This window comes from Podarcis melisellensis (genome assembly GCF_964234715.1).
Source record: "Podarcis melisellensis genome assembly, chromosome: 1".
Taxonomy (NCBI): Eukaryota; Metazoa; Chordata; class Lepidosauria; order Squamata; family Lacertidae; genus Podarcis; species Podarcis melisellensis.
The window spans coordinates 24864653-25153010 of NC_138528.1; positions in this window are offsets into that span (position 1 = coordinate 24864653).

Consider the following 288358-nt stretch of genomic DNA (forward strand, 5'->3'; position numbering starts at 1 on the left):
GAAAAAAACACGACTCTTCTCTCAGCCTCTTAATTTTACTATATTTTATGTCACAAAGTAATACTGTGCCTCCACTATGTTAAATAAGGTAAAACTAAGAACCTGCAGTGGCAAAAATCAAAGGTAGAGGAAGAAGAAGAAGAAGAAGAAGAAGAAGAAGAAGAAGAAGAAGAAGAAGAGGAGGAGGAGGAGGAGGAGGAGGAGGAGGAAGAGGAAGAGGAAGAAGAAGAATTTGGATGTGATATCCCACTTTATCACTACCCTAAGGAGTCTCAAAGCGGCTAACAATCTCCTTTCCCTTCCTCTCCTGCAACAAACACTCTGTCAGATGAGTGAGGCTGAGAAACTTCCGAGAAGTGTGACTAGCCCAAGCAGCTGCATGTGAAGGAGTGGAGAATCGAACCCAGTTCACCAGATTACGAGTCCACTGCTCTTAACCACTATACCACACTGGCTTATTTAATAAATGATGAGGTAGTAAGAAGCCTATTGTAACACAGGGAAAGCCTGCTGGACCAGACCAAAGCCCATCTTGTCTAGCTGTCTGATCTTAACAGTGGCCTTTGGGAAGCCTGCAAGCAGGACTTGACTTCAACAGCACTCTCCCTGCTCATGATCGCTAGCAACTGGCATTTGGTGGCAGAATATAGACATCCTGGCTAGTAATCCTTGATACTACTTTACCTTTACCTTTTTTATCTCTCTATATTTTGGTCACGTCAGGATCACAGCATGTTGCCTTCAGAGCTTCTCGGTTTGCACACATTTCCCAAATATGACTGCATTCATTCCATCTACTAAGAATAGGAAACAAAGAAAATGAACCGAGGGGGAGAACGAAGCTGAAGGGGAGGCATCTGCGCATTTGTCTGCGGAATCCTCCGAGGATGGAGCTCAGTTACATGAACATCAATATATCCATCCACATACAGAAGACTAACCAGAAACCCTGAGCCAAAAATAATAGTGTTTCAAACAGGAAGGAAAAATGAAATTTCAGGAGAAAGACATTTTCTTTCTCTTCGCATATCCTTCTTGGCACAGAGCATGTTTATTTATGGTCTTTGGGGCCATACTAGCCCTACATTAGGATCATATGAGAGCCTTGTTCTCTCTCTCTCTATTTTATTTTGTTTTATTTTTTTGATGTGGCTAATAGGATATAAAAGCCTTGGCTATGATTTACCACTTAGAAAGATGCTATCGAGACAAATTTGGGGAAAGTACGAGACACAAGGGGTTACCATGGGGAGAGACTCCCCCTTTCTATTTCCTCTTGTTCCCCTTGTTCTCGAGTTGAGGCTGTTGCTGTGTTTCTCAGATGTCTGAAGAACAACTTTTTAAGAGTGGGGCCACTACATTTCCTTGATGAGAGGCCTACTTCGGCTTCTCTGTGCAAAGTTTTGTTTCATTGTTGCAGAGCTAAGCTTAGGTCTTTGAAAACCACTTCTTTTTCTTTCAGGGAAATCCCAGTTCAGTGACAGAACAGGGGATCCTGCTGGCTCCCACCCCAACTCTCAATTATTCCTTCAATCTCTTCACAGCACTGAGGCCAGCAAGCAAAGAGGCCACTGAGGGCAATAGCAGCAGCAGCATTTACCTGCCCTCCACCCTAAGTTTGCAGGGCAGTTTGCAACCATCACTCAGGCCAGACACTGAGGTCCGCCTCTGAAGGTCTTCTCCTGGTTCCCTCCCTGTGAGAAGCAAAGCTACAGGGAAGCAGGCGGTAGTGGCCCCCTTCCTGTGGAACACCCTCCCATCAGAGATAAAGAACTATACAACTTTTAGAAGACATCTGAAGGCAGCCTTGTTTAGGGAGGTTTTTAATGTTTGTTGTTTTATCGTGTTTTTACTATTCTGCTGGGAAACGCCCAGAGTGGCTGGGGAAACCCAGCTAGATGGGTGAGGTATAAATAATAAAATTATTACTATTACTATTACTATTATTATTATTTAAAATAAAACATTAAAAATAGTTCAAAACAAATCACAACCACAACATAGCATGGTTGTAAATATATACATCTTGGGTGTTGAAGAACAGGACAAAAATGTATGTCTTCTGCATTTGTCAAAACCTGTATAGTGTAGGTACCAGATGTGCCTCCTGAGGCCAGTGGAAATATTATTTTTCCATTTCTATCATGTGGGTGCAAATGTGTGCAAACCACTGGAAAGATCTGTTACCCTGAAAATGACAGTTCAAAGAATAAGGGCAAAGGTCTCAGGGTGTGTGTCAAAATTTCAGGTACACCTACTATCTCAGCACCTGGAGGGAATTAGCCTGCACCCTCCAGCTCAATCTGTAAGCAGCCCTCATGGCTATAACATCCAGTCTGATTGCCCCCCCCCATTGTTTCTTATTTTTCCTACTCCTATCATCTGCTACCTTATGTAACAGCTTGCCCAATGAAGAGTTCTGAAGAACTTGATAGCTTGCCACTGTCTTGTGACATTTAGATTGACCCTAATAAAGGTATTACTCAACTGTGGACTTAAGGTTTGTGTGTGCAACAGGTCTGCTTGTAATGAAGACTCATTATATATTTGCAATATCATTATGGGAAAAAACCACAATGAAATTATTATGGGTTTTGTTTTTATTTTTTAATACACTAGAGCCATATTAGTCTGTGACAATTTCTAGTAAAATTCCATCAGAGTCGACGGTTCCAACATCTGATCTGTCACAAGGGACACAACAGTGCTGCCACCTTCTGGATTATGTACAGCCTCCTGGACAAGTTTCAAATGTCACAAGACATGACAAGATAGATTTCCTCAAATTGCAGGATCTTGTGCTTTGAAACAGCCCTGGATGAAAACATTTAAGTTCTTAACATTGGGCTTTCAATATATTCCTCATAGGAGAAACATTCTCTGACAAAGTGAATGGATAGAAACCATGGGGTGAAGAGTGCACCAAAATATTGCCTGCACTTCAGGTAGTCCAGAACATAAAGTGCAGAAAATGATCCAAGTAAACATTGGTTAGGGTTGTGTCCCATGCTAGCCCTATTTAGAGGAGACCCCTTGAAATGAATGAACTTGTCTTATTTGGTGGATCTATGCTCAGTTGTTGGATAAAACCCTCAGAAATCAGTAGAAAGGCAAACTTAAGATCCTTAAAGCAGACTTCACCAACCCATGCTGTCTGGAATTAATAAAGGTTGCCATCCAACTAGACTGACATTGGCAAAGGCACTAGCAGTTGGACTCTTGGTTGAGTTCATTGATACAGTTGGTCCAGTGGCAGAGGAAGAGGTGTGTGTGTGGGTACAGATCACCCTGGATGTCATCACTGATGGGGGGGGGGGTAACAAAATGATTTTTTAAAAAATAAATGTGCTCGGGCAACTTTTTAGGAGTGACGTAGTGCTTTAGGCACCTGCAGGTTCCATGCTGCCTGAAACGGCAGTGTGGGACTTGCGCCTGCCTACTGCCTGTCCCTCAGCCATCCTACAGCTGAGGGGGAGGCGGTGGAGAGGCTCCAAGCATCAGAGGGGCTCGCCCTGCCCCCACAGGTGGATCACCCCGCCCCCAACTTCAGGACACACCTACACACCCGAGCTACACCGCTGAATGGGTCTTATTGAAATAATGTATTTGAAATAATAAATAAGTGCTTAAGTTAATTGTCATTGTTATTTTTCACAAAAACACCTCTGTTGCAGTTCTCATTTGAAAGTTGCTTTCCCACTACCTTGCCTATTGCTGTATCCACAATGTGGGGCCACAGCATAGTGCTAGAACATGTTTTTTGGGGGCATAGTGTCCTCTCAGCTTGAATCACCAGCATCTCCACTTAAAAGGAGATATCAGACAGCAGGACTGGAAAAGATTTTGCGGGGGCCACTAGGGGGCGCATCGGAAGATGGCTGACAATAACATCTCTCCGACCCACATGAGGTAATTTGGAGGCTATAGAATCATAGAATTGTAGAGTTGGAAGGGACCCCGAGGATCATCTAGTCCAACTCCCTGCAATGCAGGAATATGCAGCTGTCTCATATGGGGATCAAACCTGCTACCTTGGTGTTATCAGCACAATGCTCTAACCAACTGAGTCATCTGGGTTGATGATGGGGGTAATTAGCCTCCTTAACCCCCCCCCCCCAGGATGGTGGGGGGGGACGGCCCTTGCCTGCTGTGCCCTATACCACCCCGAATTTGTGGGGATGGGGGCACTAGGCACAAAGCCCTCCTGTGGGATTTCGGCACTCCTGGATGCTGTCCCTGATTCGCGCCACTAGCTGCAAGAACTTCAAAAGAAACAATTTGGACGAGGCGAATTGTACATACTTCAAGGAAGAAGGGGGAGTAAAGACTGCTGACAGAAGAGATCTCTGATAAAACAAGACAAAAATAAAACATGAGAAGATACGTCAAGATACGGTATGGCAAATGACTGATGGGGGCGGGGGAAAAACTTTCCTTTCTTTTTCTATGTGATTAAACAAGAATCCCCTCCCCTTATGAGTCAGAAATGTTGTTTTAAGGACTTAAGCTGTGGATTTAAGGCTGTGTGGAGATAAACTTTCGAACCAAAGCATGTTTCAAGAAGAGCCTGGAAGGTATAAGAGCTTTGGAATGACGCAGTTAAAAATGCCGTCGCCATTTTGGGAAGCTCTATTGGAGGTCTTGAGTCTGGGAGGAGAAAGAGAGAAACAAAGCTGTTTATATATTATGGATTAAACTCCTCAGTGGGACTTAAGAGCGACAGTTTCGTAAGATTATGATGGAAAGAGCGATGTTATCTATGAAGGAGATGATATATGGAAACCATCTGGATTTGAGGATTGGAAGAATGAAAAATTCACACAGGATTATTATTACTATTGGTGTTTATCAGCTTAAGGAGACTATCAGAAGAAATCATAAAGAAAAAAGAGAAAATATATGAACAAGATGTGATGTGGAAACAGCAAGATAAGACTGGATAGAATTATGAACTCTGTTTGGATTGATTTGGACTGATTTGGACATTAACGCAGCAGCAAGAAGATGATCAGAATTCCCCTTTGGATCTTGAAGTATGGGTCCCCCCAACAAAATTCAAAATCTGGCTTTGTAATTCGGAATTTATGTGATGTGATTTAAATTGATGTGATTGGCCAGTTAATAAAAATTATTTTTTTTAAAAAAAAGGAAAAGATTTTGCAGAGCCACTGTAAATCCCAGTGGGTGGCATTGGGATAGATAGATTTCTTGATCTGATCTTCAGTGTAAGGCAGCCACCTATGCAGATTCTGCTCCTATGATGTTCTTCACATGCTCTTTGTTTAGATACACCTCCTGTGCTCAGGATTAGCGAGTTCTTGGAGCACATTTGTTGTTGTTTTCAAAGCAGAAAACATGCTTTTAATCCAGCAGATACCAATTATTTTTGCAGAGTTGTCAACTGTAAAAGCATATCTGAAACACTTAGACGAACACACACAGGAAAAAATGTTCAGATAATGGGTGATCATCATTGCCAAAATCCATAGTTTCTGGCATGCTGTGGGATCTGTAAACTCAGCCTCCAAACACAGAAGATCTTAAGAAGAGCACAACTGGAACAGGCCAAAAGCACATTTACTCCAGCATCCTGTTCCCATGATGGGGGCACAAACTCTGTAAGTAATCTCCCCAAACAGGTGTAGAGGAATCCTTCCCTTACCCCTCCCCTCTCACCAGGCAGCAGGGTTTTGCATTAGCTACTTCCTTCAGGAGATGCCAGTGCACAGCCCAGCCATACTGCGGCAAACCTGGGTGATGGAACCTCCCCTCTCGCCAACTCGGAAGGAGAGAAGGTCTAGATGTTCCATGATGCTTTACTGCCAATCCCTCTTTGCCACTAGAGGCCAGGGACACCAGAACAAAGGTGATGCCCTGTGGTAGGTGATGACTGAGGTGGCCAGCTCATTCAGCCTCATCGGTGGACCAGCTCTGCTCTCAACATGGGCATAGCCAGGATTTTTGTTAGGAGCTGGGTGCTCCACCATTCCCTTAAATTACTGCTGGCCCACTCTCTTCTCACAAGCTCAATAAATTGGCAAAAATGTTCTGATCTCTCCTCTCACAAAAGGGTTTGACTCACATTCTGGCTATGTAAGACAACAGCTGCCCATTGTCTCCCATTAATGACCAGACCATTTTGAATAATAAAACCAGCTGGGCCACCACAAATTAATGTGTGTGGCAAGGTTTTGTGCAACGATGCTTGCGCTCGCTCTCTCTCTCTCTCTCTCTCTCTCTCTCTCTCTCTCTCTCACACACACACACACACACACACACACACACACACACACACTTTCCAAGAAATCTTTACATTTTGGCATTTCTCCTGGAGAATCGTGACCCTCAAAAGCATCCAGGAAATAGCAAGCACTTGGCACCATTTGAATTGAAAGTTCCTTTTCCTGATCCATCTGCCAATATCGTTATTGGCAGTTTAACAAATATCTGAAGGTGAACGCCGTTAGAGGAGAACAAATGCAAGATGCATCTGAAATCTATTATAGGACACATCGGGTGGAGGGGTTGAGGCAGGGAGTGAGGATGTTAAACACATACAGGCACATAATTCCAGAAATATTTGGCAATATCCATTTCTAAGTGGAATAAACATTGGGTAAGATACCTCTGCAGTAAGGCAAGAAGAACCATTATCAAACAGTGTCTGTAGCTCATAATATATCACTGAGTTAGCGGCTCAGGTGCTGACAGGCGGAGGCTTCCAGCACAGTCCTAACAATGTCTATTGAGTAAGCCCTCTCTGTAGCCACTGGGTTCTCCCCCAAAGGGAGGAGGAACTGCAGAACTAGCCACATCTTCTCAGGAAGTAATCTGTTAGTTGCTTCAAGCGGATGTTGGACATCAGTGCTCCCATGGTGTGGGACACTCTTCGAGAAAAGATTTGGTAGGCACCCTCACTTTTGACTTCCAGGTATCTCTTGAAGACCTGTAGCTGTTTAATTAGCCAGCCACTTAAATGATTGTGTGTGTTGTTTTTAATAGTGCTTCATGTTTTGCATTCTTTTACAATGGCCTGATATTTTATGATATGGTGGTATGTAAACCCATTTATAAATATTAAATAAAATAAATTTCTTTCCTCCTTAATTTACGGTGTGGTCTTAAAAATGCAGAAGGAATGTTCAGCAGAGCACTAATTTAGCAGAGGAAAAAGTGTTGTAGATAAGCAGGCAATCAGTGTACAGTATTATTATTTTTTAAGTCTAAATAATTGTGCTTGGGAGGAATATCTATAGAAGGAATTACAACAAAAGGCACAAATGGGACATTTCCACTCACACAGAGCTATTTATCTCAGGATGGTATAAATGAGGGTGAGGAAGAGAAAAGCCCATGGCTGTAGCCCATGGATGCCACTTAGACAATCAAATAAAAGCAATTAACTTGCATTACCTACATGTGCCATTTCTGTAAGCACAGTAGAAACCTTCATGCACTATGCAAATCCATCTGACTGTGACTAGCTTAGAAACCACTGAGAGAAAGAATGAAAAAGGATAAACCAGGGAACTTATGCATCTTGCTTAGGTCCAAACTAGCAGTGATGGCAATTGTTTTTTCCAATAATGTAGAAAGGAAGCTAGCCTGACTTTGTGTGCCTTCGGACCTGGGGAATACTGTGCTAGTTTTCCTGATTAAAATGCTAGTACTTCTGTCCTCTCTTCCAATGTTGCAAGTCGCTTTGGGTTGCCTTGGGCAAGATAAAGCACCTAACAAACTTAATAAATGATGATGATGATGACAATGATGACAACATTCTTTTCACCTGATTTCCCCCATGAAAATGGCAGGAAAGAACTGCACGCAAGGAAACTGCCCCAAATTTCATCACTTCCTTCCTGCAATTTTCTGGGTTAATGGGGTTGCCGACAGATTTTCTCTGGAAACAATTAACATGGAAATTAGTGCTAATCTTCCACAAGGTTCTGCTGATCTCTGGGGGTGTCTTTTAAGCAGTGTGAAAGCTCAAATATAATGTGGGAATTAGCTGTTAGGGAAACGTTAGGGAAACGGTATGAACTGCTGTATGAATGCAGCCTTTAACAGCAGAAAATTATATGGTTGAGAGGTCCTGAATTATCCTCACAGCCACTACTTGCTTTCCTTACACCCCCTTGCCCAAAGAGCCATCAAAGTTTTGCTGATGAGAACAGCACTAAAAGAGAAACATTGCAGGGAAACAAGTAATAGATGAGGCAATGGGTCTGCCTTCTATATCTCAGTTCTGTTCAAAATCAGACCCTCCCCAACTCTTCTTTCTCTCTGGTTGGGTCAGTCCTGGAGTGACTGAATCTTTCCATTTCAGATTCTTTTCATCTCTCGGTTTTCTCCTCTTCAGTTTGTCCCATTTCCAAATCAGTCTGCAATTAAAAGAAAAGTCATCACAGAAATGTCCCAGCATTTTAAGGTGTGTTTCTTCTAATATACACCTTTTATGCAATTTTGCCTAACAAGCACATTTCTGCAAGGATTCCCCCCACCTAATATGATGCATTTTTCTATGTTATTTTCACTAATATGAAATATAAATTTCTCAACTTTTCCCCAATGTTCACATTTTTGCACTTTTTTGGGGTGGGGTGTTGATGAAATTAGCAAAATTTGGAGACATGTGAATTTCCAAGGATGTCTGTGTTTGGTTTGCTTATTGTTTAGCTAGGTTCTACATGAAATGCTCCCCCCCCCCCATCTCTAGTCAGTTTCTCAATGAAATACAGACAGCTACTACTACCATGTTGAATTTAGCTCTTAGTTTGTTTTGGCTCTGCTGTACTATATCAGAAATATGGGGATTAGTTGGGCTCCGAAAGAGCTGTTCTTAGGTTTAAGACCTGACCAAAACCCAGGGTATCAAGGTTAACTGAGAGTTGGCTCAGATCCATTTTCTTTCCTGATACATAATCAGTATGAAAGATTAACTATACCATGAAGTAATATAAGTATGGTCATTAGATACCCCTTCTGTGATGTTGAGCGGAAGCTAATGTAAGCATAGAGATGGAAATCAAGATGGGCATCTCTAAGGAGGGATAATAGGTTGCTGTCCTTTCTACCTCTAGGTCACTGCTTCCCATTCAAGCTGCTTTGATAAACCAATAAAAGGGCCCAGGGGAGAGAAAGGGAGTTTTGTCAGACCACCATTTCCCTAACGCACAATGTTCAACTGGACCAGATCCAGGTCTGAAGCCCTTTGAAGAAGCTATCCAAGTGTTTAAAAGTGACCGTGAAGACTAGCACCACTTTTAGAAGAAAGGGGTATCAGGATCAAACAACATGTGATGTTAATAATGTTCTTTGACCTCTGCAGGCCAGAGTTTTCTTGCAGAGAGAGCCACTGTGGGGCAAGGAGTGGCCTGGACTGGGAGGGCTTTAGCCCTCTGCTCACTGCTGGAGTCCTGATCTAGATTTGGTGGGGAGGACATGCCTCAAATTGACATTGGGGGGAAAGCTCCCATTTGCTGCAGTGGGAACAGGCAATGCGTGGCGCTTCTAGAAATGCCAGATCAAAGTTGGCATAGTTGGAGAAAAGCGACCCCAAGTTGGAGTAAAGGGATCCCAAGCCAGTTTACGGAAATTATTATTTATTTTTACAAAATTTATATGCTGTTACTTGTAAAGACAACCCCTATGTGGTTTGCAAGGAATATAAAATATACATTAAAGCTGTCAACAAAAACCAAAGTTAAAAATAAACATAAACAATTAAAACATGAATAAATCAAACTGTTAAAAATATACATTATGAACGAGAATTGCAGATTGAAATACACCTCTCCTTTACCTGTTCAAAGATTACAGGCTCTCCTTGTTTGAATCTGAGCCATAATTGTTGGGAGTACAGGTGAAAACTTAAAAAATCTTAAGAAGCACCTGCTAGATGAGACCAGTGGCCCATCTAGTCCAGCCGCCTGTTATCCCTGTGGGCAACCAGCAACCAACCAGAAGGTCCCGAGTGCTGCAGCTTTTCGGTTGCTGCACCCAAGCTGTGGAACAATCTGCCCCAGGAAATCCATCTGGCACCCTCTTCAACAATCTTTCACCACCTTTTGAAGATGTAGCTGTTTTGGCAAGCTTTATTTTCAAGTGCCTGGTTAATTTTATATATGACATTTTATCTGCAATTCTGTGTGCCATTGGCGTGTTGTGTTGATGCCGTGCTGTTTTTAATTTCCCTTTTTGCCTTTTCTAGAAGCTGGTATTCTCCCTGGATGTCCTCAGATGGGGAAGTGGAATAATATTAAATAAATAAACAATGTGGGTCAAAGGACACATATGCATTTTAAGCTCAACAATTTATTTATCTGTTTAGCTATGGAAAATGTATGGACATTAGAATAAAGCATAGTCATGTACAACTATATATTTTGAGTAAGATAAAATCAGCTTTTCCCCAAAAGAAAGTTGATATTGCACATAGCCTCGGGAAAATTCTGCAAAAATAAGAGAGTGTTTAGCATTTGACGAAATGTATTCTTAAGGAAATCAGCCCTGAGTGCTCACTGGAAGGACAGATCATGAAGCTGAGGCTCTAATACTTTAGCCACCACATGAGAAGAGAAGACTCCCTGGGAAAGACCCTGATGTTGGGAAAGATTGAGGGCACAAGGAGAAGGGGACGACAGAGGACGAGATGGTTGGACAGTGTTCTCGAAGCTACCAGCATGAGTTTGACCAAACTGCGGGAGGCAGTGGAAGCCAGGAGTGCCTGGCATGCTCTGGTGTATGGGGTCACGAAGACTCAGACACAACTAAACAACAACAATTTAATGCTAGAGTCTAATTTGGGGCTTCCTATAGACATCTGGTTGGTCACTATGAGAACAGATGAGCCGTTAGCCTCATTCAGCAAGCTCATCCTATGTTCTTAACCTTCTTCTCCTTTGGCGATCGCTCATAGCTGAGTAAGATTGTCTTCCATGAACACTGTCTTAACGATGTGTCTGTAGCTGACTGTGGAGGCCAATTCTGGATCCATACATCCTTCCACAGTTGGGACATAGGATTCTGGGAGGCAATTGATCATGGTGAGGGTTTACCAAATGTGCCTTCCTTTGAGCTCATTTCTTCCTTTGGTCCTGAGTTTGAGAGTTTTCAAAGTCCATCTTTGAAGCTATCAGCCAATCACCCATTCCCACACCCTTCTGAGTAATACCCCTCCCCATCCTCTCACTACATATAAGGGTCTGGTGACTTCTGTTTCAATGTATCTGAAGAGGTGTGCATGCACACGAAAGCTCATACCAATAACAAACTTAGTTGGTCTCTAAGGTGCTACTGGAAGGAATTTTTTAATTTTGTTTCAAAGTCCATGACACCTTTGGTAACGGCTGTTCTCCAATTGGGAACACTCTCGGGACAGTGTTTCCCAATTGTCGGTGTTTATACTACATTTTTAAAAATTTGCCTTGAGAGTGTCTTTAAACCTCTTTTGCTGACCACCAGCATTTTACTTTCCATTTTTAAGTTTGGAGGGCACAGATGACTGCATTGAATAGGGAAGTATATAGGGGGTAAGGTCATATATATTCTGGTCCCAAAATGTCCAAAATTTCTATGGTAAAACCGTGCAACACATTATAGCATATTGGCAGAGCATCCAGAGTTCCTCAAGAAGAGAATTATTAAACTACTCTAAGAATTGTAGCTCTGTGAATGGGAAAGTGGTCTCTTAGCAACTCTCAGTAACCTTAATAAACTACACTCCCCAGCATTCTTTGGGGAAGATGCAACTGTTTAAAGTGGTATGATACTGTTTTAAATGTATAGTGCAGGTGAGACCCTAATCCTTGCTGATCTACTGTAAATTTCTCAGCAAGTAGACCTCAGTCTACCAGTTGTTCTGGGGAGGGGGGCTGGAAAAGAAAGAGTTAAACCCCCCTCTCCACTTTGTGTAGTCCTGAGGTTCCTCAGGTTTTCCCCAAGCTGCTATTTACAGTACATAACAGAAACACGTTTAGCTACATTGGCACAAAAATTGCCACATCTAATTTGGCCCTCAGGATTTGCAAGCTGTTGCACAGGACTATATCTGCATTCAAGGCCTTTCCCTCTCTGGAAGTGCTTTATTTAAAAGATCTCTGTTGCTGCCTTTAAGAGCACATCTCTCCTTCCTTGAATTCCTGCTGTTGTTTTGAAACTATATGCTGTTGTTCGATGCCACTAGAGCTTCCAATTGCAATGAAGAGGAAGGATGTGATATAGACTGGAACTTGTAAGTAGTTGCTTCTCTCTTCTCCCTCTGCCTCCCACCCCCATCCGCTCCAGTCAGGCGACGGTGGTGACATTTATGGTTTATAATAGGCAGGAAATTCTTTGGGCGGCAAATCAAAGGGACTGGGACAGTGAAAGCGATGCCAGCAGGAGGTCCAAAATCGCAGCAGGAGGCTTCCCCAAGTTTTCATCCTGACAACTGGCCATTTAATGAGCCTGTGAAGGATCTTGATAGTAAGTTTGCACAGGGGTGCAGCACTGAGCAACTTAGCAATGGGCTGATGCTGCTTTTAAATATGAAGACGGATGCACTTTGGGTGAGCTTAGAGTGGCTGGGAGGGAACAGAAGCAGGGAAGAATAAGAAAATGGAATTCTCTTTTGATAAACAGATTCTGACTTATCGTTCCTACTTGTGAGCTGAACACCTAACACTGGCATCTTCCTCTTTGAGGTAGCCAGCATATGTGTGTGTGTGTGTGTGTGTGTGTGTACGTGCATCAGGAAAAGATTAGCTTTCAGAGCATAATAGGTAAGGCACACTGTGTCCTTTAGTCCATTGATGACATTTTGCAGCATTTGCTACAGGCAAGGAAAAATGATCTGGCCACAGTACGATGAAATCTGATAATGTGGCTTCTTCCTTCCCATATCATATTTGGTTGGATGTGATAGTTAATAAATGAGGGAAACAGTGCAACATAGTGGTTAAAACAGTTTGCAGTTTGAATCAGGATGTTCCAGTTCAACCTGAACTCAGCCATGAATCCTTTTCCAACAACAACAACAACAACTTGCATTATATCTGATATTCCTTCCTTCATAAAACTCAAGGTAGTATAGTGGTCCCTAAAAGGTCTCCCTTCCAGGTACTGACCGTATCCACATTTGCTTATCATTAACAACCTGGAAGACTCATCTGCCTTCAGGCGATACTCTAGGGTCCAACTTAATATTCCTCAAACTCTTGACCTATCTTGCGAGGTTGCTACAAGGATTGCTAGGATGACATTTATGAAGCACTTTCTTTAGGTACTAGAGAAAGAACTTAGTAAGTTATTACTGTGCTGTAGTTGTTGTCAAACTGCTTAGAGGACAAAAAAAAAATCACTTCATAAAAACTAAGGAAAAATCTGAATGGTTAAGGATTCTATAATAGGTAATGCTTACTGGATACTCCATTCTTAAGGAAATCAGCCCTGAGTGTTCACTGGAAGGACAGATCCTGAAGCTAAGACTCCAATACTTTGGCCACCTCAAGAGAAGAGAAGACTCCCTGGAAAAGACCATGATGTTGGGAAAGATGGAGGGCACAAGGAGAAGGGAATGACAGAGGACGAGATGGTTGGATAGTGTTCTCGAAGCCACCAACATGAGTTTGACTAAACTGAGGGAGGCAGTGGAAGACAGAAGTGACTGGCATGCTCTGGTCCATGGGGTCACGAAGAGTCGGACACAACTAAATGACTAAACAACAACAACTGGATACTTCATGCACATTTCAGCTGACTTATACCCCAAATATCTGAAACATCACTTCCTTCCCTACAGGCTCTATTGGGAGTTGAGTTCAGCCAGTGGGGTGGGTGGGTGGGTGGAACAGGACCTCTTGGTTGTTCTACAGCCCTCAGAAATGGTGGGCAAATGATGGGCTCTGCCCTAACCTCCATCTGCCCCCACCTACCTGCTTTCTTACTGTCCAGCTGTCCAGAGGGTAGCACTGCTGGTCATCTTCCTTCTTAGTCTTAGTGTTGGCCTTTAATAATAATAATAATAATAATAATAATAATAATAATAATAATAATAATAATAATAAATTTATTATTTGTACCACGCCCATCTGGCTGGGTTTCCCCAGCCACTCTGGGCGGCTTCCATAGAAACCAAAAATACACTAAAATCATACATTAAAAGCTTCCCTGAACAGGGCTGCCTTAAGATGTCTTCTGAATGTCAGGTAGTTGGTTTTCGCTTTGACATCACAGCAGGGACTCCTTGGCCCTGCCTGTCATTGGCTGTGGTGCCCGCTACTCTTGCGGTCTCTGCTTCCCACTCTTTTTGTTAAAAAAGAAAAGAAATAAAGTACAAACAAATCTCAGAAACAGAAAATCTCAGAAGACGATGTGAAATTCAAACCACAGTAGATTATTTTACAGTATTTAGATTTATTTTAATAAGGAGATGTAACACACTAAAATGTAAGTGCCAGATCCTGACCACATTATCACATTGTGTCTCTGCCTGCAATTTGTTCTCTTCTTTTGCCTCATTCGCAAATCCTTAACTTTTGTCAACTGAAATTCTTTTTTGCATGTTAGTGTTTGTTTTTTCACTGCCTCATCCAAACACATTTTTTCACTCAAGCCACAAGCTAAGTGTGTCTGCATGCCGAAGTGGAATAGTTTCTCTTGCAATAAGAACTATCGTAAATCTCAGAGGACAAACTCAACACACAATCCATTTCCCTTCAATTTTGGGGTTGGCACAAACTGGAATCTCCCAGAAGGAATCAGGCATCTGTTTTCTGCAGTGCATTGCACAGGCCAAATGAGACGGGGAGAATGGCATTCTCCACCTGGATTATAAGCAGATAGGCAAATTCATCATTTCACATTTATTTTCAACATTCTTACTGCATCTAAAGGTCCCTGGAGTAGCCTGTCTCAAATGTTGAATGAGATCCTGCCTAATTTTAGATATATTTTGAATGGAACAGGTTGCTGAGCAGAACCAATTATCAGGGCAAGACCAAGACATTTTGTTGCCTGAGGCAAAGGCCAAATGCCACCCATGTAAAAACTGGGTGGATTTTCAGTTGAATCTTACCACAACGCCAGTGAGGAACAGCATCCTCCATCACACCTGAGGGCAGAAGGCTAGCTTAGGGGAAATAGGGCAGACCACATGAGATACATAGCTCCATCATCCAGTACCTAAACAGTTCTACTTGCCTTCCCAACAGTGGAGCAGAGCCATTGCAATAGCCTTACATTAGCAGCAGAAGCAGCACTGACCAGGAAGAGGCAACAGCAAAGGAGTGAGGCAGCAGCAAGCCTGGGGTATGTGTGCCTACAGCAATACTAGATTGGTTCTGCTCGTTCCTGTACTGTGAGTAGGGGGATTGGACTAGATGACCCTTTGAGTCCCATCCAATTCTAAATTTTATTATTCCATGGTGTATCCATGCAGACCTGGCCTCACCAGCAGATCCTCCTTATCCTCCTTTCAGTATGCTGCAGCAATGCTGCCAACAGGAGGCTGTTGAGGCTCCTCCACCCCACCAGGCCAGCCACTCCAGATCTAAGAAAGATGTCTCACTCTGTCTGTTGATAGGACCAACCTTGCCAATGATTGAACAGCCTCAAATGAAGGTAAAGTAGCAATGGAGAAAGCTATGTTCTGATACACTTGACAATAATGTGGACTGAGGCCAGTCACCCTCAGCAAGGCCTGAATTGCATTAAGTTTTCATCTAAATCTCACAGCACACCATTAATGATGTTCAGTTTGGGGAGACTCATCTTGTTCACTCATCTCTACAGAATCCACAAAGTGAAGAGAGAAATGGATGAAACATCTTGGGATCAGCTAAAATGTAAAAGCATTGGATTTATTCCAGGGGAGACAGAGCATAGTGAACTTTATATATATATATATATTAATGCATCCTGGTTTGATTGTTAGTTGAATGAACGGAAGGCCTTTAGCACTTAACATTTATAACATACAAGACAATGGGATCTCAATGGACTATTGATTCCTGGTGTATTTTAGAATTTTAAGAGAAGGCAAGTGCTCCACCTTAGCAAATAGTTTTAACATGGGGAAATTAGCTTAGAGCAAATAAACATTTATTCTAACTCTCAGCATAAAATGAATATTTTTTCCCACCTGAATATTGAAATGATTAGTAGAAGTAGTTGTTTCACTAGCCTCTGGCCAGGAAGTTCTCACTACATTCATGAGGACTCTGATATATGCAGAGAAATTGTGTACCCGCAGAGTTTTTCCCATTCATTTCAATTAGGAATCCCTTAAGAGAATCCCATTTCTTTCCATGGCAGAGACTGAACCTGGAACCTTCTGTTCACAAAGCAAAGGGTGGGTCTGATGACAGTTGCAGTGGGAGGAAGAAGAAGAATCTTTATTTGCCTCAGTCACTAGCCATAGCAATAAAATAAAAATGTACTGAAGATCGAGGTAAAAACTTAACTATACAAAATACATTTTGGAGGTTTACATCAGTAATCAAATAATAGTTGCATTTAAAGGCGAGCCTACCAAATTTACCAAACTTTTGAAATCAATACACTAACTCAAACCTACCCATCCTTAGGATTTCACACTGCTCCAGATTTTGAGAATCCTCAAGCCAAGTAATGTGCACAAAAATAAGGCAAAGTGTGCATGCAAATGCACATTTTAGTGAAAAACAACATACAAAAATGCATTATACTAGTTGAAGTGGTTTTGCAAAAATTGGTATATTGGGAGAAATTCACAATGAAATGGTTATTTCCCCCCTTCTCCCAAATCACAAACTGGTATGGAAATGCAGAGAAATGAAGACTGGAAAAATGAGAAGTGAGAAAAACCAAAATGGATAAATTCCCTCATCCCTAGATGCAAATGAACTAAATGCATTTCCCCGACTTACTTATCCTCAGATTCAGTCTTCTATTCAATGAGAATATTCTGAACAAAATAATGAATGGGGGCATCTCCTATTTTTCCACTGCAGAAACTGTGAAAGGAAGTAAGCTCCGTTTTTTGAACTGTTATTGCTTTCATACCCAGAGTGTAACGTAACTACTAACCAGAAGACTGCCATAAACACCAATAGAAAGTGTTTAAATCAATATGAGAAAGCTCAGCTCCCCACTGCAGCATTTGCAAACTATTGCCAAGGGGGGGAAGGAAAACCCACCAAATTTTTGTTTAAAGACCATTTTATGAGTGTCAGAAAAGTTCAGAGACTCCCGGTCACACCAGCAGGCAGACCCTCTGCATCTGCGCCCAAGAGCAGCACAAATAACAGGCAGTAACTTACAATGAGAAATATAGACGAGATCCCTGTCTTTTCAACACTAGAAACCATTTTCATTGTTTAGGTTCAGCATCTGCAACCCATTCCCCCTCCTCCTACCCCAATCCCCGGTTTCCCCCACCCCGTTAATTTACAGAAGAGATTTGACTCCATGGATGTTTATGATGTGCATACCAGAAGCGAGTTTCAGGCTGCTTAGATTTATTTTTCAGATAATGATTTCCAACTATGACTTTCTAAACAATGGGGAATTGGGGGGCACTTCAAAAATATGATCCTTTTGTCTCTAGACCTTGGAAGATAAAGTCGTTCTCAATCTAACTTTCATTGAACCTGTGATCCTCCAGCTGTTTGGCAAAGAGTCCGCCCGGACGGTGATAATCACAAGGCCAGCAAAAGTTCCTGTTATTCTCTCAGCATTGGATTTTTGCTTTTGTTTCTCTCAAGGACTTTTACACACAAGTTCAACTGAATATTTCCAATAAAGTGTGTTCCTAGTTTAGCAAATTGGGGAAGGGCCACAGCTCAGAGGTAGACCCCATGCTTTGCATAAAGTCCCAAGCTCAGTCCTCGACATCTCCAGCTAGGGCTGGGAATGTCTCCTGTATAGGATGGGAGAGAATGTTGTTTCAGTTTAGTCAAAAGCAAGCCTACCTGATTCCCACTTTTGGAAAGAGACGCTTACCTAGTTTTGGGTGAGCAGTTGTTGCGGCCCATCACACTCCCTCCCCAGGGGCAAAAAAATTATTTTGCCCTTGCAGCCGGCTGTTGGAATCCTTCTTAGCCAGCCACAGGGGATCCTGGGATAGCCTGTCAAATAGTTTGAATTTTTGGCCAATGAGGGCCTTGGTTGGGGGTGGGGCTTTGGCAGTAGATCAGAGTGAGCAAGTCTTCACTCTGACCCACCGTTGAAGGATAAAAGCCAGCTGCACGGGGAGATCAGCAATGCAGCTGACAAAAGACCAACCCACTCGCCCAACCCATATGCTGTTCTTTAGGCAACTTGTATAAAAAAACCTTGCTGTGGTTCAAAATGTCAGCCATATTTGGAGCTGGGAAGGAATTGGCCTGCAAACAAATTGGGCCTGCTTGGGGCTTTTGCCTTCTCCATAGCAATCATCACAACCTTTGGCAGATGAGGCACTGGGTGGAATCCTTAGTCCATTTCTGGGCTTGGGGTGATGCCTCGCGGTGCTTTTAGCAGAATGCTCAGAGTCCCAGGTTCTTTAGTGCAGTATTTATTATTGTGAGCTAAATATATATACAAATATCTACAGAAGCAGTTCAGACAGAGTGCCTGCACCTTGAGGCAAAAGAAGAATCTACACCACTCTACCACAGCACCACCACAATTACTATTGGACAGGCTTTACCTTTAAACTGGTGACAGCCAATCACATTACTGCTGAGTCATTCCACAGAGAGTATCGCATCAGCCTGTTGCAAACTGAAGCCTGCAGACTTACTTACACAGCATCCTGTGAATCCCAACACACATCACCCCTACTGTCAAGAAGGTGCAATACCCAGTAAAGGGGTATGGGTGGACATTTTTGTCCTGAAGCCAAGTGGGGAGCAGAAGGGAAGTCTAGGGAGTGCCAGTTCAGTTGACCTGTGCCTTGAGGTGGTCCATAACCCAGGCACAACCCTGGGTTTCTTTGTGTGTACAAATAAAAGCATAAAAACATATGAATTTATAAAAATAACATACACCAGTGCATTACAGTGGTGGCAATTCTTGTAATTTGGTAATGCTCTTCTCCATGTTTCAGTCATTAGGGAAGTGTGTTCTACTGTCTTTATGGACAATCTCCATTTGGAAGTTCACCTGTCTCCATTAGTCTCTAAGTTTTGACGGAAGGTACAAAACTTTCTACTTCTTTTTAAAAGCTTTCCTTGTTTAGTATTTTTTTTAATGGGCATCTCTTATAATTTGTTTGGGCTTTAAAGATGGAGTGTTTTTATTGCCTGATTTAAGGTGCATAATAAAATAATGAATAAATACTCAGTAAATGGACGGGTCCTCATTTGTATTCTTGCAAAGCAGCTGCCATTAAGATGGTGGGCTGCAAGGACATCTGGAGGGTGCAGCACATTTTGTTGTGCTATGAATGAAGAAATACATTCTACTTTATGCAAGATTGTGTCAGAAAGAGCAAGACCTCCTGATGCCAGGGTTGGATGATAGCTTTTGCGCCTATAGTAACAGGGTCTCCTAAACGCTTGTCAACAGACTTGTACTGGGCCTTAAATTTCACTCCTGTTTCATCAAAATAAAATTATGAAGTTGCTTTGAATTGAGTCACGCCATTGGTCCATCTCACTCAGTATTGTTTAGAGACAAGCGGGTTAGCAGCTGTCCAGATTTTCTAGGCAGCTTTCGCCAGTTCTTCTATCTATCACTATCTCTATCACTGGGCTATTGTCCCATCCAAAAAATGAAGTTTTCGCCTAAGAATGGATGGAGAGACCTTCTAAATGGACCAAGGGTCCATCTAGTCTAGCTTTTTGTTTCTAACAGTGGTCAGAAAGCTGCTTCTGAGGAGCCCATAATGGGGTTATAGAAACACAGAACATTGGAAGCTTCCTTGTACTGAGTGGTATCACTGGTTGATCTTGCTCAGTACTATCTATACTAATTGGCAGTGACTTTTCAGGGTTTCAGATGAAAGTCTCTCCCAGTTCCACCTAGAGATGCTGGGACCTTCTGCCTGTAAAGCAGATGTTCTATCACTGAGCCATGTCCCTTGTTGTTTTCCCTTCCCCCATGTACCAATATTAAGAGGTATACTGTAATGCTTTGATTTAGTTAACATAGCTAATAGCCAGTTGCACGAGATATCCCCATGTAATTACTGTCCTGATAGGATCAGGGTAGTGGGCAACAGGAATGACACAATTGGCTTGCCCTGGTAACCTCAGAAGAGTAATAGCTTCCACTATCATTTTAGGATTAACCACCATACTTCATGACACTGGACTTAGTGAATTGTGATTTGTTCTAACTGTGGTTGTGCTAGATCTCCAATAAACTGTCGTTTGTTATCATGGTGTTGTTGTTTTTGAACTACCCATAGTTAGGACATTTAGTTGTATATTAAAAGTACAAGCTTGCAGAGGAAGGGAGGAGAGGCTCAAGGATGCTCATTCCTGAAATGCTAAGCTATGGTTTAGTGTTATGTCTGAAGCAGGCCACTGTCTATTCTGCTCATCCCAAACTTACAGGGCAAGTAACCCACACCAAGCACCCTGCTGCATGGAGGCATAACTACAGCCAGCTCTGGCTTTGCTAATGAACCTGGTAGTGCCGAGTTTTAACTTCAAGATAGAAGGAAGTGCCAGTTTGGCAAACAGCCAAAACATGTCTCTATTCACGGCACAGTTTTGTATGCCTCCCTCTATAGAGTTCTGTACGTGATACATATGGCGTACATACTCCTCTGATTGGGGCAACCCACTCCACAGAATCAAAAGCTTGAGTTTTGATTGCAGAGAGGGTTATTTACAGCAGTTAAAATTCAATTTGTTTAATTTGATTATCACTTTGTGGTCCCTACTCATTGCTGGCCCGGCCTTCATCCACTTAATTTCAAAGAACATCTGCCATCTACAAAGTATTCTCTGATTCATCCTCTGAAGAGAGGCACTTTAAGCTGCAGGTAAAGGAATTGCTGATGTCTAGTTCATCGTTCCATCCTTGTCATTGACAAGGCTGTTCTGGGACCAGGAAAGTTCTTTCCCTATTATATACAGTAGGGCATCTATGGAATTTTGACACATCTGATCTCCCATAAATCAGTAGACATATGTGACCCTCCTGCCATGTGCCATTGGATCAATATGCAAGATTAACCTTCCATTCCATAGTTCAACAACACTATTAATGAAATAACCATTCAGGTCAAGCGTTCTATGCCCCAGAGATATATGAAGTTCCAGAGGATCTATAAATCTTCAGGAGTGGACAATTTTATTTCTCTGTCTCTATCAATTGCATTAGCACCCCCACTTAAAGGTAAAGGTAAAGGTACCCCTGCCCGTACGGGCCAGTTGTGTCCGACTCTAGGGTTGTGCGCCCATCTCGCTTAAGAGACCGGGGGCCAGCGCTGTCCGAAGACACTTCCGGGTCACATGGCCAGCGTGACAAGCTGCATCTGCCGAGCCAGCGCAGCACACGGAAACGCCGTTTACCTTCCCGCTAGTAAGCGGTCCCTATTTATCTACTTGCACCCGGGGGTGCTTTCGAACTGCTAGGTTGGCAGGCGCTGGGACCGAGCGACGGGAGTGCACCCTGCTGCGGGGATTTGAACTGCTGACCTGACGGTCAGCAAGTCCTAGGCGCTGAGGTTTTACCCACAGCGCCACCCGCATCCCATTAGCACCCCCACTTAAAAAACAACAATTCCAAGAAGCTCAAACTAGCATAAGGTTCTCTTTCCAAACACCCATCAAATGACAGGCTGGCCTTGAAGGTGTTGGCTTGTCAAGACTACCCAGTTAATGTCTTGATTATGAAGGGAATCCGGTCTCTGCAGTCTCCATCTAGCTCCCTGTCCACTATACCAAACTAGCTTTCAAGTAATGGAGAAAAAGGAAGTACATTAAATAAATGTGCATTTTTACAATGCAGCTGTAAGATAACTGAAGGGCCTTGAAATGACCGAAGTTTCTGCCAGAGGTACATACTCTAAGAGAGATTTACCGGAAATATATGTTACATACATCATCAACACACACCTGGATGCATGTATTACTTAAATCCAGCTATTAAATAGCATTCCGTGAAAATGAGAAACCACACAAGTCAAATGGGAAGTTGTATGAAATCAAGAGAAAGCAATTAAGAAACTGTAATATCTTGGGGCTGAGTGATGATTGAGCCAAAGTTGAGCACTTTTTAAGTCCCTCTGATTTCTATGGGAGAAGCATAAGTGGAAACCTTACTTCTCCCAGTAAAATCATTGAGACTTAAAAACTGCTTAACTTTGGCTGGAATGTGGTATATATAGCTATGTTGGAAAATAAAAGCCTGGGGTGACACCACATTTCAACCAAATCCCATCCATTCCTTTTCATAGTAATGATTCTGCCAACTCCTCCTTCTCCCTAGAAATTTACAAAAATATGAGTTTTTGCAAATCTGAGATTTGTTCAAGTTTGTCCCAAAGACTAAGTTACGTTTTGAGCATCTGTTCCAACCCAATTTATTTGCCTAAGCTTCAAGCCTGAGATTTCATACTCCAGACTTGAAGCTTAGGGCTCTAAGAAGGCCCCTCCACAGACCAAAGACCTTGGGTGTAGAGTGTCTTGCAGAGGGTTATTTATAGCAGTTAAAATTCAATTTGTTTAAATTTTATTGTCAATTTGCCTTAGAAAGATAAACTGCAGAGACTTGGCTCGGAGATGGGAATATATTCACAATTAGCATTTAGGCATTTAAGAAGGGTGGTAGTGGTGTGGCCAACATTGAACTGGATACCAGAAAACTCATAACCAAATAACATTTGAGCTAAGAATCAGAAGTGAACATGACCTAAGGGCTTAATTAGAGATGGAGGGGAAATGTACAATTTGTAGTTGATTTGTTGCTGTTGTTGTTTTATTGTTGCTGCTGCTGCTGCAGTTCTGATTTTTGTTGTCTACCATAATGAATGGTCAATGCAGACAACTGAACACTGTAATAGGGTAATGGATGTAGTTCAGTGGTGAAGCATGTGCTTTGCATGCAGAAGGTACCTGTTTCAATCTCTGACATCTTCATAAAGGGTTGGGAGAAACTGCTGCCTGAAAACCTGGAGCGGGAGCTGCTGCCAGTCTGCATGGACAAAACTGAACTGTTGTTGTTGTTTAGTCGTTTAGTTGTGTCCGACTCTTCATGACCCCATGGACCAGAGCACGCCAGTCACTTCTGTCTTCCACTGCCTCCCGCAGTTTAGTCAAACTCATGCTGGTAGCTTCGAGAATACTATCCAACCATCTCGTCCTCTGTCGTCCCCTTCTCCTTGTGCCCTCCAACTTTCCCAACATCAGGGTCTTTTCCAGGGAGTCTTCTCTTCTCACGAGGTGGCCAAAATATTGGAGTCTCAGCTTCAGGATCTGTCCTTCCAGTGAGCACTCAGGGCTGATTTCCTTAAGAATGGATAGGTTTGATCTTCTTGCAGTCCATGGGACTCTCAAGAGTCTCCTCCAGCACCATAATTCAAAAGAATCAATTCTTTGGTGATCAACCTTCTTTATGGTTCAACTGAACTAGGCAGACCAATAGTCCGACTCAGTATAACATAGTTTCCTATGTGAATGTCTTGGGTACTCAGATAGTTCTTAAGAACATAGGAAGAACCTGTTGGATCAGGCCATTGGCCAATCTATTTTTTTTTTTTTTATAAATATTTATTAAGATTTTTAAAGAAAAAAGAAAAAAGTACATTAATAATAAACAGTATTATTTTGCTTTAACAAAGTTTCCTGTCATCTTTGAACTTCCTCACGCCTCCCGCTCCCATTTACGTCATTAATAAATTTTTGTCAAGCAAATTATCATCTTATTTCCAACTTGTATACCAATAAAATACATTAAAATAATTGTCCTTCAACTTTGTTTCTCTTAATCTCTCTTGTCATCATTTCCTGATCTATTTTAGTGATGGCCAATTGTTTATAACCAAGCATATTTCTTAACATTCCATTAAATCACAATATTTTTGTAAATAAGTCTTAAATTTCTTCCAGTCCTCTTCCATCCTTTCTTCTCCCAGGTCTCGGATTCTGCCGGTCATCTCCGCCAGCTGCATATAGTCCATCAGTTGCATCTGCCATTCTTCCAGTGTGGGTAGATCTTGAGTTTTCCAGTTCTTGGCAAGTAAAATCCTTGCTGCTGTTGTCGCATACATGAAAAATGTTCTGTCTTTCTTTAACACCTTCTGGTCGACAATGCCCAGGAGGAAGGCCTCTGGTTTCTTAGTGAAGGTATACTTAAATACCTTTTTCAGCTCATTATATATCATTTCCCAGAAGGCCTTCACCTTAGGGCAGGTCCACCAGAGGTGGTAAAATGTTCCTTCATTTTCCTTACATTTCCAGCATTTGTTATCTGACGAATGGTATATTTTGGCAAGTTTAACTGGGGTCATGTACCATCTGTATATCATTTTCATTACATTTTCTTTCAAAGCATTACATGCAGTAAAATTCAACCCAGTGGTCCACAACCTTTCCCAGTCCTCAAACATAATGTTATGCCCAATGTCCTGTGCCCATTTTATCATAGCCGACTTAACCATTTCGTCTTGTGTATTCCATTTCAACAGCAAGTTATACATTCTTGAAAGTACCTTAGTCTTAGGTTCTAGCAGCTCTGTTTCCAACTTCGATTTCTCCACCTGGAATCCTAACTTTTTGTCACTTTTAAAAACTTCCTTGATCTGAGCGTAGTGTAACCAGTCTCGCACTTTATCCTTCATTTTCTCCATACTCTGCAATTTCCAATTGTCTCCGTCTTTTTCTAGCAATTCCCAATATTTTGGCCAATAGGCTTCCATATTGGTTCCTTTTCGGGCCTTAGCTTCCAAAGGTGAAAGCCACCTTGGTGTTTTATTTTCCAATAAGTCTTTATATTTTGTCCAGACATTAAACACTGCTTTCCTGACAATATGGTTCTTAAAGGCCTTGTTGATCTTAACTTTATCATACCATAAATATGCATGCCAACCAAACGCATTGTTATAACCTTCCAGGTCTAAAACATCAGTGTCCTCAAGAAGTAGCCAATCTTTTAGCCAGCAGAAAGCTGCGGCTTCATAGTACAACCTTAAGTCTGGCAGGGCAAAGCCCCCTCTTTCCTTTGCATCTGTTAATATCTTAAACTTGATTCTGGGCTTTTTGCCCTGCCAGACAAATTTGGAAATATCTTTCTGCCACTTCCGGAAACACTCCGTTTTGTCCACAATTTGCAATGTTTGAAACAAAAACAACATCTTTGGCAGCACATTCATCTTAATTGCAGCAATTCGGCCTAACAAAGAAAGCTTCAGCTTTGCTCAGCTTTCCAAGTCTCTCTTAATTTCAGACCAACATTTTTCATAATTATCTTTGAATAGACTCAGATTTTTGGTTGTTATATTAACCCCTAGGTATTTTACCCTTTTCACAAGTGATAATTCTGTTTCTCTCTGAAACCGTTCTGACTCTATTTCTGTCATATTTTTTCCTAACACCTTCGTTTTTTGTTTATTTAGCTTAAATCCTGCAACCTGACCAAAGTCATGTATCAGTTGTAAAACTCTTTTCGTGCTAGATTCTGGCTCCTGCAATGTCAAAACTAGGTCATCTGCGAAAGCTTTCAGTTTAGGCCATTGGCCAATCTAGTCCACCTTCCCATCTCACAGTGACCAACAAAATACCTAGGAGAAGCCCTAGAACAGGACCTACATGCAATAGCAGTCTATCCACTTCTGGTTCACAGCAGCTAGGATGTCAGGGGCTGGGCAGAGGAGGAGGAGTGGTGGACACCATCCCCCCCATCCTGACCCTTCCAGGGAGGAGGAAGAAGAAGACAGTATAGATTTACAACAGTGGTTTGCGTGAGGTCACAGCTCAGAGGCAGATGACAGGAAAAGTTGGGAAATAACGGGAGAAGAGGAGCAGGCGGAGCTGGAGCAGCAGCTGGCTGACATGTTGTCACTAGAAGGCATTCCAGACCCACCATTTCCTAGAGCCTGGCGAGTATTAAAAGTAGGAGAGCAAAGAGCTCAAAGGCAGAGGGCAGTTAGCGGTACCCGTAGAGGAGATAATGATGATAACAAATGAGGAAGAGGTGTGAAGAGTCACTTGGGATAATGTGATTATTCAAGAGGCTGGGTTCTATAACCTCTCCCTGTAAATTTTGAAATGAAAAAGGACTGTAAGAAACTTTTCCTTGTTTTTAATCCTTTCCTGGGCAACCAGCCGAGAGCCGCTGACAGCACCCTGACTGAGGCGTGCTATATTTGACAGTGGATGTAGAGTATTACAATCATGGCTGGTAGTGTGAATTGCATACATTCTTTCATTTTGTTTGCACCTTTAACATGCAGCTGAGTGGGGAGCAAGGACTACATACAGAAAGAAATGTGTTCAAATGGCCACAATTTTTATTGATTCCAGCTAACAGAGTTTTGTGTGGCATATAAATAAAGGATCCAATCACTAGACAACTCAGCTGCTGACTGATATTACTTTTAAGTGCCGTCCATGTGTTTGTGCCCCCCCTCAATGGAAAAGTGTGATGAAGCCAAGAGCCCACAGGATGTTACCCGGAGGGGAAGGTCTACTTTTATAACCCATGTGCCGAAACAGCCTGTCGCAGTAGACTGGCTCCTGGGCAAGGCCTCAGACATGGTACCGACAGCTCATCAGTTTCAGTACACCTCCAGATTGCTATGCAATTTGGAAGGTCTTCTAAGGTGGAAGGTCTGTTTCCTTCTTTCCTCCTATCAGTAGTTGCAAAGAAAAGTCCCTTGACTTCTTTTGAGAAGGAAAAGCAGCATACAGTTGTACTTGGTGGCAAAACACTGGTGGTGGTAAGTGGAGACCCAGGACTTTTGAGGCCCTGATCCCATGCACTTTTACATGAAAGTAAGGCCCCCTTCACACAATGCATTTTCAAGACCAGTTTGGAATTTATCCTAAATGCCAACAGTATGAAATCTCGCAATAGCCACTTTTTCCAAGCATCCAAATCCATTTGAGCTATTAAACATGTGGTATAAATTAATGGATGGGGGTGGAAGAGTAAGATGAATGAACCTTAAAGTTCACTCCCAAGCCTCCTTGTGATTCCATTTGATATTTATCACACTTATTTTTAAAGAAGCTCAGAGCAACTTATATCAAGCGCCTAAGCAATCTTGAGGTGAGATCCGCTTAGCTTTTAACAATGGTAAGGCATCATCATTCCCTCACCATTTTCTTGAGCAATTAAATAACTCAAGTTGTTGGAATGGCTGCCAACTTTCAGATCAGATTCTCTACTTTAAAAAACCCCAACAACACCAGCCACTGAGTGCTATGCCCATTTTAAAATTTCACCAGGAAGACACAAAGCTCTATTTAAAACCAAACTTCCAAAGCAAAGGGGATATATTTGAAGGCACCCTACCTTGTTGGGAAATGAATGAGAAGATACAAACTTATACATCTTTCTTGCCTCTAGTTTCACAATAGCAAATTCAACCAACAAGCTTCATGAATCTCTGAAACAACGCTTGGCTGCTTCTGAGGCTTGGTGAACTGCCAGGGTTTCATCCTCTCTTGTATAAAAACAGTTCCCAATAACTAAATGGGCATTATTTTTAAAATGTAAAGGTTGAAACCAAAGTAGATTATCATGGCAATCTGTTCGAATAGCAACTAAATAGGACATTGGGAAAAAAGAATTAAGGTTTACTCAGCAAAACTAGTTTACCCAATTTGCTGTAATATGTTAAAAAAAATCAAATACAAGGATCATGTCTAATGACTGTTGTTGAAGCTGCAGAATGCAAATGCTGATGACCCCACATTTTTTAATATATTTTTTAATGCTCAAACTCTCTTGCAAACAGGCTGTGCCAGTTTGGCTTTTATGTACATTAAGGAGAACTCGTTAAAATTTCTCCTAACAGCTGGCTTGAAGCTGACAGTTGGGAGGCAGAAAATAGGCACACTCTGCCAGTAGGTTCAACTTTTTAAATGTAGGGGGAAATCTTAATTGGAATCTTTGGAGGCCCCCTTACTTCCCCTGAACAGGAAAGGTGGCAAGCTGGTCTATCACAGCAGAAAGCATCATGTAAGTAGCATTCCCTAACTAGAAGACAGAGCTCGTGTACCTCAAAAGAATCTAAAACTTTTAAAAAACCCAACGATGTTGGATCTTCCATTACATCGAACCCTAAAGATCTGAATTGTAGAGGTCAGTTGGGTTCCCTCCTGGGCAGCCTTCTAAGAGCTGTATGCCAACGATGGGTAGAGCCAGAAGCAAAAGACTGCAGCGAAGAGTCTGAATTTAACCTTTGTATAGAAGATTAGTTTCTACACACACCTGTCTCTCCATCCCAGCAAGTGAGAGGCATTATCAGAGTTCAAGACATATGCCAGCCAGGCAAAAACACTCAGGACAGAAGAGGACCAGTGAAGCATGTGGCCTGGGGAGCGTTCAATGGGCCAAATAGAAAGGCTTGGAGGGCCACATTCAAGCCAAAACCTTGAGGTTTGCCTGCCCTCCTCTTAACATTTCACAGATAGAAGCTAGAGACCCTTTTGTATACATATAATACCCTTATCCTCACACCATGCATCACTGTCTGAGACCTCTTTTCTGCCTGTTGGACACTGTACTCATTTATTCTGAACAATCTACCCTGGGCTGTAGGGTTAACATTGGGGGTTAGCATTGCTGGGCACCTGCCAAGGCCCACACCAGGCAAGGGGCCCACTGCTGAGCCCTAGAGCCTCATCGTATTACTCCTCCTCTTCCTCGCCATCACTGCTCATTCACCTGCATTCTCTGAGCATGCAAGCAGCGACAAAAGCAAAGAAATGGAGCAGCATCTGACATGTGCCTTGCATTTCCCCTCTGGGCAGTTGTGCAGCTTGCAGGAAGATTTTATTGCCTTTAGTATACTGAGATGATGGTGATTAATGAATTAAAATTCTATCCCGCCCTTTGTCTTGATGGAGGCTTGGGCAGAAAATAACCAAATGGTGAAACAGTACAATTTAGCACTACATACAACTGCAATCAACAATGGGCATTGTGATTTTGCCGCCTTGTTCAAGGTGTTGCTACAAAGCCCTATACAGCTTGGGACCAGGATACCCAAAAGATCATCAAACTTCTTATAAACACAACTTATAAACACAACAATTTGCAGAGGAGAGCCTTTTGCAGATACTGCCCTATCAGGACATCCATTCCACAAAATATAGAAGCTGAGCCTTTTTTGTGGTGGCACCAACCAGGCCTTGTCTCTATGTTCTTTTCAGTGCCTGTTGAAGATCCTCCTTTTTCAAGGAACCTTTCAAGCAGAGATCTTTATCTGCTTTAGGTTTGAAGTCATTTTTACATAGGAAATTGATTTGAATTCTTTGTATATCTGGATTTTTTATATATATTCAAAATGATGTATAAATGCTTTATTGTTGATGTCTTTACTGTCAAATTGCTCCGAGATATGGGAAACAATTCACAAGTGCAGTCAAATAAATGAATAAAAACCAGGTGAGCCAGTCTCCCCTCAAATCTACAATTTCTCTCCCCTTTCCTACACTGAAAGTGTTTTATAATCCCATGCAGGGGCACACTTTTCTGCAGGAGATGAATGGCCCTGTGGAAGTGGGGGGGCATTTTCAGGCTGACCTGACCTGGTAACAGCTTCTCTCACAAGCAGCCCACTGAACATGTTGAAGAAGGATAATAAAACGATACAATTAGAGGAAAATCATGCCTATCATTTGTTGACATGAAGCGGTGATTAGGGGAAGGAGCACATTTCCTCTTTCCCTATGGCTGCTGCTAATTCAAGCTTAAATCCTTGCTCAGTCCACTCCCACCTGTCAGAAAAAAAGGCATTCATTACTCTAACTGCCTTCTTGGGTACAGTCTCAGCTCACTTAATGCAGTTTATCACCACAGCAAGAGTGAGAAGCACAGAAAGAAATTAGGTTAATCAATACCACAGCAGTTGTGCTTAGCATTCAATTTGGTAGGTCCCTCAGCTTGCCAGACCTTTGACTATAGGCCATGACCTGCTTTAGGTCTTTGTGCCCAGGTGGCTGTCTTTTAAGAGGATGCGCTGATCTGGAGTGGAAGGAAGCCTTAAGCTTGAATAAATTGTGTCATTCCTGCAAGTTGTATGCCACACCTCAGAATATTTACTATGCTGCTTTGGACTTTTGCAGCTCCTACAGTACAAGTCAAATATTTAAGTGCATTAAACTTTCTATCCTTAGGAATACAGGAATCTTCCTTGTATTGGGTCAAATCAACGGTCCATACTGATCAGAGATGTAAGAATGCAGCAAATTCTGCTCTGCCCTGAATTCATTGCAGTCATCACTGTTTCTTTTCTCCTGCAGCTTGACTTCCACTACAACCTACATTATTCAACTTGCTATCTGTTGTAGCTGACACTTATGTAATTATATAATTGCATGTCAGGGCAAACCCCCCTTAATTCCACCTATACACTCATGGGGGCTAAACTGGGAGTGATGGACCAAAAACAAGACCTTGGGATCCTAGTAGACAGCTTGTTGAAGATGTTGCCTCAGTATTTGGACATCTTTGCCAAAATGGGGTCAACTAAAATTAAGACTGTAAAAAATGAGAAACTGTCAGAAATAATAATAAAATTCATTCCTAGCCTCAGCTGCCACGTCCTGTCAGTCTAATGTCAATTTCCCTCCCTTCTGATTGCTTCAGTGGTGGCAGGTAGTTTCCTGTAAAGAACTGCTTCATCAGTCAACATGGAAACCAAAATGCTTGTTTACAAAGCTGTTGTACTACCAACCTTACTATATGCTTGTGAAACATGGACCACTTATAAACGCCATCTCCAACTCCTCGAAAGATTCCATCAACTGTGTCTCCGAACAATTTTGCACATCACTTGGGAAGACAGGCGAACTAATATCAGTGTACTGGAAGAAGCAAAGTCACCAGTGCTGAAGCAATGATTCTTCAACATCAACTTCGTTAGACTAGTCATGTTGTGCGGATGCCTGATGATCATCTTCCAAAGCACTCTATTCCAAACTTAAAAATGGAAAGCGTAATGCTGGTGGTCAACAAAAGAGGTTTAAAGACTGTCTCAAGGCAAATCTAAAAAAATGTAGTATAAACACTGACAACTGGGAAACACTGGCCTGCGAGCACTCCAGTTGGAGAACAGCCTTTACCAAAGGTGTCATGGGCTTTGAAGACACTTGAACTCAGGATGCAAGGGAGAAACGTGCTAGGAGGAAGGCATGCTTAGCAAATCCACACCATGATCAACTCCCACCCGGAAACCCATGTCCCCACTGTGGAAGGACGTGTGGATCCAGAATTGGCCTCCACAGTCACTTATGGACTCATTGTTAAAAATGTGTTTATGGAAGACAATCTTACTCGGCTGCAAGTGATCGCCAAAGAAAGAAGAAAGAAATAATATTTGTGGTCTACCAGTGAACAGGGGCAAACCATGGAGGAGAGCATTTACCTTCAAGTCCAGCTTTCATAGGGGAAGCACACATGTGTGGAAAAGGTGCTGATATAGCAACATTTTCCCATGGTGTTCATCGTTGTGTCACAACACTTCCATAGCTGTGAATCAAATTTAGCACTACATGCCAGTATATCAGTCAAACATCTACTGTTCTATAACACAAAAGCTATAGCTGTGTGAGAGGAACATTAGAAAATGAGACCAAAGTGCTAGCATTATCATTGGGGAAGCTAACACAATATTTCCCACATCTCGATGGATCACAGATGCTCTGCTCCTAGTATTTGATGGACAAACATCATGTGGCACTGTTGGACATGTCGGGAAGATGGAATGATATTGGGGGAGGTGCAGACCCTCCAAGTGCCCCTGTTTTCCAGGAATGTCCCTGATTTAGAAAAGCCGAATTTGATCCTGGACTGTCCCACTTGTACTTAGGATGTCCCTATTTTCATTGCAGAAATGTTGGAGGGTATGGAGTTATTCAACCCTCAAGCTGACTGAAGGCAATCCAGTATAGGAAAGATATATATTTTTTTTAAAAAAAGTTTAATGTTTTCTTATGTTTTAATATATGTTGGAAGCTGCCTAGAGTGGCTGGGGCAACCCAGTAAGATAAGTGGGGTATAAACAGGAAAATTATCAATATGGAATGGGACATCCCTATTTTCATTGGAGAAATGTTGGAGTGTATGGAGGTGCTGATTTCAGAGGGGGAGAATCGCTTTGCTGCCCTCCTCAGACTGCCTAATTCAGGGGTGAGAAATATGTGATCCTTCAGATGTTGTTGAACTACAGCTCCCATCTTCCCTGGCCATTGTCTATTTTAGCTAAGGCTTCTGGGAACTGGAATCCAATGACATCTGGAGTGTCTCAGGTTTGCCGCCCCTGGTGTAATGATTGTATAACTTCAGTGAGTGTCTATGATGGTGTAGGTACTGTTTAGTAGGAAAGAAAGCCATAATCCACAACATAATCCACTCAGGGGAAGGGGTGGGTGTGTTAAACTCATTGCTAAAATGGAAATTTAACAGACTGAACAAAACTAGGACTCCAAACATACATCACATAACAGTTATAGAGATAATTTTTACACCCTGTGAGCCAGATGCACACTGCAGTGGGAGTCCAGAAGACAATAAAACAATGAGGGTGGCAGGAAGGAACATCTTGGACCACCTGGGGATTTGGCCCATTTTTAAGAGGCTTTCCAAATGCTGTCAGGCTGAGGACCAAATCCATTGAGTGCTTTATTGTGGCAGATGATAATAATTCTGCTGGGTACTTTATCAGTCCTGACATTCTCTGGATAATGGCCAATGGGAAAGCATTTATCTACCATGTGCATCTACTTAAAAGCTGGAACAAATCTTCATCTTTATTAAACAAGCCACTCACTCATGGCCTTGGTTTTTTATTTTTTTTAATGCTTTGCCTTGCAAGTGCAAATGAATTTTCTGGAGCATTTCATGTGGAAATGTAGTAGGTCACAGGTACTAGGTTATCAGAATCAATAAAATGTGTAACCAGTTGAAAACAGACATCCCAGCCTTAAGCCGGCTTGCTCAAAAGTGAAGCACCAGAGTTATCTAGATTCAGTAAGTCTTACTTTTGAGTAGGTATATGTAGGGTTGCACTGCATGGCTGCGATCCTGCACACACATTACTGTTGGTAGGTCCTATTGAACTCAATGGGGCTAATTTATGAGTAGACATACAGATGACTATGTTGCACAAGTGTCAAGAAAAGAAAAGAAAGTGCTGTTGTGCACCTAGTGACTCAATGTCATTCCCCCCCCCCCCCAGGTTTGCATCAGCTTCATTCATTTGATACTTCATATCCTGCGGCAGAGTGGGAAGGGGATGGAGGCAGTGGTGTTTGTGAAATATGAAGTATCAGATTGTGGAAGCTGAAGATGAGTGAAGATCATTTATCAAAAATCTGTTGTTGTTTTTTATCACAGTAATCATACCACTGATTTTCTAACAGATACATCATCTGGGAGGAACCAAAGATTACTCAGTATCTCTAATAAAGTTCATAAACTATTGTATTACTATATTTTCTCCTGTCATGAGATGGAGGGAAATGCATAAAGTCTTTGCAATCTCCCCTTGGATCTGACAAAGTCCATTATCTGAGCTCTGAGACATCTCTGAGTGATGTAGTAAGGTGATATTGATCAGTGCAAAAAAATAAAAATAAAATTCAATCACATTTTTTATATTCAGGCTTTCGTATGGTTCTTTGGCTTTATTTGCTCTCCAGTGTTTGTTCTATCCAAGATACTGCTATGGTCTCTACATAGCAGTGATCATAGAATTTAAAGCTATGTCAGAGAAAGGTAAGGTCTGGAACTGATTACCTTTTAATATTATAATTATACTGAAGCAGAATTATATCTTAGAATGAGATTAGATATGGGATGGGACTAAAACACGATCCTCTATTCCAAAGAACTGGAAAGAGCCAATTTAACACCAATTTTTAAGAAGGGTTTAGGGGAGATCCAGGAAATTAGAGTTGAACTTAATGTCTGTTCTGGGTAAATTGATGGAATAATTACCAATGCTAAAATCACCAATCATGTAGAATAGCAAGTCTTGAAGAAGTCTCAATATGACTTCTACAAATGTAAGTCTTGTAGAAGTGGTGTCATCCACTAGTCATATCCACACCATCCATTTAAAGCATTCTTATACTGCTCCAACAGTCAGGTAACTTTTTGGAAACTGTAGTTTAAGGGCGCTGGGGATTGAAGCTCTGTGAGATCAGCACCCTTATCAAACTATAGTTTTCAGGAATCTTTGCGGGGAATCCATGGCTTTTAAAGTGGCATAAGAGGTATTTTATATGCTTGGCGTGGATGTGACTTTCAAAAAGCTCTTGAGAGAGTCTCTCACCAAAGGCTCCTTGGTAAATTTAGCAGCCATGGGATAAGAGTAAGAGTCCTGCTATTGATAAATAACTGATTAAAGAACAGAAGGCAGGGCACAAGATGTGGGACACAATACAGTGGTACCTTGGATTAAGTACTTAATTCGTTCCGGAGGTCCGTTCTTCACCTGAAACTGTTTTTAACCTGAAGCACCACTTTAGCTAATGGGGCCATCCGCTGCTGCTGCGTCGCCGGAGCACGATTTCTGTTCTCATCCTGAAGCAAAGTTCTTAACCTGAGGTACTATTTCTGGGTTAGCAGAGTCTGTAACCTGAAGCGTATGTAACCTGAAGGGTATGTAACCCGAGGTACCACTGTATACAGATGGAGGAATGGGAAAAACTATGGAAGAAAGAGATAAAATTTACAGCATGTGTGGCGATTAAAGAAAACTATATGAAAATCATGTATAGATGGTATGTAACTCCGGTTAAATTAGCAAAAATGTACAAAACTAAAGAAAATAAGTGTTGGAAATGTAAAACCATAGAAGGTGCATTTTTTCATATGTGGTAGGGTTGCAAAATTGTTAAGAATTATTGGGAAATGATTTTGCCAAAAAAACCCAGAAGCTTTCCTATTAGTTATTACAGGAATGGATTTACCAAGATCACAAAAGAACTTGTTTATGTATGCAATGTACACAGGTTAATACATTGGCAGGGTTTTAAGAATATTTGTAATTTTATTATGAATGGACAATAATTAATTCAAATGGTTAAAACTTTATAATGGACATGTAGTACCTTGATATACAATGTAACCAAGGAAGGAAATAGCAGGAAGTCAATCTGTTTTGTTTTGTTTTAGTTTTTATTGTTGTTTGTTTTGTTATTGTTATTGTTGGAAAATTAATAAAATGTTATGAAAAAAAGAAAGAACAGAACAGAAGGCAAAGAGGAGAATAAATGGGCAGTTCTCACAATGGTGGGATATAGGAAGTGAGGTCTCCCAAGGAGCTCCATCTCCATTGGAACCAATGTTTTAAACTTTTTCATAAATAATCTGGAATTATGGGTGAGATGAGAGGGTCAAGACTGGTGCCATCAGCAAAGTCCATAAAATATATGAAGAAGACTGGGGATGGAAGACGAACAGATAAGGAAAGAGCAATGTAAATACAACTTGGGAAGGCTGAAGCAGAGATGGACACTAAATAAGGAATTGGTAGGATAATAGGTGCTAAATAGACCCATGGATAGTTGCACTGGGTTAGAAGTAGAAGTCAAAATCTAAATAACAGTTTGAATGAAGCAGCATGGGTAATTTGTTTTAATAGAGAAAGAGAAGGGAAACAGAATTAGAGAGGGAAAGGAACCTGTTTCAAGATGAAGGGGCAGAAGGGGAACATTACAAACATAAGAAGAGCCCTGCTGGATGTAGACCAAAGGAGCATCTAGTCCAGAATTCTATTCTCATAGTGACTAACCCAGATGCCTGTGCCTCATGTTGCACAGGTTGTTTCTTACAATTTTATAATGGCTGCTTCTTCCTAGTTTGCAGGTAAATTGCAGGTTGTTGTCAAGAAACAGAGAGGCCAAAGGTTGTGCTATGGGATTGAGGGTTTGCTGGGTGACCAACCCTCTCCTTCTAAGGCAAAATAAATAGTTTGAAGGCAAGAATATAGAGAAATGCTTAAAATGGACTTTACTTTCTTGGCAGCATTTCCCATCCAGTTGGAAAGAGAGGAAAGGGAAGACTCCAAAGGATCCCAGACAATCATCTCACTGCATAGGAAGCTGCCATTGATTTATTTTACTTATTGTTGGTCTTGTGGCCATTCTTTTGGTAAGTCATTGGGGAGATTTGATAGTGTGTGCATGTGTTTAAAAGTACATATGAGAAAAATTCCCAGGGCCTCATGTGGGCCTTAAATGCTGTTGGACACAACAAGGAATGCAAAGCAATCTATAAATCCATATGTAGATATGTTTGTGGAGTGCATAACATGCTTTCCACTCAATCACAGCTGCTCCATTTGGTGTGCAGATGTATTTGCGTTTTAATTTGCAAACCTTCAAGCCTGCAGAGATCTTGACTTGTGTGTGTTTGTGTGTGTGTGTGCGCGTGTGTGTAGGTGCATTTTTTCAAGGTATTATCTCCCCTTTGCTTAAGAATGGCTGGGAACTTGGAGACAAAGCAAAAGAACATTTCATCTAGTTAAGTAATAAAGCCAAATTGTTGATTCTCCTGATCCTCCTGACAGGATAGAACCTCCATAAAGGGAATGTTCTATAATTAAAACCAACTTCTTCCAAGTACTCGGGACACTGTTCACGTTGGCAGTCTAAGATCTAAGAGGCTATAATTAAGGCAGTGGTTTATTAGTTCAGCTTCTCCCCACCCTCAAAAATATGTCTTTATCAAGCAAGTGGATTGTTTAGAAAGAGGGCAGTTTCTGCATACAGCCTAGCAGAAGGTCTGGAATCCTTGATAGCTTTCCAGTTGTTCTATGCGACTCTTATTATGATAAAATAGCATTCTAAATTCATTTAACAAGAACGTGAAGGATAATTTCCTCAACTGATGTGCTTCTCTGACTTATTCTCCCCCCCCCTTCTTTGTTTTGAATTACAGCAAAGTGCAGGTTGTTAATTTGTCTATCACAAGCACAAAGCCTAATTTCATTAGGAGGGATCCTTTGGCGGGGCAAAGACATCGGAGCTTGTGAATATTGCTGTCTAAACTTGGGTATCCTAAATTGGAAATGATGTAGAATGCTGTGGTTTGTAACAGAAGCTCCTGGTAGGGTATTTTGTAGCAGTCATGGAACAAGTTGCTAAATCAAAGAAGACTACCAGGAGTGTTCCAATCAGGTTTGCCTCCAAAATGTGCCCCTCTAGGTCTCAGCAGATTAGGCCTCCACTTTCTTCTCCCCGGTTGCTGCTTGGTAGTGATTGGAGGTGCATAAATCCCCCTTTCTCCTCTATCGAAATCACACTATTTTCCTCCCAAAATGGGATAATTCTCAGCTTCTTCTGGGCCAATTGGATTCAAGCCAGACTCCATCACATTTTTGTCTGCATCGTGAAATCTCAATCTATAAACCGGCTTGTTGGGAGGGGAGAGGCTGCCGACTTCCTGGTAGGTGAGTCACTCACTGGTGCTTACAGGAAGGGGCAAGTTGCCTGGAAAGTTGGTGTGGTGCAAACACACTGCCAGGAGCAGTGGATTGGCTCTACCACTGCATCCTCTTCATTGGGCTCTCCTTCATTGGAGGCTTTTAAACAGTGGTTAGATGGCCATCTGCCATCTCATGCTTCTCATGCTTTAGCTGAGATTCCTGCATTGGAGGGGGTTGGATTAGATGACCCTCTGGGCCCCTTCCAACTCTACAATTTTATGTGTCTATGATTCTATAATTTCAAAATACAAACCTTAGCCTATTCAAGAGCCCATCTATGCCTGAAAATGTACATCTGTGCACAAGGCTATCTCTGGCTACAAACCCTGATGGATATGCTTTTCATCCACTGTTGGAGGCAGTATGCTTCTGAGTACCCAGGGGCGTAGCATGGTTTGCCAGTAACCCAGGCAGGTCAAGTATTGCACATGCAGACACCCAGGTATACAGGGCAGTGGTCAGAGCCTTTGCTGGCTGGTGTCTAATCATGGGAGTCTTTTCTTGCAAACTAGCCCCAACCTGGGAGCAGAGATAAGGCAGAGAAATATGAAGCCAGGAGCACCGCTGTGTCGCCTCGTCTTCCTGTCCTTGCAGCAAGGCGCTCTGGGAAACACATGTGGCTCTGGCAGTGCTTTCTCACCTTTCTCTTCCTCCCTCCCTCCTAGGTAGGTGGTAGTAGCACCCTCCCTCCCTCTTGGCTAGCCCAGGGGCAGGGCGTGCGTAGGTGTCCCTTCACCAGTCGTGATGAGAAGAAGGTGGTGCTACCCCAGCCCCAAAAGCACAGCCCGGACCCTGGCCTAGATGAAAGAACCTGTCATGGGGGCACCTGTTTTTGCCCCCTCAGAAATTTATGCCTGGGGCCACAGATCCCCTGCCCCCGCCGACTACACTTTGAGTACCAGTTACTGGAAACTTCAGGAGGGGAGAGTTACTGTTGCAGTGAGGTCCTGCTTGAAGGCTTTCCATAGGCACCTGGTCAGCCATTCTGAAGATAAGATGCCAGGCTAGATGGGTCTTTAGAACTCTTCTTAAGTTCTTCTGTTTATCTGATCCATATCCAGGGATTTTTTTCCAGCCGGAACTCAGTTCCAGCACTTCTCAGGAGGGCTCCATTACCATTGGAGGAGAACAAGGGAGGTGTTCATGGTGAGTTCCAGCACCTCTTTTCTAGGAAAATAGCACTGTCCATATCTTCCCATTTTTTTTTTTTTTTGCATGGTATGGATCATGTTTATTCATGTGAATGTGCATGTTTAGGCATCAGTGTAAATGAAACCTTGAATGCATAGAGGGCAGAGACAGAAGGAATGGGCATAATCCTGATCTTCTCCTTGCATCCATTTCAATACTAATGTGGAAGCTTCTGGATGAAGTTTAATGAAAACTGCAGTTTAACAAACTCATTGATCCAAGGAAAGACCCCATTTAGTAAGTTTATTTTTCATTCCCTTTATGCAAACAAAATAGCCCCCCGCTCCTAAATGCTGCTTTGTTCTTACTGTCATCAGAGACATATGGTCACATATACAGGCCTTTACTAAACTCCCACCATCTCTGATCATTAACAGTGCAGCTCTTTGCCAGGGTGTGTTTGCTGAACCACAGGGAGATTATCCAATGAAGATGTCAGTGTCAAAATGTCTCTTCCAGGAGTCAGTGCCTAGCTCCTGATTGGCCAGTCATTTTATATTCCCATTGAGAGAGTTCAAATGATCTTCTAAATATAAGCTGAAGCTTATATTCATAGCAATCTTCCTCTCCAGTTATTAGAATGAGCATGATTGGATAATGCCATCACTCTGATCTTGTCAGCAAATTCTCTTGGCCATTTAACAGACAAAATGGCCAAAATGCAATAGACATACAAAGTAACAGAGTGAAGAAATCCTGAAAGAGATTCTGGCTGGTGCTATATATAGATTCAGAACAATAAATGAAACTATATTTAGCATCAGTCGCACGGCAGGTGATTACCAAGTGATGGATTCCCTGCCTTTGCAGCACACTTTCTGCAGTGGGGCCAGGCAGGGCTGGGCTTGGAAAATTAAAAGTTTGTAATGGGGGGAGGGGGAGTCAAGTGGGGATGTGGAGAAATGGCTAAACAAGACTTTAGCAAAGAAGCAAGCCCTGGGGATGGAATAAAATTAATATAGAAGAAGAGAAGAATTTGGATTTGATATCCTGCTTTATCACTACCCGAAGGAGTCTCAAAGCGGCTAACATTCTCCTTTCCCTTCTTCCCCCACAACAAACACTCTGTGAGGTGAGTGGGGCTGAGAGACTTCAGAGAAGTGTGACTGGCCCAAGGTCACCCAGCAGCTGCATGTGGAGGAGCAGAGACGCGGACCCGGTTCCCCAGATTACGAGACTACCGCTCTTAACCACTATACCACACTGACTAGCAAATGTAGGATACAGGTTGATCTGTAATATGAATACATGACCACCCCAAAGTTTAACCTTAGAAGATTCCATCTTATTACATTTATAGAATCATAGCATGGGAAACTGCCTTATACAGAGTGAGACCATTGGCTCATTAGCTCAGTACTGTCTACAATGACTGGCAATGGATCTCCAGGGTTTAGGCTAGTGTCTTCAGGCCTTATCTGGAGATGCTAGGGATTGAACCTCGGACCTCCTTTGTGCAAGGCAGATGCTCTAACATTAAGGTATGACCCTTCCTCACTGAACTGCTCACAAAAGTATCCCAGATGCTTAAGTGCTGGATCTTCCTCCACCTCTCTTTTCTCCCATTCCAAACCAACTAACTTTCTGAAGGTCCAGAGGGTGGAGTAGCAGTGGATGCTCTAGGGGAAAAGGTAGTCATTTAAGTACATTGGGCACAGATTCTTTAGAGTATTATATACTAAAAGCCAATAAATCTGAAGGAGCGTCTCCACTCCCATTGTTCTACCCGGACACTGAGGTCCAGCACCAAGGGCCTTCTGGCGGTTCCCTCACTGTGAGAAGCCAAGTTACAAGGAACCAGGCAGAGGGTCTTCTCGGTAGTGGCGCCCTCCCTGTGGAAAACACCCTCACATCAGATGTCAAAGAGAACAACAACTACCAGACTTTTAAAAGACATCTGAAGGCAGCCCTGTTTAGGGAAGCTTTTGATGTTTGATGTATTACAGTATTTTAATATTTTTTTGGAAGCTGCCCAGAGTGGCTGGGGAAGCCCAGCCAGATGGGCGGGGTATAAATAAATTATTATTATTATTATTATTATTATTATTATTATTATTATTATTATGGCAGCTAGTGCAGCTCCCTCAACAAAGCTGTTATATGTGGTCAGTAGCCAATGCTCAATACCATCCAGGCTGTAGAATTCTGCTGCAGCTTCCCAAACAGCCTCAAGGGTAGCACCATGGAGAGTACACTACAGTAGTCTAGCCATGAGGTTAGCAATGCTTGAACCACTATAGCCAAGTCACTGTAAATATTGATATATTCTTTTTTAAAAAAATAATCTAACAATTTTAAGATCAGGTTATCTCATGTTTCAAGCACTGAAAATCTGGGAAACTGGAAGTTAAGACAGATGCCTTAGCAGCTATGACTCATGACAAGCAATTATATAGAAGAGTGTCACAAACTGTGCTTGCTTACAACTGAACCTACATGATCCCATTCTCGTCATTGGTTTTTTACCCTTTTGCCCCATCCTGTTGTCCTGGTCAGCATCAGGGTCCTGGTCTCTGCTAATTGCATTGGAAATTAAATTCCTATTGGACCGAATGAGAACTCTGGCCCTAGTGCAAATAGTATGTGCTTGAGGCCTAAACTGGATCAGAATGATAATGCAAGGGAAACAGCTGAGGTCTCCTTTCCCAGTCTAGATCAAGCCAGCAGGCCACCAGTTCACTTTAAAAAGCCTTTAAGTAATTGCTAAGTGTGCGAACAATGTCATGTCTAGTTTGGTCCTCAAAATCTAGAATGGTGTGCATTCATTCCATTTGCTGAACAAACTGACATACTTGAAAACCCCCAGAGTGCTAAAATATGTTATCAGCAGTTAAAAATAAGCCCCATCGGCATGTAAAATAGAAGGGTATAAACTATATTGTGTTGTAGTATATATATATATCTTCACACATTGAAATGCATGTGCACTAGTGGCGATATGCCTCCACCACTCCCAGGAAAGGAGATTTTTGTTTTGTTTTGAAAATCAAGTGAGAAACTGTAATCTAAGACTGTAAATTTAAGTGAGAAACTATAATCTAAACTAGTGTTTTTGGAAACACTGGTTTAGATATTTGTATTTGCTTTTTTATATATATTTCATAGTCTATGGAATTTCCTACCAGAATAACTTAGAGTTTCTTAATGTGACCCTTTTCTTTCTGCCAGCAATTCCCTTAAAATGCTTATCATAGAATAGTAGAATTGGAAAGGATTCTGAGGGTCTTCTAGTCCAACCCCCTGCAGTGCAGGAATCTCAACTACAGCACCCATGACAGATGGCCATTCAACAGCCTCTCAGCCTTCTAGTAGTAGCTTGATATGATAGGCTTAGGCAGGAAATGGACATCGATTCTCCTATTGCTTTCTGTGATACTTCCATAATATTCTGGTAATGGGGAACCAGTGACCAGGGCAATGTTGTTTGACTTCAACTTCCAGTATCCCTAATCATTGGCCATGTTGGCTGTGGTTGATGACATTTGGAGTCCAACAACAGTAGATTGCTGTAGATTTCATATCAGATAGATGAGATAGATAGACAGACAGACAGACAGACAGACAGACGGTAGATAGTTAGATGATAGATGATAGATATAGATGATGATAGATAGATAGATGATAGATATAGATAGATAGATAGATGATAGATAGATAGATAGATAGATAGATAGATGATAGATAGATTAGATAGATAGATGATAGATAGATAGATAGATAGATAGATAGATGGATGATAGATAGATAGATTAGATAGATAGATAAGATAGATAGATAAAGATAGATATAGATAGATAGATTAGATAGATAGATAGATAGATATAGATAGATATAGATAGATAGATGATAGATAGATAGATAGTTGATAAATAGATAGATAGATATAGATAGATATAGATAGATAGATGATAGATAGCTGATAGCTGATATAGATGATAGATAGATGATATAGATGATAGATAGATGATATAGATGATAGATAGATGATAGATAGATAGATAGATGATAGATAGATAAGATAGATAGATAGATAGATAGATAGATAGATAGATAGATAGATAGATAGATAGATGATATAGATAGATAGATAGATAGATAGATAGATAGATAGATAGATAGATAGATGATAGATAGATGATAGAATATAGCACTCTGTGGTGGTTCCTACCACCACTGCTATTGGCTCTGCTGCTGTATGAATTAGGCCATTGAAATAAATCAGTTCAAGTTCTCATATGACAAAAATGTTTCGGGTTAATCACCAGCACCATTACACTGATCCTCTGAGGCAGACTTTTTTTTAGCCTGGCAACATCCTCTATTTAAATTTAAGTAGTCCTGAGCTTAAATGATTAGAAGTCTGGGCTGTCTGTTGTGTACATGGAAAAATAAAGTAACACAAAAACTGGTTTGGGCATTCACATTCTTAATGGTTCTGGCAGATTGAATCCGACAATACCAAGGGGAGTAAAATCCTACGTTTGATGACAAATACAGTGCCTCATTCTGGGGCGAAAAAGATATAAATAATGACATTGCAGGGCAAGGGGAAAATAATAGAAAGATGTGAGTTTGTTGCCTCTAGTTTAAATCAAGCAATGTAATCAAATCTGAAACATTTAAATATCAGAAACCATAGTACAGTTATTGAACATTAAGTTCCCATCACACATTTAAATAATCTATTATTTTTTTTAATATAGCAGAATCTTTCTGAATCACACCCCAACATGGAGGCCAATTTCCATTTAATAAGTTGGTGGATTAGCCTGCAGATAAATAAACAATGTGAAAGCAAAGGAATTGCACTGCAAAATGTATTCTGGTCATGTACTCTAGCAATTACAGCTGAGTTTTAATTATTGATGGTAATTCATAATGCACTAGTAAATGTCTCGAAGTATATTTTCTGCAAATAATAATTGTGTAGAGAAATGCTAGGAAAGGCTTCAGTTTTCAGATGTTTCTGCCGTTTTTGTTTCTGCAATTCTAATGTGATGAGAGGTGTTTAGATAGGCAGTCTCCATAGGCTTGGCAGACAAGCCTCAGTAATATTACTGGCACACAGCAGAAGATACACAGTCCTGAAACCATCAAGAGCTTAAGAGCCTAAGAAGCTCTTCTTGGGTCAGGTCAAAGGTCAAACATTGTTTTCGTACAGCGTCCAACCAGATACCTATGGGAAGACAATTAGTAAAAGCCCACAGATGCCTGCTTCCACATAACTTCTTTGTTGAATTGGGGCGTGGCTTGGTTGTGTCTGCAGTGGTAGATTGCGTGGTAGGATGGAGGCACTTGCTGACCTCCTAGCAGTTGAGTCAATGCTGCTTACCAGGAGGAGCAAGATGGTGGTGACATTGGTGGGGTGCAGATGCACCAGCTAAGCCAAACTTGTGTTCCTGTTGTTGTATTCTCACCATTCCACCCTGTTGGTTTCTGCTTTCTTCTCTGTGCAGCGAAGTGCTTGTCACGAGACAGGTTGTTTACATTCCACAGTCAATGCACTGTTGCTTTTCCCACGGGAAGAGGAGACTGGATGTGACGTACACTGGTTTCCTGTTTTTCACAGTTCTCTCGGAGTTCTCGGTGTTTCCAAGGAGAGAGGGATTTGCTTCTCTGCTCTAGCAGAGGCAAGATGCCTGCTTGTAATCTCTCAGCATTGAAGTGTAAATAAACTGAAATTAAGCATGTGGCATGTACTACTCATTCTTCTGCTTTGTAAAGGACTCTGCAAAATCAACACTTTTGGTCATGGGCCCAGAAAAACGCGATCAATCTGACGGATGGGCTCCGGAGGTCGAGTCGGAGTTCCTGCAAAGGAACAGAGAAACGGACCGGTCTTATCTTCTCTGCGCGTCAAGTTGATTGATTGAGAGGTATGTGCTCATGCTCCGGGCAGCCTGCCAGCTCCTAATTAATGGCTTTAAGGCTGGACTTTGAACTTTTAAAGCCGCCGGCACAAGCGTGGAGGCTTGGATGGCTGGGAAACCGAAAGTAACTTTTAAAAGTGCCTTTGGAATGAGGTTTGAAGCAGCAGACGCAGCTTGTATAAAGCAGCTTGATTTAAAGCAGCAGAGATGATGCAGAAGGCTAATGCCAGAGTCATGATGGCTAGCTGCAGAAGGCTGGCTGATGCAAGTGGGGAATCTGATGCCACACAGAGTAGCCTGTGATACTGCCATGATTCAGAATGAAGCAGACCGCCAGAGTGCTAGCTGCATGGGTAAGGGGGAGTCTTCACAGACGTCATCCCAGAGTGCAGTGGAACCACCAGATGGCGCCAAAGCTTTGAAGGCAGTGAAATGCTACTCGTGTGGACGTCTAGGCCATATGAAGAGGGAATGCAAATATCCCAGTGCCAAGACAGAGCAGCGCAGCGAAAGCTCATCGCGTGGAAAAGGCCAAAGCAAAGGCAAAGGTCCGGTGTCCAGGACAATGCAGCACAAGGCAATGGTCTCACGCTTCACACCAAAGGTTGCAAAGGTCCAGAAGACGTCTAGATCTTTCTTCGTAGTGGATTCAGCTGCAATGCATCACATGTGCAACGATAAGCGACTGTTCGTGTCTTTTACACCGCAGGAAGGTGCGATTCACCAGGCGGATGGTCACACGATCCCCAGTCAAGGCTACGGAACTGTTCTTCACAGTTTGGACTTATCGATACGAGATTTGCTTTTTGTACCAGACGCCAAACATAATCTACTCAGCGTTGCGCAGCTGAATGAACGGAACATTGATGTTTCCTTCAAGAACAAGAAGTGCACCATCACAAAGAAAAATGATTATGTATTGCATGCTGAATATGTTGATCGTTTGTTTGTTTGTTTTGTATTATGATGATGTTGTGCAGGATGAAACTTGTTGCATTGCAGGTTCTAACAAAAGTTTGCATGCAGAATGTATTCATGATTTTCATCGGAAATTTGGTCATTTGCATTTTGAGGCAGTATCTAAAATGCCTGCCTTGGTTGAAGGTATGACTATTAAACCCTGCAGGTACCACATGAAGTGCAAGGCATGCGCAGCAAACAAGGTGAAAATGGCTGCGAAAGGTAAGGTGTCTAGTAGGCAAGCTACAGAACCATACCAGGTTGTTCATGCTGATTTGGTTGGACCACTAGCGCCCTCTTTGGGTGGGAACAGGTACTTCATGGTTCTCATTGATGCATTTTCCAGGTATATTTATGTGTACAATCTCAAGCAGAAATCAGAGGCTTTTCCAAGGTTCAAGGAATTCTGTGCTTGGTTGGAAAATGTGCATGGTAAGAAGATAAAGATTCTTTTCACTGATCGCGGGGGGGGGGGGGAATTCACTTCTCAGCAGTTTGAAGCTTTTCTGACTGAGAAAGGAATTCAACACGATTTGTCTAGTCCTCGCTCGCCATCGCAGAATGGACTTTGCGAGAGGGCAAATCAAACATTGCTTCAAGGGTTAAAAACCTTGCTGCATGATGCAAATCTTCCAGAGAGTTATTGGGCCGAATCTCTCTCGTGTTTTGTTTACAGTTATAATCGCAGGTTATCTTCAGCGATTGGTTGTACCCCCTATGAGAAGATGTTTGGCAAGAAACCATACATCAAACACATGAAAATTTTTGGTTCTGACATGTGGGTTCACTCATCACAAAGCTCCAAGCTAGACAAGCGTGGATTGCATGGTATCTTTCTAGGTTATCAGAAAGGTTCTTACAGAATAATGATGTCTGACTCTAAGACAATTAAGCTCACAAGAAGTGTTGAGTACAATGCAAAGTGGGGGGAGAATGTGGGAATTTTCCAATGTTATCCTGATGACAGTGATGAGACTGAGGATAGTCAACAGCAAAAGCAGCCACAACAACCCACACCCACTGATGAAGGTTCTGATTCTGAGTCTGAAACTGAATCGGATGATTCAGAGGATTTCAAGAGTGCGAAAGCCTCTATGCGACCCTCTGAAAGCTCTGATCAAGAATTGGAAGAACCATTGTTCACAATAGGTCACTTTTCTCCTAAGAAGGAAGAGGAAAGTGTTGAAGACTTAAGGCTAATTCGTAGGTCACAAAGAGCCACAAAAGGCAGACCTCCACAGAGATTTGCTGATGAGTTTGCTAAGATAGCAATAACAGCTGTTAAAAGCTCCAAGAAGGTATTTGAACCTTCAAGTTTCCAAGAAATCCAGGATTTGGATTCAAAGGAAGCTGAGCCATGGTTAAATGCCATGAAGGCTGAGCTTGATTCCTTAGAAAGGAACAAAACATGGGAGCTTGTTCCAGTAGTTCCAGGAATGAAACTGCTTGGAAGCAAATGGGTCTTCAAAGCGAAGACTGATCAAAATGGCAAGATAGTCAGACACAAAGCCATATTGGTAGCCAGAGGTTTTGCACAGGTACCAGGTGAAGACTATCACGAGACCTACTCACCCACAGTGAGGTATGAGAGCATTAGGCTTATGCTCAAGCTAGCTGCAGAGGAGAATCTACACATTAGTCACCATGATGTGAATACAGCTTTTCTGTACGGATCTCTAGGTGAATCACTTTATATGCTTCCACCTGATGGCGTACAGGTAAAACAGGGATTTGTTTGTGCTCTGAAGAAATCCCTTTATGGTCTCAAACAAAGTGCACGGTGTTGGCACACAAAGCTCACTGAAGTATTGTTTTCTCTAGGTTTTCAGCAAGGGAAAGCTGATCCATGTGTATTTGTCAAAGAGGAGGGGGCAAAAGAAACTGTATTGTTTGTTTTATGTTGATGATATCTTATTCTTTTGGGAAGATGTCACAATGTACAATAACGCCCTAGCTCAACTGAAAAAGCACTTTGACATGAAAGATCTTGGTGAGGTAAACAACTACCTATCTCTGAAATAGAGAGAGATCGAGATGGTAACATTCTAGTACACCAGTCACGGAAAATTGCTGATGTGTTAAGCAAACTAAACCTGATGGATGCTACCCCTGTAGACACACCGATGACAACAGGTTATCAGGTAGATGACACTGAAGAAGCATTTTCTGACACTACACTGTACAGAAGTGTGCTAGGCAAGCTAAACTTCATTGCCAGATGTTCAAGACCTGACATTGCTGTTAGCTGTAATTTGCTAAGCAGACAAGTCAACAATCCTAGTGTTAAGGATTGGAAAGCTCTGAAACGCATAGTGCGCTATTTGAAAGGCACTATGCATTACAGACTGAGATTTAACAATCAGAAGTCTGGTGGTCTTGAGATATTTGCAGATGCAAGTTTTGGAAGTGACACTACAGACAGGAAAAGTACGTCTGGAGTTTGCTATATGTACAATCAGGGTCTATTTGATTGGTCATGCAAGAAGCAAACAACAGTTAGCTTAAGCACTTGTGAAGCTGAACTGAATGCACTGTCTTATTCACTTAAGGATTGTGAATGGTTGTTACAATTGTGCAAAGACATGAAAATTCCTGTCAAATGTCCAATCCAGGTTTACCAGGACAACAAAGCATGTTTGGCTTTGCTGAAGTCTGAAGGTTGTAAGCAAAGCACAAAGCACTTGCAATTGAAATTGCAACATGCTAGGGAATGTATTCAGAAGGGACTCGTAACGGTGTCCTATATGCCAGGTAATGAAATTCCTGCTGATGTATTGTCCAAGATTGTATCAAGGGATCAACACTGTACCTATGTGCAGAAGTTGGGTTTGTACTGATATTGTACGAACACGCTGCCCAGTGATGTTCACAGAAAGGGGGAGGATGTTGGTTTCTGCTTTCTTCTCTGTGCAGCGAAGTGCTTGTCACGAGACAGGTTGTTTACATTCCACAGTCAATGCACTGTTGCTTTTCCCACGGGAAGAGGAGACTGGATGTGACGTACACTGGTTTCCTGTTTTTCACAGTTCTCTCGGAGTTCTCGGCATTTCCAAGGATAGAGGGATTTGCTTCTCTGCTCTAGCAGAGGCAAGATGCCTGCTTGTAATCTCTCAGCATTGAAGTGTAAATAAACTGAAACTAAGCCTGTGGCATGTACTACTCATTCTTCTGCTGTGCAAAGGACTCTGCAAAATCAACACACCCTCCCTGCTGCTTCACATCTCCTGCTTCCAGTAGAAAGCAGTGACTCACCTGCTGGGAAGTCAGGTAAGTGTCTCCACCCTACCACACCATCCACCATGGCCGAAACAACCACTTTCTCCCAATTCAACAAAGATACTCTGTGGCATCTCTGTGTGCCTTACTTGTGGGCTTCCCATTGGTGTAAGGCTGGCCATTGTGAGAACCTGATTCTTGACTAGATGGGCCTGATCCAGCACAGCTGTTTTAGGTTCTTACTCACTGGAATTATGACTGTGTATAAAAACAGACTTGTTTGTGTGATTCCTGGTCACATACAGCTTCAAGGGTTGTATGAAATAATTCCATCACTCAACCGAGAAGCACAAACATTATCTTGATCAAGAAAATTGGCCCTGCCAGCTTTAACAATGCCAACCAGTTATTCATGGGCAGAAAGAAAAGAGAAGGTCCTACCATTAGACATGTTGAGACAATTGCCTCAGGCAGCAGATGCTGAGCAGCAGCAGAGGCAGTCCCCAACCAAAAAGAAAAAGGAAACAAAGAAACCAACCCCAAACCCTCTCAGCTCATTGGCCACTCTCCCATGTTGGAGATCACAGCTGTGTTTGCCCCACACAACCAGTCTTGCACCCCCTCAACTAGCCTGCTGCCCTCAGGTGCACTAAAGAACACTGTCCAGTTAGCAATGGTTATTATTTCTGCAGCTGTAAAATGAAAGTTGTTTTAATTGTTCTAACCCACCCAGGAACCTTGGTGGGAAAGGTGGGTAATTAAGAATAACCATTCATTCATTCATTCATTCATTTACCAATATACATTCATTTACCACATTGTCAGACAGCAACAATTGAAATTCAGGCCAAGGAGTAGGAACACCAGGCTAACAACACTCAAAGTATGACTGCTTTTGCAAAAGGGGCATATGTGTAGGTTTGGATTACAAGAGATTCCATCTGGAAATGTGTCACAGCTTATAACTTGTATGGTTTATTTCTAAATTGTGTGATTTATTTATTTAACTTAGATAATTCACAGGTCTCTGTGGCTGAGTTTCTGGTTGTGGGCAGGGATGTGGGAGATTTGGCTGGCATTTTACAAACCTCTCAGAATGGTGACCTGTTCCTGCTCCACCACAATTATCTAGGTTGCAATCTTACACACACCTAGCTGGGAATAAGATCTAGTGAGAATGGAACCAATTACTCAGTAGACAGATTGAATGGTCACAGTACAATGTTATCTATTTTCTTGAAAGTAAGCCACCTTATGTCAGGCAGCAGAGGAACCAACCCCCGCGGCAGGTTGCCAGGAACGGATAAGACAAGGAAAAGTCCTTACCATCTGCTTTTATTCAATATTTACAGAGAGAGGCTTGGGAATGCAACCTCTTGGAATAGTGGTGTTGTTCCGAGTAAACCTCCACGCCTCTTCTCTCCTGCTCCCTCATTCGTCAACAACAACACCAACCCTACGGTTGCTGCTTAGGGCCATCTGCCTTTGAGCCCTTTGCTCTCCTACTTTTAAGGCTCGCCAGGTTCTGGGAGATGGTGGGACTAGAATGCTTTCTAGTGATAACGTGTCAGCCAGCTGCGGCTCCGGCTTCGCCTCATCCTCCTCTCCCATTATTTCCCAACTTCCCCCATCCTCTTCCCCTGAGCTGTGACCTCCCTCAAACCCCGGTAGTAATTCTGAACTGTCTTCTTCTTCTTCTCTGGGAGGGTCAGGCTGGGGAGGTGGTCTCCACCATTGCTCCTCTGCCTAGTCCCTGACACCTTAAGGCTGCATACACACTATATAATTAGAGCACATTTAAAGCACAGTCTCTAGTGCCCCCCCAAAAAAATAATCACAGGAAGTGTAGTTTGTTAAGGGTGCCAGAAATTGCAGCTCTGGGGGAGGGTAAACTATAATTCCTAGGATTTTTAAGGAGCGTGCATTAAATGTATTGTGTGTACACAATCTAAGTCCCATGGGACTTAGTCTATAAAGTGCCTTGCCACTTTATTTGGTGGCAAATAATACGAACAACAACCACAGCAGCATTGATTGTGTTGTTGAAAGGAGTTTTGCCTAATGCAAAGTGTCCCAATAAACCTGCAGGTACCTCCTTGTTTGGAGAACTTTCGAGGGAATTAAAAAGAATAGTGAAATTTCTCAGTGGGAGTTAACACCTCCCTAATGTCTCCATCTGTAAAACAACAATGCTATCTCATGGGGTTATTGTGAAGTCAAACAAGATAAAGACTGTAGAACATTAGCACATTAAAAAAAATACCAGGTGCCTGGTAATAATACTGTTTACTTTAGATGTAGGAAGAAGAATTACAACAAGCTATAAAATGCTATTTTTACCTCTGCATGCATAAAACAGAGTGATAAAGAATTTTAAGTTTCCATTCCGATAACAAATGCATTCTTATTTCGCTGCTTTGTACGAGTGTGTCAGTGAGCATTATGTCTGCTGTGCTGTGCCTTGGAATAATTGTAATTAGCGAGATTAAAATGGAAACAGATTTTAGTTAGCAGCAATTTCAGAATACATAAAAGGTCAGGAGGAATGCTGGGAGAGCATTACGATAAAACCAGCATGTATAACATTTAGGATTACATAAGGCAAAATTAAACCATTTCTCAAAAGAAGCACATTCACGTCTTAAAATGGGAGTTTTCTTTAGCATTTAGGCATGTAGGCTTTCTGTAAGCATGTCCATTATGCCACAAAAGAAAACTGTGGCTGCCTTCGCCTTTTATATAGTACCTGGGAGAAACCAAACAGTATTTTTAGTGCACCTTTTCAACACATATAAAACTTGATCCCCTGTGCTTTTGGTTGTACAGCCAGAGGAAGAAAAAAACGTTATGATAAAAAAGGGTCACCTTTACCGAGATGTTATTGTTTTACAGTAGACCTCTTGAAAGCCTGCTTCTTGTCAAATCACCTGCAATGGGGAGGCCCACATATTACAGGTTGCACTGACAGTTGCCATTTATTCTCTCTCCCCAAAGTCCCCAGGAGTGGCAGTATAAGGTTCCCCCACACTGACTCTCTCTCTCTCACACACAAAACCCTTCTCCTTCCTCCCAAGCACTCCTGATATAGCGAAGGTCACAGTCCTCATGCAGCTTAGTTGTTATTTTATTTATTCATGGCATTTATACATCAGTATCAAGAAGCTCCATGCCTTCAGGTTTAAAATTCAAAAACACATGGCACCCAAGGAAAAAATGCAGGGGAGGCTAAGACAATTTCAAGCATATGCTCTTAAGGGTCTTCATTTTTTATTATTAAATTTATATACCAGCCTTTTTCTGAGAATCTCAAGGCAGTTTCCAGTACACAAAAGCACACAGCGTAATAACAAATAACACAATAACCCCGCCCCCACAGTTTAAAAGGCCATAGATTGTTTAGCCAAAGACCTGGCGCCTAAAGATAAGTAACAAAGCTTCCTTTGGGAGAGCATTCCGCAAGTAGAAAAGGCCCGTTCTTGTGTTGTGTGTTGCCACTCTCCAGACCTCTGAACATCTCATCATGCCATGAAGAGCAGCAATCCTTCATCAATGTTAGTAGTGGCCCAGAGACAGATTTAGGGGAGCACAGCCGGTTCAGTTACACCAGGCACAGAGCCTCAGGGGTGCTGCAGGGGGCACCACAACTATGATGTAGAATGGAAGGCGAGATGCGAAGGGAGGAAAGCAAATTCTGGCATTGCACAGGGCACCACTGAAATTTTAGACAGCCCCCCAAGATCTGCCACTGAATGGCCTCCCACTTCCCAGAAGTACTTGTGGTGTTTGCCCTCCTAGGTGACATCATGCTGGGTCATAAGGAAAGGGTTAAATGAGTGTGAAGGGATTGGCAAGTGGGAACCCAAGGAGAGGAGTTAGAGTTAGAGTTAGAATTTTGGAGTTAGAGTTAGAGTTGTTAGAGTTAGAGTTGTGAAGGAGTCAGTCGGGTGTTAAGAGTAGAGAGAGGGAGGATAAGTCTGTGGGTTGGGATAGTTTGATTTGAGAGAGTGAGAGAATCTGTTAAGAGGAGTCAGATAGACAGTTGGGATAATCAGTTAGAAGTTATTAGGAAGGTATAGGCCGGTAAAGAAACTAAGATTAAGAAACTGACAAGAATAATTATCTGAAACCATAAACTTGTTAATGCTTATAAAATAAACTTGTTTGTCTGGTTTAATGTTAACAACTGTCTGGACTCCGTGTGTACCCAAAAGAAGTGGGTTGGTGGCAGCGGGGAAGCAATCACAGTGGGGGCACAGGGATCAATAGACCGTCAAATGTCCAGGGACCCTGTGTGATCGCCACAGTACTCTTTCCCTGACTTCCAGATCAGATCCACGAGCAAAGCAAGCAATGGTGTCCAGGCCAGGAGGACAGGAGAGTCCCTGCCACACAATGCTTCCTTCAGAGAGCTTACTTGATGACAGTTAAAATCCTCAGGGGAGATTGATAGAGTTGTTTTCCTCCCTCACAAATGTCACGGGAAATTCTAGCCCAGCAGTTTAGGGACAGCAAACTTGACTGTGCTGAGAGCCAACACAACCATGTTTACTGTCTCCACACTGCTTGGCTAATAGCGACACAGGAACAGTCCTTTTGATTATGCTTAGTGTGCTGGGGGATAGCCTGAACCCTCTGCTCCCCAGTGATCTTGTATGTCTATCAAGTGCCCTGGGAAAAAAACCAGGACATCCCGTTTCCCCCCATGAGAGCACAATGGCCACTTGGGGCTCTTGCACAACTTTGGGCTGAGATCTTGTCCCCCAAGTTAGGGTGCCTGGGTTTGATGGGAGCTGTAGTCTAGCCATATCTGGAAGGCCACAGGTTCCAAATCCTTGTTGTAAAGATTGATTTGATGCCAACTGTGGCCAGGGGCATACGGAGTGGGGGGCCAAGGGGGTGGTCCGCCCAAGGTGCCACTCTGGGAGTGTGTGTGACAAGATGGCCCCTGCCTCCCCTCGGCTGTAGAGTGGCCGAGGGTGCATGCAGTACATATGGGCGCCATTCGCGCAGTGTCTGTACGGGCTGCTGCTTTCGCATGCTGTCCATACGGGTGTCCATACAGGCTGCCGCACGTGCGCACTCCATATGGGATGCCGCACATGTGCAGTCTGTATGTGATGTCGCTCATGCGCCAGCCTCTAAGGTCGCAGTGCAAGCGGCAGCCCGTACAGCTGCCGTGCACGAGTGGCAGCCTATACAGACTGCGCATGTGTGGCATCCCATGCAGTCGCTGTGTGTGCGAACTCCGTACGGGATGACACACATGTGCACTCTGTACAGGCTGCCCCGCCCTGGGTGCCGGAGAGGGTTCCTCTGCCACTGACTATGGCTAGCATTAACATCACTGTTGGTGGTGATGGGAAATTTATGAGTAAGGGATGAAACGGTCAGAGGTTATATGCTTCTGAATACGCATTGCTGGAAACCACAGGAGGGAAGAGTGCAGTTGTTTTCTACCATTGTTGGCCTCTTTGCCTTCTGCCCTACCAGACCAGTGGCTACCAGCCATTACCTATATATCTATTTATCATGACTATTGGCAATTAGCAGCCTTCTCCTCCAAGAACATGTCTAATCACCCTTTTAAACCACCCAGGTTGAGTCTTCTCCTGAATTCTATTACTTCAAGACTTTATCTTACATTGTCCTTTAGCTAAGTACCTTGATCTTAAAGATGAAAGTCTGGAGAGATAGTTTGGTGCACCATCCTTTAAAAAAATAAACCACTTCAATGAAACGTTCTCTATGGGTTGAAAGTCAATGACTATTGGGTCCCAAATAAAGATATAATCCCACTTGCTCTGTGTTCCCTGTTCAACACTTTTCATTTTGAGAAAGGATTTGTTTTGTCAATTTCCTGGCTGCACTTCTCTTTTGCTTTTTATGCAGATGAGTGATCTGCATGACAAGAGCCTCCTTGCCTTTTTTAGAGGTCACCTCCTCCCACTGTCTGTTCCACCCCTGAAGTCATAATCCTCTGCCTGTGACATCACAATTAGTTTCTGAGGAGATGATTACAGTCACAAACAAAGGATTATAACTTCAGGTGGCTGATAAGCAGTGAGAACAGATGAGCTCCTGGGGGAAATTGTTCCCTTTTCATGCTGATATCCTTAAAAAGGGGAAGGAGAAGATTGAAGTTGCCCCATGTCAGGGGGAAAAAAAATCCAGACTAAGCACTTTCTCATGAGAATGTCAGTGGCTGTTTAGCAGTTGTTCGTTGATTGTAGTGATTTAATTAGCTTCCAAATAAATGCTGCTTGATCGCTTCAGGGGATCGAAAATATGCAGAGTGAAATGCTTTAAGCTAGAATTTCCCTAAAAAGCATTCCATTTAGGACACTTAGTGTAATGTTAGTCTTCATGTGACTTAAATGGCAGAATGAATGTGCCTAGCATTTTGCAATAACCAATAAGGAGAAATCCATACCTTGGAGTTATCATTGTAAGTTAAACTACGGGTGAACAGGAGGAAGCTAAAAGGACAGCACTTTACTAAACAACACAAAAACATAAGAAGAGCCCAGCAGGATCAGGCCAAAGGTCCATCTGGACTAGGGGTCAGCAACCTAAGGCCAATGGGCCAGAAGCGGCCTACAGAAGTCGTTTGACAGGGCCATGAGCCACCCCTGAACCGGTGCAGCACAGCACAGCACAGGGACTCGCTTTCGCGGCACCGGAAATCGTGTCTCTGCATGCGCAGACGGAAATCGCGGGCAGACGCACCCATGTCCTACATGATCCAGCCCATGGAGGGATCTCCGTGGGACCCATCCAGTCCAGGCAAGATAAACCTTGCTGACCCCTGATCTGGACCATCATCATGTTCTCACAGTGGCCAGCCAGATGCCTTTGGGAATCCCACAAGCACAACAGCATTATTTCCATCAACTAGTATTCAGAGGCATCCTGCTGCCAACAACTCCAGGGCATCGCTATTGTGACTAGTTGCAGTCACAGTGCTATAGCTATGGTATAAAGGAACAAACTTGGCAACACAACAATGTGGGATGAAATTGGCTACAACTCTATTAATTACAGATGTAGGTGGACTTTGGCTCAGATATTGGGTGTGTATCCATTTCAGCTTCCTCCAAGAGGGCTGAAACTTTTACAGGATAGTGAAAAGGATTGTGGCTTCTGCCAAGATGCCAATCTAAAAATGTGGCCACCCCAGGCTACCAGGTTCAACTGGCGCTGATAGGCAGCCAGCAGACTGGAGCAGAAGCTTGGACATCCTGGTTGTCCGGCTAAGCAACAGCCGGACCCTTCCATCCCAGCATCTTGAAGAAGAACCCTTCCATCCCAGCATCTTGAAGAAGAGGCTGGGATCAAAGGGCACATGACATCCTTCTCATGTTGCCCTCCCTGGAATGGGCATGCTTGGGAGTAAACACTGGCTTTTGATCCTCCATAGAGATAATGGAAGGTCTGCCTTCCTCTAGAAGCACTTCCCATCTTCCACTCCCACCACTCCCTGAAGTACATCACTTCCTCTGGAATCACTCCTCAGCAAGGAAGCAACATGCAATGAGGATCTGGCACCCAGGATTAATATTATTTGTTTTTACATTTAAATTCCACCTTTTCTCCAAGGATCACATGGTAGTGTATATAGTCCCCCCCCCCCGTCCTCATTTTATCCTCACAACAATGCTGTGAAGTAGACAAGGCTGAGAGCGAGGGACTAGCCTGAGGTTACCTAGTGAGCTTCATTTGCTGAGTGGGGATTTGAACCCTGATTTCCTAGCCACTACACCACAGTGGCTCTCAATATGGGATGGTGGTAGCAAATTAAGCCAGAACAACCCAAACCAAAGCTAGAATACTACCAGAGCATGATGTGGTTCAGCAAAACTAAAAGAAAATAAATTCCCACCAGATGGATGGGGTGGTATCCTGGGGGTCCCAAAACCGGTAGGGGGGGGGCAGATATAGCATGTGGCCTATAAGTTACCGTATTTTTTGCACCATAACACTCACTTTTTTCCTCCTAGAAAGTAAGGCAAAATGTCTGTGCGTGTTATGGAGCGAATGCCTACGGATGACGGGGGGATCTGCTACAGTCGTGAGCAGAGGATCCATGGTTACAGCCTGCACCAAAAAAATCACGCACCCACTGTTGCCTGGGGCCACAATGGTGCAAAAACGTGGTTACAAAGCACGGATCCACATGGATCCTCAGGATTTTTGCATTGGGCTACCCCAAACTCACCATCAGATCACATGTCTGTGGCCACAGCATGAACCACAAAAATCATACATCCACTGTTTCATTTAGAATATTTTTTTCTTGTTTTCCTCCCCTAAAAACTATGTGCGTGTTATGGTTGGGTGCGTGTTATAGAGCGAAAAATACGGTAGTTATTCCTAGAGTATACAATTGGGCTCGATGGCCCACAATCCTTTCTTCAACTCTCTGTTTCTACAAAATGTGGTACAGACAAATATTTTCTGGGACAGAAAGCAATGTTTCTACCCATCTCGACTTGAAATAATGATAATAATCCACCTCGAGGAGTTTTTGAGGGTCGGCACGGTAGCACATTTTGCAAATTAAAATTGCTACATAGATAAATAAGTAGCAGCAGATGGATGGGTACCATCCCCCAGGAGGTTCCCTTGTGCAAAGCCCATTGAAATGAATGTGAGCTTTGTAAGAACATGACAGTTAAATTGATAGTGAAATTATGAGTATTATTGATGCAGTATGGCCTATGGGCACATGATTTGAAAAGAAAAGAAATATGTTCTTTGGGCAACATTCTCTTAACGTTTCTGCTGGTTACTAACTTACATTTGAAAACCATAGGCTACATCTGGAAAATAGCAGATGCTAACAGATGATGTCCATTAGAAATGCACTGAAAAATAAAACCAAATGCAGAGCTCCCTGGACCCATTGTGAAGCATTTATTTCTCTTCCTCCTGTGCAAATTACCCACAGCATGAATGAAAAAAGAGAGTCTCAAATCTGCCACATTATTGCAAAGACAAACTATGGGTCAAACAAGAAAGTACAAGTGTAGCTAGCAGCCACATGTGGGATTTATTATTATTATTATTGACTTGCAAACATGGGCGGGGGGCATCAGGTCACAGTGCACTGCAATAAGAGATTTAATTATTCCCTTCACAGCAATGATCACAATCCTCAACGCCCCCAAATAACCCCTCTGTGCTGAAATTAGTTTTAGGAAAACAACAGCACCTCCCAATGAAGGATGTTGCCTAAAGCTAATTGTGGAGTATGCATAAGGTGATATTCATCAAGATGGCACTTAAGGAGCAAAGGGTTAAACCTTCCCGCCCCCCCGCCGCCCCACTGCACTCTGTGGTCCCAGTGAAAATTTCCCTCCCCTTCATGTACTCGTTTTTGTAAAATGTAAACAGACGTTATTCTAGGTGTGCAAAATTCATTCTTTCTATCATTCAAGAGGCTTATATGTCATCCTTCCTCAAAGCAGGAGCTCAGCACATCTAACAACCACTAAAAAGAAAAATGCACAAAATAGCACATCATTTAAACCGCAAAGCCACAACAACAACAATTCTGAAATGAACAGTGCATTGTATCCAAGAACATCCACCCATTAATGTAAGAACTTGTACAAGGGAACTTGCCCTCCCTTTCTCTAACAACTGATTCTTTAACAACTGATCTCTCAGATCAGTTCTAAGGGTTCCCCATCTCCCCAGAACAATTTGGGAGGGAGGGAGGGAGAACGGGGGAAGTGAAGTTTCATTGCACAAGCACATATCCTTGCATTAACAGGACAACCTTGTTGGATGCAAAACATTATTCATTGCACAGTGATGTAAGTGGGAGAGTGGAGAACTTGAATTAAGACTGGAAAAAAGAGAGAATCTGAGAAAAGCTGAAATGGGCAGATGCACCCATCTTTACCCAAAGCTAGCCCACCTTTTATCTCCTTCTCCTAGAATACCAGCTCCCAGGATGAGGCGAGTCCAGCCAGCTTGCTGTGTTGCTCCCCATGCTGCCCCATCTCACACTCAGGTTGTTCTTAGTTGGCATAGCCACTGTTGTTGCTGGCAGAAGGAGAACAAGATGCTGCCAAAATTCCTTCCCGACTCCCTCCCAGCAGCAGCCAAAGTCTTGGCCCTCACTGCTGGATGCTCCTGCTCCTGCCATTTTGGCTGCATGTGACACACTGACACCAGCATCATGTCTAGTCTGATCCCAAGATTATAGCAGAGATCTAACACCTACTGTGCCTAGCATTTCTTTAACATATTTTGAAGCCATGAAACGAACCATTTCAAAACTTCCTGTCCCCTCAGCGCTTAATATTGATGGACTGTCTTTATTACTGAGATTTATTCCCCACCTTTCAATCAAATAATCAGGGTGAGTAAAATCAAACATCCAGAATACAGCGGTACCTCGGGTTACATACGCTTCAGGTTACAGACGCTTCAGGTTACAGACTCCGCTAACCCAGAAATAGTACCTCGGGTTAAGAACTTTGCTTCATTAGCTAAAGTGGTGCTTCAGGTTAAGAACAGTTTCAGGTTAAGAACAGACCTCCGGAATGAATTAGGTTCGTAACCAGAGGTACCACTGTACAACAAAACAGGTTCATCAAAAATGAGCTAAATTTCTAAATGCACCGTTAAAATAATATAAAGACCAAATAAAACTGATCAAGTTAAAAGGCCTGGGGAAATAGCAATCCTTTGCTTGGTGCTGAAATGACATAAATATAGGCACCAGATACTATTTGAGCAGTGTTCAGAACCTGGGGTGGAATTGCCCCAAAAGCCCAGTCTCAGAATATGGAACATGTGGAGGCAGAAGGGCTTTCCATTTGAAGGTATCTTTTCCATTTCAAGTAGAACATTACATTTTAGTGAGTTCAGCAACAGAAAGTTTAGTTCCATCCATATCCTGAATGCATTTATACTGGAAGTAGGTCCCACTGATTTCAGCAGAACTTTTTAAAATATAGAAGCACCTCAGATGATAATTGGAATTCAACGCTGTGCTATGATGACACTTATATCTACAATATGGAAGTGGTGTATGGAAGTGAGAGCTGGACCATAAAGAAGGGTGATCAACTTCTTGAATTGATGCTTTTGAATCATGGTGCTGGAGGAGACCATGCTGGAGGAGACCATGGACTGCAAGAAGATCAAACCTTTCCATTCTGAAGGAAATCAGCCCTGAGTGCTCACTGGAAGGACAGATCCTGAAGCTGAGGCTCCAATACTTTGGCCACCTCATGAGAAGAGAAGACTCCCTGGAAAAGACCCTGATGTTGGGAAAGATTGAGGGCACAAGGAGAAGGAGAAGACAGAGGACAAGATGGTTGACCAGTGTTCTCGAAGCTACCAACATGAGTTTGACCAAACTGCAGGAGGCAGTGGAAGAAAGGAGTGCCAAGTGTGCTCTGGCCATGGGGTCACGAAGAGTCGGACATGACTAAATGACTAAACAACAACAACAATATCTACACAATAATTTCAGCTTGCTGATTGGAATGATCCTCTCTTCCCCCCATGCACTATTCTGGGGATTCTCACAACCGCCTTCACCAATTGTGGGGCGGGGGGGGGGACACACACGTGGGGAAGAGAGGGGAGAAAACCTGGTTGCACAAGCAGAAGTCCTTGTGCAGGGTTTCTGCTATCAAGGCTCATGAGGTAAATACTGCTCTCATTTTTAAAAAATACAAAAACAGGGTATTTTGGTACCTGAAGTGGCTTTCACTTAGCTGTTCTTGAAGCATCTTATCTTCCCTCAAAACCTTTGCAGCATTCAACAGTTTGCAAATGATAATTAATTGATTTAAATCTTACCTTGATGAGAGAAACCATGCAGCTAATCTTAATCCTTCACTCTCAGAACACTTCCACTTGCCCAGAAGATACTCCATGGTGTTCAGTACTCAGCCCCCCATTGGTTTTAATTTATATAAATGATCTGTTACTTCCTCTAGCACAACAGTAGTGGGTACTAGGCACACATGCAAATTAGAGATGGGCTGGTGGTAATGAACGACATGGCAGACGCTCTCCGCACTGACTGCCACTGATGCTGATTTAATTAATTCTTCAAGAAATTAAACATTCAAGTAGTCTTCTTCAAGCATTGTCCAAGGCTCAGCCAGATGCTTGAAGAAAATTAATACATATTAGAGCCGAGGGTTGTTGTTTTTGCATTTTGGGGGTCTTTAGGGAATTCATAGCAAATAGCACAATGAATGATCCCTTTACCTTTACCTTTTGGCTCCACATGGGACTTTTGAGGCATCTCACAATCTTGAGTGAGAAGCATAATGCCACCGGGGGGGGGGGCAGGGGGAGAGAGAGATATGAATATTAAAATGAAACAGTGCATTAAAGATTAGAGTCAACTAAATAAAGAAAGCGCTTGTAGGACACAAGGTGAACACTCAACCATAAATAGCAGGTATTTCGTAGGAAATAAATGGTCTAGGGTTTTCTTTACAGCTCTGAAATTGGGCGTGCTCATGTCACTGGGTAATTGGAAAATGTATATGTGTGTGTATATATATATATATATATATGAGGCTTTTGCAAAAATATAAGGACGTTTATCCCCCCTTGAATAAATGAAAAGCATGGTAATAAGTGTAGCTTGGATGCAAAGGGATTTATGTTCAAAGGATTCCTTTTCCCTCATATCTTGTAGGTCTTGAACTGACATTGCACACCACTCATCACTGCGAGTGACAGAAGAGCCACAGTATATCAGGCTCTGTAATGACAGCAGTGGAACATCCGAGGACGAAAGGTCTCCTACATTTACTCGCAAGATGTCAGCTTTTCTCTGTTTCTTAGTATTCATATTCCTCTGGGGGTTATGCAGGAAACTGTCACAAGAATGAAACATGCTTTTGGAGCTGGGAAAAAAGCCCTCCTCTTTACACCCTGGATGTAATCTGTGGCCAGAGGTTAGACTCACTGACTAAAAGCAGGGATAAAATTTCCTCCAGTCCTGCCAAAATTCTGTGGCATGTCAAGGATGAGCACCGGCAAAGAGAAGCATAAGCACTTTCTGCAAAAGCAAGACCAAAATAGTAACAGTAATAATGATCATAATAATGATCATAATGATAATGATAATGATGAGGCAAGCTTTAGCAAAATGTTCCGGCTAGTTTTAATTCAAGCCCGATGAAATTACATTAGCATTCTGATTGACAGCCATCATTAACCAATGCACCAGCAGGCTACAATGCTAAATCCAGTACTGAAGGACAGGAATAGACGAACCCGTTCATTTCAGTTTCTCCTAGTTTCTCAGTTTTCAAATTCAATTTGCGACATTTCTGCTGCAGTTTGTGATATATTTTTTTTAAGCCCTCAGGAAAATTCACCAACATTTTAGTGCAATTTCCAAGAAGAGGCACATTTTTGCAAGCCATTTTGGCTAACATAATGCATTTTATGTGCTGTTTTCACTAATATATGCATTTTTATGCACACAAAATTTGTATATATCGTGGGTTTTGAATGATGGCTTTGTTTTGGTTTGAAAAGTGTTTTGAAAAGTGCAAATTCAGGTAGGTTCACATTAAAATTCAGATTGAACCTAATGCCTCCGCCATCCTTCCTGAAAGTAAGATGGTGCAACACTACAGTAAGAATTCCCACAATGAATTTCTCAGAAATTTGCGGGTGGGGGAAGGCAGAGGTTCTGGTGAACCAACCAAGATAGTGGGAGATCCATGACTATATGTTCCACCATGAGGATGGGGCAGGTGTGGGGAAGAAATTCTTTTGGTTCACACTTGATGTGAACCTACCTAATTTGCCCGCCAATACATGAATTTTTCCAGATTTTATGATGCAGTGTTCTGGCAAAAAAAAAATGCATATTGAAAAGTGGATACTAGGAAAAAGTGCACACAAAATGCACATAAAAGTGAAAATAATGTACAAAGTTACATTTTATTAGTGAAAATATATTTAAAAAGTGGGTATCTTAGGAAAAACTGGGGATTTTCCTACATATTTTTTAAAGACCTTGAAGTGCCACAAAATTAACTTAAGGTTGGAAAATTGAGAAACTGGGAGAAACCAAAACTGACATATTCACCCATCCGTAGTTGGGAAGTCTTGCCATTTGGATCAATATTTGGTTTTAGAATCACCTAAAGTTGCCATTAGCCCCACACATGAAAACTTGCAGGTACTGATGTGCTTTGATCAATATTTCTTTCCCTACTTATATTGATTTGATGAATGCAGTTATTCATTCATTTTCTGCCCCCCCCCAACGTTGCATGATGCTATATTGTTTCAAATATGTTTTGTTAACCGCCTTGGAGGTTTTTTAATTGAAAAGTGGAGTGAAATATGTATTAATTTAAAATAAATCACAGATCTTTTGCTTTGCTTGGATAAGAACTGACGTTCATGTAAAGATGAAAAACAAAAAGACATGCCCGGGGCAAATATTTTGTATCTGCTTTATTTATAGTTTAAATATTTTAACAGGCAATATTTGGGAAAGAAATTGCATGGAAAACAGGGCTAATGAGAAACAGCAATGTGTCCTTCAATATCATATTGTACAAAGTTGAACTGACTCCATTTTCATTTCTTGAAAGAAACTGGGATCTGGTGTCTTCTCTGAAGTTTATGGAATTTCCAAGCACTGGAGCAGGAGACGTTTTGGGCGGTGATCAAACTGGGAGTATATAACAACTAAACTACCATGAGCCTTTATGTATGAAGAACATGTGAACTTTGCTGGATCCATCTGGTCCAGCATTCTAGAGCACATGCTTTGCATGAGAAAAGTCCTAGATTCAATTATTGGCAGGAGTAGCTCATATGGTAGGTTAGTGCCTTGGGGCCACTTCCTGACACCAGCATCACTGTGGCTTATCTGGATGGCGTAGGGAAAAGGCAGGGGTGAGGTCAGGGCTCTATGGTTGCACCCATAGATCTAGTCCTTCTGCATACAAAACATGTTCTCTACCACTGAGCGATGGTCTCTCTCTCTAGGATGCTAAGCAGCATGGAGCTATGGTCAGATCCAGTGGAATCCTTATGTTCTTAATACATAAGGACTCATGATGGTTCAGTTATTTGTTATATACTTCTATATTTGTTATATACTTCTAATTTCATATGAGGAAGGTCCAGGCTGGCTGGAACCTGAAACTCTCCTGTCCTTTACATATTTATTTATTTATTTATTGAATTTATAGACTGCCCTGTAACCAGAGATCTTTACTCTGTCTGTCCTTGCATGTCATTGTTATAATGCAATTTTAATTCTTCACATTTGTTTTCATTTCCCATTGCTCTCACTGAGACTCCCAGCTGCTCTTCTGCAGCTTGCAGTTTTTGTGTTTCCCATGCAATAAGCATGGGATTTTTTTTTTAAATTTCAGTTCTTGTTCCAATCACACAATCATAGAATCACAGAATTGTCAAGTTGGAAGAGATCCCAAGGTTCATCTAGCTCACCCCCTGTGAGGCAGGAATCTCAACTAAAGCATCCATGATAGACAAATACACAGGAATTTAAAAGGACAGGCACATAGATAGATTTACAAAGATCCACTAATGAATACATCCCTCGAAGCAGCAAATAACTAAGCAGAGAGGAATAGGAAAGGCAGGGAAATAAAGTTTGGATGGACTGAAAATATTTGTGAAATGGTTAAGCTGTGGCTGAGGGACCATCCACATGAATTGCAATCACTTTAAATCACAGGACAAATGACAGTGTGGATAGCTCCTAACTGAGAACTCTTAAGAAAGCACTCTTTTTAGAAAGCATTTGGTTGCAGAGGTGGGAGGCCCATTAATTTAGGTTTAGATTCAGGTAATTTTGGAAGCAGCCCATGGATGCACTCCATGGGTACATCAAACCAAACAGGGGCTCCCAGCTTCGGAGATCAGTCTCCTTGGCTTGAATTTTAAAATGCCTCTCAATAGCTGGCCAGAGTAATAGTTTATTTTCTCTCCCATTAAGGAGACGTTGGAGGTAAAATGTGCTTGCATTAGTAATTTGGTGGCAACGCCAGTTGGAAGCGGGGGGTGAACCTTTTAAACTCCCACTACTTCAGAAGGAAAGAGTTCAGTTCATCTGGATGATTTGTCTTCCGAAGATGGCGCAAGCACAGCTTTTCAAGCTGAACTTCTCTTGCACTTTCCCTCCAATTAAACTTGACAGGCAAAGAGGCCTGGGGTCATTTGGTATTGTGTGGGCTATTGACAGAAGTGGATTTATTTAGAACATTTTGAATGCTTCCCTTCTTCGACGCTACTTCTAAGTCTACTTTGAATGCAAAATGTGACCAGTTTTTTTAAATCAATCACCCTGCTCCTGATGGTGCATAAAATCCCTGTTAGTATGTAGTGCATCTTCCTGACCTGAGACAACAGTGACCTGTTGATATACTCCTCTACACAGGCTTATGCAAAAGAGCTTGTGTCACAAACTCCCTAAACGTAATATTAAAAGCCTAAGACAACCCCCACCCCATTTCATTTTCATTTTGTCACAACAAAGGAAGCAAGTCGCCAACGTTAACATGCACCAAGCATTTTGGATATAAGGCGCTATATACTTCGGCTACTGTGTGAAGAAACCACCAAGGCAGCTTCTGTGTGTGCTGTAGAAGGAAGTGAGGGGCAGATGAGACTCCTCAACCTGGGAAGGTAGTCCATCCAGCAGAAGGAAAATACTGCTCATAAATTTCTGCTGCCTTGTGGGTTATCTTCAGGAGGAGAAAAGGCCAAGGAGTAAACCCTACACAAATTCTGAGTGGAGTCCCTAGGACACATGGATGGTGCCTTACATGCTTCCTTCCAGCAAATTCTGCAGCTAAGCTGGTGCCAAACAGATTGTTTTCCTTACCCTTGGAACACATCAGCAAGGTTGAGTGAGTCTGTAAATTATTGTGTGTTTGAAGAAGTCCTTTTGTTTGCCCTATCTCACCAGCCATTTTTGTTCCTGACTCCTATTCATGTTGTGATGAAACACTCTCTCATGCCCAAGAACTCTTGCCACATCCCCTGAACTTGCCAGATATTGGCAGAGAGAGAACTCCATGTAGAGTTCCCTGAGCAGGTGGGGGGTAAATTTCCAGTCTCTGTACTTGGGAACAGCAGCTGAGACCTTTCAGGGCAAGAATCTGAAGTGGCTCACAGAAACCATCCAAGCTTACTCGTTTTTTCTCAAGATCCCTATCAGAGAAAGGTGTCATATTGCACAATCTCAAACCATACCATAATCCAGTGGTTCCCAACCTTTTTTTTTTTTTTGCCATGCCCCACCTAAACATCTTTAAAATCCTGATCCCCCCGCCCCTGTGACATATAATTCTTGTTCAGAGTGAATGTGGAGAAAGCCTAAAAGGCAATTAACTTAGTCTAAATCATTCATGAATTGCCCCCCCCCCTAAAAATCAAATTGCCCTCCTGTGGTAGGTGTGCCCCATGTTGGGAACCATGGCCATAATCCCTTGAACTCCATGCTTTTCTTCAGGATCAAGGCTCTGGCAGTTATCAGGCTTTGCTAACAGGTAGAAGGGGCTCAGCTGTGCTTTCAGATTTTGACAGATTAATTGCTGTTATCCTTGGAAGCTTTCTGACACCCTTTAGGACATGGATAGGCAAACTAAGGCCCAGGGGTGGGATCCAGCCCAATCATCTTCTCAATCCGGCCCGCGGATGGTTCAGGAATCAGTGTGTTTTTACATGAGTAGAATATTTCCTTTTATTTAAAATGCATCTCTGGGTTATTTGTGGGGCATTGGAATTTTCTCTCTCCAAAATATAGTCCAGCCCCCCACAAGGTCTGAGGGACAGTGGATGGGCCCCCTGCTGAAAAAGTTTGCTGACCCCTGCTTTAGGACTTGGTGAAGAGTTGCCTGTAAATTTCTTCTTCTTCTTCATATTCTCCTTCTTCTCCCTGTTGCTGCATCCTGCTTTATTCCAGTAATTCCTTTCTGCTCAGGTTGGTTCTCCTCCAACCTTGTCCAGCAGCACTCAGTAGAGACCTTTGTCCCAGCTGAAACATGAACACCTACACAACATATTTTATGAATGCAAGTAGGGGGGAAATATACCCTGGATTGCAGTCCTGAGAATTTTAGAAAAGCAAAAGCTAATTGGCTACATTTCTTTACAATGTTACCTTGGGTTACAGGCGCCTCAGGTTACAGACACTTGAGGTTACAGACTCCTCTAACCCAGAAATATTACTTCGGGTTAAGAACTTTGCTTCAGGACGAGAACAGAAATCGTGCAGCGGCGGCGCGGCGGCAGCGGGAGGCCCCATTAGCTAAAGTGGTGCTTCAGGTTAAGAACAGTTTCAGGTTAAGAACGGACCTCCGGAACGAATTAAGTTCTTAACCCAAGGTACCACTGTATTCTCTCCCCTTCACACACACATGCACACAATTATGATTGACAAGTGGAATTCCTATGTGTGTTTACATCAAAAGAGAAAAAGCTGCTGACATTTATTTTCTTCAGTGTGGTATTGACTGGTTTTGAGCCAGTTCATGATCCCATACTGTGTATGTGTTGTTGTTGGGGGGGAGGGGTAGCATTTTGTGAGTGCTAAATTCTAAAATGAATCCAAGATGAAATGAAAGTGTTCTACAGAAGAGGAGATTGCTAAGCAATCATGTCTGCAAAACAGTTTAAAGCAAAGGCTCCACTTACCTGCAAGGAAGTCCCATTGAACTCAATGGGGCTTGCTTCCAAATGAGCTGTGTAGGATTGCCCTGGCAGAGCAGGCTTAAATAGCTTGCCACCACCTCTCCCCATTGGGTGAAATCACCCTCAAGCCATAATGTCCTCCCCTAGGGAGATACCCCCTTTCCTCTTTTCCCAGGGGTGGAGGGGTGTGGCAAATGGGGTGAACAGCATTCTTGTGACCTTTTTTGTTGGATCCAAAGTAAGGAAAGAGTAAGTGGAACTCTGCTTGTGCCATGGGTCTTCCTGGCTATTTCCTGTTCAACAGGCCCCTGGACCTCCCCTCCCCAAATCCATTCTCTCCATGTGATGTTGATCATATGGAGGGGATACCTGAAAAGGCTCTGGAGTCCAAAATAAGCATTTGATGGGGCAGTGGACAAAACGTATGGCAAACATGAAGTATCTGGATCTGCCAAAATGCCTCTATAGTGAAAATGGGTGGTTGTATCCAACTGTGTCGAGCTCAGTTTGGGGGCTGTTTTCTGAAAATTCCCTAACTGGGTGGTGGCAGCGCTTTTCTTGTTGGTGTAAATAAATAAAAAATAAAAAAACTTGTCCAGTAGCACCTTAGAGACCAGGGGAATAAGCTTTTGTGTGCATGCACACTTCTTCAGATACCATGCACATGAAAGGTTATACCCAGAACAAATTTAGTTGGTCTCTAAGGTGCTACTGGACAATTTTTTATTTTATTTATTTATTTTGACTGCGTCAGACCAACACGGCTACCTACCTGAATCTTGTTGGCGTGTTGGTTTTCTCAGTCTGCAGCCAGAAAAAAAAAAGAAATGTTTCTGATCTTCAACTCCTCATTTTTTCTACATCTGTCCAAAGAGATTATTTAATGCCATTGTGGATGCGATCCTCAAGACTCTAACTGGAAAGGAAGCACCACTGAACACAATGAGACAAACTTCCAACTAAACCCACATAGGGTTGTACTCTTGATGTCTGTATTTTCCCTTCCAAAAGGGAAGAGAAAGCCTTCTGTTCTTGGGAAGTTAAAGCTGACTCTTCAGTGTGTCAAAACAAGGGGGTGGAGAAAAGGAAATGTAGAATGATATGATTTCATAAGCTGTTCTCCTTAATGAAATTCGGCCCCTTTCCTCACCTCCCATTGTAATAAAGAGGATGAAGCCTTTTGTAGTTCGTTCTAAAGGGAATAGACTTTGTATTGATTTATGAGTGCAAAAGGAAATGATGGATTGCAGTAGCAGCTGAGATAGAGACAGGAATACCCCCCAGATGGCTTTTTCACCATCAAAGACTTGGGCTAAAATTGCTTCATTCATTTCCTGTACACACACAAACACACCTACCTTCTTACTGATACTGGTGTCCTTTTGTGTCAATTGCATAAGGTATTCTAATAATATAAATAACACCCCATTAGCAATTCACCTGTTAGCATTACTTTGAATGATCCCATGGCTTTATAATGCGATTCACAGTATTTGCTGCATTACTGGTAGGCACTAGGCAGAGAAGTGCAAAACCCACACAGGAAAATTAGATGTCAACTCTTTATGATAACTCCCATTTTCAGGCCCCCATCCCCATGTATTCATAAATAGTCATCAGTTGCTCAAATTAACATGCAGTGGTTGTTCTATTAGGGGTGGAGGAGAATCTCACTTTGGTCGTCATTTTACTGCAAATAAACCTAGTTCACAGAACAACACACAAACTGGAACATTACTCTTTGAAGTTTGCACTCAAAATGCATATATTTGTGTGCAGAATCCATGCAGGCATGTACAAAAATCCATTCTGTTAGGAAAACCACTTGGGGGAAAACAGTATATTGAGGGAAATTACGTTATTTATTTCTTTTATTTCTTTTTCAATTTATTTAACAGGATTTGTACACAGCTTATTCATCAAAACTTCTAAGCAGCTTACATAAAATACACATAAAAATATGTCAATATAAGGAAATATGTGCACCAAAATGCTGAATTATTTTGTGTGGATTTCATTCACACACACACACACACACACACACACACACACACACACACACACACACATATATATAATGCAATGGATGCTGAACTATGGAGAACTGAAGTTAAGATTAAAAAAGTAAGAAATCGAAAGAAACTGAAGATAACAGATTACTCTATCCCTAGCCTTAACACTTGACTGGATAGCTCTGGTCACTTTCCCTGGTCAGATAAATAAAGTGCGGGTGATTTAGGGAGTGGGAGCTGCTGCAGAGGATGTTTTGGAGATGGTGTGGAGAAAGTGGGAAAAGAAATGCTTTTCTCCCTCTCTCCCAACATTCAGAGACATTCAATGAAGCTCCAGAACACAGAAAAGAAAGTACTTACTCACATAGTCATAGGTAAAAGGTAAAGGGTCCAGTCGTGGCCGACTCTGGGGTTGCGGCGCTCATCTTGCTTTATTGACCGAGGGAGCCGGTGTACAGCTTCCGGGTCATGTGACCAGCATGACTAAGCCGCTTCTGGCAAACCAGAGCAGCGCACGGAAACGCCGTTTACCTTCCCACCAGAGCGGTACCTATTTATCTACTTGCACTTTGATGTGCTTTCAAACTGCTAGGTTGGCAGGAGCAGGGACCGAGCAACGGGAGCTCACCCCGTTGCAGGGATTCGAACCGCCCACCTTCTGATCAGCAAATCCTAGGCTCTGTGGTTTAACCCACAGCGCTACCCAGGTCCCCACATAGTCATTGGGCATCGTTAAACCATGGGATTGGCTTCCATAACAACTAGTGACAACCACCAACTTGGATGACTTTATAAGAGGATTAGACAAATCCATGAAGGATAAGACTATCAATGGCGACTAGGCACAATGGCTATATTCTGCCTCCATTGTTGGAGGCAGTGTGCTTCTGAATGCCAGTTGCAGGCAATCCCAAATCCGGGGAATGCTTAAGTCCTTCTTGTAGGCTTCTCATAGCCATATTTTTGGCCACTGTGAGAAAAAGATGTTGAGCTAGATGGGGCACTGGTGTGATACAGCTTTCTATACTTATGTTCTTGAGCATTTGCCATCTTATCCGGGGCTAAAATGTAGACTGGAGTCCAAAAACATCTGGAGGGCCAGAGGTTTGCAGTCCCTGTGATACAATACTCTAATCATGTATGATTGTATTTACTAAACTGGGGAAGACATAACCACCTCTGAATGTGGTTTTGTATCACAATCTTTGATGAGATGATAGGATATAGGGTTTTAGGGGAAATCAAAATCCCATAAGAATAAACAGTTTGTTTGTATATAGAATGTTCAAAATACGACAACGCTTCCCAGATGAACCTGAAGCAGAGTCGATGAACACTAATGACACTGCAATTTCAGAACATTATTCCAGTTGAACAGAACCACAGATTTCATCTCCATTTGTATCTTTGATAAATTTCAGTAGCAAACTTATTCTTAGGTGCCCTGACATTGTTGATGGCAATATTCGTATTAAAGTGTGCATTAGGAAGAAATTCTAATACCCCAAAGTTTCTCTCACAGTCATGAAACATGGAGCAATAACTCACTGCCTTGTCACCTGCTATATTTCAGGCTAAATACCCTAATGTATGACTTCTTATTTAAGAGCCTTCATTTGGTGAACAAAAGCACACTAAATGGAACTAGTGTACACATCCATTTTTCTCTTTTGACACCTGCAATACAATGTGGGTCATGCTAATTAATCAAATACTTAGGCATACTGAGCAAGTTTGTGTGTTTTTGTGGGAGTAAAGAATGGATGTGTCTGTTTCAGAATCTTCTCACTATGTAGCTTCCTAGGATTTGGGCATGTAGCATCTGTTTGAGAGAGTGGAATTAACATTTGCAAAGCATATTCCAGGTTTTGAAAGCAATGAAACCAGATTAATTATTGGCTAACTCCAAGATTATCGTTTAAGCTGCAGTCCTCAAAACCAATTCCGTATACCAATTAAGGCTGGACAAAATACCCCCTGCCATTCTGTAGCCCCATTTGGTGCACAATAGGTGAGGAGATCTCACCGATTTTGTGAAGGGCATTAGGGCCGTCAAAGTTCCATTGGGTTGGTGGATGTTCTATAGGACATTTAAATTTAAGAAGAGTTCTTCTGGATTAGGCCAAAGGCCCATCAAATACAGGTTCCTGTCTTCACTGTGACCTGTCAAATGCCTATGGGACGCTCACAAGTAGGAGCTGACTGCTACCACTTTTGATTCCCAGAAGCTGATGCTGCCTCCAAGAGTGAAGGACGGACATAACTATCATGGCTAGTAGCCATGATTGACCTACTCTGATCTTCTGGTAGTGAATTCCATAGTTAAATTATCTGCTGTGTGAAGAAGCAGCTCCTTTCATTTGCATGCCAAGGCCCACTGACCCTATTGCCCCCGATATATTGAATAAACCAGACAGGACACAGAATGTAACTGTAAAATGGGTCCAACAGGCCACAACTTTATTGATTACAAATGTGAAAAGTTTCACATAGACATTGAGTATACCATTTTACACTCCAGCCTGTCTGCTTGGAATGTTTCTAGGGCTAACACAACTTTGGGCATCCTATGACCTACATCACATATGGGTACCACCAGAGGGGTCCGCATCAAGGAGTGCTATGGCCCTAGCCCCTGCCTGGATATCTGGACAGAAGCATCTCCTCACAGATCCTTTTAATGGGATACCCTTTACCATGACAGTAACATGCTGCAACCTCTCTCCCCACCTTCTGTTTCAGTGAACCAACCTGTTTCTCATAAAGACTTAGAATATAGTATAGAGTTGTCATATATCTGGGAAAATCTGGACATGTCCTCTTTTTGGAGGTCAACATGGCCATTCGGGGTGAATTGTACATTTTAGAAGAAATTTCTGGGTTGGGGGGGAATTAGTTAATTTATTATTTGGTTGGGGAGGGGCTGTTTCCTGGTGGATGATAGGGGTGTGTTCTCCCCAAGAAAGCTCAACAACTTTTTATGTCCAGATTTTTCCTTCTTGAAATACGGCAACCCTAACATAGTAGAAACTATGCGAGAATGATGCAACCTTTCACCATTGTCACCAACATATTCAAATCAATATGCTGGGGAATTAGCTCTGCATGCTTCTCAAACTGCCTGGTGTACTACTTAAATTTTCCAATTTTATACAGAATCCATGCATTGGTATGCAGGAACCAGGCTATGATAAGACAAGACATTTTAAAAGCATATCTAGCTCCAAACCAATGATTGCCAAAGTTAGGATTCATTAGCATTACTAATGCTGCATTCACCACTGTGTCTTGGTTAATTTAAATGTTCAGAAATCCGGGATGTTGCACCTAACTTGGCCAAGGAAAAAACTGAAAAATGCAATAAACCATTAAATGCTCTACATTTACTTAATGCACCACATGAGGAGAGTCATTCCAAATGACTTTGTGCTAATGCAGTACCAACACATTATTTGATAGACCTTTTCTCACCTTTGGGCCCCCATCACTGTTATTGGTGTTGGTGATTTTCTGTTCTGATTGCATCCAGCAATAAGAGCTTACAGGAAAAGATTACAATAATAAAATAAAATAATTATTTGGATCCAATATCAGGTCTAACTCTAATGTGCTCTTCCATCTGTACACTAAGGGCTTGTGTCATTTGTGGACTGAAAACAACAAAAACAGCAATTCTCATAATATTCGCTACATTGATTTCTATTCCACATATGGGCGAATAAGCGAACATCAGCAATTTCTGTTCCCTTTTCTGTTTTGGTCATAATTTCCCGAGTTCCTTGTTTATGAATCCAAGAGATAAATGCAGGTAAGTCTGTGAAGCAAAATACAAGCAAGGTGATTTTTCACTTTTCTTTTTGGCTCTAAGCTATTTTGGATTGTGGACACTCTAACTTTGGTTTATATCCCCCCCAGATTGCATCCCACAACTCACTTCATCCCCCTACACAATGAAAGTCCCATAAGTCATGGTTAGCAGTCATTTATTCAATACATTTTCTTTCTTTCTCCCCAGCTGGCTTCTGAGACCTGGACATCAATCTCTCTAGGGGAGGACATTTCAGCTGCAATAGATCATCTCTCAACCACCTTCTCTTGTCTTTGCATCTCATTTCCTAAGCTCAATAATCACAGACTGTTTGTTAACTGCATTTGGAGGGTGGACATTTGAATATTTTTTTATAAGCCAGGTTTTCTTTCTTTCATTTTCTGTGTTTAAAATCTTCATTGTAAAATGCACCAGGGGCTCTACCTCTCTCGATCTGAACTAATTTTTTTAAAATAAATGTATGAAATAAAAATGTTCAGTAAAACTGAAATAAAGCAAAAAGGAAAAGGAAAATAACTGACTTTCGTATTACTTTGGGGGCAGTGATATGAAGATGACAACAATGACAACAACAAATGCTAAGTATAAATTAGATCAGAAACATAGACTGCTGCCATAAAAGACAGCCCCTTACCCAAGTCTGCCCCTGGATGGAGGAATCAGCTGTCATCCAGGTGCATCTCTGGTGCAACTATGCATTCATTCAAACATTTACAGATTTGCCATGTATACCAGGCTCTGGAGAAGGGTGGAGAAATATGTTGCCTCCCACCAGGTGCCACCTGCAACACAACATCTGCAGCTGTCATGTCAGTGAAGTGGGAGGGAGGGAGGAAAAAGGTGAACAGGACTTTGTGAATCAGTGAGGGGCAGGGCTTGGAGACTTACATGGGCAGAGAAGGCCCACTGAATTTTCATTGGCTCAGAAGGAAGTCGAGATAATTCAAATTTTGAGGGAAATAATAACTTGTGTTATTTTGAATCCTGCCAGAGTCAAGCCAGGGGGGAAGCTAGCCTATCAATGGTGAGGTTCCATTTGCACCCTTACACCTCAAATTCTGAGCCACCACACTGCACTGCCAATAAGTATTAGACAGCAATTTTGTCTTTTAAAGTAATGATTTTGTGTGAGTTTTGAAGTACATACGAAGTTAAATTGGATAATTGATTTCTTCTACCGTCAGAAAAAAATAAGCCAATTGGGGGGGACGACAACAAACTATTACCACATATTTTCAAGCCAAAATAATTCCTATAAAAATCAAATTATAATGCCTGCTGGGCGGCTTTTTTATTTTTAGAAAACATGTAAACAGCAAGGGAAACACCAACCTAATATATCAATAGCTTTGATGACTTTTCCCCTCCTGTTGCAACACTGCTAATGATTATTTTATCAATCAATAAAATGTATATTGTATGGATTTGGCAATGCATAATAACGACTTGCTGTCTTTCTGTATTTCAGTACCATCCGCTCCCATATGGACTCCTGAGACCATTTGCTAGGTGCCACTATTATCTCAGGTTACCTGTGTGATAACTGGGACAGGGATGGTGATCTTTCTGTGATGATGTTCCATTTGATATTAGGGTTGGCTTCCCCTCTTTCTATCCAGTCCCTGTAAAAAGCCCATTTATTTGTGATTCTTTGGCATTTGTTTTCCCATCTATCCTCTGCCACTATCTGTGCAAATATTTCTGATTGTACGTATTCAAAAACATAATCATTCCATTTTTCCATATTCCATTTGGCCTTTTCTTTCCATCCTAAAGCAATAACTGCCATTCCAGCTAGAATCATAATCTTGTACAACTCTTGCTTATTACTTATTACTTTGTTATTTCCCAGTATTCCCAAAAATAACAAACCCCTATTAACTTCTACTCACCCAGAAGCTTACTTGTGATGGGGCAGTCAGGACTGTCCGAAGTGTCCCAGGGGTGTTTCACTGCATGGGTAGGAGTCCTGCAAGGTCATCTAGAGCAGCAGCAAAAGGACAGCTCCCCTTCCTAGCCCTGCTGCCATGCTGTCTCCCAAGTGGTTGATGCCTCTGCTGTGCTTTCCAGTCCAGCCACCAGGGCAGGGTGAGCGGGGACTACAAGTCCCATCACACCTCTGCCCCGTCTGCCCCCTCCGCCGAGCTCACTTCCTCTGCAGGGCCAGCAGTGGTGAGGTCTGCGAGTCAGGAGCTGAGCACTATACTGCACCACGCAGTTGAGCTCCGTGCAACAAGTATGCACGTGACACATAACATGTGTACACCACACACCGCATGTATGACAGCCCCCCTAATGTTGGGCAGAACTTGGCACCTCTGCTTCCAAGAGACAGTGATGGCCATCACAGTAGATGACTTTCAAAGAAGATTAGACAAATTAATGGTGGCTGAGGCAATCAGTGGCTACAAACCTCAATGGTTAATTCTCCCTCCACAGTCAGAGGTTTCTGAACACCAGTTGCTGTTGCACTCAGGCTTTGCCTAGGCTTCTGGCTGGCCATTGTAAGAACACGATGTTGCACTGCCTGATCCAGCAGTGCAACATTTGAATTTGGCTCAAAATGTGTACCAAAATACATATAACAATACATAGTTTATCCTAAAATGTGTACAGAAATGTTTGTACTAGGATAAAATGAAAGCAAAAACTGGAAACAAAAACACATGCACATTTACTCACAGAATGTGTTAAAAGTGATTTTTTGTGCTTTCATTTTTAATTGCAGTTTGAGGCTGAAACGGAACAGAACAGACTTATGAATATATGCATGTACAAAACTGAAGGGTACCAGAAATAGACAGATATGTCCATATGTCAACTATAGATACTCCACCATATTTAGCTGCATTGAAGTATACTGGAATTAGAGAAAAGGTATAAAGCAACCCCCTGATTGCCAAGCCGACAACCTAAAATGCTAGAGGGGACGCGGGTGGCGCTGTGGGTAAAACCTCAGTGCCTAGGACTTGCCGATCGCATGGTCGGCGGTTTGAATCCCCGCGGCAGGGTGCGCTCCCGTCGTTCGGTCCCAGCGCCTGCCAACCTAGCAGTTCGAAAGCACCCACGGGTGCAAGTAGATAAATAGGGACCGCTTACCAGCGGGAAGGTAAACGGCGTTCCGTGTGCTGCGCTGGCTCGCCAGATGCAGCTTGTCACGCTGGCCACGTGACTCGGAAGTGTCTGCGGACAGCGCTGGCTCCCGGCCTATAGAGTGAGATTAGTGCCCAACCCTAGAGTCTGGCAAGACTGGCCCGTATGGGCAGGGGTACCTTTACCTTTACCTTTAAAATGCTAAAAGGGACATGGGTGGTGCTGTGGGGGACTTTGGTGGCACTGTGGTCTAAACCACTGAACCTAGGGCTTGCTGATCAGAAGGTTAGTGGTTCGAATCCCCACGATGGGGTGAGCTTCTGTTGCTCGGTCCCAGCTCCTGCCTACCTAGCAGTTCAAAAGCACGTCAAAGTGCAAGTAGATAAATAGGAACTGCTCTGGTAGGAAGATAAACAGCGCTCCCGTGCACTGCTCTGGTTTCGCCAGAAAGGGCTTAGTCATGCTGGCCACATGACCTGGAAAAACTGTCTGCGGACAAACATTGGTTCCCTCGGCCAGTAAAGCTAGATGAGCGTTGCAACCCCAGAGTTGTTTGCAACTGAACTGTCAGAGGTCCTTTACCTTTACCTTTTTTAAATGCTAAAATGTCTGCATTGATCAATGCTGGGAATAGCCTTGCTCTGGGTTCTACTGCAAACATCTACTAGCCTTTGCAGCATCCTTTACAGCAGCTGTCATGGTCCAGTTCTCTATTTATTATATAGCTAGCACCGTAGGGGACATACTTAGTTTTAGGAGATGTCAAACTGCATTTTATGCTTTTATTCTGAGACTAGTAAGAGCCATAGCTAGCATGACACCTTCTGGGAAGGATTGCCAGAGCTGTAGGGCACTTTCTGAAGTACGGCTCAACCAGGCATTCGCTCATTCCTGACTCTAAGGTGTGCAAGAGCCAACTGTGGCCACCAGATTAATACTTAGCCTGAAGCCTCAATGGAAATAGTCAATCCCAGTAATTTCCTCAAAATGCAGTAACGATCTGTTGTTTCATGCTCCTATTAAGCACCTTTTCACACACAGAGTCGCAGATGTTAAACCGACTTGTCTGAGGAAACTGATATATGTGAGTGATATGTAAGTGTGTATGTTAACAAGTTCCTCCCCGCCCCCTCCGCCATTTCAAAATCTCTGCCTTTTAATTGCATGTACTGTGCGGTGATGGGAAATAATGCTATTTGTGGCTTTCAGTTGTCATTCTGCCTTACATGAAATAACTGTAGTTGGCAGGGAAAGGCTGTTCAGGGCAAAAGAGCAGGGAACTTCATTTGCCTCTACTACCAAGCTGACCATTTAAATGTTTGGATTCTTATGCTGAGAAAATTTGGAATGTTGCTAAAACTCGCCCCCCCCTTCCCGGCCTAAATATTTTCATTTGTGAACTTGAAAGGAAAACTGTTCTTCCTTATTTGTATTTTCTGTTGTAGGGTAAAACCTATGTTGCTGCCCAGCACTCCCCTTGAGCTGGTGTACACCATATTATTTTCCAGAATGCCACTGTACCACAAAACTCTATTCTGCGGGATAGCATTTTTGTAATCATGAGCCCTGTGTGGAAAATAAATGCATGGAGGCAAAGTGGGATCACACCTCCTGCTCCTGATGTCAAACAGGTTGATCGTGGAACCCTGCAAATGTCAATCATACCCTTGCAGAAGTATATGCTCATAGTCTTCCAAGAAGTTGGGGTCTCTGATCCCATGGAGTCTGCATGCACATAAGGGGTCTATGATTAGTAATAGTACCACTCTATTATGCCTTGGTCAGACCACACCTGGAATTGTTGTTGTTTAGTCATTTAGTCATGTCCAACTCTTCATGATCCCATGGACCAGAGCACACCTGTCTTCCACTGCCTCCCGCAGTTTGGTCAAACTCATGCTAGTAGCTTCGAGAATACTGTCCAACCATCTCGTCCTCTGTTGTCCCCTCTCCTTGTGCCCTCAATCATTCCCAACATCAGGGTCTTTTCCAGGGAGTCTTCTCTTCTCATGTGATGGCCAAAGTATTGGAGCCTAAGCTTCACAATCTGTCCTTCCAGTGAGCACTCAGGGCTGATTTCCTTAAGAATGGATAGGTTTGATCTTCTTGCAGTCCATGGGACTCTCAAGAGTCTCCTCCAGCACCATAATTCAAAAGCATCAATTCTTCGGCGATCAGCCTTCTTTATGGTCCAGCTCTCACTTCCATACATCACTACTGGGAAAACCATAGCTTTTACTATACAGACCTTTGTTGGCAAGGTGATGTCTCTGCTTTTTAAGACGCTGTCCAGGTTTGCCTTTGCTTTTCTCCCAAGAAGCAGGCATCTTTTAATTTTGTGGCTGCTGTCACCATCTGCAGTGATCATGGAGCCCAAGAAAGTAAAATCTCTCACTGCTTCCATTTCTTCCCCTTCTATCTGCCAGGAGGTGATGGGACCAGTGGCCATGATCTTCATTTTTTTTATGTTGAGCTTCAGACCATATTTTGCGCTCTCCTCTTTCACCCTCATTAAAAGGTTCTTTAATTCCTCCTCACTTTCTGCCATCAAGGTTGTGTCTGAGGTTGTTGATATTTCTCCCGGCAATCTTAAGCAGGGCTTGGGATTCATCCAGCCCAGCCTTTCACATGATGAATTCTGCATATAAGTTAAATAAGCAGAGAGACAATATACAGCCTTGACGTACTCCTTTCCCAATTTTGAACCAATCAGTTGTTCCATATCCAGTTCTAACTGTAGCTTCTTGTCTCACATAGAGATTTCTCAGGAGACAGATGAGGTGATCAGGCACTCCCATTTTTTTAAGAATTTGCCATAGTTTGCTTCTTTGACACAGTCAAAGGCTTTTGTATAGTCGATGTTTTTCTGGAACTCTCTAGCCTTCTCCATAATCCAGCACATGGAATACTGTGTCCAATTCTAGCCACCATAGTTTAAGAAGGATGTTGACAAGCTGGAATGTGTGCAGAAGAGAGCAACCAAGTTGACCAAGGGTCTGGAAACCAAGCCTTATGAGGAATGGTTGAAGGAGCTGTGTATATTTAGCCTAGAAAAGAGGAGACTGAAAGGAGCTATGATAGCCATCTTCAAATATCTCAAGGACTGTCACATGGAACAAGGAATAAGCTTGTTTTCTCCTGCTCTGGAGGGTAGGACTTGAACCAATAGTTTCAAGTCACAAGAAAGGAGATTCCAACTAAACATCAGGAAAACCTTTCTGACAGTAAGAGCTGCTCGACAGTGGAATGGTCTCCCTTGGGAGGTTGTGGACTATCCTTCTGAAATATACTCAGAGTCCTGTAGTGATTTCATGCTCTTTATTGCAGCTTGTAAACAGTGATTGAATTGTCCCCCAAACCTCAGGCTTTTACTGTATATACATTATTTACACAATGAGTCCTGTCTGAGTGGCTGATTCTGCTTCCCTCCTGGAGCCTGATTGGTCTTTTCCTGCAAGCCAATCAGTTGTTGCATTCTAGGATCCTACTTTCCTATTGCTCTAGGATCCAAGCTTAGTACATAACACCTTCCTTGAAGATTGGTTGGCCATCTGTCATGAATACTTTAGCTGAGATTCCTGCATTGCAGGGTGTTGGACTAGATGACCCTTGAGGTTCCTCCCAACTCTACAATTCTACATTTCTATGACTCTATGATCAAAGCATGTTGGAAATATGATCATAGGGTGCAACATTGGGAGCAAGGCCAGGAAATGCAGTCCCCCTCCCCCTCTAGCTGTCAGCCTCCATGCATAGAACTCACATCCTTAAAGGACTTTTATTAAGTCAATTGCAGACAGAGCACTAAACAGACCAGATGGATGTACTAGCTAGCCAGCCTCTGGTTTAAACAGTAAAATATGATTTCCACTAATTATGTTTCATGGATATGAAGATAGCATTGCCCTTTCCCAGCTAAGTATTGTCCTTCTTGACTATACAATTTGGTGGGAAAGACTCGAACAGGTGGCCTCACTCATGGTTTTCGTACTTAAAAACATACTGCAGCCTTGCAGGGTCACATCATGAGCAAATAGGGTCCCCTGGCACTGGGAGTGCATCTGATGGGTGCCATTATCCCCCCCCCATAACAAACAACATATGGTGTTTCTGCATCCCTGCTCAGTCTGGTGATGCTACAAGCCACCCAGCAGCAGCTTCACGACACTTGCAACTAGGAAAAGGACAACATCTGCTTTTGGGCAGCAAAGCACTGCTTTTCTACCATTCAGACCCATGGGACAAGTTTATGGAAGCATGCAATGTATGCCTCAATGGGGAAAGCCTGGCAGCTGCTACCAAATAAAAGCATCTATTGATGCTCAGAAAGTGTTGTGGCCATCTGCTGTGTATATTCCAAAACAGTGCCCACGTGACCATTTCTGAGAGGCTGCTCAGTGCTACCATGCTGTCTCCATAGTCAACAGAGAACAAAATAAGAAGCAAAGGGGGGAGGGATCCAAAATCCCTAGCAGGGCATATGAATCTTTATCAGGCCAACCATTTTTATTTATTCTTACAAAATGCTTTTAAGTCCTCCAGAACTCTTCCTAAGGCTAGATGCTAAACAAAAGCAGAGGGCGATGGAAAGGATACAGAAAAACATGGCTGATATTTATGTCTCAGTATTGATACATAATGTGAGAGGATGTAGTAGTTTAGGCCCTTCTAGGTGTTATGAAGGCTTCAGGTTGCATCTAGGACTAGCAGTGTGCTGCAAATTAATCCTGGTGTGTGTGTTTTTCAAACATTCTCCATCAACTAACAAGACAACAAACTGTGCTTCAGAATTATCAGAAGGGAGGAAAATGTTCATCAAATTCTAATGGATCAAGTGCTTCTTGTTGTTGAACTTACTATACTTTTGAGGTCAGGAATGGAGTTTTGTGAGTGTCCCTTCTTCCACCATAAGCTCACTCATGGTTTGCACTCCACAAGTTTATAGGGTTCTTGTGCCTAGAAGAAAATGCCATGAGGTGATTCCTCCCAAGGGGCGTTTTCAGATCAGGAAGGATAGATAGCCAAGGAGGCTGCTGATCACTGGGATAAACACTTGACGGAAAGAAAAACCAACATGCCACCCTTGATCACCTCACAATGATTAGGCAAGCTCAAGTTCCCACACCCACAGCTATTCTGAAACAATTCTCAAGCAGACTTAAATATGGCAGAACAGTGGATGCCACTACTTAACAGTGCTACCCGTAAGATGGCGGGGATAAAATAAATTGCTTGATTCCTCATTTTTGTAAATTTTTAATCCAACTGTTACCCGGGCCTGTCTCTCCCAACAAGTGTTAAAGGAAATCTAGTTCTTTTAAGGAATAAGGAGAGATGCCCAGACCTGTGGAAGTGCTTACAACCTGTTATTGATCATAGAGGAACTGGATGATGCAGAGGAGGTTCCTGAATAATTCTACAAAGCAGAGAAGGGAGGAATAAGACATGCTCTGTTAAACTGAATAATGTCAGGTATGTTTAGACTGAAAAAGAGAAGATTAAGGGGAGGCACAACAGTCTTCAAATATTTGAAGAGCTATCAGAAAGAAGGAATAGGCTTGTCCTTTGCTGCTTCAGAGGATAGGACTATGTGGAAATTGCAAGGAAGCAGAGTTTGGCTAAATATTAGGAGATACTTCCTAATAGTACAAACTATTTGACTGTGGAACAGATTGCTTGAGGCTGGAGCTATTTCACAAGCTCAACAGTCTGTTATGACAGCTATAGTGCATCATACATACCCTGCATAGCACATCCTGCATTGAGCATTGGTTGGAAAAGATCACGCAAACATACTAACCACACACTGCACACATACATACTCACATTAGGAATGGATGAATGTGTCAATTTCGGTGTATTTCACTTTCTTGTTTTTCTAGTCTTAAATTCAATTCTCTGTATTTCTGCAGCAATTTGCATTTTGTTCCTGTTTATTAAAAAATTCTCATGAAAATTCAGCAGCATTTTACTGCAGTCTTCTGTTATGGTGCACACTTTTCCATGCTGACTAATCTAATACAAATTTGTATGTTTCTTTTCCACCAATATATGCAATCTTATGCAAACACTCCAATAGATGTGTTTTGAGCACACTGTTTGATTGGAAAACTGAATCACACAATTCAGAGAAAAGCAATTTTTCAATGATTCCCGTGTCTTGGTCCATGTATTGAGTTTCTCATGAGAATGGAATCAAAGTTGAATTCCTCCTCCATCCTTCACTCACACTCACAATCAGATAGCTAGGGAAACAAGCACGAAGATCACCAGATAGATATGTACACAGAAAGGCAAATATTGCTCTTCTGTCAATCAGCAGAGGAAGGGAGGGAATTATTCTCACTGAGCTGGGAGCAGAGGTCCCTTTCTGCCCAGTGCTGTGGTGAGAAGGCAAAAATTCTCTGCTCCACAAATTTTGATCTCTGGTTCCCATGACCCCCCTTCCTCACAAAAGGTGCTGCTCCACAACACTACTGCAGCGGGGTTGTGGTTATCCATACTGAAAATTCAATGCTTTGTTGAAACTGTAATTATACCGTGCTTGAATGTTATTGCTGTCTTCCTTTCTATTGCAGTGTTTGTCTCAGCCTTTTTCACACTTTACTTATTATTGCTTCTTCCTCCAATGCCAAAGGCAATATTCAACCATACATTAGTTACTGAGCAATTAAAAACTGTCCGCTCACCATATAAATTTGGGTAGATTTCTTTATGTAGTCAATCGGCCATTAAGGAATAATTTCTCATCAAGGATTATCCCTTTACTGAAATGGGATTCCAAATTTTAACTTAATAGGACTGAGCAGATAGAATAAAAGAAGCTGCATTTTTCAAAAAATAAATGGTTGGCACAGACTGTGCTTTGAATATCGCTAGGAAATATTTAGTTCTTACATTTAATTTAAAACTTGTTTAGCAGAGAAATAGTGGAAATGAGAAGAAGAAAAACACTCTACATTCTAGTTAGCCTTTAGCATTTTATTAAGTTCTTTGCACTAGGAAAAAATGATTAAAGCATGCATTAGTTATTGTTTAGATTATTTATCCAACTGACCCTAAAGCTTCAATTATTTAGCAATGGAAGTGGTTCAGAGGGAAACTCCCCATCAATTGAAAACATGCATTAAGGGGTTATGGGTTGCACCAGTTAACCCTATTTCCACGACCATTTTGTCCACTGGCCATGCTCCTGCTTGGTCACATAATGCACCACCAATGGGTGGCATAGACAGTGACTGTGATGAGAGGGGTTGGGTGTAACTCCACCCCCCACCCCCACCAATCATCTAACAATCTAACAAAATCACATTTTGGAGCTGTTAGCTTTGTCTTTGAAGGGGTCAGGCAGGAATAGATACAGTATCTGTCTTGCAGAGTTCATATCAGCTTGGAGGGGAGCGGCTCAATCAGGGAAACAGCATGGAAGAAAAGAGTTAAATACTTCCCCATCACTTCCGAAATGAAATTAGCAGCCACATGCATCTGTTTTGAAGTAGCACAATAAGCTGTAGAACCTGCTTAGGGTCGCCATATTCCAAACAGTGAAAGTCCGGACAGAAAAGTTGTTCCGGAGCTTTTTTGGCAAAAGTTGTGCTTTCTGACAAATGAAATTATTTTTAAGGAAAATCACCAAAAAAGATACTGATGGCATAGGTTGTCAACATCCGGATTTTCCTGTCCAGACACTGCTCCCAACTACAGTATTCCAGATAAGTCTGGGAAATTACAGACGCATGGCAACCCTACCTTACACTCAGTCATACTGTTTCCTCATCTACTAGCCTTGTACAGTGGTACCTCGGGTTAAGTACTCAATTTGTTCCGGAGGTCCGTTCTTAACCTGAAACTGTTCTTAATCTGAAGCACCACTTTAGCTAATGGGGCCTCCTGTTGGCGCCATGCCGCCGGAGCATGATTTCTGTTCTCATCCTGAAGCAAAGTTCTTAACCCGAGGCACTATTTCTGGGTTAGCGGAGTCTGTAACCTGAACCGTATGTAACCTGAAGTGTCTGTAACCCGAGGTACCACTGTATTGTCCATTCAGACCAGCAGTAGCTCTCCAATGACACCTTTTCCATCACTTGCTCCCTAGTTCCCCCTTTAACAGGAAACTCTAGCATTTCTTCTTCTTTGAAGATGATAATTTGTAGCTGTGCCGTTTCATTCACCAGGTGGATTTTGATTCCTGTTGTGTGTACACTGGGTGGGAAACATTGGCCTGTTGCTGTGTAACACATGAACTAGAAAATTTTAAAATCAACACTCTCTAATGAAATTGGTTTGTGTTTTGTATGACTTGCCTGATTTGAAATCTTTCTCAGACATCAAACCCGAGGCTAAACAACAGCACAGGAATTCACAGAAATCCAATGGCAAAGAAACTCAGGTGAAAACATAGATGGAAAAATACAATTTAAATGGGAAAGAGGAAATGCAAACTTGACAAATTCATTCTTTCTTTTTTACTCAAACCTGAGAAGCTGGCTTTGTTGTAGGGTCCCAGCCTATCTTTGCTGAGCAACCCTTGAAGGCTGATCTTAAATTAATGTTTTTAAAAGTTTATATCCCCACTTTAGTAGACTGACTGGCTGTCTCCCCCAATTATCCAGTGGATTTTAGGGTCCCTGGAGACTTTGGAATAATTGGGATCCTATGGTGCATAATGAATGAAGCTTCCTTAAATAGAACATGAGATATAAACAAATAAATGGAAGATGTTGTGATTATGCCACAGAATAGATAAGCATCTCTGAATTTATTCTCAGAAGGCTGCACAATAATGAAAACTCCAATAAGCACTGTTAGTTCTGTTTGGCCTTTACAGGGAGCCGGAATATCAGAGCAATGATCTGATTATTCCAATGCTACTGATTGCTCTTCAGACGTCCTGCTTCAGTAATTAGAGCATGCTGGCAATCAGCGGGAGCCAAAAATGGCTCTACTCAAATTCCAATGGCTTCATTCTTGTCTAGTGTCTTTGCTTTTAACTTTGCATTCATTTGATTTTCTACATAACTTAACTTTTCTGTATCATTGCTTTAGGGGGCTGCTATTGAATGTTTTTTTCAACAGTATCACCAGCTCAGAATATTGCTCTAAATTTGGAGGCAGCTACCTTACCTCAAATTGCATGGCTTTTGTCAAATCTGAATTGCCATGCATGTACATTTGTATGTTTAAGACAGCAACAATGAGCATGCTTCTTTCTTTCCTTTAAAACCCTTGTTCTCCTTGTAGAATGTTAGAAGCCTTTCACTCCTTCTTTTCATGGGCATTAGGAAGATGAGAGGTCATTCGCTCAGAAATAAAATTATACGCCAATACGTCTGTACGATAAGAAGCAGAAAGAGAACCTGACAACGACTATCCTGATAGAGTGGAACTAGATTCATCTGAACAATTGACAAATCAATGAATGATGGGAGAAGACAGAAAATTCAGGGTTTTCCCAATATGGTTTGCTAATGGGGAAAAGTGACAGCCTTCAATTCCATGTATAGAATCCAACTAGACTTGCAGTTGGTCAGTTACTTCCATACTGGTGATGGAGTGTTGTCCTTCTCACAACCTAGGGGCAGCTGGCTACCTTAGGGGATGCAGGAATGGTTAGCTTAAAGAACTCAAGGGGAACTTGAGCTGTCTCACTCTGCCTAATAGTGAGGGGCAGGTGAGGCTCATCAACCTGGGAAGGTAGCCCATCTAGGAGAAGTAAAACTCTGATCCTAGACCTCTCCTCTTCTGGAGAAGAAAAGGCGAAGGAGTAAATAGTACACAAATCCAGTATGGAATCCCTAAGATGGATAAATGGCACCTTGTATGCCTTCTTCCAGCAATCCCTGCAGCCAAGCTGCTGTCCAACGTATTGCTCTGCTTTCCTTTGGACAACATCAGCAAAGGGGGGGGGTCTTGTACTCTGGGCAGCCCAGGACTTCCATACACACTGCCCAGGTTTGTGTCCCAGGGAGGTCACTTCAGTGCTGCTAAGGCAGTGATTTGACTTCACCCCCGGAGGCACACTCCATTCTCTCTCGAGACAGATGGGTGCCAACAACAACAGTAGGCTAGTTTCTGCTCTTTTCCATCCACGCAAGCATTATCGGAGTTCAAGGACAATTTCAGCCAGGCAAAAACACCCAAGGAGGGTGCAAATCAGGGCAGAGAGGGATGCTGCTGGGGCAGCTGTCAGGCCTGGGGATGTGTGGGCTGGATGGAGAGGAGGACTGAATTTGGTCCCTGGGCATGAGGTTCATGACACTGCTCTAGATCTGCCATTTGAGACATAGTTCTGTGCCTTTAATGGAAGTGCGGCAGAAGGAAGTTGGCAGGTACCATTTCACCCATCACTGGCAAATGCTCTTGTCTCAGCATCCTTAAAGGAAGAAGCTGTCTACTGACTTAGACTTCTCCTATGCACGAGGCCACTCGAGGACAAACCACTCTAAGCATAAAGCAGTTCTACATGGTCTCCCACTCAAAGCAGCCACTAAAGGTTATGGCTTGCCCCAAGATGTATTCCTAGCAGCTTTGCCCTCTGAGTGTCAGCTTTCATGCCCTACAGTTTTAGATGGGAACGCAGTGCTATGACGAATCAATGCATTAGCCTCTCACCCCCAGAGACCAAGTGAGGTTTTGGAGGGGAAATGTGCTTAGTCCCCCTGGCTTATAATGCTTCTGTTTCCTGCCATGATGAAACTGCCAATCATTCTGGCACAACACAGAGTTTCTGGTGCACAGCCTGCTCAAAAGAGCATGAGATTGGAATAACAGGTTGGGCTCTGGGGGCACTTGCAATGCTGTGTGATCTTGCGTAACACCTGCCTGCGCAGGGCCTAGCTTTAATCATTGGCATCAATCCCTCCTATAAGGAGAAGGAAGGCGCTTCAGAGCCATTCTTCCCTTTTCAAAATATTCTCTACAGCCCATAAGCTGCACAGCGACACAGTCGGTGGAATGATCATAAGGGTTAGGTTAAAAATGCATGGGAGAGCCTTGAGAGACAGGAATTTGGTAGTTAAGGTTCCCATGAGGCTCTGCTTAATGGACACCAGCAGTGGCGTCCAAAAAAACCCAGTGCCCATACAGATGGAGGAATCCTTTGCGTTTTTATCACTATCAGAAGTCTATGTGGCATGGCTGCCCCATCCCTCAATTTAAATGTTAAGAAATGAAGTTGTGCTAGTGGCATTGCTAATGCCAAGAGACTGTTTGAGAACTCCTTCATTGGTAGCCCTTCTTTCAATCTGCCTGCCCAAAGCCAATCAGAAGCACGCATTCTTCCTGGGGATGTTCACAAGCCCATCAGAACCATGCATTTTCTTCTGTGGTGTCATCAGCTGCAGCATGTGTCAGAAGGAAAGCGATTTTACTCAGAGCAGGAGCCTTGTTTACTTTTATTTCATTAGTGTGAGGGAGAGAGGGGAGGCCCTTGCATTAAAAGCAGTGAGTTTCCCAAAGTCTGTTGGAACAACAAAGTCTTCACCTGCCAGTCTTCACCTGGACAACAAGGAGGGAGTCAGTCTAACTTATCTAGGAAGGGAGTTCCAAAATCTAGGAGCAGCTAGGAGAAGGCTGTGTAGATTCTTCTACAGAAGAAAGGTGTGATGTGCAACACAAAGGAAATAAACCCAGCCCTAAACTCATGGTAGTACGTTCAGAAGGAAGATGGATGCAACATTTTCAAGACTGCAGTCCTAAATGTGTTTAGGAATAAGTTCCTTTGGGTTCAATTGAACTTAGCTCTGAATAAACTGCATAGAAACTTGTGCTCAGTGAATGACTTTTGATCCAGCAGAAATATCCATTAAACTGCAGTGTTTCCCAACCTTGTGCCTCCAGCTGTTTTTGAACTACAATTCCCATCATCCCTGACCACTGGTCTTGCTAGCTAGGGATGATGGGAGTTGTAGGCCAAAAACATCTGGAGGCCCAAGGTTGGGAAACACTGCATTAAAGAAGAGTGAGACATTTCAAATCAGTGCTGGAGAATTGAGAGACTGTTTAGATAATGGTGGAGGATGTGGCAGGGTGGGTGGGTATAGCTGCAGGAGGAAAGGAGAACTGACAAAAATCACAACCACTCCTCTTTTGTTAGCTGGCCCTTCTGTTAGACTGAAAACCCAACTGTGATCCCAGAGGCACTAATCTGATCCCATCCATTTTGGTGTTTGCGCCTTTACATTCCTCGAGTTATCATCGGAACTTGGATAAATTCATTATTCAGAAACAAAACAGAAGGCTCAGCTTGTCAGTTCTGAATTGCTACACAAGAGTGCACATTTCCCTGCTTAAAGTTTTCAGAAACTGCTCTGGTGAGCTCCCAGGGATATCAAAGTTAGTTATAAATACCCTCTGTAAAACACCCATTGCGCTTAACCCTGGAGGGTGGTACCCTGATGAAGGTACAATGGGAAACCTGCCTTTGAAAAGCAACATGTTTTGAGCTTGCAAATGTACAGAGCCTTTGAAATCCATGTGGGATTTCACTGCCTACTGGGTGTCGCTTTAGACTCCAGTGTTATCAAATGAAAACCCAAAAATGATTGATTCTTTCATCTACTTAACTGACTGCAATGTTTTTCATACAAAAATTAACATATTCCAAGGGAAACATGCCACTTCCATCAAATAATCTGATCTAAAGATGTAGCAAATATGCATTTCCTGGTGGACAGTTAGATTTCAGCATTTTTCTTCCCTCCCTGGAAAGAATCTGGCACTCTTCCACCTCCTTATTGCAGTTCCTTTTCATTGGTTTATGTTCTTCCCTTTCCCATTCCTAGCTGCTTTGTTCTTTTAGATTGTGTGGAGCCTTCCTTCTTTTTCTCCTTCCTACCTACCATCTTTCTACAGAACCCACTTCCTTTTCAATGTAATAATAAGAATACAGTGGTACCTCGTGTTACATACGCCTCAGGTTACAGACTCCACTAACCCAGAAATAGTGCTTCAGGTTAAGAACTTTACTTCAGGATGAGAACAGAAATCGTGCTCCAGCGGCGCAGCAGCAGTGGGAGGCCCCATTAGCTAAAGTGGTGCTTCAGGTTAAGAACAGTTTCAGGTTAAGTACGGACCTCCGGAACGAATTAAGTACTTAACCTGAGGTACCACTGTAGTGGTGTAGCTCGGGGGTGCGCAGGGGGCAGATCTCCCCAGGTGGCACTTACCTTTGAGGGAGGTACATTGGAGCCAAAAGCAATGCACAAACCCTGAGAGCCCAGCACCCTGAGAGCCTAGCACACTGCTCGCAAAAGCAGCAGAGGGCTGCAGCGGCAGAGCAAGACGATTGGGCACCTGAGCAGCATGCGTGCCCTGCGCCCAGGGGCAGGGCCACCCACCCACAATTAGTGACCCTAATTGTGTAGTAATTGATTATTATGATTTATTAGCAGCAGCTCTAAAAGTGGATTGCAACAATATGAAATTCAGAATTAAAAACAGTTAAAACAAATTAAGTGCACAAGTATAGGTTCCTTTGTCACCTGAACCCATGCCGCTAATGTAGAAGGGTTTATGCATGCAGAGAAAAAGGACAGTTAAGTTAGGTGTGCTGGCTAATTTGGGGTGTGTTTGTCCTGCACCTGAAGCTGGTTAAGCATGTGAGAATGAGTCAGCAAGCATGTGAGAGTGACTCAGCAGAATCTAAAGCAGAAATACACTTGCATGGTTTGCTCTTGGCCCTTGCCCTGAGTCTAGTCTGTGCTGGAACACTGCAGGAAGCCTGTAGGCTGCTGGAAAGACTGTATATTACAACAGTACGTAACTGGTAAGCTGTGGAATGGCATTCTACTGTCAGTAAAGGAATTGGCCCTACCTAGAACTGTCTGGTGTTTTTTCTTTTCCATTGGCACACTCTGTGGGTGTGTTTAATGGGTTCTCTTCACATGTCCCAATACATACACACTGTCTGAAATCCCTTCCTGACAGCTAGTGTGGTGTAGTGGTTAAGAGTGGTAGACTCATAATCTTGTGAACTGGGTTTGCGTCTCTGCTCCTCCACATGTAGCTGCTGGGTGACCTTGGGCCAGTCACACTTCTTTGAAGTCTCTCAGCCTCACTCACTTCACAGAGTGTTTGTTGTGGGGGAGGAAGGGAAAGGAGATTATTAGCCACTTTGAGACTCCTTCGGGTAGTGATAAAGCAGGATATCACATCCAAACTCCTCCTCCTCTTCTTCTTCTTCCTGAACACACCTTCCCTAAACCGTCACGACAGACATTTTGTTAGGTTAACTGAAGGAAGTTAGATATGAATATGAAATGAACAAAGGGTTCCTAAGTATCATTGAGAATGAAAGAAGGTATGTTTATTTTTCCTGGTCCCTTTTCAAGAAGATAAAAAAATAAATAGCATCACTGTATTTCATCTTTTAAAAGCTGCTCCTTGGGAAGAAGGAAAAGAAGTCGGAGCTTGGTGTGATACTGAAGTACATTTTAGAGCTTTTGAAAGCTGCTCTGATGGGATACCCTCCTCTCCAAAGATGCCAAGTTAATTATATATATTTTCTTCCAGACATTTATATGCCAAGCCTCCACAGTACGGGCCCCTGATGGGGACTCCATTAGAACTCAACAGATTCTTTCAGATCACGCAGAAGAACAGTGGCTTTTGAAATGTGTGCACAGATCTTCCCACCCACTGCACTGGGCTTTAAACTCCATGCTATTAAGCGTGAAAATGTGCTTTCATCTCTTTACCACGCTGTATGAATTTTCATTAAAAATATCATTCTAAACACTTACAGGAAGGAAGAATGTTCACTTCTCACAAGACTTATCTCAAATATCTTAGCTTTGAACCTCCAGAGACGGGCGCACTCGTCTTTCCATTTCGAAATGTGCAGGTCATTATTCATGTTAATAGGATTCATTGTTGTTGCTCCAAAATATTGTACCATATTCTGTTTATGTTAAGACGCTGTAAGGTTCCCCTCCCTTCCAGGTTTTCCTCTGGGTTCTGTTGATGTGGGAGTGACACATGTTATGTGGGCAGTGAAACATACAAATCTTAAACAAAGAGACAAAAATATCTCCATGTTAGCTATTTGTTACTGATGGCTACATAGAAGGTCTAGATTCAAGCCTCCAAGCCTCTTATTATGAAGGAACAACAGTGGAAGCACTGGAGGCTGATCCATTTGGACCCCACCAATCTATCTACCCCCAGCCTGCCTTCTTTCTTATTTATAACCAGTCCAGGGAGTGACTCTGCCTGCCAACCTTCTCCTCTGAAGTCTGTTTTGCCACTGTAGAACCCAGTAGGGAGGAGAATGTGGTCAAAGCTAGAATTAGCTGTCTCCACCAGTTATTGGGTCTGACTCCACCTACTGTTGGCTTTCCTGCCTTCTGTTGGAGAAGAGTGTCCATTCAACATGCCAGCAGAATGTGCCAATGGAACAGACAAACACCAGACTGTTTGGGTAGGGGCAATTCCCTTAGAAATAGTATAATACAGTTCCACAGCTTACCAGTTACGTACAGTTGTAGTACAGTGGTACCTTGGGTTACAGATGCTTCAGGTTACAGTCGCTTCAGGTTACAGACTCTGCTAACCCAGAAATAGTACCTCAGGTTAAGAACTTTGCTTCAGGATGAGAACAGAAATCGCCCAGCGGCGATGAATTAAGTTCTTAACCTGAGGTGCCACTGTATAGCAGTCTCCTTCCAGCATTCCAACACAGATTGGGCTCTAGCCAAGGGCAATGACCAAGAGCAAACTTGCTTCAAACACAAGAGTACAGTGGTACCTCTAGATGCGAACAGGATCCGTTCCGGAGCCCCATTCACATCTAGAAGCAAAGGTAACCTGCGACGGCACGTCTGCGCATGTCCGCGTCACTTTTTGCCGCTTCTGTGCATGCGCGTGACATCATTTTGAGCGTCTGTGCATGTGCAAGCGGCGAAACCCGGAAGTAATGAGCTCTGTTACTTCCAGATTGCCACGGAGCGCAACTTGAACATGCTCATCCTGAAGCACATTCAACCTGAGGTATGACTATATTTATACTTTAGATTGTGCTGAGTCACTCTCACATGCTTGCTGACCAGTGGTGTAGCGTGGGGGGTGCAGGGAGGGCCGGCCGCACCGGGCGCAACATCTGGGGGTTAGGGTTAGGGAGCGCAAATCCACGGGTTAGGGGGCGCAAATCCATGGGTTAGGGGGCGCAAATTACCTGCCTTGCCCCGGGTGCTGACAACCCACGCTACGCCACTGTTGCTGACTCACACTTAACTAGTCAGAGGTGCAGGACAAACACACTCAAATGAACCAGCACACCTAAATTAACACTTCCTTATCCTTTTTTCTCTGCCTGCATAGAACCTTATACCTTAACACCTTCCATACTGCCTGTTTAACATCCAGTGAAATGGTTGAGATCTCCCTTAAATTCTCTCCATGAAACGTCTCCTTTTGCTCAAAACCAAGACATGACGGAAATAACTGTCCTTGCTGTTCTTCCCTCCTTCCTCCCCAAGCTCTGGTAACTGGGGGCATACTAGGCAGGGATACTTCAGTGACTGCACTGGCCATTACATTTCTTCACACAAAGAAACATAAATTAGGCACTTCTGATTAGATCTAGTGGGGGAAAATGTAGTATGGATCTAAGTGCTTCTCGTAATGCTACAAATTGCATATTTTGACTTTATTTGTTTGAAATTGTGTCTCTCTTGTCTATTCACATAAGCTATAAAAAGAAACAGACCTTTCTGAATGTCTCAACATAATTATGTTTCTCTTATGGTGGTATGAATACAGTAGACTAATTTCATAAAGCCCTGGGATAACACTGATATATAGTTTCCTACTGAAAGCCAAATAAAGACCCCACTGAGCCTTTAATGTCATAGAGGTAATTTTCAACTCTTTCTGCTTGCTCAAGAATAGATTAAGGGAGGCCTTTGATGGTAGTGTGCACAGAAAATGCTTCCCAGTTCTTGCAATGCTGCAAGTGACAATAAATAATTGTATTAAAACATCTGTTAATAAATTTAAATAAGCATTTCAAAAGGTTGTATGATGAGGTTCAGTAACCAGAGTCCTCTGAAAACAGTGACTGTGGGTAAACTATGAGCTTTGAGGTCAAGCTTTGAGGTACCATGTTGCTTTGTGTGTTCTTGGAAACAGGTATTTTAAACATGCTTTTTGTATGCAGGGTAGGAGACACAAAGCTTTCCAAGCCCCATAGACTGAATCAATAGAAGGACATACACAAAAACATCCAGGCTTTCAGCTTCTCAAGATGATTAACCTGACAGTGCATCTTGCATATTACTGATTAAGAGTGTGATAGCAACATTGTAGGCTTGTATACCACCCCAATTTTTGGTACTTTACTCCCATTGCTTTCCAGGCTAAGAGGGCTGCAAACAGATTTTTAATGGAGGCATAAAATACAGAGTTCGGTGCTAAGCATATGCTATAGTCTATTAGTTTTCTGGATATGGCTTTTACGTCATGTGAAAGCTCAGAAGCTAGCAGTTAGGCAAATTACGTGGAACTGGAATAAACTGTCATGTGAATGCAGTCTCTGTCAGCCTCTGACACCCATCTGTAAAATGAGAATCACAATATTGACCTATTTTGGAAAGTTGTTGTGATGATCAGTGAGACAGAGAGTATTATATAAAGTCATTGTTGTAATAATAATAATAATAATAATAATAATAATAATAATAATAATAATAATAATGCATAGTAGTTGCTTTAGTATGCTTTGCAGAAAGGAAGGATTAAGAATTATCCCAGAAATAACCAGGTGTCATCAACAATACAGTCTGAGATATTGCAGAAGACAGCACTGAAGGCCAAAATGAAGGCTGGCAGATACTTTTCCTGTTTAAGAAATTCACAGTTAACCTAGTTTGTGTATAGATCTAAGCCTGTGGAGAATATATTTGCTTGTACTAATTCTGGATATACCGTCTTATTTTATTGCATTACAAGACAGTAGGAAGATAAATCCAGTTCCAAATATTGCAAAATTATTTCACTCTTATCTAAAATGTCCCTTCTCATTTGTTTCTCCTCTCCTGGAGATGAGGAGGATCTCTAGAGTCCCCTCCCCTCCGCAGTGTGTCTTCCCAGAATAGTTCTTCATGCCTGAAGTTGTTCTTACACTGTGTGTCTGAACAATCTGGATTCTGAAAGTTCCCCGCCCACTCCATACCCATTCAAATCCCCTACGGCATGGACAGCCAAGGTCAAAAAGGAGATCAATCAAACAAGAGGGAAACCCTGAAGACCTATTTGGAGTCTCTTTCTCTTCCCTCTCTCTTTCTCTTTCTCTCACACACCACACTTTCCTGCATTTGCAGCCACAAATTCGACGAGACCCAAAGCTGGATTTCACACAATAGTCCTATGACCTGTACACAGTGTTATAGCCGGCTCCAAATTAAAACCCGCAACACAATTGAGAACTGTCAGTAAAAGCAATTGAATTCTCAGTTCTTTTACTTCTTAAATTGGAGGGAAAAAATATCAGTTGGCAGCTCACGGTCAATCAATGCCCAGTGTGAAGGGTGTTTGCTTTCCAATCAAAACTGTTAATCCAGTTTCACACAGAAATTAGGTTGTTTTCTAATTGAGTGACCAGTAGACAACTGTCTGGACAGATTGCTAGGCGACCTTTGGAGTAATACAAATGCATTCAGCAATCAGTCCTTATTGGCGTAAAGAACTGCACAGTCCCAAGAGTTAATGAGATGCAGAGTTACAATTGATTCACAAATAACAGGGTATTAACAGATACACCAAGGATTACTGAAACTCATATATAAACTTTCTGGCTCTGCGGGGGGGGGGGGGTGTGTGTTACCCTGTAGCTCTAATGACTACTATGGAATGGACTTCAATTGATATTAAATAGGCAAGCAGATCTGTGCTGGCAAATTAATTTGCATTTGCATTTAATCACTGTATACTAAATCAGAGAAGGGCTCTTTGATATCTTCATTTCTTTCTTTCAAAATGTATCACCTGCCATTTTAATACATGGACGGTAGCAAACCAAATAATAAAGTGGCACAAGTGATCAAAGTTTCAATTACACAAAGCTGATAACACAGAGATAAATTTACAGGGAACATTTTTGACTCTGCTCTCTTCCTTCTTACTTCCTTCAAGTCTACCTTTAGCAAGTTCTGGGAACAGTGAAGCTGCATGTTGGAATATTCAGGGCAGACAAAAGACAAAAGTACTTTCCCACACTGTGCATAGTCAAACTATAAAATTCAATTCCACACTATGTAGTGATGACCACCAATTTGGATGGCTTTCAATCAGGATTGGATTTATGGAGGGTGAGATTGTCAACTCTGACAGAGGCAGTGTGCATCTGAATGCCAGTTTCTGGCAGGGCTCATCTTAAATTCATAAGAGTGGACTGAGAGATCCTTGAGAATTCCTACCAGAACTTCCTGGTCTTTCCTTCATCTGTTTTCCCCCTCTAAAACCGGAGTCTGTCCACATTTCCAATGGTAGTGATATACTGCCTTCCTCACTCCTAGAATTATTGCCTGGACTCTTAAGCCTTAACCTCTGAGTCTTGTTCATTGGTGACTGACAGACTGTAAACCTGGTGATACGTGGTTATGTCAGTAGATAGCATCAAGAAGGTTGGCTTGGTTGTGCTTGGTGGTTCAGGGTGATGAATGGTGATGAATAGGGAAGCAGAAATAAAAAAGCTCCCAGCAAACCAAGCAACAACAAATCTAGTGGTTCTGTCCTGTGGTTCTTTCCTTGATATCCTGAAGAACCTGAGAACAAAGCTCAAACCCTGAAGTTTCAGATCAGACCCTGAGATTTGGCCAGTCTAGCCAGCTTTCATTATGAAGAAGCCCTACAAGGTGCACGTCAACAAGCCAAGCCACAGATGACAAGGTCCTCCAAGTTTCTTCTTGCAGCAATGAGGTTCACGCTTTCTCAGGTTCCAAGTGCACGTTACTAGTCAGCAAGAGTAGGAATGAGTTATAGGGCCGGTAGCTTCTGTGCACTTGTATCACTGGAGGATTGCCAAGGCTTGCATAGCTCCATGGGTGACACTTTGCAAGTCCCATCAGCTCATTTCCAGCCCTTACAGAACACTGTGCACAGGGCTTGGAAGTTGCCACCAGCCAGCTGACTGGTGGTGCCTGCAAACCACTTTGGGCCCAAACTTTTATTTACTTGCCCCACACCTGATTTCATAGGGCAGGTGGACAAGTCTTGGCCAAAATAGTCTCACCTTCAATGTCTTGTAAACCTAGCCTGACCACTGAAATCCATATGTTGGTAACTTCAAGGCTGGATTACTGCAATGTGCTCTATGTGGGGCTGCCCTTGGGCCTTGTTCAGAAGATCCAGCTGCTGCAGAATAAGGCAGTGGCTGATTGGGGCCCATGGCCAACTACATCTGCTAAGCATTGTTAACATATCAGCACTGACTGCTCATATACTACTGAGCCTGCTCAGGGTCCTCGTATTCCCCCCCCCCCAAAGCCCTGAACAACTTAGGTCCAGGGCACCTTAAAGGTAAAGAGACCCCTGGCCATTAGGTCCAGTTGTGACCGACTCTGGGGACTGCCTAAATCCTCATATCCCAGGTCAATCACTGAGATCATTAGCAGAAGTGCCACTGGTCATCCCCAAGTTGGCGAAACTGAGCCTTTAATGTCATCAGCCCAATCTGGTGGAATTCTCTGCCAACAGAGATTCAGCAAATGCCAGCTATAGTAACCTTTCTAAGCCTACTTAAAACTTTTCTATGCCACCAGGCTTATGCAGGCAATTCAGACAACTTCTTTTCGTAATGGTTAGTTGATGGTCTCTGATTTTTTTAACATGTTTTTTGTTGTATTTTATTTCTTTAATTTCTATTACTGCCCTTGAACCGAGGATTGCAGGGTGGTTTACAATATAGAAACGCAAAAATACATAACATGGTAACAAACAAAAACAATCATCCCCACAGTATGTATGTATGCATTCCCGTTGTAAAATGCTTTGGTCTTTTAAAAATGATATATAAATATTTATAAACATAATAATGACTGGACCAGCCAAGACATTTTGCTGCCTGAAGCAGAGAATCAAATCACACAGGTACACACTCCAGTTAAGCTTCATAGTACTACCCACAGCCAATCATGTTATTTTGGCACCCGAGGCTGAAAAATCTCACAAGAAGCTCTCTTCCTCCCAGGCAGAGTAAAATCAAGCCAATCATACATTAAGTAAGTAACATTTTGCTGGTCTTTCACTATGCCCCAAATCTGCCTCAGGGCTGGACCTGAATGGTGGGCCTACATGTGCATCGCTACAAGAAACCATTTCCCACACAGAAACTAGAGTATTTCTCAGCCCTCATGGCTAGAGACAAATGTTTGAAAATGAGGTGGCAGTGAACAGATGCAAAATCCATTCTGTTTTTTAAACTGCCACTATTAAGTCCGCATATCAATATTTTCTTCCAAAGGCTGCCTCACACATCTCAATCATATTTATTTGTTTCTTGCACTCTGATTAATAGTGCTTGCTTGTGAGTTACTGCAATGAATGTGACAGTTTACATCCAAATGGCATGTACACTGAGTTATTTATGCCTTGGCTTCAGATCAGTTCTTGCCCCATTTTAACACAGAGGGAAATCTTACTATTTGGAAAGATATGTAGAAGGGCTTTAGCTCAGTCGCAGAGCATCTGCCTTGCATGCAGAAAATCCCAGGCTCAATTCCCAGCATCTCCAGGGAAGGCTGGGAATGCCACTTGCTTGAAACTCTGGAAAGCTTCCACCAATCCGTGTACTGAGCTGAATATCCCCTGGATCTGACTTCGTATACAGCAGCTTCCTATGTTCCTAACTTAACTTTTATTTCGATTTGATCTGTTGTTTACATCTCACATGTCCTGATTTCCATAAAGGGGTGTGGGTTAGAGAGAAAATAATCCATCTATATGAAATCAGTAAGAGCAAGAACACCGCACAGCTATTCTCTTGGAACAGATGGAAGGCGGAAAGCTGGCATTGCTCTAGGGACACACACTCTCACAATTTTACACCAATTAGTTTTACTGCTTTGGATACATGTCATGTGATTCTATAGATTATGCAACTATGTGCATTACAGCAATATAGTGTTGCAATTGAGTAAGGGAGAAAACCCAAGCATTTTTTTTTTATTTTTAACTCACAGTCATGGATGGCTTTGTGCCTTTCTAGTTTCTTTCTTCTTTGTGAAAAAAAGAGAGTTATTTATTTATGAAACACTTTTATATACCACTTTCTGACACAAAGTGACCTTGAAGTGGTTTACATAAAGCACTGAAAACAATATAAATACAAAATCTTAAATTAGACTTTCAGAGCTCCTCCATACAACTTGTTTATTGAGCATTCATTGTGATTTTTTTGCACAAAGCTTGTGTAGAAGTTTGGCTGTGTCCAGTCCTTACTTAGAATTCATTCTCATTTCCCACCCATGGTAAATATCTGTATCTATTAAGCTAAATCATAAACAATTTGATGCCCTTTAAGGGTACCCCAGATCTGCCTGAGGTAAGCTGCTTTATCTTCATTCAGGGGTGGGGAACCTGTGGCCTGCCAGATGTTAATGGACCTCAACTCACATCATCCCTGACCATTGGCCATGCTGGCTGGGGCTGATGGGAGCTGGAAGACAACCACAGGTTCCCCACTTCTGCCCTAGGTAATGGTAGATTAAGGCCTATATGTCCCTCTCAGATCCCTGTCTTAGACCTTGCCAGCCCCAGCTAGCATGATCAATGGTTAGTAATTCTAGGGTTGTAGCCCATCACCAGGAAGGCAACATATTAGCTAACCCGGCTCTAAGAAACTCCCCTCTAAGAAATAACTTTTGAAGAGCAGTGATTTGAACTATGTGCTCTGCTGAAGAAAGATGTTTACAGCTCCTCTGCTAATGTTGAGATAAGGGTTGCTTATTATGTTTTGTTTTTTAAACCATCATAATCTTGTAATGAGGGACACAGGTGGGGCTGTGGGTTAAACCACAGAGCCTAGGGCTTGCCAATCAGAAGGTCGGCGGTTCGACTCCCCGCTACGAGGTGAGCTCCCATTGCTTGATCCCTGCTCCTGCCAACCTAGCAGTTCGAAAGCATGTCAAAGTGCAAGTACGTAAATAGGTACCGCTCTGGCGGGAAGGTAAATGGCTTTTCCATGCGCTGCTCTGGTTCACCAGAAGCGGCTTAGTCATGCTGGCCACATGACCCGGAAGCTGTATGCCGACTTCCTCGGCCAATAAAGCGAGATGAGCGTCGCAACCCCAGAGTCGGCCACGACTGGACCTAATGGTCAGGGGTCCCTTTACCCTTTACTTAATCTTGTAATAGAATATATCATAACTTACAGAAAATTAAAGAACGCAATATGTGCTCTACCACATATGGAACATAGGATGCCACATTATACTGGGTCAGAGAATTGTTGCATTAGCTCAGTATTTTCTACTGTCAGTGACTCTCCAGGGTTTCAGGCTGGGTTCTGTCCCTGTCTTTCTGGAGATGCCTGGGATTGAACCTGGGACCTTCTGCATGCAGAGCAAACACTCTACTGCTGAGCCACGGCTCTTCCCCATGGTTTCCCCATCTTGGCAAAAGCGATGGAGAGTCTCATGGCTCTTGTAGGTTAAACAAAGAAGTCGATACCTTGGCACAGTAGACTACCAAATTGGCACCATTTGGCATAAGTAATGCATATACAATTGACAGCTTGGTCCTGAACTTCAACAAAGGGCTGCATTTTTATTTTATTTTTTGTTTAGAGAAATGTTAACATTGGCACCAAATCCGAATCATTTCGTCGTGCCCCAGTGCTTCTCTACTGTACAGTAAAGAGCTCCTCCGGACCCGAAATCAAAGTAGTCCAAGACGGTTTTGGTTTGTTTGCTTATTTTCTTTCCTTATGTAAAAGCACACTGGGTCATTCCCAATTAGTAGCACTCTTCAAGGTTCTACTACACTAGCAGACGGCAGTGATCCATCACAGCTGTCACATCTTAGACTGCATTGCTAAATAGTTTTCAGATGTTTCCCCATTCCCATGTTTGGGTTTAGCTTTGCATTCTATTTTATGGACCCCTATATAACATATACATATAACAAATTAATCTAGGCTCTACCAAAAAGAAAGAAAGAAAAGGAACAAGTCAACTACAGATAAGCTTTTAAAAAATCCATTCGCCAGATACAGAGATTAAGTTTAAAAGTAGTACATTTTTTCATGTAAAAACCATATCTTTGTATATAAACCATATACACAGCCTGTTTCAATAGACCAACATGCAGGATTTCTAATAGACATTTGAAATCAACTATAGTCCTGCTCTGGGTTACCAAAGCTAGCATGAGAAGTGCCTTTGTTGTATCCCTGTTTTTCTTGGCTCTCAAAAGCCTGGCGTGTGAATGAGAGTTTCTTTCGCTTTGTGTATCTAAGCCATCATTTGGAAATGTCCAATTTGGGGGTACTCTCTGGTGTTCCAAGGTTTGCATTCAAGCCCCCCTCACTCCCCTTTACTTTCAATTTAATCACAGCACTTAGCAGAACTCCTCTGCTTTCTTCAAAGATGTCGTCTACTTGGCAAAAAATCACTCAGCTTACTTCTTCAAATAATAATAAACCAACCTTCTATTGATTTAATGGGGGAGACTGGCTAATAACTTACAGAACAATAATCAGGGACACTGATTAATCCTTCATTAATTTGCCATGACAAATAATAAAAATGGCCTCCAGCATTTAAATTCGGTCAAGCCTAATCACAAAATCATTTTACGTTATTTTGATTTCATGCATTCAGTTCTGTTTCTGGTGAACTCAATAGTCTGTGCTTGTTTGCGTGTTTAGTGGGACATAAAACAAATCTTCTGTGACCTCTACTAGCTTCACTAGCTTTGACCCCTACTAGCTAATTCATGTAAAACATTAATCTCTACAGTAAGTTGCTGGGCAGTCTAGAAACAAACGTCTCTGATAGCTAGGATAAGCTGCTGCTCTCCCAGGTTAAACAAAACATCACTCTGCTACATCTTCCATCTTGGTCTGTGGCACCAGAAAGGACATAAGCATTGAGACTAGAGAGGGACCACTCTGTCCATTTCAGTTTCTCATTGTTCCAATCTTGACCATTTCTCTACATTACTACATCACTTTGTGGTGTATGTATCTCCCCCCCCCCCCCGCAAGTCCTCATGAAAAATTATCAGCATCTTAGTATGAATTTCTTCTAATATGTAGAATTTTCTATACATTTTTTACTTAATATACACAGTTTTGAAAGGAAATTTCCCCAACTATTATGCATTCTCAAATATATTTTTCACCAATACATGCACATTTTACCCTGCTGTATGCATTTTTGTGCTCTTTACTTGGCTAGAGAATTACATTGCAAAATTCAGAGAAGTGCAAAGTTTTGAACGATGGCTCTGTTTAGGTTTGTGTGCTGTGCAAATTAGGTGGGTTCAACTTTAAACGGATCACATATCTTCCCTCATTCCTGATGGAGCCAGGACTTTCATAGTGTAGTGTGGTTCCTTCTGCACATAGACATTTTCTTTTGCTATCCTTGCACGGGGGAGCTTCTGGTGTTCAGATTTTTCCTCTCACCATTTTCCCTAATGCAAAGGGGACTGCCTCACTTCACTTCTGAAAGATCTAAGTACATTCTCTACAGCCAGGCATTCATAAACCTCCATGAAAAGATAATCCCTAAGCTGCCTTGAATCAAAATGCACTTTACTGTGCTGCCTAATTTAGTGATGTCATGGTGCTTCGTAATAGCCTGAATTGAAATACCCCCCCTTTTTTTCTTTTTGCTATGCTTGTAAAGCATTCTGAACCATCTTCCCCACAATACTTCTTCCCTGGCTTCAAGCTGCAGAACTCACTTCTGCCTCTCCCAACCAAGGGCTCCACTGGCAAGGATGCAGTGACAACAGTAACAAGACTTGTTCACCCCTCCTCCCTTCCTCATGCTTGGAACAGTGTAACAGCAGCTTTCCAGATGTTGAGCAACGCTCTTAAAAATTGTTTTCTACTAGCACTGCACATGAAAGCAACACTATTGACAGTGATGAGAGTCTCCTTGCAACTACTCATGGCTCATCTACTAGGACTCAGGGGGAAAGCCATCCCTGTTTAGTCAGCCAATGAACAACCAGCTCTTCCAGGGTGGAAGGAAATATTGCTGTGCCCTGGAGATATGAGTGCCATTTGCAACATTTTTTATTGCCACTGTGTTTTTGGCAAGCTTTCTCCTGAGAGCTCTTGAGCCTATAACGGTTTCCAGTGGGCTCCCACCAACCGTTAAGTGTCTTCCCAGACACAAAGCTAAAGGGGGGGGGGGATAACTTTCTCCTATGATGTTATAAAGAATAATAAGATATTGTGTATTCATAGGCATTTTGGGCGCAGACACATTTCCTTATATTTTCCAGCACCCTTGTAAATATTTGTGAGGCGGTAAATGTCCTGTGTGAGTGCCTGGAGGCAGATGGAGGATGGATGGCGGCTAACGGACTGAGGTTGAATCCCAACAATATCTTCCTGCAGAGTGATTTAAGTTGTGTCTTCGTTGAAGTTCCATTGTATGCAACAGATCTTGAACACCACTCTCTTGAAAGGAAAGCATCATGAGTTTTCAGTACAGTCATACCTTGGTTCTCGAACTTAATCGTTCCGGAAGTCCGTTTGACTCATGAAATCATTCAAAAATCAAGACGCGTCTTCTGATTGGCTGAAGGAGCTTCCTGCACTGAAGTAGAAGCTGCGTCGGATGTTTGGCTTCCAGAAAACATTTGAAATCTGGAACACTTACTTCTGGGTTTTCGGTGTTTGGGAGCTCATTTGTTCGTCAACTAAGCCATTTGAGAACTAAGGTATGACTGTATTCCTAAATGCTTAGCTTTGGAATATGCAGAACAACTTTTCCTTGGAGTTCTTCCTGAGTGTCTTCTCTAGGAATCCATTCTCAGTGGCCAACTCACCTCCTTTCACTCTGATTGTCTCCAATCAGCACAAAGGCTAAGAAGACCTTCTCAGTGGCTAAAAGGCTCCCTGTTCATGCTGATAGGGTGGCTCTAGAACAATGGAGAAAGGGACAAGTGAAATAAATTCTCATATGAAACTTCATAAATGACCCAACACATCGTTTTCCTTTCATTGTGATTGCCTCCATATATGAAAAATCTCACATATAAAGCAGTGGCAAGTATAAAGTAAATGGGATGTGTAACCAAAGCAAAGGCCTCTACATCATCTTACCAAATGAACGGATGTTAGGCTGTGACAGGTACGTTCAGCCTCAGTGAGCATGCACATTAACTGCAAGTTTCTGCTACGCTGACCAGTAAAAAAGGTTAATGATGCTGGCACTTAAGTGATCATAATCAGCTTTTAATGTCACTCGGCTATTATGAACAGGAATTTGGAATGTTCCTTCCTCTCTTGATATCAAATATCCACCCATCTCAGTTCAAAAGCAGATCAGAATGCATTACAGAGAGCAATACATCTAGTCTACTATATCTAGCAACTTGAATGGCCATGACTTTCTGGGTTACCTTTCGCAGCCTCAACACCTGATTTTTCTGTTGATGAGCTTAAGTAAAGTGCCAAACATGCAAAATATATAGTTGACCATGGAATCCCTGATCTCTTCCCCCTTTAAGCAATTTATTGGCTGTTTCATCTAAAAGTATGAGGTTTGTCATTGTTGATACCCTTAATCATTTTTTTTAATGGAACTTAGAACAATTGCTTTAGGGCTGCATTCAGATAATACATTTTTCCTGTCATGAAGTAGTGAGCCTGTGAGCAAGTATCACTGGCTGGGGTCCCTCAGGCAGGTGGCAACATTTAGTCCCCACAGTGGGAGCATGTGATGGGGCTGGCTAGTTCTCTCTGTCCCCCAGCAAGTTAACTCAAAGATTTATTCATGCCATGTTTTAGACTTTCTGTTTGATGTTCTGCAGCTGGTTCCAGAAAAGAAGCAATAAAGTCTGGTAACCCGTTCAGGGCCTGCATGTGACTGATTAGCAGCTTGGAGGGAGGACTCGGGAAAGCAACCCCCTCCTTGACACTTCCATCTTCATGACATTTGCTTACCTGTTCATTTTCACATATTAGGTGATCGTTCCCATGACATAAAAGCCAGTTCTGGAAATCTAGGGGAATCTAGCAAAAGTTTAGCACTCATTGTTTTTTTGGGGGGAGGGGGGACACAGTTTTCATTCACATTAACTTGGGAAATAGTGGGAATTTTGCATTGGTAGAATTTGGGGCAATATACCAGCCTAAAGTTCTTTCCCATCATTTAAAATTTAGTAGAACCTGGTGGTATAGTGATCAAAAAGCCACAGTTACATAGCACAAAATGATACTGCTATGTAAAAAAGAACATTAGAAATTGCATTATAACCAGCAAACTTTTTGCTATAAATCTCACATCTGAATGCTGCCTAGGACTTACACTGGTTTAATGTGCCATTGACCAGATAGCACAGCTTTGGACAAAGACAGGCAACCCAATCCTATTGTTGTTTATTCTGAAGTATGTGCTGCACAAAACTTACTCCCAGGTAAGCATACATTTGACTGTGGTCCTAATACATACCTTCCAACATTTCTCCAGTGAAAATAGGGACCGCCTATTTCATACTCTCCAACATTGCTCCAATGAAAATAGGGACATCCTAGTACAAGCTGACTTTTTATGATGCTCTGCATCAGAATAGATGAAAGCAAACAAGTTGACGCTTAATCATGAATCTAATGAGGAGAAAGTTCTGCTCAGACTCACTTCCCAAGCATCTAGTCGGCCAATGTGAAAACAGGATGTGTGACTATATGGGCCTTTGGCATAATTTAGCACGCTCTTGTCTTCTTCAGAAAAAGGAAGCAAGGGAAAAATATATATGTAGATGAAGACGTTTCGTCATATAACTTACATGCACTTAGTTTCAGCAAGTGAAGAGGACTAAAGGAATGACATTATTATTCTTAGCAATAAGCAGCAGAATGCTTATATATACTCCTAGGTCCTAAAACTTACTGCATTTTAAACAACATCCCTAAGGGCTGTGAAATCCATTTACTTTGTAATGAGAAAGGCTGAATTACTCCCCCTTCTATATTTTAAAACATGGCTGTTTCAGAAGCTTGCCATTCCTGATTCAGTTAAGAAGAGACACTAGGAATCATACAGTTCATCTTCAAGCTCAAAAATCCCTGTATTGAAACACATTCCAACAAAGTTTAACTAACCACCTGTTTTATTTTATGTCTTGCTGATGCTGTAGTGCCATCTAAACAATTGCTAACTTCTTTTCTAAAAATGAAACGATGGATTCACTTTGATTTGAAATCATTTAAGTGCAAGGAGAAAAAGACTAAAAGGTTATCTGGTGCTCAACTGGTTCTTTGGAAGTAAAGATATTCTTAGGGTCTGATCCAATCATTCACCATGTCAAAAAATAAATAGTGGGTTGATTCTAGACTTTATAATGTTTATAATAAACTCATTGAAACCCAACAATATCTATGTTGATTCCCCTTTTTCTATTTTAAGTTTTGCCTGGATTCAACTCAATGGGTTTTTGTTCACCATGCCATTGTAATATTTGGTTATGGCACCTTGGCTAATCTCTTTGCATGCATTTTTGCTCTTTTTGAAGGAACAGCAGCCACATCCACACTATGTATTTAAAACAGTATCATGCCACTTTAAACAATAATGACAGCAACCAAGATTCCCAGGAGCTGTAGTTTGGTAATGGTGCTGAGCGTTGTTAGCCCACCCCTGTTCCTCTCACAGACAATTCCTTGAGTTTTCTGTAAAGAGGAATCGATTGTTAAATCATTCTGGGAACCGAAGCTCTGTGAGGGGAATAAGAGTCTCCTAATGACTCTCAATGACACTTTGGATAGTGTTCTCAAAGCTACCAGCATGAGTTTGACCAAACTGTGGGAGGCAGTGGAAGACAGAAGTGCCTGCGTGCTCTGGTCCATGGGGTCACGAAGAGTCAGACATGACTAAATGACTAAACAACAACAACAATGACTCTCAACACCCTTAACAAACTACAGTTCCCATAATTCTTTCGGGAATTCTTTTAAGACCATTGATCTCAATTGGTCTGAGTACTACACAGAAGCTCTATGTATATTTGCTTTCAACATCTGCTGGATGTTTGTTTTCAATTCTGCTGACTACTTCTATACCGTGCTTTTATATATGGTTGTGCATTGCTTTTTGTGCTGCAATTTGCTTTGCTGCATTTTCCATCTTTTCCCAAGTCATTTTGGGAACTTGTGGAAGTGCAGTGTATACACGAATCAATGAATAGATGCACGATAAAGAGATCTGTGAAGCATAAAAAAATGCACACTTTATTAAGGAAAAAATGCTTGGAAATTGACATTAAGACCAATTTACTGTTCAAACAAGTGCATGCTAAAGGGGTCACCTATGCAGTGCTCACAGACACCTGAACACCCACCACTACCTATTATGCTGTCCATGAAGGGTCTCAGTAAATATTCCCTCAAAAAACCACAGTGCTTGAGAAACTATTTTCTCTTCCTGCTCAATTCCTTTTTGAACTTGCCTACATACCCACATTTCATTGGATGCCAGGATTGGAGGCCTACCCTCCCTTCTGTTCTGAACGTCTCTCTTTTTGAACAGTTACCAATGTTGGTGCCTTACTCCCGTTGATGGAGTGGGGAACTCCTGTCCCATTATGTGTCCCTGTTCCTTTTTTCCAGTCTTTTCGATGTGGCTGCTATTTTGAATTATGTCATGTGCCCTCATGGCAACTAGTTTGTGACTGGCACCCACAGCACTCAAAATTCCAATTATGCCCTCAGGCCTAAAAAGGTTGCCAATCCCTGACTTAGAATATACCCATGTGTATTTTGCAACACAATGTGTGTTTTTGCACACTCCTTGAGGTACAGCATGTCTTTAGTGCTTCTGCTGGAACCTCTGGTGCTGTCCAGACCCCTTTCATGCATCCCCTCCCCCATTAACATCTTTCCTTATTTTGTACACCAGGTATGAAAATGGACACTGGAATTCCTCATGGGCCTCTGACATGTCATTCAACCCTAAGTAAATATGTGAAAATGTTCACCGCATTCCTTCAAATCTTATTTTCTTTGGGTGAAACAGCCCAGTTCCAGTCGTGAGGAAGATTCTGCCTTAAAGGAGTTTATCTGCCAAGCAAGTCAGCACTCTGCAGAACATCTGAAAAGCTGTTGAGCCTATAGGCTCAAACTGCCAAAGATATATTGTGGGATTGTCCAACAAGCACTGTCAGCTTAACCCTGCTGGTGTCACAAATGTGCCAAGGAGCATTTTTCAGCCTACAGAGAACTGCATTAAACCCAAAGAAGCCTAAATCCACAATTAAAAGGTGGCTTAAGACATATTTTCTTAGAATTTCAATAATGGTGGAAACGGAATGAGTATCATCCATTCTCTTGGCGTATAATCAATGGAGGTACTTGGTGAACAGTCTTCATTTGAGATTTAGTCAAGTACAAGCTGAAGATACAATAATTCCCTTGGCAAACATTTGGTAAAGATTAGAAATGTGTGGGCAATGATAACCAACACCTCTGGAATTCAAACAGACTTCATTTGTTTTGCACTTAACGCTTAAGCCGCCAAGTAGCTGCAAAGTTTGAGAGAGGATAGAGGAAATGAAGTGGTAGGTAGATGTTCAGAGAATGAATGTGAAAAGTGTACATCAAGAATGGGAAAGTGATGTATGCTCAGTGGGAAAGCATCTAAGTGCAGGCAGAAGATATGGCATTTCTAGTTAGGGTCTAGGAAAGATCCCTGTCTGAGATATTGGAGAGCTGTAAGTCAGCTGGTGTTGAGAATATGCAGGTTGATTAATCAATGATCTCACCTGTTTAAGGCAGCTAACTATTAATGGGGGAAAGGAATGGAAGAGGAATCAGGTGGGGAACAGGATCTGATCAGTGAGACCTCCTGCCTATCAAGCACCTGACATCTTTGTGATGTTAGATGAGCCATTTCTCCTTTGCAGCTCACGTTCGGTTCTAGCTAGGCTGCTAAGGTGGTGGGGAATTGATTTCTAGGTGTGGGTTGGACCTAGCATGCACCTGCAGAAGAACTCAGCAGGGCTTGAAGCTGGTCAACTGATGGGTGGTGACTTCAAGCCCTGCTTTCTGTAGGATTCACTTGCCTTCTGGAGTTGAAATTAGGAACCCATCGAGGTCTTGAAGCCAAGTAGTAATTGCAAAAAGATAGCAGTGTTTCGGTTTGTGTATTGATCTAGGAAGTGAGAACTAAGTAGGTTCCCATTAAAATATGAACAAATCTTTCCCCCATACCTACCCCATGCATTCCTGATGGGCTTACACACATTTGCTCCCACGTATTTCTGAATTAGGCTCGAAATACCCCTCTGAAGTCGGACCCTGAATCAGCCCACCCCAGTGGGCAGTGATTTCTGACAGCTAGCACCCCGATCAGCAAATAACTTCTCCCCTTCCTTTTTCTATATACAGATTTGCCCATCTTACTTTGAGCCACTTTTAGAAGGATGCTGCCACCCAGCATCAAGCCTCTTGAACCCTTCTGTAAAAGATCCTCAATGCACTTGCAGGAGGATTCACCCATGAGATTACCACAAGTCAGGTCTCTCGGCAGGAGCCTGTAAAATCAAAGCTTACTGTGACACTACAGCTTCACAACCTGCTTTTTACCTTCCCGGCAGCACAATATCAGCATTCATGAATGTAAGACAAAAGCCATCTATCTGTCAGTTACCAAAGAGCTTTCTGACCCTCTGCTTTTGTCATCTTCTCCCATTTGTAATCAAAGGCTTTCCTCCCATTTCAGCTTCTCAATTTTATTTAAAAGAATTTCTTTATTTAAAAAAATTCTCAGAAAATGTGCCCTGTCATTTGAGTCTTGCATGAAAAAGCTGTTTTTAAATGGAATGTTATTGCAACTGATTTTCTAGGTGACTTAAAAAAATAAAAATAAATCCCCTGGTTATATAAATTCAGAAAGTACAAAACAGATAAGAACACTCACTCATATATTTATAAATGTTTCCTCATGTCCTTTATCAGCTGTCAATGTTCATTCTGTGTTGTTCTGCAATACGCCTGCTTACCAAAAACATGAATAACAATTCTTTCACGGTGACCTGTTTTTGATGTTGTATTCATTTCTGCGGACCTTCTTATTCTTTAAAATATATTCATCTAAACTGCATCATAGCAACGCTGAGTAGGGCTGTGAATTCCACTGCCATGTAGCTGGTCCAAGGCTAAAGATCTCACTTTCCCAGGATGGTGGAACGGGACTCAGGGGGCACCAACTCATCCTCAGGATTGTGGGTGTTTGTGATTGTGTTTTGCCACTGCAAAACAGACATGCGACGTCACATGCACACACCTGCAGGTAGTGCATGTGACGTTGCATGTCTGCCTTTTGGCGGCAGCGGCAGCTCCTCTTTCTCCTCTCCACAGCCAGTGAGGCATCCTTTTCAGAGAGGAGGAGCTCAGACTCGCAGGCAGAGAGACTCTGCCTCCATGTCTGAGCTCTCTCCCCTGAAATGGATGCCTTGCTGGCTGGCTGCAGAGGATGGAGCTGAACTGCTTCATTCTTGAAGGCAGCGCTGTTGCTGCCTGCTGACTTTTTTCATTGACTTTGTAGGTGCGTGGCTCCCAAAATTATATTATTGTGGGTGCCCAAGCACCCATGCCCCCTGGGACTTGGAGCCTATGATGAGACCACTCTTTTAACTCAAGCTCTGCTGTCAGATCCAGGGTGGAAGGAAGGCTAACCAGCACCCAGTGTGGGGTGTTGGGGGTGGGGTGGACAGCAGCGGGATCTTCCGTTCATGGCTGCAGCAGTGATGGAGAGATCCTCTGCATGTGGCTGCGGCGATGGGGTGAGCCCCCCCAGGGTGTCTTCTTGTTACCCCCTCAGAGTTGGCACCTGGGGCGGATTGCCCCCTGCCCCCCTTCCTCTGCCACTGGTCAGAACTTCCTGTGTCTGGATGTCTGAAGAGAACTTCCAGGGCTTGAGCAGGTCATCTGGTAGGGCAGGGATTAATATCCCCTCTCCTCAAGGGCTCCTCACCTACATGTAGGATATGTCAAGCCTACTATGGTCACACCTCACTGGTGGTTTCTTCTCTCCTTGTCAACACCCTTCACTTGATTATACAGGGACTAGATCCAGATATAGATATAGATATATCACTTAACATGAAACAACCTGAAGCAATTTAGAATGCACACATATATAAGCACAATTGAATCCAATACAGGTACAGACTAGGGTGAAAATCTCCACTAAAGAGGCTTACAGTGGGACCTCTTGTTACAAACTTAATTCATTCCGGAGGTCCGTTCTTAACCTGAAACTGTTCTTAACCCGAGGTACCACTTTAGCTAATGGGGCCTCCCGCTGCCACTGCACAATTTCTGTTCTCATCCTGGGACAAAGTTCTTAACCTGAGGTACTACTTCTGGGTTAGCAGAGTCTGTAACCCGCAGTGTTTGTAACCCGCAGTGTTTGTAACCCAAGGTACCACTGTATTAAAAAAGGAGGGTCTTTTGATATGAAATGAGAAGGAATTAATAAGGGTAGGTACTGCCTAAAGGAGTGCACCTAAAGGACTGGGCCCTATATCATACAGAAAGGACCTCCTGATAAGAAGGTATCTGAAAAAGGTAGTCAGAAATGCACTCTGGACTTTAAGAAGTCTGATTTTAAAAAGATTAAGAAACTACTGGATGAGATCCTGTGGTCAGAAATACTCAAAAAGAACTATCACAAGAGGTGTTGAAATTTTGGGAGGTTGGATAGTTACAGTGGAATGGTGGGGTGCACATTTTTATTCTTATTTATTTATGATTATTACTTTGTCAAAATAAAATTAAAAAATTAAAAAAGAAAGAAAGAAATTGTCAAAAAGAAGGAGTCCAAGATGGACAGGAGTTTCTGAAAGGTGAAATACTGAAAGCACAAATGCAGACAATTCCAACAAGAAAGAAAAATAGGAGGCATCTTAAAAAATGGTGCAACTGCATAAGGGACTTACAGAAATTCATTGAAATATTTTAGAAAATATCTTAATTGCACCCGCAAGTAGTTTCTATAATTTCTGGGTGAACTGAATGTGAATTAATTTGCTTTTTGCGGTGGGGTTTTGCATGATTTTCAGTTCGATTCAATTCAATATATGGGTATATGGATATATATGGATATATCTATCACATTTAATTCTGACTATATTTTATACTTTAGCAGAGATGCTGATGACCATATGAACAAGTTGTGAGTTGAGCTGGAAAAGAATTAGTTCCTTTTTTGGAGGGGGTGAACTGCAACTGGAACTAATTTCCCATTTTAAAATGAACTTAAAATGAACCTTAAAATGAATGCTGATTTCATTGCATTCCCATTGGCCCCCTTTCTCTTTCCACCAACTCTGTTTCCCTCACATCTAATTTCACTGCCTTCCTTTCTCACCCCTTCATTTAGATTATCACCTCACTCTCTCTACAGAATGCCCAGGACGTTCACCAACACCTTTTTTTTAAACAGCCTTCTTGCTACTGCTGCTCAGTCTCAGCTGCTAACTGCAGACTCAGCAGTGATGCCTTTAACTGCTGGTGAGAGACTGTATCTCTTTGCCAGCCAAAATATCACAGCTGTCGGAGATGCCAGCTGCGGAAAAAGCCGACTGTTGCCGAGCTGTGGGTTCAGCTGTGTTGCCTTCTGCAGACTGTGGGAGATCATATCTCTTCAGCAGCTGATGCTCTGAGATCCACCACCAATAGAAAAAGCTGGTTGTTGCCTAGTGCTCCAGAAGTGCTGTGACTATGGAAATAGAGAGCTAAAAGCACATTGTCTAGGGGAAGTTCATCCCAAGAACAATTCTGTATTAAGCAAAAGCAAGAACAGGGCATTGGAAACATTCTGGGAGGATTTTGGTGAGTTTTGTGAGCCACAGAGAAGCTTCCGGGGGACATATGTGGCCCATAAGCCACAGATTAACCATGTTTGATGTACAGGCTTCTGCTCAAAGAGTTGCTCTCATAATTAACCTCACATGCAGGAGACACCGTGCTAGATAGAAATGGTTGTTTTTATTTTATAACAAGTAGATTATATGCAACCAATTCAAACAAATGATTGCTAAAGTTATACGTTCAATGTACATGAAATGCTGTGTTTGAATGCACTGTATTTAAAATGCTTCAAAGGGAAGTTTATGGTACCTTAGGCAAGGGGTTCCATTCTGGCAAAAGCATCAGAGAAGGCTGGTATTTTCTCCAATTCAGAGAGATAAGCTGCCTGATGACTCATCTGTGGAAACACTAGAGGAAGAACACGCAAGGCAGGAAGTTGGAACTTGAGAATCACCTCTCTCTCTGTGGGTGGGTGGGTGTGTTGGAGATGGCTAGTAGCAGTAGCAGCAGTTACAGAGGAGTTCTGCAATGATGAACAACTTAGGATCTCTCTCTGGGACCAGAGATAGGAAAATTTATGGAACTGCATAAATAACTGAACCCCAATTCTGGTTTGCAATGTGTTTCTTTGTTATTTTGTAATGTTCATCTAATTGTAACGAGTATTTAAGACTGTTTTAAAACTCATTCTTGGGGTGGAAAGTTTATTTATTTCCAAACTCTAACAATGATGAAGACACTGGCAGGTGGAATCTGGATATGTCTGGCCAAGATGCAGTCGTCCGATCCCTTGAGCATCTTTATATCAGCAGTCTCTGACTCCAAAGGAAAGGAGAGGAAGAAAACTACTTCGATCCCCCTGAGGGTGACTTGGGTACATAAACCTAAAATGTGCTCTCCCTGCTGAAATATCTCTTACAAAGGTAAAGGTACAGGACCTCTGGAAAGTTAAGTCCAGTCAAAGGCGACTATGGGGGTGCGGTGCTCATCTTGCTTCAGGCCGAGGGAGCTGGCATTTGTCCACAGACAGCTTTCCGAGTCATGTGGCCAGCATGACTAAACCACTTCTGGTGCAACGGAAGACCGTGATGGAAAGCAGAGTGCAAGGAAATACCGTTTACCTTCCCGCCAATGTGGTACTTATTTATCTTATTGCACTGGTGTGCTTTCGAACTGCTAGGTTGGCAGAAGCTGGGACTGAGTAATGGGAGCTCACACTGTCGTGCGGATTCAAACTGCTGACCTGCCGATCAGCAAGCCCAAGAGGCTCAGTGGTTTAGACGACAGTGCCACCCGCTCCCCTGCTGAAATACAAGAAGCTCCATCAGTATTGGGATTTCGTTGAACACACACCAATTTAGGCAAGCCTCCCACTTAACATATGGTCTAATTCTATCAATAGTTATCTAACTGTTAAAAATTGTTATTTAATTGTTAAAAATATTTAAATGTCTTGTTTTATTGCACTCCGTTTTAATGACATTTTAATGTCTTGATGTAATTATTTTATGTGTATTTTAAATATGTGTGGATTTTTTATTCTTTTTATACTTGTAAACTGCTCAGAAGGGATTTTGGCATGTTAGCAGCATATACATTAATACAGCAATAACAACAACAGAGGGTGCAGTAGGATGCCTCACCGGTAGGATGGCATGTACAGACAATCAAAGTTGTGTTTCAGAAAAAAAATTATGGCAATGTTACAAATATAATGTCACTTTGTCCTCTGCAATATTCACAAGATGATCAGGATTTTGTCTTTTAAAAAATCAGTGGCAGCTTTGCTTTACTGAAATCAGAATAAACAGTAACAGGAGTTATATACCTACTGTATATCTATCTAGCCATACATACATATGTACATACATACATACATATGGTGCATACTGTATACACAGAGAGTCAAAGGCACTTTTTGTCCAGTTATTACTTGCAGTGTTGTAATATGTCAAGCTCACGTTCAATTTATTCCAAAGTTTGAGGATGTCTAACTCTGCTCCCTTTCTGCTTTTTTTCCATCTGCGAAGCCCTTCCACATTTATTTTCAAGCCATCAAAAGACACAATCAAATGCCTTTGTCGGGTTTTATGTCTCTCTTTATACAACAACGCAAAGAAGACCTTGAAATACAAAAGCATTTGTCTCCAATTTTGGGGTTTTATTTTCACCATATATTATTTGCATGTGCTTTCTAGCTTGCGAATTTACAATATGCCTGTTTTTATACATCATTACTCTATTTTCCATTTCTTTTTGTTTTAATTTTCCCTAATGAATCTGGACCTTCAGAAGTATATCCATATCCTTTCTGTCTTTCAAAATATATATGCTGTCATACACTGGCAGCAGTTAGTTTTGATGGGAGATATTTAGTTTGACTGAGTATTCCATCCAGAACAGTCTTTGAAGATTATGAATGGAAATGCAAATCAAAGCAATCATGGAAGAGAGAGATTCTATTGCTGCAGGGACATAGATATTGTCCCTGCAAGCCAAATGAAGATGCAGGCTCAGTGTCTGAAAATTAAATGGAACCATACCCTATTGGACAGAGGTATTGTTACCAATTCTGTAAGTTGAATCAAATAAGACATTCCTATAAAACTAGTGGTGGGGAACCTGTAGCCCTCAAGGTGTTCCTGAACTCCAGCTCTCATCTCAGCCAGCATGGGCAATAATCAGATTTGCTGGGAACTGTAGTTTAGTACCGTATGGAGGACTGCAGGACCTCTCCCTGCTATAAACGATAGCACCGTGGTTGGATACTGTATGGATATTAGTGCTGGGTCTTAGGTCCCATCTGCACTACACATTTAAAGCAGCACCATACCACTTTCAAGAGGCATGGCTTACCACAAAGAATCCTGGGAACTTTCATTTCTTTAAAGGTGCTGAGTATAAAACTCCTCTGACAATTGTAGCTCTGTGAGGGGAAGGGCAGTTTCCTAACGACTCTCAGCACCCTTAACAAACTACAGCTCCCAGGATTCTTTGAGGGAAGCCATGTCTCTTGAATATGATACTATACTCCTTTAAACTCACAGTGTTGTTGGGGGCTGAGAAAGCGAATAGCCAGAATAAAGTCCATTTGTTGCAAGTGTAAAAGACTACACCAAGCCAGGGAGCATATGACATCTTCCTCTTGCCAACTGTTCAAACACATGTCCATCATTTCTTAACATCACTTTCTAAAGGCCATGGTATTGATAGTTCTATTCACAAAATTTCCACTTCCAGCCAGTACCACAATCTCACTTCATTGCTCACCAAATCTACACTGGGAAGTCACTGGGATATATTTGATCTTCCACCACCAATTTGGTAATGTCAGACACTCCAAGGCACATGAAAGAAGCCTATAACATAGCTTTATAATACACGTGTTGTCTCAGTTCCTGGAAGTGGCACTAAGTGTGTGGCAGAGTTGCTGTGTAAAGTTTTCCTGAAATGACCTTAAGCTTCTGATGTGACTAGAACAGTAGCTCCAAGCTAAATTGGAAGGCTCCCCAAACACTTTGAAGAGCATACCACCTGAGTCGCCATATGGCCAGAAGCTACAGATAACATATCCTCGTGTAATTCAGACTGCACTGAATATTCACCCACTCTAGTTTCTAGGAAGTGTTTTCAGGGCTCCTGAAATGTTTCCTGAGGAAAAGAGCTCTGTCTTGAAAATGTTCCACTGTTTTTGATCTATGAACTGCCATTGTTCCTCCAGTCAGCAACTGCTTTGTAGCATTCTTTCATTTGATAGCACTTCACAAAGGGATCACAGCCAAACAGGGATCACAGCCACATGGCAGTTACAATTCTACAAAGTGAGTCCAATTTTGATATGTGCTGATAGAATCTTCTTTAGAGTGAGGGCAAATCTTCATGAGGTTGACATCTAGGTGGTCCTAACCAATCAAGAAGGTGAACTAAACCCCATCTGGGAGAATCTTTCCTGAATAAGAGAACACTATCCTTCTTTAGCCAGCAATCCAAGCAATTTTTTGATGCAAATGAAAGTGATTGCAAAAGCTGGCCCTTCATTTAGCTTAGCCCCAGTTAGAACAATCATGCCACAAGGGGAAGAGAATATCACATACTGGGCAGCCATCTGATTCCATACTATTAGGAAAGAAAACCTTTTAACAAACCACAAATTAAAGGCTGAACAACAAAATGTATATATTTTTCCAAGTTAGATTTTTAAGAAGCAAGATAGGCACTAGAAAGAGAAATATGGCGGAATCAAAAAAGACAATCAAGGAGATTCATTTTTGCTAACATTAATTTCTCTGCTCTGTTGTTGTTGTTTTTCCAGAGACCAAAAACTTGTGCTGGAATATCACTAATTGCTTATCCACGTTCTCTTGTCCCACTGTTTTCCCCCAGGGAAAACCACTCTTTAGTGCTCAACAGGAGCAAATGGCAATTTCAGTTTTCCTCATGTTGTTGTTTGTCCTAAACTATTGCTAAAGAGTAGGTTTTTCCTTTGAAAGAAGAGGGGCAAGGGCAAAATCACTTGCAACTGTACTTTCTAGGCCTGACACAAGCAGAAGTGTGGATGAGCCCTAAGCTGTTTTGACCACGTTAATTGCAGACACACTAAATGATTAGGTGATGGAGACTAGAAAGATCCTCATTCCTCATACTTGGAGCTCAGTCTGCTGAAATGTCCATTTTCCCACATGGATGATATCACTCAAAAGACTGTTGTACAATCAAGTGATTCAAATCCTGTTCCACCTCTTCGATCTGTGCTGTTCATAGAGTTATATGATTAATACCTATTAATTAGCTCTGACAATTCATATGGAATGCCTGCAGTCTCTTGATGTCTTCACAGAAGAAAGACCACATTTCTGAGCCAAGAAAGCTGGACAATACCTTGAATTAAATCAGACAGCTGGGTATTGAAGGAATCTCAGATCTGCTAGAAGTACTTTATGAGAAATCTTGAAAGATAGGCAAGGCTCCAGCAGACTGTAATAAAGGCAGACAACGTGCCTTTCATCAAAAGGAGAAAAGGAGAGGCAGGGATACTCCCTGAGAGGTAGCATAACATTTGTTTTTTAAGTAGTGATGTGTGAAATACAAATGAGTTCAGCTTGCTGATCTCCAAGCAGAGGATTTTTACAGGAAGCCCATCTACTCATTCCAACTTCATGCTGTTCCAACTGCAATGCTATTAATGGATCACTTCAAATGGTTGCTTTAGTGAGTGTGTGGGTGCTTTAGTGAACATGTGTTTTATCCATATTCCTGTTTCCTGAGTTTTCTGTTACCTCTCAAGAACAGTTGGGCCTTCTGCGTGTTTTTCTTCCGCGACGGAAGACAATTTGTCAAGAAAGGGTTACAGCATCACAAGCATCCAAATGGTTTGCCACAAAAAAGGTTGTAAAATATGAGAATGCAGGCGTTTGTTCTCATGCAAATGTGTTTTGCATTTGATATTATTTGGTCAAAAAGAGAGCGTAGATCATGAGAATGCAGCTGGTTTGGCACATAAGGCTTATCATGAGATGGTTGTTTTAGCAATATGTGTAATTCTTTGCTCATACAATCCCATAAGAGTTAATGGAATTGCAGCATTCTATCCAAATTCCATTTAAAAACAAATCAATGCCAGTCTATTTGTAATCATCTAGTACAAAGTAGAATTTAATCAGCTTCGACTTTATTGTTTACTATATTTCTATATTATTACTTGGTTGGATTCATATGCAGCATTCTTTCCTCTGTGCATATACATATGGGCAAATAACAATGAAAAATCAGTCACTGAAACCAGAGTGTCTTCTCTTCTTTTTCTCAAGCGACAACATCCACCACCACCATTCAGTGCTTCATACTGTATCTGGAGGAAGTCCAGTTAGTTTTGCCATGGCCTGAAAAGGTTCATCTCATGACTACATGGAGGAGGACCTTCTTCACAGTGTCCCCCAAGCCTATGGAATGATCTCCAAACTGAGATATGGTGGGCATCTACTGCGGTGAGTTTCCATCAGTTGATGTCAGGTGAGTGGCAGGTAGAGGTGGGGCAATCAGTTGATTGTTGGTGCTTTGGAAGGGCTGCACAAGGCTCTCTGCTCTGTGCCTCCATGCACCATGCATGAGATTTGAAGGGAGCCCAAGAAACAGTTGACTGTTGGGTGCTTGGGATGTGCTGTGCAAGGGGGTTTACAAGCTTCTTTTGGGGGAAAAAGAAATTGCTCCAATTATGAAAGGAAGATCCCTCTCAAATGAAGCAGTTGTATTGAAAGCATTTCTTCTGGTGATATGAATATGAACTGCTTCTCTATAGAGAGGGACATGTGTTCCTCTGAATAGACTTCGAAGGGGCTCCCTCTAATCCAGTGGTTCCCAATTAGCTAAGTACTGTTAACCCCCTGTTTTTCAAAAGCCAAGTCAAGGACCTCTTACTTTTACGGTCTTTGTTGGTATCTCTGTGGTAGCTTTCGTTATGTGAATGGTGCCACCATATCCTCCAACGTGTCCCAGCACTAACTTCTGTGTATGTCATGTGACTCATGGAGAGAGCACAGCGATCTCACGTGTGCCATGATCACATACCTTTTTGGATACTGTGCTCTCCAGCACAGCCCCCCCCCCATGGGATGCCCTGGTTATTCAGACCCCCTGGGGTCCATGGACCACAAATTGAGAATCACTGCTCTAACGGATTATCTTCTGACCAGTGGTTAGAGAGAGCCTCTTTGAAAACATCCCACCACCACCAATAAGTTCATTGGGACTGAAAGTGCATCTTCAAAGTTCTAAGTGATGATCAGCTGATAGGCAGTTACAACAACCTCCTTCGAACTTTGAAAAGTGTCAATCGTCTGACATGGAAGTGGTCGAGGTTGGCCTACAGGGGTGTGGGAGATCAGGAACTGGTTCACTGTCTAAATCTAGTTACTAACCCCTGGTTTATAGTGGGGTTTTTCCCCCCAATACTTTTAAAATTATTTTCTTAAGTTGCATGACAAACATAGCCAATCAAAACTTTAACAAAAGAGAAAACTTCATTACAAAATCTAGACTGAATAAAATCAGAAATAAAAATATGAAGAAGCTTGTTTGTGCAGATGCTCTGGAAACTTTTTTAATAAATACAGGAATACGGTATTTAAATTAATACAAAGGAAAAACAAACATTTAACAAATCTATATATTGAAGTACACCCTATAATTTTTCCTTTTGTTGTTTGAAATATTTGTATCAGCAATAAACAACCACCAGTCTCTCACAAACTTTCCTCTATATTTATTTCTTCTAGCTATTCTTAGTTTACATGTAAGTTTCTCTACTAGGCCTATCTGCCTAGTAATCTTTAATGCCTAGTAGTGTTTAATGTTGTTAAATTAGCTTCTTTAAGTTTCTTCTAAAAAAAGTGGCAAAAGTGATATGTGCAGTTGCTAATAAGTACCGTTTCAAGGCTGTATCTATCAAGTCTATATTATCATCTCTTAATAAATTTAGTACAGCTAGGTTTGGGACGTGGGTGGCGCTGTGGGTTAAACCACAGAGCCTAGGATTTGCTGATCAGAAGGTTGGTGGTTTGAATCCCCACGAAGGGGTAAGGTCCCGTTGTTCGGTCGCTGTTCCTGCCAACCTAGCAGTTCAAAAGCACATCAAAGTGCAAGTAGATAAATAGGTACCGCTCCAGCGGGAAGGTAAACGGTGTTTCCGTGCGCTGCTCTGGTTCGCCAGAAGCGGCTTAGTCATGCTGGCCACATGACCCGGAAGCTGTAAGCCGGATCCCTCGGCCAATAAAGCGAGATGAGCACCACAACCCCAGAGTCGGCCATGACTAGACCTAATGGTCAGGGGTCCCTTTATCTTTACCTTTACAGCTAGGTTTGCGGTCATCCTAAAAGATTTTATCCATATCATTGAAAACCTGATCCCAGGATGCTGATACGTTGACATGTGTCCACCACATATGTTTATAGCACCACAGCTCAGCACCAGCTCTTCTCAGGAAGTCAGTGTTCAAGCAAACTCTTGAATTTTGCGAGTCAAATCTCAGCTTGACCATCATCGCAGGCAGCTTAGAAGGGAAATAGTTGGTTTCCACCTGTTGCTGTCTTAAACTGGTTGTTTTTCATGATGATTGTGCAGTATTTATGTTTTAATGTTTCACTGCTGTTAATCTTGTCCGTCGTGCTGTGCATTCATGGCAGGGGGGTGTGGAGAAGCAGGACAAACATATCAAGACTTAACTAAATTCAAAAAGACTCAAATTAATTGAAGAAACTGAAAGTGACATCAAAAGGCTCAAGCTCAAATTCTGAAATTAATTTAGAAATTCTCCTAGTTAATGTGAGATGTTGGACTAGAAGGTTCCTTTGATCTGATATAGGAGGACCCTTCTGGTCTTATGAGAAGCAAAACACAGAAGCCAGAAATTCAAATATTCAGCAAAGTGTAATCAACAGTATCTCAATGTTGATGCTTCATAAAAAAAAACCTATGAAACGGAATGGGTCAGGAATGATGGTGGAGGGAGAGAATAAAGGATGTAGCATACATGGGTAAAAGGTTTACAAGTCTAGGATACAATCTCAGTTGAGAGTGATTTGTATTTCTTATTCGGGAATGGGGAGTGTAAAGTTATCAGTTTGACAAATGTCTGTCACAAATAATGGCACCTGCAAGCACAGATGTGTGTAGGAGGGTTGGCTTTGAAGAAGCGCTCTGTGGGATACAAGTTCACACATTTTCTTGCTTGGACAAAAGCAATACCCTTCAGTGGCTCAGGGGAGAGGGGAAGGTTTTTCAGCTTGAAGCTTCTCTTGGTAACAAATGATACCATTTGCCGGTGGCTCAAAGAAGAGAATTGGAGATGTGACAGAACAGCTGTAACAAAGAAATCTGTGGTAATCAATCTCTGGTTGCTGTTACAAAATAGCTATGTCTCTCCAAAGCATCCATTAACCCACTCCTTCTCTCTCTTTCATCAGCCAAAGTCTTCAAAGAAAATGAAAACACGCAAGATTCCCATCAAACGCCAGCAGGTTAAGGCAGGTTTCTTAGCTCTTCATCACAACCCTATGAGGTAGGTGTAGCAAAGAAGATAGTATCTTGCGAGCACTGGAGCTGAAGGAGGAACCATGAATGAATGGTTCCTCCTTATCTATAGCTAATGTTCTTTGTAGCACACTTGCCCTCTTATGATGAAGTAAGACATAATTTATGTTGATGGTTGCCCTGGTGTGTGAGGGGCACAGGTGTGAGTGTCTATCCAAAGTGGGGATAGGAAACCCTTCAAGTCAGCATCCATCACCACAAAACACTCCCAACTCTTTTTTCAACAGCTGAGCTCCATAGTCCACTAGTAAGTAAAAAGAAGCAGCCATTTTTAATGACCTGAAAAATAAAAGGGACACTGAAAGGAAATGCAAGGAAGAGCAAACTACTAGGCTTCAATACAGTCAAACAATAGGAGTGATTCACTATTTAAAATGTAATTCATCTCCAGTGCATTAAAAACACAAAAGATTCATGTGGGAACACATAAAGAGCCTGGTCACAGAATGGTGAAGAGAGGAAATATACAGATTATCGGAGAAGGCTGATAAGTTGATTTTCAAAACCTCAAAATATCTAATTAATCATTATTTGTTTACTTATTTAAATACCACATTTTAAGGCACCACCTCCCCATCCACCTACCCACCCCAGCTGAAAAGAAACACCATCATCAAAAACATATTCCACCCTCTAAAAACTGAGCAGCCATAATTAATATGGCAATGCCAATTGATAAAGCAAGTCAAGTAAAATACTTGTTGGATCAAGCCATTTGGTTAGTAGAGGCTTGGCTTCAGCCATATTATAAGACTTTTGCTGGATCAGAGAAAATATTGAACTAGTCTATACCATTCTGCATCCAATGAAGGCTAGCCAGATCCCTCCATATAGCTCAGGGAGGGGGACACAGGACAGCCTGAAAGTGCCCCAAGTCCATCTGGTAAGCTCAGTAGTGACTACACTAATTGACGGTGGCTCTCCAGGGCTTCAGAGGGGTCTTTCCCAGCTCTGTCTTGTTACCAGTTTACCTTCGATTTGACCTTTCCCATATAGACCCACTCCACTGCTTGGATCTGCAGAACTGGCCCTGTTACAGCTGCCACATAGCACTCACTCTGCATTTGTAAGAAATTGATCTTTTACTGCGGAATTCCCTGCCTATTGATATCAGGTGGGTGCCTTCTCTGTACTCTGTTTGGTGCCTGCTAAAAACATTGTTCTTTAGGCAAGCTTACCCCGATTCATAGAATGTTAACATGTGCTTTACTATGTTTTTCGCTTATTGTTGATTTTTATTATTTTCTTGAATGTTTTCAATATCTGTTTTTCTTGATAATTTTATGGTTTTGTAAACCACATTGAAGTTTGTTTGTATTTTTTTTCCAATCAAGCGGTATATAAATTTTATGAAATAAAATATAAATAAATATCTGGATTTGTTTTGGGTCCTCCTGCATGCTACTGAGCTACAATCCTTCCCTGAAAATGGAAGGACACAAAGGAAACAGCCTTCCTGTGTTGGCCTACATAGGAGCTATGCTGCTACTGAACATGGAACATCCATCTAAATATCTGTTGATCGGCTTATTCTCCAAACAAAATCCTTGTAGGAAAGCTGTTTAATAGATGCCCTAGAAATCTCACCAAAGCAATCTTCAAACTGAATTTGGAAGGTCTTGATTGGGCATAGCAGCTCCACAAATATAACAGAATTAAAAGACTAGCTTGTTTCCCACGTAGAGAAACTTGGAGAGGAAACCTCGCTGAAATGGAACAAAACACCTGATGCAAAGAAACACTCCAGGCAGGATCCAGTATGATACTATGAGGAAATATAGGGTTGCCAACTGAACAGGGAAAGGGCATTTCAGTGTCAGAACAAATCCTCCTCCTGAGATCACTCATATAATATGGACCAATCAATGTTACAAATGTAGAATTCTTGGTTGGAAAGTGAGTTTTCCACCCAAGTGTTCTCTGGACAGTCTACCCATCACCAGTGTGCAAAGTGACTCATTATAACTGAAGCTTGCATACTCCTAGTTCCCTAAAATGGGGGAAGATGTAGCTCCAGGGAGTATCTCTAGATATAGGAAACCCAGGTTCTCTGACTGGGGCCAATTGACCTCTTGCATTGTGCTGGGATTGGCAGGCAGTATCCGAGTTCAGAATTAGAATGTAACAACCATCAAAACCCAAAGAACCAAGGCCAAACTCCGGCAGTGCTGGGGCTTAGGTGGGAATGGACTAAGCCCCTTGCCAATGTTCTCCAGAACTATCCTTTTCCTACACAGACTTATCTGATAAGAAAAATGTGAAGAATGCTAGCAGTGGGGCCTCCATCATGCCCTAGAACCTTCTTTATCAATCTTGTAGATATTTTGGGATACAACTTTCATCCAGAATACAGCCAGGAGGGTGTCATTCACTGTAATAAGCCAGTAGTGTTCTCTCTTTTTAGACTATAAATAGGTTAGCAGATGATTTTTTTAAAAATCCAAACTTCTGATGGGAAACCCTGTGGAGTGTCTATGAATTCTATATAAATGAGATTTAGAAGTAAAGACTGAATTTAAGATGTTGTCATCCATAATTCCTTTTGATTTTCTTGTCTCTATCTTTCTGCCTCTTCCTCTTGCTTAGACTTGCATTTTCAGTCTTCTTATTTTTCTTTTTCTGGAAATTTTAAAATAGCATTGATTTTAAATCAAAATTTGTTGATTGCTGGATTGGGTTGGTGGTGGGCAAACTCCCCATTGCCCACCTTGTAATGAAGTAAGAGTTCATGAGGGTTTTTTTTGCATTTTGGGGGAAAGTCTGGATCTTGCCAGCTTTTCCCAATAAAGCTATAAAATTCAACCTTGTAGGAATTCAGGAGAATTTCCTCCCTGTCTCCCACTCCTTGAAGGGTGAGGGTTCCACATCCATGGTAAAAAAAAAAATACTACTACGCTCAAATGGTAATGATAAAAAGTCTGGCATATTGGAAAGAGATTTCCAGCAAAATTCTACATGGGTCGAAGCTTCTTCCTGTGCTGTTCATTGAGGATCCATCCCAGTGGATCATTTCCATATGTCTGCATCTTTGGGAAATCATTTCAAGAGGTATCTCATGAAGCCAAAACATTACATCAGACATCACCTTATGGATCATGGTGCAAAACTTCTATTCCTGTCCCAGGATATTGCAAGCACTGATGGCTCTTCATTAATCCTTGGGATCTAATCTAACTCTAAATGCCCTGCTTGTTGACCCTGTTCAACAACATTTTTAACCAATGACCAAAGTTAAAGAGCCAGTAAAGAGCTATTTCAAAGGCAATAAAAACAAAACAAAACAAGTATTCCACTGCTTTATAGCAAGCAGATGAAGTCTATATGAATCAAAGGACAAATCTCATATGCAAGACATGGCTGCTTCCATAAGGTTAGTGATGATTTTATAAGCTAAAATGCTTTTTGAGACTTGGAACACGTGTGCTTCTTAAGAATTCACAAATCACTTGCTATTTGCTAATGGCTTCCTTGAAATAATATTTAATTTTGATTTTTTTCCCCCATTTGCTTCCTGGTGATTATGAAGATGATTATAGATTACTGTACAATCCCCCAAATATTCTTAGAAATCTAAGGCTTTAGAGAATAGTGAAGCATTTGGGATGAACAACGAGAACAATGTTAGGACGTGGTGCTGCTAACCCTCTGCTATTTAGGAGTTACGTGGTTGCAGTAATCTGTGGGGGCTATCTTGCATATCTTGCCTGTATCTGAGAGCACAATTCCATGCATGTCTACCCAGAAGTAAGACCTATTACATTCAGTTGGACATACTCCCAAGTAAGTATGCACGGGATTGCAACCTAAGGTGCATTTGTCAGGAATGAGTGAGAGTCATCTCAATGGCCATGCCTGGATTGTGGAACTCCCTGCCACAAGAGAGGTCTGTTGGTTGTTTTCTGACGTCACTTACAAATCTAGCAGACTTTTCTTTATCTAATTAAAACATAATGCTCATGTATGAGGTTTGCGTTTTCAAATTTAATTAATTTATAAATCACCTTCCACTTGAATTTCAAAGCGATTTACAAATGTACAAACTTTTTCTTTAAAAAAGCATACAAAAATACAGTGGTACCTCGTGTTACATACTTAATCTGTTCCAGAGGTCTGTTCGTAACAGGAAACCGCTCGTAACATGAGGCGCACTTTCTCTAAGGGCATCTCCTGCTGCTGCCATGCCTCCAAAACGCAACTTCCGCTCACATCCCGGGGCAAAGGTTGCAACAAGGAGCATCTACTTCCGGGTTAGCGGAGTGCGTAACCTGCAGCATTCGTAAGGAGGATGGTACATAACACAAGGTACCACTGTAGCTAAATACAGTGGTACCTCAGGTTACAGACGCTTCAGGTTACAGACTCCGCTAACGCAGAAATAGTACCTTGGGTCAAGAACTTTACTTCAGGATGAGAACAGAAATCGTGCAGCAGCGGCACGGCAGCAGCGGGAGGCCCCATTAGCTAAAGTGGTGCTTCAGGTTAAGAACAGTTTCAGGTTAAGAACGGACCTCCGGAACGAATTAAGCATGTAACCAGAGGTACCACTGTACAAATTTTGAAACAAAACACAATAAATACTTCAGGCAGAGACATTTTCACCCAGCCGAAATATACATTAAATTCTTTTTGGTGATGTTTTTATTTTAATGGTTTTAACTGCGTTTGTTTGTTTGTTAATAAAAAATGAATGGTTAGCAGCTTGCTAGAAGGCAGAGACACTGGGGCTCCATTATGACTCTCTTTTTCTCCGGGTATTTCTCTGATCTACCAGCATCCATTCATATTTCAAAGAAAATATGAATTAGAACTGAATATTTTTTGTTTTGTTTCTACTTTTCATTATTGCCAAACACAGCTTCTGTTTCTCAATGCACACTTTGACTTTTCGCCTGTTTTTCTAGCATGCAAAAATTCCTCAAAGCCTGATGTTTAAAACTCATGGGATCTGGTAATTCCCTGGTGTCATTCACCAGATACATCTCATGGGAGTTCCTGATCCTTGGTAGCTAGGGAGTTATGCAATCCCTGGCTTTTCTGACCAGCCTTTGTGGGCTCACTCAGATTGTACAATTCTCTGGAGCCTTAAGAAATCAGTATTTGGGCGGTTTTGCACAGCTCTCTAAGCTTTGTTAATGCCCACACCTGGCTGAAAAGTAGAGAAATACTTTTTTGTTGTTTTCTGTATTATAAGGCTTTTTCTGTTAGCTTTCATTTTGTGTCCGGAAGTGAACCAAAGTTGGGTGAAGGATACTTCTTCGACCTTTTGCATAGTTTAATCATAGATTTCTCTATGTTTGATCCTCTTTCCAGCAAGGTTATGAGGATCCAGAATGTTCATTGACTCCCTGGGGAGGTAAGTTGCAATAATGGGAATAAGGTAAAATGATTCTTAAACAAAAGGTAAACAAATGGCAATCAGGTTTTGACATCTAAAAGTTCCTGCATCAGAATCCAGAGAGAGGCTCCTTCTACCAGCTTGAAGCTCCATAGAAATGCAGATGCAAACCAGATACAACAACTTCATTCCAGAGAGTCAGGCAATCTTGTGCTACAGCCATTGTTCTTCTACAGGCAATCCATTCAGGAAAGCCATACCAAATATAAGCTGTTGATAGTACCTGCAGGCAAACCCTACATGCCCCCATCCCACCCCTGATATCATCAAAACCCCTACTCTGTGTCCAGGCATGCTTCCCTAGACTTTACCCAATCACCTTTCATTTTTACCGCTTCTCATTGATCACTGTCCAGTGGATCCTGACCTACAACTGGGGCTGATGGAAGTTGGAGTCCAACAACATCTGGAGGGCCACAGGCTCCGCATCGCTAAGATACGTGAAAGACTGGCAGACAGTTGCTTATAGCAAAATATAATAATTGATTTGTAGATTTGAAAGGAACCCTGAGGATCCACTAGTCCAACCCTCTGAAGTACAGGAATATGTAGCTGTCCCATACGGGGATCAAACCTGCAACCTTGGCATTATCAGCACCATCCTCTAACCAACTGAGCTATCCAGAAGATAGTAGAAAAGTATGATTTTTATCCACAGGTTGCTAATCTAAGTTCTCACCACTAGAACCCGTCCCCCCATTGCTAAAGTAATGTTGATTCAACCTGCCTAAGTGTCATTGGTGTTGCTTTGTCATTTGCAGAGCATGTTCTGCAAATTGTGTATTATGTAACGAAGAAATCAAGGCACCCTATTTATGAAAAAAAAAGAAACAAACAAATGTTCTGCACTGGGCCAGGTTCACAGTTCATGCTTGCCTTTATTTCCTTTGTTCCATTAGCCTGTAGTTCCTACATCTTGTGTGAGGAAATGCCAAAGGAAGAAAAAGCTTTTCTCAGTGTACCAGATGATCTATAAAATGTCCTCACTGAAGGAACCCAGGAGGTCAGAATGTCATTGGAGCTGATCTGAAACCTGGCCCATGGCCCATTAAGAGGTTGTCTTTTGTCAGGTTCCTGTTAAAAAATAAATGGATGAGCAATTAATTTTATTTTAAAGCCATTCAATTAGTGAAAACAAAACAACTAAGCATTATGGGAAATCTGTTTGGCTATCGATTTCTCCATTTCAGCCTGCAGTAAATCAGATGCTCTGGTTCGCCAGGTTGTTAGTGTAGAATTTAAATTGCTGAGCCAGTGCAAGTTCTTACTGAAGCCTCTTTCTCTTAAGATTACTTTCCTTATTAGAGTATGTGCATGTCTTAAAAAAAAAAGTTGGTGAAGAAGTGCTAGAGAGGGGCGTTTCTCATTTTCTCATTATTTGTTCTTTTTAGGCATGTTATGTCATTCCCATCCGCTCTGTGAATGTACAGGCAAAACAGGCAAAATGTGCAATGCATCCAGTGAAGGGATCATGGAAATCTGTACATCCTTGGATGAAAAATGCTCTGGCTTGTAATGTTAGGCTGGGCTCCCTTTGGGAGGAAGGGTGGGGTAAAAAGGAGAGTTGTTATATATATATATATATATATATATATATATATATATATATATATATATATATATATGAGATTGTAAAAAAAAATGTAAGTAAAATAAATATTATAAACTGAACACTGATTCTCAAAGAAGTCTTTCTCCTGACTGGAGATCTCTCTTGATTGATTACTGCAATATGCATATCGGAACATCTGACCAAGCAGGCTTTTGTTTGGAAAGGGTCGGTTGTGGGTCAGCCAACATTGTGCAAATATTTTATGTGGATGTAGGGCACCTGGATCACTCTGTGCAGATGGCTAGGGATAGCTTGCACCAGTAATACTTAGATACTTTTTGTTTGTCAAAACATTATTGAAGAAACTAAGGGCTCATCTGGATTACCTGTTTAGTGACTATTCATCCTGAGCTGCTTGCACAAACCTTACATGGAAGTTAAACTATGTCCACTCCTTACGGAACACTCATTTTGATCTGCTTGCAAGGTGGTTATATAAAGACCATTCATCCCTATTTGCCTGTGGGGTGTTTACATGTCTTCCTCTTAATCGCTAATTCACCTTGTAGCGCATTTCCCTGTCACTTTCCTAACTGCACAAAGTCCATGTTTGTTTTTTGTTTTAAGTGGACTTGTGGCTTTAATTTCCAGCATGTGCCCTTCAGCAAAGCACTGACAATGTGGAGGCAAACCACACTACGGAAATGAAGTGGTTTGCTAAATCCATTTCTTAATCCAGGTATCATCAACCTTTCGATACCTGACATCCACTTTTAACCCAAACATGCATTTGGAGACCAATTTCATATATTATTTTTTTTACCATACATTTGCAAGGTGATAGTGCTCCTGTTGCAACCCAACTTGGATCAGGCCCCCCAGCTGAAGACCAGCATTTACTCAAATCACACTAAGGGGTTGTTCATTACTACGTAACACTGATATTTACAATACAAGCCATGGGTTCTTAAAAGGCAAACAACTTGTTACCTATTTGTAGCAGTGCTATTTTTCTAGAAGAAAAGAAAAAGAAGAGTTTGGATTTGATATCCTGCTTTATCACTACCCGAAGGAGTCTCAAAGCGGCTAACATTCTCCTTTTCCTTCCTCCCCCACAACAAACACTCTGTGAGGTGAGTGGGGCTGAAAGACTTCAGAGAAGTGTGACTAGCCCAAGGTCACCCAGCAGCTGCATGTGGAGGAGCGGAGACATGAACCTGGTTCACCAGATTACGAGTCTACCGCTCTTAACCACTACACCACACTGGCTCTCACGGAGCTCACCACAAACTTCTCCCTTGTTCTCTTAGAATGGCAATGCTGTCTACCTGAGATGTGCCGGAGCTGAGCTCCTGTACGCTCTGGCTGAAAAATATCTCTGGTCTGTAGACACCCATATGTTTTTATTATTATTATTTATTTCTGCATACCTGCACCTAGAAGCAAGAAATAACTGGTGGAAACAAACAATGTGGAAAGACTCTTTCCAATCCTTCTGACGTCTGAAACCCAAGGGCACATTTTTCCGAGGAAAACGTTCTGTTAGTCACCCATTCCACACTAGAGATTACAGAGGACCAAAGCCTCTCCTCAAGCAATCCATTCTATCTGGACACAGTAGTCTTACACATCACCATGGTACTTAGTGTTCTTTGGATTGGTCCCAAGATAATGCTGGCAATGTAGCAAGGAACCGGGAAATAGCATACACATGTTTTTGTCTTGCCTGCCAATACAGAGGTTCTGGAAAAAAGCATATGCAAAACTATGTTGGACATGCTACAAACAGATATCCCCTTAAATCCATCTCTGTGTGTAGCGGTACTTGAAAAAGAATCTCATCTAGGAAAAGCTGCCTCCAAGCTGCTGAACTTGGCCTTTGCAGAAGCAGGCAAGCAGGACATAATGATGAACTGGAAACTGGCCGATCAGCTTTTGCTCAGCAGATGGAATTTTTTTCCCCCTTGCACTGGGCGCAGAGTGAAGGTTGTATGAGCACGAGCTGTGCAGCTCAGCATCTGCAGCCGATGCATTTGCTAAAGGAAGGCAAAAACAGGTTATGACAAGTGTGCTGGAGACATGAAAATGATTGTCTTTGCATAATTTCTTTTGCAAAAGAAAAAATAAAGAAAGAGGAGGAGGAGGAAGAAGAAGAAGACACACTAAAACATAATACATAAGATGCATACCTGTATACCTGAAGGAGCATCTCTACCCCCATCGTTCAGCCTGGATGCTGAGGTCCAGTTCTGAGGACCTTCTAGTGGTTTCCTTACTGAAAGAAGTGAAGTTACAGGAAACCAGGCAGAGGGCCTTCTTGGTAGTGGTCCCCATCCTGTTCAATGTCAAACAGGTAAACAGCTACACAATTTCCTGAAGACATCTGAAGGCAGCCCTGTATTGGGAAGTTTTTAATGTCTGATGTTTTGCTGTGTTTTTATTTTTTTGGAAGCTGCCCAGAGTGGCTGGGGTGACACAGTCAGATGGGTGGGGCATAAGTATGTTGTTGTTGTTGTTGTTGTTGTTGTTGTTGTTGTTAACTTGAAGCAAACTAGGAAGCAACTCTGGGAACTGCAGCTCTGTGAAGGGAATATGAACCTCCTAGCAACTCACAGTATCCTTCCCAATCTAAATTCCAAAGATTATTGGGGGGGGGGGTCACCAAGTAGTGTGAATAATAGAATTATAGAGTTGGGTCATTTAGTCCAACCCTTGCAATGCAGAAATTACAGCTAAGGAATTCCTGGCAGATGGCTATCCATCCTCTATTTCAAAATCTCTAATAAAAGAGTGTTCACCTTACTTCTGAGGTAGCCCATTCCACAGTCAAACAGCACTTACCATCAAAAAGTTATTCCTAATGTTTATCCAGAAGCTCCTTTCTTGCAATTTGAATTCATTGGTTCTGGCCTTACTCTCCAAAGCAGCAGAAAACAACCTTGCTCCATCTTCCATGTGACAATCTTTTAGGTATTTGAGGATGGCTATCATATCACCTCTCAGTCTTCTCTAGCCTCAACATACACCACTCCCTCAACCCTTCTTCATAGGGGCTGGGTATAAATAATAAAATTAAATAATTAATAATTAATAATAAAAATATTATTATTATAAGGCTTGGTTTACAGGTCTTTAATCATCTTGGCTGCAGTTTTTGGCACACATCCCTATTGAAATTCATGATACTGCTTTAAAACGGTGGTGCAAATGAGGCCTCAGCATATACAGGTAACATCCCATCTGTATATAATAACACAGGGATTCTAAATGTTACACCCTATGCTTTTCTGGATGGTGGTTATAAGAAATTGCCCTTGGAGCAGTTCTTTTATGTGCCTTGTAAAATGGTTGTAGAGGATATTGTCCACTACATTGCTCAATGTCCTCTTTATAAAGAGCCTCATGAAAAAAAAATTGTACGAGTTTAGTCGCAAGAATTTTTTTGTCACACTTAATGAGTTTTTTGCTTTGTGCCAATGAAAATTATGTTACTTTGCATGCTTCTTTATTTGCGCTGGCAGCCAGGAAATTAAGAGCTTAAATTTGTGGCTCGACTCTGAATGTTCTTTAGGCTTTGTTATGGCTTATACTTAAATAAAACTATTACAAAAAGTGAGCAGGAGATGATACTTGGACAGCAGAAGACTGCACATAAAGACTGGTCTTAAGAAATTGGAGGTTTTGAAACAACCAAGTGGTATATAAATTTTGTAAAATTAAATATGACTCATTCTTGTACAAGTTGACCTGGTATGTAGCTATCACTGCGTCTAGAGTTAGTTTTAAATAGTTTTGAATCTTTGCCAGGTTCCAGTTTGAGACTATGGCTTGGTTCATACATAACGGTAAGCCAAACTATGTCTTAGCATGATTGAGCAAACATGCAGGCTCCTGGACAGACCGTGACTTCCTCCCCAGTCATTTTGCTGCTGTGCTGAGCTAAGCCATGGTTTGGCTTAATGTGCTGTTTGAGCCTGGTCAAGCTGTCTCCAGAAAACACAAACTGTAATCAAGGTTTGTTCTTTGGTTTGCAGCTTGCTTGGGAGAGCTAAACCACAATCCTGGGTTTTGATGGCATGCTAAATGAAACTATGGCTTAACACAGCAGAGTGCAGCAACAAAATGACTGAGGATCAGGAAATCAGCAACAATCTCCTCTCCGAGAGCCTCCGAGAACCTCGCTTGAGCTAAGCCATTGTTTGGTGTTACATGCAAATGAGGGCATTGCATACTTTAAAATATTTTAGCAGTTCTAATATGCCATTGCCTGCATGCTTGTCAGTCATATGTTTTAGAACCTGGCAAGCAGGAACAGCTAGCATGGCAGTCTTGTGCTGTCAAAATTTCCTGTAGAGGGTGGGCCATTTCTGGATCCAGTTCTCCTTTGAATCAATCCATCTCTGCATCCCTGAAATAAGGTGAACAAAAAGGGTTGGAGGTGGTGGTGGAAGAGATCTGTCCCCTTTCTCTAATAAGAAAAATAATAAGAGAAAATAGCTAGGTATGCACTAGCACCCCTATATGTCAAGAGGAAGGATTTTAGCTTAGTTTTCTGAAAAACTTTTTTTGTGCACAGGGAATTTGATTTGTCGGATGGGGAGGACATTCCAGCATTCACTTCTCCACTCAAAGTCCACGATCAGGAACATCACTAAGGGCAGGATTCAACTAAGTTGTTACGTGTACAGAACAAGGTCCACTCATGCAATGGGAATTTATCCTCTCTCCTCTCCCTGAACCTCTTAACTGTGCTGGGGTGGGAAACCCCCAGAAATGGTTGGTAGAAGAGTCTCATTGTGTGAGTAGAATTTGTTCACCACACATTTTCCATACCCCCCAACATTTCTCTGATGAAAATAGGGATGTCCTATTCCATTATTATTATTCTGTTTATACCTCATTCATTTGACTGGGTTGCCACTCTGGGTGACTACACACACACACACACACACACACACACACACACACACTAAAACATTAAACATTAAAAAAACTTCCCTGTACAGAGCTGTCTTCAAATGGCTCAGGGGTCAGACCCTCAAACATTTCTCTGATAAAATAGGGACATCCTACCACACCCCCCATGGGTGGGGCTGTGGTCTAAACCACAGAGCCTAAGGCTTGCCAATCGGCAGTCCGAATCACCGCAACGGGGTGAGCTCCCGTTGCTCGGTCCCAGCTTCTGCCCACCTAGCAGTTCGAAAGCACGTCAAGTGCAAGTAGATAAATAGGTACTGCTCTGGTGGGGAGGTAAACAGAGTTTCTGTGTGCTGCTCTTGTTCTCCAGAAGCTGCTTAGTCATGCTGGCCACATGACCTGGAAGCTGTCTGTGGACAAACGCCGGCTCCTTTGGCCTATAGAACAAGATGAGCGCCGCAGCCCCCGAGTCATCCGCAACTGGACCTAATGGTCAGGGGTACCTTTAGCTTTACCACACCCTCCAACATTTCTTGGAAATAAATAAGGATGTTCTAAGGGAAAACAGTACATTCTCAGACCAAATCAGAAACCTGGATGGCTTCTGTAAATCTGGGACGTCCCTGGAAAACTGGGAGATTTGGACGCTCTGATTTTCCCTACTTTGCACTACAGTAAATTCCACCATTGTCTGCTTATCTTTTGGTCCGAATCCCTAAATGTATATGAGCTAATCTGGAACTGTTAATAGGGTATAGGCCATGGACAAGGTGATCATGGAGGAAATCTCATGCACATCCAAACCCTTATCCAGACCTGAAATAATTCCTTTCCTGTGCAGTAACTGGGCACACCTCTCAGGAAATGGAAGGCCTCATCAGTTGAAACCTTTGTATCTACAGTAAACAATTGTTTAAAACACACAGATCTGCAGAGAGTGGGTTGAGGGTGGGGGGGAATAAACTTGCTCCAAAATCCTGCTTCTAGGAATGGAATGATTTAAAACACAGGCTGCAGTAGTAATGGAAAATGTAGTGAGAATAGCTGTTTACAGGAATATTTTCTGTTCATAAACTCACTATTCAATAACACACACAAATGTTCTCCCTCCAACAAATAACCAAAGTTAGATTAAAACTTTTTACAAGGGGTACACATTGCCGCTCTTTCAAACTCTGGCCCCAGATGCAATTGCTCTCTTAGGCGGCAGATTTTAAAGAAATGGAAATTGCAGGGACTTTTAAGAAAATGTTTTATGCAGCTTTGACCTGCCTTGATGGACTGAAGGGAGGGTGATGAAAACTGCAATCTTAATAAATCTCCTGCAGCTAGAGGTTTAAAACTCATACTGTTTCAAATTAGTGAGGACAGCAATATTTATTTGCTGCTGAATTCTAGCCAGCATGACATTTCAGCAGGAAACACTTTATAAGACTTAAAGGCACGGCCACAGAAGTTGCAAATGAATTCTTAAAGGATGAAGATTTTCTTTTCTTTTCTATCGCCCCCCCCCCCCCAATTTCTTTACTTTTAATCTTAAACTAGTGGCAAGAAAAAAGAAAAAAGAAAAAACCAGGAACGCAACCTAGTTCCTTCCCATCTGCCTGGAATCAGAAAACCAGACATGCACACAAAAATGTTTTACAAATCCAAATTGAGTGCAAGCAAGGGAAATGTTGAGCTAGATAAAATAATAACGCAAACGCCATGCTCTGCTGCTTCCAGTTGTTTAAGAGCAAGCAGACAGCAAAACAGTCATTCAGATCCAATGTTTTCCATATGCATTTTCTTGGTATGTGTCAGTTAACCTTTCCATATCCCCTAAACCATGGGTAGGCAAACTAAGGCCCGGGGGCCGGATCCGGCCCAATTGCCTTCTAAATCCTGGACCGTGGACGGTCCAGGAATCAGCGTGTTTTTACATGAGAGGAATGTGTCCTTTTATTTAAAATGCATCTCTGGGTAATTTGTGGGACCTGCCTGGTGTTTTTACATGAGTAGAATGTGTGCTTTTATTCAAAATGAATCTCTGGGTTATTTGTGGGGCATAGGAATTCATTCATTTTTCCCACAAAAAATATAGTCCAGCTCCCCACAAGGTCTGAGGGACAGTGGACCGGCCCCTGCTGAAAAAGATTGCTGACCTCTGTGGCCTAAACAGTGTACCCAAATGGGAGTGTGTAGGTGTGTGTGTGTGTGTGTTTCAGGAAGGTGGAATGTCAAGTGGGAGTACAATTTAATGTGATCATGAACACTGAAGTTCTTCACAGGTTACATTTTTAAGGGTGGCATTATCTAGATTAGTCATACACCTTACACTGGTTTCCTTCATACCTGCAGGCAATCTCTGACAATTATAGCAGGCTTCCTTGACTATTCTATCAGGTCATTGCCAGACTATTTTTAAAGGATGCTGCTCAGAGCATTTAGGTTGAAGAAGCTGCTGTGCACCTTTCAGTCTTACAGCTAGATTGCTGGAGAGTCTTCTTTCCTGAGCTGTTGCCCTCCAGATGTTTGGAACTCCAACTCTCATAAGCCCCATCCAGCTTGGTCAATGCTTAAGGATGATGGGACCTCGAGTCTAAAACATATGGAGGCCATCAGGATGGAGAAAGCTGTCTTAGGTCCCCCAATTTTTTATACACGGAAGGGACTACAGATCAATTCTCATTGAAGTCCTATGCCAGTGTGCAATGTCAGACCCTAAACTTTATGGTCTTATCTCCCTCTTTGGGGCATAACGTGTATTATTTCACTTATTTCAGAATGTGGTTAGTCAGCCTTGTAGTGCTGGGGCTCCTTATGCTCCTTCTGATGCATGGGCTTTTAACTCTACCCCCTAACCTGAAAGTACCACTATCCTGATTAAGTGCACTGAACTATCATGCATGGGGAAAAGATCTCAGGGAGTCTTGCACCTCTTCCTTTGTGTAAGAAGAGGTGGTTCTAATGATCTGCGTCAGAAAACAGGAAGCTGCCTTACACCAAGTGCAAGGTCGGGAGGAAATAGCCCCCCCCCCTTTAAGGAGCATCTAGGGCTAAGTGTTTCAAATGACACCACAAATGTCTGGTGAGGGCTCTCTATGCTCAGATCTGGATTGAGAAGGAGAGGCTGCTGTTACTCTGCTATACTTCAACCCTTGAATTAGCTTTTCAAGCTATGTTGTGTGTGTGCGTGTGCAAGAGAGAGAGAGAGAGAATGAAACTCATCCAATTCCTGCATCTGAGATCCTCTGAATTTGTGAGGTCCTACCATTTAATCCTTTTCCAGAAACAATCTGTGTTCTCAAACATGAGCAGCATGCTTGACCCAAATAATTATCAGCCAGCCTTGCTACTTCCAGTTAGCCTGAAAATACATTTTTAAGAAGCCAGGCTTAGGTTCAGTGGGCATTCTGCTTAAGAATCCATGACATTCTCTTTCTACATTTTTGTCTTTTCATACATTTGCCCTGGCTGCCATCTATTTTCAGCCAAGCAGACTTTGGTGGTTGATCGAATGTCAAAATGCTAGCTGTCACCTCAGGACTCCCACCAGGCTTGCCATTGCTGTAGGTACAGAAGGTTTAATAGGGAAGGGAAGGCAATGGGTGTCGGAATGAAAGTACCAGCTGAAGTCAGCAGTCACACACTGAAAGGAAAATGTGGACCCTGTTATCCCTTCACTGGAAGGAAACACCTAGGACTCATTTCATCTCTGCCTCTGAGCAGTGGTTCATGTTAGCCATTTGCAGTACGTGCTCACATACGCATGTCAAATTACAGCTCCCATCTCATTTCAACTAGCCTTAACTGGCAAATATCAGACTCTTTTCAGCAGACCAGTGTAAATCTATGTGCACAGATTAAGGTTCGCTGTCATTTGAACAGCTGGATTTTATGTTTTCAAATGGCGGGGATTAAGCAATTGTGTGTTTTCTTTGTCCCAGCAGTTCTAGGGGCAGCCCTGGGTGCAACTTGAAACCTGAAAAGCACTCAGTGGAGCCTAATCTAATTAAGTTTGCTCTCTCCTCCCTGCTACCACTCAGGACAGTGACTGGATGCAGATGTCACAGCTTCTACATCAACCTGGTTCTGCATTGCTTAATATCTAGCCTGATGAAGAATTGCACGGGACTCAGAAGCATGCTGGTTATTTTGTTACATTTTGCTTCTAATAATTGCATCACGTGGCCATGGATGTTACTATTTGGATGACATGCACTGCAAGCAAGCAAGCAAACAAACAAACACACCCCAGATATATATGGCCATATATTCCAGTGTGAATTGCTGCATCCTATTCATTCATTCATTCATTCATTCATTGTTTATGGAATTTATATATTGCCCTTCACCCTGCATTTCTCTTAAAGTATCTCTTCTGTCAGTCAAGGTCCAAGATGAGAGTTGAGACTGGTGCAAAACATTCTGCCACCCAAAGCAGAGGCAGACCCACCACTGTTGCCCCAGGGGCTACCCCATGCACTGACCCCCCCCTTGCTCTCTTTGTTTTTGCCAACACTACCAGCTGTGGCAGTGCAAGCATGCTGGAGCTCCCAACCCATCAGGGCCTGCTGCGTTGTCCAAAAGGCCCAATGGGGCTTAGTTGCAGCCACAGGAGGACCTGATGGGGCCCTCCTAGCTGTGGTATATTGAGGAGGCTCAGACCCCTCAGTGAATTTTTGGGGGGGCAATTCAGCCCACATGGCCCCACATAGATAGCGTGCCTCATGCAGCCTTTTCTCCTGCTGCATTGGGGAGTTTAGTGATATGCCTGTGGTGACTAGTTCCTCAACTGCACTATACATTTAAAGCAGCATCATGTCACTCAAACATGACTTTCCCCCAAGAATCCTGGAAACTGTAGTTTGTTAAGGGTGTTGAGTAGGGGTAGGGGGGCCTTTTGACTCACCCATGTTGTTGAACTACTATTCCCACCAGTCCCAGCAAACACGGCCAACAGCCAGAGATGGTGAGAGTAAGCTGAGTTTCGTGGCTAAGGAAGGATGTGAGCCTAGGTCTCCTGCATTCCAATCTAATTTTAACTACTATCAGTAGCAGACTGTGCGTTGGGGCAGAGTTATCTATCTGAGCTCTCAGCAGTCAAGTCACTGCTGCTTGCTGGGAAGGGGGAAGCGGGGGGGGGCACTGAGGAGGATGGTGCAGTGCAAATATACTGGCAGAAGTGCCATATTGGCTCCATTAGTATGTTTGCACCACGCTGACTGCACTGTCCCCTCACCTCTTCCCATTCCCAGTAAGCAGCAGTGAGACATCTGCCAAGAGTCCGGCAAGCACCTCCACCCTGCCAACACTACCCACTACTGACTGTTATACTTCACTGGCTCTGTGTATACTACTATATATCGTGTAAGCTGCATGCAATGTATACACTTCTTGACCAAGAAGCATTCTACCCCAAACAACTGTATCTCAGAAATCAAACCATTTGTAATGGTTATATTGATTTATAAAACTGAATACACGAGAGCTCTGCTTCAAGAACAGAAGGACCGCCATTCACAGTAATGCAATAAACATTTTGTCACAGTATGGGAAGCTGATGGGCAGTTACTCCACAAGAGTCCTTTTCATCAAGCTATTGAATTTGGCTCAAACCGTGGTGATTATTTCTCCAAATGAGCACAAAATCTCTAAAACATATGGCAGGTCTGATTAACATATGAAAAAGTAAAGGCATGCCAAGGTTTGAGAGAACGTTGTTTAAAATGAACATGATAATTAAAATTTAAAATCCAGTTTTTAAGCCCCCAGTAGGGGGGGGCGGGATGTTAAATTTGTCTCTCTAGGGAAAAACTTGCTTCAAACAAGCCTAGCAAGCATAGAACCAGTTTGGGCTTTCACAGTGATTAAGGACAAATATGGTGCCTTCCCTATATTAACATTGGCTCCATTCGGTAGATCTTTTATGGGGGATAAGACTATCAAGGGATGCAATGCTCTTGAAAGCCACTTGCTGGGAGCCACGTGAGGGGAGAGTTTTCAGTGAAGCTCAGATGCTGACAGGAGGAGAAGCAGGAGGCATAGGGAGAGGACAGTTAGCAGCAGAAGACAGAGAGGAGGAGGAGGAGAGCAGCTGTAATCTGAGCTCTGAACAAAGGGGAGAAGCAAAACAGGGCCAGAGTGACTGGCAGCTGTGTGAGAGCTCCAATAGTGAGTGAGACCTTGGAATGCAAGAAGCATTCTCTCCCAAATCTCGTAGGATCTCAAAAGTGGCCGAGATGCGTGAAAGGTACTGGAAGAGAAGGTGGGGGCTTCCATGCTGGGGAAGGGGATGGAGCTCAGCCCAGCCAACTCCATCTTCTGGGGAGGACGATGAGTAAAGGAGCTCCGTCCTAGTTTGTTGTTTTTGCAATAAATCTGAAATAATTAACAGCCAGAGTCATCTCACGTTTGTGGGAGAGACCAAGTCATAACAAGAGCGCTGTTGCCCTCAACTCCTGCCTGCAGGTTTCCTATAGGCATCTGATTGGCCATTCTGAGACCAGGATGCTGAACTAGTGTCGCTTCCCTGGCACCAAGGTAGGTAGGGGCACCCACAAGGGCACTGCCCCTTTGGCTTTGGGTAGGTAGGGGAGCACATTCCCATTTTGCCTCAGGCGGCAAAGTCCGGATGCGCCACCCCTGCCAACAACATGTGGGGGGTCAGAGGTTTCCCACCTCTCTCCCATGCATGGGAGAGGTTGCATGTCTAAATGCTTATATACGGATATGCTGATCTTATATGGGTAGTCTTCTTGTTTTTCCTATGAAAGAGTGTTCAAACATCCATCCTCCACCACTATCACCATACCAGCATTCTGCAGTGGTGTAGGGATACCTCCCCGCCCCACAGACACCTCATCAGGTCAACCACAGAATCACTTAGTGTCTACAATTTCCCTATTCAGACAATCAGATGCATAGTAAAGGCATAGAAAGATGGAATCGTGGCTCCTGACCTCTTGTCCCTGCCCCTGGCTATTGCACGTTCAGCTGAAGGTCTGAACTGTTGAAGTGTACATGCATAGACTCGTTCCTTTTCCCAATCACAGGAAGAGAACTTGCGCACCTAGAAAATTGTATGTGCTGCTGAAATGGCTAAAATGACCAGAAGAGTCAGAAATCAGGAAGACCAAAATTTTAATAAGGAATGGGGGAAATTTATAGCCTATAAGAAAAGGCCATTGTAAACAGTTAAAATCGTTAGGATTGGAATATCACTTGTAGTTTAAGGTTGAATTCTGGACATAATGGAAGATGTAAAGGATCTGGATTATCATAAAAGATGCAGGAGGAAATGATTAATAATAGGACCCACAAAGGGGAGGATGGAAGTCCAGGAGATTCATTGGAATCTTGTTTTTATTATTTATGTTTGGTATATCTCTGTAAAATTTAAATTTGAAAAACCAAATAAATATTTTTATTTTTATTTAAAAAAGAAGCTTAAAAAATAAATAGAAAATTGTATATGCACAGGCTCTTTCACAGCTTCAGATGAAAGGAGGGAGGAGGCTGGGAGCAGCTAAGACAGGAGTCACCAACACAATCCCACTGTGCATTAATGTGCATAGAACCAGTGTCTCGAAGTGAAGACAATGAACACAGCTGAGAACACAACAATGTCAAAGTAGAAAAAAGGTAGGTAGCCGTGTTGGTCTGCCGTAGTCGAAACAAAATTAAACAATTCCTTTCAGTAGAGACCAAGTAAGTTAGTTATTGGTATGAGCTTTCGTGTGCATGTACACTTCTTCAGATACACTGAAACAGAAGTCACCAGACCCTTATATATAGTGAGAGGGTGGGGAGGGGTATTACTCAGAAGAGTGGTGGGAATGGGTGATTGGCTGATAGGTGTGGTAAACCTGTTGACTGTTAATGACTGCAATTGGGTTCCTCCAGTGAGGACATTTTGAAGATCATCTGGTACACTGAGAAAAGCTTTTTCTTCCTTTGGCTTTTTCCGGTAAGCACACGAAAGCTCATACCAATAACCAACTTAGCTGGTCTCTAAGGTGCTACTGGAAGGAATTTTTTTATTTTGTTTCAAAGTAGAAGAAAGCTATGTGAGCAATAGAAACATGAATTTGCAACAGCAGTACCACTAAGGATGCAACCCTGTACACACACCGTGGAGTAAATATGCACCATATTTCACTGCACAAGTCCACGGCCATTCCAAGCTTGTCTCAGATTTTACCAGTAGCTTCAAATCCTGTTCTAGACCTTTAACTTCTTTACCTATATACTTATCTTCCTTTTTAAAATTGAGTGTTAGCCAGGGATGAGGGGGTGGCAATGGAATTGGGTGTCTGTTCTATGAATAAAAATGACTAGTTACGGCACAGCTGTCAGGAGCTGGGGTGGGCTGAAATGTACGAAAGTTTGACTTCGCCAGGCATTGTGTGTACGTTTAGAACTACCGGGTCTTTTTACAAAATCATTTCCATATAATTTTTTCCTCTCAAAGACAAATGAACTTTGGGGCTAATGGGAAAGAGCTGCTTTAAGCAGATAACATTATACAAATTGCATACTGCAGAGTAATTAAAGGACATAATACTGCATTATATGAGATCAATATGCACTTAAGATCCAGGCAAAAATCTCTCTCTGAAATAACGTCACTCATACTGATTTCCATCACATTTTCCGTATTGATTCGAGGAGAAGATGATCCTTTACAACCTGTTGTTGGGGCGGAGGGGCGGGGGAAGGATTGGCAATAGTTTTACCTTTGCTCAGGAAATGGATGCAAAGGCATCTGGCATTTCTATAAGCTGTGAGCAGTTTTTAAGTGCCTATTCCCCAGTCCGTAACTTAAGTCTTTATTAAAACTTCGACCAAGAAACTCATGACAATGGTTTAATATGGTGATGAGATGCTGGCTCAGCTTTTCCCGTTCGAGTTCTTAGAACAGCAACAGCAAATATAAGCACCAGTTCATTACTTTGAATTTCTAGGTCATTTGTTCTCTTCCAAGTTCAGTGTGAGCATTTAGAGTATAACCTTCTGGAATCTAATCATATGGAAATAGGTTGAAGAGTACTAGCCAGCCAAGATCGGGATAGATGATGATGGTGTCAGTGCAGCAAATATGAATAATATGGTCATTAAAAACACAACAGTCACAGAAGTAAATACCCTCCAATACCTACAGTAAACAGAAAAAGGCAAGCATTAGCCAATATATGAAAAATAAAGCTTCAATTACAGACTCATGATTTTGCTGGATACTTTTCAAGAAGCTTCTGTCAATCCAATGGTGTTATGTTTCCTTGGCATTGAGTAAAATGGAATCTAGAATTCAACCCCACAATCTGTATTGCCAGCAGTTCAGATGAATTCAGAAAGGATTAGAAAAATTCGTGGAAGATTAGTCTATCCTTGGTAATTAGCTCTGATATCAGTCCATTGAACATGCATTTACAGGAGTAGCGAATCTCTATATACCACTTTCTGAGACCACACTAATATTCTGAGTCAGCATCCAGAAGGGTCAGACTTGCAAGACATCAGCTGGAGGGCCCAGACACAATTAGCACAACCCAAGGCAAGTATGGATCTGTTTCCAGATATGGTAGTCAAATAGGTTTGAGGCAGGTAGCATAGTCCATGGCAGGCAAGATCTCAAATCCGAAGGGAGGTAACCATATGTCCATAGGACTAAGCGATAGGAGATGTTTCCTAATATAGGCACGCAGGTAGGGATGGATCAGTCCATTTAAGGCCCATGTCAGATGATTTCTCATTGGATGTGGCACTGTCATCTTCTGACTTGGATGATTCCACCGCAGAAGACCTAGGAACACCTTAGGCTCCCCTGCTCCATAGCAATTGGAGATTGCTGGAGAACGTTGGGACCCTTTAAGGAAGCAATGTCTTGCAACAGGTGGTGCTCATAATCAGGCTGGACCCGCCAACATTTCTCTAATGAAAATAGTGATGTCCTAAGGAAAAGCGGGACATTCTAGGATCAAATCAGAAACTGGGATGGCTTCTGTAAGTCCGTGACTGTACCTGGAAAACAGGGACACTTGGAGGGTCTGTTACTAGAGATGGGTTCAGTTTTAGCTCGCTCTTGCTGGAGTAACTTCAGAGTTTCTAGGCTGAATCTTGTCTTGCTCTTTGTTCTGATTGAATTATGCCCTCCCTTGCCTTGTCTTACATCCCAGCTGGGCTTAGCCTCACCTCACCACACTGCAGAACTGGACAGTAGCTCCAGGGTAGAGCATTTGTTTCGCAAACAGAGGGTCCCAGCTCATAGCTGTCATCTTTCAGATTTGAAAATAAGGGATCAGCAGCCTCAAAAATATGGGATCAGCAGCCTCACCTGTCCCAGGGACAGTCTACGGGATTTTTAACAATCTGGGATAGCAGCAGGAAGCAGCGGGAAATGGTGCTGGAATAAGGGAATTTCCTGCAAAAAAAGGGAAGGTTGACAGCTATGTCCCAGGTTCACACTTCTGGTATTTCCAGGTAGGACTGGAGATATTCCCTCTATGAAACCGAAACAGTTTCTGCCAACCAGGACAGGCAATAATAAGCTACAGGGTCAATGGTCTGACACTGTACACGGCTACTCTCTGTTACTAATTGTTTTTTGTGTAGCATTTAAGGTTCCCCAATCACATGGAAATGTCAAAAAACACATTTTGCTCTATTCAAATAACCCCAAAGTACTTTAAGCGGCAACACACATAATGCCCCCTAGTGAATCCCATACCTTAAAACGCCTAGATTAAAATGTTACAGCTGCTGTGTTAAATTAACATTAAAGAAACATTTGTTTTATTGAATCATTTAGGTGGCTTAAGAAGGTTAATGAAAGAGGAAAACTAGTCAGTGAACCAAAAAGTAAAAAAAGGGGGAGGGAGAAAAGCCTTGATAACTTACAGTAATTGGAGGATCATTGGCCCAGCCCAAATACTAATAGAAACTTCCACGCAAAATGCTTAAATCAGTTGTGATGTTTACCAAGTCACTGTGAAGACATCAAACAAAGGCAGATCACAAATGCATGCAAATGCTACTAACTTCAGTCAAGCACCCCTGGATCTGAAGTGTGCTTACTCAGGAGTAATGCTTAGTGAAAACACATTCTTCCCAGTAAGTGTGCTTAAAAATGCAACCTTAAAAAAATACTACAACCATCATCATTTTCATGTGCAGGAGTAGCAGTCCCTGGTCTCTAAGAAAGCCTATTTGGTATGATTTTCTGTGACAACAATTAAGGAATTTCCAAAGATTCAGACTCTTAGGAGCAGAAAAGCTGGCTCAAAAAGAAATATTTCTCCAGTCACTGTTACCCTGAAACAGAAACATTTATTTGAGTAAGAAAGCATGCCGTGCTTACATTTAGGGCTTGGTTCTTTCAAGATGTTAACCAAACAAGCTCTAACAGCAAGAAGCTCCATGATCAGCTGCCCTGTTGTCTTAAAAAAATTAATAGCAGCCACAAAGGAATAGAGTCAGATGAGAACCCCAACATTACACGAGTCGGCATGGGGAAAGCATCTGAATAAAATAACAGCAGCTTTTTTTTGGGGGGGGGGTATTTCATTGGACAATTGTGGAGAAGCAGGTGGCCTCCAGCATTGTGGCTCCAATCAGATGGTTCCTCCACAGCTGTTTTTTTTATTTAAAAAAATGTGGGAGCTCTGATAACTGATCCACTGCTACATCTCATTGCAGTCTCAGAACCCTTATGCTGACAATGGAAACCTAAATAATGATTTATCCAAGTCTGATATCCATCTTCCAAGGATGATTTTCACCATCCCCAATGGTATGTAATCACATCACTATGCTGTGGGGCCTTGAGAAGCTATTGTCTACAGCAGAGTGATGTAAAAATTGGGGTTTGGCTTTTGCTGCCCAACTCCCCATGGGACTCTTAGTCCCTTAAGTCCATGATCGGCCAGAGAAGAATGGGTGGAGGTAGGATTCAATTCAATGGATATGGCAGATATTCATTTTTCTGTTGCAACAGTGTTCCTTCCTCTCCTTCCAAGGAGGGAGAGACCCTGAACAAAAGTGTGAAGGAACCTTTAAAGACTTTTTACATTGCCCAACCCTCTTAGCCAAAGACCACCCCAAAATCATCATATATACATCATAGGAGGCGGTCTACAGCAGAAATCCTGTCTGCCAGGATACCTGATAATGGTCTTGATTGCATTACATGGGCAGCCTGGCCATTCTTTTGTGATGGTTAATACTTTAGTTCCTGAATTCAGGTCACAGACTCACCCTATTTATTCACAAATGTGCCCTTAAGCTGTCTCAAGGGCATATTTGTGTATGAATAGGGTGAGCCTGTGACCTGGATTCAGGAACTAAAGTATTTGTAAGTGAAAAATCAATGGGAAGGCTTTCCCCATTTGCCTCCCATAATGCAGAGGAATATTTGAGGTCATTGGGAGAATCAAAATGGCTTGCTCTCTCCTGTACTATTTCAGACACATGGTTTATATATTTAGATATGTCTGCATTTATGAATATTTATTCTATATTGAGACCTTAGAATTCTTATAACAAGAGCATGCTCCAGAGGATTAAGTTGAACAGTCACTGATAAAAAAAAGAGCATTTCTCAATGCTGTGCACTCCCCCATCCTCCTTGTGGCCTCTGGATCAGGCCAGTTCATCATGTCCCATGCCGAGGATCTGCATGCTGGATTGAAACAATTAGGGGATATGGCTAAGAATTTTTAAGTTTATAGGTTTGGTAATGGGGGTTCAGTGGGAGGATCCGATCCCGTGGTGGTGGTGCTTCAGGAGGGGGTAGCAAGGAAGAAAAACTCGGCAGTAGCAGGAAATAGGAGAGGCCTAGTGGGAAAATACCCTTCCTGCCTTCTCTCATGAAGATACCACTGCTAGATCTCTTCTTTTTGTGGATTCTTGGAGTTCTTCTCACTCATGCCTGTCTTGCGTCCAGAGCTTTTTTCCAGCAGCTCCCAGGTGGGTGCTGTTATATATTCAGTGGTCTGTGTTTGCCTGAGATTGAGTCTGGACATGATATCCAATCACAGGACATTTCAGGATTTGGGCCTCTGCCATTGGCCCTTAAACTCTGAGTTATGATTCACAGCTTGGAAGTTTAGATAGCCAATCACGTTGGGATTAGGAGTGGCCCAGGCCTTCAGAAATGTATATAAGCAGTTGCTTTGCCCATCTTGTCCAGTTCTGTTAGTTCAATAAAGGTTCTTGCTGTTATCACTGTGTCTTGCCTTGTAGAAACCCACCTACACTTCAGCTGCCATTGCCATTATAAGAAAACAAGGGAGGGATTCATGGTGAGCTCCAACACATCTTTTCCTAGAAAAAGAGCACTGCTCATGCCCCACTCTTTGACAGCTCTGGGTAGCTCAACCCAACCTGTACCGATCTACAGCTGTCTCAGCCCAATGGCGTGAGACCCACATCCTCCAAATAGGCCCAGTTTGGTTCAGGATTCAGGCCTCAACCAAATCTAGCAGAAACCAACCTGCTTTGAGAATGAATTCCATAACTAATTCTAAAAAAAAACCCTGATTACTGCCTGACAGGTATGCCTAATCACATGTCACAGTTTCCCACCAGTTAGGAGGTCATTGATGTCATCACTCCACATCTAAACTATGGATCACAACTTCTCTAAATCCTAAACAACTGTGAAAACAGTGGGTGCAAGGGGTGATTGGCAGGACAGGGGAAAAGCAGGGTGCTTACCTGTGAAGACTCGGTCTCGGCCACTAAAAGAAATAGGTTTAGCCTGGCTTCCATTCCTTTTCTGAATTCCCATCCCAAAATTGTCATGCATAATTTGATACAAATGGGTTGCTTTAGTTTCAGGAGGGGAAATGGGTGGAAAAGAGTGAATCACCTGCAAGTCATTGAGAAAAACAGCTCTCCTTTCAGGTCAGGGTAAGGGTAATTAGTCATTCAAGCTAAACTGTAATTTGCCGGAGGAGAAACAAGTGATTTGAATTTTCATGTTTTCAATGTTAATGGTGAGCCATAATTTCCCTGAATGCAGTGATCCCTCCTTTCAAGGAACCACTTGAAAAAATAGTTATTTGCCGGAGCCCAAATGGCAGTGCTTCTTCCATAAACAGCAGAGGCATTTGCTTGATTTTGTAAACAACTATTCCTTCTTGCCAACATGCTACGGCTTTCGCCCTGACGTCAGCCAAACTTTGCAAAAAAGAAGTCTTAGTGGAATGATTTGTGCTTTTTTTAATCCTTCAGCTCCCAAAATCTTTTTCAGCACATTACAAAATACCCATCATCTTGCAACGTTAGGAACCCATAATCATTTGCAGTGCAGAAAGCAGTGCTATTTTTCTAGAAAAAGAGGTGTTGGAACTCACCATGATCGCCTCCCTCGATCTCTTAGAATGGCAATGGCACCCACCTGAGAGGTAGCAGAACTGAGTTCTGGTGAGTTCTGGCTGAAAAAAAGCCCCGACAGAAAATATGATGTTCCCTTAAAGCAGTTCCCTCTTCACAGGTGAAAACCCCTTTCTACCTCCATCTGCCGCTCTCAAAAGATAACCCTTACTGTTATCTAATGCAACATCCTGTTCTTGTAGCAGCTAACTAAGTGTCTATGGGAGGCTCCCTAGCTGGCTGTAGTGCAACAGCGCTCTCCACATGCGTAATTCCCAGCAAGCGGTATTCAGAGGCATGATGACAGTGGAGGCAGAATATACACATCTCTCCCACAATCACACACATACCATGACACCCTCTTTCCTCTTCCTTTCTCCATCCCCCAATAATGATGTCCTTCAGCTGACACATGGAGAGGGGTACCTAAATAGGCTAATAAACTGGCATTATGTTTATAAACTAGCCTGATAATAGCCTAATAATAAACTAGCCTGATAATAGGAAGGGCCATAGCTCAGTGGTAGAGCCTCTGCTTTGCATGCAGAAGGTCCTAGGTTCCACCCCATCATCTCCGGGTAGGACTGGCAGAGACTCCTCTCCAAAATCCTGGAGAGGCGCTGCCAGTCACTGTAGACCACAGTTTCCCTAACCTGGGTCTCCAGCTATTGTTGGACTACAACTCCCATCACCCCTAGCTAGCAGGACCAGTGGTCAACGATGATGGGAATTGTAGTCCAAAACAGCTGGAGACCCAAGTTTGGGAAACCCTGCTGTAGATAATAATGAGCAAAACTGGCCAATGCTCTGACTTCCTATATTCCTATAAAGTTCCACTAGGTCTGTTCTTAACCTGAAACTGTTCTTAACCTGAAGCACCACTTTAGCTAATGGGGCCTCCTGCTTCTGCCGCGCCACCGGAGTCGAATTTCTGTTCTCATCCTGAAGCAAAGTTCTTAACCCGAGGTACTATTTCTGGGTTATGTATGTAACCTGAAGCGTATGTAACCCGAGGTACCACTGTATTTTATTCTACTGTTGGTGTTGAGAGCAATTCCATTCCAAGTGTTTCTCCTGGTGTGTGTCTGCCTTCTCTCTGTTTCTGCCTCATACTCACTACAAGCCTTTCTGATCTCCATTCCTTGCATCAACAATTCATGCTAAAACTCCCATCTCTACTACTCACCTGGGGGCTCTATTTCTAGTATTCAGCTGATTACCATCACCAAATTCTGGTTCTCTGTGTGTGCAGAGAGAAATGGGGAGCTGCTCACAGATGTACTGTCAACCATCCATTTATCACTGCTCTTGAACATCTCAAGTGACTCCAAAAAGGTCCAGTTTTCCATGTTTTTGCATTAATTCTTTGTACACCACCTTTCTGGCTCTATGTTGGAATTCCGACATTGCTCACAAAAGGTCTGCAAAACAGTTCTGTATGTTTAGCATTAAACACTGTAACAACACCGCTTGGATTAGAAAAAACAATTTCCAATTTAGAAGCAAATGACAAAAAGCCGGCATGCTTGCCTTGTGATTACAAAAGCAAACTCAATACACATTTAGGGTGCTTGCCAGGCCATCCAGAAACGCTTGAATTCATTGGCAAATTGCATTAGACTGCATTTAGACCTCATCAACAAGCCATTCTATTCAAGGTTCAACCTCGGCTCTGGTTGCTTGGATAGGAGGCAAGAGGACAAGAAGAGGTTATTGTTCATACAATACCCCAAAATGAGTCAGGCGCTTTTAGATTAGAAGGAAGCCAGAGATGCTGCCCTCTGTGTTTTACCATGTGAAATGATCTGCTTACCAAGGTTCATATGTGGCCAGAGTGAACCCATTGAAAGGGATGAACAGGACTAACTTAGGTCCATTAATTTCAATGAGCATACTGTGAATAAAACTCAGCTGAAACCCACTAAATAAGCAAACAGAAAATTATCAGATTCTAGTTGTAGAACATTGGATGTCACAACACCTTGTTGCCCTACGATTTCTCCTGTTTCTTTGACTGTAGCTACTGATCCTAGTTCTGGTCCTCATTGGAGCTATCAGTCAAACCTGCTCCTGCAAATAAAGAGAAAATGATATGAACAAATTGGTTGGATGCATAGCTGTCAACTTTTCCCTTTACTTGCGAGGAATCCTATTCAGAATAAGGGAATTTCCCTTAAAAAACAGGAAAAGTTGACAGCTATGGTTGGATGAGGGCCACATTTATTTACATTTGCCAATAAGATCTGCAGAGGTAAATGCCAGTGTGAAAAGGTCAGTCGGGAATCCTACAGTCAACTAGCCTGATGCTTATTCAGACGAGCCACCTCTTGCCCTAAGACTGACTCGCCCCATCCCTCTCCCAAAGTCACATCCCATAAGGTGAGTAGGGAGGTTCCCCTGAATCATCTCCTCCTGGGGCCCCAGAAGTTCAAGTGGATGTTAAATTCAAAGGTCATCTGAATTCTGATCATCAGCCCCAGAGAAGTGAGTGGCAGCCTTGGAGGCACTGTAAAAAACAAAACAAAAGAACGAAAAACAGCCAACCAAATGGACCAATTTTTATCTACCTCTTGGGGTCCCTTCCACAGCTACAATTCTTAGAATGTTTATTATTGCAGACTAATGTTACAAACTCCACAACATGGAGAGAACAGAATATAGCCCAGGAGCAAAGGGATAGTAACAATAAGATTGGTTCAAGATCAAGGCCAAGGTTCAAGAATCCAAGGTTCAGGAATCCAAGATCAGTGGCAAGTGTTTAAAGATTACATGGGAGCTGTGAAGTTGTTCCAACAAGTTTTACTGTCTATCCACCAAGCTTTTAAATCAGATGCTACTCATGAGAATCCCAGTCTCTGTGGGAATTCCTGGCCAGATGGTGGGCATTCTGCATAAGCAGAAGAATCTATTTTCTCCTGATGCTCCAACCCTCCTGGGGAGATATTTCTAAACCTGCCTGCTTGTACTCCAGTGGGGAAACTGCCCCCATGGTCTCTAATGGCTTTTCCCCTCTATGTAGGAGAGACAGCATCTGGGACTCCTGCCTCATCAGTAGATCTGGACATGTCTGGAGCTGATGGGGATTAATCAAAAGTCCATTTCCTCAAGTCCATCAGAATCCATTTCCTCAAGTGCCTCCCACTTCTGTTCAGAATACTCAGAGTTCTAACCCTCTGTCTATCTTCCCTTACTTTATTTTTATATATAAGAAATTCCCCTTAAGACAGGGAAGTGGAATCTGTGTCCCTCCAGAAGTTCTTGATTCCAACTCCCATCAGTACCAGCCAGCATGGCCAATAGTCAGGAATGATGGGAGTTGTGGCAAACAACAGATCAGTTGTGGTCTGAAGAGTCACATGTTCCCCTTCCATGCCCTAAGCATTTCAAGGAATATGTCCATCAGACTATCAATTACAAAAGTAGTTTAAAAGGTTATGATAATAGCAGGTCAGCATCTGACTGGGCTTCTTCAGAGGTTGGGAGATCAGTTGAAAGTTATCAAAGCCTGCATGCTGTGGTTGGAAAGACACATGAATGAAGAGTGAATAGGGTTTCTGTATTTGGTGCTTAACAACAGCTTTGCCAAGTTGCCATCATTGCCGCTTTGTAGATTAATTTAGAAATTTGAATAACTTTGGGAAACATGAAGCAGGAAGAGAAAGAGGACATTCCATTGCTCTTCTCATCCACTTTCCTTTATCATATTCATATATTTTCATTTTGTTTCATTTGGGTGCATTTTGCAAGGCTTGCTAATAAAGATCTCAGAGCTTTGTCGAGTAAAGAATTGCTGTGCCATTTCTCCAGGACAATCTTCTAATTGCTTACACTGCGTGCAACCTCCGCTTGCTAACAACTTATTCAGAATAGTTACGTTTCTACCCTGCAATCTCTGTTTTCAGTCCTTTTGCTCCTCAAGCTTCAGTGCTATGACAGTAATGCAGTTACTGGTCAGGGTTTTTGATTTTTAACTCAAACTGGTAAAAAGGCAATAAACTGACATGTTGTTGATTTGTTTCTTTTTTATACAACTGCCTCCCACAGTTTGGTCAGACTCATGTTTGTAGCTTCAAAGACACTATCCAACCATCTTGTCCTCTGTCGTCCCCTTCTCCTTGTGCCCTCCATCTTTCCCAACATCAGGGTCTTTTCCAGGGAGTCTTCTCTTCTCATGAGGTGGCCAAAGTTCTGGAACCTCAGCTTCACGATCTGTCCTTCCAGTGAGCACTCAGGGCTGATTTCCTTAAGAATGGAGAGGTTTGATCTTCCTGCAGTCCACAGGACTCTCATTGTGTACAACTATAAATCTTAAAATACCATAATGGAAATATCATTCAAGTGACTGGTTAATCAGTTTAAACATCATTGGTATGAAAAGGCTATCAATAGTTGCTGGAAATAGGTATGTTTCTTCCTGAAATGTTTTTTCATATACAGTACACCCTGCCCTCACCTCTGCACTGACAGTCTATGTTATGTACTGTCAGCTGAATCTGCACCTCCACGGACAGTTGCCCCTGAACATCAACTACAGATCTGAGTTTTGTAACTTCTGCTTATTTGTACCTAGGGATGGAGTAGAATTTTGCTGGTCTGCATTTTAAACAAACTAACCAAATAGGCACATCTCAGACTCACACATAGGTTGCAGCATAACTAAGCTTTGCATTTCGCTTAATGTTCCAATGCAATTCTTTGCTGATAATGTACTAAAATATGTATTTTAGAATGAAACTCATTTAAATGCATACACTGAGATGCATTATGTGTTTAAATACACATTTTGTGATAAAACAGGAATTTAAATATAAATTTCAATACTTTTTTTTAAAAAAATCACAGATTAATGCAGAAATGGAACAAAATTAGAACATATGAAAATGACATGGGCTGGAAACAGATTGATCCAACCATCCCTGTTTGAAACATTTGAGGATTTTTAAAAATCACAAAGTTTTAAAATATGCATTGTATCTCAATATATACATTTTAATGTATCACAAAATTGGAAGAAGTGCACAATCCAAATGATGATCATGCTGTCGGGTGTATACTAGTCTAAAAGGTGTGAATTAGTTCCATTTGCCTAAAATTCAGATAAAAATAAAGAAAAACATTCTCTCCCTAGGTAAAACAGTGTGTCTGCTGACCGAGTGAGGCACTGTGGTAAGTTATTAGGGATGGGTAAATCAGTCTATTTCTGGTTGTTTCACAGTTTTCTCATTAGATAGTTCTTGACTACATCCACATTAATCTGCAATTTTATTTTTTTATTTTAAAAAAATGTATTTCTAACTATGTCTTCCCTCAACACTTGCAATTCTAAACAGTGTTCTTTTAAAATACCCATTTTAAATGGGAAGCATGAAAGCTGGTGGCTAATTAAGTCAGTCCAAACAAAGCTTTGCAAATGCCTAGAAACGGTTGTTGAGTGCTTTCTACCACTGAAACAAATCGTCCACGTCCTTGAGACATCACAGCAAGGATCAGTGTACATAGAATTCCTGAGTATCAAGTTGCTACCTTTGTGAGATTTTCTTGTGAAAAAATATGAAGTACAAGGATGCCCCTTCTCCCCAAAGTCAGTATAATAGAGCAGGAATCATTTCACAATTTCATAGGAAAGGGGGGTGGGACATGCAGGAGCAGTCACTGATGAGCATTTCTCACCTACCCACCCACCCCAAATTTATATGAAATTTGAACAGTGGGGAAATGAGCCCGCCAGCAATTATTGCAAAAGCTTTTTCTCTTTGTTGCTAATCAGCCCCGAAATAATGAAGTTAGCTATTGACTCCAGTGACTCAGCCAGTAGAGGGAACTCTGACACTGCACATGGCCAAGAGCAGTCGACCATTACTGTAAGTGTGATGGCATATATGCACATCCCGGAACAGGAGAAGTCGGGAGTTTTGTAACTATGCTGATCCTGTGGAATAAGGCTGCAGTCCTAGACAGCTATATCTGTTGGTGGGGAAGAAGTGTGCAATCAGCCACAGGAGGTTTAAAAGATTTGACTGCAGCTGATCACACTGCTGGACAAGCAATCTGGGTTAAGCCAAGCAGAAGATTGCCCCTTCTTGCTAGGCAACCAGGTTGTCATAAAATAATAATAATAATCACTGTCCATCCACACACATACTTCTTCCTGCTTACAAATATGGCTTTCTGGGATTGCACCCTAAAATAAAATTAACTCCCAAAATTCAGTGGGGGGTTTTCAGACCTAGGGATTTGTGGAACATTTACAGGATTCTGACATCAAGGCATCTCTGCTTTATTTAAACTCCAGCTGGAAATCCAAATTTTGGAATATAGTGTTGGAATGGACTTGGCATGTGCATTATTCAATGCTTTTTTAGAATTTTTTTGGTTTTAATGAAACTATATTTTTAAAAATAGCGCTATTGTGCAATACGGCCATATTACATTTTCTTAATTTGACCCTTGCGCAACTTGAGTAAAACAGAGCAAACAAAACAAATCTTTTAAAGTTTTCCCACAGAATATTCCAAAAGAATATTCCTTAGGATCCAAGTCCAAACCAGATTCTGTCCAGCCAAAGTCCCGATTCAGAAACCACACGAGGAATGCAGAGCTACAAAATCTGGGGTAGAATCCAAGTCTGCGGGTATCCCCACTAATAAGTGTTCTCGTATATGCATGTTACAAAAACAGGAAAGACCATGCAAACTCTCCTATGCTTGTTTACTAACTGACGATTTCAGATCTGATACTGCAAAGGTATTGTTGCATTTCCAGTCCAACAGCACTCATCAGTTAATGCTCTCCTGTGAATGTAATCCTATGTACATTTATGCAGGGGCAACAGGAGGAGCACGTTTCTTGAAGCACTCATTTTCATGAATGTTACCAAGTGAACTTAGCAGAAGGGGGGCAAATACTATTTTGCTTCTTGTCACGATATGGGTAGCTCATTTTAAAAGAACATTGTTGTGCCAGAACAACAAAAAAAGCATGAAATTATTGCATAAAAAAATAATTTCACGTAGGGATGGGAGTCTTTCATTCAGTTTGCTTTTAAAGGGGAAATCTACCAAATTTGCACTTTTTGAAACAAAAAGAGAGCTGAAACAGAGCTGTCCTTTGGCATTCGCACTTGTCTGAATTTTGCAATGCAGTTCTCCTCCCAACTAATGTGTAAACAAAGAATGCATACACAAAACTACATGCATTGGTGACAATGGCATGCAAAATTGCATCATATCACAGAAATAACTAAATATTAGGGGGGAATGTGCTTTGGAAAAATGTGTTTGGGAGAAATTCAAACTAAACTGCTGGTGCACTTTCATAAGGAAGTTGAAGAAGAAGAAGAAGAAGAAGAAGAAGAAGAAGAAGAAGAAGAAGAAGAAGAAGAAGAAGTTGTTTCCCCAGCCACTCTGGGCAGCTCCCAATTGAGTATTAAAAACAATACAGCATTAAATATTAAAAACTTCCCAAAATAGGGCTGCCTTCAGGTGTCTTCTAAAAGTCAGATAGCTGTTTATTTCCTTGACAACTGATGGGAGGGCGTTCCACAGAGCGGGCGCCACTACCGAGGAGGCCCTCTATCTGGTTCCCTGTAACCTCACTTCTCGCAATGAGGGAACCACCAGAAGGCTGGGCAGAACGATGGTTGTGAAGATGTAGGGAGGGTGGCTCAGCCCTGTCCCAACAGACTTTGTGGGGGCTGAAGAGACCTCAGCCCTATACAATTGGTGCCTATGGTTTAGGGAAAGGGAATCAAGAAATCAGGGACACGGGTGGCGCTGTGGTCTAAACTACAGAGCCTAGGGCTTGCCGATCAGAAGGTTGGCGGTTTGAATCCCCACAAGAGGGTGAGCGCCTGTTGTTTGGTCTCAGCTCCTGCCCACCTAGCAGTTTGAAAGCACGTCAAAGTGCAAGTAGATAAATAGATACAGCTCCGGCGGGAAGGTAAATGGTGTTTCTGTGTGCTGCTCTGGTTTGTCAGAAGTGGCTTAATCATGCTGGGTGCATGACCTGGAAGCTGTCTGTGGACAAACGCTGGATCCCTCGGCCTAGAGAGCGAGATGAGTGCACAACCCCAGAGTCATATGTGACTGGACCTAACGGTCAGGGGTACCTTTACTTTTACCTTTTAATCAAGAAATCAATTAATCCTAGAATGGAGCTGCGTAGGTTGAGGTGAAACGATATCCAAGAAGACAGGATATAGCCAGGGCCAGAATTACAACAGAGATCAGCTGCTGGAGAGAAAATGGTGAGGTATGAAGTGGCATGAATTGTCTCTGACTTCTCTGTCTTCTACCTGTTATTTTCTGTGCTGTTCTATTTTTTGCTGTTTTTATTATATTGTGTATAGCACATTGAGACATATATGTGGAAAGAGATCATTATTAATAATATTATGAAAAAGGGGAATCAGGCATCCCACCACAATTATTCTTTGAGTACATAAATCTCTGGTTATTATGAAATAACCACAACAGCAAATATTCTTAAAATACACAGGAGCCTTTGGAGGAAGGCCTTGGGAATCTTTGGTGCATCCAAGAAAATTTGAGCCTCGCAATGAATCTGGTCCCCCTACCAACATCTCTGCACCTCATTTACTGAAACCTGAAATAATACCCCTGCCTTTTCTTCCCATCGTGTCAATCCCCTACCTGACAGTGTAAAAAAAAATATCCTATTAGTTTGCCTCAGATAAAACAATAAATTCTCAAATACCCTTGGCTATGACATTATATTACATTCAGTATACACGCTGATACCTGATGATTCTTCTACATCATTATCTATGTGACCCAAATGTGCCAAATATTATACCAGACACCATTAATTTGCTGCTTGAGAAACAGCCCAAATAACGCAGAAGGCAGATGTCCCTCCTGTTGATGGCCAAAAATGAAGCTGACCTGGATGGGGGAATGATCATTACATGTTTAAGCAGCTTTTTTATTTTTTTATTTTGCAAGACTTTCCCCCTCTGTTGTAATATAGAACAATGTTACATTAAACAGAAATTTGGGGTAGGAAGGCTACCAGTGGCTTCTAGCTCTGAGGGCTATTTTCTGTTTCCACTGTTGGATGAAATATGTCTCTTAATTGCTGGGAATGTCAGGAGAGGAGAGTGCTTTTGTGTTTGGCTTCTACCTGAGGGCTTCCTGTGGGCATCTGTGGCCACTGTGAGTACTAAGTGCTAGGCTAGCAGGGACTTTGGTCTGATCCAGCAGCCAGTTCTTATGTTCTTATCTTCAGATACCAACATTCCTAGCTTCTCTTAAAACCAGTAGTCTTTGATGAGGAGAAAGTTCCAACTTTACATGCAGCTTGCATGGGAGGCAGCCAGGAAGGAAATGGGAAAGAAGAAAGAAATGTGATAGCTAAAACTTTTGCTTTGCTAGTTGTTGTTTTTATTGTTGTTGTTTAGTTTGCCTATAATTCTAGGTTCAGTAGAAGGAAAGATGGAATATTTCATTAGGAGAGGAAACAAAATGTCCAAGAAGTTTCACAGAACCCCATCTGAAGAACAGGCCAACACTGCCCCAAACTAAACAACTTAAATTGCAGTTGTAGCAGTTGCCTTTTTTATACAACATAATTGATATCTGCTCACATCTTTTAGGAATCATAAATTAATAAGCAGGAGGAGAGAGGAGACTCCCTGCTGTACCTGGAACTGGGTATGGAGAGTGCAAGGAATGGGGCACAGCTGTGGGGAGCCTTGGGCCTGCCCATAAAAAGCAAATCTGGAGTGAGAGACTAGGGTGATGTCCACAGTTTCCATGGGCTCTTCTCATTGTGAGAATTTTGTGTGTGAGCTGAGACTTTGGAAGCTGAGAAGGAGGGTGTGTCAGAAAGGAAATGAATTGATATTGATATACTATGTATTTTTATAACATTTTAAGTTGTTTGTTGTTTCTCCAGTTTCTTTTTTGTACACCACTTAGATGTATTTTGAATGTATGAAGTGGTATATAAATCAAACAATCAATATCAATAATATCAAGAAATGGGTTTGGACAGCTGACAGTTCTTTCCAGACAGCTTCATGGGTGAATCCTGGGTGAACAGAAGCACACATGTAGAAACATTGTGTGATGATGTTTGTTGTTGTGTCACACCGTGCTCACTGAGGTGAACAAAATTCAGTGCAACATGCTGGTATGTTAATGAACAACCAGAGTCCTGTAATACAGCAGGTACTGCAGTGTGAAAACTATGTGAGAAAACAGAACCAAAGCACTAGCATTATAATCATGACTATTAAGAATAAATTATCCATGTCTGCTGTACACCTTAGAAATTTTAGCCTGTCTGTGGTATGCATGTGCAGCTGATGAGCAATGGACTTAATATTTGAAGGGGCAATGATGAGCAGTAGCAAACGGGGGGGGGGGATCCTAAATACTGTTTTGAACATGCTATGCCAGTATTTTGGTATATCTGCATGGGGATGGGATTGAAAATGTTTGCACATCCTTAGAACCTTCCTTTCACTTCACCAGGACCTCCCCTGAACAATGACTGATGGAATGAAAGAAACAGATGGCCCTATGTTGGAACCGAGAAGAGAATGGGAGAGCAGAAAGTAGCCGTGTTATGTCTTTACACTAATCACCTGGGCACATTCTTCTTCCTTTTGCTACCATATAAAGGAGAAAAAGAGACATCCGTAAGCCGGCCTGAGAGAGTCACTTTTATCCCTGCTTTGTGACAAAGCTTTGGTGCTTGGCTAGGCCCGAACAAAAGGAAAATCACCTCCAATTCTACACAGTGGGGGGAAAGCTAGAAAATACTAGGAATCACACCGTGGTCCCTTCTCAGAGCCCCTGATAGATCAAAGCCCTCCTAATTCAAGCCCAAAGCTTCTTTATATTAAATACCAGGAAAGTATGTTTAGATAACATTATGGGGCTGACTTAAACCATAAAAGCCAGGAAATTCAAAATTAAGGCTGGCACTCCAGTCTTAAATCACGCAGCTGAGGGGTGTGGGGAGAGAAAGAGGCAGACCAGGGAAATACAACAGTGAGAACAGACTCTCTTCCTGAACTTTTTGGAATTCCTCTGCTTTCAGCCACTGGAAAACAAAGTCACCCACTCATTGTTTGTAATCACTACCTAATCCTCCTCCTCCTGGAAGTTGTCTAGAAGATGGGTCAGATGCTTCATTAGGGGTTGAGTGATTCTGTTTTTAGCTGGGGAGGGGGTTTACCATTTGGATTGCAAGGTCTGGCTTCCCCCCTTTGTTCTCCAAAAGTAGCCCAGGAATTGTAGAAACATGTGTTGTAATCCTGCACATGTAAACAGCAAAGGGCTATTGCACTCACATCCTGCTTGTGGGCTACTTGTCACGTTGATTTCATATCTACAAATGCCACCTACTGATTTAATCAAATATGAAGCAAATCTCAAGCTTGTCAGCTTCCCTGTTGCTTTCCATCTTGGGCAAGCAGAACACTTAAGAGGTTTCTGGTGGTGGTGGGCTGTGTTTAGCAGGACTGGCCTTACCACGAGAAGCTGCCTTGGGTTACAGCTGGTGATGAATGGCAATGGCTATTCCTCTTGAGACCTCTGGCCAATCCCCTCTGTTGGTGGACAGAACTGCATTCCCTGCACCTCCTAAACTAGCCTGCTGCCCCAAAGCTGGAGGATGCTGTCTCATTGTTATTGTCAAAATAAGGGCACTTCCACACTTTCGCTTGTTCTGCCGCTTTCCTGTGAGGAAGAAACCCGCTATCCACCGCTGAATCGGAGTAAACGCCATTCAGGTTTTCTGTAGATTGATTTTTTTTCTCCAATTCAGTGCAAAGGAGTGGGTTTTCCTGGGGAAAGCAGCAAGGCAAACAGAAAACCACTCAGATCCATGCATAGATAGCATGAGACAAGTGGGAAACCTCTCAGCCCTGTGCTTTCTAGGCATCGGACAAGTGGAACCCCAAAATTCAATTACCAGTTCAGTCGGTTTCCATAACTGAATGGGGCACTGCTATCTTTTCCCTTTGCCTCAGAAAAAGAAGACTTCTGGGTGGGGCAAAGTCACTATGCTAACTTCCTAGTGCCACACTGACCTCCCTGCTGCCTTCCCAAGAAGCAGTTGCAACCCACCTGCAGTGAAGCTAGTGAGGAAACTCCATCCCACCAGGCGAGCTGCTTCTGGCCTCAGGCTGAAAAATGGGTTGGACATGCCCTGAAGTTTAGTTTAGTGACATTGAGCCAGTCACACTTCTCTGAAGTCTCTCAGCCCCACTCACCTCACAGAGTGTTTGTTGTGGGGGAGGAAGGGAAAAGGAGATTGTTAGCCGCTTTAAGACTCCTTCGGGTAGTGATAAAGCGGGATATCAAATCCAAACTCTTCTTCTTCTTCTTCTAGTTTAGTGAGACGCACGAATCACACAAGTGGGAGCCAGCGTGGTATAGTGGTTAAGAGCGGTAGACTCGTAATCTGGTGAAACGGGTTCGATTCCCCACTCCTCCACATGCAGCTGCTGGGTGACCTTGGGCTAGTCACACTTCTCTGAAGTTTCTCAGCCTCACTCATCTCACAGAGTGTTTATTGTGGGGGAGGAAGGGAAAGGAGAATGTTAGCCGCTTTGGGACTCCTTCGGGTAGTGATAAAGTGGGATATTAAATCCAAACTGTTGTTGTTGTTGTTGTTGTTGTTGTTGTTGTTGTTGTTGTTGTTGTTCTTCTTCTTCTTCTTCTTCTTCTTCTTCTTCTTCTTCTTCTTCTTCTTCTTCTTCCTCTTCCTCTTCCTCTTCCTCTTCCTCTTCCTCTTCTTCTTCTTCTTTTTCTACATTAGGAAAGTCCCAATTGGTAGGGTTCAAAAAGAGAGCAGGGTGGTGTATAAAAACGCTAAGCTAAGTGTGTGTGTGTGTGTGTGTGTGTGTGTGTGAACAAACAGAGTGAGCACAGCATATTTTTAAATGCCATAAAACTCCAGTAGTGGAAGATACAATAAAACATTCAATAAAAAGCCAGAGAAAAACGTATGAGTTTTAAAAACTTTCCTAAAACCCTGAACTGGTGGAGCCAGTCATATATCTTTTAGAAAGGGATCCCCCAGGGTAGGATTGACTGAGCCTTGGCAAGAAGGAACCTCCCACAACCTTTTTCATGGATCTATTTCTTATCAAATCTGGGCTCTACCACTCCAGATTACAAGTGGGAACTCATGGGATTGAGAGCTTCACAGTAAGTACATAAAATTTTTCCATGCACAGAAAAACAAGCATGTCAGGCAGAATATAAGCCTAGGACCCTTCTCTCTGTCATATGGTTTTGTATTGTATTGTATTATTCTTATTCCTTTTAATTTGGTATGGAGAAGCATTCAGCACGAGTGTCGTGCTCTGATGTGGTACAGCCCAGAGAAAAGGTTTGCCACCATAATGAAAACGACTCCACTTCTGCATGGGATTTGAGAAGCACTTCTAGATAAGGGATGGTGTGGAGGAGAATGAATAAAGCATCTCTGTAAATGGTCCTGAACCTCAAAGGGAGAACATAAGAACTTAATGTCTCTTCCAGCCACAAAAATCTCTCTGACAAAGGCAACGCAGGGAGAAAGATATGGTGGGAGTATTAAACATTCTGAAATTCAAAACTACTCGGCGATTGCCAACAAAAGGATTAGGTTTTTAGCAGTCTGACACTGACATCTTCAAAGGGCACACACATTCAAAGGCAGCTTATTACCAGAAAGAGATGCCATACAGTAGACTTCCCCAACCTGGTGCCCTCCAGATGTTTTGGACTACAATTCACAACAGCCCTGACCATTGCTCAGGCTGAACTGGACTAGCAGAAGCTGGTGTCCAAAGTATCTAGAGTGCACCAAGTTGATGAAGATTGTCACAAAAGTATTTTCACCCCAATGTCACCTTTATCCATAGGCTAAAAAAAGAGAGAGATCAAAAAATCAAAATCCCCACAATGGAAAGCAAAAACCTAAACAATAAGGGGAGAAATATTATTTGATCAGCAAATGCATTTGTGTGTAGATTGATGCACTTCCAGAAGATGTTGTTAATCACTTTGGAATTTGTTGCTTCAAGACATCAGAAAGTATTATTTCCTCTTCATTTAAATAGGCCAAAGATAGCGAGTGTACATGAGGCCCTTAATGGTGAAATTCAATCTGTGGCAAATTTGTCTAAAAGAGAGATAAACCTTTTTAAAAAACAAGGAAAAAAGAAAGATAGCCGATATTATGGAAATGCTGACAAACCTTTAAGTGCAGCATTGGAAACAGGGATGCTATAATAAGAGGAATTAGGTTAACGATGTTTGATCCTCTCTTATTACGTTTGGCTTCACCAAGTTAAGACAACAATAGAGCGAAGCTACCAACATACATGCAATTGATCTTCACTGCTTTAATGTAATTAGTTCTTAATTCTCCCTCTAGGCCCCCCTCTGGATCTGCTTAAATTTTGAAACATATTCAAAGAAATGCCTTAATTATTACAGCATGCTGCTTATGGGGTGTTCTGTAGTATGTATCTCAGCGGAATACACCTAACAGTGTATACTTCCTCCTCCCTGCCTTCTGCATTCAATTTCCAGCTCTCCTAGACCCTAGTATCCGGCCCCAGTGAGCCCACTGAAAGGTCGTCAGCCATTTCTTCTTTTAGCACGTGTAACATAGGACTTATCTTCTTGGACTGGGCCATGGTCCATCTGCTCCAGCACTCTCTTATCCCAGATACTTCCTTAGAGGTTTTTAAGCAGAGGTTGGATGGCCATCTGTCATGGATGCTTTAGCTGAGATTCCTGCATTGCAGGGGTTTGGACTAGATGACCCTCCGATTGAAGACTCTACGATTCTAGCCAAATGTCCCCAGGAAGCTCAAACCCTTCTGGGTTACAGTACTCATGCACATGGACAGTCCATTCGGAGACCAATCCAAAGCCCTGGCTGGGAACAGGGGGGCAGAACAGAGCAATGGGTGTCCCACCACATCTAAGGTCCTGCCACTTGCACTAGCCAGGATGAGAAGTCGGGAGGCGATAATTCCTTCCTTCCTTTTCTCTCTGTTGGCTCCAGGTTGCAGCGGATTGGACCCTTACTGGAGAAACAGACCAATGGCTCCATTGCTCTGCTCCCACCCCATACTGCTATGGGGTAGTAGCATTTGATTCACCATAATTTTAGTAAGCACAGCAGGAGCTTCCACAACGTCCCAGCCTCATCGATCCTTTAGTGTGACAGCCCCAGTGCTTTTGGAACTCCCTGCCCATTAATATCAGGCATCTGCTGAAAACAGCTGGTTTGGGGCATCTGCTGAAAACATTTTTTTTTAATTTTTTGGCACGCCTACCCAGACACATGATAGATATATCAAGTTTCCCTGAATTTATCTTTGTTTCTAATGATGGCGGTTTAACGTAAATGTGTTTTTGATTGGTCTGGAGACTTTAGTAAAGTCCATTAGGTCCAGTCATGACTGACTCTGGGGTTGCGGCGCTCATCTTGCTTTATTGGCCGAGGGAGCTGGCGTACAGCTTCCGGGTCATGTGGCCAGCATGACTAAGCCACTTCTGGCGAACCAGAGCAGCACACGGAAACGCCGTTTACCTTCCCGCCGGAGCGGTACCTATTTATCTACTTGCATTTTGGCGTGCTTTCGAACTGCTAGGTTGGCAGGAGCAGGGACCGAGCAATAGGAGCTCACCCTGTCACGGGGATTCGAACCACTGACCTTCTGATCGGCAAGACCTAGGCTCTGTGGTTTAACCCATAGTGCCATCCGCGTCCCCTAGAGACTTTAGTTGTGTGTTGATTTATTTACAATTTTATTTGCACAGCACTTGGATAGCTCTTTGATCAAGTGCTTTCAGTGGCGTAGCATGGGGGGTGTAGGGGGGGCCCCGGCCGCACCGGGCACAACATCTGGGGGTTAGGGTTAGGGTGCGCAAATTCACAGGTTAGGGGGCTCAAATTACTTGCATTGCCCCGGGTGCTGACAACCCACGCTACGCCACTGAGTGCTTTATCAATGTGCTGGTCCCGGGGGGAAGGTACCGTTATCGTAGTCAGAGTTCACAAGATGAGAGGCGAGGTCCGAAACAGGGAGCCGGGCGGGGAACAGGAACGCTGGAAGGTCAGAAGCAGGAGGCCGGGCAGGGAACAGGAACACTGGAAGGTCCGAAGCTGGGAGCCGGGCGGGAACAGGAACGCTGGAAGGTCAGAAGCAGGAGGCCGGGCAGGGAACAGGAACGCTGGAAAGTCAGGAGCAGGAGGCCGGGCAGGGAACAGGAACGCTGGAAGGTCAGGAGCAGGAGGCCGGGCAGGGAACAGGAACGCTGGAAGGTCAGGAGCAGGAGGCCGGGCAGGGAACAGGAATGCTGGAAGGTCAGGAGCAGGAGGCTGGGCAGGGAACACGAACACTGGAAGGTCTGAAGCCAACAACAATGTTGCTCCCGCAACCTGGGACCGGGCTGACTGACCTTTATCTTCTTCTAAGGCCAGGGGCGGTCCCGGCCCCCAGGAGCCCCGCCTCCCCTGGCCTTAAGGCGAGCACTCCTCCTGGGAGCAACCAGTTCCCTTCGCCTCCTCCCTAAGCCTCTGCAGTTCAGGAGAGGCCGAAGGGTTACTGGGCCCCGGAGGAGGCTCACCTGTAGACACTGAGTCCTCAAGCACCTCTGGGGCCAGAATGGTTTCACCTGGTGCCTGCTCCTGAGGATCTGACACAGGTGCAGGCTCCTCAGAATCTAGGCCTTGCCCCAGTTCAGCCAGCCCTGGAGGCGGGGACTCCTGTGCAGGCTGCGATTCCTCTGGTTCAGCCTCTGAATCGGAATCCCAGGCCATCACAATCAATCTTCTAAATAAATAATTAAATCCTAAGCCTGTGTCAGGGACAGGCGGCTAGGTAGGATTATTCTGCCTGTCATTAGGGTTAATAGGGTTGGTGGGTACCTCTTCTGTGAACTTACACAGACTCGAGAATGAAGATGTCCACTGAGAAACAAAAGTGAGTATGATGGCCTCTTATATGTCATCAAGAGAACAGGAAACTCATCACCCCCGAAAGAAGGCAAAATAGTTACAGACAGGATAGGCAGAATGGTACATAGCAAATTAATACTGTTTTCAATGTTATAATGAGTGTTTTAAAATTGACTTCCCAGTTAAAGCTTCTGGGAATAACAAAAGTGTTCTGTGATCATTACTTCGTCTAAGTTAATCTCTGATAATTATGAGGTTAGAAATCATCTTGTTCTCTTCTTTTCTCCACCCTCTCCCTTTTCCTTTAAGATAGAAAAATGAACCTGCTTTTCAGAATCTCCCCCAAGCCATTTTGTGGAGGAAATTGTTTTTAAAGCAAAAAGTCAACATTTTCTTTTTATAGGTCAGACATCTTCTTCTCTTTTGAGACAGGTGCTAAGATATAAAAGGCTAGAGACGATGTGAAGTCTACAAATCTTTAATTCTAGTACTGGAAACAGGAAAAGCATTTTGGCAATCCTTGTCACGGATGTAACATTTAAAAGCCTCTTACCATATGTAAAAAGCCTGTTACCCCAGATGCTCACTCTGACAGATGCATCCATTCCCTGAAAACAAAGCAAGAATTTGTTTATTTATTGCTTCTGAAGCATTGCTTTTACCCATATGCAAATTGATGTATATTTAATCAATAGCTTATTAAATCAATGGACTAAAACTCGCATGATTAATCAACTAAGATGTCTTAGAGTGAGTGATGGACCTATTACTTACAGGTATGCAAGATGCTTTAAAAGGAAGTAGTAATCATGAATATTATTTTTCCTGATATACAGCACATTGGGAGGAGGAATTAATCATGGCTCTCCAACATTACATGCAGGAAGCTGGAAGGGATGAAGAAGCTCATTGGCAGACCCTGGGCCAATCACCCTCTCTCATTCCAGACTCTACCACAGGGTTCTGACTGTAAGTATAGAATGGGGTGCAGAATACCCAGAGCTCCTTGGGGGTAAATGTAACAATAAATTGTATCTTTAATGGAAATACTAGTGACGGATCGCCAATCCTGCCTACCCACCAACCCCTTTGCCAACTCCCTTCCTTCATACCTGGTCAGCCCCCCTTTTACACCTGCCCCACCCTCTTGCTTATCTACCCCTCAGAGCTTGCCCCCAACCACCACTCTTTTAAAGGAGTGGGGAAGGCCCTTCAGAGAGCAGTTTGCCAACCCTTCCATTTTTAATACGTATAAATAGGGTGATGTCCAACTACAGTGGTACCTCGGCTTACATACGCTTCAGGTTACAGACTCCGCTAACCCAGAAATAGTACCTTGGGTTAAGAACTTTGCTTCAGGATGAGAACAGAAATCGTGCTCTGGTGGCGCGGCGGCAGCTGGAGGCCGCATTAGCTAAAGTGGTGCTTCAGGTTAAGAACAGTTTCATGTTAAGAATGGACGTCCGGAACGAATTAAGTACTTAACCTGAGGTACCACTGTAAGGCAATCTCATAGTAGACCAATTGAAATTGATGGTAAGTCCACTGATTTTCAATGTGTATGGTTATCACTGTTTTAAATGGGATCCTTTACCTTTACCTTTTAAATGGGTCTACTCTCCACTTGATTGATATTGGATGTCAGCCACAGTACTGTACAGCTGCTTTATACTAAATCACACTGACTGGCTATCTAGCTCAATGCTATCTACACTGACGTGGCAGTGGCTGTCCTAGGTTCCTGACAGGAACTCCAGTCCTACCTGGGACTTCCTGTATGCAAAGGAGGTGCTCCACAACTGAGTTATGGCCCTTCCCTAAAGCTGCAACTCCTCTCCCTCCAGATGATTTAATACTGGGCTGAAGCACATGTACATCTATCAGATCTCCCCACTGTACTTTCTGTTTGGGGGAGTGGCAGGTCCACCGCTATCATTCGGGGATCCCTTGCAGATGACAGCAGTGCCCGGAGACAGACAGTCAGGTTGTGTATTCACAGCAGCCACCAGAGGAGGAATGACCACTGGGAGAAGTGCAGAGAGAAGAAATGCCATGGTGCATTTGCACCAGCGAAACTGGGCACCTTCATCTGCCCCACGTGCAATAAAACATGTCTCTCCCTTATCAGTCTCTACAGCCACAGCAGGCATTGTAACTCTTGAGAAAGAGCACCGTTTGCTATTCTTCCTCAGGCTACAAAATGTATTGGGTCAGCCCTGTGAAATGGCTTCTGGTTATGTGGAACCCCCAGTTCTGCTGTAAATATTATCTGTTGGTTTCCAGGGTAGTACTGGTGGTTGGTAGTGGGTATTTTTCTTCCCCCCTGTCAGGTTCTGTTAGCATAGGATTTCCTACTACAACAGTACTACATGGGAAATGACCCCCAAAAAGCACTTTCTGGGAAAGTCCTAGTCTATTCTGCCCGGATCAGGAGTGTATATTTGGTGGTGAATCTGCTCAGTGGTGGCTCTGTGTGGCACTTGCACTTCTAAAGCTAATTCACACATGTGTTGTAGAATCAGACCCTACAGTATTAAAATGATTTTGAATATTTACAGGTGCGCGACTTTCTCTTTCGGAACACTGGTAAGAAATAGCAATTACATTTTCAATCACGTTATCAATGAGAAGCTTTAGAAGTAATTCCCGGAGAAACCCAGCAGCGTCCTTTTTAGTGGAGGACTCCTGCAGTGTGACATTAATAGTGCAATTAATGAAAGTACTGTAGACATTGCTTTGCAACATACAATCCATTTTCATTTACAGGAATATATATATATATATATATATATATATATATATATATATATATGCGCACCTTTTTAGCTATAAGAAATGCAACCATCATTTTTCAAATGTCACTCCAAGTTTTGCTTTGAGGTGATGAGTGCATTTGCATGAATGTTAATGGGAAAAGGCATCTCCTGGTAGGCGTATGATTTTTCCCCAATAACAATAATAATACTGTTGTACACAGAGGCTTTCTGGTGATAAGTATAACAACAACAACAAAACTAATAATAATAATTTTGTACTCCTTCCAAAATGAGTATTTGAACTCTCCATAGTCTTAGAATGGAAGAATACAACTACATTACAGCCATACCATGCCATCAGACTGCCCTTTATATGGCCACTAGCAAAAATAGTCATCATTATGTGTGGAAGAATGGGTGAGAAGGGTCTATATAGAGAGTTAGGCTCTAGCTCTAACCCTCATTGCTACCCCTTCCAGATTGGCCATTTGGCCCTCGTGTGCCTGCCCCAAGTTCCTCTCTTGGGAAAGACCATTAGCATCTTATTTCCTGGGGGGTGCAGGGGGTGTAAGATTCATTGCTACCTTAATAATTAATAATTTGGATTGTAATTTGCCTGCTTTTTATTTTATTGTTTTTAATTGGATTATTTGATGGATTTGTTAATTGAATGTTTTTTATTGGAAAACTAATAAAAATGATTTATTATTTATTTCTTTTTTTAAAAAAAATATTAAGTTCACATTTCCACCTCAGTTTGTGATCTTTTCTAAATCCCTAATAAATATTCATCTGCATTTTATTGTGAGTTTCTCCTAATATATGTACATTTTTGCAAAGCAATTGCTCCTAATATAAAGCATTTTAATGTGCTTTTCACTAATATGTGCATTTCTAAAGACACTTTAACCTAGTGTGTGTGTGTTTGTGTGTGTGTGTGTGTGTATGTGACAGATAGACAGATAGAGAGATGATAGATAAAGATATAGACACATCATTTGGCTTGAGAATTGCATTGCAAAATTCAGAGAAGTGTGAATTTTGAAGAATAGCTGTAAATGTGAACTGAATTGAGTTTCTCCTTTGGAAACTAGCTTTTGTACAGAGACTGGGGTAAAAAATTGAAGTTACTCCATGCCTTTTGTTAAATGTGTGAATCTGAATTTTATACCAGGCATCATTTTTGTGTGAGCTGTAAACGTTTTATGCCTACAACTTAAATGATTATGGAAAAAGTCACTCTTTATCATCCCATCTGTGCCATTTTTAAGGAACTCAGGGAGAATGAGCAGCCATCTCTCTGCATAAAAGGCCACGCATGTGGTTTGTTCCCATAAAAATGTTGATTGGGAGGGAGAGGGGGAATTGATCTGGAGCACTCAGGCCATTTTCAGTTTTGTCTCCCTTTGAGAGTGACACATTAGAACATTCCAGTGGCACTGTTATTGCCACATTGATTTTATATCCTTCTCCTACGAGCAAAAGCTTTATTTTGGACATGGAGCCAGCCCTTACACATCTTATGCGGTGCGGTATGCTAGAGTGTTATTTGTCTCAGTGTGAGAAATGAAGCGATTAGGAAAAGCATTAAAATTAAGGAGTTGATGAGAAAATGAAGTGAAGGGTTCCATACTGCGAAAGGCTCCCCATTATTACACCAGTAGAGAGAGCTTAAACACGGCAGGCAGTAAGAGCTGCTTGATTCTTGGAAAGAGAAGAAATAATGCTGAGGAACACCCAGTTAATACTATAATCAAATGTGATTTCTTGGCAGACTACTGTGAGGGTCTCATAGGTCACTCTGCTTCCCCGTGATATTTTTAAGGGAAATCACCAAAAATGGCACAGCCGACATGGGCTGTCCTACGTCCAGATTTTCCTGAACATTTTTTGCAATTTCTGCCTGGACGCTGCTGCCGACTGCAATGTTCCACATATGTCCAGGAAATGTTAGGCAACCCTAACAAAATGCCTTCTGAAAGAGCAACAAACCGGTGGCACTAGGTGAAATTCATTGTAGTGCTAAGTGGGGTATGTGCATGAGAAACAAGTTCCATTTGTGTAATTTCACCCCTGTGTGCCCCCATGCATCACCTAAACTGGTTCTTGGATTTTCCCCCAACCCTGCAGATCAGATATAGAGGGTGCACCAGCATGCAGGGAAGGGGGAGTCCCATTGCACAAGCAGATCTCATTCTGTGCATGCAACAGCTGAGTTGAATCCCATCCACTGTCTTGATTTCCAATGAAGATGAGAGCACACTGACACAAAATTCTATTATTGTCCTCGGATTTATGTAAGAAGGTGAAGAAGCAAACAAAAAGGTGCCATCTGCTTCTCTATAGCATCACAGAATCATAGAGTTGGGAAGGACCCCAAAAGCAGAGGCGTAGCAAGCCCAGGTGGTACCCGGTGCAAAAATATTTTGTCACCCCCTCCCCCCGCATCGACAGCTCGGGGTAGGCTTGGGAGTCACGGGCAGGCACCGAATGTCACTATGCTGGTTTGCTGGGACGCTGGCAAAGCTGCGCAGCTTGTCCTCTCGGGAGCCACTGCTCCCGTCTGTCCTCCTCCCTTCCAGGGAGGGAGCCAGGGAGGGAGGGAGCTGGGAGGGGGCCCCTGGCTCACTGTAAGCGGCTCCCGCTTTGCTGCTTTACAGCAAGCTGGGGAGGGAGGGGGAACCGTGGCTCCCATCCGCCCCTCCCTGGCTCGCTGTAAAGCAGCAAAGCAGTAGCTGCTTACGGTGAGCCGGGGAGGAGGGAGCGGCGCCAGCGGCAAACCACTATGTACAGCACATGTGTGGCATCACTATGTACAGTGCATGCGTGCAACACAGTGCATGCATTGTATGTAGTGGTTTTCTGCCGGCGCCGCTAGAACACTGTACGGACAGTGGTGGGATCCTCTGCTTGCGGCTGCAGTCACAAATGGAGGATCCTCCACATGCGGCTGCGGCGGCGTGATGGCTGCTCGTGCCACCACGTCTGGGCCGGGGCGGCAGAGCAAGCACCCCATGGGGTGCCTTCTTGTCACCATCCCAGACATGGAACCCGGGGTGCATCTCCCTCCCTGCCCCCACCTTATGACTCCACTGCCCAAGAGTCATCTAGTCGAACCTCCTGCAACACAAGAATCATGGCTAAAGAATCCCTGGCAGGTGGCCACCCAACCTCTGCTTTAAATCTTCCAATGAAGGAGAGTACACCACCTTCTGAGGTAGCCCTTTCCACTGCCACAGAGCTCTAACCATCAAGAAGTTATTTCTAACATTAAGTCAGAATTTGAATTTGAATTCGCTCGTTAGGGTCTTATCCTCTGAGGCAGCTCCATTGCTGATGTTGAAATTAAATTTGAGATTCTGGCGAGGCAAAGAATCTTAAAACCCACAATAGATGCTATTTAAACCTATAGTTCCAGTGTTAAATAGTTTTGTGTGTGAAGCAATCTACACCCCTGCAAATGTTTTGTTGTATTTTCACTACTGGTTGTTTTTTAACGCATCAAGGTGTGTGAGCAAATCATACTGTTCCTTCTTCCATGCAGCATCTTCTCAGCTCTCCACATTACATTGCACCTGCCATCACCTTCTAAAATTCCATTCTCTGACCAGTCTTTTCCACACTCCACTTTGGGGGGAAATGTATAAAGCAAAAATGATTTTATTATGCTGAAGCCCTAAGATCTTATTTAAAATATCCATTTTACATCATCCTTATATTCCTTTATGTTTATTTTCTTATACCTTCCCCCAAGGGCTGAACGCTTATTTCCTAGGATGTACAACCCATTGACCTCAGTGTGACATGTTTAAGCACTGGACAATAAAAATCTGCCAGCTAGTTATCTTGTACCAGCAAAAATAGTGATTTGCGGATTGACCGTAGTAAAAAATTCACCCTATAAAAGAAGGCATCAGCGATAACCTACTGTGGCTTTTAAAAAGTCTTTGAATAGAAGTGAAGAAGAGTCCCTCAATTTCCCCCCCGTATACCCCATTTGGTGCATTGATGTTGGCGCTCAAACATCAGTATGGCCAGGGATGTAAAAGTTTGCACAGTGGTTGGGAAAGAGGATCCAACATTGACTCTCCATCTCCAAGATCAGAGTTCTCTTTCCATTCAGAAAGAGATAACTAGTGTATGACCCCACTGTCCAAGGCTCATAGGATTGAAGCCAAAGTGAAATAAATGTTGACCCATGTTAGAGATACAGTGGTACCCCGCAAGACGAACGCCTCGGAAGACGAAAAACTCGCTAGACGAAGGAGTTTTTCGTTTTCTTAGCCGCTTCGCAAGGCACATTTCCCTATGGGCTTGCTTCGCAAAACAAAGCTTGCCCTGCAATCTCCGGGGACAGAGGGGAAGGCGCGCGGCGCTTCCCCTCTGTCCCCGGACGGTCTCCATAGGAACGCATTGATTGATTTTCAATGCATTCCTATGGGAAACCGTGCTTCGCAAGACGAAAAACTCGCAAGAAGAAAAAACTTGTGGAACGAATTAATTTCGTCTTGCGAGGCACCACTGTACTACCATGCAGTCATTTATCATAACCCACGTATAGGTGTGTATGGATGAGTCAATTCCATTCCATGTCAATTTGACATGTGCCTTTTCATAAACCTGTTCCTGCTCATTTTCCCGTTTATCTGTAATTAATTTATTTTCAACATGTTGAAGTTTGTATTTAAATGCTCACATTGACACACATTTAAATCACAAAATGTGCATTTAAATCACACTTGTACTTTAATGTATGCATTTCTAAATTAATTTTGTCTTGAAATGTGAATTTTGTATGCTTATGTGTACTTTTTTGAGTCAAGAAAAAGGAGCTGTATCTCATGTGTGCCATACACAGAGTAGACCCATTGAAATTAGTGACATGACTTGGGGAAGAGCAGATTCTGAAGGATAATTACATTCTGATCTGAGCATTAGCCCTGGTGGAGAGAGATGTCAGTACCCATCGGAAAACATAGAAATCAAACCCACCAAGCATCCATGAGATTTGTATGATCCTTGTATGCAATTTTCTGGTTCCAAAAGTTTAGAAGAAACAATTTAGAATCCCTATGAGTTAGTTAAAAAAACACACCAGCTAGCATATTGTGCTATTCAAATCACAGCCCCTTATTCACGCTGCATCTGCAGCTGTCAAACTGCATAAGAGCTAGGAGCTGCTAACAAGGAACGAGGAGCGAATTTCGTCATCTTGTTCAGCCACAGATCTGACACTGTGTTGCTCATCCACCACCGATACCACACCAAATTTAAGAAGAGATGTAGAAAATGTTGGAAGGAGAGGAGTGACAGTGAGGCAAGAACATCACAACAATGGTTATTATTATAGGCCTTATAGAGAAAGCAGTGATAAGATCAAAGGCATTCTTCTCACTCAGCCACACCTACCATGGTAATTTACTATTCTCCTTGAAAATAACTCACTTCTGTTCAGGCATTCTTAACTGCTGTCCATAGGGGCTATCCCCACTGGCCCTGTCCTTCCAGCCTCAACCGTCTCACAGCAACCTGGGAGGTCTGAAAGGATTTGAAGGGAGATGCCTAAAAACCATTTCACCCAACCACACAGGGAGTTCTGCAGGAGAGGGCCTTCTTCAGATACCATCTCATCAGGAGGTTCATTCCATATGAGATAGGAATTGTGCCTTTACGGAATGAATTAATTCTCCATAAGTTGGTGAAAAATATTTTATTTTGTTGGGGTGTTTTAATCAAGGACTCTGAAACCTGCCTGAAAAACCCTCTCTGGGCTCAGAGAGAGAAGCTTTCTTGAAGCAACTGTGTATAACACGTGTGTACTGTGTTTTGTGTTTCCTAGGTAAAATGACTTCTGGTACACTTCATCTGCTGTGGAAAGCTTAATCGCTTTGCTGAACTTCTGGCTGTGCACATCCACCCAGCAGGTTATTGGGCACAAAGGTCCCACAGGGGGCACCTTCACTTTGGAACCCCATCCTGGTACATATTGGACAAGCACCATCTCTATTATCTTTCTGGATACCATCTCATCAGGAGGTTCATTCCATATGAGATAGGAATTGTGCCTTTACGGAATGAATTAATTCTCCATAAGTTGGTGAAAATTATTTTATTTTGTTGGGGTGTTTTAATCAAGGACTCTGAAACCTGCCTGAAAAACCCTCTCTGGGCTCAGAGAGAGAAGCTTTCTTGAAGCAACTGTGTATAACACGTGTGTACTGTGTTTTGTGTTTCCTAGGTAAAATGACTTCTGGTACACTTCATCTGCTGTGGAAAGCTTAATCGCTTTGCTGAACTTCTGGCTGTGCACATCCACCCAGCAGGTTATTAGGCACAAAAGCCCCACAGGGGGCACCTTCACTTTGGAACCCCATCCTGGTACATATTGGACAAGCACCATCTCTATTATCTTTCTGGTGCCTATTGGGGGGAAACAATTTGATTTCAAAGAGCCTTTTCAGGAATATCTTTATCCCATTTTGTATCTGCTTTGTTTTTAGGTATGGCATTATTTTTAATTGGATTTACCTACGAAAGTGATTTTAGTGGGTTTTGACTATGAAAGTGGCTTTTCAGTTCTTATAATTGTTTTTATGTATGAAATTGTGTGATTGTTTTAATTGCTTTTTATTGTTGATGCTTTTGTTGTGAAATTACTTCAAGGTGTTTATGAGAAGTGATTCATACAGAAAAAACAAACAAATTATGTGTGCTCAGCTAAACACCGTTGCAATCTCCACTTTAGGCTATTTTGTTCAGTCCAGGAAGGTTGAGGGTAGATTAGGGAGGTGCAGAACATGAGGTTCCACATCCTCTTCATAGATGAAGTTTAAGAATGCCTAAACAAGGCTATTATGTTTTGTTTGATTTCTGTGTGCAGGAAAACTCTGGATTGTGTTTCTGTGTCTGTGTTTGGTTATGAGTATTTCAGCTTGCAACTGCCCCACACACCACTCCAGCAAAGTGCTTCATTCAGCTGACCATATGATTTCTGCCCTGCACAAGGTTAATTCAGTGATTTTATGTCACAATCCCTATATGAGCACTGCTTCCCTGGGCTGCTGCTGCAAAATCATTGGCAAAATAGTCAAAAACTGCAAAATCACCAAAAACTGACATTCAGGCAACATGCAAAGAATATTCAGTATCAGATTCTGTAAAAGACAAGGGTTGTGTTCGGGCGTAACTCTAAATGGAGTTGGAATGAAATTGACGGATTTGCCCACCTCTACCAACCGACCTGCAGCCTGCAACGAGAAACTGCTAACACGACAAAATGGATAGTGTGATTACACATCTGCAGTGAAGTAGCCTCTCTCAATCTTTGCAGGTCCAAGCAAGCAGCACAACATCAAATTTGCTAATGATTTCCAACTCAGTAGCTTCACACCCAAGTTCCAAGTGGGCATATATTTGCCTATGAAAATTATCTTTTTTACAAATGGTAGCGGGAAGATTTGGCTTCCAGGACCTGTGGGCTAAATGACATTGGTAAACATTGCTGAGCACATCTGTCAAGATTTTTATGAGCAATTGGAGCGATTCAGAAATGCCCTCCTTCTCTTCGGGCCCTGACAAGTGCAGTTAATCAATGTGAGGAAGGGACTACAGCTTGCTGCTTTGCAGACCATTCTCTCTCTCTCTCTCTCTCTCTCTCTCTCTCTCTCTCTCTCTCTCTCTCTCTCTCTCTCTCTCCCCTCCTCCCCCCTTGCCAGCTGATGTTCACTTCCAGCCTGACTTGTGGCTCTCAGCTGCAAAACAGGAACCTGCACTGCACCAGAAATAATGCTTAATTGGCTAATTGCAGCATAAAGTGTTCTAGGCACCATCACCATTAAATGGTTTCAATGACTGCAGTGTTTCATTGTTAGATAGGAGGGAAAACACATCAGCGTAGGTAAAACCCATTAAGGATGATTTTATGCAGCTTCCCAGAGAGATGCAGCAAGGAGAATATGGGCTGTGTTTGATTGCCTACTGGAAGGTAGCCTGCCAGTAGCAAGCTGTGGGGCAATGCAGCACCACAACAAAAGGGAGAACACAATTGTCTTAATTTAATAAACAAGAACAAGTTGAGGATAAATGAAAAGCAAGGTCTGGAAAAGCTAAACCACTTAATGTTTGCAGAAAAGTAGTCTATGGAAAGCTATGAGTGATGGGAGAGTGCTCTTGGACTCAGGTCCTGATTAATTAATTTAGTTTTATCTTCTTAATCCCAACTGAGTTCAATGGGATTTACTCCTGGGTAATTGCAGCTTAGTGAGGCTAGCACTGTGTCTTCCTGCATTGCCGGTGGTTGGACTAGATGACCCTTAGGGTCCCTTCCTAGTCTACAGTTCTACAATTCTATGATTCTAAGTAACAAGCTTATCACCATAGTTACACGTTCACAGTCAGAGCTAGTAAAAAAGTATCTGCTTTGAAGGAGAACATCTCTTTCAGCACTGGAGTTGTTGTCATTTATAGTTAAACCAGTTAAATGGACATTGCGGTGATGATATCTCTGTTGTACTTTCTAATGAAATATACCATTCCAGAAACATGTTTTATACTGCGAGTCTCCTTCCTTCTCTGCTGTGTTTCAATATGAAGCAATTCCCTGCTTGAATAGACAGCTTTGCATAACATGGGAATGAACTGCCAAGTTAATATTGCAGGCAGTTGACAAAATGGTATATTTTAGTTCACTGAATTTTTATTCACGGTATTTGAAAATGAAGTTGTGCCCCAAAACCACTGATTTTAGGAAGTACAAATACTTATTTGATTGCAGTAAGTATATCTCTCAAGAAGATCACAATCAATATTGTGGTTCTAGAAGAAAACAAAGACAACCACAAATGTAAATGGATGAAGAACAAAGTTTTGGATTGGGTTAGAAGAAAAAAAAATGCTTGATCTGTTTTCTGCAGTGGACAGACCTGATTTGACCTTGTTTGCCCATCAGAATACATTGCTTCAGATTCTGTGGTGTCAAAAATGCATGCAAAAATAATGTATTACACGTTAAATTGTTTACAAAAATGCATATTTTAAGGTGAAACCACACCAAAAGGTATGTATTTTATGAGAAGGATGCATACAAAATGTGCACAAATGAAGATTTGAGACTTTTTAGTTTAGAGGAAAGGGTGAGTAAGGAGTGACAGGACCCAAGTTTATAAAATTGTTATTGTGAATTGTATGAAAAAACAAAGTTTCATGAAAGACACTTTGGGGGAAAACCCCACCTTCAATGGATCAAAGAGTGGGCCTTTGATTAGCCATTTAAAATCTGAACTTGAGATCTAGGAGAACAAAAAGGCTTACAATTACCATTCGGCCTGAACATATGCAGAAAAGGAAGGAGTCTGCTTTTATGTACTATGTTTGAATATTAAATCTGATGACCAGCGTGGATGAAGGAACCATCACGGTGTTGGGACTGGTGGCAGAGGAAGTCGGATAAGGATTCTCAGTATGTTAGAATGAAGGTGAGAAGTCTTGTATGTATTAAGAGTGGAGATGACCTTTGAAGGGGGAACTGGCCATAGACATTCTGGAGCCTGATACTGTTGGTTTCTCTGCTGCGAAGGTAACAGAGGACGAAAGCAGAGTGTCTGGCTCAGCTGGAACCTGATGCTGAACTTACTGAGCGAAGGTTCAGTCATTTCCCTTTTCGTGGCTCCTGCTTATTCTGGACTCGCGGTCACTGGAGTAATAATGACAGAAATAAATCCTGCTTCCCCTTAATTTCTCAGCTCTAAATGGCTCACAGAATTTCTAATTCTAAAAGAAAAGCCTCGTTTGATCTCTTTAACACCTCCAGTTTGGCCACGTTTCAGGCGCTTATAGAACGCCGTGTTTTTCCAAAGAAAGTCAGGCTCGAACACTGGCTTTCATAGGGCATGACTGGAACACGGTTGGGGTTAAGATAATAATTGGTTTGCAAGCCTGAGCTAAAACAAATATTGCATTTACATTAAGGTTATGCGCTACAATCCTCCCTTCTTTGAGCACATCAGAAGGGGAAAAATCTGGGAGACGGGGAAAGGACTCGTTTTCATTCCAGCTCCATGGGTCAATTCACGAGTGAAGTCCTGGGGATTAGATCATTTTAATTCTAAGACAAGCAGTAAATATTTATACTTCAAAGGGGATAGTAGTTTGAAATGTATTTACATTAATTTTCTGCCGCTGCATGAATGTTAAAGTGGAACCTATGTTACACACACATGTTGGGCACTGGTTTCAGAAGCATATTCCAGTGTGGGTGTCCTTTAAGTAACATACTTTATGTGGGTCCCTGTGCATGCAAACTGAGTATACTTGCACCCTGCCTAGAACACAGCCACTTGACCACTTTGATCGGTAGAATTGGCACTTTAACAAATGCCACGTGAGGTAAAGGTAAAGGACCCCTGGACGGTTAAGTCCACTCAAAGGCGACTATGGGGTTGCGGCGCTCATCTCGCCTTCAGGCCGAGGGAGCCAGTGTTTCTCAACAGACAGCTTTCCAGGTCTTGTGAACAGCATAACTAAACCACTTCTGGCACAACAGAACACCGTGACGGAAACCAGAGCCATTTAACTTCCCGCTGATGCAGTACCTATTTACCTACTTGGACTGGCGTGCTTTCAGACTGCTAGGTTGGCAGGAGCTGGGACAGAGCAACAGGAGCTCACAGGGAGCATCACAGGGATTCGAACCACTGACCTTCTGATTGGCAAGCCCAGTGGTTGAGACTACAGCACCACCTGCACCCATACTTCATTTGTAAGAACTCAATCATTTAGTGTGGCAGCACTGACACTTTGAAACTCCCTGCCTATTGATATCAGGCAGGCACCTACTGCTCAGAAGAAAAACAGGTATTCCTAAATAATAATTACGTCTAATCTGAAATTCAAAGGGATCACTACCTTCCACACCCTCAAAAATGCCAACCTGGTATTCCTGCTGAAAAGAAGCAACATAAACCAATATATTCATACATATAATAACCAAAACAACAGCAAAAGTGGTGTTTTGCAATTGTGTCACCAGTTCAAACAGCTAACTTCTCTTTTCAGCATTTAGGGTCTTGGGAAGCTTTCCATGGAAAGGTATAAATGACTGCTTTTGCCGACTCACTTTAGAAAATAGGAAACGATGCTTTTAAATAAACAATTTGGAATGGTGATATCTGTATGATTATTTGTAATAGAAAGAGGTAAGCCCATCTCTTCTGGTGAATCTGTATTTGCAGCTGTAGGGTCATTTTCAACCATCAGAAAGTCTTTCCACCCAGGTGAATGTTCTGGTCTTTAAAGTTTATGGTCTGAACTATAAAAGCCACATTGGACACAATGGGGCAATTACGATGAAATAAAGGTAGCCATTAGAAACTTGCATTCACCCCCTTAATGTATCTCTAAAGTTTGGGAAAGAGGTGGGGAGTGAGAGACATCCAAAGCAAGAGACAGCAATTGCCTTAAATTAATAATAATAATAATAATAATAATAATAATAATAATAATGGAAATCCAAAGGTCAGATAAAATAGTTTACAGAAAACTGAAGAGAACTAAATATTCAACAACAAATTTTATTATATGGTTACAGACTCAGTACAAGAAGCATTCAAGAATCAGACATACTATAAGCATATCAAAAGAAAACTGTATTTACTTGACTCACTTCTAGAAGATCTGTTTATTGAGCATTCATGCTAGTTTCCTTGCAGGGAGATCAGGCGAGCAAGCACATGTTATACTACAATTTCCAGTGTGTTTGCATGTCACTTCCGTTATCACAAAAAGCCTGAGGCTGGGTAGGAGTGGGGAGGCAGTGGGGTTTCTTGTACAAGAGCTGAAGAACAACATGAAATGTGCAACTTAGATTTGCTGGTATCTGATTGAATCCTGCCCCCCAAATGGAGGCAGCCTGGAAGCTGGCATCAGAGCATCCTCAGGGTCAGGGACTTGCTGGTTCTTACGGGACAAGGAGTTTCATAGTACAGATGCTACGAACGAGAAGGTCTTCTCCCACCTATCACAGATGCTTTAGCTGAGATTCCTGCATTGCAGGGGTTGGACTTGACCTTCCAACTCCACAATTCTATGAATCTATTATTTACTTACTAACCAAACTTCCCATGGTGGCCTATCCTAACGATCTGAGTAGGCAGGAAAGACCATTTGGGAGGAGGCTTCCCCTTAAGTACCATAGCCCCCAAACCATTGGGAATTAAAGACAAACCAAGGGCTTGCTGTTGGAAATAATGTTTTTGAATGTTGCTCTCATTTCTAGAGAAGAAATATTTGTAGAAATAATGTTAAACATATCATTTGAAACTGAAGTGTCATTTTGAGTTCATTCTCAGATTCTATGTTACTTGTCCCATTCTGGCACATCGACATTCATCATTATCTTAGTTTCATCATCATTACCATGTTAATTTATTCAACCGGGCGTTGTGACACTAAGATCATCCCCAAAGTAAGTGATGAGATTTACCCGCAAACAATTTTGCATAGAATCATAGCATCAAACTGAATTTGGCATCCACTGATCATGGTAACAAGGTGGATGGGGTCCTTGTTGTATCTTGTATTTACAATGAAGATAGCAAGGCTGTTTTTGATTCATTTCACAGATTGTTCTTTTCTTATGAGCCTATCCCTGGCCTCCGACAGCGTTTTCATCAAACTCCCTTTAACAGATGTATACTGAATTAACTGCAGTGCACACCATTTTTCTCTTCAGGGGAAATCTCTCATGTCTTTACAGTTTATGATTCTATCTATTATTAAAGCAATCTAATATGTATGTTGAAGTGATTACCGTAAAGAAGGTGGCAGCAAGTAAAAAAACCCACACCATAATGGTGCTATTCTATTGCTAATAGAATCTGAGTATAGAATATAATGTGATTAGTCAAGGCTTCCAAAGTTTGGGCTCTTTTTCTGGAATCCAAATCTTCCAACATTGTGTTGAGCTTGATATTTTTAGACATGCTGCAATGAAATAGAGAAACTGAAGTAGAAGAGAATATTTAAATCTGGAAGACAAGATTGAAATCTGGCACAAGCAAATAACTTTGGGCCTCCTAAAATGAACTGAATTAAATCCTCACTATAGCACCACTTCCCCTCTGGAATTACCATGGATTCTGCCCAAACTGCTTTAAGGTTTGCATCATCATGGGGCTAAAACAGGTCAGAAGCTTAATGCAATATATCTGCTGGTTGCAACTTGGCTGTGCTAAGACAGGATCAAGTATTTGGATGGTTCCTCGTGAAAAACAGTCCTTGTCACACACAAAGCTACCGAGGGCTGATGATACAGGTCAGCTCAAGACATTCTCCCTCTCATGGTAGTTTATAGGCATAGGGAATCTTGCACTGAAATATTAAAACTCCCAAATGCTGCAACTTTAGCTATGATCAATTATTCAAAATATGTTCAATGAACACATGCAGAGAGGGAATGGCATTGCAACTGCAGACCACATCACCTTGAATTGGAAGCCTAAGGTGGGGCAGATCCTGACCTCATTAACTCAGACCACTTTGACAGGTGAGCAAGCCCCCCACCTGTCAATCACCTGACATCACCATGAAGTTTATTTCCTTTGTGCACCCAGTTTGATTTCAAACTGCATGGGGAAAGAAAGTGTTTCCCTGTGGGGTTTCCTGTAAGTGCTGGACACCTGATTAGCTCTTACAGCAAGCCTTGCTTTTGGCAGCAATTGGCTGCATGATGGAGTTTTCAATCAGGAACTCCATAGTGAAGCTGATTTCAGCAGGGCTAAGCAGTGAGACCTCCCCATGGGGATTGTACTTGGGCAGGATATGTCTGAACTAGGCCTTAGGGATAGCCACTATTTTCTCATTGAGTTAAAGCAGAAAACTGCAGCTCAATACTATCAGTAGTAGTACACAATGTACCAAAGTAGAATGCCTTAGTTCTCAGGCTGATGCTCTCTGGAAAGGTAAGAATGAGCACATTGTGATAAAGTGCCTCTGACTAACACTGCCTAGTTCCACACATTCTTCTGTCCAAACTCTATTAAAATCAAGCTTAACTCTACCCGAATCATTGGGATGACTTCGTTTATAGTACCAGGTGTGAATTTGTCACTGGAGAATTGGACTGTTCTGATCAGCTTCAGGAAAGGATGAGGAGATTTATGGTAATGTTGAACCATGTGGAATCCCTGATTTTCTTCAAGCATTGCAAACTGACCTATATTTGTAAACCTGTTTAGAATGACCCTGGCAGACTTTCCGAGCTGTCTGCTGAATTTTGGAGCTACATTTCAGAGCCAAAGGCCACTGTGGCAAACAGTTCTCAAAGAAAGTTTATTGTAATTCTTGTGTGTTGACAAGTGAACCTTCATTTAACATATCGTCCTTGATATTCCCAGTTCTATATTTTGCTGGGGAATTGACAGGTTAACAACCACTGCTGAAATATTCACAAATCTGTCTGTTTGAAAGGGAAGTACAAAAATGATCTGGCTTCCACTTGAACTCCAATGAAAACAAGACTAGCCCTCACTAGAATACATTTTCCCCTAAGAGGTGAAATGTAGAAAGAAAACAGAACTCTTTGAATCACCAATTGTCCCCTTTTCAAATGCATTGTGCAGCAGCTGTGAAAAAGGCAAATTCCATGCTAGGGATCATTTGGAAATAAACTGTAAAGAAAACTGCCAGTGTCATGATGTCATTATATCTATGGTGTAACCATACAGTATACAGTATAGCATACAGTTCTGGTTGCCTCAGCTCACCTCAAAATGGGTATTCTAGAGTTGAGAAAAGTTCTGATAAGGGAAACCAAAATGGTCATGGGGTGGAGCAACGTTCCTATGAAGAAAGGTTGCAGCATTTATGACTTTAGTTTAAACAAAAGGTGAGTAAGATGTGCAATGATCAATGTTTATAACATCATGTAAGGCATGGAGAAAGTGCATAGAGAAAATGTCTTCTCGTTTCTCTTATATTTCTCCCTGCTAAATACAGAGATTTAAGGTATCTAATTCCATTGGAATGTGATATACATCAAGAATGGGGAACCTGTGACCTTCCAGATATTGTTGAACTCCAACTCCCATCAACCCTAGCATGGCCAAGGAACAGAGGTGATGGGAGTTGGAGTCTAGCAAAACCTGGAGGATCACACATTCCAAACCTGGTGTAAAATGTGAAGGAAGAAGTTCTGAAGTGCTGTTGAAGGACAATCCGCATTGTGAAACATGTTTCAAAAACTAAGGTGTTTTAGAATGGAAGCCTTGTGCAGATCTTCACAATAATCTGATGTTCCAATGGCGATTGGTCCAGATGGCTATATAGTATCATTGCCAAAAGGGATTTGCTTTCTGGGTGAAATCATTTTATCTGATTACAAGTTAGGCCAGATGAGCATTGTTTTGATGCCTGTATCATGAAGGTGCCATGAAGTGCTTCAGGGCTCCTTGCTCCAACTCACATTGCACCGTAGAGATCCTACTTTACCTCTAACAAGCCCCAAACACCTCCGAGGCATCACACTTCATGGATTTGTTTTAATCCATAGAAGAATAGAATCATTGAATTGTAGACTTTGAAGTGACCCTGAGGATCATCAAGTCCAACCCCTTTCAGTGCAGGAATATACAGTACAGCTGTCTCATACAGAGATCGAACCTGCATCCTTGGCATTATCAGCACCATGCTCTAACCAACTGAGCTATCCGATAAACACCCCTAGTAATTATCGCCAGGGTCACAGGCAGTATGCCTCTGAGTACCAGTTGCTGGAGAACATAAGCAGAGGAGTGCTGTCATGTGGGCTTCTGGGCTTCCCATTGACATGTGGGAGGGGCAGGCTGAACTTGATGGGCCTTTGGTCTGATCCCAGTGAGATCTTCTTATGTATGTTCTCATAATCACAAGAATTTGAACCAATCTGAACACGTTAATTGCCCCCATCAATCATCACCATCATGCTTGCCAAGGGAAATCAATTAATCATAGCGGATTCAGTAGTGAGGCCAACACTATTTGTATATAGAAAGCAGACCTGTCAGCGAAACGAGGCACATATGGAGGAAAGCTGAGGACTGGGTGTTCTCTTAGGTTTCTGCTATTTGAGCTAAAGAAGAAACATTGTTTAATTTTCTCCCTAATTATTATATCTCGCTGTTTTTGTGCCAATCAGTATGGAATGGCATAACAGAACACTCTACCATATGGCTTCAGGGAGCTATGCACAAATAAAGCATACTTAGAATGTCTGTTTTGCCATTCCAGAACAGGGGCACAAATTCAGATTTCAGTAGCAGGGCAAAAGGATTCATCCTCCACCCCCTGTATCAAAGTGAAGAGGTGGAGTGGTGTGGCACCTAACTGAGGGAGGAAATAGTTAGTGAGCACTCTGTGGCCTGGCGAATGGGTGATGGAGCTCCTGTGGTGTATATAACCCAGTTCAGCGCCGCTTGATGCCTGTCTGCACCTCCCTGGTTACACACCAGGACTAGACGCTATTGTCTGTTTGGCAATGAAAGTAATGTTAATTGTTTTTACACATGAAATAGTTTTTAATTGTTTTTTAATTGCTACAGTTGTTTATGCATGCAGAATTGTCTTTATTGCTGGCCTTTTTTGTTGTGAAATTGCTTTAAGGTATTTTATGGGAAGCAAATGAATGGGCTTAATTAAACAAAATGAAACCAAGTAGTGGTATTTGCTAAAGAGCTGCCTCTTCCTCACCCTCTGTCCTGCAGGAACTGGTCTCTCTTAGCAGATGTGGGTGTGCATGAAATAAGTCAGCAGCCACTGATCACAACTTGCAGTAATGCAATGAGTTATAAAGGGAGTTAGAACTGGGAAAAGTTGGTGAGAATCCAGAGACACGGAATGGAGAGTGAAGGAGAACTCCCTGGAGAAGGGATGGGGAACCTCCAGCCCACTGGCCAGACCTGGTCCACCAGTCTCCCCATTTGACATGCCAGGCCACCCACCTTGCACCTGAAGTCATACATGATGTCAGGTTCAGAGCAGGTAAGGGTGGGGCTTCAAAGGAACAGTTGTAGCTCCCAGTTTCTGGAGGGACGTGCAGTTCCACCCACCCAACAGCTAATGGGTGGTAGGTGTGTGTCTTGCTCAAGAATGTAGAAATAACTTCAATTGAATAGAAAACACTTCTCCCTCCTATGAATGATGTTTGAACAGAACCTTTCAGAACCAGACATCACCAGCAGGCCTGCTCACCAGTCAAACTGGGTCCACAAAGCTGATCCTGATTAGAATCTGGCCCATGAAGTCATAAAGGTTCCTTATTCTCACACTAAAGCAATCTCTCAGGGCTAGAGATCTGTGAGGGATCAGTAATTGGTCCCTTTGGGGCATGACTGTCTTGCCCACTCAAGGGGTGGTGACTTTGCCAAGCTTATTTCAACATGCCAATCCCATAAATGACCTGGGACCCTAATACCTACAAGAGGAAAGTTTTGTTCTACATATGCTATTTTACTTATACAGTGGTACCTCGGTCCTGTTAATGAACGCTTCGAACAACGACCTCCGCAAAACTGGAAGTAGGTGTTCCGGTTAGCGCACTTTGCCCCGGAAGACGAACGGAAGCTGGTGGGAGGCCTCATTAGGGAAAGTGTGTGCCTCCGTTTATGAACGTTTTGGTGTAAGAATGGACCTCCGGAACAGATTACGTTTGTAACCCGAGGTACCACTGTATAACTATTTAATGATAGCAATAGTCAAAACGTAGCATCAGTCACTGGCCTAAATGGAGGTGTTCTTGAAGAATAATCACATTTGGCTCAAAATAGTAAGGGTACTGCTAATTGTCTCCCCCTGTTCTCTAAATGGTTTGCAAACTCTAGAAGGACCAAAGCTATTCCCAAGGTCAAGAGTTGCTGGAATACAGAGTCAACAGGGTTGCTTAAAAAAAAAAAGAGTAATAACATCTCAAAACCCATGATGCTGCTGGCTGTGGTATTAATGGCATAATTTGTATTCTCCAATGACTTTAATTGGGGTTGTCCTTGCACTGAGAATAGAAATTTAGAATAAAGGATAAAATTGCTGGCCTGACAAGATTTGTATATATGATCTGCTCAGCTTGAATCAGCCTCCTTAAGATTCAATAATGGTACTCTGCTCACAATACCTTGTGGACTGTTCTTGATCTTTTCCACTGAACTTGAGTAAAGATGACTGCGGTAGCAGTTGTTGTTTTTTGGTAATATTCTGCAGGAGTTTTCATGCATCTCTATTTTCTCTGCTGAATTTCAATCAGAGAGAAATTTGGGGAAGAAATATCCAAGAAAATTCAAAGGAAGTTAAAATCATTTTGATAAGAGCTCTGAAATTTTTCAGCGTAGCACATCCCCAAGTAACATCAATTCAGCAACAGCTGGATTAAAATGAGGTAACCAATCAGCCTGCTACCTTTAAAAGCCTTTGTTATCTTCCCAAACATCTGGAAGGTGGAGGCTCTGGGACTCCTTTGTAGGCAGAGGGTTTGACACAGAGGAAGCCACCAAAGAAACAAAGTGTGTTCATCGTTTGACCAGTTTACACCTGATGACTGCGGTGTTCTGAGATGAGCTCCATCTGAACTTTCTGGAGGCACTGTTGAAAACAGGATGCTGGGCTAGGTGAGCATATGGTGAGATCCAACAAGGTTCTTCTTATGTTCTTACCTGTGAACATGAGGAATGGGGAGTGTGCTTCATTGCAAGTAGCACAGAGTTCTGAGGACTCAGCCCAATGTAATGCATAACCCAATGTAAAGCATATTGTTAGTGATAGGTTTTAGACGTCTGTGTGGACACTGTGGACACTTGGTATAAGGATGTCACTTTCAGCAAGCTACCAACCAAACACTTCATTTCATCAAATGTCTCTGTCTCGCCTTTCCTTCTTTGCAGATCCCCCATAGCTCAGTACTAAATGCCTGCTTGAAACATCATCTGTAAAGCTTTTTCGGAAACTTCACTTCAGGCAGATGTTTAACCTCAGGGCCCTAAAGGGACAGCTCCGCCGCTTGCCAGCCTTGTCGATTATTTTTACATCGACAATCATGTTAATGTGGTGTGACACAAAGAAGAGCTTTCAAATCTCGCAAGCTGCATTAGATAAACAAGGTGGATGAGTGTCATCCGCAGCTAAACTCATCTGAGCACGTGCTACATTGCAGCGCAGGTCTCAGAAAGCAACCCACACACATATACTGTGTTATATTCCATATGCAGGTTAGATTCCTTGTTAATCCATGAGACATTTATGCTTCTGCCCAGTTGTCATGCATGCAGAGAGAATGTGACAGGCTGGCAAAACTGAATCCTTGGCAAACACTGCAAACCTCAGGCTGTGCTACATTAGTGCTTTGATTTCTCAGCATTTCCTTAACAGCAGCTAGAACAGTGGTGCAAAGAAAAAGAGCAAAACTGATCAGCAGTCTGACACGGAAGGAGTTAGATGGAGAGTTAAAGCAAAGGTTGCAAGCATTCCCTTGGTTCTTCTTCATCAGCATCATCTGGAAGTCATGGGAACTTCAAAAGCAGCGACAAATGCTTAATAATGCTTCTTGCAATGAGGGAACCACCAGAAGGCCCTCAGAGCTGAACCTCAGGGTCCGGTGAACGATGGGGGTAGAGACACTCCTTCAGGTATAATGGGCCGAGGCCATTTAGGGCTTTAAAGGTCAACACCAACACTTTGAATTGTGCTCAGAAATATACTGGAAGCCAATGTAGGTCTTTCAGGACTGGTGTTATATGGTTTCAGCGGCCACTCCCAGGTGCCACATTTTGGATTAGTTGCAGTTTCCAGGTCACCTTCAAAGGTAGCCCCACGTAGATCACATTGCAGTAGTCCAAGAGGGAAATAACCAGAGTGTGCACCACTCTGCCGAGACAGTCTAAGGGCAGATAGTGTCTCATCCTGCGTACCAGATAGAGCTGGTAGACAGCTGCCCTGGACACAGAATTGACCTGTGCCTCCATGGACAGCTGTGAGTCCAAAATTACTCCCAGGCTGTGCACTTGGTCCTTCAGGGCCACAGTTACCCCATTCGGAACCAGGGAGCCCCACACACCCACCCACCTCCTGTCCACTCAAAACAGTACTTCTGTCTTGTCAGGATTCCACCTCAATCTGTTAGCAACTTACAAATGAAACAACCAAGAAGAGAAAGATAGAATTGGTAACTAGAATCACAATGCAATCCTTTACATGTCTACACAGGAGGAGGTCCTGCTGCTATCAGTGGGTCTTACTCCCAGGTAAATGTGCATAGGATTTCAACCCTTGGCTGTGGACACTTAGACTGCAGTCCTAAGCTTCACACCCTGCAAGTAAACATGCCTTCCAGCATTTATTTTTCACAGCTTATTTCTCCATTATAAAATAGAGTAGGCAAAATTTCAGGGAATGCAAGTTATTGCTTCAGCACAGCATGGTAAATAACTAAGGTGCCTGACTTGCATCCACAAACATGTTGCACAAGCCCTGCAGCAGACCAGGTAAAGAGACTAACAAAAGGCATAATATGGGGACCCAGATGTTGTTTTCTCATGGTAAATTAAAAGTTAACATTTTGTTTCTCTACCATAAAAACAAAACAAAACGGATAGTCTCCCTCCCTCCCTCCCTCCCTCCCCCACAGACACACACACACAGAGAGAAGAAAGACTTTACATATGGAATAGTTTAAGTACTTAAAGCCAGGAAAATTAATTAGCGTGAACACTTGCAAAGAGAGATGTTTCTCTCTGCTCACATGAGCAATTTTCTAGTAAGCACACACACAAATGTAAAAATGTTTCTAATTTGAAACAAAACTCTGTTTGCAAATATTCAGAAACCATGCTTGCTCGTACTTTCATTCACCTGCGCATTGCCTCTGCTCTTTTTTCTTTCCTTAAAAAGCTGCCTTTTATTTTCTAGAACATAATAATATACGTATTTCAAATTATTTAATTTGTTTGATACAACTTGCCAGAAGAGCTGAAAAAACCAACAACAATGGGTAAACAGCATCAACACAATAAACCTGTAACAAACTTGGGACAAAATGTGGGTACTCCCCTCCCTTTTCCTCCCCCCATCAGAACTATAAATTGTCAAGTCCCATCTTGCGGCTGAAAGAATGAACAGGGGATATTCCTTATAACACTGAAGCTTTGGTTGTTTCCTATGCTAAGCAACCACAAAATGAACTTTCAAGCATGGTTGGGAATTCTCCCTTCCTCTTTGAGATAAAGACAGGGCGGTTTGAAGGTTGCGGATTGCAGCAGAAAGACTGGAAAGAAACCAACGACAAGGAAGTAATAAAAGTGAAGTGTTTGCTAAAGAAATTTGTTTCTTTTGTGTTCCCCTCTTAGGAGCAAACATTCTTCAAAAAATGGAGAAAGGAAACCCAAGAATCTATCGGCTGGATTCCCAGAGTCTCTTTCTTATTACTCTCTCCCTCCCCTTCAGACTGGCAACAGTTTTGCAACCTGCTGCCAGGAGATCTTTAAAACCATCATCAGTCTTTAAGAAATATCCAGTGCTTGGCACATTCAGAGTCTATAGGCAAACATAATGTTTTTGCTCTTCTTCAAGCCATGGGAAGGTCATGGCAAGCTTTCTTCAGTCAGCTAGCCAATTGACTTCAGCACAGAAAACAAGAGGGTTCTCTCTCTCTCTTTTCCATGTGAAATTCCAGTTATTTACATATTTGCAAATTGGGAAAGGGTGCGGTTGAGAAACATCGGTCAATACAAACATTTGTATTCCCAATGCAGAATCGGTGCTGACCCAAGAGTTCTAAAAGTGAGGAGCATGCCAGTCCACTCCTTCCGATGCTTTTATGTTAGCCAAATTAAAACTGCTTTCCCAGACTATGATTTGCTGGAGAGACAGGGAAAATTGACAAATCATGTAGGGATGGGAGATCTGTCAATTTGAGTTTTTCATTTTCCCATGCTAAAGTTCTACATTTCTGCATCAATTTGTATGTTATTATTTTTAAATAAAACAAGTTCTCATGAAAATTCAGCTGCATTTAAGCACAAATTTATCCTAATCTATCTTGATCTACATACCTTTGGATGCCATTTTGACTAATGGCAGTGAGTGATATTGCTTAATTGCTGGCTGAGTGCAATACAGCTGGGCTGTGGGACCCTGTTACTCGAGTTTCATTTATGATAAAAAGATGAGGCATAAATGGAATGAAAAATCTGAAACTAAAGAAACATTGCGTGTAAAATTCTGCTTGAGAAAGAGAGTGCCAAATCTTGAAAACAGATTTATTGAGAACTGAAATATTTATATAATGCATTGAAACATTATCATAGAATTCTAGATTTGGAAAGGATCCCAAGGATCCCAAGGATCTAGTCCAATCCCCAGCAACGAAGGAATCTCAAAGAAAGCATCCATGATCATTCATCCACTTCTTAAAAATGAAGGAGAGTCCACCACCTTCCAAGGGAGTCCATTCCACCATCAAACAGCTCAGCCAGAAGGTTCCCAGGTCAAGAAGTTGATAAATGTAGCTTCTTGCTACCAGGGAAAATTCCATAGCATCCTCAACAAGCAAGTATCTATGCCTCTTTGGGCATGACCAGCTTTCAACTGAAGAATCAGCATTCTAGGTAGGATCCTTCTGCTTAAATTCCACTGAAAGAAACATTTACAATAAATACAACATAGAAGTCTACCACTGTGGAAAGCAAACAGCTTCTTTATACTGAATCTGATTATCCCTTCATCTAGCCCAGTATTGTCCAACTGGCAGCAGTTCTAAACTTTCAATGCAGGCTTTTCCCAGCACTGATACCCCAAGTTCACTTATGTGGAACAGGCAGAAGGCAAACTATGGTTTGTTTGGAGCCAACAAACCAGGATGTGAAACCACAGCTTGGAATCAGTTTGCCAAACAACGCTTGTGCCCACTGTGGTTCGCCATTATGTCTGGATTCACATACCAAATGTCAGAAAACAGCTAGGACTATCGATCCACTTCAATAGGGTGATTTTCCATGGAAATGGAGAATGCACTGACTCAAGAGCTTGCTATATCACGGGGACAAGAGTGAACTTTTGAATTTATGAAGTTGATGAACAGATTGGAAATACAAGCAGCTGTAGTTTACAATGTCTCAATGCTCAGATTATGATGGGGGTACTTAACTATGGCTAGCACAAATGATGGATTACATCAGAACCCAGACTTTGCCACTTTGGGGCTCTTTAAATGATGCTCCATGGAAGAGAATATGTGCTGATCCCAATGACCATATGGAAATGCGGATTGGGAATATTACCAATGATTTGATATCTGTATATGTGGAGGGAAGGGGGAGAACCCAGAAACATATTCAGTGCCCCAGGGCACAATATCAGTAGATTATCTGAAGTTTCTTTGCATAAACTGAAGTGGTCACTGGAATACCAAATACTCTTTTGCACTCCGTTGTCGCAGAGTTAACTTAATGCCTGAAAGAACCGTTGAGTATTGCCGATTTGCATAAAAGGTGGAATGGTTAAACAATAAAAAGCTGAAATTGCAGGGAATAGGAAGCTGGACATGAAAAATGATGAAAAAGTCATATGCAAACGTAAAAGGTTAAATGCAAATAATCTCCCCATGCTAAGAGTGGATTCACAAATTATGTCATTCTACTGACAGGTGCAGTTATTGCATTAGATAACTTGAACTCGCAAAATGAGATCAAAGGAGACGCTTTTTTGTTAATCATGTGTGACAGTTATGTACCAATGCAAGCCTATCTTACCATGACTTGCCTGGGGTAGTTATGAATTCTGTTGGATTAAGCATCCAGGAAATCTAAGGCATAGGGGAACTAGTAGTTAGTCTACTAGAGCTAATAAAGGACACATCAGTACTAACAAACTTCAAAGAACAACCATTGTTCTTTGGTCAACCAGATGGTATGATAAAGAAAAGGGGATGTGAAATTCAAAGTTAGGGGAAAAAATTGATTTGGAAACTAAATCTTTGCTCCTTAGCCAGATAAAGAAGACATGTATCCATTTTTACTGCCAGTGTCCACCATAGAGATGAGAGAGAAATTCAGTTCAGTTCACATTTAAAGGGAACCTGGGCAATAGCTGGACCAAAGACAGAGTCCTAAACTCCACACACCCACTTGAAAAGAAAGTATGGACTGCCTTTTTGGGTGGGGTGGGGGCAGTTGCAATTGCTCTCTTTGTGTATCAGGAAAGGTGGCATGACTGTCATCAAAATGAGACTCTTTGGTAATACGTTTTTTTCATCTGGCACTCTGCTCAGTGCAGACCCAGGCCACCAAACCCAGGCGCCTGTGGTCACCACCCAACATGGCCTTCTCAATGGCTGCTCCCAGTCTCTGGAACTCCCTCTATAGAGAAGCTAGACTGGCTCCCTCCTTGCTGTCCTTCTGTTGGCAGGTGAAGATCTCCTTATATCAACAGGCTTTTGAGAACTGACTGCTTTTAATGAAAGAGTTAGTGCCGCGATATTTTTATTGTATGCTTTAAACAGATTTTATATATGTATTTAGTTTTAATTCTGTCAACGTTTAATGATACTTTTAATTATTGTCCGTCTCCCCCCCCCCACAAACATCTTAAGCCCTGTCAGGGAAAGAGGCAGGGTATAAATAAATTAGTAATAATAATAATAACCCATCTAAACCTTCCAAAATTTGTACTTTTCTCAGTGAGTGCAGTTCTTTAAGTAATGTGTGGCAAAATGCATATACTGTATGAGGATAAAGTGTGCATAAAAGTGTATATGAGGAACTGAGAGAAGCTAAAACTGAGAGATTCACCTCACCCTAGTTCACCACCATTAGGAAGAGTGAAGTAGCTACTTCAGTCACCAGATGCTGGGAGATGACAGAGGACTAGAGGGCAGAGCCACATGGTCTGCCCTGCATCCTTGAAGTGAGCTTGATGCCCTCAGATTTCACATTGCTTATGCTTGGATTAAGATTCAGTTTTGAGTCTGCCCAGCTTTTGGACATGGAATGGGGAGGGGAGACATCCTGTCCTCCACTTCAATCAGCAAAATGTCTTAGATCTTCCAGGGTGCCAATCTCAAGCTGCGCTTCCATTCCCTGTAAGTCTTTCTGCCTCCTCTGCAAACAGTGGAAGGAACATCTTCAAATAGTTAAGGTTGGTTTACATGTTACAGCTGCTATGTGAAGGCCTCTTGATTGATTGATTGATTGATTGATTGATTGAATGATTGATTGATTGATTGATTGTATAATCCACCCTACGCCCTGGGAGCCTTGAAATCATTTCACGTAGCAGCTGTTGTGAGCTCTTGATGTGCAACAACTCACCATGTAGACTGAGCAATTTCCACCCCGTCTTTGCAGACCGTTCTTTTCAGGTTGCTTAAAATGGCATGGCGAAATCTTTGTGGCAAGCCACTGCACATAAATCTCATCAGGGAACTACATTCTTTCATCCAGGAAGCTTAACATTAAACATGCTTTATTTTTCTTGATCTTTCTAACAATATTGTGTTTAACTAAAGAAATATGAATTATAAAGGGCAAGGTCTTGTCAGGCAGGAAACCTAGATTAGATATGACCAAGAGAGGCTGGTACTGAACACATGTAGCTGTCTCAAGAGAAGATCAAACAGGATCTCCCATCAAACAGGAATAAAGATTTACCATCTTATGGCACCATCTCACGGCCTTTTAATTCCAAGAGAAAAACTCAAGCGTTGTTTTAAAATACAGACAGTTTGTAGATTCACCCCACATCTTTCAGATCATGTTTAAAGGATGTGGTTTCAGGCTTTTAATTTATCCGTTCTTGTGGGTAAGACCTTTTAGCATTTTACAGAGTAAATATTGTGGTTTTATCAGCTCCGAGATTGACCTGGTACTTCTGAAATGGTTTTTAAATGGCCCTCCTAAGTGCAGAAAACCAAACTGTTTTGCACATGGCACAATTTATAATAGAACTAGAAGTAAACCAAGATGAGAATGTCATTGACACAAGTCTGCATTCCCAACACTTTAATGGAAGAGCTTTAGTGCTCTCATTTTTATATGTAGGAACCAAGATCAACATAAAGAGCAGGACAACACACCTTGTGTGCCCATTAAAAGAACTGGGAACATTGAGAAGTTGGACTAAAGAATAACCAAAGGTTTCTCAATGAAAATGTCCAATAGGGAGGAAATGTGCCTATTTTAATCCCAAAATATATTTTTACAAATGGTGATTTACTTACTTAAAAAACCAAAAACAAATTATGTTGCAGTTTGGGAGCTTCAGTAGCATGAGCAGTCAAATACTGGGTTCTTTATGTTTCCCTTTTAATTGTCTGATCTGCATTTGAGCCAAAATGCTTGGATTTAAGTAAATGTGCAGCCTAAATTAAGACTGTTTGATACATTATTCATTTTAGTTAAGACAGTTATATATCACTTAATCACGAGCATTTCAAAGTGGTGTACATAAAAATAAACCACACAGAAAATAAAAATACATCCTAAAATAGGGTTGCCATATTTCGAACAATGAAAAGGCAGACAGATATTTTTGACATTCTTGATTGTAAGCTGCATTTTTTGAAAATCAGCAAAGATGGCACTGCCATCATAGGCTGCCATATGTCCGGATTTCCCCAGATATTATTATTATTATTATTATTATTATTATTATTATTATTATTATTATTAAAAACACACCACAATTTCTGCCCAGACACTGCTGCCAACTACAGTATTCTGGATGTATGACAACCCTATAAGGGAAACCCGAACACCAGCTTAAAATGACTGCTGGAATGAGAAAGTCTTTCTTCTGCACCTGAAGTTCAGCAAGAAGGGTGCTCGCCCAACCTCAGCTGAGACGGTCCACAACACCGAATGCCCTGTCTAAAATCCCAGAGAGCTGTAGCCAGTCAGCAGAGACCAGGCATAGGCAAACTCCGGCCCTCCAGATGTTTGGGACCACAATTCCCACCATCCCTGACCACTGGTCCTGTTAGCTAGGGATTGTGGGAGTTGTAGTCCCAAACATCTGGAGGGCCAGAGTTTGCCTATGCCTGGCATAGACAATACTGTGCTAGATGGATACATGGTCTGTCTCAGTATAGATGTCAAGGACTGGCAGGGAGCTGAAGAGCATGTGGCAGAGGCAGGGGACCAGGAGAGTGACCCAGGAGAGGGGCCCAGTGATGTATGGGGTTTGGTGCTGCCCACAAGGCACAGAGCCAGGGGAGGAGAGAGAGTCAGAGCAGTCTGAAACAGAGGAAGGTACATCAGATGTAGCAGAAGAAGAGGCTGTTTAGCCAAAAGACTGGTCAGTAGAGGGCTGGGGTGCAATTGCTCAGCAACTGCCTGGGGGCAGCTGCCTAGAAGCTAGAAGCATGTTTGTGTTATGTGTATCTGGAGCATATTGCAAGCTGCTATAAGTGCTTTTCTTGTCAGTAAAGAGTTAACTATCAGAAGTGTGCCTTCCTTGGCAGGGGCTGGGCGGGCAGGACAATAAGCTAGTTGCTTGTGTTCCTTGAGTTTCATTAAATTTCCTGTCAATCTGTATTTGTTTTAATTTAATTAACATTAGCATCCTTCAATATCTCTTCAGAAAGAAAGGCATCATCTTTTTTCTTTAATTTTCTTTTTTTAAATCAATCAAAGAACCAAATCAAGCACGATCATAGTAGCTCATGGGATGATGTAGCACCACCCGTGCCAGTGGAAATTCACAAAACATTGGAGGACTCTCTATTTTCAAGTGGGATTAAATCATGTACCCACAAATTCAGTTTGGACAATTAAAGTTGCTCTGGTGCTCTTCCTCAACAAGCCAGCTTTCTCCCCAAACAGGACTTTCTGAGAAAAGGGAAGTGATCGGAAATTGCACTGGAAAGTGTGGGATAATGATTGCTTGATGCAATATCATAGGACCTCTTCGTAAACAGGTCAGGATGAATGCTGAATAAACAGATCACCTGGAAGTGACCAGAGACACTTCAATGGTATGCCAGGTAGAGATGATGGCTAGATAGTCAGAGATTTCTACCTCGCCAAAGCCTGAGACAGAATCATGATAGCTGCATATGGTACAAAAGAGTTTTGATGCATCAGCATATATATTGCAGTGATACATTTTCTTCTTCTTCCTGGCATCATTATGATGTATGTGCTCCTGCAGCTCAAGATCAGCAGGAGCAAAGGGAAGACGGGGGGGCCTAATGTTTTATTGAAGGAAAAAGACAGAAAACAGACAAGAGATCCCAGAGGCAGCATGAAATGTGGCGAGGAGTCAACAGTAAATCTTTCCCAGAAGAGAAAGCCAGTTTTGACTTGCAGCAAAAACAACAGAGTCTTGTGGCACCTTAAAGACTTAACAAATTTATTATGGCATAAGCTTCTGTGGATTACAGCTTCTGATGAAGTGGACTGTAGTCCACGAAAACTTATGCCATAATAAATTTGTTAAGTCTTCAAGGTGCTACAAGTCTGTTGTTTTAACAGTAAATCATGGGCCTCTGGATTTATAACAGGAGTTGGAAAGAACACAGTAACAAGAGCTGTCACCTAGGCAGGCGAGGTGGTGAACTTCAGGTCTGAGGGGGCCGTATGTGGCCCTCAGGCCTCCCTATCTGGCCCTCAGGATTCTCTCCAGACGACACACACAACCACCAGCCTTGCCTCAGTTCTCCTTGAGTTCCTCTGCCTGGCTGCCTGGAATATGACGTTGAGATGTGATGATGCCTCTTGTTTGCCTAGTTAAAGGATGGAGTGATGGGGTGTAGAATCTCTGGTGTCTGCATGGCTGGAATGTGGTCTACTGTGCCAAGTTAAAAGTCACAACAATTGCTCCACCCATTTTTGACATTGGTCACCCCCACTACCACCAAACAACCAGTGCTTTTTTTTCTAAAAAAATGTTTAGGGGTACTCTCATTTTCCTACTCATATTGAAGTACTGCCCCTCAGTGAGGCCAAACTTAGATTCACAAAATGTTTAGGGATATGTGTACCCCTGCATCCCCCCCCCCCCAGAAAAAAGGACTGCATACAACCCCCAGAAGTTGCCCATGAGGAAACGTGCCCTTCTGTCTGAAGGTTCCCCAATCCTGAACTAAAGGCAATGACTTCCAACAAGGCCCAGAGCAGAAGTCAGAATGTGTTTAAGAGTTTGTCTGAAAGTCAGAATTGCATGACTTTGGCCATTTCTAGTAAGAATGGTACCTGCTTTCTCTGGAACCTAGTTTTATCAAGACTAGCACAGCAGAAGGCTCTTTCTCTCAAGCCTATTAATTCCCCAACCTCTTCAACTGGCTGTTGTAGCCCTGACTCCACCATCTCTGGAGATAGACAAATCTTGAGCCAGGGAACGGCTGCATGTGTGTGATCAGCTTCCATAGCATGCTGGGGCCATTTCTAGATGGATAGGAGGACCTGACAAAGACTTGATCTCTGGGTGCATTCAGCTGCCAGCACCAGAACATAGTTGTCAACTTTTCCCTTTTCTTGCGAGGAATCCTATTCGGAATAAGGGAATTTCCCTTAAAAATGAGGAAACGTTGACAGCTATGCACCAGAACAACTAGGACTTCCCATTCCTGCTTGTGGCTCCACAAACATCTATGAGTAATAATAATAATAATAATAATTTTATTATTTATACCATCCGGCTGGTTTTCCCCAGCCACTCTACGTGGCTTACTCTCAGGTAAACAAAGTTAGGATTGAACCCTAAGAGTAGTAAGAGATAAAGGCCCCATCTGCCCTATACATTTACAGCAGTGTCATACCACTTGAAACAGTCATGCCCCCAACTCCCCAAAATTGTAGTTTTTTTAAGACTGCTGAGAGTTGTTACAATAGCCTTTCTCTCTCAGCAAAGAACAATTCCCAAAGTGGTTTAACCATCAATCCCTCTTCCCAGGGAACTTTGGACATTGTAGTTCTGGGAGGGGGGTAGACATCTCCTAACAACACTCTGTACCTTTAACAAACTACAATTCCCATAATTCTTTGGGGGCAAGCCACAACTGTTCCAAGTGGCATGATACTGCTTTAAATGTTTAGTGCAGATGGGGCCAAAGAGGAGATGAAGAGAAGAAAGCTTTCTGTTTTGCTAATAACACTGTAAACACGCTCCTGCTTTAAAACCCACATAAGGGTCCCTTTGATTAAACTGCAAGTCATTTGTTCAACACAACATGGCCACTTTCTTCAAAGTGAGGAGGAAGGTAGCTGTTCGCTGTGAAGTTCTGTTATTGGAGACTGTTTCCCCCCCTTAAAAGTCTGCACTCCTTAATCCCTGCCTAATGATCTCTCCTGCCTTTATGATTATTGTTTTGAGTAGCTAAAATAAACCCTTTTGCTCTTTGTACATTCAAATGAAAACTCCAAGGTTCACTGGCATCAACAGTCGCAAATTATTATTTTTTGGGCTCCCTACCTTCTTCCTGCACACGGCAGGTTTGGGGATAAGGTGACAGTGTGTACTTTTCTCTTTGAAAGTGAAGACCAGAAGGGAAAGCAGCTCTGGCAGCTACCAAAAACATGTCATGTTGGCTGTAACCTTTTCAAAAGGAAAGGAAGAGACATTTGGAAACAGAGGAGGACAGAAATATATAAGGTGCTTTGTCCTAAATTGGGGCAGTGGAAAGGAAAACCCATAGTAAGAAGCACCTTTAAAAACTCGCCGTCGGCTGTTATGAAGAGCTCCTGTAAACCACTGCTATGAACTACACTCATCACCCACAATTTACTAGGCCTCAAATATCTTAATCCACCACGTGTTGCTGACTGCGGGTGTCATAAAGATGTCAATCAACAATTATTTCCAGCAGGCTTGTCAGCAATGTCTTATTTACCATGAAGCTGCTGTTATTCTTTGGAAATATCCATGAGCCTGGGCTAATGGTGCTTTTCTTTTTCTTTCTTTCTTTCTTTAAAAAAGTTTAAACTGATATTTGACATAAGCCATTTGTGGGGAATCTTTGGCCCTCTGGGTCTTGCTGAACTACAGCTCCTACCTTCCCTGGCCATTGGCTATGTTTGCTAGGGCTGATGGGAGTTGTAGTTCAGCAACATCTGACAAGCACCCCTGATTTAAGCCCTGCTTTTAGTGCCCCAAGCAAATGAAGCGAGGCAGGGAACCATCAGGGGAAAGATATTTTTGACTCTGGCCCCTCTGTTATGCAATAGCCTAGTGCCATCTATTTTGGAGTCAGGTGAAGACCTCCTCATTCACAAAGGCATTTTAAATAACTTTTGATTCAGTATCTGGTCATCTTCTTTGGTTTTGATAGGGATGGGTGAATCTGACTATTTCCTTTCTATTTCTCATTTTTCAAGTATTACATTCAGTTCTCCACATTTTCACACTAGTTTGCATTTTTTTAAAAGCCCTCTTGAAAATTTCATTAGCATTCTAGTGTGAATTTTTCCTATTATTATGCTATGCATTTTCTCAAGCAATTTCCTCTGATGTAATGGGTTTCTGTATGTCATTTTTGAAATCTATACAGTTTTATTTTATTTTATTTTATTCATTCATTCATTATATTTCTACCCACATTTTTTCTCCAAGGAGCTTGGGGTAGCATAACTGGTTCTCCCCCCTCCTCATTTAATCCCCACAGAAACCCTGTGAGGTAGGTAAGGCTGAGAAGCAGAGACTGGTCCGAGGATACCCAGTGAACTTCATGACTGAGTAGGGATTTGAACACTCATCTCCCAGATCCTAGTCTGACATTCTAACCACTGCACCATGCTGGCTTACTCATGCACACTTTCCCCTAGTATGTGCATTTCTTTACACGTTTCTCAGCGGGAGAACTGCATTGCAAAATTCAGAGAAGTGCAGTTTTCAGTTGGTGGGAGTTGGGTAGGTTTACTTTTAAATACAAAGTGCATTGAATTTCTTCCCCATCACTAGTATGTGGTCTGTTTTTCTCCCGCTCCAGATATACCATATTTTTCCATGTATAAGACTAGGACTTTTTTAAAACCAAAAAATAGGTTTAAAATTGGGGCTTGTCTTATACACAGGTAGTGCTTAGGGGTGTTTTCTTAATTTGGAGTCCCCAAAAATAAGTGGTGTCTTATACATGGGGGCACCTTATACACAGAAAAATACGGCAAATCTAAAAGGTAACCTCATCATGGTGCATTGTGGCTCTATTCGTATGGTTCTGAAAAGCCCATGTCTGAAGCCAAAATTTGACACCCGCCACCAGCCCTCATGTTGCCTTCCCAAAGCCAGAAAAATGAGGTGCTAGGCTTCAGGAAGGGAGCATGAGGGCCCGGGCAGGGTCCTAGAGCCCACCCATCTCGTTCCCAAGCTAGGTTAACTAGGCTTGAGGAAAGCCGCAGGAGAACTCTAAGACCTTGTCAGGGCCCTCATGCCTCCTTCCTGAAGCAAGCCCTTACTAGGCTTTGGAAAGGAGACAGGAAGGTGCCCACTTGGCTCAGCGCCCTGTGCGGGTGAATTGGCCGTAAATCCACCTTTGATGACACATACAGATACCCATGTACATAAGTGTGTATGTGTGATCAGGGACATAGCTGAAGAAGAGGCCAAGCTAGGCTCATAAAAAGGGTTGTATCCTTCAGAGAAACTCTATTACACATTCAAGAAAAGATGGGAGATCATGCAGAGGCAGGACATATAATTCTGAGAGAATTTATTCTCAGCCAGGGCTGGGAATAAGCTCTTGGAATTTAGTATTTTATTACTCAGGTAAAAAGGTTATGTAGAACTCACTAACACCATTTTTATGCATTTCCACAAATGTTATATATTAAACTTGTTAAAATAATAGCCTTCTCCTACCAGCCACTATTACCCTCCTCTTTGACTTTCCTGAGATTGTTTGAAGGCTAGATCCACTTCTTCAGATATATATATATATATATATATATATATATGCAGGTTTTGGTGTCCTCGGGTGTCTTCCCGTGTAAAAGTTGGGGTGTCTAGGCGACGTTTCGACGAGGTCTCACTCGTCATCTTCAGGCTGGTGCTTTCGGCTTCTAAAAGCACCAGCCTGAAGATGACGAGTGAGACCTCGTCGAAACGTCGCCTAGACACCCCAACTTTTACACGGGAAGACACCCGAGGACACCAAAACCTGCATTCCTGTACCCGTGAAAATCTACGAAAGCAAATATATATATATATATATATATATATATATATATATATATATATATATATTAAAAATTGCCAGTTTAATATTAAAATGGCATCTGGGAGTTGAACGGCTTCAAGACTTGTCAAAATGCACGAGGCCTCAACTTAGCAATAATGCCATAGATGAGATGAGAAGTGCAAATTTCTCATTCTGGAAATTATTTCATGTTGAGTCAGGTAGATTACATGGTGATGATTTTGAGTATATGCCTGACCCCTCCAGAGAACACTTTGCCTGCTACTAGGAAGAATGGCTAGAAATTGCAAATATGGTTTTGGTTCTCAGTGTCAAAATGACATATAAATATGTGAAAGTCAGCAGCAGCTTTTTTGCTGGGCAGTGGCATATACAATTCTGGATATATTACGGACTAGGTGTTTTCCCCTTTATATGTATTGAGGTCATAGAAAGTGGCAGTATAATACACCAGTATGAACCAAGGAGACAATGGTTACAATCTCCATTGAATCATGAACCTCACTGGGTGATCTTGGTATTATCCCCCTCTCGTAGCCTAACCTACCTCATAGGGTGGCTGCTCGGATAAAGTGGGGAGGGAGAGAACCACGTATACCACCTTGAGCACTTTGTAATTACAAACAGTGCCCTCTTGGTAACGCTAAAGGACATTCGAGTGAGTTTATGTTTACCAATGGGAATTCCATATACTTGTATGCCATTCTGTCTATTTTATTTCTTTGGGATGGTATTGAACTAAATACAGTGGTACCTCGGGTTACATATGCTTCAGGTTACATACGCTTCAGGATACAGACTCCGCTAACCCAGAAATAGTGCTTCAGGTTAAGAACTTTGCTTCAGGATGAGAACAGAAATCGGGCTCCAGCGGTGCAGCAGCAGCAGGAGGCCCCATTAGATAAAGTGGTGCTTCAGGTTAAGAACAGTTTCAGGTTAAGTACAGACTTCCGGAACGAATTAAGTACTTAACCTGAGGTACCACTGTAATTGCACTAGTGCAAAGAGTAGCACTAACGCAACAGGACTTTCCTCCCTCATCTTCCTCTGTGTACACCCCACACTGTCCTCAAATTTGGGCGAACCCCCAGAACAGATTTAGAGAGTGAGTTGGCAAGTAAAAGGGCAGAATATTCCAGTGCACAAAGAGAAATCCTTGTGTTGATGCAACATTTTGCTTAGTGCTACAATGAATGCAACCTTTGGTGTGTGTTTAAATGACCACACTTCTGGGCGCATCTCTCAATGCAGAAGCAAATCCCCACCAGGTTTAGGGAAGTTAACTGCCAGGTAAATAGATAGGGGGAACTTGTTGTCTGTTGCTCTAGATGACAAGATTAGAACTAATGAGTGAAAATTTCAAGAAAGCAGATATCCATTAAACATTAGAAGAAACTTCTATGGTAATAGCTTTTTGACAAGGGAACAGACTCCTTTCGGAAGGCTCTGCACTCAGGGATGGCCCTAAAATCAGGCAGAGTGAGGCAACAGCTTTGGGGGGCAACTGCCCAGGAGAAGGGACATGAGCTGCTGACTCCTCCTGAACCCCCAGCCATTCTGCCACATGGTATTGCCTGGACCCTCAATCTGGCCAGCTGCTTCAGGGTCTGACAGAGAATGCGATCCCATTACCAGTGATGAAGGAAGATTTACTGGCAGCCCAGTCTGCTTCTGAATGTGAAATTGGGAGGTTGGCCCATGATAGCATTTACTTTAGGGACCATGATGCCATGAGCTGGTCTTGTCTGAACTGTAAATATTTAATCAAAGGCTTGAAAGCCATCTGGCAGGGATGCCATTTTTGATTCTGCATTGTACATCTTGCAGGGTGAAGGTGTTGTACTAGATACCAGCTCTAAAGTTTTGTGATTCCAAGTGGGTATAAGTCTGCAGCCTTTATCTTTTCCCCCACTTTTAAAAAAAAAAATCTACAAAGTGACATGCAAGATTATTAAAACATAAACCAATCCCTTTTATAATAACCAAGAGCTGCAACTGAAAACAATCCAGAAAAGCAGTAAAACAGACATCTGATAAAAATCAAAATGCAACAGGAGCATATATCAGTATTGTGTTGTTTTCTGTTACCCAGCTATTTCTCAACTTAAATAATGTACTGTAGTTGCATTTTATTTCCTGATGTGCAGAATACTGTAGTTATATTTTGTTCTATTTGGCTGTTCTTCTGTCTCTTCTAAGAACTTACAAGTACAGCACACGCGTGCACGCACACATATCTTCATGGAATTTAGAAGTCTGACCTTGTACCAAAAAGAAAAGAAAAGAAAAGAAAAAGCCTTGCAACAACACTACCTTTGGGGTGTTGTAAAGGGTGTGGAATGATGGCTAGGCAGCCAACAAACAGAGCAGGGGGGAAAAATAAAGAAGTTGTGTTCGCCTATCCTGGAGAAATTTAGTGAAATGTCCCCCATTCCCCCCACCGAAAAGTCTGCCTGCCTAGAAACAGAGTGGGGAATTTTAGGAATCTGTGTGTGCACAGCTCTAGATAACAGGTGCGTAATTAAGAACATTAGAAGAGCCAGGATCAGGTCAACAGTCCATCTGGCCAAGCATCCAGGAACTGGTTTTCTGCCTCTAACTGTGGAGGCAGAACATAGTCATAATGACTAGTAACCTTCTATAGCCTTCTTCTCCACGAATTTGTCCAAGCCTCTTTCAAAGCCATCCAAGTTGGTGGCCATCACTGCCTCCGTTGGGTGCAAGTGTTTTCTTTCATCCCTCCTGAATCTTCTAACATGTTAAATTATATTAATTCAGAAGAAATTTAAGGACTTCACTTGACCTTCCAGAGGTCTCCTCTCTAGTGACTTGCAAAGTCTCTTCCCTTGTCCTGGCCCATCGTAGTGAATGTTCCTTGCAAGCATCTTAATGAGTTCAAAAGAACATTATACTTTACAGCTCTATACACAACCAGTGTCGACACAAAAAGTTGGCGTTGCGTAGTTGCTAAAAGTGCCAGTCACTCCAGCCTACCCCACTCTTTCTCAAAATACATTTTTTCCTTAAAATAAATTTATATTATTTGTCATCCATCATTGACTAATAGCAATTAGTGTGGACACTCGTGCATCTCATCGGAGCACCCACATTGCAACTGGAACTCAGCTAGAAATAAAATTATTTTCCTGCCCCAGTCACAAATCATGTAGTAGCCCTCCTGGATCAGAATAAAATCCCCACCTAGCCAAACATCCTCTTTTCCATAGTGGCCAACCAGATGTTTCTGGGAAGCTCCCAAGCAGGGCATGAAGGCAACCAATTCTCCCATTGTGCCTCTACAGCAACTGGCAAATGTTATATTGCTCTGGAGCTCACAGTTCCATCTTCCAATAATAATAATAATAATAATAATAATAATAATAATAATAATAATAATTTATATGTACCCCGCACATCTGGCTGGGTCTCCCCAGCCACTCGGGGCAGCTTCCAACAAAGATTAAAAATACATTAAAATACATTTATCTTATAAATCACCACATCTTGCGGCAAATTCCACACATTAATTACATGCTGCATGAAGTAGTTAAGGAAAAGGGTCTTCTGAGCAAGTGTGTATGCATGTGTTTCTTTGCCAGCTTGCACTGACACTCCCCTCCCCCACTTGGGCAGGGGTGGGGAAGCTGAGCACACACACACCAGATCTCTCTGTGTGTACCTTGGGTCTTTCCCCAGACCCCTGCCCTGTTCCCATGCTCTTGGAAAGGGCATGTCTTCTTGAGCTGTGATAATGGCCTTCTGCTTGCCTGGATGGAGGATGGACAGTGGCATGTGCGTAGAAACTTCTGGCTTTGAATGACTGGAAAGTAGCCTACTGTACAGAGGTGAAAGTCACATCCACTGTCCCAGGCACTGTTTTGCCTCTGGCCCTACCCATGTATTAGCTGTGGCTCTGCCCTACTCTGGCATGTAGACCTGGGAAAGTTGCCCATGAAATAATTTGACCCTTGGGGTGAAAAGAAGGCTCCTCATCTCTGGATTAAGTTTTCCAAGTCAGATCATACTGCTATCACAGTATCTTTCTTTTTGGGAATGAAACAAGTGACAAATTGATTGCAAAAATCTGACCTGCAGGCTTATCTTTCCTGCTTTTTCTCTCTCTGTGTTTTATAACGGTTATGCTGATTCTAAATCCAATATCTCATAGCAGAGGGTTTATCCTGGTAAAAACCTTAAACTTTTGATTTGTGTTTTTGAAGAGTTACAGCAGCCGTGATGAAAAGTTAAAAGAAACCCCCCCCCCATTTCATTTCAGAATTCTCTTTTATTTCTTTCAGGAAGTCTCCTTAATTAAGATGGGCATAGACAGAGGGGGAGCACCTAAGACATATTTTCCAATTATGTCTGATGTAATTGTTCTTCTTGCATGATCTTGCTAGAAATCAGCTGCAGGAGGCAAGAGAAGAACAGTGGTGTGTGCCTGCTGTTACCTCGGTCTTAATCTTAAATTAGATGTGGCATTTGGTGGAGGAAGGGGGAGAAGAAAGAAACCCCCCTGTGTTTCAAACTTTCTAAAACAAACAGCAATGAAAAGTTTATCATTACTGCTACTCCCTGTGGCGCTCCATTAATTGTCAGTCATCTGTTTCCCCTCACTCCTGAGCAGCCATGAATGATAAGGAATCAGCCCCAATATGGATGCTCCTTTTTGGTGCAAGGCTTGCTGGCTTCAGGTAAAAAGAAGGTAAGAATTTAAGGATCTATCTTGGGTGGAATCAGACCATTGGTCCATCTTGTTCAGTACTGTCTACATTGAGGTCCATGCCTACATGGTATCTGAAGAAGTGTGCATGCACACAAAAGCTCATACCAATTACAAACTTAGTTGGTCTCTAAGGTGCTACTGGAAGGAATTTTTTTATTTTGTTGTGCCTACATGGGTGTGTATGGGGTGTTAGGAGAGGGGTAGTACATCTGTTGGGGGACACGCCACACTCTTTCTGGGGTAGTTTATCTACCATTGGTCTCAACCCTGCACTCTGCTCTCAGCTGTGTCCAACTCTATAGGGCAGAGTTGTCTTTGCCCCCTCCAATATCTGCTTGGAGGGGGCCAGGTCCCCTCAATGTTGAGGGGGCAGAGGAGGCAGAGTGCAGAGCTGAGTGTGGTGTGGCTTCAGTTGCTGGCTCCTCCTGAGTGCAAGAGAGGAGAAGCCACCAGCCACTGAAGATGCGCCAAGCTGGGCTGCACCCTCAACCTCCTCCCAGCAATGTGACGCGCACATGATGTCGCACACATACGCTGGTCCCCCTCAGTCTTGGGCACAATTGGTGCCTCTGCCTGTGGCTCCTTGAAGCGGCCACACTCTGGGAAACAGCTTTGACTGTCTGGGTTGTTTGTTGTTGTTTAGTCGTTTAGTCATGTCCAACTCTTTGTGACCCCATGGACCAGAGCATGCCAGGCACTCCTGTCTTCCACTGCCTCCCACAGTTTGGTCAGATTCATGTTTGTAGCTTCGAGAACACTATCCAAGCATCTCGTCCTCTGTTGTCCCCTTCTCCTTGTGCCCTCCATCTTTCCCAACATCAGGGTCTTTTCCAGGGAGTCTTCTCTTCTCATGAGGTGGCCAAAGTATTGGAGCCTCAGCTTCAGGATCTGTCCTTCCAGTGAGCACTCAGGGCTGATTTCCTTAAGAATGGATACGTTTGATCTTCTTGCAGTCCATAGGACTCTCAAGAGTCTCCTCCAGCACCATAATTCAAAAGCATCAATTCTTCAGCGATCAGCCTTCTTTATGGTCCAGCTCTCACTTCCATACATCACTACTGGGAAAACCATAGCTTTAACTATACGGACCTTTGTTGGCAAGGTGATGTCTCTGCTTTTTAAGATGCTGTCTAGGTTTGCCATCGCCTTTCTCCCAGGAGCAGGCTGTCAGCATGCAACAGCGGCCACACTCTGGGAAACGGCTTTGACTGTCTGGGTACACTGAGTCAATGTGTCTCAAACACGATGAGGTCACTTTGGTGCTGCTAACACAACAAAAGCAATGTGGGAGGCAGATGTTACAAGTTACCAGTCTCTGCAGTCCATTGTCTCCTGAGACAAATGGATGCCAACAGCATTGACTGGTAGTGGCTCTTCAGGGTTTCAGGCAAAAGTCTCTAGCAGTCCTACCTCGAGATTCCAGGGACTGAAGTTGGTCCTTCTGCAGAAAAAGCAGATGCTCTACCACTGAGCTATGGCTCTTCCTCAAAAGGCAGAGCAAATGAGAGTTGAATTTAACAAGGAGCAAGAGCATGTGTGTATATTAACTATGATGAGCTGGCATTTGTCTAGGCCAGCCTTTCCCAGACTGGTGCCCTCTAGATGCTTTCGGAGTAAAACTCCCATCATCCCTTGCCATTGGCCATGCTGGCTGGGGCTGATGGGAGTTGCAGTTCCAAACACAGTTGAGAATACAGGGCTGTGAGAGGCTCATTTCGTGCATCCTCAAAATTCTTCTCAAAAACATGAGTGTTAATGCAACTATATCCCAAATGAGGCTTACTATCTCTAAGTTGGTTTCTATATTGGTCCCAGGCATGGTCTGAGGGCACCAGGTATAAACAAAGCAGGTCTGGTCAGTGCCTGGGTGTGCCACACTGGTGGGACGTTAATGTAATTACCCAAAATGCAAAAAAGGCAGGCTTAGAGTGAGAGTAAGAAGACTGGCTTCACAATGAATGTGTGGTTTAAATGCAGTAGTGGAGAGGCATCATTGGAAAGCCACACATTACTCTGGCAGATGGGATCAGGTGTGTTTGTTTTTAAATCATTATTTGCCACTTTCCTCCCCCTTCACTAATCTAGGGCAGAAATGTTTTTGTTCCCCCAAAAGGTTTTCCCAAATTTCTCTTTACATATTTTACTGGTGTACCCAATGAGATTTACTTCTGAGAATGCATGCATAGAATGGTGCTGTCAATCTCTCACTGTAATTCCCTGGATTGATTAGTTATCCAACAGTCATGTCTCTAGCCATTTTCCAAGGCGCCATTGCAATATGCTAATTTAAAACATTTTCTGCTCAGTGTGAATAGAGAGAACTGGCATAGTGTGGTGGCTGAGAATGTGAGTTGGGAAGGTCATGGATATAAATCATATATCAGTAGTGGTATACTGGGAAATTTCTAAACACATCAAGACAGATCCCACAGGTACCACTCCCAAAGTAGGGGCGCTGACTTGGGCTCCAGGTTATGGGTGCCCAGTGGCACCTGTGATGTAACGTGATGTCATGACATTGTGATGCCATGATGTCACGTTGTGTCAGCAGCACGGCAGCACTTCCAACACTTTGCAAGGTCTCAGAGGTCACGTCCGAGGCCTTGCAAGACCTCGGACACGACACCTGGTTTCTACCAGAAGTTGTGTTCAGAGATATGACAGGGCTTTGGACGTCGCTTCTGAGACCTTGAGGGGTCTCGGAGGTCACATCTGAGGCCTTGTGAGACCTGAACGTGACTTCCAGTTTCTACTGGAAGTTGCTTCCGAGACTTCACAGGCCTCAGTTGTTGTCTGGGAGTTCCAATGTGACTTCCAGTAGAAACCGGAAGTTTCACTGAAGCCCCCGTCATGGGTGCTCTGGCACACAGGGTCCTCTAGGGTTGGCACCTATGACCCAAAAAGAGTCCAAAAATGCAGATATCTGATTGTTATCACTCTATGAAAGGATCAGCTGACAGTTAAATAATAAGAACCTGAACACATTCTTTGATTTCCTCTATGCTAAGATATAACAAACAATAGTGAAACTTGGAAGTATCACCTCATTCACTTGTCAGAAGAAAGAGAGTCCATCCCTTACCCTGGTGCTTCAGCAGATGACATCACCATACCTGCTCCGAAAAGTGCAACGATTAAGACAGGCTTACTCCCGAATTTGTACACTGCCAGACTCCCATTCTTTTATGGATTTTCATACAAGGTGGTATGAGGGTTGCTATCTGTCTTCTATAAAAACTTAATTCCCAACTAAAAGTGGTTTGGCACGGTGCGGTTCTCATGACTGCACACATTGAAATCAATGTAGGAAGTCCAGCTACGAGTGATGGCACTTGATGACTTGAAGGTATTGAAGATAAAACAGATACAGTGTACGCAAAACATGTAACAGAGAGTGATAGCACATCGTCAAGACTTGTCACTCCCAGAGGGATTTGCTACATGGATTCCAACATTTGCAGCCTTATGTCCTTGGCCCCATCCCTACTGTAGATGAACACTAAGTTAACTCTGTGCCCTAGCTCTTTGGAATGCTACTCATTCAATCTTGATTTGGAATGTGGCACTCAAAGCTTTTCTGGATAATTCTCAAAGGATTAAGTCAGCGTGTCACATTTTTTCCACATCACTCTTTCCCTCCTTTGTCTACACTTTGTTTGAACAACCACATGGCTGTCTCCTCTTCCATGCTTCCTTGCTATCGATTTCTTGGTTCCCTGCCACCACTTTCCCCTTACCCATCCTTTCCAAACCTTAACCTACAATTTCCTCTGCTCTGTTATTCAATTTCAGCCTGCGCTAGAGTCACATACAAACTCCTAGGAGAATAGTGGTGCGTGCTACTGAAATACATCCTAGCAGCATGGCATCTTTGCAAAGAATGTTTTACAAGGAAAAGTGCTGCCCTTACCTATTAATGGCATATAACTAAGAATACATCTAGGAAAATCTTTATCATTCCAGAGGGACATGAACTCTGGTTATAGAAGGGGGGGGGGAGGAAAGAGGTTTTTCCTATTATTTAGCATGTTACCGATTGCTTTCAGAACAAGGGCAGACATTCCACAAAGGATGCAATGATCACTTGTTATTTTCTGCTACCGAGGACAACCCTTCCACTTTACATATATTGGCTTGGATCATAAAACTTTGCTTCATTCACAGATTGAGCTTCCATTCACTGAATGAAAGTTACACTCACAGGGATCCAAGCCATTGACTGTTGGAGATGAGAGTGCTGAACAGGCAGCCAGTTTAGGGAGTTATCATCATCACTGAATTATGATAGTGAAATCTTCTTTTCAAGGGGAATGCAGTGATGGGTTTTTCAGACAGAATGTTATGTGATTTCTGCTTCAGAGAGTAGGATTGAGGTGGATTCCAGTCTGCTCCACATTTTGAAGCAAACCTTCCTTTACACACAAACACACTCTTGGACACACATGCAAACTGGAACATAGCTCTGTGGATTTAGCCACATTTATAACTAACTGAACTGTTAATGGGTCTGTCGGAGACAGAATGCTTCTGAAGACTAGTTGCTGCAAAGCATAGGAAGGGAGAGTTGCACCCTGGTCCTGCTATTGGGCTTCCCACAGGCCACTGTGAGAATAGAGTGTTGGACTAGATGGGCCACTGGCCTGATTCTGCAAGGCTCTTCATATGATCTTATCTTCTTACTGTACTCCCATTGGTGTGTATGGGTTCCTCTCTGGTGAGGGACACGTCATGCTCCTTCTGGGGTAGTTTGTCCACCTTTGCTCCCCACTCTGCACTCACCTCCGAAAAACTCAGCATGTGACAGTGCCACACCCTGGGAAACAGCTTTGAAGCATGCTTGTTCCCTTTGAAATCAATGGGCTTATCTACTTTAACTCTGTACAGTTGTACCTTGGGTTGCAGACGCTTCAGGTTACACAAGCTTCAGGTTACAGACTCTGCTAACCCAGAAATAGTACCTCAGGTTAAGACCTTGGTCTTATCCCCCTCTTGTAGCCTAACCTACCTCATAGGGTGGCTGCTCGGATAAAGTGGGGAGGCAGAGAACCATGTATACCACTTTGAGCACTTTGGAGGAAAGGTAGCATATAAATGTAATTACAAACAGGGCCCTCTTGGTAACGCTAAAGGACATTCGAGGAGTTTATGCTTACCAATGGGAATTCCATATACTTGTATGTCTATTTTATTTCTTTGGGATGGTATTGAAGTAAATACAGTGGTACCTCAGGTTACATATGCTTCAGGTTACATACGCTTCAGGTTACAGACTCCGCTAACCCAGAAATAGTGCTTCAGGTTAATAACTTTGCTTCAGGATGAGAACAGAAATCATGCTCTGGCAGTGCGGTTGTAATGGGAGGCCTTGTTAGCTAAAGTGGTGCCTCAGGTTAAGAATAGTTTCAGGTTAGGAACGGACCTCCGGAACGAATTAAGTTCTTAACCAGAGGTACCACTGTACTGAAGAGTTGCTTCAGTTATCCTTGATACATGAACACTTCAATAATCTGGTGGTTTGCAAGAGCCTTTCTATTTAGAGGAGCGTTTCATATGCTCCATGAGCTTGTTGATCAATTTAGTTAGTTATTTCCATTTCTATTTCTATCCCACTCTTCATCAGTTCATGATCTCAGAGAAGGCCACAACATAAACTGTATCAACAAATAAAATGCAACACCCAATATAATAAAACAAAAGTTATAGTTTGGCATACAATTTTTTTTCTACTGAAAAGATCTCATAATTTAACACTAAATAGTGCATTCCTCTATTGATCAGGGGTAGCCAATCCAGATGTTATGGACCACAACACCCAGCATCCCTAGCTTTTGGCTGTGCTGGGTGAGGGTCATAGGAGTTGTAGCCCACAGCATCTGGAGGTCACTATGTTGACTGACCTCGCTGTGGACAATAACTACTTCCTAAGTTTTCTATCTAGAGTTTAGAGCAAGACTTTATAAAAGACGCACCCCTGTCCAAAGTCTATATAAGTCTCCCTTTAGACCTGTCTACAGTTAATCTGAAATAAAGGTTAACACTGAAGAGCCAGCTCCATAATATTTATACAGTGAAGTCAAACTCTGAATGAAACACACTTGTAAAAACAACGGTGGCCTTTTCCTTGTGTAACGTAGGATGTGGTCAATCACTTGGCAATTCAATTTTGGCACATCATGAACTATTTATTTGTTAAGTCCAGTTCTCGAGGCTGCTGAAGTCCTGGGAGATTTTTCTTTTCTTCCTCCCTGCCCCTTTTCCCTCCCTCCATTTCCACCCTCTCCTTCCTGGAAACTATTACAGACCCTAATGTTTATTTCACACTCCTTCTAGGACCATTGTTATCGATAAATATTTAAAGACGCGGGAGTTCTATCGATACATTGCCCTGTGTTTTCTTTAAAAGGTGTTTTATTACTCTGTAAGTGTACTGCAGTCAATGAAAGAAGAAGGAGGGAAACCACTCTGGGCTCTGAGATGATGCACAATTCAATTCCAGTTTGGACAAAAGAAAAGGGAAAGGACAAGGGAAACAAACTCATCAATTTACAATGTAAATGAGTCCACATGGGCTTGTTTGAGCACCAGATCGTTGTGCAAATCATGGCGCAGGAGGGAAATGGGCTCAAGGAACTCAAAAAGCATAACACATATTATAGAAATATACTTTCCAGTTTTAATTGCATTACATATCACTCTTCCCTACCCCACACAAATTTAGCTGTAGCTGTATTTTGCTGTGGTGGTGGTGAGGGTGCACTGATTTTGGACATATTCCAAATCTGAAGGGAAAGATGCCTTGTAGGTATTTTGGGTTTGTCAGAGGTGAATTGGCACTTCTATTAAGTATGAATAGGTATGAATAAATTAAGGTAATAATAGGTATGAATAAATTAAGGGCTCCTGAAGCACTCTGTAGCAGCTCAGCTATCCGGACATCCCAATAAGGTTTTAGACAAGCATTTGCCGAAAATATATCTAAGCTTACCATAACACAGATACACCAGAGTGGGAGGAACAACTCCACTGGAATTGACATGTCTAGTGTGTGATGAGAGGGAATAATTTTACCAATCCTCTCCCATACCCAGTGCTTTGCAGGACAGAGCAGCTTGCAGAAGCAAACTTTATATCTAAAAGCTATGGGGAGATGCCAAAGGGAGATGTCTTCCCAACTAGCTTGTAATGAGAGGGAATGATATTACCCAGAAAGTGAATCTCTTTTAATTCATCCCAGACCAAAATAAACTTTAAAGGTGCCTACCATAAAAGTCCCTGGGCCTCTTTGTCTGAATTGTTGCAGGTTTCTTACCCAAGCACATTTCTCTCATGTCTTCACTTAGAATCATAGAATTATAGAATTGGAAGGGACCCAAGGGTCATCTAGTCCAACCCCCCAAATGGTCACAAAATGCTAGAGGATAACTAATTTCATTTTCACACTCCTCAAAACTGAAATGTGTGTATATAAATGTGTGTATCTTGGCAGGGTTCAAGCTCTCAAAAAGGGTGATAATGACAACAATTTTTATCTAGTGCTCCCAGCCCAACATTTGCCCTGCCAGGGTGAACTTTGAATTTGCAGGTTTGTCTGTCTTAAATTCTCCCTCCTCCTCCTTTTGATTGCTCTTAAAAAACCGTTTTCTGCTCTTGCAGAGTGCCCAGAATCATCTCCTTGCTTTTGATGCAACCATTCCTGATTACAAAATTCAGTGTGTTTGTGTGTAGAATCAATACTGATATAAAAAGAATATTATGAGTTTGTCTTGAACATTTAAAACTTGAGCTCCTTTCAGTTGCTCATAAAATAATAGAAACATAGAACTGTAGAGTTGGAAGCGACCTCATGTGCCAGCTAGTCCAAAACCTTGCAATGAAGGAATCATAGGTAAAGTAGCCCTGGCAGATGGCTGTCCAACCTCTGCTTAAAAACCTCCAAGGAAGGAGAGTCTACTACCTTCCAAGGTAGTACATTTCACTGCCAAACAGCTGTTACCATCGTGAAGTTCTTCCAAATGTTTAGTCAAAATTTCTTTTCTTTTAATTTACAACTTGTTTAGTATATATTTTTTCTCCCACTTTTTAAACAAGTATCATCTTTCAAAGCAGCTCACACCACTAAAGGGAGAAAGAAGCAGGCCCTGCTGTCAGACTTGCAAACTAAAGAGACAAGACACACAAGGGAGAAGTGTGGAGAGAAAGAAATCAAGGAAGGAGATCAGGTGTTACAAAGCTGAAATGAAGTGGTGAACTGTGAGCAGGCATTTGTATCCTGTTTAGGGCAAACTGATCTTCCTTCTGGGTTGTTGGGGTTTTTTGTGGTGACTCCTGTTCCATGGGTTGATGGATGGGGCAAGAGTATCCTTTCTCCTTGCTTCTACAGTCCCAGAGTAACTGGCAGCTGGAGCTAGGTGTTGTTTCTGGCAGGATGAGGAAAGCAAACTCAACACAGCTGCTCGTTCTCTGGTCAATGAGTGGGCTGAGGCTGAGCTTCACCATGCCATGATGTGCTCCTTGGAAGTGGTGGGGTGGAAAGCAGGGAACCCAAATAGAAGATGAAGCCAAAGATGATAACAAGAGGAGCCAACTAATTATCATCCCTCCCCCCTATCTTCCTCCCTGATGAGGCTCTGGCTGGTCTGCCCCTGGTCCCCAATCCACTTCTTCTGACTCTACTGACAACCACCTCAGAGGTACTACTGACACCAGCGAAAGAACTGATGAAGGGGGTAAGGTTTATCCTCTTGTGTGGCACAGAACCCCACAACTCACTGGTCTCTTCCCCAATATCATTCTCACTCTCCCATTCCTCCACCTGCCCATTGCTTCACTCCTCAACCCCTTCATTCTCCAACTCCTGCCAGTCCCAGACAATGTATCACCAGGGAGTTATCACAGTGCAAACTTCCATCAGTTGTCAAGGAGATTAAAAAACTAAATGTTTTTTAGAAAACATCTGAGGCAGCCCTGCATTGGGAAATTTTAAAAGTTTCACATTTTGTTCTGTTTTTATGTGTGCTGGAAGCTGCCCAGTGTGTCTGGGGAAACCCAGACAGATGGGTGGGGTATAAATGTTGTTGTTGTTGTTGTTGTAATTCCACACCGATTGGGGCATCTGTACAGAGCTAATAGACCTGTCTAGGTCAAGAGAAAAGCTTGCCACCCACCTCTGCCAATCAACATACGTCTACAATGGAATGATCACCAGAAAAAGTCTATCATAGTCTTCAAAGAGGAAGCTACCTTAAAACCCAAAGGTGATTTCAAATATTTCAGAGCCTATGTAGAAACAACGTTCAACCTGTCCGAGGTCCTTGCATTATCTCAATCATTTTATTCCATGTTTCCTCAACAGACCAGCCATTCTTTTCTCACTGAACTTTTGCTTAATACCCCCATTTTCTAACTGTACCTTTAGAACGGTCTTTCGGGGAGGAGGCATATTTGATTGCATCCCCTGTTTGAAAAGCTCCAGTCAGAGCACTGGAAATAAAACTGTGTGTGATCAGTCACATAACACAAGCACTGTATATTAAAAAAACAAAGTCAAAGAGTCAAGAGTTCATGTGCAATATATTTTATACAGGGCACAAGGGATTTTCATAACAGCAGCTGTGGTCAGGAATGGTATGTTTTGAGTTTACTGTATGAACTGTAAGGAAAACCTTGCAAAAATGGGGTGAATTAATCAATCCATCATTCCTGTAGGGGTTTTTTTTCCAGGCACATAACCTAATCTGGCTTATTCTGAATTTCATGGAACCCAAGAAATAGTAATAGACAAGTAAGCAGCATAGCTGGTCACTGCAGATGTGGTTCAAAAAGGTGGCCTCTTATTAGTTCAGGGGTTTTCAAATGGTGTCATGGAAAACCCTGAGGCTCCATGAGAAACTCACTTAGAGTTCCTCAGTGGGAAAATCTGAAATGAGATTTGGGGATGGGCAGGTGGGAAGTCCAAAATGTGTGTGAATGACATATGTTTAAAGTGCTGTGCTGTGCTTAATCCACAATCCACTATCAATCCACAATCTCTTCTACAGTCTTACAACATTATTTCCTTTGTTAGGATGGATGAAAGTATGACTACAAGAAGATGAGACAACAGAGGTCAGAATTGCATATTAATGATACGGTTGCCACAAGACACTAGCCACTGTGAATTCAATACTCTCCAAAAGATCTAGGCCAGGCATATCCAACTCCCAAGAGACTGTGATCTACTCCCAGTATAAAAATACTGGCAGTGATCTACCGATTGTCATTAGAGGGAGGAGGAGTGTGCGTGGGGTGGGTGGATTGCCTGGAATTGCTGACCTTTTTTTTAGGAGGAAAGTGCCCAGAGTTGTTGAGATTTTCGGGGGAAGGATTGCAGAGAGTTTTTTTAGCTCCCCCCACAACTTTTTGTACATGATAAGGATCCCATGATCTACCAGGATCAGCTGGGGATTTACCAGTAGATCTCGATCTACTGGTTGGACATCCCTGATCTAGGCTATCTATGCCTGATAACTCCAAGTGGAATGAAATCCAATAGAGGTAGCCAACGATGTCCCCTCTAGCTATTTTTTGGACTACAACTCCCAGTCTCCCTCACCACTGACCATGCTGACAGGGGTTGATGGGAATTGTAGTCCAACAATATCTGCAGGGTATATTCTACCCTGAAACTAATGTGTTGCTCATAGGGCTGCCAATGAAGACTTCCCAGAAGCTTCAGTTCCTTCAAGATACAGTAGCTGGGACTATAGATTTGGAACGGCATCAAATGCAAACTTTCCGGTAGGAGCAGCTCCCAAACATTTCAGTAGGATATTAGGTAACTGACAGGTGAGCAGCCCACCCACTTGTCAGATGCAGCCTGTGGAGGGTTGACCACTGTTTGATCTGGCCCACAGGGCAAAAATGGTTCCCCATCACTGTAATAATACAACAAATTGTGGTTAGTTAAAATGGAAGTAAATGCTTCCAGTTTCCTCTCCAAAGCTGTGCCAGAGGAGCAGAGACAGAGTGCAAAAGTCCAAGGTCTGTGCAGACAGAGCTAAACGATGGTTTAGCATTATGTGCAAACCAGACCAAGGTGGTGGTGCTATTTTTGGCGGTAATTGCATACTTAAGAAACCATGAAAGTTCCAGCCAGCTTTTTGATTGACATGCCAGATACATGTGTTTGACCAACAGAGTTCATGTTGATTCCACTATGAAATTATGTGGAGTAAAGTATGCTGTCAAAAAAATTGAGTCTAGCCTTATTTTGCAAAGCCAGCTTTGCAAGCAATGGAGTGCAAGGTTAAGTGTTTAAATGCTACAGAGTTCGTTTTAAAATGTGAAAAGAGCCCTTATTATAACCATAATTTAAATGTTTTTAAAAGCATTACACAGTGCAATTCACATTTATAGTACTGGCTAAGGTTCAGTCTATACAAAGAGCAGATCACTTGGTAGGACTGTTCCCAGGTTACTCATTCAGATTGCAGGTAGAGAATAACATGTTTCAATCCTCCTCCACAGGCAAACAGAGATCACTGCAAATAAGAACTAGCCAGGGAGAAAATGGAACTACCTCCAGGATCCATAGATTTCTATGTGCAGACAGTAGGCAGCAGGGGTGTTGCGTGAGCTCACAGCACCTGAGGACACAGAGGTTAACAGTGCCCACATGGCACCCCAGCCCTCACTGCCAACACTGCCAGAGTGACCCCGTGCACCCAAGCAGGGTTGCACTGCGTTGCCTGCCCACCTGAGCACAGGGAAGCCTGGCCAGCTGACATGGCACTTGGTGGGCACGAACCAGGCACTTCCACACTGGCACCCCCAGCGCAGCCCAGTTTGGTGCTCATCTCTGAGAGCATTGGTTCCTCTGATGCTGGGAGAGGAGCACCTGGGTGGGCCATGCTTTGCGCTTCCTCAGAAATCTGTGCCTGGGGCCACGGGCCCCCTGGTAACCCCCACACTATGCCCTTTGTAGGCAGTCATGGGATTCCCCACTGCCAAGTGGAATCTGATGCCAGAGTGCAGTTTTGCCACTTCACCTGTGGACCTACATCTGTTGCTGGACTCCAGCTCCCATCTGCCACAGTGAGCAAGACCATTGGTTAAGGATGTTAGGAGTTGTGATCCAACAGCATCTGAAGGGACACCAACTTCTCCATCCCTGGTACAGACAAAGCTGCTGATCGTGAGCTGTGAGTTGTTAGTAGTCCAGAATGTGGAATGCAAGTGAAATAGAATCCCTCCTTTCCCCCCCACCAGGGCTGTTGCAAGGATAAAATAAATGAGATAACCATGCAGTTTGTCATTTATGACAATGGGTGTGACTAAGTTGAGTCTATTAATTTCAATGGGTTTACTCTGAGTAAAATCTAGCTGAATCCTGCCCATTGGGGATTCCATTGAGTGGGATTCAACTCATGAGCTCCACCAGTGAAAGTCCACAAAATTACTTTCACAATGGTGCTTCCCCCTTGACCTCTGAAATTGTGTGGGCTCAAGCATATTTTGAGCTTTCCATATTTTCTCAGAGTAAAGGAAGGTGGAAATATGGGAAAGTATTTAGCAGCAAATCCTCCAAATCTAAACATTCACACAGAACTTTTAAATGTAGCTTCTGGCTTCACTGTGCAAGCTTAGCATCACAGATCCATCTATGCATATGGCATTTGAAATAAACAGAAGAATAATCCATAGGCAACTTAATCTGGAGCAATCGTAATCTGGAAGGACTCACTCATGGCACAGTTCATTGGACAGTGTTCTTGCATAGGTCACCCTGAAGTGCATGGGAGCTGCAAAACAGCACGACTGGGTTCGCCTCCCAGTTCTTTCAGAAGGACTTGTACAGGAGAACTGGGTTACACCCTCTGTCTTCTGCAGGTTTGAGCACTGTGACGTTGCGGTTTTGACAGAAAGATTTGTCCAGCTTTAGTTTCAACAGAGCAGGAAGCAGAAGTACTGAAATACCATGAAAAATGCCACTAAATATAAAGCAAGAAATACTGGAAGACTTTCAAGGAAGCTTAAACTCACTGTCACATGCTATAGATTTCTAAACCTAAGAAGCTTGGATACTTCCCAATAACATCCAAGCTAAAATCTTCCGAGACTCACCTATTGCAGTAAATTGTACATGTGTGTTTGTGAATTATTATGAACTTGGCTGCAACAGTCATGGGCAAAAAAATGTGAATATAGCCCACTAAAGTTGGGGTTTTTTTAGGCCAACTTTTTTAAAACTTCCCTTAATAATTTTAATATGTATATTTATATTTTATGTAAACTGCTCCAAGGTTTTTTACAATTAAGCATTGTACAAATTCTGTTAATCAAATCAAGTTAAAGTTAATATCATATCTCCCATTGAACTTTTTAGGGATTTGGACTGCATATGTTCACCCAAAGTCAATGATTTGTTGCAGGTTTGGAAACAGTTATATGCTATCATTGGTTATATGTGTAGAATCATATTTAATTATGGTTATTATATTGAAAATATAATAATAGGAGTAGGAGTAGTAAGGAGAAAAAGGGAGAAGTTAAGAATCACATGACTAATTTCAATTAGCTGAGGGATGCAAAGTCCAACTTTGTAACCTGCTCAAATATAACTGCTATGTTCAATAAACTGTATTTTATTTAAATTCAATTAAGTGTATCAAGCAATTTACTTCTACCAAATGTTTCTATATAATGGATAATTTGCTCCTACTTGGTAATTTATTTTTAATTATACAAGAAGATCAGGTTTTAGAAATCTGAGGTTAGTGGTAGTTTCTCCAGATCACTACACACAGAGATAAGGTTTCTCTCTTTCCTTCTTTTCATGTTTCATCTTTCTCTGTGTGTCTCTCTCTTACGGCAGGCCGATATTCACTTCCCTGAGAGCAAGTCCCATTGAGTTCTAATAATTGCAATGTAAGTCCCCCATCTCTCTCTTTCACATGTATACATATGTGCACATAAATCAGAAAGAAACATCCATTTTGTGTTATTTTGTACTGGAAGAAGAAAGCAATAGGAGAAAACAGAAAGCGCCTAGTATTTCACAAATGTATGAAGCTATGTAATAACCCAAGTCTGATTATTGGTCTACTGACTGGAAATAGTTCTCCAGAATCTTAAGCTTTCCTAACCCAACTATCCATGATCAAGTGGAGATCCTAGGAACGGAACCTGTCGCCTCCTACATGCAACACATATGCTCTTCTGCTGAACTATAGCCCTTAACATAATATTCCAGGCAGAAGTCTTTGAGGATTTGCAGAAAAGCAACGGAAGCCTAAAAATATCATTAAAAGGGTACATGGATCAGAGTTGATGGTGAGCTCTAAGGAGAGATGAAAGGGATCTGGGGAGAAGAAAGACAGAATGAAGGCATAAAGAGGCTTGAGACCAGAAATACCAAGATATAGTGGGTGGCTTGCAGCATGTGTTGAGAAGGGGAGAAAACATAAAAATTAATATACAGCCAGTATTAACAAAGTCTGCTTCATATTTCACTCTCATTTCTCTAAAATTACAAAAGGGACTATGGTATTTGCAGGAAACCTTATTTTTCCTTCTGATGATCAGGCCATAACTCCTTTGTCTTCTAGCAACAACTGAAACCAGGCTTTGTACATGGATACATTATTCCCCCTAGACTGGATTCCAGCTCTCTTTTCACTCAGCCAACCTCCCACCTTCGACTCCATCACCACTGCTGTAAGTTCAACACACAGCTGGTAGATTTACTAGGCTCCCTCTTGGCCTGGAGAATAAATCACCTTTAATTCTTGACACAGGCTTCATCTACCGATTGCCACATTTGCTTTATAAAACTGTATTTTTCACTTAGCAGACCTTTTTGTGTTCAGCAAGTAAGCCAATTCAATCATCCTAGCTGGCTTGGTTAATCCTCCCAAATTATCTCTTTTGCTCTGCTGCTGATTGGTAAGAGAAAATGCACTTTGTATTACTTCAAAGAAATATCAGGGCTTTTTCAGATAACGGGTAGACTGCTCTTCCTGAACTGTGCTCTGCACACAAACACACACACCATCCCCACCCCCAAAATTGCATTTTAAAATTGAGATATGACAAACAATGACAGCCGCCATTTAAAGCATTGCAACTTAGTTTAAGAACAGGAACAATTTAAGAACAGGACCCTCTGAAAAATTCAGTGAATAAGGCAGGGCATGTGCACTAGAAAAGCCTCATCTGGCTGGCACCCCCAAAATGCCCCACCTAAACAGGTGGCTCTCTCACTTAACAATGGTGGCTGGCTACATGGCAGACTCTCCTTCTTGGCAGAAACAAAGGTCATTGCCCATCATAGTCATCAGGCACCATCGTCACAGAACATTAGTTTAGTTTAGTAAAAAGATTGACTGTTTGATATACAATGAGTTGAAGAAAATGTTCCAATTAACATTTATAAAAAAGCCTGAAGCATTCTTGTTAGGGATTGTAGGAAAAGACCTGCCAAGGAATTTGAAAAACATCTTCAAGTACGCGACAACGGCGGCAAGAGACTTAGTAGCACAAGGATGGAAGAACGAAGAAATCCCGACCAAAGAACTGTGGCAAGAGAAACTGATGGACTATGTGGAATTGGTGAAATTGACACACAAACTATGTGATAAGGACAACTGTGACTTTAAAGAAGAATGGGAACCTTTTACAAAGTAGTTAAAGAAACAACAAAATGAACTGGACTCCTTGGCAGGTTTTGAATAAACATACACAAATTTATTATTGGTAACATATAGATAGATAAATTAAGGATCTTTACAATTTTATAATATGCAGAGAATAACACGTGCTGAAAAAGCAGAGAGAGGAGCTGAGGGACGTTTGGGTGGAGGTGGGGTTTCTTTATTGGGGAGGGAAAAATAGGGGGGAATGAGGATGATATGTATTTGATAAATTGTTATGTTGAAATTCCTAATAAAAAATACCCCCCCCCCCAAAAAAAAGATTGTTTGTATGTCAGCTCCTTAGATGGCTTTAAATGGGATTCAACGTATTCATGGAGGATAGGACTATCAATGGCTACTAGTCATGATGGCTATCTCAAGGACTGGACACATCACCCTCTCCTTCCAACCTCCAGTCACCTTTCAGTGTGAAGGGGGGGGGACCAAGAAAATTTGGCTGATCACTAGATGTATGTTCCTCTCTACTGGGCTTTTAAATTAGATGGCAAAGCTTTGCCTTTCAAGATGGCTGGCTTGGTTACAATGAAAAAACATGACACAACACCAAACTTCTCTGCCAGTTTCATTGCCTTTCAGAACATACGACAGGGCAGGTATGTATACAAATGTGCTGAAGCCGCTTCTGAATCTCTGGCAGCAGTTTAGAATAAAAACAGATAGAAATTATATATATCACAGAATCATAGAAAAGTATTGTCTAAAGGGATCCCAAGTGTCATCTCGTCCAATCCCTGCAGTGCTGGAATCATGGCTAAAGAATCCCTGGCAGAAGACCATCCAACCTCTAAAACATCCAATGCAAGAGAGTCCACCATATTCGCCAGCAGTCTGTTGTTACTGTTGTTGCAGTTATTTCAATCTATATCCCACACCTTCCTTCAGAAGAGTTCAGGGTGGTAATGTATGGATATTCATACAAAATAAGCACCTGGAAAAAAAGCTACATAATAGATGTGGCTTGCAACTTTACAATTTCTATTGAGAAATCTGAAGGAAATGTCCAAAGAACATTCACATTATACTGAGGCAGCCCACTGGTCCAACTAGCTCAGCTTTGTCAAGACTGGGTGGTAGTAAGAAGTGAAAGGAAAGTAATTTGATTCAGCTCCCATTTAAAGACAAACCTATATAATTAACTTTCCAAAATAATATAAGTACTGAAACACAACCATCCTTTGAAAGTCTCATTTCTCTGAATTTTTCAAAGTTTTCCAGCCGAGTAATATATGCAAGAATGCATATATTGGTATAAACTGCCCATAAAAAGACTATATAGGTGAATAAAACATCAACAATGCAGTATATCAGGGGAAACGTCTTTGAAAAAAAATGTGTCTATTTGGGGAAATTGCATATCAATATGTGTATATTGTGAGAAATTCACTTTTTAAAAACACACACAACAGAAACTGATGTGAAAATGTGAAGAACTGAATACGGGAAAACCTGAGAGAAACTGAAACTGACAGATTTGCCTATTCCTAGTAGTAAGTCTCCAGGTCTTAAAACAGGAGATTTCCCTAGCCTTACCTGAAGATACTGAGGAACGAACCTGGAACATCCTTCATGCAAAACATATGCTCTTAAAACTTGGCTATGGCCCCCTCAACTTAGCTAAGAAACAGCTTGCCAAAACAAGTGGAGCTTTGTCTCCAACTTTGGTCAAAGCAATTTCAGGAAAGCAAATGCAACCTTCTGTTCAAAACAATGTGCTTTGATGGTCTTGAAAAAGACAAAGCACCCAATAGGTTTCTTTTTTTAGCATATCTTGATCATTATTATTGACATCTTCATCACCAACAAACCCTCATCAAGAGCCTTTGTTAAAAGCAGCCTCCTGATTGAACTGTGGAAATGAACATTTGTTGTTCAGAACTCTTCTGATCTTTGTGGTTTGACATGCAGTTAAGCAGATGGTGCCATCACGAGGGTGCTGCGGCAGAGGTTTTTGGAGATGAGCATGGTCTGGGCATGCTGAGCATGCCTCTTTAATATGTGTCACTGAATCCTGGAGTATGCCAGGCACTAAAAAAGGAAGCAGGAGACTGCTGTGATAGAATAGACTGCTGCTTCAAACTGCAGATAAACCAAACAACTATAGAGTTGCAAGGGAGGTCTTCTAATTCAACCCCCTGCTCCATACAGACTCCACAATGCAGACTGCAACTTTTGAGAGATAACAGTCCAGCAGTCCAACAGTGAAGGAAGGCCGACTTGTGACCATGGGGGTCCATTCCACAGCTGAACACCTCTTGCCATAAGGAAGTTATCTCATAACATTGCAACAAAATCTGCTTCCCTGAAATTGCCACCCATTGGGCCCTCTGGAGCATAAGAACATAAGAAGAGCATGATGGATCAGGCCAATGACCCACCTCATTGACCACCCTCTTCCCACAGGGCCCAACCAGATGCCCGTATGAAATGTGCAAGCAGGACCTGAGCTCTAGAGCATGCTCTCCCCTTGTCGTCTCCAGCAAGTGGCATCCACAAACATTACTTCCTCTGGCCATGGAGGCAGAGCACAGCCACCAGCGTCTGCTCCACAAGAGGGCAGGTAAGCTTTATTCTGAACACATCTGTACATGAAGGAGGGGGAATCCTTGCTAGATCCGCATATAAACACACACACACACATTTGAAAGTACAATCCCAACTCTGCCAACTCAGCTTGCTTATCACCTGCACTGCATTCACATGGTAGCTTCTTTCTTTTCACTGACATTTCCTTCTTAATTTCTGCATTGGATTTGAGCTTTCCCATGACATAAAAGTCACTTCTGAAAACATAGCAGACTTTAGCAAAGTTTAGAGCTCCTTCCCCTGTTATATGGAAACAGATTTTTATTTTTTTTCTGGACGCGACTAACACGGGAATAAGCATTAAACATGTCTATATTCTCCTATAATTCCAGAAGTGGCTTCACATCATGTGAAAGCTCCAATATAGTTAACAGGGAAACATCAATAAAAGAGAATAAACTGTCCCATGAATGCAGATTTCGCTCGCTCCTTACTCTGCAACATTTTAGTGACCACAGCCATGTTTGCCCAAAGTATTCTAAGACAGGCTCTCCAGCTTTCATTTAGCTTGCCAAACTGAAACGTAGTTTTTCTCAGGCGACTGGAGATCCAAAAAGACACGTTTTGCAATAATGCTCTCAAGTTTCACTAATCTGCCCATCGGAGGATGAGCTGCTCATTTCTGTTGGTTACCCGTTCAGCAGCTGTGATTTGTCTTTGTTTTGTTCATGTCAGGGCCAATTCTCCAGTTCTCATCCCCTTTCTTTTTGTGCTTGGGTAGAAAAGAAGACCAAAATACATGTGCATCCAGTCAAGTGCAAAGGGTACTGTTTGGTCTGTTAGGTGCATTCATGAGTGTCTCCTTTAAAAATAAAAGCCAGAGCTAGCAAGAGTTTGGCCATTGCTTCTGAGTGGTGTGCATATTTTAAAGATATTTGCTACTTCTGTACATGAACATCCTTCACACTTGATGGGTACCTTTTTAATTTGCAGTTTGGTGCATTGCACAGCAGCAGCAACAAACCAGAGGGAGAATATTCCAAAATGTGCATGCATCATGCTAAATAAATAAATCCGTACAAGGGGTGGAGGGTTCTATGGGAGAATGGTAGCTCTACCATGCACACAGAAGGTCCCAGTTTCAATTTCCTGCATCTCCAGTTAGGGCTGGGTGAGACCCCTGTATAAAATCCTGGAGTCGGGGTAAACAATACTGAGCTATATGAGCCCATGGTCTAAATCAGTTTAAGGCAATTCTCTATGCTCTATAGTTATCATTTTAACAGTGATACTTGTGAAAATGTTGCAGTGCATCCTCACATTCTATTGTTGATTTCCTCTTTTTTTGGAATTGTTTGTTGCTGTAAGGTGACTTGGATGGGTGATGCCCAGCAAATTGGCCTAAACATATGTTAAAAGAACAGAAATGTTTCTGTTAAGGGTTCTAGCAATCCAACTATGCTGTCTTACCTGATATTCCATTTCATTCCATTTCTGTTTCTTTTCCAGTTTGCACTTAACTCTCATGATTACAGAGTGTGTCTCAGTTGAGGTCCACTCCCACCTCATTTCCTTGTATCTATATGTATGTTTTCTTTTGCAGTTCTGCAAAACTCAGGTTTTCCTTGAGAATGGCAATGGCTTCCACTTCTTTCTCCGTGACCCTATTTTGGCTCCAAGCCTGTTGGCACTCACCACTTGAGTTTGCTATTAGAGGAAGCGGTGACCTTTTTAGATTAGCTTTTGACTTGCAAGTGCTTCAGTGGAAGGCTGTCAACAATGACAGGATCACACTGATGAAGTCTATTTTCTCCTACATGCTATAAAAACCTTCCCTCAATTTCTGGGCATCTTGGGAAACTTTTCCTCTTCTTCTAGGATAAAAGTATATTCAAATGTGCTTTGATAGGGAAAGTTTGCAGGTAGAAAAAAAAGCATGTAGAATGAGGAGTCCACATTCAAGAAGTTAATCTATGAGCAACTATCATGTGATTTCAAATATATGAAAATGTGATGACTGTAACAAGCCTCAGCCTTTGTCTGTATGATCAACATCATGTGGGAAAAGTGTGTCCACAAGTTTGGGAGATGTTTGCCCCACGTTACCCTGCATTCAAGTAGCTTTAATCCAGAAAAAAATAGATACCCCCTGGTACTTATAAGTCCTTTGATGTCACAGAAAGGGTTCTCTGGATCTTGTTTATACTATGGGATGATTCATATATGTGTGATCATTCGCTAGTGTAAGCAGTATCAGCTGACAACTTGCATAAGCCAGACGTCAATCACAGATACCACATCAAAGACAGAACATCAATGTCACAGACAGAAAACTGACATCTCCTGACTTCAAAGAGTTCATGGGCTCAGCTGTTGGGCAGCTCATCAGGCTCACCACTTATGCATCACCAGAATTAGGAAATGCCCAAAGAAATTTAAAAAGAGGGCACAGATTGGCCTAAAAATTGCATGTGTTGATGTGTAGGTGAAAATTTATAAAATAATTACTAATTTAAATAAGAGCCAGCATGGCTTTGTGGTTAAGAGTGTCAGATTAGGACATGTGAGACCAAGGTTCAAATCCCCATTCAGCCATGAAGGTCACTGGGTGAACATGGAACAGTCACTGCCTTTCAGCCTAACCTACCTCCTAGGGTTGTTGCGGGGATTAAATGTGGAGGGAGATAGCCATATATGTCACCTAGGACCCCTTGAATGAAATGTGGGACATATTGTAAGTGCAATAAAATTCATATACCTCTTAATGCCAAAATAGGCTCATAAATGATTTGCAAGCATTGAAACCAATGATACAGATCCTATCATTCAGACACAGATTTCTGCTCTTAACCTTACCTCTGGTCATGGTGCTGCCAGAAGCAGCTCACTTCACCCTGTCCAGTACTCATGTCCCAAAATCAAGTGGTAAACCAGTTCCAGCAAGGGAACTATAAACCAGTAGTCTCTGAGAACATGGGAGAAGATTCCCCTTTGCATGTAAACAGTTGCTGTCCTTGGACAAACTTATCATTATTTTTGCTGCTGTAGTTTCTAAGGAAAAAGTGAGCCTGTATAAGGAGCAGAGATCTGAACAAATAGTCAATAACCAGAAGGAAGGGATGTAAGTCAGGATATCGGTGGATTGCTGCTTCTCATTGTCTTTTCATCTGTGCTTTTCTTCTCAAGGCAGCTGTGCTTTGGGTATCACAATCTCTGACAAATTTTAGCTCTTGCAATCCACAAATTTTATAAATTCCCCCAAAGGACTGCTTGTAGTTGCATTCTGTTTCAACTTCTGAATTTGCAAAGCTGGACATTAGTGCTTCTTTATTTCCTTATTGCTTGCTTGTTTGCATATTTGATGATTTAAATATTTTGCCTTCAGACCAGGGATAGACCGATCAGCCTGGCTCCATTCCTTGTCAGTTTCACATGTGCTCAGTTATAGGTCTGTTCACTTTAATGTTTTAAGAGCACCAAAACTGCATTTAAATTGTATGCTTTTAATGTATTCTTGCCCTGAAATATGTGCTTTCCAATGCATTTCCCCCTAAAATACACATTTCTGTTAACTGAAAGATCACTGCAAAATTCAGAGAAGTGCATAATCTGATGGATAGCTGAGTTCCCCCCCCCCAAAAAAAAATATATATATATAAGTGCAGGAAAATGATATATAAGGACCAAGAAATTAGGTCAGTTCACCCTGAAATCTCAACCAAACAAAATTCCCCTTCTTCCCTACTTTCCACTCTATTAAAACAAAGATCTGCTTCTCAAAATCAACAGACAAAGTGCCAAGTTTATGTCTGGTTGGGACTTTAACACTTTATACTGCAGGAGAAGGTCTACTCCCCCCCCCAATAAAACAAACAAACAGATAGAAAATCCTGCAAGTAGAAAACTAGATATTCAGGAGAATATGTATTACCTATCCTTCTGGACATGCTGGTTTCCTGTGTGTGAGGTTTTGAATATATGAAACCTTATCTGCACTCTGAAAGAATTCAGCCCAAACATGGGCTTAATGCCTTATTTTCTTTTCTTTTCTTTTATTTCTTCTCCATCCCTGCTTTCCATTCCATTAAAACAAAGTCCTGCTTCTCACAGGTCTCACAACCCACGTACTGTTTCCGATTCCCGTTCGCTGGTCAGTCACAAAATACGGCTTGTTGGTTCAGTTGGACGTTGCACTAAATAAGCTTATTTAAAATTGGTTTGCTGTTATGGCTGAATTATCATGCTGAGATGAAACTGGTCCCCAAATTAATTGCTCCATTCAGAGGCAGTGGTTGAGAAGGGAACAGGGAGCACTTTGGAGAGCTGCATATCTTAAGAGTTTCAGGGACACTTCTTATTAATGGGTTGGCAGCAGGTCTCTGTATGTTTCTATTTTTGTTACTTCTGTTGCAACAGAATATCCCTAAGGCAGCTGGTGGCTGCCATTTTCCAGTTATCCCAGCTGCCCCAAATGTCATGTCATTTAGGGGCATTCTGAAGAAGGAAAACAGTGTGGCTTCCATGCCCCCCAAATGCCAGTTAACTGGTGTCTCCCCAGTTCTCAACTACCACTCTAACCAACACACTGCACTGACTCTGTAACCATAGTTGATCAATTGTTGAGAGCCAGCACAGAGGTCCAGTTATTTAGCATCATTTCAGAAGCCCAGTATGAACACTCGGTGGGCTGCAATTGCACACTTTCCTCAACTGCAACACTGACAAGAATAAATCCTTCAAGTACGGAAGGGAATACAGGATGTTTATGCTTTCCAGGCATGCAACTTTGCCCACCCTGTTAAAGGCCACCGGAATAATTTCATTTCTCAGTAGCCTCCAATCCTGACGGCTGTTTAAACCACTAGTTCCTCTTTGCTCATCTGTCATGGACCTGCCTTATCAGCAATGACGGTCTGCAGTGAAACCCTTTCTTCTTTTCCTCTGTGTTCAAAAACAGCTTAGGACTACATGGATTTATACACTTGTAAACAATTCATTATTTTTTGTTCCACAGTAACACAAGAAAGCAGCTCTGCAAAGTGGTTCTGACGCTCTTCTTTGAGATAGGATGTCAGTACTTTCATTCCTACTGGGAGTTATTGGGAGGAGTAGACTGGGGTGCAGAATCATGCTGCTATAGCCTGCAGCTCAAACTAATGGTCACAAAGAAAGATAGATTTTGTTGTTGTTGTTCATATATACTTTTAACTGCCTTTGCTTACAAGGGACAGTTCTATATATAGATAGATAGATATTGCCTTTTGGGGAAATTAAAAGGGGAAAATATTTGTGAGTTGCTAGACTTCGTGCTCTTTAGATTTCACCCCACTACTGCTGGATTTCTAGTAGCTAAGTCTTTCAATGTGGAGAATGGATGCATCTTCTGTGTACTGTTGGCTCAGCATAGAAAACCCTGCCTCAGTTTATTTCCTAACTGGGCCCAGCAAACAGACATATTTCCTCCACCAGCACATCCCTCACAAAATCAAAACATAGCTTGGTTTATTCCAAGCCCAACTATGAGACAAATTAGACCCCATCACATGCATGACAACATTATTGGCAGTGTGAGGAAATCTGTTCCCTGCCCACAACCCCTAGGAGCCCTCAAAGGCACTACATCACCTCAACCCACTTAACTAGAGGTGACTGTCATTACTCCCCCGTGTGTGTGTGTGTGTGTGTGTACTCTCCCTTGCTTCCCCTCTCCTTGGTGAGTAGAATACTATTATAGCAATGCCCAAGGCATGGAGAACCCTAGGAAAGTCACACTTCTCATTCTTTTTCCTAGCAATCCATCCCTTTTTGTCTGTCTTCTCTCAAGCTGGGCCAAATGTCCACCACACATATTTTTGCAAGGCCGTTCATGTGTGTGTTGGTGTGTGTGTGTGTGTGTGTGTGTGTTATTCTGAGACTTTGGAGGTGAACGCAAAGCATTAGCGTTTTCAAGAGGGTTCGTGCTGCACAGTGAGTTTTTTCTTCTTTAAAAAAATAATAATCATTATCACTACTTCAAAGGGCAGCTTGGCTTCTCTATGCACACCCCCCCCCCCGATAATGTTGTAGGATCATTCTTAGGAGCACTCTTGTGGGGCGGGAAATTGGCTTCCAGCTTCTTCCATTTGATGATCAGAAAGTTGCTCAACACAGAACCATAATCACTTGTCTTCCCCCCATTTTCTAGCCTGTTCACATGCATTTGGCTCCCTAGTAGCTAGATGCTGGGCCCTGCTCTTTTGCTCTCATCCACTATACATAGTTCCACTGGCTGAGCCACACAGTCAGTTGCTGAGATTTCAGGTTATTCAACATTTTAAAATAAGGAGCCAAGTTAATCCCCATGAACTGGCTGGTGGAGTTTTTTGGAACAGCCTGGTCACCACTGTATCCAAAACTACTGTCACACAGGGCAGAAGACAGGAGTCAAGAATATCTCTGTGGGTTGGTAGCATTTCCATCCACCCAAGCAGTGAGTAGAAGGGAAAGCTCTGCACTCCACCCAATTCACCCCCAGCCTGCTGCAAAGGGGGCTTGGATTACAATGTAAGATATATTATCAAATGCAACAATAAAGGAAGCAGAAGGACAAATCAAAACCATGAAAACAGACGCTAAACCTACACAGCAAACACTAGCTACAGTTCTAACAGCCTGCTTAAAAGGGGGGAAGGCCTTGTGTTGTGAAGTTGCATTCTACAACATATTGAAAGGTATATTGAAACACAGCAAGCTACCTTATACTGAGACAATCCCCAGGACTATCTAGCTCATGAGGTTCATCTAGCACATTGCCTACATGATGTTATTGGACTCCAGCGCCCATTGCATGAACTATGATTGGGGTGATGGGAGTTGTAGTCCAGCAACAATTTCCCCGTCACTGGTCTACACTGACTGGCAGTGGCCCACCAGCATTTCAGAGAGGGGTCTTTCTCAGACCTAGCTGGAGATGCCTGGATTGTACCTAGGACCTTCTGCACACAAAGCATGTGCCTTACCACTGAGTTCCTGTCCTTCCCTAACTCACAACCCTTCCCTTAAAGTTCTACAGTAGACATGGTTTCAAGGGCATACATGTAGAGATTCCTTGATAGGCAAGCTAACATGAAGCGTGGACAACTGAGGTATACAATGAACATGAGGCACTGTGTTTCCCTCACCCACCATTTACAGAGATCCCTCCAGCAATTCAGAGTCTTTTAGCAAAAGCAAATGTTCATAGATTATTCTAGCCCCCTTAGCACGAGACACTGCACAAAATCCAGCTAAAGTTCATCTCCCTCAATATATTGAAGTTTAGCTACACAATGACCTTCTATTATTTCTTTTGGCTGTTTCTGGTAAGAAGCTCAGTGCTTCTGTGAACCAAAGAGCAGAATTGAAAACGGTAGAACTTCAGAACAGAGACTGATATTGTGGAAAACTCACACCTTTGAAATGTTTAAATGGCATGCTGTTATTGCCTGTTTCAGACATTCCATGCCGGCCATTCCCTTTCATAGACTGCAGGCCAATAAGTTGCCAGGCTGTCTGGTTAGAGTCTTGATGGAAGATCTCCAAGAATAATGCAGGGCTCTATGCTGGATATGATTAGTGTCCAAGAAGGAATTTGTGATTCCACAACTTCACCCAACATGGGTGTATGTGGCCAATGAATTGCCAATATGATGAGATCTAAATGTTAAATAAGAAAGAAGGCCAAGGCCTTCAAAAAGTCCAAACATTTAGTCTCAGGAAATTGTGTACATGGATCCCAAGGATGCTGGTGATGCATTTCCCTTCTTTAAAAACCATTGTTCTGGGTATTCTAAATGGTTACCATGAACTAGCTTCAGGTAGTCGTGTTGGTCTGACGCAGTCGATATATATATATATATGCAGGTTTTGGTGTCCTCGGGTGTCTTCCCGTGTAAAAGTTGGGGTGTCTAGGCGACGTTTCGACGAGGTCTCACTCGTCATCTTCAGGCTGGTGCTTTCGGCTTCTTGTTACTGGAACAGAGCAGGATCTCAGTGTTTGAGTTCCTATAAATACTGTTGAGGGGGTGTGGTGTATAGCCTCCAATGTTCTGGGCAGAGAGGAAGTTCCCAGGCTAGTGTGCCTTTTCTTCTTTTGTTCCTTAATTACTTGAGGGATATCTTGAGTGATTTCTTGAGTGATATCCTGAGTACCACTTAGGTGGGTCATTAGGTGTGGATTAGTTGCTAAAGTCTTTGTGTCTTGACCTCTTGAACTTTGTGAAGAGTTTTTCTGAGAAGATGGCTGTACTGCACTTAGTTGTGCTCTGGCTTGGCTTCGTGTATAGGGGCGAGCTGTGGTTTTGTGGCCTGTGTCAGCCAGATCTGTGAAGGGATTGCAGGGGGGTGCAGCATCCGGAGGTGCCACCATGGTTTGGCTACTGGATGGTGTCTGTAATTTATCTGTGGAGAGGGTCTGGGTTTGGGTCTGGTGTGGTTGATTGGTGATAGCGTTCTGTGTGCCTCTGGATCTGGTGTCAGTTTTTGTGGGGAGGGCTAATTTCCAGATGTCTGGCAAGCGGGATGTGTCGTCACGCTTGTTCATGTTGTGAGGGTGTTTCTCTATCTCGATGGCTTCCATGATTATTCTCTTGTGGTGATGTTCCATGTTAAAGAGCAATTTGGATTCTGCAAAATTAATTTCGTGTCCTGTTTCTTTCATGTGTTGGAAAAGAGAGGAAGTTTTTTCTTCTTTTTTGACGGCATTCTTGTGTTCTGCGATACGTGCATTTATTCGTCTGTTTGTTTGTCCAATGTACGTGGCTGGGCAGACTTTGCAGGGTATTTCATAGACCCCTTGGTTTTCCAACTGGATTTTATCCTTGGGGTTTCTGAGGATATTGGCTATTTTTTTGGTTGGTGCAAAAGGCTGTTTTGATATTGTGTTTATGGAGGATTTTGCTAATTTTATCTGTAGTGCCCTTGATATAAGGAAGGAGGGCCATGCCATTGTTTTCTTCTGTGTCTTGGTTTTTGGGGGGTGTTTCTTTTTGGATTAGCTTCGTAACCCTGTTTTGCTGGTATCCATTGGTAATTAACACATTTGAGAGATTCTGTAACTCAGTTGTCAAGTGGTCTTTGTCAGCCAGGCGTTTGGTTCTGGAGATGAGAGTCTTGGCTACGGAGTTTATTTGTGCAGGGTGGTGGTGTGATTGTGCATGTAAGTAGCGGTTGGTGTGTGTTTTTTTCCGGTAGATAGTGTGTCCTAGGGAGCCATCAGGTTTTTTGTAGATTAGGACGTCAAGGAAGGGAAGTTGGTTGTTGGCTTCTATTTCCATAGTGAATTGTATTTTGGGGTGTAGGCTGTTGAGATGTGTGAGGAAGCTATCCAGTTTTTCCTTCCCGTGTGGCCAAATTACAAAGGTGTCGTCAACATATCTGAGCCAAAGTTTGGGTTTGTGTTCTGACTTGTCTAAAGCATTGGTTTCAAAGTGTTCCATGTACAGGTTTGCGATGACCGGTGAGAGGGGTGATCGCAGAACACAAGAATGCCGTCAAAAAAGAAGAAAAAACTTCCTCTCTTTTCCAACACATGAAAGAAACAGGACACGAAATTAATTTTGCAGAATCCAAATTGCTCTTTAACATGGAACATCACCACAAGAGAATAATCATGGAAGCCATCGAGATAGAGAAACACCCTCACAACATGAACAAGCGTGACGACACATCCCGCTTGCCAGACATCTGGAAATTAGCCCTCCCCACAAAAACTGACACCAGATCCAGAGGCACACAGAACGCTATCACCAATCAACCACACCAGACCCAAACCCAGACCCTCTCCACAGATAAATTACAGACACCATCCAGTAGCCAAACCATGGTGGCACCTCCGGATGCTGCACCCCCCTGCAATCCCTTCACAGATCTGGCTGACACAGGCCACAAAACCACAGCTCGCCCCTATACACGAAGCCAAGCCAGAGCACAACTAAGTGCAGTACAGCCATCTTCTCAGAAAAACTCTTCACAAAGTTCAAGAGGTCACGACACAAAGACTTTAGCAACTAATCCACACCTAATGACCCACCTAAGTGGTACTCAGGATATCACTCAAGAAATCACTCAAGATATCCCTCAAGTAATTAAGGAACAAAAGAAGAAAAGGCACACTAGCCTGGGAACTTCCTCTCTGCCCAGAACATTGGAGGCTATACACCACACCCCCTCAACAGTATTTATAGGAACTCAAACACTGAGATCCTGCTCTGTTCCAGTAACAAGAAGCCGAAAGCACCAGCCTGAAGATGACGAGTGAGACCTCGTCGAAACGTCGCCTAGACACCCCAACTTTTACACGGGAAGACACCCGAGGACACCAAAACCTGCATTCCTGTACCCGTGAAAATCTACGAAAGCAAATATATATATATATATACACACACACACATAACTAAAACACCAAAAGAAATTATTAAAAAAGCATTAGTAAAAATGAAAGAATTTGGTGACGTATCAGGATTTAAACTAAATAAGGACAAATCGAAATTATTAACAACAAATATGAGAGAGAAAGACAAAAATGAGCTAGAGGAAATAACAGGACTAAAAATAGAAAATAAGGTAAATTATTTAGGGATATGGATCACAAATAAAAATACAAATTTATTTAAGGACAATTATGCCAAAAAATGGAAAGAAATTAAAGGAAACATAGAAAAATGGAATAAATTAAAATTATCATTAGGAGGAAGAATATCTATGATCAAAATGGTGATACTTCCAAAAATTCTATTTTTATTCCAAACGATCCCAATTATAATAGGAGCAAAATATTTTCTAAGCTGGCAAAGAGACCTTGCCAATTTCATATGGCAGGCGAAGAAAGCAAGAATAAAATCAGAAGTAATGATGGGCCCAAAAGAAAGTGGAGGGTTTGCAGTACCAAACCTAGGAGGGTATTTTGAAGCAGCGTGCTGGAGTTGGATAAAAGAATGGATATTATTAAAAGATACTGAGGTTGTGATGTTAGAGGGCTGGGACAAAATATATGGTTGGCATGGATATTTATTTTATGGGGAAATAAAGCAACATAAAATATTTACGAACCATTTAATAAGAAAGGCTCTTTACTGCTTGCTATTTACTAAGGGAGAATTACATGAAAATCTACCACAGATGATATCTGGCTCCAGATAGACTATCAAAAATGAATAAAACAAATAACAACAAATGCTGGAGATGCAACAGGATAGAGAGCACCCTATACCATATGTGGTGGACATGTCCAGAGAATAAAACTTTCTGGGACATGATCCACGAGGAGATTAAAAAATTGATAAAGGCTTCACATAATAAGAGGGCAGAAGCCTACCTTTTAGGAATTTTGGACAAAGATTTTCCAAAACACAAATCCAATACATTTTTATACGCAACAACAGCAGCGAGAATTCTAATAGCCAGCCACTGGAAAGGAAATAATACTCCAACAAAAAGAGAATGGTTGGGAAAACTTTGTGAGTATCTGGAGTTAGCTAAACTGACGGATTTAATAAGGAGAAAACCCAAAAACATGGTCAAGAAACGGATTGAATACTTACAAAACCAGGGCTCAAGTACAAAAATTTGGTTGTGTTTAGACTAATCTTGTGAAGAAGATAAAGAATGTAAAGTGAAAAATTAAGGAAAACTTATAGGAAGGATAGGAAGAACAGAGGTTATGGTGACTGAAGTATAAAAGACGTGTGGCGTAAACGGTGGAAGTCTTTTAAAACATTTTAATGAAGACTGATATTTTGCAAGATGGAAATATAAAATTGTATGCAAGTATAGATTTGAAATTGTTGTTTATGGTGAATACTTTTCTATTTTCTAAATTTCTATTTTTAACTTTTCTTTCTTCTTTTATTCTCTTTTTTCTTTTTTCCTCTTCTTTTTGAATATTGCTTTATAGGTGTATAAATAATTATGTTCATGTGTATATGTATGAAATTTGTTTTTTTAATTTCTTTTCTTATTTGATATCCTTCTTTGTATTCAGTAAAAATTTAATATTTTTTTTTTAATGTGATTATTATTTTTTAATGTATTTTTTTAAAAATACACAAGAATGTGATAGAATACATTGGTGACGGAACATCTGACTAGCCCCCCAAACATGGAATGGTTCACTGCCTGTTTCTTAAGTTTAGAAAGTTGCAATAAGAATTTCAGGTTGGGAAATGTCACAAATATTTTTCAAATAGATAAAATAAGATAGATAACAGCGTATATTGACTGTTTCAGTGTTTATTTTGGTGTTGTTGTATTTTGTTTCTTTAAAAAGCTGTGATCATTTCTATAGTTCTAAGTCACCTTGAACTTTACACAGAAAGGTAGGATAAAAATCTTGGAAGAAACAAATAAAGACGATGCTAGAAGTTTGATTCAACAATACAGGAGAAAAATAAAGATTGCTAGTAGTAGGTTAAACCTCTGTTCTGATCCACATATAATTGCTAATTGTTGTGTCTGGCTTGTTTTCCTTTAGCTGTTAATGTCATATTTCTTTCTGAGGAAAATCATTTTGTTTTGCTGGAAGTAGAATTCCACAGATTCTGAGTGGTTTTAAAAATGAATAGCCCCAAAGCAATTCCCCAAGATAGCACAATGTCACCAAACCACACTGAATTGCTCTATTTAATGTCCCTGTTTCAGCTGAGTCACAATCTTCAGATTTCTTTTTCATGCTTAATGGTTACAGAATAGTAGATTCTGTCGTCTAGGTCTCACTATGAATACTTTGCTTTAGGGTGGATTTTCAGAACATTGAGTCGCAAAGTCCATGGGAGACAGGTGGACCAGGAGTAAGAAAATAGCAGGTTTTATTGCTGAGAGAGTGGAAAATATGCAAATATCCAAGCTAAGTTTGGCTGCTGAGTGTAGCATTCCTTTTGGTTTGAGCTTATTTTTCTTCTGAAACAGAAACCTTCAAAACAGGAGATCTCATGTTCCAAGAATCCCACCCACCTCCCACCCTGGCCAATGTCCCATTAGCTGCTGTAACTGAAAAAGCCCTTCAACATAATCCTGCAATAGAGCCTAGGGCTTGCTGATCAGAAGGTCGGTGGTTCGAATCCCCATGACGGGGTGAGCTCCCGTTGTTCGGTCCCTGCTCCTGCCAACCTAGCAGTTCAAAAGCATGTCAAAGTGCAAGTACAAGTAGATAAATAGGTACTGTTCCAGTGGGAAGGTAAACGGCGTTTCCGAGCGCTGCTCTGGTTCACCAGAAGCAGCTTAGTCATGCTGGCCACATGACCTGGAAGCTGTACGCCGGCTCCCTCAGCCAGTAATGCAAGATGAGAGCCACAACCCCAGAGTCGTTCGTGACTGGACTTAATGGTCAGGGGTCCCTTTACCTTACCTTAACACTCCACCCTCCCAGCAATTCCTCATCTCATCAAATCACGCCTCGGAACCAAGTTTGCTACAAATACTTTTGTTGCATTTGTGTACATGGTGAAAAATTTATAGTAGTATAATCAAGATATTGTCCAGATATAATTGCGTATCTTTAATTGTTTTGCTGACTAAAAGACTTTCATATAGATTTTTATTAAAGAAGATTAGCTATAGGCACTTGTGCATTTGAGCTTAGCAGCTAATTAACCATTCCCCTTCTAGGTGATCCTTGCAGTCCCTTCCAGCTCTAAGATTCTATGATACTATGAATTGCAATCAGAGCAAAAATCTAAGCTCTGTCTCTCCCATAGCCTGTATTAGCCTGCATCCAGCCTAAGGCTATGCAGTTCCTGGAGAGGCATTTTATCACACCCTTTGTTTTGTGGTTTCCATAGAAAGACTAGCAGGCAACTCCATTCAAGATGGAATTTGCAAATGAAGAACTCTCACATGATGTAAAGATAAACACTACATGAGGGCTAGCGGAAAACACCAACAGTTATCAATGTGCTAGAGAGCTTCAGTATGCTTCAATTGGATTTTCCAATGTTAAACCCTAAGCAATATACATACATGCATTCTTCATTCCACTGGGCAATTAAAGAATTATACTTTGCACTGTCTACACTGATTGGGAGTGGGAGTGGTTCTGCAGGGTTAAAGATAGGGGGCGCTCTTAACCCCACCTGAAGAAGCTGGGGTTTGACCCTAGAACCCCTGCCATGCAAACCATATGCTCTATCACTGAGCCATGGCCCATAGTTTCTGTGGCACTGGCTCCTGCAAGAAACCACGTTATGCTAAGGAGAATTAGCCGCTATGAATGAATATCTATTATTGCATGTTGCATCTAGCTAATGTTCTATACTCTATTATATGGTTGTTTCTTAAATTATCTAGCCTTTGGCTAATGCACTAACTTGATTGATTGTCCACTTTTGCAATTCAAGTGTCCACTTCCAATAATAATCACCAATCTCCAGCAATCACTTTTTATTATTCATGCAGCTTTCCGCCAGCTTTTTTCATAAGGTTTTTCATTCACTTAAAAAAAATAATAATCCCTGAGATTAATTTTGCATCTGCCTTCCCAGTCATTTTGCAGGTCTGCTGCTTCAATCAATACCAATAATTTAAATGAATCCCCAGTTTAAATAAACTCAGCATAGGGTTGTGGGATTTGACACAATTCAAGCCATCCTGTAATATACCTTTGGTATGTCTGCCTTTTTTTTTTAATCACTGAAGCATTATACATAAGTGAATTAAATCACCAGTAGCAATAATTGGCCAATTCCAGCAGCATGTAGAGCAGTGATGCAAAGCCTTTGTATCCTCCTGAAAATATTTATTTTAATTACCAATGGACTATTTATAAATCAGGGGCAACAAAAGTAACCCTCAGTTCATCCAATCATAAGACCTGAAGCGTTAACCCTTTCTTTTTTGTATTTATCTTTATGGATCGCTAGCCAGGTCTGCATGCCTTCTCATCTGTAGAGATTAAGATGGCCTGCTACCCAGGCTTTATATATTTTATATGTTATATATTTTTACTGATTTTAACAAATTCATATCAAAATCAAATTCCAACAACAGTGGAGTAAAATAAGGCAAAAATAGAAATATTTTTCAGTTTATTACATAATCCAGAAAAGCACGAGTTCTAGAAATCGCACTCAGAGACTTTCTTCCAAACAATACCCCCAAATATATGATAATAAGGAAGGGGGGAGGGAAACCCCCCCCCAGCAATGTATCTTATTGATTTATCATATATTTCCAAAGAGGAACATGTGTCACTAGAGGTTTCATAGAGGAGGTGGAATTGTTTACATAAATGATGAAGAAAAGCCAAGTTGCATCAATTTTATCTGCTTTAGATTGTCTGCAAACCACTTTCTTACAGTGAGTCTGACACTCTGAAAGGGCTATTTCCCATATTCTGTTCAGCCAACATTGTTTCTGAGTGGGTGACTCCAGCAATGCAAAGGGATCTGCTATACTTGTTGGTGATATCCCTGCTGGCAGCAGCCAGTGTAAGTTCCTGAAATGTGTTTCTCCCTGCCATTGGCAAATTTTACCATAATTATTCACAGGGCATCAATTGCTTTAAGATGTCAGTGGTGCGATTCCATGTTTCTATACAATCTGAATTACTTTCTTATTTTTAAAATTATTAGTCAATGTATAGCAAACAAGACTGTCAAAGAATTCCAACAATTCAAAGGAAAGGAGGCAGGGAGAGGGGGGGAAGAAAGAAAGAAAGAAAGAAAGAAAGAAAGAAAGAAAGAAAGAAAGAAAGAAAGAAAGACCTGAGCACAGTCAGATATAAAACAAGGAGACGAAATATACAGTATATTATATGAAAAACAAAAGAAGCAATACAGCACTATTCTAAAACAAGACATAAACAATGGATCAAAGAGTCATACAGACAAAAAAGGTGCCAGATGAAATCATATTAGATGGAATTTGCCATCCATATGGCTGTGCCATTAAATTAGCTACAAAGGATGGAGTGAACCCAATAATTTCTAAAATGCAAAATGGGAGGATCCCAGAAATTAGTCCAATGAGGAATGAGGCATCTCAGTGGGCAAAACAAATTGATTGACAGTTGGGGGGTAAAAATAGGGGGGAGGAAATTGAATGTTTGAGAATAGTTCACTGCCTCTATCAACTTGAGAGCAAATGTTGTTGTTAGAACTATCTGAAATTGGTCAGCAGATCTTCATGACAGGGCGGAAGGAAATAAGTCCTAATTTTTTTGTCTTGTGGCTAGCAACATTCTACCTTTGTGAAGATAATAAAATGCTTTGTTTGTGATCAGAAAGCGTGTTCTCCTTCATAGAGAGCACGTGTTGCGGTGGGGTCTGGCAGGCCACCCCTCTGTTGCTGGGTGGATTAGTTTGGATGACCATCCACAGTGATTGGGCCATTGGGTTGCTGGGCAAATTTTGGTGTTGCCATTTAGGGGGTTGGACCAAAGGTTATAAAATTAAGTCACACAGCTCTGACTGGGCTCTTTTGCTGCGTGCATTGGATCACCCACCCACCCACCCACCCTAATTTAGGGCTCCTGGTTGACCTTGCTATGCCTGTCATGGGGTCGCCTGCTTCTGGGGCAGGGGCCTGGTAGGAATTTTGTCCAATTGGCTGATGCCATTTTGTTTTTGCCTACTGCGTAGCAAATCGTCACAACTTGTAAGGTTGCGGTTATGCATTATTTAAAAAATTGGTTGGTGGAGGGGTAAGGATTGGCAGTGCCTGCCCCTCCAATGCTGCTGCTGCAAGGAATTCTGTTAAAGGAATCCAGGGGTTTGCCATTCTTTCATCCGTATCCCTGAATGGAGCTTAGGGCCATGCAAGCCCCTGGGAGCATGCGGGGGTGGGGGTGAGGGTCTCATGCCCGGCCCCATGCTCTTCCCAATATTGGTTTCCCTTACTGGCTTTCGCTGGAATGCGGAAGTCAGTTCTGTCCCTGGGTGTGGGGACAGATAGTCGGAACCAATGCCTAAGCAACCACTCACATTTATGTATTTTAATAAAGTTGTGGCCAAAATTATGCCAAAAACCTTAAACAAAAAATATGTGTGAATTGTGAATTATTTAGGGGTGGCTTGGGGGACCTCGACACGCAACTCCAGCAATCTTAACGAAAACAAATCAACACAGAATGGAATTAGGTGTTCCTGTTCATCTTTTGGGGAAAGTGAAATAAATTAGAAGTGGAAAGTTAGGATTAAGCAAAAATATTCTCTATGGTTTCATATTTTCATGATAGTCTCAAATTTGTGACATTTTCTTTAAGTACCAAATGTTTCTTACCAAAAGACAGGATTAAACACGGCATCCTTTTGTTTCATTACAACAATTCCTTATCTTCCCTTTTGAAAATAAGAGCAAGAAGCACAGAACAGAAACATGAGTTAATTACTGTCAAAGAAACTGAAGAGATGGGGTGGGGGGAGAGAAATGGGTCTATTAAGTCATTTGGACCATCACTGACACAGCAAAATTAATTTATTTCCATGCCATGGCCAGATTAGCTTTGAACATCCTTTTGGAAACTTCCAGATTCTAATTGACTTTACTGGTCTGTCAAAAGACAATAGTCCTAATTCACCCGTAATCCAATCTCATTGAAAGCAATAAATTTAAATATGTGAAATAATAGTATAGATGGGGATGCCACAATTTACTGTGAGCATAAGGGAGGTCACCTTCTTTTTAAAGCTTAGTGAGTCACTGTTCAGGATAATAGGATTTTGTGCAAAGTCTAACATTGGCACAATTTTCCCCAAAACAACAAGTTTTAGATAAACTTTTTATCTGTTTAATCATACAATAATCTATCTGATCATCTCTATTCCATAACTTGTTTGATCCCCCAAAATAAAAGCTATGGTAACATGGAAAGTCTTCTACTGAATAACAATAACAAATAATACTGGTATTCTGAATGCCAAAGATGTCTTCTTTCTTTGGCATTCAGTTGTAGCTGAGTAAGATTGTCTTCTATGAACACGGTTTTAACAGTGAGTCCGTAAGTGACTGTGGAGGCCAATTCTGGATCCACACATCCTTCCACAGTGGAGACATTGGTTTCTGGGAGGGAGTTGATCACGGTGAGGGTTTGTCAAGTGTGCCTTGCTCTTAGCACATTTCTCCCTTTTGACCTGAGTTCAAGTACTGTATCTACAAAACCCATGATGCCTTTTGTAAAGGCTGTTCTCCAATTGGAGTATGCGCAGGCCAGTGTTTCCCAGTTGTCGATGTTTATACTACAATTTTTTGCCTTGAGAGAGTCTTTAAACCACTTTTGTTTACCACCAGCATTACACTTTCCATTTTTAAGTTCAGAATAGAGTAGTTGCTTTGGAAGATGATTATCAGGCATCCGAACAACATGACCAGTCCAATGAAGTAGATGTTGAAGAATCATTGCTTCGACACTGGTAATTTTTGCTTCTTCCAGTACACTGGTATTAGTTTGCCTGTCTTCTCAAGTGATATGTAAAATTTTTCAGAGAAATGGTTGATGAAATCTTTCGAGGATTTGGAGATGGTGTTTATAAGTGGTCCATGTTTCACAGGCATACAGTAAGGTTGGTTGTACAATAGCTTTGTAAACAAGCATTTTTGTTTCCCTGCGACTGTCCCATTCCTCAAATGTCCCAGTCCACTGCAGATGTGCTGATGCATTCATAAAGGTAAAGGTACCCCTGACCGTTAGGTCCAGTTGCGGACGACTCTGGGGTTGCGGCGCTCATCTCGCTGTATAGGCTGCGGGAGCTGGCGTTTGTCCACAGACAGCTTCCGGGCCATGTGGCCAGCATGACCAAGCTGCTTCTGGCGAACCAGAGCAGTGTACGGAAACGCCATTTACCTTTCCGTGAACCAGAGCAGTGTATGGAAACGCCATTTACCTTTCCGCCAGAGCAGTACCTATTTACTGGCACTTTGACATGCTTTCAAACTGCTAGGTTGGCAGGAGCAGGGACTGAGCAATGGGAGCTCACTCATGAGGATTAGAACTGTGACATTCCGATCGGCAAGCCCTAGGCTCTGTGGTTGTGCCACCCACAACCCTGTTGACACATACATAGAAGTAGATAAATCAGTCTTGTTAGCACCCCAGTTTGCTCTAGTAGCCTTCTGCTGTCATGGGGTAGGGGACGCTCTGGTGTCACTGTGGCTACTGCAATGGTGTCCTCGAAAGCCAAGGATGAGAGTGGCACATCTTAAGACTAGCCCCATAGGCTTGCCTTGTGGAAGCACTTTGAGATCTGGCACGGCATGTTCTTCTCAACTTCCTAAACTTCACATGATGGTTCATAGAATCATAGAATCATAGAGTTGGAAGAGACCACAAGGGCCATCAAGTCCAACCCCCTGCCAAGCAGGAAACACCATCAGAGCACTCCTGACATATGGTTGTCAAGCCTCTGCTTAAAGACCTCCAAAGAAGGAGACTCCACCACACTCCTTGGCAGCAAATTCCACTGTCGAACAGCTCTTACTGTCAGGAAGTTCTTCCTAATGTTTAGGTGGAATCTTCTTTCTTGTAGTTTGGAACCATTGCTCTGTGTCCGCTTCTCTGGAGCAGCAGAAAACAACCTTTCTCCCTCCTCTATGTGACATCCTTTTATATATTTGAACATGGCTATCATATCACCCCTTAACCTCCTCTTCTCCAGGCTAAACATGCCCAGCTCCCTTAGCCGTTCCTCATAAGGCATCGTTTCCAGGCCTTTGACCATTTTGGTTGCCCTCCTCTGGACACGTTCCAGTTTGTCAGTGTCCTTCTTGAACTGTGGTGCCCAGAACTGGACACAGTACTCCAGGTGAGGTCTGACCAGAGCAGAATACAGTGGCACTATTACTTCCCTTGATCTAGATGCTATACTTCTATTGATGCAGCCCAGAATTGCATTGGCTTTTTTAGCTGCTGCATCACACTGTTGGCTCATGTCAAGTTTGTGGTCAACCAAGACTCCTAGATCCTTTTCACATGTACTGCTCTCAAGCCAGGTGTCACTCATCTTGTATTTGTGCCTCTCATTTTTTTTTGCCCAAGTGCAATACTTTACATTTCTCCCTGTTCCCACATGGCTTTAGTATGCTGGAAGCATGTGACTGGGGCCAATCTGATGGAACTTTCACACGTGATGATTACCCTGCCTTCAGGGAAGTGACAGGAAAGACTTGTGCAATCGGTACTCACAGTCCATTTTAGAGTCACATGAATATAACAAACATAGAAGTGGTTTAGATGCCAATCTGGAAGTGTGAGATTAAGGGGGCCTTAATTCTTGGATATCAAAACTATTCTTTCCTATTCTATCAGTGATGCCTTTCTCACACACCAGAGTGGGAGTGAGGAAATAACCATTCTAAAGACTCTCTTTTCTCTCTCTTTGCCTCAGCTGTCATCTTTTCCAGGAAATATTATTTATATAAGAATATAAAAATCATATATTTCTGCAAACCAGTACACCCAGGAATAAGATGGTAAAAGCAAGGTTTTCATCACACAGCCAAACTGCAGCCACATACAAAAAAACAAGCAAACTCACATTCCCCGAGTGGTGTTTGCTAACCCTTTAGGGTGTTAATTGTACATTGAACAAACTCTAAGCCGGAGGAGCACAATTATAGAGTGCACATATGTAATGTGGTAGAAGTAGAAGGAGAGAGAGCCATTTCTAATACACACCTCAGGGCAACATCCTACAATGAGCACAGAGTTGCCTTGCATCTGGAATTTCAGGGAAATCAAATAAGTTAGCATACTGTGGCAACAGAAATCTCATCTGTTCTGTTGTTCCCCATTTGATCTGTTCCACATATTTTATTAAAAAATGATTTCAGGTATCCTAGCCTAGCTGGAAGCTCTTCAGGGCCTCAAACTGACATTGGAAACTGCCGTCAGTTTGTTGTGTGCTCTCCCTGCATGCAAAATTAGGGGACTACTGTGGTACATCATTCTTTCCCACCTGCTTCTATGGTGACACTTGTTTGTTCCCTTTCATGTGTAGTTTAAGGGTTTTATTTTAATTTTAATTAACAGGTACTTTTATTGACCGCTGACTGTGAAGATGGGGGGGGCGGGGGCTGGAGAGATGCAGTTAATTGGAAATAAAACAGGCTGAACTTTCATGCAAACCTACGACTCGGGGAAATTATCATTACCATGTAAATTTCACTCTCATGCCTAGCAATTTAAAAGCGTCTTCCCAAACGTCATGTGAAATGGTAGTGTCATTTATTTCCAAACAGCCCAGGAAGCTGCAGAGGACATCGCTGCAATGCATTCAGGAGAATGATTACCTTGGAAGTAAACATTTACCATTCTTATTTCCATAGGTTAGGTTATTAACACTTGCTGTCTACATGATTGGCAATGCTTACTGAATGCATTGAAACTGCATATGTGTTTCACAGGTTGAGTGCAACCCATGGTGGAATTCTATTCAAGGTTTAATTAGCTTAACCTGAAAAGTCCCATTCCCCCCCCCCCGCCCACCAAAGGGTCCAACTGCCCATCAGCACTGTAAGTGGCTGCTGATATAGGTGCATGTTTCATTTCAATGTTTGCTCCTATGTGTCACAATAATAAATAATAATAAATAGGAAGCCTATAGCACTAACACTCCAGAGTTCCCTTCTGGCTGTGTGCCTCCACCCCCATCGTTCTGCCCGGACACTGAGGTCCAGTGCCAAGGGCCTTCTGGTGGTTCTCTCACTGTGAGAAGCTAAGCTACAGGGAACCAGGCAGAGGGCCTTCTTGGTGGTGGCGCCCGCCCTGTGGAACGCCCTCCCATCAGATGTCAAAGAGATAAACAACTACCTGACATTTAGAAGACATCTGAAGGCAGCCCTGTTCAGGGAAGTTTTTAATGTGTGACATTTTAATGTATTTTTAACATTTGTTGGAAGCCGCCCAGAGTGGCTGGGGAAACCCAGCCAGATGGGCGGGGTACAAATAATAAATTACTGTTACTATTACTATTTGGGAATCACCCCTCCATAGCTGTCAACATTTCCCTTTTTTTAACAGAAATTCCCTTATTCCAAATAGGATTTCCCTTAAAAAAAGGGAAAAGCTGACAGCTATGCACCCCTCCCATCTAAAATGGCAGTCTTCTTGCCTGGCATATGGGAATTGGAGGAGCGTGCAAAACAAGGAGTGAAGGAGAAAGTCCTGCTTGGCTCCAGGCTTGTTCCACTTTCAATATAAGAAGATAAAGAAGAGCCTGCTGGATCAGGCCAATGGCAAATCTAGTCCAGAATCCTGTTCTCAGTGGCCAACCCAATCTCTGTGGGAAACTAGCAAACAGAATTTAAGCCCAAGAGCACTCTCCCCTTCGATGGTTTCCAGCAACAGGGCTTTCAGAAGCAGCACTGCTTTTAAAGCGTGTTCTCCAATAAATGAGAGCATGTGTTGCGGTGTGGGCCACCAGGCCAGGCCTCTTGTTGCCAGGCAGGTTAATAGTTGTTGCCTGGCATCATGATTGGGTAACCGGGTTCCTGGGGCAAATTGTATGTTGCAAATTGGGTGGGTGGGACCATAGTCTTTAAATATTGGTGCACTCTGGTTTCTCTTTCTCTTTGCAGAGTGCATCGGATCACCTGCCTGCCCGCCCTCTTTCCGGTTGACCTTGCTTTGCCTGTCATGGGGTCGTCTGCTTTGGAGCAGGGGCCTAGTAGGAATTTGCCATTTGGTGATTGGCTGTGCCATTTGGTTTTGCCTACTACTCAGCAATGCGTCACAACTTGTAAGGTTGTGATTAGGCATTGGTTATAATATGCTTGTGGTGGAGGGGTCAGGCTGGGCCTGCCCCTCCTATTGCGCTGAAGGGAATTCCGTTAAAGGAATCCTGGGGCTTGCCACGATTTTGTCCAATCCCTGTTATGGGACCAGGGCCGCCCAATCCCTGTTATGGGAATCCTTGTTATAGGACCGGGCAGTCAAGCTTTCGGGGAGCTGCTGGGGTGAGTGGCGTGGGTCCGACGCTTAGCTCAAATGACCCCCCAGTTTGACTTTCTCTTCCACTGGCTACCGATTGGACCTCGGGATGTCAGTTCTGTCCCAGGCGGGGGGACAGATAGTCATAACCAATGTCTAAACAACCACTCACTGATTTTGTATTTTAATAAAGTTGTGGCCAAAATAGTGCCCAAAAACCAAAACTAAAATTACGTGTTATGTGTGAAGTTATTTGAGGGGTGGCCTGGGGACCTACACACACAACTGTGGAGACAAAGCACAGTCACCATGACTAGGAGCCATCTATAGGCCACTCCTCCATGAATTTGCCTAATCCTCTTTTAGAACCATCTATGTTGGTGGACGTTATTGCTTCCTGTGGAAGTGAGCTCCGAAGTGTAACTATGTGCAGTACATAGTTAACTGACAGAGCTTCCTCCCACAGGAGGCAGTGATGGCCACAAATTGAGATGGTGGCTTACAACTAAAAATAAAATGATACATAATAAGAAAATATTGATATAGCAATAAAACATCCATCAATTCTGTGGAAAGAAGAAGGTGTCCCAGTGAAGAAAGATTGGCAAGTTAAATTAATGGTATATGCTGAAATGGCTAAACTGGCATTAAAACTAAGAAGAGACGACGACAAATTTAAAGAAGAATGGAAGGACTTTATTGCATATATACAAAAGCATTGTATACAGGTCAATACACTGGCAGGATTTTGAAATATAATAATCACAACCATAATTTATTACTTATACCCCGCCCATCTGGCTGGGCTTCCCCAGCCACTCTGGGAGGCTTCCAACAGGAGATTAAAAATACATTAAAACATCAGTTATTTTTTAAAAAATATATTCCCTAAACAGGGCTGCCTTCAGATGTCTTCTAAACTCCAGTTGTTTATTCCTTTGACATCTGCTGGAAGGGCATTCCACAGAGCAGGTGCCACTACCAAGAAGGCCCTCTGCCTGGTTCCCTGTAACTTTGCTTCTCGCAGTGAGGTAACTGCCAGAAATCCCTTGGCGCTGGACCTCAGTGTACTTGTAATGTGATTATGAATAAGATAATAAGTAAAAATAATGACTTTCAGACTCCAGAGGACATGTGGTGTGAAGAAACGCAATGTAACCAAGGGGGAAGTTGATTCTTTAAATATTTGGACATGGATATATATTGTTATTGTATAAGTTGGTTATTTTTGGAAATTTAATAAAATATTATATAAAAAAAGACCCCCAGAAATTCTACATGTGCCCTAAGACACATTTCAAGGTAAGAATATTTTCCACCGACCTTGTTACCAAAGCCCTTTTCTTTCTAGTCAAGTTTAAAGCAAGGGCATGTTGTTGCAAAATGGTACATTCTCATTGTGCTCAAAATCACCATCGAACACACAATGGCTCCCTTTGCTGAATTCCTTATTGGATTTGTTGGAAACCTGATTACACTGAACTGTTTAGCTTTGTTTATTAAGATCAATGAGTTCTGCAGAATGCCTCATAATTGCACATTTGATTTTTATAAGGATCTAATTAGCTACTGCATAAATTATCCTATAGTTAACTTTGCCACAAGACTGCCCCTCAAGCAAGTACAACCAGCTCGTTGCATGTGGGTCTTTTTGCCTTGCCTTGCGGTGCCCCTTCCCAAACAATAGAATTTGCTCATGCTGCCTGTATTTTAACCAAGTCTCTGTGAATGACCCAGCCAAAAAGCCAAGCACTTCTGAGTCCTATTAATTTCAGTGGGAGAGTTGAGCTTGTACTTTCTTCCTCCAGTACAAATCAAGGTTGCAGCCTTAGCAAGAGTTCCATGCTCTCCGCATTTCTAAAGCAGCCACTCTGCTTTGAAATGAAGAGAACATCTTAAGCTTATCTCGGCTTGAAGCTGTAATGACAAACATTTCTCAAATAAGTGGAAGAATGTTATTACTCACTTGGGTGTTTATTATAATAATATTAATCACACTAATTCTTTTCAAAATGATTGCTCAGCTATTAAATGAATCGCTGGAGCCCTTGAAAATTCTGCAAAACCCAGCCTAGTAACACCAGTCACCTCCTGCCCTGTATTTCAGTTTGTTCGGATTATCTCCGAGTATACATAGATCAGCAAAAATATTAATCTATTTATTTATTATTTATTTTAAACAGTGAAAAAGGAGAATGAAATGCACCGTAGCTTTCAATTGCTTTCAATTACCATTAAACCTTTTATTTTGAGGCCAATTTGCATAATGTTTCATAAACATGTAGGCAGATTAACCTTTTTAGTTAATTTATTCATTAGCAGTAAAAATTCAAAGCACCTCTTATGAGAAAATAATGTCTTGCTGTTAAATTACATGGAAACAAAGCAATTGGGACAGGCTTGCTGAAGTTTGCCCTGTGTCAGAGCACTAAAGAGTGCAGAGGATAAAGCTTCCCCTGTTAGCACAGTGTTGATTCAATGGCCTGTTTGTGAACAATTAGCAGTATTATAAGAAGATTAGGCAAAGTATTAATTAGAGATGGGTTTAAAAGGTGTTGCCTAGAGCACATACCTTCAAAAACAGAGAGTGACAGGGAGAGTGCCGAAAGGCCATGGGGAGAGAGAGATTATCTACCATGACTCATGCTTTGCATAAGCATTATATTATGAAGGCATTCTCTCTTTAAAAAGAAAAAGGGGGGAAATAAAAAGTTGGGGAAATGTGGTCTGAGTGTGTTTGGGGCTCATGCCATATCTAAACTGTCAGGGAACTGCCATCAGGGCCAGAGGGAGAGAGCGGGTTCCGGAGGGATTCCAGAGGTCGCTAGGTAGAGTACTTGGTAGCCTGGGAGGGAGAACCTAGGTCAGAAAACACGTGGGTCCCCGCTGAATCAATCAGTGACAGGTATCTGGTGGAAGAATTGCACAGTTTGTTCCCAAATAAGCCAAAACCACTAGCTAGATTCTGGGAGGAAGAATTTGGACCCACGGATGACGAAGGGGACTTCGTGGGTTTTCCTGCCTCCGAAGAGGAGGGAGGGGAGGTGTCCGAGGGAGAGGAATCAGATTGGGAGGTTCAAACAGCGGGAAGAGATCCGAGCAGATGGGAGGCTGGTTTTGAATCCTCAGAAGATGATGACAGCTCCTTCAGGGGGTTCCCCGCATCGTCGGCCGAGGAGAGAGAGGAGGTGGTATTGGAAAATCGTGCTGGGGGTGGAGTGGGGGTCCTGAGGAGGAGGTGGATGTCAGGGAACTGCCATCAGGGCCGGAGGGAGAGAGCGGGCTCCAGAGGGATTCCAGAGAGTGTCCCGGGATGGGGAGAGGCAGCCCATCTTCTGGGGAAGAGAATCAGCGTAACACCAGTGGAGAAGGGGGGCAGATGGGGGAATCGGCGAGGCAGTCCCATGACTCCTTGCCAGGGACCAGCGGGGGGAGTAAGTGTCCTCCGCTGCCTACACCCTCCTTGCGCAGAAGGCTTCCGCGCAGCGAGAGTAGGAGGGGACTAGGCGTCAAAGAGCTTCTTTGCTGGAAGAAGTTCAAGAAACGCCCACTGACAGATTCTGCCAGCGCTTGAGACAGCCACGGGTGAGTGGCTGTCCGGACAGAAAAGGTTCACTCAGGCAACCCAGCCAGGCATTGCTCTGGTTTACGCACGAGCAACCCCTAGAACCATTACAGTAAACATATTAATTTATTTTATTTTTATTGGTAAAAAAAAAAAATAGATATAGAAGAAAAAGTACAGTTAGAAATAGAAATAGGACTTAAAGTGACTAACAGAGCCAAGTATTTAGGAATTTGGATAACCATGAAAAAATATTAATTTATACAAAGATAATTATGTTAAGGTATGGAATGAAATTAAAAAAGACTTGGAAATCTGAAGTGAATTAAAACTTACATTATGGGGAAGAATTTCTACAATCAAAATGGTTGTTGTTGTTTGGTCATTTAGTTGTGTCCGACTCTTCGTGACCCCATGGACCAGAGCACACCAGGCACTTCTGTCTTCCACTGCCTCCCTCAAAATGGTAGTTTTACCAAAAATGCTGTTCCCTTTTCAGTCAATTCCTGTTCTTAATGGCTTAAATTGTTTTAAGGAATGGCACAGGTATTTGGCAGGTTAAATTATGTAACAGGAAGTAAAGACACACACTTCCAGACATTCACTTGGTGGCAAGCCAGGAAATAAAAAGGGGCAGGTGGCATACCGTGTTGGCAGAACCATCTGTGGGGAGTGTGGGACGACCAAGCTTTGTTTTTTTGTATAAATTCTGTGATGAGGCAAGTGCCTGTGATGAGCTGGGCTTGTGGCCTGCATAAAAATCAGGAATAACACAGGTCCTCTGCCTTAAGAGGACTGGGTGCTGATAGCTTATCCCACTGCGAAAGGCACGATTCTACATAGGGCACCTAACTATGGATAGAACTGGACATCAATTTGTGTTTGTCATGGCCTTGAGTGCAGAGCTGGAGGGCAAGTCCGGTGTTGCTGTACAAATGGCTGACAAATTGAATGGGGTTCTTGATCATTAACTTGAGACTAGTGATCCAGAGCCTGTGGAACCTGAGGAACTTCTCTTTTAGATGCTTTCCCCTGAGCTTAATCTACCCGAAGGATCAAATACCGAGTATCTCATGTTCCACCAGCCACAAAATGCAAGGAATACAGCCGGTGGAAGACACTCGAAAAGTGAGTCAATCCTCACATGCTTCCCAAGCTGAATGGGTCCAAAATAAGGCTGGCAGCACTTGTTACTTACCAAAGGTGCTATGGATTAGTTATTCACCAACATGCCTACAAAATATGTGTCAGTGGACAGTGGCTGTAATGCTGGAGCACTGTAGATGTTGCACAAATATGATATTGAAAGACAATATCCTTCCAGAATGGCTTTCAAACAGAGCAAGATAAGGTTGTGTGGAACTCTGTTGGTTCAATTCTTTTTCACCCTTAGGTAAAGGTAAAGGGACCCCTGACCATTAGGTCCAGTCGTGACAGACTCTGGGGTTGCTGCACTCATCTCGCTTTATTGGCTGAGGGAGCCGGCGTACAGCTTCCGGGTCAGCATGTGGCCAGCATGACTAAGCCGCTTCTGGCAAACCAGAGCAGCGCATGGAAATGCCGTTTACCTTCCTGCCGGAGCAGTACCTATCTATCTACTTGCACTTTGACGTGCTTTCGAACTGCTAGGTTGGCAGGAGCAGGGACCGAACAATGGGAGCTCACCCCGTCACGGGGATTCGAACCACGACCTTCCGATCGGCAAGTCCTTGGCTCTGTGGTTTAACCCACAGCGCCACCCGCGTGGGTTACCCTTACTTTTTCATAAATAGATCAAGAACTTTGATGGCAGGGACAGTCATCTTAAGAATTAGACTGGTGCTGGGTATGAAAATTGTAAGCTTTGCCTTGTATTGTCTGCTAACTATTGAACACGAGCACCTTCATAAAAATGACATGAGAAATTGTGTATTATGCAAAATATAGTAATCAAGGGCAGTGTAATTGGATTTAAAGGATAAGAACCTCAGCAACTTGTAATGTTTTCCTTTTAAGAAAGCAGCACTGAATGGTTTATATTTCATGGTCCAAATAATCCAGGAACAATATGGGAGATAGATAAAGCTTTGATGAGGGGATTGCCTAGAAATACACCCAACTATGTGAATGTGGAATAAGATAAGATAAGAATATTTTAAAAACTCAAAGAAGACGGAGAAAGTGCATAAAGAAAACCATATTTGGATATTACTGGAAAAAAAATACTAGAGGCTGAATAGCAGCTAGTTCAAACTGATACAAGTAGAGTAAATAAAAGTGTGCTGAAAATCAGGAATTAGGAACAACTGCCATAATCCATGAGCATTGGCCATGTTGGTTGGAACTTCTACATAAATGTGAAGCCTCCTGTTCTGGAGGAAGAAGAAGAAGAAGAAGAAGAAGAAGAAGAAGAAGAAGAAGAAGAAGAAGAAGAAGAAGAAGAAGAAGAAGAAGAAGAAGAAAGAGTTTGGATTTGATATCGCGCTTTATCGCTACCTGAAAGAGTCTCAAAGCAGCTAATATTCTCCTTTCCCTTCCTCCCCCACAACAAAGGTGAGGTGAGTGGGGTTGAGAGAGTTCAAAGAAGTGTGACTAGCCCAAGGTCACCCAGCAGCTGCATGTGGAGGAGCGGGGAAGCGAACCCGGTTCCCCAGATTACGAGACTACTGCTCTTAATCACACTGGCTCTCTGAGGTAGGACCAGAACCAATAGCTTCAAGTTACAAGAACAGAGATTTTGACTAAACATAAGGAGGAATTTTCTGATGGTAAAAACTGTCCAACAGTGGAATGCACGCCCTCAGAAAGTGGTGGTTTTTAAGCAGAGGTTGGATGGCCATCTGTTGTGGATGCTTTAGTGGAGATTTCTGCATTGAAGGACATTGGACTAGATGACCCTTGGGGTACTTCCCAACTATACATTGTATGATTACACGATTCTATTAAAAAAACAGCTATTTAACAGTGCCTGGGTTGGGGTGGGGGAGAACAAATAGAGAATGATAAATAGATCAATGGATAATAGCATAAGAGATTTGAGGAAACTATGAAACTTTTAAAGGCAACCAATATGTGGGGCATAGAATCATAGAGGTGATCAAAAGTGCTCATTATTTATATATAGTTTTAAGATGGAATCATTTTAGCACATAACAACTTTTAAAGTGGGATAATAACAACAATAGCACTGCAAATGGTATGCATTGACAGGAAAAAGAGAAATTATAAATCTGTGCTGGAAAGGCAACAAAGCCAAAGGGTATTGGGAAATAGTTGATGAAACAATACAGACAATGTTAAGACCTTCCTCAGCACATGTCCCAGTGGTGCATTTGTTAAATAATGTAAAGACCGGTGTTGCAAGAGATAAAGAAGTGGTAGTTTTAAATCTTATAGTAACAGTGAGTCTTGCATATGTAAGGCACTGGAAAGCAGAGTAATTCTGTCTAAGAAAGTGTCGCTGTTAAAAATCTTAGAAACCATCAAAATGGTAAATCTAAATGTGTATAGAGCGCAAATAAAAAAACAGTAGGTGTCAGTGTAGTAAGTTTGATGAATGGGATCCTGCCATAAATTACATTAACCAGGGAACTACAAGGACAGATAATACAAGGAATTTATTAACTTTGTATTGAAGCATAAAATGATGACAGGCAGTGCTGAATCTGCATCTAAACTAGTGTGTGTGTGTGTGTGTGTGTGTGTGTGTGTACACATGCCCTATATTACTACACTTATAACAGTATTGATAGCACTATGAAACTGCAAAATAACAAAAAGATTAAAAAGGAAAAACAAGCTTTATCCTGTTTTGAGGAAAGCCTGAAAATATTCAGCGCTGAGAATTTCCATAATGATTTACAACTCCACTTCATGCAATAACAGCATATTTCAGGATAGAAACCCAATTATTAGGAAGGTTTGTTTGATTCTGCAATCCTTTTATCTGTCATGAAGCAATTTTATGCGCCTTCTAGGGTAATAAAAAACCAGGGCATTTTTCATAAGTATTTTATTTCCCTGGAAAAGGTGTCTCTCTTTTGGTTACATATTTGGTACTTTTTCAAAGGCGGATGAGTTTTAAGGGGGCAAAAATCTCCATTGGCTTATTATCAGTTTCTTTGAAGGGCAAGAGAGAAACATCCCCCTAGTCCATTATAGACAGAATTCTTTGGAAGCCCATAGGTCAGGACAGGGGAACCTGTGGTGCTCCAAAAGTTATTGGCCTACAATTCCCATCATCCCAACCATTAGCTAGGCTAGGTATGATTGATGGGTGTTGGAGTCCCAACAATATTTGGTGAACCATAGGTACCTCTTTCTTATCAAATGTAGTGTGTGATTTGAAATGTCCTGGAATTTGACCATGTATTTTTAGTTCAGCATGTTCATTCTACATGCATGAATGTGTGTTACACCAGCTAGTAAGCAGGGAACGATTTTCCATAATGAAATTTGGGGCAGATTATGAAGATGCATGAATATACACAAAGCAAGTGCTGTCCCAAAATCTGATTTCCATTTTTTCAGAAGATTTCTTCCCATGCTAAGAACGCTTCCACTTTTCTGTTTCATTCACACTTTAGAATATTGGTGGATGTATGGTTTTAAGCCTACCTCACTGCATTGTGTTCACTGCAATGTGTTCTCAGATGCCCTGTGAAGGCAGATGTCAGATTTCTTCAACATGTTACTTCATTTGTTTAACAATCAGAGGGTAGTTTTAATATTTATATTAACGTGAGCCTGCTCCACACACCAATCCAGCTTTAGTCTGACTCTGGCTGTGGCTTCACCCTCCTACATTAACATCCCAAGGTTTTCCATCCAAAATGGAAAACCCAGTCAGATGACTGGGGTATAAATAATAATTATTACAGTGGTACCTTGGTTCTCAAACTTAATCTGTTCTGGGAGTCCATTTGATGCCCAAAATGGTTCAAAAACCAAGGCCAGATTCTGACTGACTGTAGGAGCTTCCTGCACTCAATTGGAAGCCACGGAAGCCGCGTCGGACATTTGGCTTCCGAAAAACGTTCGCAACCTGGAACTCACTTCTGGGTTTGCAGCGTTCAGGAGCCGATTTGTTTGGGAGCCAAGCCGTTTGGGAGCCAAGCCGTTTGGGAGCCAAGCCAAGGTACCACTGTATTATTATGTTTTGTGTGTTAGTGGTTAAACTTTTTTTCCCCTCATAAAAAAATCACCCAGACACATTTTTACAGTTCTATTTACACGGACATGTGGCAGGCCTAGTGTGTGTTTTCCTTCAGCCACACTCCCCCCCCCCCGGATGGACTTTGGTCTTTGAAATTTCAGCGATGCCATGTGTGAGGCCAAAATTTGGTGCCCCCCACCTTCCATTTCTGCTCAGTTCACTATGTCATAGTTGTGGCACCCTGCGCCCCCTCCTCTGCTCAGCACACAGTGCAGCAGAACTAGCTGGCCATGCTGCCCTAAATCCACCTCTGGCCTCCATGACTGCCTGCACTTCCTAATCTGAAAAAGTCCTTTGAGAGAGTTACCTCATGGTATATATTCCCCTGGGCTGCAGACTGCTGCTGAGATGATTTGTAGAATGAAAGAATGGATCCTCCCAAACACTCCTTGGCCACCTCAGAATTAAGACAGGCATGACAAAAACCTTGCACCCCACCCTTGGACATTTTACCAGAACATTTCCAAATGCAATTTCTTTTCTCACAAACCAATGAGGAACGGTCTACAAAATGCAGGAGAAATTTGTCAACACAGCACTGAACAAAACATTACTGTACAACAAGACTGAAGACAATGTGTTGAGAGTGAACATGAAAATGTTCTGCTTTTCATGTTTTACATGTAGTGTAGACTCTCACACCATCTTTATGGAAACAATAAAGAAGAGCTGGTTATTCTTTTTGGAGAGAATTTCTCAAGTGTACACTGTGTTACATTCCTTCGTAATTGGCCTTTTCTGTCTATCTTGTTAGACACAAGTAAACATTTGCTGTACTTTCAAAACTCCTGTCTCCTCAGAGATTAGGCTTCCTGGAGAAGAAAAAAAACAGCAGTAAAAGATTCATATATCTGCAAGATGGATCCAGAATGGGAATTTCACACTTCCTAGCTGTCTTGGCAGGGTTCAGTCAACAATTAGTCCAAACTCTGATATTTTATATATCCGTGGGATTGGCATAACATGTTGCATTTCTGATGGAATACACAGGCATTGGCTGGGGTTTTCTCCCACCTGCTAAATTCACATTACATGTATTATCATTTCACACGGGGAGAGTTCTGCAATATATTTTCATAACTCCAGACGACCCATTATTTTTTGCAGACGCAGCAGTGAAAACAGCATCTCCTTTTCATGTTCTCCACTGTCTCCCTGGAATGCATCGTTTCTAACTCATGACAGGATATCATGTGATGTGCGGATTCCATTTACATTGTTTAGGGTCATAGCTGAGTAGTAGATCATCTGCTTGGCATGCAGAACATTTCAGGCCCAACCCCTGGCTTCTTTAGGTAGGCCTGAGAAAGACCCTTTCAGTCATTACAAGTGTACTTCAATCTTGGACTCCAAGAAGTTGTTGGACAACAAATCCCATCACCCCTGACTATTGCCTAAGCAATAAGATGGAAAAGCTGGCTGGGGCTACTAGGACTTTTTAATTTTGCTTCTTGAGGTTTTTACTTATCACAACAGAATTGTTTTCTGCTGTTATTCTGCAAAGGCCAATACAGGGTGATAGTGGCTAAGGCTGCAATCCAAATTCACCTGTACACTAGTCTGCAGGGTGCTGTGTGAATTCAGTAGAGGCACCCCTCTGCCTATTTCTGCTGCCGCAGCCAGATTCCCACCAGCCACCACTAGCTGGTTGGATAGCTCAGTTGGTAAAGCAGGAGACTCTTGATCTCAGGGTCATGGGTTTGAGACCTATGTTGGGCAAAAAGATTCCTGCATTGCAGGGGGTTGGACTAGATGATCCTTATGGTCCCTTCCAACTCGACAATTCTATGATTCTACTAAGTGAATGATGGCTGTGTCACTCCACTGATGTAGACCCCACTTTACCAGCCAAATGGGAGTGCTGACAGAAAACCTGCCAGTGGTACTCCCCCCATTGGAGACCAATCTGAGAGTGGGGTGGAGCCAAGCCAGCACAGGATTCCAAGTTGTTCCCAGTTGGAGTTGGCTGCCATAGGACCCAATCTTCTTGCCACACCTACTGCTGCCTTCAGGGTCTGAACTGGATGCAGCAATTGTTCCACTGCTCTGCTAAGTCACAGAAGTGGCAGGTTGAGATTGCTCTTTGAGAGCACTGCAGGGGGAAGAAATCTCTGTCCTGCACAGATGCAAATACACTTTTCACAGAAGTCCGTAATATACCGGTGCTGACATGCTTGAATCTAGCAAGAGCCTGTCATCTTACTGATGCAACTTGTCATTGCAGAGGGCATCTTCACCCATTGAGTGTGACAATAACTCATAAAACCTTTTTCCCTTTTGGTTCCTCACTGGGGTGTAAATATTTCATCCCAGGCTTTTCTCAGCCATGACTCTTGAGTGTTTTCATTCTGAAAGGTGAGGCTTTGGGTATTTCTGACAGTTCTGTTGGTGCCAGGCATATAGATGCCGTTCTCTTCTGGTGCTGACTGACAAATATGAGAATTGAATTACATTGTTCACAGACTGTCAACTGTTCACCGAGACATGCGGAAGGAGATTCTGTCATCCTTACATGCAACAGATCACAGAAATGCAGGATAAAGTGCCAAAGTCTGGGGAGGAAAGCATTGACATTTGAAGGGAATCTAGACCTAGACCCAGTTTTCAAAGAAACCTAAATTCTAGTGACATTCGGACAAAGATGCGAAGCAAGAATGGTGAACGTCGAGCATGGGAGCCAAATATGCCCCTCTGGACCTCTCTATCTGGCTCTCAGGATACTTCCCAAGCCATACACCGACTTCAGACACTATCCTTCTCCCCATATATCACATTCACTGGCCTTCTTTCACACCATTCTTGAGTGTCTATACCTGACTAGACTATGTCCTTGAATTCTGAAAATGCTTCTTGCTCACCTGGACGGAGGATGGAGAGGGGTGTGTGAGTAAATTAGCATTTTTGCTCCACCGACTTTTGCTTCTGGCCCCTGGAAGGTTGTGTTTCAACAAGAATGTAACCCTTTGCTTTGGAGTCTGACCTGAAGTGATATGATTAAGCTTTCTGATTAACTCTATATTTGTTTTGTGAAAATAGAAGTAGTCTTTATTTCTTCATTTCACCCATATATAACTAACTTCTCATGTGACTGTTGGTAAGGCACTGCCCTCCTTTTGTCATTGGTTAGAGAATGGAGCATGATGCACAGTCATTGCTAAGCATTTGCCAAGGGCTTCATTTCCCCTTCCACAGAAAAATGACAACAGTATGACTGGCTATGGTTGACCAATGGAAAGCAGTTGTTGTTGTTGTTGTTTAGTCATTTAGTCATGTCCGACTCTTCGTGACCCCATGGACCAGAGCATGCCAGGCCCTCCTGCCTTCCACTGCCTCAAACTCATGCTGGTAGCTTCGAGAACACTGTCCAACCATCTCATCCTCTGTCATCCCCTTCTTCTTGTGATGGAAGGCAGTAATGGTTCTGAATACCAGTTGTTGAAAGCTGTAGGAGAGGAGAACACACTTGTTCTCAGGTCCTGCCTGGGGGTTTCCCATGGGCATCTGGTTTGCCACTGTGAGAATGGGATGTTGCATGAGATAGGTCATTTACCTGATCCAGCAGGCTCTTATGTTCTTATGGGAGGCATTGGGGAATGGTCATAAAATCATAGAATTGTACAGTAGAACTGGAAAGGGCCCTGAGGCTCATGTAGTCCAATTCCATGCAAGCAGGAATGATATTGCCTCCATCTTCCTTCTCCTCACACCACCTCGTCAAAGTACTCTTTCCTGTTATGGGATGTAAATTCTGAAAATGATAAATTGTGCCTAAGAAATTAAAATCAACCATGTCTTCACTGTATAGGTCAGAAAGGTACTGATCTCCTTTCTCATTTTGAATGCAAGCCCTATATATTATTATTATTATTATTATTATTATTATTATTATTATTATTATTACTACTACTAATAATAATAATATTTTACATTGCTCAGGTTATTTTCTTCTGATTATGGAATTCAAATCCATGATAATTTATTTATCTGTAATAATAATCTAACAAAACTGTGGTAAATAATAATGAAAAAATGTCCTTCTTGGAGTAAAAAAAAAAATACTGTTCAATAAGACAGAAAGACCCAAGGACACAGCTAAACTTTTCACTATTGGATTTTATTTGATGATAAGGAAATCTTGATTAATGAATCTTCTATCTCTCATTTCTCATTCCTTTTGTCTCTTCAGAAATATTCTGAGAATGAATGAATGTGAGGCATTGAAAAATTGCCTTTCCAAAATATCTATTTACAAGGCATTCAGATTTTGGGGTCTGTTCTATCCAAGGCCTTTTATTCTTAGCTATTGAGCTAATGTTGAGTCTGGGAAATGCTGAAACATCTAAATTGAATGTGATTTATGTAATAATAATAATAATAATAATAATAATAATAATAATAATAATAATAGGAAATAATATATTCATGTATAAGAAAGCAAAAATGGTTGTTCATAATGCGTATATATATAAACATTTGTGTGTCCAGATACTTTGTTAGCTTTCATCGCCATTCAGTTGCTTTTCTGACACTCTGGGCTCTGACTCCTCCAAGCTACTGGGCACCAACATATCACAGCTGACCTTAAGTCTTGTCTAGTGTTGAGATCAAGTTTTGACTCACTTTTGAGGAAGGAAAGATGCTTTGTATATATAGCTGCTATATCTGCTTTGTATGCAGAATGTCTTAGATTCAATCCTTGACATCTCCATGTAAGGCTAGGAGAGATCGCTGCCAGAAATCTTAGAAGAGCCACTGCCAATCAGTGAATACGATGCTGAACCAGATGGACCAGTGGTCTGACTTTCTCAAAGGCAGCTTTCTATCAGGCAACCTTTGGGGGAAAGTTGTTCAGGGTAAAATGGTATCAGCCAGGATGCTCCCAGAGCACCTTTCCTAATGGAAGCCAAGAGTTTTATTCACTCAAGGTCTGAATTTGGCTCCTACTCCCAACAAATTGCCAAGATGCCTCTTCAAGTAGGAGGGGCACTTCAACCCAACCCTAGTTCTAATCTCTCTTTGCCTGCTTGTTCACTCATTTCCTCACTCCTGCCTCTACCTCTGGCTGTGGAAAATTTCAAAAAGCACTTTTGCCAGGTTCTTCAGGTGGGAGCAGGCAGCTTTCATCTTAAGCACCTAGCTTCAGGGCAGCATGTCAACTTTCCCCAGTCAGAGGCATAGGAAACAAGAAACAAAGGGATCCAGAGTGGAGCTCTGAAGAACTAGTGCAGTTTGCTCATCTGACAGCTCACTTGTCAACGTGGCTGGCAGTAGCACCACACCTGAAAGAATATGCTGAGCACCTCCTGTTTATAGTGTGTCTGTGCTGGTTCAAGGGCTAACCGAGAGGCGAGGTCTGAGTCCAGTCCGAGGTCGATGGTGCAAAATGAAGGCAGTCCATAGAATTCAAAGCTGGGTGCAGGGCAGGGCGTCGGGTGAGGTCAGGAGCTCCGGCAGGGAAGCAGGTCAGGGATCAGGCTGGAACTGACAACCAACGATGTTGCTCCTGCAACTTGGGACTGGGGCTGGCTGGCTTTTATCTCCCCCGAGGCATAGTGAGGCCCCGATCCTCAGCTGACTCGCCTCTCCTGGCCTTGAGGCGAGCACTCCTCTTGCGGGAACTTAGTTCCCTCCGCCTCTCTGCCCTGAGCCTCTGCAGCTCAGGAGAGGCTGGAGGGTTACTGGACCAAGAGGCAACCTCAGCTTCCTCTGACGGGGCTGAGGGTGGAGCACCTGCAGGCAATGGGTCCTCAATCCTCAATCAGGAGCCAGAGCAGACTCAGCTGGTGCCCGCACCTGAGGATCCAGCACAGGCGAGGACCCTTCAGGCTCATGCCCCAGCCCTGGCTCAACTGGTTCTGGAGGTGGAGAATCCTGTGCAGACTGGGATTCCTCAGGTTCAGCATCTGAATCCAATTCCCAGGCCATCACAGTGTCATTCTGCATGAGGACAGGAAAACGAGCCACGGAGAACAATGAAATCCCACCCCAGCTCATATGGACACAATAAGAGACATGCTGGAGCAGACTATTTAGTCCAACATCTTGGTCTCGTAGAGGCCAACCAGGTATCTGTAGACAATGACAGTTTTAAGGCAGTGCATGCAGTTTCCTTGCACTGGGAGCTGAGCCAAGAGTGTGCAGGACAGAAAGTGAAGGGGAGGAAGGAATAAAAATAAGAATTGGGGGGGGGCACCTAATTTTCTCCTCGCTCAGGGCAACATATTGCCAAAGTCCCCCACCTCCTGTGGGAAACCAGCAAGTAGGATGGAGGAGTAGACCTCTGAATGGCAGTTGCAGGGGACCACTAATAGGGGGAGCACTGTAGGTTTCACATAGTAGATAGGTCTTTGGTCTGATCCAGTCAGGACTTTTCTTATACAGCAGAACTCTCTTCATGTCCCTGCTGCTGCTGCTCAGAGGCATACTGCCCTTGGCACTCAATTTACACAAGTCTTGCTCAGCTGCCTATTGACTTCTGGGATTTCAGCAGATGTACCCCACAGATTTTCACAGTCATAAGATCTGGAATATGTGTGTGTTTGTGAGTGTAAATATGTTTGCAGAAATTAGAAAGTAATGGTATTCTGCATCCTTTCCCACATTATGCACTTTTTCTGAATAACTGCTGAATCATGGAACACATATAGCTATGCCTGAAATCCAAATTCAACAGAATACCCTTTAGTTCTAACAAAAAGTATTATTCTTATTATGTTTGCTAAAGAACATCACAGTTGTCACTCAAGTGGCCACAAATGAAGGGTCAGACCTTTATTACAGTTCCCTTTCTATGGATTAGAAAGTAATCAATGTTTAACCAATAGAAGTGATGTTTACCAAATCATTAAATGAATTACCTGATGATAAGAGCTGCACAAGTTTTGTGTGTTTTTTTAGTAATCTCTCTAGTGCAGTGATTCTACCTTGGGATTATTATTATTTTGACTAGAGATAGATTCATTAGTATCACAGAAAAAACTAGGTCAGAGTAAAGCTTCATTACTAGGATTATGTCACTTGAGAACTGGGGTGAATTTCTAGGAAGCCTGAGTAGCTGCAGTAATGTATGTCCATGAGAAGAATAGGCTGCAGAGAGCACTGAGATGAAACTGAGAATAGCATTTCCAGGCATGAATTCTATTTTAAACTATTCTATGTATTTAAATACAGATATTCACATCTGTGATTTCACATATTTGTGCGAAGAGGGAAAGAGAGCAGAGAAAGGCTGTGGAGTTAAGCATCTGGCTCTGTCCTCATGTTGAGGACAGCATCCACACATTACCCCATCATCCACACATTATGCTGGACATCAGAACTGAGGAAGTCTTCACATGTTTGCTACTTCATGTGGAAGTGTCTCTAAATTCTAGAATCCTGAGTGGGTAGAATTTGGTGAGACCCACGCAGGAAGAAGTAAATGCATCTGTGTGAACATGTGGATAGAAAAGGAGGGGCTGAGATTGAGATCTCCAGCCCCATTGCACTTGCTTTCCCTCTTTGTGCAGTTCATTGGCTGTGGTCTTTAGAACTATTTCAAGGGTACTCTTCAGTAGTGCCTGTTGCCCAGTGGGGCTGGTGGGGCAGAATGCAGAGAGATCAACAGCAGGTGGAGCCCAGGCCAGAAACAATCAGAGCCATCCCCTGACTGGTTGTAAGTTAGAAGGCAAGCAGGTGGAAACTCCCTTAAGGCAGACTGAGGTTGGTAAGTCTGTGCCCCACTCAACCAATGGACCAGCCTTCACTGATCCTCTCTTTTCTCTACAGCCTCAAGCTAGTCCTGGATTGACTGGCAATGAGCACAGTGCTGATGGCCTACTCAAGTCTAGTGGTGCCAACCCTGTGTAGGTATCCCAGAGAATGAAGCAGGGGGGGTAGAAGAGGTAAATTGAATAGCTAATAAAATCAGTCACTAGGATGATAGGGGCACAAAAGCATTATTGGGGTAGTTATGTGGGTAAGTGTTAAGACCAATTGGCAGGCCATCAGCACTGTGCTGATGATGCCCCCCACCTTGGACACCCTCTCCATTGAGAAAGATAACATGATGGATTCCCAGCACCAATCAGAGCAGAGCAGCTGCTTAGCTCCCACCTCCCCACCACTATCCACATTGGCTAAATGTGTTGTGGAATGTGGGTGTGAGTGACTGGTGGCTGCAGTGCTGCCAGGGGGCTCAAGTGGCAGTGAGAGCCCAGGCAGGATAAGTCTCAGCCTTACTAGATCCTGGAAGCTGCCTGAGTATGTTGGATAGTGGAGTCTAAACCTCCAATGAACTTCTAGAACAAGTCTGAGGGACTCTCCAGATGTTGATGAACCACAACTCCCATCATCCCTTACCATAGATTATCCTAGCTATGGCTAATGGGAGCTGCAGTCCATGAACTTCTGAAGGACCACAGGGTCTCTATAACCTAAGTATTGCTTCTATTCTGCACACACACACACACACACACATTTCCACTTCCTCTCACTGTGCCTTGACAATTGAATTAAATATTTAAACCCTGATTATTATCTCCTGAGAGCTGGAGTTGAGCTTGGTGGTACCACAGTGGGCCATATCATGTAAAGTTGCCTATAAGCCTAACATCCATCGAATAAAGGAAGAGCACTATATCACCAGGCCCAATCTAGCAAATCATGAAAGCCTCGCTGAGAATGGTTTCCCTGGAAACTGCCTGCACTGCCATAAGAACTGCCTCATCCTTTCAAAGGCCTCATTCTTGAAAACTGTGCTAATAGTATTATCTGTTATCATAGTTCTATAAGCAGGTTGAATATTACAGTTGTCTAGAAACTGGTTGAAATAATTTTGACTACAACCCTTTCCCAACCAATAAATAATTGAATCACTTCCTCCCCTTTTCTGGCAGTAGAGTGTCTATTTTATGAATTTCTCTTCACACTCTGTCAGCACAACAAAATAACAGGACTTCAAAACACTAATTTTGAAGATCAGTTTCAGAGATTGGAGTTGTTCATGGCTTTTTCTTTTTAAAGAACGAACTCTATCAAAGCCACAGAATTTTTGTTTTTATTTCTATGTGAATGTTGCTAGCATTCTCTTCTTATTCCAGTTTGTGGTTTGCATAATGGGCCACAATTTCCACTTTTCAAGCAACTCTGTTCAGTATGAACATTCCAGGCTTGTTGCTGCCCCCCCCCCAAAAGCTCTCTTTGGCAAGAACATCCATAATTTAGTATATGCATGTCCGTGCACATATAAATACCATATTTTCACAATTACGGTTGGGTTGGGTCAGGTATTTGATTCAGCAGTGGCATGACTCTCAGATTATATTTTCCACAATTTACCCAGCACCACAACTTATTCTGGCCAGTCTGCTAATGTCCGTTCATGTGATACAGCCCTACAGTTTTTGCAATTACAGTTATGGTCAGGTTTTCCATATCTTCCTTGCTGCGAGAAGCTTGAATCAATATTTATGTTGAGCTTGGTTCCCTTTGCACTTCATTTGTCAGGGCCGAGCACTTTTTGGCTTTGTGGATTTAACCAACAGTATCTCTGGTAAAAAGGTTTGCAGCCCTCTAAGGGAAGAGAAGTCATTAGTTGTACTTTGTGCTACTTGCTTCTGTCAGAAAACAGCCCCAAACTAATGATGTGATTTATGTAGTCGGCCCCGGCACGCTCTCATTGCCTTCATTCATTTCCAGTCCCTCCCTGCACCACATGAATGACCACAGCCCTGATGGCCGTCAAACATTCAAAGGTATTTACTTACGATATAGATTTTGTTTGTGTAGCACATTAGTTGGACAATCCTACTGTGCAAACATGGTGACGTTTAATTCATAAAAATACTCTTATTTAAAGCCTATTCTAATGACTTCTCAGCACATGGCTGCACATTTTTATTCCTCCTGCTTAAAGCAAGGAGGAGGAAGAAGAAGAAGAAGAAGAAGAAGAAGAAGAAGAAGAAGAAGAAGAAGAAGAAGAAGAAGAAGAAGAAGAAGAAGAAGAAATTACTCCATCTCAAGGGCAAATTATTCTCTCCATATTGACTGCAAAAAACAGACATGTGGGGAAAAATATGCTGATTCAATCTTTTTGCAATGAGTATGAGACAGTGAGGGTCAGAGGGAAAACACTGGGATCTGTAGTTTTGTTGGATGGGCATGTAATTTAGGTGGTTCAGACATGCATGTATCCATATATACTCTCTCTCTCTGTGTGTGTGTGTGTGTGTGTGTGTGTGTGTGTGCGACTTCGCGACTCAGTGACAAGTGGCCAATAAGTTTAATAAATAAATAAAGCAATTGAATGGGTGAGTAGTTTCCAAGTTAATCAATCATAAATAAATAAATCACTGCAGTGAAAGACAGAAGGCTTTACCAGGGGTGTCAACTTGAATAAAATATTTGGGAGGGGGTAGGTAAGCCCCAAGCCACATAATCAATCACATGATGCAGTACATGCACACTATTTGAATGGCAATGCCTATCAACTTTGGAGGATGCCCCCCAAATATTTTATTGGGGTGGGGGCCAAAGACCCCTCAGTTCCTAGGCCTTTACATTCAAAAGCTTGAACAATATCCTGGCAGCAGATCACGTTTCTTTCCCATCTTGAGATCTAAATTTGGTTTGCAGCCCTTTCTCTCTCCAGGCAGCAGCAATATCTTTGCTGTTGTCTGTCTCTCTGTGCCCAAGTCTATTTTGAAGGTTTTTCTTCTTTGCATATGCACTTAAAATTGCTTGGGAGAAATGATGAAAACAAGGCGGGGAGGTGCCAGAGCTTAAGCAAATATACAACAGGAAGCAGATGGGAAATTTTGTTAAGCAGAATAAGGAATAAACCAGGCTTAAATAGAAAATTGTTCGGGATTACTCAGGTTTAACTAATTACATAAACTGGCAATTTTAGGCTGCCGTCCTGCTCTTGGTTATGCATGTACAAGCCTTGCTGAAATTGACGGAAACTATGCATGTATAATTGATTTCAGGACTCACGTCCCAAACTTTCCCTTCAGCTTCTCCTATCCTCATGCTGATTTTCCTGAAACGTTCAAAAACAAATTCTTATGATTGAGTCTCACCAATGAGAGAAATGGCCCCCAAGCCTTGAAATGGCCCATGTGTTTGTTCCAGTAATCGGACAGCTTTGTTGTTGTTGTTTAGTCGTTTAGTCGTGTCCGACTCTTCGTGACCCCATGGACCAGAGAACGCCAGGCACCTCTGTCCTCCACTGCCTCCTGCAGTTTGGTCAAACTCATGCTGGTAACCTCGAAAACACTATCCAACCATCTCGTCCTTTGTCGCCCCCTTCTCCTTAATCGGACAGCTACTTCAACTAATTAAAAGAAAAAGGTTCAGTAAAATCTGCCATAAAATATCCCAACTGACAAGTGGTGTCCAACTGGTCTCTTTCTGGTGAGGGAAGACATATGTCAGTGGAAGGAGGCAAATTTTGCTCATAACCCCAAAATCTTGTTACGACTACCCCTCATAACCTCCAAATCTGGTCCAAAGGCATCCCCATCCCTCTAGAGTCGGTTTGGGCATCAGGAAACTGCAGAGTGAGGGGAATAACCAAAACTTGTTTACCTCTTCATTTCTGTTTCGAAAATCCTAAAAAAAATATATTGTTATTTATTTATTTATTTTTTAAAAAGCAGCTTTATCTGTGTGGAACTGCTGGGCAGGGAAAATAAGTCTAGGTGGAACTTTTTCCACAGTTCTTTGAATCCATGTTAACGTATCACTACCCCTTTAAAATGTTGCATGAATGAGTGGGTTTGAGTGCACCCAATGACACATTCATTATTAAGTCTGAAAGATCCACCACAGAGTCATTTTGAAGGATTACTGATCATGTGGGAAGAGCCACTTGTGTACACAGTTAAAAATAAAAAGGTATGGTAAAGGTAAAGGACCCCTGGATGGTTAAGTACAGTCAAATTCAATGATGGGGTATGGCGCTCATCTTGCTTTCAGGCCAAGGAAGCCTGTGGTTGTCTGCAGACAGCTTTCTGGGTCATGTGGCTAGCATGACTAAACTACTCTGGTGCATGGAAAACTGTGAAGAGCGCCAGAGCACATGGAAACACCTTCTACCTTCCCGTCACAGTGGTACCTTTTTATCTACTTGTGCTGGTATGCTTTTGAACTGCTAGGTTGGCAGGAGCTGGGACAAACCAATGGGAGTTTACCCCGTTGAGCAGATTTGAACTAAAGCGGCTCCTTCAGACCCTGTAATAGATGTATGAGTCTTCGACATGCATGATCCTGCTTTTCCTTCATAGGTTCATATAACTCCTGAGCAAGGCTGTTTTATAAAAGAAATGCATTATCTGCTCCATTAGCTATGCAACCTCTATTCTCTGGCTAAAAAGACTCTTATAATGCTAACTGATGCTCTTGTGACCTCCCTACTTGACTACTGTAGTGCACTATATGTGGAGCTGACCTTGAAGGCAACTTGGAAGCTTTTGGATATGCAAAATGCTGCTGTGCAGCTTTCATTACAGATGTGAAATGACATTAGCACATTGCTTACTTTCTAAGTGTTTCACAACCCATCTCCCACACATTTAAGAAACAGTGGATGAATGTTACTGAACTACTTCATATGTTGTAGTGTAAGAAATATCCGAAATGACCCTTTCACTCTTTTCTCTAAGGTTATACTGCTGTTCATGCCGTCTGAGAATTCCAGTGCAGTGTTGGAGTAAGGCAGATGTTGTAAGACCAGAGAGTCTCAAATGTGTTGGAGAGCCCTGGGGCCTCAGAATGTAGTGTGCCATAGGACATCCATGTCCTTTTAATCCATATTGGAAAGCAAAGCAACATCTGAATAGCCAGGCATTTCAGAAAATGATGTCACAGTCCCAATGAATATATCCTTATACTGCCAACACAATGTTAAGTCTGGAGTGGAAAATAAGATCTCCCTAGGGATTCTCTCCCACAATGAAATAATTGAGATATCAAGTGCCCTGCGAGGTAGAATCTTAAAGTCTACCCATTGACAAATATATACATGGGGGTGGGGAATAGTAAGGCAGAGGGGAAATAGTGTAATATTCCTTCTATTTTTGCATTTGGGGAAAAGCCAGCAAGCCAAACTGTGGACCATCTGGAGATGAAGTATAATGCAGAAGGCCAACAAAAACATAATTACAACAATTGGCCTAGAAATAACAAGAGAATTTATTAAGAACAGTCTGAGCAGGGCAGGCCAGGAAGAAACCTGACTTCCATTTCAAATTCTGCCTAAGTGTGGGAAATGGAGAGGAGATTTCCTCACATTAAGGCTCAACATGACTCTTCAGCAAGACAGGGTAGAATTCATGCACGTCCCCTAAGCAAGGAACCGCAGCAGCATTTGAAATTCCTCTCGTTTGCTGGCATTAAAAAACAACAACACCCTATACAGCTTCAAAGGCATGTTATTCAAGGGCCTTCCCAAGTATCAAAGTTTGTTTTGCAGCATGGTGATGCTACAAGACATGAAAGGAAGTATGTAAGCCATTGCATGGTGGAGAAGGGAGCACAGAATAATGAATACTGGATGCAAGGTCAGTCTTGGAGGTGCTGTTAAAAGGGAAGGGGCCTTCCAACCACCTGAAGGGAAGGATGTATTGATTACACAGTAAAGATTAAGTAAAATTCTCTTGCATTGAAAAAGCAGACGGTTTTAAAAGGTGGGGAATGTACATTACAGCTGTGGTTTTCTACTTAAAATAAAAGGATGGTGCACTTATCTTGAGGCTCAGCCCTGCAACCCACTAGACATGGTTAAGGGGTAAATCAAGGCTGAAAAGGGAGTGAATGAAAGAGATAACCAGGACCTCTTAATTTTGCCTTGTTTTCAGTGTATTTAAAACATGTGTTTACTTATTATCAGGACTTTTTCCCCCCAGTTGAACTCACAGGAACTCAGTTCTGACACCTCTCAGGTGGGCACCATTGCCATTCTGGGAGAATGAGGGAGGTGTTCATGGTGAGTTCCAGCACCTGTTTTCTAGAAAAAAATAGTGCTGCTTATTATTACATTTATATCCCAACTATCATCAAGGTGGCACATATGCCTCCCCATCATGTTATCCTCACAACAACCTTGTGAGGTAAGTTAAGCTGAGAGCTGGTAACTGGACCAAAGTCACCTAGAGAGCTTCATGTTCAAATGGGGATTTGAACTCTGGTCTCTCAGCTCCTAGTCTAAGATCTAAAAAAGCAACTGTGGTGCAGACAACAGCCCTAAACATTATCTAGAGAGAGAGAGAGAAATAACAATAGAGCTGATACCAATAGCTAAGCAACAGCCAACTTTGCATTTACTCACTTCTCTTGGGTTAGGCCAGGATGGTCTTAGGGGGCTGTTCTTGTGACATTTGCTTTTTTGGTAAGTCTTTTTTATACTGAATCAGATCATTGGTCCATCTAATTGAGTACTTCTTATTTGGTGATCAGTCGTAGCCGAGTAAGATTGTCTTCCATGAACACAGTCTTAACAGTGAGTCCATAAGTGACTGTGGATGCCAATTCTGGATCCATACGTCCTTCCACAGTGGGGACATAGGTTTCCAGGTGGGAGTTGATCTTGGTGAGGGTTTGCCAAACATGCCTTCCTCTTAGCATGTTTCTCCCCTTCGTCCTGAGCCTGAGCATCTTCAAAGTCCACGACACCTTTGGTAAAGACTGTTCTCCAATTGGAGTGCTCACAGGCTAGTGTTTCCCAGTTATTCGTGTTTATCCTACATTTTTTAAAGATTTGCCTTGAGAGAGTCTTTAAACCTCTTTTGTTGACCACCAGCACTATGCTTTCCATTTTTAAATTCGAAATAGAGTAACTACTTTGGAAGATGATAATCAGGCACCGAACAACACGACTAGTCCAATGAAGTTGATGCTGAAGAATAATTGCTTTGGCACTGGTGATCGTTGCATCTTCCAGTACACTGGCATTAGTTCACCTGTCTTCCCAAGTGATATTTAGAGTTTTTCAGAGACACTGTTGATGGAATCTTTCAAGGAGTTGGAGAGTGGAGTTTATAAGTGGTCCATGTTTCACAAGCATACAGTAAGGTTGGTTGTACAATAGCTTTGTAAACAAGCATTTTGGTTTCCCTGTGAATGCCCCGGTCTGAGTACTACTGGCATCAGCTCTCCAGTATCTGAGACAAAGGACATTTCCAGTCCTACTTGATGCTGGGGGTTGAACCCAAGACCTTCCAGATGCAAAGCAGATGCTCAGTCACTCAACTATGACCTTTCCCCATTTCCTTTGTCTTGAAGGGGGGGATGGACGGATGAAATAACGAGAAATAACAAGGAAGTGTCAGGTGGGAAATCCTTTATGTTAGGTGAACATTATGGACCAAATTTCTGCTGTGCTGATCTCTCTTGAATTCATTGGTATTGCAGTCAGAATGAATTTGTGCCTATAAGATGAGACAGGTGAGCAGAAGCTAAATCTGCATTATAAAGTATCAGTAAAAGCTAAGCAGGTGTGAAATCTGTGTTCATGTATTTAAATGAATGATTTACAGCTCCCTATGTAAAATAAATAAGATTTATGGCCGGTGAGAATGCTCAGAGATTTAAACATGGCTGCAGTAGTCAGTAGAGATATGGAAATGCCAACTTTGACCATATAAACACTAAACACTAGTACACTGGGTTTGCTGATTGTGCAATTTGCTTTGTTTTGCATATGTACATACACCCTTAACTTACAATGATGTGGAATTAAAAGCTCTATAGGTGGCTCCCTCTTTTCTAAAGCACACTTTATCCATCATGTCTATTTCAAGGGTATTCTCTAAACCACCATGACTTCATACTGGTGCCAAATGTTCTATTTAGGAGACTTACTGGAAGTAACTTGAAACTTGATCAGTCTTGGAGGCAGAAGTCGTGACACTTCAATAGTACATCTTCATGGAGAGACATGATGGGTGAGGTGAGCATTTAAGATGTAAGGTGAACTGAGTTTTCTGGGGATGACCAGCAAAGTGAAGCTTGAGCCCAGGAAGACTTGGAAGCAAAACTTCAATTTTATCTTTTCTTTGATTGGCATAATGCCACTGTAGGATTCAAAACGGTTTTGTGATCAACCCTCCGTATGTAATTTCCACTGGAAATTAGACATCACTCAGGCATCCTTTAAAGCCTCTCTCAGCAACATGTCGTGCAGTGTTTTGTTCTGTTTTTTAAGCCAGCAGCCACAGCAATTTCAGACTATTCTGCATCATTGCAGGTGTTTTCAAGTTACATATGTGGGAGGCAGTAAATCAATATGCTCATTGGTTGAGTGAAAAGGTCTACTGGGACCTTGGTTGAAAGGCAGACCCAGCTAGTATTTCTGAGGTAACAAATAGGACCCCTTTGTGCTAGTACTTTTGAAAACATGAATATTGTCTCAGGAAGATCTAGACATCCACAGGCAGTCCAGTAAATAGTGATTGTGTGTATACATGATCCCCTTGAGAATATATGTCCCAACTACAGATAACTTGGTAGCTAAGTACACACACACACACACACACACACACACCTCGACACCAGCTTCTCATTATTATGGATTTAAGGAGCCAGGAAATGTAGAGAATCATCAATGGTCATTGGTTTCCAGCCTTTCTTCCAACACAAGGCTTTTATTTCTGGGCACAAGACACACAGCTGTAGTCAAATGATAAGGCAATGTGCATATGGGGTCAGCTAGTCTCGCACCCTGACCTACCATCCAAGGGATGCCTTCCATCTTAGTCACCACTGAAGGGCAATTACCCTAAACATGTAACTTCCTGCAAGGTCTTGGATGCCAAATCATATACAGAGCTCTCACCTCTAAAGGTTTCCCTGGTGATGGAAGTTCCTGTTAGGCCTCTGCAGCTGGAAGTCCAAGGCAGACTGAGGTTGAAAGATGACATGGTCAAAAATGGACCTGAAGTAAGCAGGCAAGGTTCCTGCACTGTAACCCAGGGGAAGAGGCACTTCAAAAGAGTGATATTCCATATCTTCTGTGGGTCCATACCTGACCAAGAGGTCAAAGAAGGCACTGACTCAGGTCTAGGTTGCTGCAAGTACAGCTTTGTTTCAGATCTGTTGCTTCACATGCACACTTCCACCCATGTTTCATGTTACTCTCACCAATGAGTAGGCCTCTTAACTTGCTGTGTATGACTTCCATGCAGTTGGCCGTGGCAAGCTTAAATCTAGGACACCTATGTCACCCTGTTGAGGAAGAGGGCTGAGTAAGTTAAAAATTCAGGGATTCCCTTTTTGGCCTCACCCAATGGAGCTGAAGATAGCTTAGGCCTGGGGTGTGAGAGACAAGCCTCCTTTAGATGTTCCTCACAGATACTGTTATTTCAGCCTGTTCCCAGTGTATTCACTGGGCTCTACCCCATCTCAGAGGCATTTTATATCCTCCAGGTTTACCCACCCTTCCTCCTGCAGCTGGGCTCCTTCCCTTTCATCAGGCAGGTGACTGAGAATGCCATGTCCCATTGCTTCTCTCCCAAGTAGAGCCTTCAGGCAATGACCAATCATGGTCTCCTTGGGATCCATTGCCTGCTTAATGTTTGGTGGTGTGGATCAAGAAGAAGAAGAAGAAGAGTTTGGATTTGATATCCCGCCTTTCACTCCCCTTCAGGAGTCTCAAAGCGGCTAACATTCTCCTTTCCCTTCCTCCCCCACAACAAACACTCTGTGAGGTGAGTGGGGCTGAGAGACTTCACAGAAGTGTGACTGGCCCAAGGTCACCCAGCAGCTGCATGTGGAGGAGCGGAGACGCGAACCCGGTTCCCCAGATTAGGAGACTACCGCTCTTAACCACTACACCACACTGGCTCCCTACTCAGGGCCTACTTAAAGGGCAATGTGCCACTAAAGGATCAGAGAGCCCCTGTGATGGGCCCATCACAGCCCAAAAGAGCCAGAAAGCAGACTATGTGATCTAAGATTATGGCAGCTATGGAGAGTGGGGCAAGGCACTCAGTGAGATGAGTTGCTCAGACTGAGAAGAGGATTTTCAGTCCTTTTTTTCATAAAGGAAAGAAAGTAAGCCTCAAAGTCACCGTATATTTATCAGAGGACACCCTGCTCCCCCCCCCCAACAAAGAACCATTTTCTTAGAATTTTGCTGTTTCCTCCCACTCACCAAATATCTGCTCCCCTTTTGTGGTCTACAAATAGTTCATTCAAAGTGGGTGGGATATTCCTCCCCATTTTGTAATTTAAGCACTACAGTACATTCTTCACAACAACTCTGGTCAGACGCCAGCAAGACCAACTTTCTCATGCTGCCTCTTTGAGGCATCTTCTCTAGGGGCCTGTGTTGGGGCTGGAAGAGAACCATGTCTCCCTCTGCTCTGTTCAAACCCTGACCTTTCTTTCAGTTTGCTAATGAAGGTGACACTTAGCCTCAATTATAATGATGTGTGTTTTGACTTGAATACCCTTCCAATCCAATCCAACAGGAATTGGATTACAATCAACAACACATAACACAGAGACCACTGAGCAGATCTGATCAGATGGTAATGAAATTTTAGCCACAAAACATGACTTCAGCTGAATTTCAACTGGTGGTGGAGGAGTAAACAAATCCCTATTACCACTTGAGATAGTTACATTAGCAGCTCCCTTGAGCCTTCCATATGAGATTGACATTGAAAACCGGGTCTTTTCTTGTGTGCGATTTCACACATGCAAATAAAAATCAATGGGGTTGTTTGCTGGAATATATTAAAATGCAGCAAGCCAGCCAGATATAAACTAACTTTCTTTCTTTTTTGTTCTTGGAAGAAAAGAAGTGTTGTTTCTCTTATTTCTGACTGTAAAGTATTTGTGTAATCAAACTCTTTCCTAAATTGAAAACCCCTGTCCTCATTCCACAATGATTTTTTTGTTTTTTTTTATTTAATGAAGAAATGAAGAAAAAGATATGCATATCATGATATCATGGGGAATTCTTCTAGTGGAAATGCTTTATAATAAGAATGTAAGAATAGTCATGTGAAATTAGGCCCAAGGTCTCTCTTATGGTTAGGCAACCTGGTGACCTCGAGATGTTCTTCACTACAAATAGCATAAGACCGTATGAGTATTAATGGTCAGGGAAGATGGGAGCTGTAGACCAGAACTTTTGTATTGTAATTTTATGTTGTGAATTGCCCTGAGATCCACAGAAGAAATGTGGTATGCAAATTTAATTAATAAATGAAATAATTAGAAAAACTTCAGGAAGGCAGCGGCTTGCCTACCTTTTGTCTAGCTGTTCTTCATCCTACATTCTGTGTCCAACAAAGGCCAGTCCCACTAAAATCCACAGGAATTCCTGCAACGCAATGGTCACAATCCACAAGAACAACCTGCAGGCCTAGTCAGACATTTCTCTGAAATTTTGTCAAAATGTTTAGTATTTACATAATGCTACAGAGCAAGTTTGGGGAACCTGTGGTTGTCCAGATGTTTCTGAACGGCAGCTGCAATACGAGGATAATAATGCTGATCTATCTTCTGGTGGATGCAAGGATAACTATGTGAAATGCTTTGAATATTGTTAGCAGAGCCAGGGAACTTGGGGCCACAACTCCCATCAGCTCCAGCCAGCGTGGTCAATGGTCAGTGATGCTGTTAATTGTTGTTGTTTTTATATTAAGGATTTTCTTGTTTTACAGAAGTGTAGTGCCTCGTATTTTTTTCTTCTTCTTCCATGTAACGTTTTTACAAATCCGTTTCATTTGTTGAGGCATTAGGGGGAGAAGAAAAAAGAAAGAAAGAAGAAGGGGGGTGGAGAGAGGGAAGATGGATGGGGGTGGGGTCAGGTGGCGGTGTTTCTATTATGTTTAATGTATGTAGAGTTTGGTGTCAGCGTTGCTTGTGTTGTTCACTTGTGTTCCTTTGGTGGTGAGAGAGGTTGGGGTTGGCCTAGGGTGCGATTGTTTGCTTGTGATTGGCTGTGGTGATCTTTGTTTTCGTGTGTGAGTGAGGTGTGTGTGTGTTTTGGATCAGGTTAGCCATATTGATTTGTATGCTGTTGGTGGATTATTGTCATTGTCCTGTTGGGCTGTGTTAATTGTAGTTCAACAACACCTGCAGACCCACATATTTCCCACAACTGATTTAGGGATTGCACAGACCCACACTGCCTTGACAATGTAGTCTCCCAAGAGCTCTGTTTTTCCGATGTCATCTGCAGAATAAATGCCATGTTCAATTGCTTTTTAAAAGGGGTAGTCACTAAAGTCTACCCTTCTAGTTGCTAATGGAAGGAAAGGAATTGAAGTGGTAAATAACTCACTGCTATTGCTTACAGTTTGTATGTACAAGGTCTAAAGTTCAATATGTGACACCAGCTAAATAATCTTGGGCTGTGTACGCAATAATATTTCCTCTGGCTCCAGTGCACTCCCACTGCTCCTTTTTGAATCTGTGTACACACAAGGCTACCCAGGAGCCAGAGTTAGCCTGTAGAGTCTAGTGAAAAACTGCATTTTGGTACCTTCCCTCACCCCAGCCAGCTTCAATCCAGCTTGAGCACTGTATGCTTATCCAACTTGCACTGAATTTTTTTCAGGAATTCTGGATTCCACCACTCAGTCTCCACCCATTAGTAGGGACATACAGTGGGTGACTTCAATACACATCAACCCATGCTAATGTGTATAGCAATGGGCAAAACTGGCTTGAAACACAGCAATAATAAAAAACTATCTTGAGACATTTTAAGCCAGTAACACATACACAGACTCAGTCAGGAGAGCTCGGTAAGATCTCTGCTGAAGATCTTGGTCTGTGCTGAGGTTATAGTACAAGCTACCATCAACCTGATTCAGAGTCATGCAGCAACTTCCATTCTATGTTCTGTATATTGGGTTTGGCATCTAATATACAAAGTTAGCCAGATGAACGGCCTTTGGGACCTTTACCAAATCTATGAGTTGGAACTTTGGTTTAATGCAGGCTTTTGCAGGTGCTGAAAGAACTGTAGGAGGTAAACCTTATATGCAGCTATTCTCTTCCGCTGGCTAAAGGAATTGCTAGAGAAATATGTAAAAGGAGGAAATGTATTCTCCTGTTTCTAAGAGGGGGGATGACAGAATCCCAGATGTAGCAGTAAGCCTGAAAAGGAGTGTACAACTAGCTGGAGATCTTTACTGCAGATATTCTGCTATCATGTGTCTGTCAGGTGATGAGGGGGCTTTATTTTCAAAGAATGACCACATCAATATGCCAAATCCAAGAGGGAGAGCCACATTTTATGTTTAGAGATTTAGATATGACTGCTAGTGTTTTTTGGACAAGAAATCTGAAGCACTGTCTAGGCCAGATGGTGATGAAATATGAAATCTTTTCATTGAAACCATAGCATCAAATAAATTAAAGTCTTAGCAAAATAGTCCTTAGTGTATTTGTTATAATGAAAGTTTTTAAAAAACAAAAACACTCCACTTCTGTATTACAAGACCACCCCAAATACTTTCCTCTACAGTCTAGACAAGGTTGTACACATTATTTGGAGAGCAGTGTATGTAATCAGACTGCTAAGGAGTGGACTTGTGACATCCTCAAGCCAATCAAAATGCAGCAGCTGTTATCTGTGCAGGATACTGTCATGAGCATCCAGAACTGTCAGTTTCAGGCTCCAATATTGGAGAAGAAAGGTGGGGGCTGAATGGTGGGAGCCAGAGTTGGAGAAGTGGGGAGATCTCCCCTTTCCACTTCAGCTTCTGCCACTTGGCAAGAGGGAGCAGGGATCCTGGCTACGCAGCTCTTGGCTTGCTGGCAGAGCGGAGAGCCTCAATTTGGGCTCAGGAGGGCTTGGAGCAGCCAACAGGGAGGCAAAGAACCCTGAAAAGATGTTGCCAGGACAAGGAGCGGTATGCAACTAAATAGTTGTGTTCAGGCAAGAATTAATGCTAACAGAACAGGATTCCCTCCTTTCCTCCTCTCCCTGCACACACAGCACCACCCCCATATTTGCTCCAAATTGGAAACTCCAAGAATAGATTTAAGGAATCCATGAGGGGAGGGAAGAGATAAAACATTCCACTTGCACAAGAAGGAGTCCTTGTGCTAAATGGACATTAATCTTAGTGCTACATTGTGCACAGCCCCAGACTACATGTGCACAGGGTCAGTTTTCTATATGTAGGTCTGGGGTTAATCACCATGATGATCCTCTGAACACAAAAATACATTTTCAGGATACCTACATTGAAGATGTGAACAGGACCTAAGTCATATTATAGCCATTCTTTCTATAGCATGTTAAGTATTTGCTAGCTACTGGCTATACTTCCTTAACGTCACAGAAGCCTGGTGGTCAGATTTGTTGGAGTAATTGTACATGAGAAAGGATTAATTTCCTTCCTGAGCGTAAATCACTCAATGCGTGAGCTAATTGCAGGTGCAAGCTCAGCCGAATCAGCTGCTATAGTAACAGCCCAGTGCCCTAACTATATCTGTGGTTAATGCAAGTCACTTCAGTAGTGTCTATCTGCTGTTCTGCTGTTACTTCTAGAATTGCAGAGATACTTTGTGCTTGTATGTATCTGTATATATTTGTATCTGCAAAAGCTTACGAGCTGTATATTTCTACATCCAGAGCTGTTTTACTGAGCCTTATCTTCAGTGACAGCAAACTATCTGAACCTTTCACTGCTTCCATATGGAAACTGGTACTGGGAGCAACTTGCACTGCATGGGTAACTCACCTGAGATTCCCAACAAGACCTGCCAAACAGCTGCAGTGAGTGTTTTAGCTTTAAACATGACTACCTGAAATAAATTAGAAGATTTTCATGATATGAAAGAGACAGAGAGAAAGTGAAATAGGAGATAAGATGAAATCTTGGTGTCTGTCTGCCAGTTGGGTGAAACAGCCAGACTCTGTTGAATTGAGGGAATCCTCTGAATCTAGGAAAGGGCCATCCAACATGTATTCTGGGAAGCTGTCTACCCTCTGGTACACAGGCTGAGACCTTATCTGCCCGGGGAACTTCTCAGAGTGGTGCATGCTCTGGTTATCTCCCGCTTGGACTACTGCAATGCACTCTTTGAAGGTGACCCAGAAACTACAACTAATTCAGAATGTAGCAGCTACACTGGTGACTTAGAGTGGCCACCGAGACCACATAACACCGGTCCTGAAAGAACTACATTGTCTTCCAGTATGTTTCCGAGCACAATTCAAAGTGTTGGTGCTGACCCTAAATGGCCTCAGCCCAGTATATCTGAAGGAGTGTCTCCACTCTCATCGTTCGGCCTGGACACCAAGGTCCAGCTCTGAGGGCCTTCTGGTGATTTCCTCATTGCGAGTAGTGAGGTTACAGAGAACCAGGCGGAGGGCCTTCCCGGTAGTAGCACCCGCTCTGTGGAACACCCTGCCTTCAGGTGTAAAGGAAATAAACTATATGACTTTTAGAAGACATCTGAAAGCAGCCTTGTTTAGGGAAGTTTTTAATGTTTGATGTATTTGCTTTTTTATTATGGAGTGGAGATCCCCAAGCCACCCCTCAAAATAATTCACAAATCACATGTAATTTTTGTTTAAGGTTTTTGGCATAATTTTGGCCACAACTTTATTAAAATACATAATCTGTGAGTGGTTGCTTAGGCATTGGTTATGACTATCTGTCCCCCTGCCTGGGACAGAACTGACTTTCCGAACTCCCTCGGAAGCCAGTGAAGGGAAAACAATGTTGGGGATCAGTTGAGCTGAGCGACAGTCCCCCACCAGCTCCCCAAGGCTTGCCAACCCTGGTCCCATTTCAGGGATTGGACGAAATCGTGGCAAGCCCCAGGATTCTTTTAACAGAATTCCCTTCCACACCACCATTGGAGGGGCAGGCACAGCCTATCCTGACCCCTCCTCCTCCAATTTTTATAACCAATGCCTAACCACAACCTTACACGTTGTGACGAATTGCTAAGTAGTAGGCAAAAACCAAATGGCACCAGCCAATCAGCCAAATGGACAAAATTCCTACTAGGCCCCTGCCCCAATGGCAGCCGATCCCATGACAGGCATAGCAAGGTCAACTGGAACACAGGGCGGGTGGGTCGGTGGGTGATCCGATGCACTCAGCGAAAGAGAAAGCAAAAGCAGAGTGCCCCAATATTTAAAGCCTTTGGTCCCACCCACCCAATTTGCAACATGCAATTTGCCCCAGCAACCCGGTCATCCAATCGTTGCTTCAGGCAATCAGCATTAACCTGCCTGGCAACAGAAGGTTGGCCTGGCAGACCCCACCGCAACATGTGCTCTCATTTTAGGGAGAACATGCTTTGTTATTGGTGTTCTGTTGGAAGCCACCCAGAGTGATTGGGAAAACCCAGCCAGATGGGCTGGGTCTAAATATGATGATGATGATGTTTTCCTATAACATCCCACATGGCAGCAGTAACAAGAAGCTAGGCAAACACTATGAACAGGTGTCATCGCCACTCACTGATCTGAAACCCTGGAGAGCTGCCAGTCAGTATAGGCCAGTACTGAGCTAGATTGACCAAGGGTCTGACTCAGTATAATGCAGTTTCCTGTGCACCTAACTGCTTATGGAGAGGTTGTAAAACTTGCAGTGCCTGGATGATAGGAAAAAAGCACTCCTATAAGAAGGCTCTCATTGGTAGTATTAGCCTTCTCAATGACTTCAAGCCAGCACCGGATCAAAGTTACAATACAGGTGATCATTTTTGCCCACTCACAAGAACCTGGGGTGCTCCCAAAGAGCTTATTTTAAAACTAAAGCTTCCTGGGAAATTTCTCCCAGTAACTAATCAGTTGCAATGTGTTTATTTTTCCTACAATTGTAGACAACAGTGTAGTGATTATACATGACAAGGAAATGCAATTCCTGGGCTGCTTACAGCTGATTATGTAGTGCTTTTTCTGCCGCAATGGGAGATGTAGGAGTACATGTAATCCCTTCCCTATGCTGAGTGGTTGTAAGAACAGAGCTCTGCAATGCTCAGTGGCTACTCCCTTTTTTGCCAATTGTGTTGTATTAAGAAATACTTTTTGTTGTTGTTAATTGAGCAGTCTTTCAAGTGCTTTAAAGGCATCACTGTCAAAATGCTTTGCGTATAATTGTGATGTGTTTATACCCAGCATTGTTGGTAATGGGCCCTTTACACACTTTCTTGGCTTGCCAACTTTGTCCGATCTCATTTAGCAAATAGCCCTATTTCCATCTGTGTTGTTCCTTGAAGAGCGTGAGCCAACATAGCTCTTTTAAAATTTAATTGACTCACTTGATTATGCACCAGAGCCATTAACGTGCATGCACCACTAGGAATTATTGATGCTACAGTTTACTGTTGTTTACTCTAAATCAGATTGTGTGCTACATTGCACGTTTCTTAATGGGAGTGTGGTGTGTGAAGAGTGCCACCTCCCAATCTGCACACCCACAGTTAGATGTCAGGGAAATCACAATAGTTCATAATAAAGTGGGGGAAAGACCTGCTCCTCCAAACCCCTTGTCATTCCTTTTTCTCTGCCACTTCCTTCAAGTAAGAGTCCTTCTTCCACACAGGCAGATTCTTGGTCAACCAACCAGTGGCGTAGCATGGGTTGTCAGCACCTGGATTTTCGCCCCTTTACCCGTGGATTTGCGCACCCTAACCCTAACCCCCAGATGTTGCGTCCGGTGCGGCCGCCCCCCCTGCACCCCCCACACTACGCCACTGCAACCAACCACTTTCCTCAGACCTGAAATGGAACATGTTGGCTCAACCTACTATGGCCATGACTGTGTTTGGGTTTGATGTCTAAAAGTAAGAATGCAATCAGTGAAATGTTTAAACAGAAGCTCTTAGATTTATGCTTGTTTGGTCCCATTTCTATTTCTTTCCATGTTTGCATAATCCATGTTGCAAGGAAATCATAGCCATCCCTGTCACACACACCTGCACACCAAAGTTAAAGAACCCTGGAAAAATACATTGGGAGTCTCCACAAATACGAATTTTCATTATCAGATGATCAAATACAGAGTTGTATTTTTGTCCAAGATAGGATATGGAAGCTATATGGACAGCGTAAACATAACTATGTTTATGTGAAATAAAGTCCTACCAATTTTGATGGAACTCACTTCTGAGTACATCTAATAAGTTAGTAGTACATCAAGCACATCAGCCTAGACTAGGAACAGGAAACCTGTGGCCCTCCTGATGTTGAGGTATTACAGCTCTCATTATTTGTGACTATTGGACATGGTGGCTAGGACTGATGGGATTTAATGTTTAACAACATCTAGATGGCCACAGCTGGTTCCTCATCTCTGGCACAGACACTAGATCCAATCTAACATTAGTAGACTAATTTAGAATTGTAGTTCTTCACAAAAAAGTGATAATCAAATATTTGCCCTAAGCTAACACGCAACACAAAATTTATATCCATGTTTACTGTAGAATACCCTCATTACTTTCACCCAGGGTGAAAATTTGTATATAAGCCCAGCTGAAATGAATGGAACTCTTGGGAAACTTTTTTTTGTATATAATGACAATCTTGGTTTTATTGTTATTTATTTGTAGATCTAGCATGGTATCAATTTACTATGTAATTGTATTATTGACTGGAGTAATGTCTATAAAGCACTAACATCCTTGCTTCTGGAAAAGAAGAAGCACAGCTTCCAAGCTGGAGTCACAAGCCAATGGGAGAGCTTTATTTGCAAAGATGTCTATATTCCTCTGTTCTATGGTCTCAGAGAAAGCTAGAAATCAGTCACCAGAAAGCAGAGGTTAAGCCCCAAATCATGTAAGTTTTGGCTGGCCTGTCAGTAGGATAATAAATAACCATAAATGCTGCCCAAAATCATGATTGGCACAATAGCTCCCTACCACCTACTTTGGTCATTTCACATACTTAAAGTGCATGTTAAACCTGACAGGGGTCTAATTAGATCCCCATATTAGCCACTAATATTTTACAGGGCTATCAAAATGTATGCCACTCTGTGAACCTGGAGGAAAAATAATTCGTGAGCTCTGGTCCTTCAAAGAGTGCCATTTGCTTTAGGCATATTCTACCCAAAGGGTATTAACTTATATGGGGCACTTATATGAGTATAAATTCCCTTTGCTGAGGTCTAAGGGTCCCTGGTTTAGGTTACTAAAGTCTTGGAATATATAGATTGAGGTTGAATCCTGACTAGACAGAAGTACTGTTTTTGGGGGGATGCCCTCGTCCTAAATGGGGTAACTGTGCCCCTGAAGGACCAGGTGCGCAGCCTGGGAGTCATTTTGGACTCACAGTTGTCCATGGAGGTGCAGGTCAATTCTGTGTCCAGGGCAGCTGTCTACCAGCTCCATGTGGTACGCAGGCTGAGACCCTACCTGCCCATAGACTGTCTCAGCAGAGTGGTGCATGCTCTGGTTATTTCCCGCTTGGACTACTGCAATGTGCTCTACGTGGGGCTACCTTTGAAGGTGACCTGGAAACTACAACTAATCCAGAATGCAACAGCTAGACTTGTGACTTGGAGTGGCTGCCAAGGCCATATAACACCAGTCCTGAAAGACCTGCATTGGCTCCCAGTACATTTTCAGGTACAATTCAAAGTGTTGGCGCTGACCTTTAAAGCCCTAAATGGCCTTGGTCCAGTATAACTGAAGGAGCATCTCCCCCTCCATCTTTCAGTCCAGCTCCGAGGGCCTTCTCCGAGTACCTCACTGCAAGAAGTGAGGTTACAGGGAACCAGGCACAGGGCCTTCTCAGCAGTGGCGCCCACCCTGTGGAATATCCTCCCATGATATGTTAAGGAAACAACTATATGATTTTAGAAGACATCTGAAAGCAGCCCTGTTTAGGGAAGTTTTAATGTTTGATCTTTTATCGTGTCTTTAGTATTCTGTTAGGAGCCACCCAGAGTGGCTGGGGAAACCCAGTCATATGGGTGGGGTATAAATAATAGATGATGATGATGATGATGATGATTGGAGTGGTGTGAGAACAATTTGCAGCTTCTGTACTAATATAATATATGATTGGTAAATGTTTCCCACCTCTGCCCCAGTTCCTAACTAAGCAATATCCATTATTTGTAGAGAATGTACTTTTAGATGAAAGGCATCCTGCTGGATAAAATGCAGGATAAATAAAGTATAAATATATAAATGTTGGAATCCCAAAGGAAAGGGAGACCTGCATTTCAAATATGCTTCTAGCCTTAAGCTAATTCACAACTTTTCCTGCTTCTGTTGTCCTCTTCCCACTGGTCTCTTCCAACATGCAAAGTTCTAACATTCATGAATCATAGAATTGTAGAGTTGGGAAGGGACCCCAAGAATCATCAAGTCCAAACCCCTGCAATGCAGGAATCTCAAGTGAAGCATACGTGACAGATGGCCATCCAACCTCTGCTTTTAACCTCCAATGAAGGAAAGTCCATCACCTCTCGTGGGAGTTGGTTCCACTGTTGAACAGCTCTTAACATCAAAAAGTTCTTCCTAATGTTCTTTCAGAATGTCCCACCTTTTGACTTGTGCCAGAGTGGCTAACCAAAAGACATGTTTCTTGGTTGGGCACTCTGGCAAGAGTCAGCTAGCTCATGCTAGAGTGGCTGACCAGAATACAAGTGTCCCATTTGGCTCTCTCAAATTTTGGAGGGTGTGCTCTTATATGTGCATTCTCCCTTTAGCTGGGGGGGAAGAGGGTTCACCATCTCCAAGCTTTGATCGCTATCACCTTTAAAACCCAAGAGTTTTTGAAAGGCCATCTCTCAACAATTAGCTCCCATCAACCAGTTCTTCAGGCCTATAAATGAGCATTCTGCTAATCAAGGAATCACTATCTAGGGGCACCACATCACTTTCTCTGTGACTTAAGAATGAAACTGAGATGGGAACTGTGAGAGGAAAAAGACTCCCTTATTATCTTGCTTCTAGGATTTCTCTGCTACATGCTGGCTGCTACTAGAAAAAAAAATTATACATATATACAGGCCAGTTGAATTTGAAGTGGTCCATCCTAATGATCAAAACATATCTTTATAGAGAACATTCACACAAGTTATAGGAACAAAGAAGAAAAATGCAAAGGAACAGTATGTTCTATCGAAGCTAGCTGCTCTTGATGAGAATGGAAAACATTCGATTCAATCCATTGCACATTTTCCTGCTTAATAATGATCAACATTGTAGAACCAAATGCACTTTTGAAGTTGTGGGGTAAATTATCTCCAGATACTGGAGAACTGTCATGAAACTGTTGGGCAGGCTGTAGATTTAAATTCAGTTTGGGGTAATATGAGAATTGTAGCCATCTGCAGACTTCTGTGAGTTAAGCCTGCATGTGCACATGCTTCCATGCCAGAGCCCATTAGGCTAAGTATCTGAAAAGGGAAATGTACATTATTGGAAATTTATATGGAATAAGAACCATGCACAGTATCTTCCAGTACAGACTCAGAAGACAATCCTTGATATGTTACCCTCAACTTGCCAAACATTTATTTGCCTGTGGTGGGTGATTGCCATACTGCTGCACCATGCATTTTGCAGGGAATACTTGCTATAGTAAGAAAGTTATTTCTGCTGGTTGACCATCCTCATCACTTTTCCTAATTAGAGTCTGTTCTGTTATGAAAGCCTGCATTGTACTTTAAATCTGCACCAACTGGTGCCAGCTAACCTATTGCCATGTCTCCTGATTGTCTCATTCTGTGAAATGCTCTCTTTTGAGTGTAGGCAGAGGTCCCAAAATATTTATTTGGTGGTAACAATTGTGTTTCCTACCAGGTGGTGTACATCAGGGGTGGAGAATCTTTCCAGGCAAAAGGTAACATTACCCACTGGGCAACTATAGTAGAAATGGTATTATATGCTTTGATAGATCGCCTGCATGTGAAGCGATGTAAAAGCCATAAAAGACAGTGTGAAAGGATGTTGGTAGGGGAATCTGCTTACTCAGGCTTTATGAAGAATGTGCTGTGAACGTTTGTGCAAGAAAAACTCAGCCTTGAGCTAGTCTGATGGAAAGTAGGCACCCTGTTCTTCTTGCTGAATCAAGCATGCAACTCTGATAATGCAGGCATACTTTTCCTCTGAGAACGTGACTTAATTTTTATGCATGTGTAAAGCTAAAGGAAGGGAATGCCTTTATATAAGCCTCGGTAATTTATAGGTCAGCGGTCTCCGCTTTCGTGGGTTCTTCAGCAGCTGCTGTTGATCTGACAAAGTAAAGCTATCTCAAACACCGCAGTGGTGTGTTTGCTGAAGAAAACCACTACACAACCTTCTGGTTGTGCATGCCAGTATTGGATGGGACCAGAGACAATAGTAGGTGTGATCTGGGACAAGAAGTGTGGCTGGAAAAGTTGTGCGGCCTAGGAAGTGTCCCGAGGAGAAAACTTGCGTAAACTTGGCAAATTTGTGGGTCAGGTTATTTTTTATAGGAAAAGCCAATTTTCCTCAAGCACCTCCACCTGAAATGAAAGGAATTCCAAAAGGCATTGCATAGATGGTCTATGCTGAAATTTGTGCTTGTTGTATCAAGGAGCTTTATGTGGAGCTAACACATTTCTACTGCATCCTGTAACACACCGATTCTTGTGAAGCCTGAAGCCCTTTCAAATACATATCTAAAATCTGATGGGGAAAGCTTTTATAAGATAAATCTGAAATCTTTTAAGCTGCGTCTAAGCGTTGAGAAACCTCCAGACCCCAGGCACATAAATATATCAATTAAAAAGAAAAAGTGAAGAACTTGCTCGTCTATGAAATGGCAAAAGGTCCAATTATGCAATGACCTGTTAAGTCTATGCCTGCTTAATAAATTTAGCACATGAATTGTAACCAGGCCCCTACAGATGGTGAAACCTTAAACAAACACTTAGTACAATCATGGCTCACAAAGGAGTTGGACATCCTGGTTATACATACCACTTGTACATCCCTCCTCCCCTTCACCCCCTTTTTTTTCAGATGTCCTGTGTTGTGAGGCTAATGGATTTAGCACCTCTATATGGTCTTATTTCCTGGTGTCTGCTCCAATTAATGACTAGGCCATTTCAAAGAAGGAAAAGGGGAGGCGGAAGTAGGTTTATTTTCGTTTGTGAAAGTATAAAAAAATACTTTATTTATTAATGTGAATTGTGAGACAATGCCTGGAAAGTATGGTATATCATAAAACTTCCGTTTAGGAAAACTGGAGTTTTCAATTAAATTCTTTTTTTCCATTTCCAACTGCAAATACTCCCAATACACTGACTTCCCTTTTGTGCTCCATTTAGCTAATATTTCTTATTATTTACTCTGCTGGATTTTAATATTTCCATTTGTCTCCTTTCCTTGCCATTGTACTGGGTTCAGTTTTGCCAGTTATTTCCTGTAGACAAATTGTAAAATGTCAAATATTTCACCTCAGCTTGCCAAGATATTAGATCCACCATCAACAGCAACTTCCTCTATGAGTCAGAAGCAGCAATTTATAAACTGTTATTTCTATAGCAATTTTGACTGTACAAATTGATTTGCAGTTCTTAAGAACCTTATGTAAAAATAGCAGTGCTGGATTAGACCCACTGATGGAGGAAGGGGGGTGCAGTGGGTGCAGTTTGCCCTGGGTGTCATCCCTGAAGGGGGGTGACATCGCTGCCCCGCCCCCTGGGACACCTTTTATTTAAGAAAATTCCTCTTCCCAAAATTTGTATACCTGTTTACAAGTCCACCACATATGGTAGAAGTTTTGCAAGTGCTTGGATGGTGCTCTGTCCTCCATAGGTAAAGGGACCCCTGACCATTAGGTCCAGTCATGACTGACTCTGCGGTTGTGGTGCTCATCTCACTTTATTGGCCAAGGGAGCCAGCGTACAGCTTCCAGGTCATGTGGCCAGCGAACCAGAGCAGTGCACGGAAATGCTGTTTACCTTCCCGCCTATTTATCTACTTGCACTTTGAGGTTCTTTCGAACTGCTAGGTTGGCAGGAGCAGGGACTGGGCAACGGGAGCTCACCCCGTCATGGGGATTTGAACCGCCGACCTTCTGATCGGCAAGTCCTAGGCTCTGTGGTTTAACCCACAGCGCCACCCGTGTCCTCCATACAGGCAAGCAAAAAGCATTCACACAGATGAAGAACAACTTGCAGCTGGGCAAAAATTCTCATGGAAGGGTGCAAAATAGGGCCAGGGAGGGATGTGGCATGGAGAAAAGGAGTGTTGAGAAGGAAGAGGCTCTATCTTGGAGAGAAAACTGAATGCACCCTGAATTGTAGATGGGTTCATGTAAAGCAAAGCACAGTGATAGCAGCAAGAACCTTTATTGAACTAACACAACTGAACAACAAGGGCAAAGGTGGGGAGAATTCTCTTGTGTTCAGGTCTTGCTTGCTGGCTTCCAAACAGGCATCTGGTTGGCCACTGTGAGAACAGGATGCTGGACGAGATGGGCCATCGGTTTAACCCAGCAGGACTATTCTTACATTCTGATGACGACAATGTATTTATTTAAAATATTTATATACAGCCTCTCCTTAAAATAATTCCCATATTTATTAATATACAGCTGTGTGTTTTCTGTGCTTTTCCATATTATATTAAATAAATGTATCAACAAACAAACAAATGATACAGCAGCATTGCACAATAAAACAATTCAATATGAAACTACAACTCAAGATGCAATGACATCAATTTAATAAAAACCAATATATCCCGATTACTGTTGTCAGGAATCATTCAGCTGGAATGAGAGGCCAGGGAAAACTAAACAGATACATTTTATCAGCCAACAGAAGCTTACCACAGGAGGTGCCTGCCTTGTTGAGGCGGGGAACTCATTCTACAGGCTGGGGGGGGCACCATGAAGAAGGCCCCCCATTAAGTTGCTGTGAGATGAGCAGTTCTGTTTGGGAGAAGGTGTTACTTGAGTTGTTCTTCAGTGTCCACACTGAATGCCGGAAGGGAGGGTTCTGCTCTCAAGGGGCTATGTCTATATAAGTTTTCCAAAGAACAACCAACTGCATATAAGCTTAGAAATGAGGATTGGAGGAAAACATCATGGAGGGCCTCTGTCATACTGGCTGTATGTGACTGCTGGAATGGTACCACAGCCCACATAGTTTATTAACTTGTTTCCAAGAAGAATCAATCCAGGTTATAAAACATCTCATAATGCAGCTGTTTGTGTTAAAACACTTTGTTCCGAAGAATCTCCTTCTTTACCCAGCTGGCAATCACCTTCTGCCAGGCGGTTAATAACCCATATCATTCTTCTGAGCAGTTCGCGGAACTGCAGATGTTGTTATCATTGGT